The following is a 260,965-nucleotide window of genomic DNA, read 5'->3' on the forward strand; positions in this document are numbered from 1 at the left end:
TCGAACAAGGTTCTCCATTACATTGATCTCATCCCGCCAAATGTCACACTCAGTGGTAATTGACACTGACGTGATTCGAGGCGCTTCTACACTCTCCTGTTGCTGTGGCACCTAAAGGTAAGGCAAGGCAGAGTGCAAATGATAAAGGGAAAGGGCCAGAGAGGAAACAAAAATAGAAAAAAAATAAAGAGGCAGGGAAGAGGACGGAAGTGTTGTGTGTGTGTGTGGATGTGACTAGCACGTGCACGTGCATGTGTCAATCATGCGTGTTTTGGGTAATGGTCGAGTGAGCAGAGCAGTTCTGCTGCCCCGCTGATTCATCTTTTCTCCTCCAGGTTTTCACCTGGTCACCAGAGCAGTGCGTTAATATGACCTGACACCTGTCCGCTCGCATGGCTGGGAACAAGTTTCACACATGTATAGATATGTACATACACACACACACACACACACACAATCACACTCGACATCCGTTCGTGAACACACATTCATGCTTGGCCTTCAACACGCTGTACGTGCAGATGAACATGCATCTACAACTGTGTGCAAAAGGTGCGAACAAAAGATGAGAAGCACACACCTGACGATCCGCGGCCAATCCCCCGACACTTCTGTAGCTGTCCAATTTGCACTAAATCCCAACAACACACGTAACCTCGAAAGCCGACAAAACCCTTGTGTGTTGTGCAGAGCAGTCTTGTGGAGATGTCCTTAAATATTTCACAGTTTACCTAGCGCTGCTTTTTCATGAGGCAGCAAGGCGCAGTGATTCACAGGCCGCTGCATGCAACACCACTGCTCACACCATCCAAAATTGCAATGTTCTTGTGGATGTCGACTTTTATTTGAAATACTTAGGCCTCATCAATATTCAGTGTGTTGTTGCACTCGTGCGAGAATATAACAACCCCATCACTTTCGCCTGAAATAAACCCAAAAGTACAAAATGCTTTAATGTGGGCCTAGTTGTTGGACCAGGAGCCAACCGTGCAGGGAGAAGGGCCAATAAAAAGAGAAAACACAAGAGTAACTACATAACATGAGACGGCACTATTAGGATGAGGACGAACAATAGCAGTGCAAGTTCAGTCTCCTCTGGGTAGTGAGTCATTGCTAACTTAAAATAGATTGCCAACTTGGAATGTAGGCCATGGCAATAGACGACTCTCACTGACGACAGCTCAGACAGATTTTATCTTTTGCTGAAATATAAAAAAAGAAAATCTGATTGAAAGAGGGGCTGGAATATTTTTGGGACGTGTATGTGTGCTCCATCTTAACTGCGGTCCCTCCACAAAAACAAAAACCCCGTTTACAGCTCAGGAATGTGACAGGGCAAGGCTGCATGCCGTCTACAGACACAAGCATGACACGGAAGTATATTCGAGAAAACTTTTTTTGTTGCTCGGGCCTATTCAGAGGGAACCTGAACTGAAGATAAATTCAATGTGATTGTGGGAATAAATGACTCCCTTTCATTTCCACTCATTCACTCAGCTGTGACTCGAATGGAATGATTCAGAGACGTGGCGGTGGCATGTTTCAAAAGCAGCAAGTGCACTTGCTAATGTGCGATCTGGATACTGTTTGCCTGCGTGCCGCCAGCAGCAAAGCTCAACTCTGACAGGGTGATGGCTCCCAAACTAGCCAGCCAGCAGTGCCGATGACGATGGACTCTTGAGAGGGAAGCCCCAAAGACTATTCAGATGATAATGTGCTTAATGAGCAGATACAAATAAACCGAGAATGGATCTGGGGCCATTGCACCAGCACTGCAAGAATGTCACATGTTTTGCCCCCTAAATTCACTAAACAGTGTTTTCCATGTGGTTTTATCTACTCCACATGCGGCTTTTGCTTCAGCGTGCCCACAGTGCCACACGGCTCCTACAGATATAACTGTAGTTGGAGTGCCATTCTGTTCCATGGCAACTGTACTAATGATGCTCGGCACGTATCGTGACGATTGTCATTGTCAGTTCCTTCCAAGCGGCGAAACTGGAGCCAATGTGGAGGCACTTAGCAATACCAACACCAAGAAAAGTGTTGGATTTCTATATTATATATAGATCAATGTGAAGGGGGGACCAAAAAAAATCACAATTTGGAGACAAAAAAAAAGAAGAAAGATATCAAACCTGCAGTCAAAGCAGACCCTCCAGCAATTCTCAGAGGCTCAAAACCACTCCGGTACCAAAGCTGGACCGACCATCTGGAGGTGCAGCCTTCCAAGCTGCGAAGGATACATTAGTACCTGTGTGTCAGTGATTCTATTTTTGTCTCTCCATCTGCCGGCCAATAAGTAAAATTTCAGTTTCTGCATTTGAGACCATCTGAACCTTTGAATGTCATTGAATGTTCCAACATGTGAGACGTGAAAGATTGCTGTGGCAGCTGCTACGGGTAATCAGAGGCGATGTGGAGGAGGCTAGTGCATATGAATGCCAACATCTAAAAGTGTTTGGAATATGTTCTTCTTGCTCTAATTCCACCCTTCTGGGACGGTGATGGCTCGGTTCTTCATTTGGGAGCGTGGCTGGGGGTTTCTGTGTCTCAATAAATATGCATTAGTGTATTCTGCCCACAGGCTCATGTTTGCAGCCAATCTCGAGCTCATAACTCTTCCTGAATTTACTAATTGAATTCCACGCTGATGCCAGAATTCCAGGGGATTGCACTCTATTTCCTCCAACGTGATGGCCTTTGAGATGGCCACACTAATCCACCAGGGGGAAAGGGGGGAGTAGATGTGCTGCTCGACTATGATAGTGAGCAGATCAGACAGGTTCAGCCTGCCTCCGCTCCCCTGACGACCAACCTGGATGAGGCCGGCGGCCATGGGAACAATAATGGGCTAAGGATGTGCCAGTGTGAGTGTGTGCTGATCTGGAAGCGAGTGTGCATTTCTGCTGTGGCACACGCACGTGAATGGGGAAATGGCGGACGTTAAGTTGATCTGAATGCTTGTGCTATCCAAGCATTATTATCTCTTTTCAGCCTTTTGGCAGCTGTTGTTCGTTATGTTTCTGATGTGGGTGGCAGTAGCGCATTCATACATTACAAACTTGAACTTTAGAGTTAGTTTTGAGTCCCACCGTTGACATAAAAGAAATTGCTTGTTATTGGAGAGATTCTGACATGCCTCCTGACTCGTTGTCAAAGTACCCATCAGCCACCAAACTCAGCTCAGGGGTGCTAAAAGACCATCACCGTGCATAACTGTACGTGTTTTTTATAAGCAGAAGGTATGAAAAACCCGATACCCGATCACTGATCCGATCAGAAGATGGACTAATCCATTTAAACAAACAAAAGTTTGGGTTGAATTTTCTTTCATCATAGGGTGGTTTGCAATACAATCATCTGGAGCCAGATTTATGTTTTTATGTCGATTATACTTCTACTGAACAGATGCGTCTGGATCCAACCTACTTGACGAAATAAAATCGAGTAAATTCAGCACACATTTTTTTGCAGTGCAGCGTAGACCCCTGCCATGGTGAAAATGCACTGGGGGAAAAAAATGATAGTTTGAACACAATTCTTTTTTTTTTAAACGCTGATAAACGTTAAATCTAACATGTAAGGTTTACATGTTTAGATCTCCTTATTCCTCTGACATTAAGGAAAAAGACCATGAAGATCTCCAATCATTCAGGTGGCAGGGTCTTCAGCTAAAACTATTGCTATCTTGGTCTAACAGTTGTAAACGAGTCCCTATGCTTACTTACCAACTATGCCAAGTAGCCTACTCCTGCTATTATTTGGCTCGGATTGGAAGCTGACCTGCAATTAGCTGGCAAACCGGTTCTGGGTGTCCTCCACCCACTGCCCGAAGACAGCTGCGATAGGCTCCAGCATGCCCCGCAACCCTTGTGAGGATAAAGCAGATCAGAGAATGGATGGATGGATGGATGGATGGAAGCTGGCTGTGTTGTACAAGTCCTGGTGCTCATAGCCCGCAATGATTATTCTGTCCGACATTGTTTGTGATTTGCCCCTGTCAATGCCAACTGTATTGACTCTACATATAATTGCATCGCAAGAATCACTCAACTCAACTGTATTTATAGAGCACTTTCAAACAGCCATCGCTGCATACAAAGTGCTGTACATGCAGCAATTAACACTCAAGTTCGGCATGACCTCAATATCTCATTAGGAAATGTTTAGTGTGTCTGTCAACAATGGAACTATTTCCATGATAATTCAAACAACATACTGGGTTGCTGGTTGCACGTGTGATCGGTTGAATGTGCGTGGCCGGACGTTCACTCAATTTACGCTGAGTAATGAATTAAATACACATACCTGCAGCTAATCCTTTATTTGACGTAAATAATTTGTGCACACACACACACACACACACACACACATGCCAATGCTATTGCTTTGTGATTGGATGGTCGAGGGCGCGGAGGCGCAAAGTCTTTCGGCTAAGAAGACACTCGGCAAGGCTAAAAATAGATTCGCTTTCGGGCTCACATATACACGATGGCGGCGCAGAACGACCCCTGAGTGAATGAGGTTGTGTTTTGTGTCATGTGCTATTTCATGGATCTGGCAAATGACGTCATTGATACATCTTGCAAATTATGAGATTTGAGTCAATCAGAGATTTTGCATAAAAATGTGAAATATTGACGGAATTTAACCCTCTTGATCAGCTTGGTGTCTAGTGTCAATTACAGTATATATACAGTATATGTATATATATATATTCCCACACACGCACACTAAATTGTGCTACGCTACTTGTGTTAGAATTGATAAGGTAAGAAATAGCAACGGTCCCAATTCTCAGTACAATACCACAAATGTGACATCATACACTGCCATCCAAAAGTACTAAAAAGTGAGGGTTCATGTTTGCTGATGACAAGAAGGAAAAAAGAGGTGGGGTACTGAATGATCACCAATCATAAGACTGCCATATGGCAGATATCCATTCACATTGATGCTTGCAGCCAAATTAGTCTTAATGACAAATTACTGTACTGTACTTGGCTTTGAAGTGAGGATACATGGAAAGAATTGTGCAGACTACAGATATGACGGTGAAGCTGTTCAGTCATATCCTCCTGACGACCAGTAGTTCAAATTTGTCCTCTGTAGAGGACATTTGTGAACCTAAATATCTCCCACCCAGTGCATCCAATCGCATTAACTCCTTTTGTAACTCTAAAGAGGACATTCAGTGCTTTCCAATGATACCAAATTTGTAGGGGTTAGAAAAAGTAAGAAAATGGCTTCCCTCAGTGCAAGCACTTTTTATGGGAAGAGGAAAAGTAATACTTTTTATCAAACACATTTTGTCTTGAAATGCTGTTGGCATTTTATTTATAAGACTCTTATGAACACATTAAAGTGTTGTTTAAGTTGTTTTAAGTGTATTTGAGCCTAGTATTCAAGTGTTTAAAAAATGTGGTGGAATTTCGAAAATGTCTTTTGGAGTAGTCCAATTACTTCACATAGATTGGGGAATTTCAAAATAAATGTGATTGGACAAAAAAAAAATTTCCCTGGTAGTCAGGAGGATATGACTCCCGTGCAGGCGGTGTGGGTTCACTTTCCTCTCAGTTACAAAGTGATTGGAAGTATAAATGCTCATCTGTCACTGTATGCCATTGTTCTAGGACATAATCTGCCTCTCACCCAAAAGTCACCTGAAAGACTCAAGCATCCCACAAGCATCAGCAGGAGAAGCAGTATCGAAAATAGATTGGCGCGTACAGTAGGTGTAAATGGTGTATATAAAATTGATAGATAGAAAAAGGTTGGTAATATTATGCAAAATAAACTGCTACTATGTGTTGATGAGAATTTGTAGTTGATAGAAACAACGATGACAGTGACATAGTCACCATCCAGAAAAAAAGTCAATTTGTGTAGAAGGAAAATAACAGTTTCAGAATTTAGATGCGAGGGGGCTCATGGGCGCAGCTTCAGATGAACTAACCTCTTCCAGGAGCCTCTCTGTTTATAACGGAGGTCAGATAATCGGTGGTGCAAAATGAGATGGCCACCACTTGAAATATTTTCGCACCTACTTCTTACAAAACGCTTCCCGGCATGAGAGGATGTCGCACCACTGAAGGGTGTGCAGAATGCACACGTGGGTGTGAGATTACAAGCTTGACATCACCAAGCAAATTAACATTAATAACCCAGTTTGGTTCCGAATGAAAGGAGTAAACAAATGCCCACATGTGCACCTGGCCTCTTGAACAGATGGGTTCACTGCAGGCCAGTTGCTGAGGAGAAAATGCTTCACAATCACGGGAGCCCAAAAAATGATGCAATGCAAAGCTGCCCAGTGGCCAGCTGTTGGCTGGACCTCACCTTAGCCTTCACCCTGGCCAAAATAGAAATACAGTACTGCTGCTTTTTCTTTTTAAGGGCCAGTACGTGCAGAGGCCAGAGCAGGATTTTAATATCGTTCCGGGATGCTCTTTTCAATGTTTCGGTTGTATGTTTTTGACGGAATGATAAAAGGAGGGAGAGTACCTGACAGATATGAGCGGCAGAGGGGGAAGTGAACTATTTCATGCAAATGAGATAAGGCCTGAATGACATTTTGGTTTGCAATTTTTGTCCTGCGCAGAAATGTGGTGAGTATGTGTGCGCATGACCTGATTGAGGACATGACGTGCCAAAGGTGAAATGCTGCAGTGCTTTTGCTGGATTCTGGCATGTGGAAGCTCACTTCTCTGAGAATCATCAGACGCGATGTGCCGAACATGTTGCCTGCAGTTTCTTCATCAAGGAAAAAGGGTCAAGCAAATGGTGGATTTAACAGTTGCCATTTGCTGTGACATTTTTTGTCAGAGCAATTCCGCAGCACCCTTGCCCTCTCTGTGGTCACCTTTAAGCACCTTCTCTGCACTTATAATGGATTTTATACAACAGGAATAGAATTTCCTACTCTGAAAGTTCCCTGCCGGTGTGCTGTGATGGTGATCTTTTTAAAAATGTTACGGGTATTGAGAAAATGAAGAAAGTGTTTGGTTGTGTGTGTGTGTGTGCGTGTGTGTGTGTGTGTTTGTCCATTTTTTTTGTTGAATTTACTCAGTTATGTTTCAAGTGGTTGCACAAAATAAAATAATCTGGATCCAGATGATTTTACTTGGGCAAGGACTTGACAAAATAAAGCAGAGTAAATTCAACACGTCGTTTTTTTCATGCTACCAAAAATGTGCAATCTTCTCAGGATTGTCAAAAGGGCAAAATGTGCGTGTGACATTACTCTGCACTGTCCCATGCTAATGTTAGCATACAAAAAAAAAATAATAATAAATAGTCAGAAACATGTATTATACCTTTTCATTATTCAAAATCAAATCTACTTGCAAAGCTGAGATAATGAAAGCTGCACCTCCATTGGTTACTGGGGGTATGTGCGTGATGCAGTTTATGGGTTATGTGAAAAATGTGCATTCAGGCGAGCCGCGACCTTAAATGATCTGGGAAGAGACGCGTTGGATCAACAGAGGCGGTTTAAGGTTGGGTTGTCAGCGCTGTGTCAAGCGTGACACCGCTGCAGGATCAGAATCACTCACGCTGTCTGACTGGTTGTGCTCTGTGTTAATTAGCTCCTTCTACTTTCGCGTTCCACTCTGAGGTTGAGCAGCGAGGTCTGTAAATCTACAAACAAATGTCAGCCTCCTCTGTTCCCCCCTCTTCCTCCCCTCATCTTCCCACTCATCCTCGAGCTTTTCTTCTCTGCATTCAACTGCTCCAAATGTCCCACCCTGTCTTGACGTGTCAGATTACATTGTGCCAGGAGATTATAAAGCCATTCGCACTCCATTTTGAAACGCTCATTCATATTGGTGGAAGTAACGTTATACGCTGGGGATGTATGTGACCTGAGCATAAAAAGACTGTATTCTCTCTCTCTCTCTCTCTCTCTCTCTCTCTCTCTCTCTCAGGCTTCCCTTCCATCAGCAAAATACAGACTCAAATTGCAAAGCAATAACACTCTTCACACTGTGGTCAGGCTCACCGTTATGAGAAAATCTGAAGCTCAGAAGTGAGAAGCACAGCTCTCTTGCACTACTGACCTTTGACAGCATGGCCTTGGTTTGCATGCAATATAAACACAATTGCACTGTGTGTATGAATGCACATGCATTTTTACGAGTAAATCAACAACAGTGATACAAACTTTGCCCGTTTTAGAAACCCCCAAGTCTTTGACCAACTGCTTTTGAATGACAGGTAACAAGGGATTGATGTCTGTGCACAGTTGGGAACAAAAGCAACAACAAAATATAACTCAAAGAGGCATGTACTGTACATCAGGTTTGACCTTGTTGAAGAATTTCAGGAAGGTAATGACTGACTTGCTAAGGTCAGACAGAAATGGAGACTCTGGGCTTGTCTTTGTTTTGGGGGTTTGGCATCAGTGGCTAGAGTGGGGGCGGGGGGGCTTCGCAAGATTGACTGAGGGCAGGTGAATGTTGACACCTGCTGGTAAAGCAGAGAACTGTGCAGTGCCATAAAGGAGGGTGCATGTTTCTACCAGATGCTATAGATTGAGTTGACAATTCCTGCACACACCCACGTGTACTTTATGTTTGAACAAAAGGGCTCTCGGAATCCATTCGGTAAATGACCCCTGACCCCCAACCCTTAAAGTCTTTTCATGTAGCGCTGACTGAATCAATATCTCATCCAGCAAGACCACAATTGCATCCTGCAGCTCCTTAGCTATTTCTGTTTCACTCATGCTGCAAATAATTTTTTAAATTTAGTTATTTAAAAGCAAAACTGTGATAGAGGCTGTGTTTGGATTCATGTACGGCAGGGGTGTCAAACTCATTTTTGTCGCGGGCCACATGGTAATGACCGTTTCCCTTGGAGGGCCGTTCTGACTGTGAAACCATATAAATAAGTCAACTACTGTAATGAGGGGTTTGGTAACAAGAAAATGCTAACAAAATCTATCTTATTTTGGTCCAGATTTTAGCAATCATCATGGAAGTTGACATGTTTGATTTGCTTTTGCGGGCCACGTAAAATTATGTGGCAGGCCAGATCTGGCCCCCGGGCCTTGAGTTTGACACCTGTGATGTACGTAATCCATATGTTACTTCTCCAGTTGTAGATAATGACTGTCACAGTGGTTTAGTGGAGTCCTAAATACATCTTTAGGAATGACTTTGTGAGCCTGCCCAGACTGAAACATGTCACTGACTTTATTTCTCATCAGTTTTTGATTTTTTTTTTTTAGGATTGTGGCATTTTGTTGCAGCTTTTTGAGATACTTTGGCCAACTTCAATTTGTCCAACAGGTTCTATTTGGATAATTTCCTGGCTGAACAGGTCTGAAAGTAATCAGGCAGTGCGGTCCGTGAAAATGAACTCAGCTTTCGCAAGAAATATGATTTGCTACAGTTAATTTATGATTCAACCAGGGGGCAAGTACTTTTTCACTCAGGGCCATGATGCTTTGAATATTTTTTTTCCCCTTGATGAATAAAATCACCTCCTTTAAAACTGGATGTTATCTTTAATTAGGTTATATTTGTCTGATACTTAAATTTTTTTATGATCTCAATAAAGTGGGGTAAGCTCTGCAAAACAAGTAAGAATTTGATAAGAAGAGGGCAAATGCTTTTTCACGACACAGTCTATCTGTGGATCTGATCCTCATCTCAATCACCACTATACATAATTGATTTGCTTAAAATAATATGAGGGAAAATGTTGCCGTTTATGTTTTTACTAGACACAACACAGAAACATCCACAGTAGAGAGTGGAGAAAGTATGTGACCACCACATCCCTAGTCCGGTCGACCCTATCCCACCGGACCCCAGGCCAGGGATGGGTGACTAAAATGATGGAGCTGGCCAGAATTTTTCACAGATTTAAATTAAACCAAGCCCAGTCCAAAAAATTGATTGGGCTTGGATGCTTTTCTTTGCAAGACAGGGCTCCCATCTTGCCACCCTACCCCATAGCCCAGACATATGAAGAAGACTCAACATTGTCACATGAGCCAGTAATTGCAAGAAATGTTTGCAGCTTCTTTAATTTGGCAAGCTCCCTGACATTTTTCTTCCTGTCTCTTGTTTTGGAGGGATGTCTATTTATTTGTAATGCCATTGTGTCCCACACACTTTCTCCACTTGATGTCGATGACAACGTCTTCACCAGAGGCGGGCATCATCATTCCGGTGAGTCTGTCAGTGAGCTTCCGTCAATATTTCAGCCTGACCCAGTCCGTCCGAGTCGTTGGCGATAGCCAATCCACATCGAGAACTGACATACCGATATTACGTCACACACAGGTGCCGCACCCCTGACACGCAGCCAAATACAGAACAAATAAAACAGTGTGGTTTACCCCTCAGTCCTGTAGACCTCACTGTCATGTGTCCTGTATTGTTTTTATTTCACCAGTCATCATGTTGTGCATGTGTGTGCCTGTTGTTTGTATTTAATTTTGTTTTTTTTCTTTATTTGGTTCTGTGTCGGCTTTTGGGGCACCTCTGTATGAACTGGAAATGACGTTCGTCCGTCACTGACGGACTGGACCAACGTGGGTCGGCCTGAAACACTGACGGACCTTCTGTCAGTTTGACGGAATGCCCATCTCTGGTCTTCACTGTGTACCAAGGTATATTTATCCATCCATCCATTATCCAAACTGCATATCCTCACAACTGTGCTGGAGCCTATCCGAGCTGTCTTCGGGCAGTAGGCAGAGTAAACCTTATTCTCGAGGGATCTGATGTGGAAACCAATGAAGGTGTGACTTACACGAAGACAACAGAAGTAGCAGTGAACCATTTGTTACTGCAGGTTTTGTTTCACGGAGCAGTCTTTAAACCTAACACACACGCACACACACACTTTTCTAAACGACCACAAGTATTTAATACTTGGGACATTGTTGGAGGTTGTACTAACAACCAGAGGAAGTTGAATCTAAGGTTACAAGAACAATGTTTTGGATTTGCACCCCAGACAAGGATGTCGCTGTGAGAATGAGTACAGTTTCCAGCGCCTACCCAGGGATGAGGATCACAGAAGGGTTAGGATGAAACTTTATTTTGGAAAAGACCATCGAAATGTCATATTGTGCTCCTTTCATTTCATGGACAAAAAGCCCATGGAGCAACATACACATCAAAATTTGCAGTTGCGTTACGACAAAATTTGGCGCATGCCACATAAAGATTGAGAGCAATGTCACACAAACATCAGGTATGATTGCTATGTGTACAGGAGACACATTGGTATTAGTCACCCTCTGAAATTATTAGAATGATCAACGCAATATTTTGGGATTTTATGGGCAGTTAGCTTCTTTTTTTGTCATTAAGCAACATTAAGCTGTAGTGAGCGCATATGGAGAGGAAGATGATACTGCTCATAAAGTCCCAAATATTGGGGTGATCACTCTAATAATGCGTATTTTCAGTGGTTGTGCTTCTAATACAGTAAGTAGAGACCTTCACATGTAATGTGGTGAAGATTGATCACAGTTTTCTGACATCGAGTGCCTTTTTGTTTTTTATGCAGAGGAAAACACTTAATGCCCATAAAATCCAAAATATTGGGGTGATCATTTTAAGATTTTTGGATGGAAAATGCTAACTCAAATGCAAGTTCAAACTCTCCCATGCAAAGCAAGATAAGATAAGATAAGATAAGATATTCTTTATTTGTCCCGCAATGGGGAAATTACAATCAGAATTCAGAAAGGAAAAACGCGGGGTAGGGAGAGGGAAAAAAAAAACACGCTCGAACTATCCTCTTCCGAGGATAATTTAAGTCCAGGATAAAAAAAGACCCTAGCACATGAATAAGCATTAGACAGTTACAACAAGTCACAAGATATAACATGTATAAGGGGGGGGATGAATGGGAAGGGGGTGAGGGGGGTTAGGGTAGGGTAACCGCGACGTGGCTGACGATGACCAGCCGCACGGTCACCGTTGCGCTCCGCATCATCGAACCACGTCACGGGGGAAAAAGAATCGGAGCGATGAAGACGGTGATAACAAGGATGTGTATGCGCGTGTGGTTGTCCAGTTGTGTATGTGTATGCGTGTACAGGTCATAGCTGCTTCGTCGAGGTCTGCTCATCATGAAGACAGTCCCGGCTTATCAGTCCATGGCCGAGAAGGAGGGGGGTTGGTGGTGGGGGGGCCCTAGACTCCATGCGTATTTCCACCCAGGGGAAAGGCCAGATAGCGTTGTTTGTTTTGGAGAGACGGCCGCCAACAATTCCAGACAGCCTTGAGTCCTTGGTCTGTATCTCTCACTGGCGCCGATCAGCCAATCCTCAATTCCTTTTCGAAGCGAAAATTCCAACGTCTCCATGGTATTATCGATCGCGCGGAGTCGCTCCAAACCGCAACAATATTGCGGTTGAGCTCAGTCACCGCTTGAGTCTGAGTGTTGGACATTCGCGCCAAGCCATCCAGAGTGACCGGCAGCTTCTTCACTTCCAATAGAGCCGCTCCCGTCGGTTGAATTTTGCGATAGAACAGCAAGCTGCCAACACCAAACAGCAGCATACCTGTTATCAAAAGGCCAATAATGTAGATGTCTTCCACGTCCTCCACGGACAGTACTGTCAGGCACACCGGTCTCCACTTTCTCCATGGATCCAGGGCGTATCCGGCAGCAAGTGTCCCCGGAGGGCAAGCAGGCTCCCCACTGCCCGCTCTTTCCGTAGAAAACTTTTTGTCAATTACATCGAGAGACCAGCCAACTAATTCCATGGTTAGTTCTTCGGATGAAAACACGGTAGGAGGCTAGGGAAAAAAGTTGGACAAAAGACAGCACAAGAAGACTAAGTGGCGAGCAGGGAAAAAAAAAGGTGGGGGGGCAGGGAGCAGAGCAGAGGCGTCCGCCTTCGTCGAGAGCCAAAGCAGAAAGCCATATATCAACAACAACCGGAAATGCAGCCGGCTTCTCTGGGTGCAATCTCCTCTGAGATATACTGATACAAAGTGAAAAAGTGCGCTGTGGTCTGATGAGTCCACACTTCAAAATGTTCTTGGAAATCATGGACATCGTGTCATCCATTCCAAAATAGAAAAGGGCCATCTAGGGTTGCCATCAATGCAAAGTTCAAATGTCTGTGAAGGTTTTGGGGGGGTTGCTCGGTCCCATGGAATGGGTAACTTGCACATCTGTCAAGGCACCATTGAAGCTGAACGGTACAGACAGGTTTTGGAGCAACATATGCTGCCACCCAAGCAACATATTTTCAGGGGCATCCCTGCTTATTGCAGCAAGACTCCCAAGCTAGATTCTGCGGGCGTTGCAACAGTGTTGTTTCTTAGCGATTGCAAGGAAGAGACTGGCTGGCCTGCCACCAGATTTGGGGGATGTTGTTTTTGAAGTTCCACCATACTAGTACATGAGACATCACACTTTCTCCTCACATAAATCAGATGCAAACCACGCAAGCAAATGTTGAGACTGGACACACCATTTTCATGGCAAACATTCAGAGAAGGCTTTCGATTACAAAGTCACTTTGGTTTAGGTTGCTAGGCAACATTAGCGCAAAGAGCTGCGGCTTCCATTTTCTTTTAGGCTCTATGGTAATTTGTCTTGTGTTGTTTATGCACATTAGTCTGAGAGGAAACGGGGGGAGGAAACAAGAAAAAGGGTGTGTATGAATGGATTTGGGGCACAAAGGTAAAGCCAAAACCAGCACACGTCACATTTCCATGATTAATTATATTCAGTTTGTTTTGTTCTTCCCCCGTGTGCTGTTCTTTGTGGTGATCCGAGAGGGTAAATCGGTCATTGATGCACACACACACATACACGCACACACACACATACGCACACGCACGCACACATACACGCACACACATACACACGCACACACACACACACATGCACACACACACACTTTTTTTTAATAATGGTTATACATCACTGTTTACAATAAATGTTATCTATGGAGATGGAAGAGAGGAATGTAGACTCCGACAGTGCCTGTGTAATGATATGGTGCATTTGTGTTAAGAGATGCCATTCTTTGGACAAGTATTGCTAAAGCAAATCCGTGTGTGTGTGTGTGTGTGTGTGTGTGTGTGTGTGTGTGTGTGTGTGTGTGTGTGTGTGTGTGCGTGTGTGTGTGTGCGTGTGTGTGTGTGTGTGTGTGTGTGTGTGTGTGTGTGTGTGTGTGTGTGCCAGGAAGGGTGGCTCAGACAGCCACACTCCATCATTCCCCAGATTCATCCGTCACCAGGGGACAAGCCACACACGCACATGTACAGATGCCCGTCCAAAGGTTAACAAGCACAACAGCGATGTGTGTGTTTTGCGCTAAGTGGCGGTGGCGTGTGATGTATGTGTTGTTGTCTGCGCCAGCCACTGTCACAATTTCTTCTTGCTTGAAGTGGTAAATGAAGTTGTTGTTTGTTTGTTTGTTTTTAAACCGATACGCATGTAAAATTGATGTCTTGATTTGAAATAACTATTTTCAAGGTGAAAATCAACTGGCTGGATGGCATACTTGTGCAGCAACGCAGCAACGAGACTGGAGTAACAGTTTCTGCTGTTACAGTACATGTTGCCAGATGATTTGGTCCTATGCTGTGTGAGCCATGCAACACAAATACACCAGGGACAGTGAATGGTCCTATGGGGGGAAACAAGGAAAAGTCTTTGATGTATCACACTTGTTATTTTGCAGTAGTTCTGTATACCTGAATAGGCTTAATATAATTTAGGATTCCACAGAAGGTTCAGGATTCTCATTCATACAAGTCAATGGAAGGTTTTACCATGGTTGAGAACAAAACGGGTGGACAGCTGTCATGTTTACAAACGCCCAGCCAAATTGTTGTACGACTGCAAAATTAGTCACAAGTCACATATGAGATGCGGAAGTCAATTCCAAGATCAAAGTTTGAAGTTAATCTATGATGATGATATTTGTTATTCCACACGAGTGCCATTATTTTAAAAGTGGCCCTGCATAGTAAAACCCCTGGAGCATCATCGCCACATTTGTTTCAGTCCGTAAAATAAAAGCCCATAAGGTCGGCTTCGCTATCCTCAGCAAACCCCACTGACAGATGAGCATTTGGGTCAATTAGAAAAAGGTTACAGGCAAGCAGAAGATTCTCTGATAGCGTAATTATTAGAGAGGAGGACAAATGTCAGAGCCCTTGTTAAGTCTTTTTGGTGCCAATGTGTCCAGTATCCATCCAAATGGCCTCCACTCCAAGTAAAAGGACATTGCTGTCACCTGCACTCTTTGGCAGCACTTAACCCATCTTCTTTCCATAATATAATGTATGACTGAGGTCAATAATTTGACTACCAGAGAGGCAGCCATTATTGTACATTATTGGAAGCTCCCGAGCGTTTCTTTTTGGTGATGTTGTCAAGGATCTACCCAACTCACGTTTTTCTAGTGTCCACTTATCCTGTTCAGTGTGTGAGGGTGGGGTGCACGCTGGAGCTTCAGATGTCAGTCACAGGGGAGACACAAAGAAACAGACAGCCATTCGCGCTCACATTGCCCTCGACAAACAATTTAGTCATCAGTTAACCTCGAATGCACCGGATAAAGCTCTAGACGGCTCCTTTCAAATGCCGTGTTTTTGAGAACAAATAATAAAAATTAAAAATAAAACGAGGCCAAGATCAATCATTTTAAAACTTTCTGTGACTTTGGAGAGAGTAACTGGAAAAAAAAAACCCAGACAACTGAAATAATGTGCTTGATTTAGTGTAGTGGATGTGGCTCAATAACCACTTCCATTCAAACTGATGTCAAATAGGTGTTAGCCCACACCTGCCTCCATTTTAAGGTCAGATTTTGTCGTTGGCTTTTTGTGACATCTTGTGTCACAAGTTACCACACAAACTAAGCCTGGCTACATTTTAACGGCCATATGAAGACTCCCTAAAACATGTTGGGGTGGGGGAGTGTTATTGTCTGGCGGAATGAAGGGTGAACTTTTTGGTCATGATTCCAAAAGGTTTGTTTGGAGCAAACACAACATTGTTCATCACCAAAACCTCGAGTGAAGCAAGGTGATAGCAACATCATGCTCTTGCTCATTTTTCTTCTTCTTCTGGGATTGGGGCTTTATTCAGGGTGGTGGGAAGTATGAACTGTTTCAAATACCAGCAGCATACGCTCAAAATCGAAAGCAAAACTACTGGAGCAATTTGTAGCATATGGCTGTATACCATACTGCTACACGACGTCACGGCAGTGTCGCAAAGCCGTGGTTGACTTGACGATTCACACCTGTTACGCCAGTTGAATTAAGACCGTTGAAAAAGTAAGTCGTGTCCTCGTGTTTTTCAGACACAACACAACTGAGCATTTTTGGAGGTTACTCAGAGGCCCTTTAAATAAATGAAGAAATAAAGCAATCAAACCTGCAATGGCTTGAGTGGCAATTGCCAACACTGTTGCATCCCCAAAGATAAAACATTGTGCACACTTTTGCAACCACATTATCTCAGTTATGGATACGTCTCCTCTTAAATGTTTTCTCAGTTCTATACAGGTGACACTGTAGGTCACAATAATCAAGGAAAAAGTTTGAAAATGACTGATCTTGTTTTCATGTCACCGAAAAATGGCATTTGAACAGGAATGTGTCAACTTTTTGGACTGTGCAAGGAAACCCAAGCACTTGCAAAAGTCAACACAAGCAGAAAAGCCTTGGAGAATCTTCAAACCCAAAGCCCAGGTCAAGCGTTCTTTGCTGTGCTAAACAATAAGCCACTGTGCTGCCCGCACGGTCACGCTCCACGATGTGTTACGAGCGCGTCCCTGACTAAGAGAAAATTGAAAGTCTTTTTATGTAGTCATTATTAAGTCTGTGTGCCTCAAAACAATCTGGGGGCTTTGAACGTCTTTTGACGGCTTGGAGTGTGCATAAAGATTAGAGTTGCATGCTCTTTTAATTAGCCTTCATCTTTCTTCGTTCTTCAACTCGCAAAGCGGGTTTGTACTTAATATCTGACTCTAACCCAAGTCACCCCCCCGCCCCCGAGTCGGCAGTCTGTAACGATCAGAGACAGTGTGCAAATGAAAACACAATAGCGCAAACTACTGGTCTGCAAGGAAATGTATCTAGTGGACCTGCTAAGATCTGACACAGTTTTCAGAGCCAAATGGCAGAAAGCGTCTATTGATGCAGCAGGCAAGATGAAGTCGCATCAGCAGATCAGGCAGGGGGGAGTTACAGATAGGCAGCAAAGTTTTTGGTGTGCAGCGGGCGAGGTAGTGATCTCCACCTGCCTATGTGTTCCCAGGGCTGGAAGAACCAGAGCAGACTTGAACACAATGTAGTGAATTTCACAGCTTGAGCCTGTGACCCTTCATTCGGATTGACTGGCAAACCCCAGTGGGCAGCTCGAGCATTTGTAGTGGAGGTATGCACAGGTGCAGCTGAGCAGCCCCATCGTCTCGACCTCTGCGCACACAAACGCTTCTCTGGATCAGTAGGGAGCTAACTTTCCATTCATCTTCATCACCATACAAATTGGCTTGACTGCAATTACCAGAGAATTTTATTTTTACGAGGACAAAAATTTACTGCGAGTCTGTGATTTCCCCTGACAATGACAATGATAACATCTCACATCCCCACAATTAATGAGACAGATCTCACCTTCCCAAAGGGTACTGGCTTTCTTTTCATCTTGTCAACATCGTGCATGCCACCAGCAACCACCTGGCGACAGCAGAGCTGAGCCTAAGATTAGTTCTACCTTGGCATAAAGCATTTCATGCGCTGTTAACTTTAAGGCCCGGTTACTTGTTGGATTACGTATCCTCATCACAGGACCTCTTTTTTCATAGTCACTGCAGATGAATTACTCAAATAGAAAGGGAATGAGGAGAGTATGAATAGGCTCAAATAGTAAAATGAAAATGTTATATTTCCTGGGGTTTGTTCAAAGCATATCATTCCATCATTTCAGAGTTTAGTCCTGTCAGGATTTGTGACCTTGTGTTTTAAAGCACTCAGGAGCTTCTATGGAGGGTCCCGAGTGATTAGCAGTGGTTATAAAATTGAGGAAGAATTCTCTGTAAGAATGTGTCACATCTGGTTTTTAAAAGCAGGGTTGAAAAGGTTTTACTTGAAAGTAAACATCATTCTTTTTTTCAGATTTTTTTGTTGCATGTAGAAATTACATTTTGCATTCTCTGTCGCCGTTTACCGCTTTCATTAATGCAAATTTGATGTCAAAAGGGTTAGGTGGCCCCCAGTATTTTTTATTTATTTATTTTTCCTGTGGGAGATGTTCCAAATGGTTCTTTGAGTGCTTTAGTGTTGTCGACAACTGGACCAAACCAATCATTTTGGCCAACCCAGTGTTTGGAATATTTAGGATTCCAATACCTGGATGAAAGCCCATTTAGCACGTACACTAGTTGTAGAGCATGGAATGTAAGCATTTCAAGTACGGTACCCATCAAGCCTCTGACAAAAATGTCATGTTTGTCAAAGTAGAAGAAGATACAATGCCATTCACTTCCAGATCTCAAGTCGGCTTGCAGTCACACAAACAGAATGTGAAAATCCTAACACAACTGTCACCTGTATTCTAAACACACAGCAAACAGAAGCAACCAAAATACCATTTGTCCAATCAATGGGATACAATTCGGAACAATTATTCAGCTTTAAATAAAGCAAATATGTGACGACACAAAGGAGCAAAACAACAGTTGTCCTCTACGTGAACCAGCGGACTATTTGCTATTTCAATCACGTTGTGTTTCCAACAACATGACATTTTAATGAGCATGAGCAATGAGGTGCACTTGAGCCAAGCAAAACTGTTGAACAGAGAGATTTTGGCATATTGTTTTCTGATGTCCCACATCTCAGCTTAATTGCCCAACAATGAAATAAAAACTTGCTTTGTTCGTAAAAGGCCAAGCGTTTCTGCATAATGCCCCATCTGTCATTTCCAGGCAAACACGCGACGCCATTGTCTTCTATCCCTACAACAAGGCTGGTGTTGCTATCTGTTTTGCCCGCTAATAAACCAGCCTGAGAACCAAAGAGAGATCTCCATCAGGTTTGATTAAATATTGGCAAGCAGTGAGAATGGACACAGAAAAGAGTGAAAGAAATCGTGTCACAGAGAGAGAAATAGGGAGAGAAGTAAAGCACAAGAGGACTAATGCAGCATAAAAAGCCAATTTCCTAAACCTCTGAAACCCCCTCCTGCTTGGGGACAATTACTGTCGATGGGGAGACCGTTATGACTAAACACGCCGGTGCCTGACAGCGCAGATAAACTTTGGGGAGAGAGCTGACAGTGCGTCGTGCTTGGCGCAGATTATGATGGCGGCTTTGCTGGAGCTGGTCATTGCCCGAAGTGAGAATGCAGAGAATCAGAGGCACCGAAACAATCCACAGCCGAATTTACTACCCGGCATACGCCAGCTATCAAGCCAGCGTCAAGCATAGTGATCCCGGAAGAAAAATAGCATAAACATCCCAAAATGCCTGGACGAAAATATCTTAGGCAGACAAATACCTCGTGACCTCTGCCCTTCATAAGCTTGTCATTCATGTCCGCATGCCTCTTTTACCAGATGAGTGCCTTAAATTCATCTGAAACATTACATAAATCATATAAACTGCCAAAGCAGTGATTCATTTTGAAAGGAAGCTCTCACTATTCAGATACGTTTGCCTTGTATTTGAAAAAATGATATCAGATACATTCATGTGACATTAACCCTTTCATGCACCCCATAACCTGATAACAGCTGTCCACTGCAGTAACCGTTGTCCCTGCAAGGGTTATAAATCACTGTTTATGATTGAATGGAATTGCCCTGTGAGTAGCCATATTTGGCTTGGGTCTATCCCCGTCGGCACCTGATATCAATTCAACATCAATAAGACATCAAAACACAACATTCAACAGCCCGCTGGGCCGGCCGGCATGGGTGGAGCCAAGTGCTTCGGGATGCCAGCACAGATGCCATGACTGTACCTTTCTGTCAAGTCAGCAGATGCATCAAACATATCAACCTCCAGGTTTGCCTCATGTATGCCAGGAATTGTATATTGTCGAACATGTCTTGGCAGTTGAGGTGCCATTTCAAATCTGTCCAGCATGCAAGGCTTCATGAAGACCAAATGGAGAAATGTCCGATGTTTTACTTTGAGCAAAGTCTAAAAGAGATCAGCTTGGTGTGAACAGTTGCACATTTCGACGTCATGAAGATGCACTGTAACTAATTGAATTGTGGTAATGTGTCTTAAGAGGGATGGACAGACGGGAGACATGTCCAATGCAAGCTATGTCGCCCATCAGGAATCACCACCCTGCTTCACTTTGAGTGTGATGGCATTTTTCGGAATATGCTGGGATATGATTTCATGAAACTGTGACTGGATGGTATGAGAAAGAATGACGGACGCACTCACAGCCACCCCTCACCGAAGTGTTGTTTCACCCTACCCACCCCACTGAAAAATTTCTGGCTATGCCCATGCACACATCCAGACTCATATGGTGGTATAGGGTTAAAAAAAAAAGCTGTGTAAGAGGCACTTGTTGAAAATTTTACACTTCATCAACCATTGCACGAAACAGCTGAGGAGTCAGAGGCTTTGCCCAACAGAAAACAAATATTATCAAACGCCAGCCTACCTTCCCAAACTCTACTTTTTTATTATTATTTCCTGGCAGCAGAATAAGCTCACAACCATTCGTAGATTTCACCTCTCGTCGGATAAAGGTTATCTTGGCAATTTAGTTTTGGTGATATCGCATTATGGAGAGAGTTATGAGGCGGAAATCAAATTTTGCTCGTACAGACTTGGAGGAGAGGAGATGAAAGCCGTATGAGACTGCACAGTAATGATATGGTAGGGGCTTGTTCAGACTTTGTGTGTGCCCGCGTGAGTGTGTGCCATTCCGCGTGCAAGTTCACTGCCGGTACTAGCTACTTCACGATAGTGCATTTTCAAAGTTGCCTCATCTCACTGCAAGCTAATCTTGAGCACGCCAAATTGCATAAAAGTTTGCAAATAAGTCTCAGGACCGCTAATTATGCTTTGCAGACACATGCCAGCTTATTTTTGGACTCCAATACATCAAGACAGAAAGAAAATGCACTCTGCATACTGTATGCATGTAAGGAACACAACACACATTTGATTGTTTTGTATTTATGCCGTTGAAATGTTTTTCATGCAAATTACAGCTTCACTACGGCGTTATCTTCGTGACAGACTGCGGCCCGTCAGAAATTCTGTCAGATATTCTGAATAAATTTTTTTTTAATTAAATGATGTGAAAAACAATTGTAAATAGCACTGCGACCTTATCCATATTTGTATTTATATTGCACTTAATTGAACGGTGTTTGGGGTTTTTTTCTTCTTTCTTCTTTCTACCCACAATCTTGCTGCTGTAGACTGTAAGTTTCCCCAGTGTGGGACAAATAAAGGATATCTTAAATTCAGGTTACGCCCTTCGGCGGAGTAGAACTTTGTCATAAACTGACGACCCACTTCAAAAATGAAAATAAACAATAGCTTTCGTGTGACAGCATTGTGTTGAAAATTAGAGTAGCGCTACTCTATGAAGGCAGGTGAGTGTCAAATCTTACAAGATTTTAAAAATGCGACAGACTTACTGTAGTCCTTCACCTGAGCCACAATATAGGACAAGTTATTTGGAGTGACAAACTGATAACCTCCTGCAAGAAATAATTCATCTTGCGCTTAATACCTCTTTTCAAAGCAGGATTCCCTTATCTCCATCCTTTTTTGCTTAAAAAGGATATTGTTCGGAAGCACACTTGAGGGGGTCACGTTTTGGAAGGGTGGAGGGGGCGGTTAAGTATTCCTCATTCATGCAGAGCAGGGGCTCATGTGGAGGGCAATGAACAAGAAGCAAGCTCTGACGAGTGCACAGATCAGAGGGAGCAGACAATGGATGGATAACAAACGAGGCACGTTTCGCTGCATTCATTTGTATGCCGTCTCCTCGTCGAATTCAAAACACGACAGTCTGCTCTTCAAACAAAGTTAACTAACAACATGAGGCATAACTCATTTGATCATCTTTCAATTGCATCTCCCAGTGCACCAACAATGAGACAATATTGAAAGGCACTATAGAGCCAAATTAAATCATTTTCGCCAAATGCGCTCGTTTGAATATGAAGAGCACGCTAATTAATTAATTGTCATTTAGCGGCAGCGGTCACCCCTATGAATAGCCACGTTCTCTCCACTCAGACAAAAGAGAGGCCTGGGTGAGGCTCACTCAGTACCCATATCACGACTTCCAGCGCGTTGGCAACTATTATGTGGCTCCCTTTTTCTCCTCTCTGGTTCTGCCCCAGCAGAGCGAGCCACTGAGTGCTGCACGCTTTCTGTTGGGTGCAAGGGAGAGGCGGCCATGAAAAGAGTGCAGCTCATGTTCAAAGCTGCCAACTCCATAGACATACACAATTTCAGACAGATGGCAGTATAGTCTATACCAGAGGTGGGCAAACTACGGCCCGCGGGCTGGATCAGGCCCGTTGGTCTTTTTAATCCGGCCCGCCGAAGGTTGGTGCACGATTAAGGGTTGATGTGAATGATTGCATTCATTTCATTTGGACTTGTAATGACAGGCATTTCAATGCCAGGTGGCGCAGTTACTTGAAGTTGCACAGCACGGGGAGGGAGGGAGAGACAAAGAGTGAGGGAGAGAGATAGAGGGAGAAATCTTATCGACCACCTGCGGACCTCTGTCAAACTAAAATTCCCGACCCTGGTAAAAATAACCCAAAAAAACTCATGCATTAAACTTTCTACGACTATATTACATCAACGATCGATTCATAACAACGGAAGTTACGGAAGCCATACGAAAGCCCGCAGTAGCGCCAACTCAAGCAACTCACGATCGATACGACGGAATAAGTGTGTCCGCGCCGCCGCTATTTTCTATCATTGGATCCAAAACGCCGACATTTAAGTGACTCTTTATTGCAGTGAGTTTTACTGGAATTGCGAAAGTTTTTAATTTCATTCATTTACGTTTACATCCTGTAGATCATGGCATCCAAACGAAGAGCAACAGTAATGACCGCGGAAGACAAAGTGAAATGTATCCGATGAAGCGAAGCGGGTTACAAGGTACAGAACATTGGGGAAACGCTTGGAGTCGGAAAGACTCAAACATACGAGACTTTGGAAAACAAGGAAGCGATTCTGGCAATTTTCATGCTCAGAGTGAATCGCTTGCGGCTCGACGGACAGTCAAGTAAATGAACGTTTCCTGGAATGGTTTGACTGTTATCGTGTTAAAAACGTTCCTCAAACTGGACCGCTAATAAGAGAGGAGGCGACTTCCATAGCGCTAACTATGACCATCGAAGACTTCGAAGCGTCCCGTGGCTGGCTTCAAAAGTTCGTTGCACGACATCAGCTGGGCAATACTGTCATATGTGGTGATCGAGGGGAGGTCAAGTTCGAGACAGTGAGTGAGTGGAAAGAAAAGCCACCATAACTTTGTTATATTTTGTTCATATACCTGTACTGTATGCTGTAGTTTTTGTGTTATAAACAGTTTTTGGGCAATATATAGTTGCACTTTGTTGCTTGTGTTGTCACACATGTTGTTAACATACTTGGACGTTCATCACAGGACATATACCACAGTTGTTTCACTGTTCTCATTTTAAAAAGTATGTTAATACTTTAATGCTTTTGTTCTGTTGATGTTTGGTATGGACTGTCAACATCTGCAGTTTTTTGTATGTACCGTATCTTGTGCTGACCGGGCCCACCTGTCAAATTTTAGAAATCAATGTGGCCCCCGAGCCAAAAAGTTTGCCCACCCCTGGTCTTTACGGAATATAAGAGGGTGCTCGTGATTTTGCCTCAACAGTATACAGTGCATCACCACAATTCATTTGAAACAAAACAATGAGCAAGTATGTCACTTGAGGTTTTAACTTTCAGCTTTTGTTTAAAATGCTACAGTTAGCATTAAGGTTCAATGCACACAGCACATTACATACATGACTATATTGGGTGAAATAAATTTATCTCCGTGGTCTTAAAATATTTCGACATCCGAGATAATCTCTTGAGAATAACGGACATTATTTTGCACGACAAATCTTCCAAAATCGAGGGGATGGTTGAGAAAAAAAAGTAATTTTGTTGCATAGGCGATTACCGTTACTTTGGGGTTGTGAAAAAGGTGTACAGTGGAACCTTGTGTTACAAACAACCCTTTGGACAAACTTTTCAAGTTCTGCACAAATCTTTTGTAGAAAATCGACCTCTAATTACATATATGTTTAGTTATGCGAAGCGTCTCAGCGTGGATGAGCAAACAGAGCAGTGCTGTGCTTCCTTCTTTGCCTATGTGCGTAACTCATTGCAATATTTGTGTTGTTTCAACTCTTAATTAGACCTCAGAAGGACTTTGAGTTTACCGTCAGCTGTAAATGCCCCCCTCTCAGGAACACATACAATTGGATGTATACTCCAGGGCAACAAATAGGAAGCTGTTATATGGGTAGCCGGAAGTTTCGCCCACACGCACGCTTCTTCCAATCACAATTCTCACAGCAGATTTGTTAACGTAGCAAAAGAGTTTCCCTGCATGTTTTTTTAGGGTCAAAAATAAATAATTTGAAAATACACAGACAAAAGACAAAGCATCGGAATAAGATTAGCTATGTTATTTTGGAAGAAATACACTGAACAAACCGGTGCTTAGAGTGCTTTAACTTTAAGTGAGGAGGGCAGAAGGACAGTCTCCCACACTTGCCGTAACCAAACATGCATGTGTCTATCATGCCCCCCCCCCCTGAGATTTGTGATAGCTGGGATGGGCTTCAGTTCACTAAACGACCCTTACGAGGATAAGTGCTCCAGAAAATGGGTGGCTGGATGATGGCAGCGAATGGAGGCACACATTACGATATTAATGACAGCAACAATGTACTCTCTTCCTTTAGAACTTGATTGTACAGTGTCCTCTTCTTCCAAGCCTTTCCGTTTTTGGGGTCACCGTTATAGATGCACACGGTAATACGGAGTTGTAATTGATTGTATTTCACATTATGAAAATTAAGAACTTGAGTTCGCCTGTTTCTTCAAATCCATTGCATTGGCACATCAGCTGTCATCATACCGTCACTGTTCAATCAAAATATTGGTACACTGGAAAACCTGCTAACAGTTAGGAGAGAAAGGGGGAATACATTATGTAAAGTGGCAAATGGCATTTATATGTGATGATTAGATGCAATTAAACTGCAGGCGCCAAATAACAGAACATTATTTATTGTGACTTCCTATTTTAATCCATGTGCTGCTTGAAGCTTCGACTTACCTGGGAGGACTTTGTAGAGTGGCATTGGGAATTCATTCATTGGCGAGGTCAGCGGTTGAGGATGTGGGATTCAAAGGGCCTGGCTCACAAGCTCTGCTCGCGTCTACCTTTAAGGTGTTTCACGTGGTTGATGTCAGGGCTTTGTACAGTTGAGCCAAGTCTTTATGGACATTGCTACTGTACGTGTGGAACAGAAAGGGGCCTTTTGCAAGATGAGTGACCCCTCAATGACACAGGTCCACTGCAAGGGGGAGCAGAAAGCACCATAATTGCTGCTTGTCAATGGGTGAAAGCACATTGCTTCTTTATTCACTCGGCTTTCGGCTCCATCTTGTAACCCAGCAACAGTGCTTTACAGGTTAAATAGCCTGCCTGCCTTCCCGCAGCCATGGCCAAGTGGTAAGGAGCCTTTCCATTTACTGTCATTGTGTGGACTCCGGCTCAAGATCATCCACCCCCAACTCCCCCCAGACATACGCTGTGGTGTCCTTGAGCCAGGCACCCAGACCCCAAACTGCTCCTCAGGCATGTAAGTAGGCAGTGTTTGCTACGTCTACTGCTGTGATGGGCCAAAAGCAGAAATCAAATTTCGTGTGTGTACATAACAAATAAAGAGAATTCTTCCTCTCTGATCTACAGAATGTCCATAAAGTCTATGTACATGGTTTAAAGAAAAAACAACACAAAACATGCTTTTTTACAACAAAACAATTTTATCCAATTATATTGTTGACAAATAATATTTTCAACATGATTTCCATCATGCTCAAATGCATAATTGACTGCGCGTTTGCAAAATTCAGGTGAACTCGATGAAATCGGTCTGCATTGCTCTCGACTTCCATACATTGATTGGTAATGCGTTCTCTCGTGTGATTTGAATCTGTAATCGTCATCAAGTACACATTCTCTTTTAGCATACCCCAGAAAAAGAAGTCAAGGGGGAAAAGGAGGGAAGCACTCCTTTCTCCTACGTACCCAGACTTTGTGGACAGCCTGTACCGCTATGACAAAGATTCCAGGCTTCACTTGGCACCAAGAGCACTTGCCTATGCCATTTCACAAGAGCTCATATATTGCATGAGAGTTGCTCACCTGTCCTCCGCGTAAATTCCACCACATTCAGCTGTCATGTTAAGGAATTCAACCAGGAATTGACAAAAAATGGTCACAGCACGAGATGGAAAAGCTGACAGCGGTGAATTCACACTCACCCACAGGCGACGCTGCAACAGCGCATGAGTCAGTGAGCGATGACGCGATGCACTGTGAGATGGCGTCCTCTGCTTGACGATAGAGACGCACTTCATCTCCCAAAGCAGCAGGGGACTTGGACTTCATTTCAATTTGATCTCTTGTTATTTTTTTACGGTGTGCAGAGACCTTCCTCTGGGCTCAACAGGAGTGGGATTTGCTGGTAGAGCTCCCTGGAAGATAAAAAAAAGAGGCCACTGCTTGTGGCGCATGACAAAAACTTTTGGCGATGATGTAACGTCACCATCAATGAATGATACATGTCGGCTCCACAGTACCGTGCCGCTTTGCAAATAGACCAGCCATAACATTAGGTACACCTGCTTATTTTGTCTTGATCAAAACATTGTCACAGAAAGTAACAGGAATGACCCATCGTTAAATGACTCCCTCCCTGACAGTATCAATCAAAAAAGACCATTTTTATCTGTCATTTCTTTTGATGGACGATATCCCCCGAGGTGTTGCAGATTCAAAGTAAACTGTCACTTTCTGGAAGAGTTTCACGTCCTGCCCAAATGTCGCCTAAAATGTGAAAACCCAATAAACAAAACTTGTATCCTTGAGTCTGGGAAGGACATTGCTGGGATTTGGCAGGGGAGCCCTCAAAACAAGAGAGAACATCGTCTGCTCTGGCAGATAACATAAAGCATTTACTGGTTCAGAGAGAAGCACCATGGAAACGTGCCACAAATGCATACTTTGCAACAATGTTGAATGCTTCGAACCAGACAGCAAATACCAGCATTTCACAAGGGGAAAACAACAGAAGAGTCACCACTGGTCCCTAGTGGCCCAATTGGGAATGGCAGCTCAATGAAAATCAAAACAAACCAATGAAGGGAATGAAAGCCTTGTGCAAATGTCCTCACGAAGCCTTACTCTTCCCCTGATAGGTGATGCTTATGTCAGTGTTGAGGTAGGATGCCCCATGTTTTTAAAGTGCACTTACAAACAATAAAGTAGCTCTTTTCTTAAAATAAACACATTTGCTTTTCAACCGGGGGCTGAAAGTCAACCTATGCTTTTTTTTTAAAACACTGTTTACTAAAAAGGAAAAAGGAATGGGGGAGAAAAAACATTTGACATTTTCCCATTCCTTAAGACTGACAGATTGTGTTTTAATGCAATAATACATTTCCCCCTACCTTACCAATAGCACTTGTCAGAAAAAAAAAAGAAAAATAAATGTCAGAGCACTATGAACACCGGCGTGGCCCAATGTTTGTGTCTCCAAGCACAAACAATATCACACTTTATTTTGATAGACACGTAGTGATGCTGCATGAATGCATGCTAATACTCAAGTCTGCATTAACCACCAAACTTCAGGATGGCATCCAAAATATACTTTATGAAACAATGCATTTCTACCTGTGTTCATTCAGCATGCATCTTCCAAATATGATTCTGATGTTGAGCGGCTTTAGGCCATAAAGAAGAAAAATAACAGGGAGCAGTTGGCAATTGAGGTGAAATCCCAGAGGGGAAATAAAGGGAGATGCTGAGCACTTCCTGATTTGTTTCCAAATTAATTAAAGTCACCCTAGAGGTGGGTGAAAGTGACCTCAAACTGGATTGTGGTGCCATCACACTTTTAATTACACTGAGCAATATTGATCTAATACTCGTGCTGAAACTAATCAGATGCAAGAATTGCAAATTATTTCACGTATTTTAGTGGTTGGGCAAAATTTATTTTGCGAGTCTTTTTTTTTTTTTTTTTTTTTTTTTACTGTAACACACTGCAGAATTATTTTATTCCTCATTTGAATTTCCTCATGGTGGCACATTGGCCAGTAAATTTGCACGTCCACCTGACAGTGCAGAGGTGCAGGGTTCGATTCCGGCGCCGGCCTTTCTTTTGTGGGGTTTGCATGTTCTCCCCGTGCCTGCGTGGTTTTCTCTGAGTACTCCGGTTTCCTCCCACATTCCGAAAACATATACCTGTACCGACCTCTAAACTTTTCGAATGCACATATACAACTGTTCAATGTGTCAGGACATGCTGTGTTCTAACAAGGAGCTAATTGGCAATTTTAAAACAACAGTGTTGATCCTAAAAGGGGTTCATACTTTTCATGGTTCAATTTGATTATTTTTTTCTAAACAGTACTCTTTATCATGCTGTTCAGCTATGCTAAATTGTATACAGTGGTCTATTTGGATAAGATATACATTAATCAAAAGAGGTGTACTGAATAAAAACTGTTTTTAATAGCGGAGGGAGCATAAATGGGCAGTCGTTTTAATCAGGTTTTTAATTGATTTCTCCATATAGGCCTCAGGTGTAGGCTATTTGTTGTGAGCGTGAAGTAATGTTTATGCATTGTTGCAGTTAATCCAAAGTTCATAAAGTGATTTCCATACCTGGAAAACTCAACTCAATTTATAGTAAATAGAATATCAGGGCCAGTGCTGCAGGTGCAAAGGGCCAATCACGAAACAAAGTAATAAGGGAATTTTCAACTCAAATTTACATTTGAGCAGATCCTTCTAATTTGTGTTTGTGTCATTGTCACCTAAACGTAAAAATGGGGGAATTTTAAAACAACAACTAAAGACTCACTCACAACGCAGCCCTATGTAACGACAGCGTGGGGCGTTCAAGGGGACGGAGCCGCTGCAACGTGTCAGCTGCAGCCTGCCGACCAAGTGACCAGCAGGGCTACGACCGATCCAAGTGCCCGTGAATGAGTGTGACCCGCCAGCCAATGACTGAGCACCGGATACGAGACATCCGCTGGAACAACAGGCGCTCTGTCCTGTCGTGTCCCCACCACCACCGCCGCCGTCCTCCTCCCCCACCATATTGACGACAGTTACAGCCCCGATCCAAAACCGCATCCCCGGACACCGCGAGGGGGAAAGCGATTCACGAGGAGGACAAAACACTTCTCAAAGCTTCTTGGATTTACCAAACGAAACTTTTTGGGGCGGCTTTGGGACTTGCACATACTTTTTTTTCCGTTTCCGCAAATCGAAGTGGAGTAAACTGTCTCTTTTTGTCTCTCTCTTACGACATATGAAAGTTGTCTACCCGGTTGCTGTTTAGTGCGCATGCGCAAAACATGGGATAAACAGCGCGGTTGTGGTTGGTTTTACGGACAAACTTTCTTGAAAACCGAAACGGATATTTAAGTGTTGAAAGCCCGGTAAGTCAACATCTTCAAAGTGACTCTTAGTAAAGACTCATCATGTTGAATGACTCTCTATTTGAGCGTGAGATAAAGACGTCTCGATAAACTCTCACACGCACAGCCATTACATCCGCTGCTTTCAGCCGCGTCACGAACCTTCACATGCATTGTTTTTGCAACTAATAACTTCCAATGTAATAAACGTAGGCGTGTTTCGTTTGTCAGGGGCTGACAGACGCAAGACGCTCACTGCGGGGGTTTTTTTCGGGATAACAAACAAGAAAACCTTTTGCTTCAGCAAATGTTCAGCGCTTGTATCTGGCCGTATGGTAAATGAACTGTTGTGCCATCCGTTTGCCAGTCATGTCAGTTGCCAGTGTGGCCTGCGTGCACAGGAGGAGAATGGTGGAAGTCTGAAACCCCACCCCCATCCCCTCATAAATCAACTCGTGCCTCCTAATCTCTGTTCCCACAGTCACAGTTAAATCGAGTTTTGTAGAGGACAGGAGTATTTGCATCTCTCCGATTCACGTTTGAGTATTCAGATAAGGTCCGTGTGCCACGTTTTACACCCAATCCATTCTATCTGTAGGGGCACCAACTCCTGTCAACAAAAGCTTGCCTTGTGTCAAAGAAAGCGTTTTAACAGCTGTAGATCGAGTACAACACATATTTCTGGATGTCCTTCTTTTTTTTTTTTTTAACTTTGTCTACTGTCACATACCACTACTATTACAACAACAACTACTACTACTACTACGACCAGCACCACACCAAAAAAAAATATAGTACCTGTAATGCAAAATAATAATGAATTTTATTTTGGGCACCTTTCAGGGTAAGAGGAGCAGTATAAAATGAAATTTTAGACTATGAGCAATGAAATATGTCAAAGTACTGTAGTCCGAAACATAAGAATCAAACATAATAAAAGTAGTGAAAACAAACCCAATTATGTAATGTGTGCCTGTTTAAAAAGATATGTTGTGAGTGATGATTTGATTGTGGTGAGAGTCAAGAGTTCCTAAGATGAGGTGGGAGAGTGTTCCAAAGGTGGACGAGCAGAGTGGCTGAGGGCTTTTGACCGCATTGTGAGCAGACGAGCGGGAGGTGAAGGACGTTCAAATCGGTCTGTTCATGTGAAAGAGGTTGGTGACATATATGAGGTTATTGATAGCTCCATATATTCCGAAGAGGATCTTGTACGAAATCCTGTGTGTAATGGGCAGTCAGTGAAGTTGCCGTTGGACAGGAATGATGTGAGTTGTGTGAGGGGATCAAATACTTTTCCCATCTTTGTTCATTTCATTGATGGCTTAAACTGCAGCATGGCAAGAGGAAAACTGAAGTGTACCTGGACTTGTGATCATAAATTCCAATGGTCCTTCATCATGCCGCTCAAACTTGACATGACATGGCCTCTTGCATACTCCCAAATGTGTGGACCTCACCACCTTCCCCCTAGAAAAAAATGGATTTGAAAACTAATTAACACTATGCAGAAAAAAGAGCACGGTGTTGTCACTCTGCTTCACTTTGGTGTGATATATTGATGAAAACAAGGCTATAAATTTAAATACAAAGCACTCATGCAGAGTAATGTGCAGTATGCAAACTATTCAATTGTCCAGCAGCAATAAACAGATGACATTTCCTTTGTTCAAAGTGTACACTGTTGTGTCCTCAACCTCCCACTCATATCACAAAACATAACACAAGAACGATATGCACGCACATTCAATCCATTTTGACACACTGGCTTGTCTCACCACGCAATACGTCACTTTTGCCCACTTCGGCGTCTGTTATCATTTGCACAGTATCATTTGCGTGTTTTCTTGGTATAAGCAACTGTATCTGTCTTTCTTGCAGGATTTCAGATGTTTCCCATGCAAGCCCGAGTGGCTCTTCAGTCGCACGATGGATCCCATAAATCCGAGCTTCAGCGACGGGGGAGGAGGACAGCGCAGGCGGTCATCGCAAGACGATGGGAGGCTGCAGGCGAGGCCTTTGCAAGCCCACGATGGCGCGCTGGCATTAGATGAAATGAGGAGAACTGGGAACCGCAATGAGTACACAGAAGGACCCATGAGGACTCCGGTCTCACAGAAGAGTGAGCCAGTTACGTCACGATTTTCCAGCATTCATCAGGACACCCAGGAAGAGAGTAGGCCCACTGATGTTCACAACCTGCATGCAGACACAAACGTCATGCCGTCCGCCAGTACGGAGGACTGTCAGAGTAGCGCCGGGACCAGCGGGGGGTACGCTGGCTCGGGTCAGAGGGTCCTCGGCATCACGGAAAGTGGTGACCAGATCATCAGTGCCCAGCCCATACCAGCAGCACAAATTTCAAATGAGAAAATTGCAAATGAAGAGCCAAAGTTGTTAGCGGCCATGCCCCGCAGTGGCGAGCGTAAAAGCGCCGACACGCACTCCAAGTGCGAGGGCTGCGGTCGGTGCCGCTGCCCCGAATGCGGGCACCCTCGGCCGCTGCCGTCCTGCTGGGTGTGCGGCGGACGTTGTGTATGTTCCGTACAAGACGCGGTGGAGTATTGTACGTGCGTGTGCTGTGTCAAGGGACTGTTCTACCACTGCTCCACCGACGATGAGGACACATGTGCGGACAAGCCCTTCTCTTGCACACAGGAACGCTGCTGCATCCGCTGGACCGCCGTGTCCCTTCTGGCCATTATCTTCCCATGTCTCCTGTGCTACCTTCCAGCTCGAGGATGCATCGCGGCATGCCAGAGCTGCTATGACCGAGCTACGCGGCCCGGCTGTCGGTGCAAGAACGCAATCCACTTTGAGGCTGTGAGCAAGCCAACGTAGAATGTGTGTGTGTGTGTGTGTGTGTGTGTGTGTGTGTCTGTGTGTGTGTGTCTGTGTGTGTGTGTGTGTGTGTGTGAGAGAGTGACTACGTTTACATGCAAAAATCAGCCGGGTTACTTTTAGGCTCTACTTGCAGTGGGTTCAATTAACTTTTGGTCTAACCACACTTCTCATAATACGTTTGGGAGATTTGGCTTTAGGCTGAAATGTCAGGATGGAAAAAAATGCCCAATAACATTTACAGGTAAATTTAATTCGACCATTTCTGAACTTTTGCACAAAATGTCCAACTGTTGCGTGTTTCCGTACCTTTTGCATAGCTTGATGTTCTCTAGCAAGGAGCTGAAAATTCACACCTGTTTGATACGTATAGGACTGCCTTTCTGTGAGTCCTCCAGTCTCTCTGTTACAAGCCGATGATGACACACTGTGACACTCGTAAGTTCAGTTGCCACTTCCCTATGAGAGGATCCTGTTTGAAGCCTCTCCAAGGCGAGGCACTTGTTGATCAATTGTTCGGCGCGGCCTCTGTCTCAAGCTGTCTTCATGCTGAAGAAGACTGCTTCAAATCACAATTTGAAATGAAGCTGTGAACGTATTCATGGATCAAACACCTGTTGTGAATGTTGCCGTTCAACTGCAAAATGCCCAAATGTACTGCAACGATGAACATGGACATGTGCATTCAAAAGTTGAAAGAAGGTCATATTAAGTTCACCTGTAAAAGTTTCTGTGCATTTTCGAATCATCCTAGAATGGCACCCGAAAGCCAAGTCTTCATATGAACAGAAGGGAAACATGTTTTACCCCGCAGCGTGAAATTCTTGTTTCGCTCGTAACATGGATGGCAATGTGTAAAATACTAAGAGATAATACCGAGCAAAAACAAACAAACTACGGTAAATACAAATAGAGACAGAATATAAAAGAAAGGAGTCCGATGTGGCAGTGTGTGTCCAGAACAAGGGGGGAATCTGATACACTTTGGAAAATACCGGAAAATGGATGCAGTTGTACAAATAGTGCAACACCAGGCTGTGCAAGGTCACACAGTACGTGGTGGCATGTGAGGAGTACAAAAGAACAATATTTAATGTAAATAAAGTATAAAATACATGACGTTGGATTAAATCTGTACAATACTGCAGTTGTTGTGAGTGGTCTTCACACTCAGGTTTGCTATTTTTCCTTTGGGCAATGAGAGGCACAATTGAAGATGTTGGTTTATTCGTGTAAAATTTTGGTCGTGGATCATAGACGTATTCCATTTTCTATTCAACTGTGAATACAAACATGCAATTTGGGTGTTAAAATACACCCGCTTGATTTTGTGGATGCGCCCGATACGCTTTCCATCGTGCCACACTGTTGAAAGGTGATGTTTTGTAAATGCTCTGCTCTGAAAACTCGTGTTTCGTCTCTGTCAACAGGGTTCAGAAAATGGAGTTTCATACTCGGGATGTAGCGGAAATGTATTTCCTTGTCCGTCCAAACAAACTTGCGCCGGTCCTCGGAAGCAGGCATTGATATTAAACATGGGAAGAGGAATTTGGTTTCCAATCAAATAAAAATAAATGAATAAAGGTTTGTTCATCCACGTTTTGAAAATGTTGACTACAGTCAGATTAATGTGTTGACATGTTTTTGCATGGAAACGTACCGAGTGAGTTAGGGGGTGTGAGACCCACTGAGGTCCTCTTTCAGTCCTGTAGCTCAAGTGGGAATGCGAAAGTCTCCATGCCTTGAGCTACTGCTGGCACCGTTCGGTGCATGACGACAGCATTATGAGTCGTACTTGAAAGAAAAACCAAAACAAGCGCCCGCACGCTTGCGAAGGCATGCAGGCTATGTTTGTGCCTTGCAGAACTTGTTTGACCTCTCACAAGGAGGTTGCATGTTTTCAACGACGTTTTCGTGTTTCTTAGCAGCATTCCACATCGACGATGAAAGTGGTTGGCGGGGTGGGGCGCAGCAGAACCAATTACTTGACAGGATCGAGCATTTTATTTGCCTTGAGTTCCCATTGCCCGTCTGTTGCATGAAGGCTGATGACAAATACACAGCAGGTAGGCATCCATGAAGGTGTAAAGTTTGGTGCTGATCAAAAATGGGATTTTTTTCTGCGGTGGGAGGGCTTTGAGGAGGGCTGCACTCAACTCAGCGGTACTGTAGTCAAAGACTTTCTTGACCGAATTCTCAGAACAGAAATCTAACAACTAACTTTGTGTACATTAGTGAGATGCTTTTATTTTTGTACATAGAATACTCCCAACTGTGACAACTGCTTTTGGCCTTCGCTGGAATGTACATTTCGTCACTTCTCATTTCAGGTCATTTGCTTCAAAGCAATTCAGTTTGTACAATTGCACAGTCACCTATAAAAAATAAAAAAAAACACAAAACCTTATTTTCTGATTTCAACACTTCTTAGTGTGAATTCAAAAAGTATATATTTATTAGAAGGTTTTATTATTTTGTAATGCAAAGTATTTATTTGTGTCAGTGCTGGAGACTAGGTCAGTGTCAGCCGAAAGGCAAGTGTATTAACGTTGGAAATAAAATAACCTTCATGTCTGACGGACTCTGATTTTGATTTGATTCTAAGTGTTCCTCAACTCTGCTAACAGAGTATGCGGCTTTCCTCTACTTTTCATCAGTTTTAATCAAAGGCTTATTCGAGCATTACTTGGTGATAAATGTCCCGCAGGGCAAACAAGAACATGACACCTGTTGACAGTTGTGTTTGCAGCACGGTATGCATTCAGCGTCTTGATTGACGCCGAGGTGCAACTTGCTCTCACTTGTTTGCTATTCATCATCAGCCTTTCTGATTGACAGTGGGGCTCGGGGAGTTCACGTGATTATCAACTCTCACCTATTCTGCTTCAGGGCAGGGCGAAAGAAAAGGCCCAAATCCCATTAGAGGGAGAAAGGGAGTCTTGTCCTTGTGTTTGGTCTTTATCTCGCCAACCACAGGCCCCTCTGCAACCATTGTCGTTTCCCTGAATAAAGACCAGGCTTATGTAAGGAATGAACAAGGAGTGCAAAGGGTTAACAGCATCACTTTGAATGACAAAGACCAAACATCTTTGCCCCAATTTGAGTAGACCGTGATGGTTTTCCTATTTGGGAAGGTAGTGCTAGTCTTGTTGCTCTCTCTCTCTCTCTCTCTCTCTCTATATATATATATATATACAGTATATATATAAAAAATTCCAACTCGACTACAAACTGTCCAAACACTTTCTAAATGGACATACCATATATATATATATATATATATATATATATATATATATATATACTGTATATATACATATAGGATACAGTAATCCCTTGTTTTTGGGGATTTATGGGGGCCAAACACCTCCTCCCCCGCAAAAGGTGAAAATCGTGAGGTAAAATGCACCCCCCCCCCCGGGAATTTTTGTATATGTGGGTCGTGAATTATGTAAACAGTAGTCTTTACATAATTGAGACAAAGATTAGACCAGTACACGTATTTACTGAAATTGTAATTATAAAACCTTGTACAGTAATTAACCTTCATCAACTGTGAGAGGCGCAGAGGCTTGTGTTGGTGGCGTAGAAGGCGGCTACAGTATCACTTGACTCGTACAGGCGTTAGCTTCACTTGGAGACTCCTTCTGCTGGAGGCCCTGACGGTGTAGCTGAGGATTTTAAATTGGAGAAATGCTTGTCTTCTTGTCTCGTTGAAATAGGTTAAGGTTTTTTTTTATCTTTTATCAGACAATAGTCTGTGTGTGTGTGAAGAAAAAAACCTCCCAACAGTTTTGGCTGTCACTTCAGCGTTGGTCTGAGCTTTCACTGCTTCCTTGTGACCTGTCTAAAAAACAGCTGACCAGGTCGGGAAACCTTCAAAATAAGGCTCCCTGACCCAGTCAAGGTTGCGAACCAGCCTCCCGCCGCCACTGTACTTTTGTTTTTAGGTTTAAATGTATGGCAATGTGATGGCACAATGTCATTACATTTGGAATATTCTTCTTAACAATTGAGATAATCGCAATTCACTTCTTATACCAAGCCTAGTTCTTTCCTCATTACAGAGTTAAAAAGAAAAAGAAGAAGAAAAAACTCCACCGTGTCAGCACCCTTTGTTGTTTTGAGATGCAACGGCGCCCGCTGTCTCCAGCAGCTGTTGGATGTAGCAGCTTATTGAGGCTGCTCACCAGGGCGGAACTGAACACAGCAAAGGAAGGCAGGAAGGAAGCAAAGCTTTTCTTCATGGCTGCTTTGTGTGTGTGTGATGTGACGTCCGGTGGGCTTTAAGCAATCAAACAGCAGCGCTTAGAAGAAATTGCGTCATGGTGAGGGGAGACACCCGCCAACCTGTGAAAGTGCAGCTGTTCAAAGTGTGTTCAGTGCAAGTTGAAACCAAATAACCAAAGGTCAATATGCACCGCATGCACAAAAGTACTGGGACACCTAGCAGTCGGCTGTATGCGTGCTGAACAAAAAGTCAATGCAACGCTGCTTTTTGTTTTGTTTTCTATCATTTTGACATGAGCTGAACTCAAAGATAAGATTTTTGTTTGTTTGTTTACACATACACAAAATGCCTATTTCTCTCACATGGTTCACAAATATTCACTTTTGCTTTGCTGGATGTTTAAAAATTGTGGCTGTTGTGCTACAGGTTAGAGCTGTGCATTTGCAATGAGGATTAATTGGCACCGCACAACTGATCCACTCTGCCAAGGAGTTGTGTTTGATTGTGTGAGGCAAAAGATGGTCAAAGAAGATAGTTTGGGGGTTTTTTTTTCAATCGCTAACCTCAATTCCCTCCAATACAGTAAAACCGAACATTTTAAAGTGGCCTTTTACTGTCGGTAGCCTAAGGCACACCTGTGCAAAAAAGATGTTGCACTGCATGAGGAAAATGGTCACACCAGGTCCTGACTGTGTGGTGCTTTTTTTTCTTTTCTTTTATTTTTTTATTTATTTTTTTGACGGGGGTGTCTTGTGTTCCCATGACAACCAGGATAGTGCAAAGAGGCTGAATGCCTCAAGTGGTTTTTATTTACAGAAGTGGAGCCTCATGTCCAAAAACAAAAACAGGCACCCGTGAAGACAATGAAAACATTGTCACTTGGTGCATTCGTAAACGTGGCCCATCATGCGGCAGACACATCCATCGGCAAACAGTAATGTCCGATATGACCCATTCCCACAGCAGTTTACGTGTCACTTATTAGACGCTAACACCTCTGTGCTTCCAAAAAACTGACCTGATATTGTTTTCAGACAGTGTAAGGTCTTGAACGTGAGCGGTGGATCTTCAGAGGTGAGGGGGAGGCAGGTGATGATAGAAATTAACTGAATTGTGACAACACAGTTCCCAAATTCAGTGTGGCTTGCTCTGTCAAGCACATGTGTATGTATGGTCATGGGCACACAGTCCAGCGTGTTGTCACACCATGTTAGTATTATGACATATTGGTGAAGACTTGTCTGTAAATTTGACGTATTTAAAATCACCTGCAACCATGTCAAATGTCTCTGGGGGCATGGGTTACAGCAAGCTAATGGTGTCGTAAGTCTTCCATAGCACCATGCTAGCGTTAGCATTAGCGTTCAGAATAATGTAACGAGCAGAGACATAAACAGCCATGAACTCACAAGGCAAATAGTGTGGCTGGTAACGAACAGTCAAATGCTCTATTTCCTTGGAGCAGTGGCTCATGAAGTCCATTGTTTGGGCACCAACCTGTGTCGCAATAAATACAGAGCCCACCTCCATGTTTCTTCCCTGAGAAGGAGTCACAGTCTGTTCGAAACAGCTGTCGTCCATCGATCTCAAGGGCTGAGTTAGTCATGTTGTCATTTGGCCACGTTTTCAGGAAACAAAGCACACAACAATTCCTTATCTCGCTGGAACCACTCAACCTCAGACGAAGTAAGTCCATTTTATTGTCCACTGAGCAAATGTCAGAAGAGCGATGGTATCGTTGGCTTGTTAGCCTTCACTTGATTTAGCCATCCTCTCCTTTGCCTGGCTTTTATTTCTACGAGCAAGACTTCCTCTTGGTGGTTTCTCCTCACGCTGTGCATCGCTCTGTTCTTAGGAGCTGCAGTCTGACAGGACTTTTCAACGTAGATCAAATAGTTGTCTTTGAACGCTCTTGAAATTGGTACGGTTCATCCAAGCTATACTTCACATGCCTTACTGGCACTGAGATGACAATAAAATTGGATTCAAAGTCAGTGCAAAGGGGCTTAATCCTGGAATCTTGAGAAGCCTCAGCACGTAGGGGAAGGAGGATGTGACCGAATATTTGCTATGTACATTTAAACAGGCTGTTTATTTTTGCACACCCTGTATTGCCCCACTTAAATTGCATTAATTAGTGTAATCTTCAGAGCCAAGACCGACATCACTGATAAACTACACAGACCCTCCCATTCACATCCATTTCCCAACTCCAACTGAATAAACCTGAATTTTGTCGCAATGATGCATGTCCACATGGGAGGAGTTAAGGTGTGCAGGTATTTCCACGGGGGAAGTTGCCATGGGTGACAGCACCAAGCAAAGCGCAAACAACTTCCTGTGGTTGCCATTTGTTCAACAACCCTGCAGAAAGAGAACAACATATCAAAATGCAGTCTTGTGTGCAAACAGAAACACACAGACACTAGATTGCCAATGCTTTGGACATAGTTTTTTTTTCCGATTCAAATTCCCTCACGGAGAAATTCAATTTACAATCTGCTTTCAAGCAATGCCAGAGTGAAAAGGGTGCACAAACAATGCCATAACTCTTTTGCTGGGGTTGCGGGCACAGTGCCTTGCTCAATGGCAGACGACAGTAGCCAGGAGAAAGACTGGCTTCTCTTCAACAACTGAACTGCTGGCAGTTAAAATTTTCGTCCACAGCGGTATTTGACACGTGACCCTGCGATACCGAAGCACAGGTTCTTACAGATTAGCTACTGCCACATAAAGAAGGAAGAATGGATCAATTAGAATAGAGAAAACCTACACTGAGGGTGCAAAAGGGAGTTGGTCGATCTCAAATCACCTAGAAACATTCCGCAACAATTGCCTCTCGTGAGAAGCCTCACCTTCCAACCTCTCGATCAACTGGAAGGCTCAAAACAAAGTTCTGGCCTTGTTCTTTTTGGATCGCCTTGGTCTTAATCCAATTGAGCCTAATGTGTCATGTCCATCTTGGAAGGAGTCAAAGAAGTCCTTCTGAGTTTGACCCTCGCACACAGTCCACTGCTCTTTGAGGTGCGACAGTGGCAAATGATGGCTGTAAAAAATGCTGCCGCTAACGACAAAGCCGCCTCTGTTCTCTCTTTCGCACTGTCTCTCCTTTAGCACAGACGGCCGTTCTTGCCCTCACCCCTTTCCCATCTTTCACCGACTGCACTCTTCACCCGCCTCCCATATCTTCCCTTTTACTCCCTGTTTTCACCATTCGGATGTGGATTAGGAAGGTAAAATTTGCCCCAAGCTGCCATTGACACAAGGGCAGCGATGGGAACTGTTTAGTGAGGAATGTCGACTGCAAAGCAAGAGCAGTGTAGTACGGTGGCCCTGAACAGCAAAACACAGGTAAACACAACAGCAGATTAAGAAATACAAGAACAAATAACTAAATACGATAACATCACCACAGAACATGAAAAATCAAGACATTAACCTACCAGTACAGGTGGAGAGATCAGTCTCATTCCTGATTGGATAAGATTGGCTACCATGATTCAATGAACTGATTCCATGTTGATGAGCCACAACCGTTGCTGGTAGAGCCTGAACAATAATCTATAAATGTGCATGACGGCAGGTACACTCTATTGCTGCTATCATCCCATCCTTCGCCCCAAGGTCTGTTTGAAGTGTCATTGGGATGCCACCAAGACTAATGACACAATTAATATGCGTAATTGTGAGCGATTATAGACGGATTGTTATCTGGTGTTACACAAACAAGACACATGATTTCCCTTGAGACACCATCTATACATTCCGACAGGGCCAAGCCAAAGGTTTTCAGTTGATCAAGGTCATCCACACTTCATATGTAATCTGGCGCCATAGGGTGATGCCTTCGTCTTTTTCGGGCTGCCGTACACCAGGCTTCCAAACTCAAGTTGGACCAGACCATCACAAAAAACCACTCACCCGCGTACACTCGGCCATTTACCGTGTGAACGTCCTGCTATGTCACTACTTGAGCTTGTAACAGTCTGAGGGTCCCCATACAATGTGTTGTACTGTTGCGCATTTTGTCAGTGAGTGAAGGAAGACTCAAGTTGCTTCAGAAAGAGTACATACTGTACGTGAGAATAAGGAGGAAGGGAGGATATATTGAAAAGTGGGGCCTGCTCCCATTCGCTTGAATGCACCTAGCGCTGGACGGACAGTTCGCTTCGCTAGATCACCCATAGGTCAATGTGAAATTCGAAGCATTGTTGTAAAACACAAGATATGTGAACAATACATACTCCATTTCTTTGGCTTGGAGGCGCCATGTCGATCCCGCTTGCCTAAAACCCCAAAATGTATTTTTAGCGTGTGAAAGCATGAATGAGGCTTCATCGTGTTCATATCAGCAAAAACCTAATTTCCCTGAGCCTTTCAAAGAGGGTGCTAGCCACTGAGTTGGCAGCCTAGGATTTTAGATTAGCGATCGCACGTTCTGCTTTTGAGACAGCAACACTGGCAGTGTTGGATTGAACCCCGAATGGGTAGATGGCGCAGTAAAGTGAATGTTGTGATTCGTCCTCAACATAACAGATCTTGTGTATGAATTAAAATTTTTTTGGATAGCTGCAGCTACATTGGAATCCCCGCCCGTGCCCACCTGGTTTTAATTACAGTATTTGCTGTTGTGGTTTGCACTTCAGGGCCACCGTAGAGCAGGGCTGAGGAGAGGATGCGAAAAGTGGAGGAGCCCCAATACGGAAACCGCATAATTGATCCTCCCGATGGTCTTACAAATGTCCCAGGCCAAAAGCGTTAGGGGTGTATAAGAGCCACGATAAAAACTCATTTGGCGAGGGGAAACAACAGAAGGTGAATCTTAGTGGGAAAGAAAGGAGGAGCAGCAGGCTGAGTGTGGGTCAGAATGTAAAGCTGGAATCGGCCGGGGCACCTTCGTGGGGCAAATGAATGGTTCATTGTTATCACGTGCAGACAGCAGGAAGCAACAGTGTGGGCCTTGTGCTTGTGCACCGACACCCCTACCCTCATTCATTCTTATCTGCATACATTGATGATGATGTTAGACCCTGTGATGCAACCATTTGAATATTTGCATCATATGAGCAAATACAAAGCATGAAGTTATGTTGAATTAATGGTACGCATTGTGGTATACATGTGAGGCTGTGGCATCCTACCTATGCCAGACCACCTCAGTTTGGGACACTCACTTTACTGTATTGCCCTCTCACTATGGCTGGATTTGCACTGCCTGGTTCACCAGACACACAAAATCTTCAGTTCATGATCAGGCCACTTCCAAATTTGAATAAAAACACACACATCTGCGGCCCAAAACCCAAATGACATTCAAGAACACCAGCTCTAAAGTAATAGATAATGGAATATGCTCTCAAAAGGAGTCCATCATTTTAAAAGAGAAATAAGGTGAGGGTTACCCTCATTTAAATTAGTTGAATAGGTGTACTATTTGCTTAGAATTGTTTACGCCTCTGTTGCTACTGCTCTGCGTTGATGGTTTTTCTAGTCATTGACATGCAATTGGGGCATCTATGCATGCGTTTCCTCTGTTCTGTGCACTTGGACCTGCAGCTTAAGATCGACCTCATACACACGTGCATTACAGATTCATTGGAGAGAGGGCATTTTACTGGATGCCACTCAATTAAATTGTAAAACATATCCCCCCCCCCCCCCCCAATCTTAGTGTGACTCATTCCATATTTATTTCATCTGGCTATTTCATCATGTTACCATCTGCTTGGAAATTTCAGGGCATTTGCTGGTTAGCGCAACTTTTTCTTAATTTGTACCCAAGCTCTAACGTCCTCTCGGTCCTCATAAGTGGAAAATTGGGTCTGGAAATGGAGGTGGAGAAGGTTTTTGGGGTGAAGTGTCTCCACCTTGCATAATTGCAGTCTCCAAGATGGCCATAATTAATCTTTAAGGAAACGTGTCAAATTATTAATAGGGCCCTTAAGCAATGGCCCTGAAAGGAGGCCAGTGTTCAGAGGTGGAGGAGAGGGAGCAAGACTTGCAGAGAGGCTATTTACTGAGAAAACAAGACAAGGTCGCTCTCCAGGAGTTCTGCACCTCCACATGTCAAGGCTTTCCACACGTGAAGGAGTTCAAGGGAATGCAGTAACTGGAGAGACCAGATTTCATCTTAAAAAGTCATCAAGTGTAAAGTGGGCTGTACTGACACGAGTCAATAATTGGCTTGTTCAAAATGAGCATTCAAGCTCGTCATTTTTTAAAATAATTTTTCAATGAAAAATATTGATATATTGTTGATTGAAGCACCTGAACACAAATGCAAAATGTACTCATGAAGAAACAGTGACTACTATTTAGGGATGTTCGAAACCGCTTTTTTTTAAGATCCAGATACCAGGCGTACTCAAGTCTTGGGTTCTCACTGGTACCGATACCAAACAGCCAACACCACGATTACTTTTTTCGATTAAGTTTCTATTAAACCAGTGACAGATCATTTTAAAGAAAGACTTTTCATTTATTTTTGGCAAAATCTCGCCGTGTGAACACCCCTTTAGAGCAATCGCCTCTGGCGTGCATAACGTGTTTCATAACAGGGTTGGTAAATTCATACAATGACCCCCCTCAATCCCGCGTTCGCACACACACACACAAACACACACTCACAACTACCACCACCAACCTAATATGTCGATACAATCTGGCACTGGCCTTCCTGTGTGGAGTTTGCATGTTCTCCCCGTGGTTTTCTCTGCATACTCTGGTTTCCTCCCACTTTCCAAAAACATGCATGGTAGGTCGATTGAACACTCTAAATTGTCCTTAGGTGTGATTGTGGGCGTGATTGGGGGTTTTCTGTCAACGATTAGAGGTAAATTAAATAATTTTCTGCGTCACACCTGACCACAGTGGTTGGGAATCCCTTAAATACTCTCCAGAAGATGAAAAAGATTGTGATTTGACGATAGTGCCCCCTTGTGGTTCAAAGAAATTATTACAAGGTTTCATCCAGATTTTGCCGTATTGGTTGACCAATACTTGAAAAGAGGACTTGTGTAAAACATCCCAGGTACGATTTAATTCATTTTCTCCCTCATTAAAAATCTTGGTAAAATAATAATTCGTCATTAAAGAATTGAAGTAGAAATGATGTGGTCAAGTTCAAACTACTGACATGAAGAAACTAATTGACATCCTGCTTGCTGAGTTGCCAGCTGATCGCTGGGCACAAACAACTAATCACACTCACAGAAAAGCGTAATTTTGAGTCTTAAATAAACCAAACTTTTTGAACGTAGGACGACGTTACAAGTGAGTGTGATCTTTGTGCAGGCGTCTTGGGTTCAGTTCTCACTCTGTGACAGTGGGAATGTGGGTGTAAATTGTTCTTTCCAATCGTGCCCTGCGATTGACTGACAACGAGTACGGGCTGTAGTCATCGTGTCTTTTGACCAAAGGCACTTCGGATCACTCATGACCTTGACAAGAATAAGATGGAGACATGGAGAGAATGGATGGATGGAGATATCGATGTGAAACGTTTTTGGTCGTTTTTCAAGTTTGTGGCAAAAATGTTGTCAACTTTGGAGAAACAGTCAATGCGACCCAGGTAAGCATAAAGGAGCAAATGCTGTACCTGCTGTAATGTTATAACCAACCAATGAATGAATTCCACTTGCTTCAAAAGAGAGTTCCTCTCTGACCATGAGGGCATCACCAAAATTATCTTGCGCAACAAATCAATGAGTTGCAGATTTTGCTACATGCAACATGATGAGAAATTTCACTGAGACCCTTCACTGGCTCCCTATATATTTTAGAGTTCTTTTCAAGATCTTATTATCTGTTTTCAAGTCTCTAAATGACCTCGCGCCACCTTACCTCTCTGAGCTCATCCGCCCCTACACACCTGCCCGGTGCCTCAGGTCTGAGGACCAGACATGATTCGAAGTACAAAGAACTAAACGTAGGCTCAGAGGGGATCGAGCCTTTTCCGTTGCTGGTCCCTCTCTCTGGAATGACCTCCCACTGAACATTTGGCAAGCCTCCTCGCTGCCCATCTTTAAAACCCACCTCAAAACTCACTTGTATTCTTTGGCATTTGACTCAGCATGACTCAGATTTGTTCTTGCTTTTGCTGTTCGGTGCTTTCTACCGTCTTTGTTACTGATTTGTTGCTCTACTGTTGTATATGTTCAATGCTCCATTTACAGCACTTTGTGTGCAGCGGTGGCTGTTTGAAAGTGCTCTATAAATACAGTTGAATTGAGTTGAGTTGAGAATGGCGGCATTTCATGGCCTGATGCCTGAGGACACCTTTTGGTCATCTAGCTCAGGGATAGAGGTGCGCTGTTCAGTGAACCTAGAGCACGATAGTTCAGTCTTGTTTTAATTTAAACATCAACAAAACGACAGACTGAAAACCTCACAAATTGCTGGTGCAGTGTAGCATAACTGACACTGAAGAGCAAAACCGTTAACATTTATAGCCACGACAAGGAAACGGGAGCTAGACATTAAAATGTCTAATAATATATATAAATACAAAATGAAATGTGTACTCAATTGATATTGTAGAACCCCTTTTAAAATTTCATTTATGTCATCTCATCAGAAAGCCACTCAAGTTAAACTGTCATATTTAATATTAAGAAGACTCTTTCAAAGCAGGTGTAAAAGAAGCCATTCATGCCAAACTTAAAAACAAAACAAATATCTCGAAACAGAGGAGGAGGTCTGAGGCATCCCCTATCGTACTGTAAGCTCCGCCCCCAGAGACGGCCTCAGGTGAGTCATTGTACTTGCAGCATCCTCTGGTTGACCAACCCCAGTGACCACACCCACTGAGGCATGAATTGAGATTTTAGAGATTTAGAATTGAACCAGCCTTTTGTATTAAAGGTGAAGAGTCTTCAATAAACAAGGCTACATTCAAATCTGGCTAGTGCTTTGAAATCTGCAGTGTCCCTTTTAGCAATGGATGTTTGACCACGAACGGTACAGCAACACATGTACACAGACATTACAGAACTAAGTCTAAATGCTTTATCCTCTGTGAAGAACAACTAATATTAGTGCTATGTTAAGGAGCTGAGACTGTCTCCATGTACAGTATAACCGGCTGTCGGGGGTAGTGGGATTGAGGGGGGAGGCTGGCGCAGATGAACAATTGCGTTCCTTTCAATGCAGACATAAGATTTCGACAGTGTACAATCGTGGTTGCGGAAGAAAATAAACTGGTACTTCAAGGCACCACTGTATATAATTTTCATAAAACCAAAAGTGTTGGGATGTCTGTTGTTTTTGTTTCATACTGAAGACTTTCGAGTTTAGATGAAAAGATAAATGGAGACAAATTATCTAATCATCACAATTCATCTAGAAGCGGTTCAGATAACAGATGGATGTTGTGCTAAATAACTCAGTCGCGACGAACTTTTGTTTGAAGCTACCCACGATTACAGTGAGCAAAAGTATTGGAACATGTACAGTAACTGATGAATGTTTCTCGTTGCTCAGGTGTTGAGTTTGAGATCGACTGCTTAAACGTGCGATCGTGTTTGTATTTGGCTTTGGGTTTGACATGTGAAAAGCCAATTTGCTCTTTGGGCAAACATGTCTATTGGAGAAAAGCAAACCGAGAGAAGAGGGAAAATCGAGCAGAGTTGGTTGACAAACATTGAGCATTGCCAATACAACTATGTGCAATGTCCTAAAAAAAAAAGAAAGAACTAGGGGGGTATTGAGCATCACACATCGAACAGGTCGACCAAGGGTATCAACAGCAATTGATGCCAGAAACATTGCGAGAGCTGTGAAGAAACATACCAGGACCACCGTCAATGACATTAATCTCCACAGGACAGAGGTGAAGCTATCAAAATCTACCTTTTGGAGTCTTTGAGAGAAGAAATACATAGCACCCATCACAAGATGTAACCACTTACTAATAAAAAGAATCGGAGGGCCAGATTGGATTGAGCAAAAAAGTAGAGATGAGCAACAAACGTTTTGGGACAATGTTTTATGAATTGATGAGACCAGGATTAACCTCTCTCTGTGTATATATACTGTATATATATCCACCCTTCCATTTTTCGATCCACTTATCCTCACATGAGTCGTGGGGGTGCTCGTGCCTATCCCAGCCATCTTCAGGCTGTAGGCGGGGGACACCCTGAACCGGTTGCCAGACAATCGCAGGGCACACAGAAACGAACAACCATTTGTGCTCACACTCACACCGAGGGACGATTTAGAGCAGGGGTGTCCAAACTTTTTGGACCGAAGATTGACTTTTCGATCAACCAACCTCCCGGGATCGCCCCTTACCGCGCACGCACATGCACACACACGTACAATCGCACGCACGCACGCCATGATGAGAAACAGCCTGACAAGGTGGCATGCGACGCACTTTTGCAGCCTGTTAACTATCGAAGCTCCCACGTACCGTTTTAAAGTGCTTCCCTGGGCCCTCTACATTCCTATTCTTTGCCCGGGCACTCTGTGAATAGTACACAAAGCAAACTCTGAATGAGAATAATGACGACAAAAGGTATAGCGCAACAGCTACGTTCACAAGCTGCAATTGCAGACTGCTGAGCGCTAACAACTTCCGGTGACGTAGGTCACCCACCACCATAGGTCAAAGATTTACCTGCTTTATTTTACTTTATTTTTTGTGAAAATTAGACTGATAGGATGATTAGGGTGCAGTGTACATTAACACAAAAATATATTACTAACATGTAAAATGACACACAGATGGTTGTTTGTTTATTTTCTCCTCTATACGCCTCGGATCTACTTGGGACCAGTCCGAGATCTACCAATCGCTCAGGATTGACGTAATGGGCACCCCGGATTTAGTGTTCAATCAGCCTGCCATGCATGTTTTTGGAATGTGGGAGGAAACCGGAATACCCAGAGAAAACCCATGCAGGCCCAGGGCGAACCTGCAAACTCCACACAGGGAGGCCGGAGCTGGAATTAAACCTGGTACCTCTGCACTGTGAGGTCAACGCGCTAACCACTGGACAACCGGGCCGCCTCTCCCTCTCTCTCTATATATACAGTATATGTATATATATGAAAATAAACAACCTTAATATGCATGTACTGATCATTTTAACAATGAACTGCACTTGTATAATGGATTCATATTGGCACCTGATTTGTATATTTTTGTAATACTACATTATTTAAACCTCGAATTGAACACAGCGATTCAGACCTTTGCAATTGTATTTCAGAATTATTCTATAAATGAACACCTTTAACAGAGACACACATTTGCTTTATATTTGTTCAAATCTTTAATTTATTTTGAAGATAAATAAATTACAAACAGATTCTGATGGCTTTTGGTTTGTTTTTTGTGTGCTTTGTACATTTGTGCCATTTTGGATTCGACTAACTCATACAATTTGAATGTTTTATTTGATAAATAACAGACAGGTGGTTCTACATGATTTGAACGCTTGATAATAAAATCGCTCTTTTTTTGTACCATATAGATCGCATGAGTTTTTGTTTTCATATGTATGACTCCATATCTCCAAAGAGAAGGTCAGGAATGGCAGCACGAATGAAGAATATGTGACGAATGATTCCTTATTTGAGGAGATTTAGGTTGATAAATTATATCTTTATCCATCCATTTTTCTGATTCGCTTTCTCCAAACCGTGGATTACTCCTGACATAAAGGCCCTCCTGAAGGAGAAGAAGAGGGCTTTTGTGTCGAGAAACAAAGAGGAGCTGAAGGCCGTGCAAATCCAGCTGAGGAGAAGGATCAGAGAGGGGAAAAAGGCCGACAGGATGAAAAATGGAGGATCAGCTACAGGCCAGTAATGTCACTGGTGTCTGGAGGGGCCTGAAAACCATCTCAGGCCACAAAAGCCCATCAGACATTGTCTGAGAAGGACAAGGACTGGGAAGATGAACTAAACCGCTTTTTTCAACCGGTTTGACCAGACGTCTTTGCCTCCCCCCAACCACCAGCACCCCCTGCAGCTGCACACACTCTCACTGTGGACCCCCCCCGCCCCCCCTCACTTTCAGCTTTCAACAACAAACAACTGCCCTCTCATGACACGATACCCCCAACCCTCAGTCTGTCTCCTGGTTCCTGCCTGTCTGTCACGACAGCGCAGGTGAGGAACCAACTGAAGAAGATGAAGGTGAGGAAGGCAGCAGGTCTGGACAAGATCAGTTCCCGGCTGCTCAGGACTTGCTCCAACCAGTTGTGTGACATTGTCCAGCACATGTTCAACCTGAGCCTGAAGCTGGGCAGAGTTCCGCAGCTATGGAAAACTTTGTGCCTGGTGTACCTCCCCCCCCCCCTCTTCAATTTTCCTGCTGTAGATTGCAAATGTCTTCATTGTGGGACAAATAAAGGTTTTCTTATCTTATCCTCAGAAGGGTCACGGGCCATGCTGGAGCCTATCACAGCTGTATTCGGGCAGTAGACGGGGGACACCCTGAACTGGTTGCCAGCCAATTGCAGGGCACATAGAGACAAACACCCATTCGCGCTCACAATCACTCATAGGGACAATTCAGAGTGATCAATTAACCTATTGTGCATGTTTGTCGAACGTGGGAAAAAGAAAATGTGTTTAGGAACATTTGTGAACATTGCCGAGCTTGCAAATTCATAAAACTTGACTCACTAGTTTTAAAGTGATACTTGTGGCAAGAGTTGCATTTGCACAGTCCTGCTTTTTTGCCTAATTTGACAACGATGCAATCTTTCAAAAAGAAATGCATCCAATTATCAGGTACTAGAATACTTGTATATTTTCTTCACTATTTACTGAAGTTATTGGGGTGTCCTACTTTTGACTTGAGTCATTATTCTAGAATCTAAGATTAAGATATCCTTTATTTGTCCCAAAATGGGGAAATTTACAATCTTACATCTAGACAGTAATTCCAATTTCCAACGAGCCAGTCTCATCCAAAGACAGATGGGAAGGGGCCCAACTCACCCATGACCCAAGTGATGATAAGCAGTAGAGAAAATAAACACGTTGATTTCCATGACGTTCTGCTGACGGTATTTGGCACATTGGCCAAGCAAGATCCAGTTCAAATTTGGTGCATAGTGAGGAATTTCTCTACATTCAAAATGGCAATATCTGTACTTCATTCACGGTAAATCACAGATGAAGAGCACTGAACATTTTCCCATTATAAATTTGTTGGCGATGGGATCTTTTTTTTTTTTTTGTGCTATGAAAACAATGCCTCAATCAAGGATCGACACTCACACTGGGAGAGAAATAAACATTCTTGCTTTGTTTTCAAACTTTATTGGCATATTCCAATACATCAATTAATTCCAGTTACAATAAATGACAAGTTACATTTGCTAAAGCAAAACTCAACAAAATGAGTGCTATTTTATTTCATTTGTTCTGAGTACTGGTTCATGGCTTTGTAAATAAACGGTGGACTCCTGATATCCCTGCTAATCATTCAAGCACATCAATCATGCAGCAAATTTGGATATCGCTGAAAAAGGCTGAGGGCGGAAAAAGGCGATTGATTATAAGTTTGGCAATACTTAAAAAGTCACAGTTCAGATGAGAAAAGAAAGAGAAAAAAATCTGTGTGAAAAGTAAAAAGTGCAAAAGAAAATGGAAAAAACAAAACAGCAGTATTTCACATAATTAAGAATTCAAGTTGAAAAACATGGAAAGCAGTTCTAATTTTTCAACTGCTCCACCACCACATCAATTTAGGCAGACTCAAATTACACTGTACAGAAATTCAAAGTGCAAATATGAATTGGTATTAAGCTGGTATTTACATTTGATTTTCAGGTTGATGTTGACTTTGTCCAGACAGGCTCAGCTCATCACTTGCTCTCAACACACTGAACAATGGCATCTGATTTTTTTTTTTTTTTTTTTAAGTACAAACTAGCAAATAGTAGGTGTTCATGTCATTTGGGTTGTTCCCATTGCCACAAAAAACTTCCTTGAAAAGGACAGACATTTATAGTAATAATAGTACAGAGCAATATCCGTGTTAAATGCATGGCCAGTAAAATTTTTTGTTGTATTGCCAACCTTCCGCATCAATCATTACCATAACTTCATAATCCACAACTATTATTGTAGGTAACTAAATTGCATAGGACTTGTAAAACTTTCTTGCCTTCTGGCCATGTCTAACAAGAACTCCTGAAGCACAATATGGCTCAGAAGCTTTTTTGTTTCATTTTTTTCCCCTCAATGCTCGATGATCACCCGTGAGAACACCCACGACCAGAGCTGATGGTCAGATCATTTTTTCTTTTTGTTCGTATCAGAAATGACAGCAGTGAGAGTAGCCCTCCTCCAGTTTAATTGCCTGGCTGGTGCTGCATAGGTCAGGAATAAAATCCTGAAATTCATCCTGTTAACCATTACATGCTAAAATGCTATTTTGTTCACCTAAGATCAAAAGGATTCAGGTCAAATTCAACTGTCTGATGCCAAAAATCTGATTAATGTTCAGTCTTCCATGGTAAACCACCACGCGATATGTAACCTGCTCCTACATGCACATTTATGAATAGCCCAAAATTGACCGACGTGAAAGTGACTAAGGTGTTAAGGATGTAGGCAGTGCCACTGCAAGTGACAGTGCTACATCCTGGATGGAGTAAGACTTGATCAGAATAGTTCATTGGCTGGCCGGCACAACTACAATCTACATCTATTTGCTATGCATTTCAACTGTACTTGCCTCTGTACATTTACTTTACTGCCCTTCTTCCTCTTCCCTGCAACAATGGCCTGGCAGGTCATTCGAGGGTGCGGGTGGATGGTGGTTGTAGGATTTCTCAATGGAAGGGAATGGCGATGGGGCGGAACCCTGCGGAGAATCACCAAAAAAATCATGAGGGCCCACAGTAGCAGGTAGTAGACATAGCCAAATGGCAGCCTGTGGGATGGGAGGATAGGGATATGATAAACTTCTACTACAGTGGTCCCGCACATACTCGCAGTATGACATCTGTGGATTCACCTGTTTTTTGTTTTTATTTTGTTTTTTGGGGCAACAAACCCCCACTTTTCATGGACAATGCATATTGAAGGTTAAAGAGTTTCCAGGCTTGGTCAAAAAATAAAAAGAAATACATTCCCAATGCATTTCAATGGCCGTCAATTAGACGTGGACTTTTGCTATTCGCGGCCCAGCTTGTTATCCCCGAGAATAGCGGGGGTCCACTGTACAGTGTTAAGTTGGAAGATCACCAGTCACCACTAGATGGCAGACATTGCTTAGTTACACATTAACAGGGCACGTCTTAAACAACGACCTTAGTAAACCAAATATCTTTTTTGCCGATTTAGAATGACTTCTAAAATAGTACCTGAATAATATAATTTCTGTGCCTTTGTTGAATGGTCATTTTTATGCTTGCCAACCCTTTGCATTGTTGGGGAATCACAGTTTGTGGTTGTTTTTTGATTGTCGTTATTTTTTTCCCTGCTAAAGCTGTTGCCCCCGCGACCCGGCCCCGGCTAAGCGGTAGAAGATGGATGGATGGATGGATGGATGGTTATTTTTTTTCGTTTGTTCAAACCCTTTGTTGTTGGAAGGCTAGGTCTTTGATTCAAGAATAGCGAAATGTATTAGGACAAATATTATATTCAGATACTGTGACGGCCATTGGTTTATAAAAAAACAGAAAAAAACCCAGCCATGCACATGTTTTGTCCATATTTAAAATGGCATTTTTGTCATATAAAGCTGCCTAAAAAGCGTGTGCCCCATGTGGCCCCGCGGCAATTGTGACCCTACCCTTCAGTTAGACTAATTAGATTTTCTTTTACCTTGTTAATACAGGAAGAAGAGGCGAGTTCTGTGTGAGGAGGCCATGTTCTCGGTCATATTGCGGACCTTTAGGTAGTTGACAAAACCCCTGAAGAACAGCAAGAGACCTGAAAAGGAGAGGGCAATTAGGGTGCCAGCAGACCTTTCAAATAACGATGGGTAGGACGGATTGGTTTTAAGTCAACAAAGTATATGGAATAGCCATCCAAAGTGAATTGTCTGAACTTACCGAGCAGCAGGAAGATCCACCACAGCCAGTACTGACCATTGAAGTAACCAGTGAAGTAGTCAGAGAACTGGAAAAGAAAAATGCAAAATATTTATGTAGACCACAACAGGTTAGGGGTAACATCATCACATACCCTGACAATGAGTATCCACTTGATGAGGGAGAGGCCAAAGCCACAGATGGCGCCGTAGCGCCCTGCAATGGTGTTGGTCAAACAGAAGGACAAACAGAAGCCAATCCAGTTAAACAAGAAGGCCACTAGAGGGAGACAAAAATAAAAGCATGAGGTGGGCTGAGCAAAAACCTGCAAGACGAACCGAAAACAATCTGACTTGAGATTTGACATGTCAAGCTTTTTTCTTCACAAGTAACACCATCTAAACCAGTGGTTCTTAACCTTGTTAGTGGTACCAAACCCAACCAGTTCATATGCACATTCACCGAACCCTTCATTAGTGAAAAATAAATATATGATTTTTTACAAATTCAAGACATTAAAAAACACATTTATTAAAAACAGAAAAAAGTAAATACAATTACATGGCATAAGTATAGTTTTTTTTCCCAATTGTATGACGTACTATCACGACAGTCACATGGTGACAACTGAGCGAACAAAATTTCCCGCAGCACTGATTGGACAAGCAATGTCATGTGATCATCTGCAGCCAGCGATGGCCAAGCGGGGGTGTCATAACTAATTGACATCTTGAGTCAGGTATGTTTTAACCTTCATGGCGGAGGCTCCGTCAAACCCCTGAGACGATTCACCGAACACCTAGGGTTCGATCGAACCCCGGTTAAGAACCGCTGACCTTAACTGTTGAAAGTGCTCTTAAGTCTTCATAAATGGGAAACTAAAGAGCTAATTATTATTTAAAGATTATTTAAAGAAATTTAAAGCTCATGAATAGCTTTAAACACAGCAGGGCGTTGGCCCTGTGGGGCATCATGGTGTTGCAAATTAATTGAACCACATTCAAAATGAAATTTTAGAACAACTTCACAATGTTCCCAATGTCATCTGAACTATAAAACACATAAAATTATGTTTGCTGCTATATGCTACGTTATGGTAATTTTTTTCCTAACATTTAGGATTTTTTTTTTCTCTCACTTACTAAAAAAGGCCAGCATGAAGATTCCATCATTCCCAACTCGAAGCTGGTCAGCATCGTTGAAATCATCTCTGGGAATAAATTCATCCTCCTGATGGTGATTCATGGACAGGTAATTATGAGAAAAACACAGTAACAAATCAACAAAACATTTGTGGAAAGAAAACAAGCAATAAAATGGATTCGCACCCGCGAAATCACCTCCACAGTGGAAGCAGCCAAGGCGGCGGCTTTTGCTTTTTCCGCCTCATCATATGTGGGCAACGAAGTGGCCACACTATAAGGTGGTGGCACTGGGAAGTCACTTTGGAAACTTGTCTCTGTCGTAAAAGAATTTAAGAGGAGAGATTAAAGTACACAGGCCATATTATGGTGACACTCTAACGGAAACCAGCAATCAGTCTACAGAGATTTCAACAACAAAACAACCAATGGGGCTACATGAACCCCACTACAGGAACATTTTGAAAAACTTTTCAATTTATCGTGGCCCTTTGTCTCCACCAAAACGGTTTACCCAGGTAAAGAGATTCCCAGAAGCTTTCTAAGCACCTTTGACCCACTAGGCTCTTTCTGGGCATAGCTGGAACTTTTAAATGGGCGTGCTGCATTGATAAATGCTGGTTGAACTTGTTGGTGTGTTGTTTGGGCCACCATTAGCTAACTCCTAAATTCTAGTCTGCAGTATTGACGAGCGGTCCTGGCAAGTCTCAATATTTTAAGAATGGAAGAAAAGTGAATGGATTGGACGGACAGATTAAGAGGTCCAGGCTCTTTAGAGCATTTTCAGGGACAGACATCCAGTGCAACTTTGAATCTGTGACAGGGAACAACCGCGTACCAGCTCATTTCTGCCGAGCTAGGTTAGTTACATAATGTTCACACAACAAAACAAGTCAGTGGAAGCTGCTAATTTAAAACAAGACTAATGAAAAAGCTCCCGGATCACAAACAGCCATAGTGGAAATGAGCATCGAGTGAGCAAATGGTACGACCAACTAGTCTAGCAATGGATTCTGCGATCGCACTGTTCCACGAAATGCTCACAACAATATTCTGCGTTATTTCCTTTGAGTATGTTTAAATTTGTAGCCATTTCCATCAAAAAAACAAACAGTGTGCGCACGTGTTTTAGTGACCAAACCGCACTGAAAATGTTAATCTTTTTCAAGTGTCCTCACCAACAGTAGGCATTCACAAAACAGGATGGATGGATTTCTTAATGGAAAGTTTATCCACCTTTGGGAGCCACTGTAATATTCAGTTTAGATGTAAACATTGTGTTTACATTCAGGGGAATTTTTTTTACCTGAATAATGAAGTATTGAATGTTGAATGAATTTATACTTGTATAATTGCGCTGACATGTTAAAAAGACAACTGTTAATGTTATAATGGAAACGTAATGCTTACATCACAAACCCATAGGAATTTTACAGTAAACTCTGACCTTTTTCTTTACTTGGATTTTGATTAATAGCTGTTCTGGAGGGACATTTTGAGACAGTTTCAAGTAAAGGCATCGTGAGCTGTCCATCATATGCTACAGAGAACTTCAGTCTCCTGCAACGCCACGGCCGCCCTGGTAAATTTCATTCATGTTGATGTGTGCCCTTTTAAACACTAGATGAAGATATACTGAAATACACAAGCTGCAAAAGTCACTGTCTGAATCATTTTCTGGTAACTGCATTGACGTTTAATAGCCATCGGGTGGCAGTCATGTGCATTGTAATACATTAGCACAATGCCCCCCCCTGAACACGACATCAGTCTCATTTGTGTTTCCTGCCCTGCACTACCTGACCGTGGAAATGCCAATTAGCTGGGCCACAGGAACTGCGTATTAACAGGAATTTATATAACCAGGAACTCAATGCAACTGGACTTGTTGGTGGAAAAGGGGCGATACAGTACAAACCTTGCACCGCGGCAGTTGCACCCAGGTCAATATGGGCATAAGGGGGCGGAGGTGCATCTGCACCCCCAGCTTCTGCTGGTGGAGATGCAGGTAGCACGCTGATCTGCATCTGGCTTTGGTCCTGCGACGGTCCAGCCTGGGGGGTAGCACAGGGCTGCTGCTCACTGCCGGAGGCTTCAGAGGAGTCATCCTCGTTATGCAGCTGAAAGTTCAGACAATAGCTGTGAGAACACCATCCAATCCACAAGGGATGACTTGAGCCTGGCACAGTATTGGAAGCAACCAAAATAAGAAACCATTAAATCTTTTGTTTTTGTTTTTACAGGAAACCCTCAGTAATTCCATGGTTTGGTATTTAAATGATGTACAGCTGACAAAGATGACCAACATGAGGACAACAAGTGTGACAGGATGGCTGGACTCTGTTGGTCAGGGAAACTCAAATAAACCAAAAAAGACACAAAAGTGTTTAATAGAGCAATCAAACAAACTTTGACATAAGTCTCTAGACATGAGTGCATCTTTGAACAAACGAGGATCCTACAGGTTTCTTCAAGTTTAATTTAAGACCTTTAATACCTATTTAAGACCATTTCTTTTACACTTAATACCCATTTCATAGCCATAACGGCAAAGAAAAGCAAAATCTGTCAATTTATGTTAGTTCTCGAACATAGAAATGTGCAATATGCGCCGAATGTATGAATGCAGCATATTGAGTCGGCTACTCACACAACACTACCACAGCGCAGACCCACACCACAGGCAATGGGCCAAGTACAGGTGTGGTGCCTAGGTGCGACTGTGAGCGTGAATGGTCATTTGTCTTTGTATGGCCTGCGATTGGCTGGCAAACAGTTCAGGGTGTATCCCGACTGCTGCTCGAAGACACGGCTCCAGCACACCTGTGACCCTTGTGAGGATAAGTGGATCAGATTTTTATATTTTTTTATATATACATGTGTGTGTGTGTGTGTATGTATATATATATATATATACAGAGAGAGAGAGAGAGAGAGAGAGATTGTATATACACACACACACACACGCACACAAGGAGATATATCCTGGGATGAGTTCAATATGTTTATGATATTGAACTCAAGATATGTACATTCAGGATATTAATATGGAAATGAGGACGATATCAGGCACGTGACCATGCCACACTTGTGTTGCATGTAAATCTCAGTACTACCAACCACAAACACGAAAAAAAACTGTGGCAGTTTATTGGTGATTGGAACAGATTTTTTTTACACCCACCCATTTCAATGGAGAAATTTATCGAATGTAATTTGAGTTACAAGCTTGGTCACAGGAGAAATTTGACTCATAAATCAATCTATCATTGGAAATGTGATGTAGCATGCTGACTTGCCTTCTTTTTCAATTTGATTCCACAATTAGACCTTTCTCTCCCCATTAACAGCTGTACTTTTGCCCAAAGGGAAGTAAGCAACCTCCTTAACACCGCCGGACTCTGGTGACAGGGATGATGATCTACGAACCATCTTTTTAGAAGCCATAATGAAAACCGTGGAGATTAAAATCAATTATAAATGCCAGCTGGTCAAGGCGCACATATTACATAAATCCTCAAAGCTTCATCACGAGCCTACTTCGGTGCCCAAACAACATGTGGGTCTGCCTTAGACGACAGTACTGTACTTGAAACGTGACAATTGTTTTGAACTACTCACTGAATAAGGCTCATGTATTTCCACATTTGTCTCTCCATTAACACAAATACACTCACTCAGTTTTTAAACAATTCAACTCAATTTTCAAGCACTTTACCAAAAACCGCAGCTCTAACAAAGGGCTATTCGAAACATAAGTCAACAATCAAAATAGTATGTAGAGGTGCAGAGTTTTATTCCCGTGTTGCACTTGTTGTGTGAGGCTGCTATTTGATGAGAGAGAGGAGCAGGATTACAGTCTCCAACAACCAGTATGAGGGCACCGGGATTACAGATGTCTAGGACCAGGATACTGAAATAATAATCTCAAAATCACACCGTACATGACATTCACGGTTGCTACAAGATGGGTTTGCATGTAAACAAACAACTGCGGTTTTCTACCAGCTGGGGTTTTTTTTGGTAGTTGGCAAGGATTGTTTTAACTCCCCTGTCCGATTTAGTCCTCTCTACAGTTTCACTTTATTTTAGCGCCAGCTCTCATCCATCTCTCCATGTCGACTTCCCGGATGCATGCTTGGTCAAATGGATATTGGAGGTGAAGCTTCCTGTAGTATTAGGCCTGTGAATAGGCAAACGTCCAATACCGCTGATATTCTCTGGTCAATAAAATACCACGAACAAAAGGCTGCCCAGCCTAACCGGGGACAACTTAAGTGACCTGCTGTACCAGGCTGCTGGTAATGACTCACACAAGTTCCTCTCGGCCAAAAAAAAAGCACAAAACGGGTTAGATCGTTGTGTACCCTACACAACGATCTGAATCACGTATCTAACAAACCACACCATAGATGCTATTGTAGTTAAACAGTAAGAGCTCATATCACCGTGTTGTGTAACTGGAACCAACCCCCGCTTCAAGCTGGCGAAGGCAGGCATCTTACGACATGGGCATTGGGCAACCATGTTTAAATACGACGTTTCATCATTGGCACCTGCCGATGAAACGTGTCTTTCCATCACATCTGTAATCAAGACGCTGTCCAGGGAAATAAAGGCGTTGGCACTTTCAACAACAACAACAAAACTGCAAAATACAAAGAACGCAGGTGAACTAGTGTATTGTTGGCAGAACCAATTTGCTACGGTTAGCCTAGCATACGCGGAAGTGTTCACCTTACTGGTTGTAACAAACGCGCAACGGAATTCGAGAAACCTTTCTTTCTAACAGCGCCAAACCAGATTGGACATCTGAAAGAACAACATATAAGGCGTCCCAATTAAATGGTAGACCTTGGTGGCAGGGCCCCGTTGGGTTACTGTGGTTGGTCATGTAGGCCAAATACCACAACATTAAATACTCAGTACTTACCACTTGGTATCGACTTGTTGGGTCCATCGTGAAAATAAACAACTGCAGAGCAAGCCAGTCAAGAGAGTTCCGAATTTGTCCCGTTTACAAAACAGAAAATGCTTTATCTCACAAACACCTAAAACTATACTAAAACCGTCAGCATAAGAAATGGCCGCAGTTTACAGAACAGTCGCTTCGTTGTTGCTTCAAAAAAATTGTCATAGTGTCAAGTTCGTATTAAAGTCGAACATTTCCGCCCGAACATTAAAAAATACATTTCCTGGACAGTTTTAAAGACTTCCATTTAAACATTCACGTACTGACAGAAACGTAGGTGAATATATTTTTCACTTTTTCTCGTGTATAAAGTACTTAAAATCAAATTGAGTTTAGTTTTACGCATTTTATTTTGCAATCCGCAAGCCGCATTTCCGATATTATATCGTTCTTCTTATTTCCGGAAGGCCGAGTGATTGGACGAACCAGATGACGCACATACCAATCGAAATGATGAATGGTTAACCACAATGTTTTTCCATTCCAAGTAGAAATCTTTAGATCTTTGATCGTATAAGAGGAATTAGGTCGTTTGCAGGTCATTTAGCACCATGCTCTCCATAACATGCGATGTGATAAACCAGAGAGGGGGCCCCCATCATCCGGGCGCACCCCAGCCCAGTGTCGAATGGCCTTCCGCGCGGACGGGGAGCGGTGTCCCCCCGCCCGCTAACCTTGATCAACCGGGGGGCGGCGGCACTACGGTATCGCCGCGTCTAGGCGGGATTCTGATTTAGAGGCGTTCAGTCATAATCCCGCAGATGGTAGCCTCGCACCATTGGCTCCTCAGCCAAGCACATACACCAAATGTCTGAACCTGCGGTTCCTCTCGTACTGAGCAGGATTGCTATTGCAACAACACATCATCAGTAGGGTAAAACTAACCTGTCTCACGACGGTCTAAATCCAGCTCACGTTCCCTATTAGTGGGTGAACAATCCAACGCTTGGTGAATTCTGCTTCACAATGATAGGAAGAGCCGACATCGAAGGATCAAAAATTGTGCTATTTCGGTCAATTAAAAAAAAAAAAAGCTAATTTCTAACGTTTAGTTTCCCCAACATATTAACTCTGAACTTTGTTTCCTTATTCACCAAGCACTAAATATATTAGTTCATCGTAGTTTTATGTGCAGAGCACAGGAAGAAATTACAGAAGGTTTTAATTCAGCAAAATTCGGTGTTTGTCGTTGTTAAGTCTTTCTTCTGTGCGGTGTTTTTCACCCACAAAAATCAGATATGATTCCCTTTCCTGATTATTTACAAATTACAGAACCTGGCTTTTAAATCCAACAGCCATTTATTGAGACAAAGTGATGATCCAGTGAATGAACAAATGCAATTAAACTAATATACCCAAACAGTTGACCCCATTATGAAAGTAAATAAATACAATATAAAGGTGAAACAAGTCTTCATTAATAAAGATGCTTCACACTTTTTGGCCCTTAAAGTCAATTAGTCGGAACCAGTACATGACAAAAAAAAAGTTCACTTCACTTCACGATAGATGTCACACCTTTATTCAGTTCATATTGTTCTGCAGTAAGAAAGAGGAAATGACGACAACACCCAAACCACAAGCTTTCAGAAACTACTCACATGTACACACACTCGGAAGCAGACATGTTGGAAAAAGCGTAGCCAATATACAGTAATCATGTTTTGCATCAGAGACCAATACAGGAAGAGAAAGCGGACCCATGTCTGGTACCAAACAGATAGATGATGAGAAGGCCTAAATGAGATCTCCACACGTCTATCCATAGATCTATCGAGCTAGCTTCCAATTGTGAATGTGGGGCCGATGGGTCCAACTATTCCTTCACACTTGAGAGAGCCATATATTCTGTAGATAACTTTCATGTCCAGCAGAGGGCAGACACGATTAGATTATAAATTGAGGAACCTTTTCATATGCAGTACTGTACTTCAAGATGACTTCGAAAGTAATTGATACATTTATAAATGATTGTGGTGGTCACAACACCATATTGTAGACAATGTAGTGTTTTCTTTAAAACGTTGCTGACACTAATCTGAATCTCCCCATGATGTTCAAAACACAAGAGTGTATCGAAGCTGACTGTTTTAATAAATGTCCTGTACGGAGCCAACACTATTAATTTGCCATTTGAACATGCTTGTGTGATTCCTTGCCAACAGACAGCTGTTCTGGCACTTACCCGTGTGATTTCTTTTGACTTGGGTGCACGGATGTGGTTTAGTCAATCACAGAAGTGTTCTCTCCAGGGACAGAGACAGCTGGGCGTCCTTGCATGCGGAAAGATGCGGTCATGTTAATTTCACCATAATGCTAATCATTTTTGTGTGTTAATGACTGTTTCCGAAAAAAAAGCTGATCATGGCAGCAAAAAGGATTGATCCAGTTCACACATATTACAAAATAAATGACATAATGAAACAGAGGAGTGATGGACTTTACCGGTCATCTGAGCATGGCCGCTGTTGTGTATTCCTCAAAAGATCATGGAAACATAAGTGAATAATGTAAAAGTGTACAGAAAAGTCAAGATTTTCCCCATGGTACCCAAGACCGGGTGTTTGATGCTGAAACACTTTTTTTCCCTCTGCATCCCGCCTCTCTCTCCCACGCTCCCGCCATCACTTGCCTGCTGCTGATGAATTAAAAGAAAGTATGTCATTTGGCAGCCATGCGGGGAGGAAGGAGGAAGACATCAGAAAGAATTCATTCCGTGAGTTTCTCCAACATGGGCCCGGGCTCGGCTGTTTTGTGCCTTTTCGTGGTTTGCATGCGGTTATTTGGGTCAGTTATTGGGGGCAGCTCTGTTCACCAAGCAGTTTTAACCCAGCTTGACAAAAACAGGACAAGTACAATGGCGATGTTTCATATGCCTGCATTCATATTCGGAAAATCTCAGCTTCAGTGTTAGGTGCTTTTTTTTTAACCAGAGACACTCAACACTTCTGCTGCAAGCAGCTGCTGTTGCTATGCGACTCCACTCTGAGTGAAGCATCACTAAAGCTTGATTGCAGCACCGGTCTTTCTGCTGGCACCTGAGAGTTTTTACATGTGAATCTGGGCCATAATGTCTTTTGCGGACTATGCTGCACCTCATTATCTTGTTTGCCATTCTCAACATAATAAGTAGGACCGTACACGAATCGGTGGTGACTCGAATAGAGACACGAATAGACCATTAAAGCAAACGCCAAATCAGAATTTTTGGAAATGGTCATAACGGGTCGGAGCGTGTATGTTTGAGCGGCGACGCTCACATCTCAGTATCTGTATTGGGGTGTTGCAGAATGAGTCAGGCCAAGCGGCGAGCAAGCAACAAACTCTTTAATGAGAACAAAAAAGGGAATACTGTTGGCCGTAACCACACCAAAAACAAGGCTCACTGATGCGTAGCTTCATCATTTCTCCATTCTTTCTCCCCCAATCTCGGTTTTTGCTCTCGTTACCTTTGAGGCCAGCCCAGATCAGAGGAAGCTACAGAACTTCATTCAGTGTGTATGTGGGGGAGCGCATGTTGCGTGTGGAAGCATGCTGCATTCAAATGAACATTAAATTCAACTGTTAAGCAGTCAGGCAATAAAGCCTAGCTAAGCAGTGTACCAATTCCTTTGTTTACTCGCTTTGGTTACTTGGGCTTTCACAACATCCTAGCAAGGGAGATGAAATACAAAAATACTTGTGTTAAATGAGCGCTACCTGGAGTTAAAATTGGTTCGAAAGAACACTCTGGGTTCTGCCATTGTCCAGTATACTGCAAGGTATCCTGGAGTTTAAAATTAAGTTATTTTAAACTAAAAAGGAAAACCTTTCAGTAGGTTGATGCGGCTGCGTTAGCGCATTGGTGTAGACTAGAGCATAGACTCCCCAATGCTTAGCAAGTCTTCTCTCGAGTAAGTAAGCGGCGTAGGGTCGCCAGAAACAAACAAAAATAAAGACAATACCAGGGAGCACGTCACTGAGGCAGCGACTCCTGCGGCCCCCATCTCCAAATAACCAGAGGCAGACATGAACATTATCTCCTATCAGGCATAGATTTTGATGGCCGGAGCTTGGCAAGGATGTTCTGCCTGCACATGCCTCACACAAGCTACCGGTGGGTCTTCTTCAACCATTACCGGTTGCACCTCGACCATGGTCCCACATCATCACTGGTCTCTCTCCTCCTAAAGACAAATCCGTTGTTTTTACCATTTCGGACCGCTTCTCGAAACAGGCCCACTTCATCGCGCTACACAAGCTTCCATCTGATTTGGATCCACCAACCTTCTCATTAATCACATCTTCCGCCTCCATGGGATTCCCATGGACCTAGTGTCCGATCAGTGTCCACAAGTTATCTCCAAGGTTTGGAAGCGGTTCTCTCAAGCCACAGGAGCCACTGCAACCCTATCATCTGGTTTCCACCCACAGTCCAACGGGCAGACCGAACGGATGAATCAGAACCTGGAGACGGCTCTACGATGCGTGTGTCCCCAATGTCCTTTGTCTTGGGCAGCCCATCTACCCTGGGTGGAGTCCGTGCACAACACCCTCGTCTCATCAGCCACAGGACAGTCTACGCTCATGTCGGCCTATGGTTATCAGCCTCCGTTATTCCCATCTCAGGAGGGGCAAGTGGAGATCCCTTCTGTGCAGCTCCACCTGATACGGCCCGATCAAGTCTGGAGGGACACTCTGGCAGTCCTGTCACGGAATGGGCAGATTGGGGACTGTCTACAACGCAGGACTATCAAGTGGGGCAAAAAAGTGTGGTGTCGACGCGGGATTTGCATCTGGCTGGTACTTCTCGCAAGTTGGGACAACACTTCGCGGGACCTTTCTAGGTAAAAGCAGTGATCAACCCAGTTTCGGTCAAGCTTCGGCTGCCACCCATCATGAAGGTACACCCTGTATTCCATGCATCTCTGCCCAAGCCTGTGGCATCCAGCCCTGTTTGTCTGCTTGTGTTGCGCTTGTGTGTGATGTAAAAAGTACAGTCCCGATGCTGTTTGGCTGTCGGCGACACACCACCATCCAAAAAACATGGCAAAATGGGCAAGCAAATACTTGAACTGCATTGCCCGGCACACAATCGCGTGTGACCGCACAAACCGCATTGAATACATATGGAAATGTGCTGCCAAAAATGCTCAACTTGCATTTGGTCTGACAGCAGCACAAGATACTGGAAAGTAAGGCATACAGTACATAAAGTGGCATAACCAGGCAACAGGAACAGTGTTGAACAAATGAGGACTTACGGTCCCAGAGTTAAGATGGCAGACACCAGCAAAGGTTGTTGAGATGATCTCCATACAGAAGAGTGCAATACTGGGAACAGCTAAGCTCTTACTCAGAACCCTCTAGCTCCCAGGCCTCTGGTAGAGAAACCGAGCTTGAAGGAGGTGTAGGAGGAGTAGGTTACACATTCACAAGAGAGCTTTATTTTTGAAAACCTCATGAATATAGACTTGTGAGTGTCTGCAGTGTTGTGGGTAATTAAAGGCATTCTGTAATAGTCAGAACTTTGGCAGTTATTTTAGATTTTGAGATTTCAAAATTATGTCTGAAGAAAAAAAATCCCCTAAAACACACTCAAATAGTCATTTTAGGCTCATCAGGTTTTTGGAACATGCCACATTTGTATGAACCTGTAATGTGAACTAATTTAAAGTGATTTTAATAGCTTGAGGACAAATCAACATTGTTAAATGCTCAAAATATCTGAGATGTGAGAAACGCCACCTGTTCCCTCGGTCTCTGGAAGAAAGTCATGTAAGTGTGTGCTGATTCATTTTGACCTCATAGAAAGCTATATATTAAAAGAAAAAAGCTATATCCTGTATTTGTGCCATATTTTGCCATAATGTATCAGTCCTGGCTTTGAAAAAGAGTTTGGGAAGATGATGTAACACAGGCATTTGCTTGATAAGTTGTGCAGAGAATGGATAATGGATGGACGTTTGACTATTCTATAGGTACTGCCCTACATTCAACTCACATTTTTGGTCATATTTTTATTGTTTAATAAAGTCCTTGCTGCAAGTTTAACCTGCAAAAAAAATACTCAAAATTAGAAAGCTGCTCCTCAATACAAATGTATTTCATGCCTTGTAGTCTATACCGAATTTAGTTCTGTATTTAGTCCCTAAATTGGGCCAAAACCCATCACTGAACTTTTTAGAGCAGTCCCCCGACCCTGGACCCCCCTTTCTGAAACACATACATTTGATTCAACAGGCTGATTGAAGCCACTCACAATTATATTCTCGAATGACTTGTTAACGGATTAACTGTGCAGTACAACCCTTTCATATATTATAAAGGAAGGGGAGATTAAAAATCTCACACATGACCAATGGGAGTTGCATACTTGCATAAAAGAACGAAGGACAGGAAACGCCAAGCTCAGCATTTTCTGAAGTCATTTCCATGCATACATTGTGCGATATATTTTGGGTACATGCAAACAAAGCTAGGAAACTGTGTTCTTAACCCTTTGCTGTGCAAGTGGTTTAAAAATGATCCAGAGAGTATGGAGGTCAATAACTCTCATCCATCCATCCATCCATCCATCTTCTACCGCTTATCCGGGGCCGGGTCGCGGGGGCAACAGCTTTAGCAGGGAAGCCCAGACTTCCCTCTCCCTAGCTACTTCTTCCAGCTCTCCCCGGGGGATCCCGAGGCGTTCCCAGGCCAGCTGGGTGACATAGTCACTCCAGCGTGTCCTGGGTCTTCCTCGGGGTCTCCTCCCGGTGGGACATGCCCGGAACACCTCACCAGGGAGGCGTTCAGGAGGCATCCGAATCAGATGCCCAAGCCACCTCATCTGGCTCCTCTCGATGTGGAGGAGAAGCGGCTCGACTCTGAGCCCCTCCCGGATGACCGAGCTTCTCACCTTATCTCTAAGGGAGAGCCCGGACACCCTGCGGAGAAAACTCATTTCGGCCGCTTGTATCCGGGATCTCGTTCTTTCGGTCACGACCCATAGCTCGTGACCATAGATGAGGGTTGGAACGTAGATCGACCGGTAAATTGAGAGCTTCGCCCTTTGGCTCAGCTCCTTCTTCACCACGACAGACCGATACAACGTCCGCATCACAGCAGACGCTGCACCGATCCGCCTGTCGATCTCCCGCTCCCTCCTGCCCTCACTCGTGAACAAGACCCCAAGATACTTAAACTCCTCCACTTGGGGCAAGATCTCTCCCCCGACCCGGAGGGGGCACTCCACCCTTTTCCGACTGAGGACCATGGTTTCAGATTTGGAGGTGCTGATTTTCATCCCAACCGCTTCACACTCAGCTGCGAAACGCTCCAGTGAGAGTTGGAGAGCCCCGTTTGAAGGAGCCAACAGCACCACATCATCTGCAAAAAGCAGGGATGCAATACTGAGGCCACCAAAACGGACGCCCTCAATGCTTCGGCTGCGCCTAGAAATTCTGTCCATAAAGATTATGAACAGAATCGGCGACAAAGGGCAGCCTTGGCGGAGTCCTACCCTCACTGGAAACGATTCCGACTTACTGCCGGCAATGCGAACCAAACTCTGACATCGGTGGTATAGTGACCGAATAGCCCGTATCAGGGGGTTCGGTACCCCATACCCACGAAGCACCCCCCACAGAACTCCCCGAGGGACACGGTCAAACGCCTTCTCCAAGTCCACAAAACACATGTAGACTGGTTGGGCGAATTCCCACATACCCTCGAGGACCCTGCTAAGGGTGTAGAGCTGGTCCACTGTTCCACGGCCGGGACGAAAACCACACTGCTCCTCCTCAATCTGAGGCTCGACTTCCTGACGGACCCTCCTCTCCAGCACCCCTGAATAGACCTTACCAGGGAGGCTGAGGAGTGTGATCCCTCTGTAGTTGGAACACACCCTCCGGTCCCCCTTTTTAAAAAGAGGGACTACCACCCCGGTCTGCCAATCCAGAGGCACTCTCCCCGTTGACCACGCGATGTTGCAGAGGCGTGTCAACCAGGACAGCCCCACAACATCCAGAGCCTTGAGGAACTCCGGGCGGATCTCATCCACCCCTGGGGCCCTGCCACCGAGGAGCTTTTTAACCACATCGGTGACTTCAACCACAGAGATAGGAGAGCCCACCTCAGGGTCCTCAGACTCTGCTTCCTCCAAGGAAGACGTGTTGGAGGAGTTGAGGAGGTCTTCGAAGTACTCTGCCCACCGGTTCACAACGTCCCGAGTCGAAGTCAGCAGTGCCCCATCCCCACTGTACACAGTGTTAGTGGTGCACTGCTTCCCCCTCCTGAGACGTCGGATGGTGGACCAGAATTTCCTCGAAGCCGTCCGGAAGTCGGCTTCCATGGCCTCACTGAACTCTTCCCACGCTCGGGTTTTTGCCTCGGCGACCACCGAAGCTGCGTTCCGCTTGGCCAGTCGATACCCGTCAGCTGCCTCTGGGGTCCCACAGGCCATAAAGGCTCGATAGGACTCCTTCTTCAGCTTGACGGCATCCCTTACTGCTGGTGTCCACCAGCGAGTACGGGGGTTGCCGCCACGACAGGCACCAACCACCTTACGGCCACAACTCAGATTGGCCGCCTCAACAATAGAGGCACGGAACATGGTCCACTCGGACTCAATGTCCCCCGTCTCCCCCGGAACATGGGAAAAGCTCTGTCGGAGGTGGGAGTTGAAACTCCTTCTGACAGGGGATTCTGCCAGACGCTCCCAACAAACCCTCACAATACGTTTGGGTCTGCCAGGACGGACCGGCATCTTCCCCCACCATCGGAGCCTACTCACCACCAGGTGGTGATCAGTTGACAGCTCCGCCCCTCTCTTCACCCGAGTGTCCAAAACATGCGGCCGCAAATCCGATGATACAACCACAAGGTCGATCATCGAACTACGGCCTAGGGTGTCCTGGTGCCAAGTGCACATATGGACACCCTTATGTTTGAACAAGGTGTTCGTTATGGACAATCCGTGGCGAGCACAGAAGTCCAATAACAAAACACCACTCGAGTTCTGATCGGGGGGGCCGTTCCTCCCAATCACGCCCCTCCAGGTCTCACTGTCATTGCCCACGTGAGCATTGAAGTCCCCCAGCAGAACAAGGGAGTCCCCAGCAGGAGTACTCTCCAGCACACCCTCCAAGGACTCCAAAAAGGGTGGGTATGCTGAGCTGCCGTTTGGTGCATATGCACAAACAACAGTCAGGACCCGTCCCCCCACCCGAAGGCGGAGGGAAGCAACCCTCTCGTCTACCGGTGTGAACCCCAATGTACAGGCACTGAGCCGGGGGGCAATGAGTATGCCCACACCTGCTCTGCGCCTCTCACCATGAGCAACTCCAGAGTGGAAGAGAGTCCAACCCCTCTCGAGAGAACTAGTACCAGAACCCAGGCTGTGTGTGGAGGCAAGTCCGACTATATCCAGTCGGAGCTTCTCTACCTCACACACCAGCTCGGGCTCCTTCCCTGCCAGAGAGGTGACATTCCATGTCCCAAGAGCTAGCTTCTGCAGCCGAGGATCGGACCGCCAGGGTCCCCGCCTTTGGCTGCCGCCCAGCTCGCATTGCACCCGACCCCTTTGACCCCTCCCACGGGTGGTGAGACCATGAGAAGGGGGACCCACGTTGCCTCTTCGGGCTGAGCCCGGCCGGGCCCCATGGGTGTAGGCCCGGCCACCAGGCGCTCGCCAACGAGCCCCACCTCCAGGCCTGGCTCCAGAGGGGGGCCCCGGTGACCCGCGTCCGGGCAAGGGAAACTGAGATCCTTTAATTTTTTTCATCATAAGGGGTCTTGGAGCCGTGCTTTGTCTGGTCCCTCACCTAGAACCTGTTTGCCATGGGTGACCCTGCCAGGGGCATAAAGCCCCAGACAACTTAGCTCCTAGGATCATTGGGACACACAAACCCCTCCACCACGGTAAGGTGACGGCTCACGGAGAGGCAATAACTCTCAATATCTTTGTAATAACAAAGATATTGCAAGAAGTCATAATTCAGTATTCACTCTTGCAACTATTTTTCCAAAAAAGAGACAAGCAAAAATGACAACAATGGTTCTCATATTGTCAACATTCGTATTTCTTGCATGGTGGAGGGCGGCGGGCAAAGAGGATTTAGCCAATAATACCATACGCAAATCTACAGTTTCATATATTATAAGCATTGTGTGTATTATAAGACATTATTATATGATTATACATTACTGTCAATAATTTCATACTTCCCACTTTTTTGATAGATTTGGGAGTCCTGACTTGAAATGACTTTATGAGTTGGCGGTTGGTGCACAAAATGAATGTTATAAGATGCAATTCGTACTTCCTAATTGTAGCAATACATACCATATCAAAACACATAGCAATTTATTGAAACGAGACAATGTTGTTTTTTTCTAAATACATTCAAAATAATAAAGACAAAGTTTAGGTTGGCATGTTCATTGCTCATGTGGCCCCTTTGAAAAATCATCCCTGACAGTCGACGATTAAGTTACCATGCATGTTTCTGGAATACAGTATGGAATGAAACTGGCGTACCTGAAGAACATCCAGAGAGACACAATGAAAACATGCAGAGTCCATATTCGAACCCATACTACCCACCATATTCACCAGTCGTGGGTGCGTCAGCAAATGTTGCTGTTTTGTCATTTGTTCACCCGTCCGTCATCATCAATCCGTCATTATTTCAAGTCGACTCAATCTGTCATCGTCAGTCCGTCACTTCGTTATCGTTATTTTAACTGCGCTTCATCATTATTTTAGGACCATCAGATCTTCCGCTTCTTTGTCTTCTTCTTCTTCGGAGGCATTGTGTCAGCGATAGCTAATTGGCATCGGGGACATACTCCTGACTACGTCACATGCATTTGCAGTGCCGTTGTGAGAAGGGGAGCCACCGGCAGCCATTTTACGTTGCCAATCGCTAAGGTCGCCTAACTTGAATGCAGTGATTTCTCTGCAGCATTTTCACATTATTTTCTGTCCCAATGGAGAAAATGCAAACATATGGGGTATGCGGTTGAACCACTAAGTTTGGGATACGTGCTACATGCACATTTCGTCAGGAAGAATGTGATTTGAGTTGGTTTTGGGAAATTATGGGTGTTGTGTCCTCCGGGCCAAAGATGAAAAGGACCATCCAGACTGTTATCAGTACTAAATTCAAAAGTCAGTACAGGTATATGTGATGGAATGGGAGTATGTTAGTGCCCATAGTGCCGCTGTCATCTGCTGCCAGCCAAGCAACGTCTTTTTCAGGAATGTCCTTGCTTATTTCAGCAAGACAATGCCAAGCCACCTTCTGCTTGTGTTGGAACAGCATGGGTTCGTACTGTAGTGAAAAAGTACTGGACTAGCCTGCCTGCAGTCCATACCCTTCTCCCATTGAAAATGCGTGGCACCTTCAGAAGCACAAAATAGGACAACTGACATCCCAGACTGTTGAACAACTGTGGTCATTCATCAGGAAACAATGGGAAAGAATTCCACCTCCAAAGCTTCAACAATTAATTTCAACAATTAATGTCCTCAGTTTCCGAATGCTTATTGAGCGTTGCTAAAAGAAAAGAGTGATGTAACGTTATCATAAACATGCTCCTGTCTCAGCTTTTTTGGAACTGCGTGGATAGTGTTATGCATGACTGTGACATTTTCCCAATTATTATCAAAACAAAACTGTAACTTTATGTTATTGAATTGAGCTATTGAGAGAAACCACCAGTTCCAAGCATCAGTGTGGAATTGCCATATCAGTGTGTTTTGATGGATTGGATTGTTGAACAAAAGATAGGCAGTTCTAAATATGTTTGTTCAATTGTATTTTTTTTTAATTCAGTAAAAAAAAAAAAAGACACTTACTAAGTTGTAACAATCTTTTCCTCTCTTCTTGCCCAGTCAAGCCAGTATTTTGAGGGAGCGGTTGAGGAGAGAAAAGACAGACTGGACTTCATATTTCATGTTGAGCCTGCGAGCACACAGTCATCACCCAAAGCAAGATTCTACAAACCTTGTAGTGAAGAAGGTGTTTGCGAACTAAGATGGCACAAGCAGGAAGTGGCTGACATGTTGTAATGAATGTCATGCTTGATTTTGTTTTGTATGATTGCTTAAGCGAGCCAACTGATTCCACTTCTTTATAGGATTGACAAGATTTGTTGACTTTGTTTTCCCGTGAGCTGTGCTCTACATCAAGGGAGTAAGCATATACCTGTACTTTATACACATCACCCCAATAATTAAAGTTGGGTTTGGGATAGTTGTAAAATATACAGATAGACTGCCCTGGACAATATTATTTGTTTAAAGTTACAGAGATTACCCCAGACAGGAATAGCTTGGATGATGAGTGAAATGCTAGCTGCCTCATATTTGACTACAAATACTGTTTTACCGTCATACCTCTGTTTTAGTCTATTTCCTTTAAAATATGTAAGAGATTTTTGTTTTGTTTTGACATCGGTATTTTGATGTATTGTTCAATAAGCACACTTTAAAAAAAAAAAGAAAGACATTACAATGTTTGCTGTGTGAGATCAATATTCAAGTGTGATTTTCAAGAGTATCTCCCTTCTACTGTCAGTTCACACATTTTAGGTTTTTGTTTTTAATAGACTCGTTACCCTTAATTGTTATTGATACAAAGGGTATTTGTTGTTTTACGTCAACTTTCTGTGAGTGTCAAGCATGCTCAAAAACAGAACATTTACAATGTATATTATTTATTTGATGATTTCACAAAATCATCCTTTGAAAAAGGGAGAGAAACATACAGAGATACACAAGATAAACCTAAGCCTAAATACATTTTGTGGCAGCACAGAACATTTCACATTCCATTATGGGACAAAGGCCATTCAACACCTGCCTTTTTTTTCTCTTTCTTTCCAAGTCAGCTACAAAGCATAGAGTGTCATCTCAAGAGAGAGCCGCCGTTAGATCTCATGGGGCTGAACCCCCCCTCAGCCTCAATTTTTCTCTCCCTTTCTAAAGGTTTCTCCAAATGTGTTGTTGCATGCACAGTACACAATAACTTAGATAACTTAAGTGTCAGCAGTTTGTTTGCTTTTGGGTGTTTTTTTCTATCCTTTTTTTTTAACTTAAAAAAATGGCCCTAGAGTATGCGCCTTCATTCACTGTTTTATACAATAGACATACAAATATTCTTTTTTCTTTTTTTATCTGGAACTTGAGGATTCCTTAAAACCACCTCACATTGACGTGAAGCCTCATCTACACAGTAGAAAACAGGATCAACTGGGGGATTGCATCACCCCCTCCACCACCGGAAATATTTGATCTCAAAAGAATTGCAGCCAGACAGCAACAATTCAAGTACATTACATTCAGTTATTTTAAGACCGTCACAAGTTAAAAGTTGTACTCTTAAGTATCTCTTAGTAGTCCTATTTCATACATGTTCATGCACAAAGCTATGCGAGAGTGACGGTCGGGGGTACCCGTGGTCATGAAAAAGACAGAATGTTTCAGATTGATCATTCATGAGTTAGTTGGAAGTGGCTGATTATTTCAAGCCGCAATCCGGTTCGACATGCAGCAATCGAGTCAGTACATTTCAATAGCCGCTCTCAACCTGTCCGTCCTGCATGTGTACATGCTCCCTCACACCCTGCTCACGTGCAATATAGGGGTTACATTCAGACGGAAGGAAACTATGACCATGGCTCATTCTCCTCTACCTGAAGAACAATGGATCTGATACATTCAACACTAGCATATGCTCAGGCGGCTTGCGTGGTCCGACTGTGGAGTCCATTGAAATCCATTTGCTTCAACTGGAACTTCGGCATGGTCACATTTTGGAGAAGAAAATAGATGGATGCTTTTTTTTTCCTTTTCTCTTCTTTTGGGGAGTTAAATAGACTGGCATTTGCCAGCATAACAATCACAAACTCAATGCTTATTCGATCATCTTTTTTTTTCTTGTAAGGTTGTGCACACGTTATATATATATTTTTATATCTACATTTTTAAATATACACAGAACTTCTCCGGTGTTTCACTTCGCAACAAGACAAGGTGGGAAATTAAATGAACACTTCAAAGACAAAGAGTACAATCGTAACCCGACGGAAGAGCAATTTGTTGGATACCTAACTAAAAATAAAAAATAAAAAATCTCACTGAAACGAGTAAAAAACACATACAGTACATTCATGAAGGTTACCTGTAAACCTTCTGAATCAGAAAAATGTCGTGCTTTACATTTTTCTTGGATATTCGAACTGTTTGTGAAACAAAGCTGGCTGGGTAACAATGCATCCCGGAAACCCTTTGGCAGTTTGATCAATTGGAATAAAAATTAGGTTTTGCTTTTGCTTCAGGAGCCATTAAAAAGTGTACTGAAAATAAAATGGCAGTGTTGTTGATTCTTGTGCTGTTGTTGTGTCCCTCTCCTCGGCCAAAAAATGATGACAAGAACAGTAAAAACCTGGAAGCCTGAGAGTCATGAGAATCCTGAAGTAGAAATTGTCGGTAAAAGTTGACCACATTGGAAGATCGTTACATGCGTTTACGGTGCATAGGGTACCAATCAAACAGAGTGTTTAATGGATTTAGAGGAATTGCCTGCATTTTCTGATCATCTAAGTGGTATAAAGATCTCTTTTTTTGGATTAGAATACTGCTTTTGTGGTTTGTTTTACTCAGATTTTTTTTTTACAAAAACTGTACGTTATCAACTGCTGGCATTTTGTCTCCTTATTTTATGGGAAATGACTACCACAAGTCCCAGTTACAGTACATACTACAGAAAAGAAAACAGATTCAAAGACGGCAAATAGAAAAAGATATTTGACAAGAACTTGGTCCAGAACCTTCTCAGTCTTTCAGTCTTTAGTCTGATGTTGAGAGATTGAATGCATGTATAAAAGCACAGACAAAAAGGAAGTAAACCAAACCAAATGGGAGAGAAAGAAAGAAAATGACAAAGAGCAAAAGTGTCCAATCAGACATAGTAGAGCCAGTAGATAAGATTGAAAAAGGAGAAAACCGAGGGGAAGATGATCCGCGACCAACGATCAATGGCGTTGACGTCGGTCAGGTCGGGGATTTTGATTTTGAGCTGCGACGATCGCCTTCTCAGGCGGCTGCGTTTCATCTGAGCGGAGCGATCCAGGGAGTGCCGACTGGCGGAACGTGGACCGATTCCACCGCTCTGCTTGCGATATTGGATGTGCGATGAGGCCGTGCTGTCCAGCTGCACCATGGACTGAGAGTTCCTGATGTCTGCCACGCTGGTGGTGATCTCCCCTCCCGCCACTTCATTATGGATTTCCAAGGTGGTCAGCAGAATGTTCCCATGTCCCGGATCCGCCTGAGCGAGTGGAATAATAAACGTTAGATAGATCCACGTTGAAACTCTTGGTCAGAGAATCCAATGCCATGAAATGTGGTATGTTGTGACCGCAATTCACTGGTGACTCAGCATCATCTCAGAGCCTAAAGACTCTCATAGGAAGTCGATGAGGGAGCAGATCCAAGCAGGCGTGCACAACAATAAGGACTGACATTACTGGCTGATTCTTCCACTAACACATCATCGCTGAACAATTTCATTGACCGCACAGCACATACAACACACTGCATGCCTATGATGTGTGCTGGTAACAGGCACCAAATTGGTAGCGATGCACGATGATGTTCATGCACATGTAGCGGCTGAACAAGTCCAACATTTTTTGCCTTTGTTTCTTTTTATTTTAAAGTTTCTTTTTTGACCTCAGCTAAACAGGTTATGATTCCATTCGTCTAGGTTTTCATGTTTTTGTTTGAGTGCTTTCCATCTATTTTCCAAACCGCTGAACCTCACAAGGGTCATGTGGGAGGAAACGGGAGTACCCGGAGAAAACCCACGCAGGGCAACATGCAAACTCCGCACAGGAAGGCCAGAGCCGGGATCGAACCCACGACCTCTGCACTGTGAGGTCGACGCCACTGGACCATCGGGCCGCCCTGAATGTTTTCCTCAGTGTTATATAGTGTAAAATACGACAAGCCATGACATTACCTCAGCTGAGTTTCACAGCTTATAAGCTGGGGATCAATGTTTTTTGGTCACGATTCATAAAATGTTGTATCAGAAATTTTGAGGCTAGTGTTTATGGCCTTAGTCTTCGTCTTGTTAATGAGTGGTCTGCATTTCTGTTGTGGCCGCTGCACTTTTGTTCATGACGTCTTCTGCGAGAAGTAGATTGTAATACTGTACCTTCTTTCTTGCCCTGTGAGGTTGTTGCTGATCATCAGTTATCTTAAGGTCTTTCTTGACACATCTCAAAAGGTTTGATGTCATCACCTGCTGTTGCTTTCCTTGATTTACACATTTGTCTGCTGGACACCAGCCACGGGCTTCTTTGTTTCATTTCAAATGGTTGTAATGACCAGAGCTATAGCTGTACAATTGGCGTGATTAATTTTCCATTTTCTCTCATCTTAAACACAGCTTGTTTTTTGCCCATAGACAGCACCTTGGTTTTAGAAAAATAAGGGAGTTTAAAACAAAGGTTGCTCTCTCTAAGGTTGTGTATCAGATGTGCAGTAAATACCTCCAAATAAAATTGTAAATTTTCTGAGCTCCTGTTTCATAATTATCTTTCACTCAGTGATTCCGTAACATTTGACAGCTCTGCGTTTTGACACATAAACACCACCCTGTTCCTAGTTTGGCATTTCAGTGGGTTCGTTTGCATGGCAAAATAAACATTTTAAGTCGCCTACCGTGATGCAAAACCGCTTATTTCGAGCCTTGAGTTTTTAGCACCATTCTAACAGCTTGAAGAGTGTGCGTGAACATTGCCCCGTGAATGTGCACTTATTTTGCCGTTCATCAATATATATTGATTAGTAAAACTGAGATGCAAATGTCAATAGAAAAAGAAAGTAGTCGAAGAAGAAGAACCACCAAGATGTTATTCAAAAAGCTTTACAGGTCTTAGGTCACGTGCAGTCAGAGGTCAAGGTGAAGCTCTGTGCAACATCTTTGGCTGGTTACTCGTGTGCCTATGCGTTAAAGAGTGGCTCCTCAGTCAGTCATCATCACCTTCATGCTGTTCATTAAACTACATTTCTGACAACTATATTACTTATGAAGGGATGATGAGAACATACGGAGAAGTCATGCTAAAAGCTAAGCTCACCTAAGAATGACATAACTAGCACGTTTAACACTGCAATTTAGTACTTGGGTGAGTGATTTCACTTTTCACAGATGTCAGGCTGAAACTGTATACAGTATATATATATATATATATATATATGTATGCAACAAAGAATAGCATCATCTCAGCCATGCATGCCCTTTATTTCTTTCTCATACCTACTGAACATGTTATGAGAAAGTGAGACAACTGAATATCGGCAATTAATTAATATTGGATGATATAATCAATCGGTGGGCGGATTAATTGGTCGGGCCCCGTTTGATTGTGAATTTGGCAGCAAATTTTAATGTAACATGGTTGATCTCATGTAATATTGAGACGTCTCTGTCTAAGGGTTTATTTACAATTTGTTATGCAAAGGGTTCTTTTTGATGTTTTTCTGCTTGAAGATGCACATTACAGTCGAAATCCCGTTGGTTGACATCTAGAGTGGCCACTCTAGATGTCAACCAACAGACAGTTGGATGTCTGTAAAGACTGTAGATGTTTTAGATGTTTTTAAAAAAATATTTCATTTGTTATTTTTTTCATTTTACACATGTATTTTTACTTTGACAATGCTACATTTGATGGAGAAGAAAAATTGCAACGCAAAAGGCTTAATGAATGAGATTGTCATGCTGACCAGCATTGAATCCATGGATGGGGGCGGGGTGGGGGGGGGTGTATTGTTTTTTGGTAAAAGTAACAAAAAAAGAAAGATCTATGTTGGCAATGGAGCCGATCTCAATTGAAACAACTCACCGAGCGTGAGTGGCGAAGGCCTCTAATCTGATTGGACCGTTTTAGCGACGCAGCCCTACTACCTGCCTCCTGAGAAGACGACAAAATTCAATACTGCTTTTGCCATATACTGAAGCCTCAGCCACACATACTTTATATATCGACGTGTGTCGACAATGCAAACATGTCATTCAGTTCAGTCATGCACAACGGGTTCTCTTCACAGCTTCTGTCAAGAGTGAACAAAAGTTCATTTTAAGGGGGTTGGAATATAACAGTTGTTTTACTGTATCATTTGGTTCCTGGAAGGGAAAACAAATGCCATTATTATAATTTCGTGTAGCTGATCTGCAGCCTGTTTTCTTGGGTGAAAAAAAACAAAACAAAACAAAAAAGCATTTCTCATTCACTGATACTGTGAGCAGCGATCCCGTCAAACTTACCCTTGCAGCGTCATACTTGGCGGCCCTCTCATTGTTGGCTTTCTCAGCCTTCTCTGCCAGCTTTTTTTGCATCTGAGGCCCCCTTCCGAAGAAGATGTAATTGACAAAGGCATACTCCAGAAGGGCCAGGAAGACCATGACGAAGCAGCCCATCAGGTACATGTCGATGGCCTTCACGTAGGGAATTTTGGGCAGCGTCTCTCTCAAGTGGGTGTTGATCGTAGTCATGGTCAGCACCGTGGTGATTCCTTGAAAGGAACACGAACAGGACATCCGTTGTGAGAGAGCTCATCCAAACAGACTTTGGCTTGTTTTGATTCCACTTTTCTTTTCTTTTGCCTATTTATGAAAGATGGTGATATTGATTCCGTTACAAAAAGGATGGTGGATCAAGTACCCGAAAAAGGTTACTTCCAAACAATTCCTAACCAGCTATTTCAATTGGAATCTCTACTAACAAGCGAAACTCATTTTCATATTCTCTGAAGCTGTAGAAGACATGTTGTGTACATATGACTTTTTATATTTTGGGTGCCCACAACCACAAATGCGCACACAAATTGACGCGGATAAATTCAACGGCTCGGTGATAAAGTACTACCTCCATGAGTGGAAATACACTATTCTTTGACTGTCTTTCAGTACACTCGCTTTTCTTTTCACACTAAGCGAGAAACCATTTACTTCATCACATCTCGACTCGCTCTGTCGATAGTAATCATTGGAACAAAATCTGTACTTGACCCCTCAAAACAGCCTGAGTTCTGCAAGGCTTAAAAAATAGGGAGAAAAGTCTGCTGTAATTCTTAGTCCTGATTGGAGTATTTTGATGAAAGCTTGTCATAGACATTACATGGCTTTTTTTTATTGCACTTCTGCAATACAATAAGATTTTATGGTCAATTACAATACTTGAAATTCTGTATGCAGTTGGCATGCGGTCACACAGGATATTTTGGTTGCGATATGCACTTCTGCTCATCGACAATCGCTTGGCTGGGAGATTGTCTAACACCCCCAATTTACAGTTATCTGAGACTTTACATCCTGTACAGAGATCTCATTTGCTTTTATAAAGATGCTCTGGCTAACCGCTACACCAATATTATCAGCGGCGTCAATGTCAAAGCATTCGTTTCCACTATCAACACTATCTTCAGACCGCCCTATGCTGTACAATGATAATTTCCACCCAGTGATAATGTAACTTGATGAAATTGTGATCATTTGCGGCTTTTCGGGACATTGTGATCATTTCTTTTCTTTCTGTTCATAATCTTGTTTTTTCAGAAAATGTGAAAACAGAAAAATATTGTGTTATATCGCTGGTGTCGGGCCAAAACTTCTGATGTCACAATTTGGTAGATTTAGTCTATTTTCAGAAATCTATATTTTTGGTCAATTCGTACGGTGGGTGTTTTTTTATTTAGTGACTAGCTAAAGTGCTGAAAATGGCTTGCTCCCTTTGACAATGGAATGGTTGATCAAACATGCTGCTTTTGGGGTCTCCCCTAAGTGAGGATTTTGGAGGTAAGAACTAATAATCGACAGCCAAAATGCAAATCCTCCCATCTGACAGCATTGTCAAATCCAGGTACAGAAAGTAAACCTTGTTCGCAAGCGCTTCTACTCAAGACATCATTTACCTGCCGGTTGAGGAGAAGTTTCTTTGTGGACCTGGATTTGACACCTCTGTCAGATTGGAGGATTTGAGTTTTGGCCATCGTCGTGGTTTGTGCTTATAATGTCATGACACGTTAAAAAGAATGTAAAGAGATGGACACTGGAGACATGTTTTTTGCATGAATGTTTAGTAAGTCTGCGATTGGCTGGCGGCCGGTTCAGAGTGTACCCTGCCTATTGCCAAAGACAGCTGGCACGCCCTTGTGAGGATAAGTGGATCAGATAATGGATGGATGGATGGATGGATGTTTATGATTGATTGGTAACATATGGTGATATGTCATTGTGATGTGCCTGATGACAAATTTTTTCATCAGTTTTGAATTTTAAACTTCTCATTACAAAAAGCTTGTGTCATGGTTGATCTGTTTGGGACCAAGCGTTGGCTCTGCAGGGCTCCTCCTACAACGACACACCTGTCGGTCATCATGTAGGTTTTCTGTTAAAAGGACTCCTGGCCTGACCACTCAGCGTTGGGTCACTGTTTCTGTTTGTGGTTCTGCCATGTATTTTTGTTTGTAGTGCTTTCATCTTGTCTTTGCGTTAGCTATGGGTTTTTGTTTGTTACTTTGAGTTCTTGTTGTTTTCAGGCCTTTGTTCTGTTTTTAGTTTTCTGTGTTTTGTTAAGACTGTTTGTCAAGTTCATCCTGCTCTTGCTTCCTGCCTGCTTTTTGGGGTCCTCCACCAACATGTTCGTGACAGCTAGACCACAATTCCGAACCGCTTGATCCTCACTAGGGTCGCGGGGGGTGCTGGAGCCTATCCCAGCTGTCTCCGGGCAGTAGGCGGGGGACACCCTGAATCGGTTGCCAGTCAATCGCAGGGCACACAGAGATGAACAACCATCCATGCTCACACTCACACATAGGGACAATTTAGAGTGTTCAATCAGCCTGCCATGCATGTCTTTGGAATGTGGGAGGAAACCGGAGTACCCGGAGAACATGCAAACTCCACACAGGGAGGCCGGAGCTGGAATCAAACCCGGTACCTCTCCCGTGTACTGTGAAGCCAACGTGCTATGATATGAGACCTAGCTGATTCAGCATAGTTATGGGGAGCGGTTCGGTGCCCAATCTTTTTTCACAACAGACCACTTTCACGTATGTTGACAATACCGACATGACTGCCTCGTCTGTGGTGTCGCCGCATCGTTTGTATGCCACCACTGCTCAAGTCCAGCCGCCTTTTCCGTGAGTGGCAGCAAAGTCGAGCCATCCTGCAACAGTTGTTCATACTATGCAATGCACTGCGAAACCAACTTCAAAATAAAGGCCTCACAACCTCTACTGTACATGGACATCAATACCATTGTTGTCTTTCATTCTCAAGTTATCCCGAAGAAGTCATTTTTGGGCTGCTAACTTGACTTAGACGTTTTGACTGTGGGCAGTTACCGGTAGTTGCAATCACACATGCGTGGCTGCAGCATGCTTGAAATGCAAATGCGCACTGAGGCTATCAAAACAGGCGGGCACAAGACTATTTTCAGTACGCATGCACACTCGAGCACCGCTTATGTGCAGCCCTGCACATTACACTTTACTGTATCTCCGACATCTTCGAGGTTACCATAGAAACAAGAACAGCTTCATGGAAAACAGGTCTATCCAGGGGCTGCTTCCTCTCCTAGTTTAGCGGAGGATTCTCAGGCAATGTAGGTATGAGGATATAGAAAATCACCTCATGCATTTTTGCTCCTTTCCTGAGGGCTTTTTCATTCGCGAGGTCATTTTACAGGCATGAACGCACGTGTACCATTCGGCTTGGCTTCATTGAAATTCAAAAGGTGTGCCCTTTGGTCATCATGTAGAAATAACTCATTAGAATAATCTCATGCCGCTAGCGCTAAATAACCTTAACCACTAACAATGACAGCGTGCCGAAACATCACAAACACACAAGCACACACTCACATCTCGCACACACAACCTTGAACTGAATTGGCAGACATATGTCAAGTGATTCATAAAGGCATGCAATTAATTGTTGACCTCTTGTCCTGAATTGGTACTCATCTCATTTTATTATCGGTAAACATTGATGATGAATCCGAAGCACTTGTCCTGGACAAGTGGAGCCGGTCAGCAATCGGGGTGCAATGCTTGGGGAGGGTGTCATAAAATTGAGTAAAGAGACAGGGAACAGTCAGTGGGTCGGGACGAGGGACAACTGAGGTCAATCTAACCCTTCGTTTGATTTAGCGGCGCACTTACCAGGAAAGCAAAGAGAGCATGCGCGCAAGCTTGTGTGAGGGCTGTACCACCACACCTCAGCCTTGTTTTGTTATTTTTTTTAAATTCTTTTTCTTTTCTTTCTTTTTTTTTTTTTTATGGGTGTCCTGTCAACATTGCCATTACGCTCCTCGCCCACCTTCTCTCACTCCGTCCCCTCCCGCCCTTTTTCTTTTTCCCTCCGTTTGGACAACATAATCAAGAGGCCATGGACGCGCCCATGGGCCTCCCCCCGCGCTTTCATCACGTCGTTAGAGTCTTTCGGGAGAAATATAGTTTCTCTGGCATTGGTCTTTTTCTGTCTCTCTCTGTCGCATCACATTGTGTCACCCTTCAATTCTTGCTCTCATTTCGCCCATTTCTTGTGTCCCCACTTTCCCCATTCCCTCTTCTTTTATGTCTACCTCTTTTCTTTCCACCCCATATCTTGCCATCATTTAGCGGTGGCTCACAGTGTACCCCTCCCACAGCTCATCTTTTTTAATCTTACAGTATATGTCCTTGAGTCTTTCTTCAGCCTTAAAAGCTGAAAACAAAGGCACGCAGCAATCAAATTTCCTTTCATCAGAGGTGGCTGTGTGCCATTAGCAGCCCAGCTTACCATTATAAAAAAAAAAAGTATCAAATGAAAAGTGCAATAAAATGTGTCAAATTGCATTGAGTGTTAATTGCAATGCACAGGCAGCCTTGCAGACATCTTTCAAAGAGCATGTTCAATGGTACCCGAGGGAGCGTCTTGAGGTGTGCGTCAAAGGTATGTGTGTCTAACATTACACTAAAAGGAGTCCTAATACCAACTGTATCTCATGCCCACAGTTTAACATGATTATGAATGAGTGGCCTGACTGCAGGAAATGGATTTTAAAAAGATTATAGCACCGAGTGGGTCCATTGCAGCTTTGCAAGGCCTGACAGGAGCTTGTAGTCAGATTCCTCTTCAAATAATGTAATCTTTATTTTATTTTCTTCCAATCGCATGCCCACACCCAATCATTACCTTCCAGCACAAATGTGCATTTACACACAACCACTCGTGCGCCGAATCACAAAGGTTGATGCAGAAAGTTGGTCATAAGCCAGCAGAAATTGCGATCGGACCCCACGGCTATTGCAGCTCCACTAGCACCTCACCCTTGCACACATCCTCCTTCCAAAAACGAAAACAAACCCACACAGGCACTCATTACTCAATGAGTAGGTAGTCCATGCATGTCCCAACAATGGAAAACAAACCCCAGCCGGCAAAATTGGGGGTTGTCATACGAATCAGGTGTGACAAACCCTGCCCACACCACGCATCCATTCAGCCACTAAGCAACTGTATGTAAGAAACCGATGTTTGGAGAATGGTAAATGAAATGAACTAATGATCTCAAAAGAGTGGCTTGATGAGCTAAGGTCGTTTATTACTCATCGATGATCGATTCACACGAAGATGATATAGAGTAAAGAGCAAAAGGTACAATCACATTGGTGGAGCAAGATTCAGGAAGTGTACAGGTTAGGAATGGAGGAAGGACTCGCACGATAACGTAGTTCTGGTAGTCTAAATATTACAGTTTGTGGCTTATTTCACTGCACATTATGGAGCTGTGGGCAGCAGGGTGATTGACTGGTTGGCACGTCCGCCTCACAGTGCAGAAGTGCAAGGTTCGATTCCGGCTCTGGCCTCCCTGTGTGGAGTTTGCATGTTCTCCCCATGCCTGTGTGGGTTTTCTCAGAGTATTCTGGTTTCCTCCCACAATTCAAAAACATGTTTGAGGTCGGTTAATTATTAGCTATTGTGAGAGCGAATGGTTGTTTGACTGTGTGTGCCCTGTGATTGGTTGGCAACCAGTTCAGGGTGTACCCCGCCTACTGCCCGAAGATAGCTGGGTCATGCTGGAGCTGTGAGGATTACACTTTGAGGGATATAACCAGTGTTGCCACAGTTACATTGAAAGAGTAAATGAATACAATTTACTTTATTAGTTATATTCCGCAGACAACCCTGCTTATGTTAATACATGCGTATACATAAAGGGAGAGAGAGGGAGGGAGAGAGATAGGAGAGCATATTGCACCCTCCAATTTCCACTATCAGACGGGCCTGATCAATAATCCACACAAGCAGGCTAGATGAATGGTTGAGGCCCTGTGTGGCAGTTTATTGCATTCCTGCCTTCAAATGACCCAAAAGCAACGGACATACTGTGAATGTGACACTTGGGAGGTTCTCAGTGGAGCAGGGCTTTGGGTTAATTTGTCTGTTTGGTAATTCAACCTAGTCAACTAGTGAGTCACCATACGTTTGATCTCAAAATAAAACCAATCTTCTCCACGACCTTTTCTCCCACTGCAGAGGCGTGAAAAAGTCAGCCACTGTCCTCTTCTGCTCTGTTATGACCAACATGCGTTTCATTTTTATTTGTGAGAGCGAGTTTGCGTGCAGTCAAAACAACCAGTTTGTGTTGTTTCAGAGGTATTATCAATGTTTTACATTAAGACAAGATGGGGACATCAAAGGTGTATGCTGGTGTTTAGAGAAAAAAAATGGGGTTTGGCAGATCAGGATTTTTAATGATCCCAGATCCATGATCATCCGGAAACTTGTCATTAGTGCACAAAGAATCCATATTATTCTTTGTGCAATTATGATTCGATTGCCCACAGGTATATTATTTTCCCTCCACCAATTCTGCCGTGTGTCATGAATTGCAAACAACCTGGAAAGCCTTCGGAAACAATAAAAGTCATGGAGGCAAGAATGACAGCTGCAACAGCTGTCACGTTCACAGAAGTTTAACCAAGGAAAAGCTTTTTATTTTTATTTTTCATGATTAATAATACATTTTGGCTCTTGATCTTATTTCTTTCAGGCATCCGATTTCCAATCTATTCCCTGGAGCAACCTCTGCTCCCATGATTGTTGGAGATTCCGTAACTTTCTCACAGTGCATTAAGGAGCGTGGCGACATGCTTTGTGGTTCCGAATGGCTCCTTACCTCATCTGAGTGAGCCAAATAGCCACACAACAAGATAGCCGCTAGCGCTTCTCACCTAGAGCCACCCTGGCCGCCGAGGCGTCGTAGTTAATCCAGAAGGATACCCAGGAGAGGATGGTAATCAGGATGGACGGCATGTACGTCTGCAGAATGAAATAGCCGATGTTCCTCTTCAGTTTAAAGCTCAGAGAAAGCCGGGGGTAGGCACCTGCGAGGAATGGAAAGAGAAAATACACTTAGATCCTCATATCAAGACCGGAAAACATCTGTGTGATTCAATGAGCGAGCGGAGATCCATTGTAATTCCATGGTTCCATAGCCAAGGTTAGATGCATTGCCACGGTAACAACAACAACTCACGAGAAGCCTCACACGTACTAGAATAATTACATGTCATACTGAAGATAGTGCTAAAGATTAGCATGCAGTATTTTCAATGTGAATCTCATCTGCATAATTTATACAAACAGTTTTATGAAGGACATATATTGCAGCTTGATGTGCATTGCCTGGAATGGTGTCCAAGCAATATGTGTGCATGCATTAAACTCCTTCCCGGTGATTAAGTTCACTTCATGGCTTGTTAGGCCAGTTATTGCCTTTTCTACTTTTGACTCCATAGTCTACAAGCTTGAAATTTGTGTACACAACGATTTTCAATGCAACATTTTGAGGCCAAAGCCACCTGGCCCAAACAACTGCTCACTTGTGAAGTGACAGCAGGGAGTCACACCATCTCATTGGGATTTTATTCAGAGTGACAATACAATTCCAGCATGTTAGAAGAAAACCTGCCATCATGGGGTTCTCTGTTTTAACTTTTGTTTTTAGGCTGATGGTGGAAAAGATCATTTCAGGTTCATATGTTTGAGAGCCAGTCCCTCACTGTTATCTCCTTTATTTTTTGAACAAACTTACCTTTTGATCTGTAAATTATGGCTGGTTTTAGATCTCCCTTCCAAGTAGATTAGCTCATGCAACGGTTTCTTTTTGACTGACACATCACACATTCAAACTACAGCGGTCAAGAAAGCTAAAATCACTCATCGAGCCATTTACCCTGCTTGTTCGATCGCTCTACCAAAAGAACACATGATTTCAGGTGAAATTTCCGAGGTCAACCATCGTCATCTGTTCGCTGTGTTTCTTTGTTCACCTTGTAACCTCGGTTGTCGTGGACTTTATTGAGTATAGTTTGAGCAATTTAATATCTTTGTTTGGCTTTTTGTTATGTTAACTGCCTTGCTTTGCCTGACAGGAAGAGCTCTTGGGTCCACGTCTTTTGCCTGCATGCCAACATGATGAACCTCATCCTAACAGGCTAACATAAGCCATGGTTAATGAATGAGTTCATCTCTACAATTTGTCAAGATATGGGGAAATATGTCTTGTGTGATTCTATTTACTGTACCAATTTTCATTATTGAAATAATAATCGAAACTAAAACTACCTCCCACATTCCAAAAACATGCAACATCCAAATTGTCGATAGTGGTTGTGAGTGTGAATGGTTGTTTGTCTGTATGTGCCCTGCGATTGGCTGGTAACCTGTTCAGGGTGTCCCCCGCCTACTGCCCGAAGACAGCTGGGATAGGCTCCAGCACACCTGCTACCCTCATGACGATAAGCGGTTCAGGGAGTGGATGAATGGATAAACGAATAATATGTAGCTGATAATTACTTAATTTCTTTCATTGGTCTGGCAGTGAAAGTATGAAATACTGTATGTTCCCTCATTAGATTGGCCTTTTGTATGCTCGGTTATAGTGGTGACGGAAAGCTAAAAAATTTCACATCATCTTTGGCACACCCAAAGACTGTCGCAGACCTAAAAAATATCTGATTGTCTCCTGCTAGTGCACCTTTGATGGCGGCCTATAAACTGTTCATCTCTGCATGACGCATATAAAGAGAGAGTGTGTGTGTGTGTGTGTGTGTGTGTGGGCGAGAGTGGGGGTTGAGCTGTACTGGCCGTAACTGCGACACCAAACAGTGTCTGTGAGTGGGGGGAACAAGCATCTGTGCAGGCCAGCACACAAAGTATCGAAAAGTTCAACTGAAAACGACAACAAGAGCAACAAAAGTCAAGGTGTCTCGTTAATTTTCATTTCATGAATAAGCAGTTGTTTTACAGCTCCAAGCATGAATCACACAAGGTAAGGTGTTAAGTTTTCATCACTAATAGTTATTAATAAGGAAGAACAGAAAAAGAATTTCAACTATTTCCACACAAATGTACAGTATATGTAGCGGTATGTAGGCTTAAAGTCAAATTCTAAGCATTTAATTTCAATTTTAATCAACACAGTCACAGTCTGCACATGGGGAATTACAATAGATCGATGTCAAGTGAAAGAAATGAATCGATGTAAGACTTTGCAATGGACCACCGACAGGGCAACACGACTACGTTACAAAGAAAAATGTCAAACTATTTCAGAGTAACAGATTAATAGGAGATGAAATAGTCATTTGCGAAAAAGAAACAGTTTGTCGGTTGTTTTGAGAAAATTTCCAGAAGATGACTTTTGACCAAATAATTTAATTCTTTCCCTTTAACATTTGTTCACAGAACAATCCATAACAATTTACTGTACTTATTTGCAGTGGCACAAATCCCTACTGTTGAAAGAAAAAAAAAGTTAAATTGATGATAAAATACAGGCAGCTGTGGTTAACCAGAATTTTAGCGTGAACAATATTGAGAAACCGTAAAAAAACAAACCACATTTTATGGGAGAGAACATTTTTCTCGACAGAAAATCATGTTTAAAAACAGCATATATTTAAAGTATTTATTCTATAATTAATAGGGGTCTTCCAGTCGGTCACTGATCGTGATCGGCTGATTTTTAAAGAATGTATTTGATGATCCCTGACCTCAACCTTTTATGGACGAATGAGCCAATTGTTCTGAACCAATATGTACTCTAACCATTTACACCAGGGAGGGCAATTCCAGTCCTAGAGCTCCACCATTGTGATTGTTTTCCATCTCTCCCTGTTTAAACACACCTGATTTAAATGATCAGATCATCAGCAAGCTCAGCGGATGGCTGATATTGAACCTGTTAACCAATTAACAAATGGTGTCATATTTTATGACAGAGAACTCTACATGCACGCTAGGTTAAGGCAGGGCTCGGCAACCCAAAATGTTGAAAGAGCTATATTGGACCAAAATAAACCAAAAACAAATATGTCTGGAGCCGCAAAAAATAAAAAGCCTTTGGTGGCAAGAACAGTCTGACAACTATCTGTTTCAACTACAGCAGTGCCATGATTTGGCTCAGTAACCCCCATATCAAGCATCACCTTTCATGGTGTACTCCAAAAGCAGAACAGTTCCTTACCTAAATCTAGTTCAGGAAATCATTTGGCTTGGAAAGCCTGAGGACACCAGAACATTCATTGCTGTTGGTGTGTTTATATATATGCCATTTTTGTTGCACTTTACACTTGCCCCCTGAATGTATCTCATACAGGGGCCATGTAAGGCATGAGCTACTGTAAGTGAATGCAGCATGTCGGTAGGCTGGCTGTCATGTGGCAGTCGTAAGTCAAGGTAATAAAAACTATTTCAGACACACCGTTGCATTTGCAGTGAAAATAGATCGACACAATCATCCATTTGGGTGCGTGCACACATTTACCTGTGGAAAACACAACATTTCTGGAAACCAACTTGTAATCAACAATGGAAAACTGTGGTAGCTCAATGCGCGTCACGCCCGTGACGGCTGACTCGCCCCCTTTCCAGTAGAACTCGATGTCGTCTGTGGTGTAGCCATCTGCACAAGAGGAGACACACACACACACACACACACACGAACACCAAGGTGTAACCATCTGCCGAAGAATCACAGGGGGAGCAAAATGCAGCCTTGCTTATCGTCCAACAAGGCGGGCGCTTGGAAAAAACAAAAACATGTTTGAAGTTGACTCCAACAACCAGATGTTGCTTTGACAAGTCACTCAAGTTCACATACACATGATATTAATTCTTTGGCTATAAAAAGGAATGCATTCATAACTTTAATTATTTTTCATTTTGGTTTCAGAAAGACTTGCACTTGATTTTTTCCTGAAACATGAGCTTTTGTGTCCCAGTTACAAGTGCAGTACTTCACATGCATTGATGTACTCAGCCTGTGCAGCAAAATGACAGCTCGGGCAACATGAGGTCTCTTGACTCACAGCTCTCTATCTCCAGAGTGCAGTTCTGCTCATCCAGGGGATACCTCCTGAGATCCATCATACATGCTGCTGTCGTAGTTATCCTGCCAAAAGAAGACACGGATGGGGGAGGAGAGGACACAGGACTATATTTTGGATATTGTACTGTATGTGATTTGCAAAAGCTGTATAGGAGGGGAGAAAGAGAAGAAGTATAGGGGGATGCTCAGAGAAAAATGTATTGTAACCCGTGAAGAACGTTTCACTGTAGAAGGGCATAGTGGCGTTACCGACTTAGAATAATGCCGAGGAACCACATCGAAAGTAAAATTCAACATGGTAATATGATAATACAGAAGAACCATGGCATACTGTATATAGTGCATTTTGAGAGTAGTCAGTCTTCACTTTGTCCACGTTATATTATAGCCTTATTCCCAAATGGATCAAATTTTACTCGAACACCCTGAAAATAGCCTTTTGAGAATTTTGCAAATGTATTAAAAAACAAAAGCCTTGTGGGTGGCGCGATGATTGACTGGTTAGCACGTCCGCCTCACAGTGCAGAGGTTGTGGGTTGGATTCCGGCTCCGGCCTTCCTGTGTTGAGTTTGCATGTTCACCCCATGCCTCCGTGGGTTTTCTCCGGATACTCCGGTTTCCTCCCACATTCCAAAAACATGCATGGCAGGCTTATTGAACACTCTAAATTGTCCCAAGGTGTGAGTGTGAGCACAGATGGCTGTTCGTTTCTGTGTGTCCTGCGATTGGCTGGCAACCAGTTCCGAGTGTCCCCCGCCGACTGCCCGAAGACGGCTGGGATAGGCTCCAGCACCCCCGCGACCCTTGTGAGGATAAAGCGGATCAGAAAATTGATAGATTTGTAATAAATGTGGGGGGAAAAAAACGTTTATGATGTAATGCAGTATTATGTGTAAAATATTGAGTAAAAAAAAAAAAAAAAAGATTTGTAAATTCATTTTGGAATAAGGCTGTAACATGAGAAAATGTCTTAAAAGTGAAACGCTGTGAATACTTTCGGGATGCTTGACAGGTCTTTCTTGCTGTTCAATGATGCTAAATTGACAAATGTGAAACCGAAGATTGGATTAAGGCAAGAGCTTGGCTGAGTTTTTGTGTGAGCTCACGACATTTGGGTCATGATGAGGTGTTGTGTTGTTTGTCAGATGTACGAGCTCAAACGGCTGATAAGGAGAGAGTCGGAAATAAGCAGCAAAGTGAAATGCAAATTCACAATGATTTTGAGGCCAACTCTACCCCGACACAAAGCCGGCGGCTTGGCAGTTTGCCACCGCTTGTCTTTAGTCGGTTAAGACTCTCGTGAAGCTTTGAAAGTTATTATGTGACAACATTACACAGCTATTATTGCAGTAATAGCAGGTCCACAAGATATAGACAGTATATAGTTATCAATAAACATGTAAAATTGGACTCTCTTCCATTATTATTATTATGAGGATTATTATTATTAGTCATCATTAAATAAGCCTCATTTTAAGATTGAATAAATTTTGTCATGTTCTGGCCACGATGAATAAATTTGTGGGTTATTCACTAATTAATAAGCAATGCGACTATATCGTAGGGTCGAATGGTTAGCCGGTCCACCTCACAGTGCAGAGGTGCAAGGCTTGATTCAAGCCCCAGCCTTCCTGTGTGGAGTTTGCATGTTCTCCCCATGCCTGTGTTTTTTTAAAATAATGTATTGATTATATTTTGTATAAATTCCACTTACATATAGACTTCTGCCAATGTATTACTGATAAGAAAAATATTAGATTACGAATTATCAGAATCTAGAAAGCAATGCTTTGTTGCAGTCCATCCTACTCCACTTACTCTACTGCATAATAGCTATCCAGCAAACAAAGGTCTGAAAGTAGCTAACATGCTAACAGGCTTACTTTACCAGGAGCAAGTTAGGAACATAGTTTAGGAGATATCTACGCCGCATGTCTATGAGGAGTGCACCAAAGTGATGGAAAGGCTGAACGTTGGAGAAGGAATAGATCTTGTCATGATCCCAAGACCATCTGTGAAATTCAGTGGTGGCAATGGCCTTGCTTCTTGCGGGATGTGCTCATTAACTTTCAGTGTTGTAACACATGAAGGTAGCAGGAAGATGAACCCAGAAAGCTACAGAAAGCTATTATCTGCACACACACACACGGGGCTGTCGAGAGAGCAGAACTCCACTTGCAACTACGTACGGCGACAGCTACAACACCCTGGTATGCATATATGCACATGCATATAGTCTTTCCATACTATTTGCTATTCATTTGAAGCACGCATTCATATTCATCGGTCGCTCAATCTTATCTGCATGACAAAAAGATCAATAGATCAAGAACAAAAATCAAGCAGCAGTTTGACAAGCTCGACATAAATGCAACTTCTAACCTGCTAATACAGTGTGCATTTTGGCACTGCTTTCACACTTCAAATGGAATGTTAAGGTGCCCTTGACCATGTTACATAATCCTTTGGTTGCTCAGTGGCCTGCAACAAGTAACTGCCAAAGTTCCATATTGGCAAAGTGCAGTGCCATGACAGGGCATTAAACACAGTGAATTAACTTGACACTGGGACATAATAATTTTATTTTTATTTTTTACTCTGAGACTTATTTTGAAACAATTTGTGGATGAGGATTAGTCATTTGGCATGACCCAGTTTCATTCAAAAGGGCTGGTACCATCCAAGCAACCATTCAAGTCAAGGACAGGAATTCCCAAGAAATATGACAAAGTAGCATTGTGGAGCGAGTACCTTACCTGAGACCGTAAAGAACGGTTCCATCTGGATGAAGACGGATCATGCGGTTTTTGACGGTGACACCGTGAACAAATGACTTCTTGTCATTAAGGAAATAAGTGTCTGGTACCCAGAGCTGGTCTGCTACTCTATTATCCAAGGTCAGGTTGAGCGGTATTCCAACATAGGCAAGACGTTTGTCTCTCCAGTACTGTTGGAAATACATAGTCAGGGTGTAGTCCTGTGAAAGTACACAAAAGGAACATGAATGTTAAGTTCAGGGAAGGTTTCAAAGTACTGTTTGGAGCAAAAGTGTCGTAACTGATGACATTTTCAACATACTGTAAGGTAGAGATGACTTAACCATTGACAAATTCATTTTAGGGTGCGGTGTTCTCAGAATTGCTGCTTCCTCTGTATCAGGGAAGGGAAACTTATATAACGGGTGCGGCCGTAATTTCGTAATTTTTCATCAGCGCTACTGGGGGGCCAGAGTAGACCATGTGCTTAATGATCAGATGTATGACAAAATGCCATTTCAAATATGGACAAAAGACGTGCATATGTGCAAAATAAAACGAATGATGGACTGGCAGAATTATGCAAATCACCCAACTATGATAAAAACTAAAGGGTTATATAATACGATGGACATTTTTATACAATACTACATGTCAAATCGACGCTGAAAAGGAGGTATGTCCATTTATTTTAAATTTTTTTTTTACATTGAGTTGTCTGAAACGCAGACACCCCTTTGACATAAAAATCTTAAAAATGGCAAAAATGGAAATACGTATTTTTCACAATGATATGGCAATATGATCACACAGCACAACGTGAGCACAGGAAGGAGTCACTGGTGCCTCTCGCACACGCCGTTGCACTGGGGAGAGGAATCGCGCCTCTAATTGTGAAGACCAATACATGTGTATACATTTTATTGTTGAGTTAGAAACAAGATTAGAGAGGTAGAAGGTGAAAAATGTTCATCCAGCCTAAAAATCCAAAATTAATTTGAGTCTTTTCTCCACAACTACCGGTATTCATAGAACTCTTAATGGTGGAGCTTATTGATACTGCAATTTTTAAAAACTTCAGCCGCAGGGTCTGTTTAGTGCCAGGGCTCGGTACCCACCCTGACTGATGTTACAACTTAACATTATAGAGTGGAAAACCACTATTCATGGGGATAGCTTATGCACTCAAACTCCACACAGGAAGGCCGGGCCAGGATTCGACAACCATTGCATTTTGAGGAGGATGTGCTCACCAGCCGATCACTGTGCCGCCTGATTTTATTTATTAAGGGCACAAAACTATTCAAAGCGACCTGACCTTGTGTGAAAAATCACGTGCCCCTCTTGTAAACATGGGTTTACTGGGGCTAATCACATTTTTCAGCTGCTTTTGGAAGTAATACATTTCTTGACAAAATTGTGATATGTTTAGTGTAACAATTACTTGTGACGTTTTAGTTCTGAGTTAAATGTAAGTACTCCTATTGTAGAGGGTGGGGGAGGGTGCACAAACGTCTCATGAGATCTATATTGCATCTGCAAACAGTGGTTACAACGAATAGCTGAATTACAATAATGTAATGATGTAAAAATTATTAAACAACCCAAATCTTTACACGACATGACACAAACTTTTCTTCTTTGCCTCATTTGTTTAATTCCTGTTTTACAGAGTGCCACACTGACTGAAGCAAAAAGTATGTGGAATTAAACATGTTAATAGCTTATACTCTTTCAATAAGAAAAATCAAGGTGCACTTAAACAGTGAGATTGGATTGGATTGGATAAAACTTTATTGTCAAATGTACTGTGTGTGTAACATGTAACATACAGCACAGATGAAATTTCTTCCCTCTCAACATACAACAAGAGGAGTCGCTGCGGGTGTCCGCGCCGCTATCAAAAGAAAAGTTAACAAAAAAAAAAAAGACAAAATAATACAAAACAACACATGAGACACAGACAATCGTGCAATCTTAACCACTTTCCTGCATACACTTTGTTGTCTGAAGCAGTTATAGATGAAAGAGGAGCGAATCAAAGATCTAACGGTAACTAGACAGAGCATGTTTTATAATTAAGTATTTTGGAACCCGAGTATATATCCTGACCTGAAATAGCAATAATATAGCATGACAACTGCATAAATGACTTACATTGAACATTTCAACTATGTTTTTTTTTTCATTCCCCCAGACACAGAGAGAGTGGACCAACAACATAGCTGACACAAAGTCAAAATAGTGACTGGGCACATCCAGCTAGGGACAAAATGGAGTTTTCAATTGACCGACCATGAATGTTTTTGGAATGTGGGAGGAAACCGGAGTACCGGGAGAAAACCCACACAGGCACGGGAAGAACATGCGAACTCCACACAGGAAGGTCAGAGCTTGGAATCAAACACTGGACCTCGACACTGTGAGGCCGACGCGCTAACCAGCTATTCACCATCCCGGTGTGTATTTTAGTATCTGTTAAATCTTCGTTTGGTTTCACGTGCGCGTATGAGGGTGAAAACACTGTGAGTGAGAAATATGTTTTTCCCAGAAGTGGCCATTTCATAAATGCTAACGCAAGGTCCTTCAGTCCGTCACTGACGGACACTCGTTTTGCTGCCGATTGACGACGAACGGGCAACTTTCAAAAAATGGTGGACAAAGTGACAGTTTTTGTCCAATCACCCTTATCGTCACTAACCAGGTTCGTACCGGCGGACTTTCTCAGTCCATCAATGACGGATTCCCGTTTTGCTGACCATTGATAGAAACACATGCTGCGTGTCTTGCGTGGATCTGGTTGCAGGGCCAATTACTACATTGGAGCACAGGGGAGGAGGGACTCCTCATCCTTTGACAGGAAAAAAAAAAAGGTTGAACATTGCTAAGTCAAACTGGTGCCTCACCAGTCATTGTGTTAGATACCATTCTCCAAACCCGCTCCTTGTTTTGGTCGTCCTGGTGTTATGATTCAACTGGGTTCCAAATTCACTGTCTCCCGATTCCAGCTGTGGCCATTAAGTCAAGGCCAGTCAAGTAAATTTGTGATTCCTGTCTGCAGATATTTTTTTTGTCAGAGGATAAGGCGCACCTCCTCCGCTCCATGCCGAGCAACTCCAGCATAGTATGTTATAAAGACATACAACAGCACCTCATTGATTTCATTCAAAGTCATTTTTAATTGAAAGAGAGCAAAAACACAGAGCAAACAGCACAGAAATGATTTAGAATTGGTCAAACAATGTTGCGTAAAGTATCTGTAATTCTCCCACTACTACAGTCAGGGTTCTGTTAGGTTCGGGGTCTAGAGATTTTTTATGATTAGAAAATGATTTGCTATAGGAACCTTAATAACCACAACAACTGGAACAAATGGGTAAAAGGTTGATGTTTCTCATGTTTTTTTGCAGCTCAAACAGCCGGGGAGGGGGGGGGGGGGGGGTTGAAATTGACTCCAAAGTGCATGGTTGCACAGGACATTGAAAACATACCACCCAGTTCTCCTTATTAAATTAACACAATTCATGAAAGATAAAGCAAAAAAAAAAAAAAAAAAAAAAAAGACAAATCTAGAAATGTAGAAACAATACACACTTAATGAGGTCAAATGACCCCCTTTAGATTATAGGAGGATGCCGTTCATTAAATAAGAGGTGAATATCGGACCTCTTTTCCACTGTACAAAACACATAAGGCGCATCCGCCCTCTTCTTTTTTTGCTTTTCTGTACCCCCGCTCCCTTCTGTACTTCTCCTCCCTCCTTCTTGAGCCAACACCATGTTTTCCCCTCTGCCCGCTGTGGCTCTGAAATGAAACCAGGCTGCACCAACCTGGCGCTGGCAAGGTACCCACACCTGCTGTTGCCGTAACACTCAGGTTGACACATAATAACAAAGCAAGAGGCATGTTCAAGCGCGCTACACTCATTACATAACTGTAGATATTTTTTTGGTGGGTTGGGGGCGCATCCCTGGTTTGCAAGACCCACACACTTACAAAACACTCGACGAAAACACAAACCACACGCAGTTTGCAGAAAGCCTCGAAAATCCAAGAGAATTATCCAAAGCTGAAGGCACATTCATCAGTATTTGACTCTAGATCGTTCTCAATGTTATTCATTTATTTCTAGTGACAGCTCACTGTACACACTGCTTGAGGAGATAAAGTAAGCTGGTATTGTGCCATGTGATAGTCAGAATAAATAGGAAGAATAACCTCTAAACACACCATTAAATTTTGTTGGGGTGTCGGGAAAAGTTAGGAAAAAAAGAATGGATGTAGCAGTAAAAGAGAAATGCTGTGCGATATAACTGTCATTGCATGATAGGTGCCGGAGTGACCACATGCCAACGGAAGCTTGGAATATTTAGCAGCCAATAAACCATGTTAGGTAACTTGAGTGGGTGCTCAAAGTGCACCCAAGCATCTCACTATGTTATGATTACTCACAGTCAACAAAGAAAAATAATGATGAATCAATCTCTGAATGTTGGGCTTGAGATCAAAGCTGAGGTGTCACCTATGGGATGTACAGGTACCGAATGTGCTTATCTACTCTCTATTTAATGATGAGAGTAGAAGTCCTTCGCTGCCACTTGTGGTTTTGTAACTCGCAAAGCGAGTGAGTGGGATTCATTCGCACTGTCATCTGATTTGGGTATGCATATGGTGCTTCATGCCATTAGATAAAATACGCATCCTAAGCTACAATGGATGCTATTTTAAAACAATCATTCCCATAAGAAACAATGGATGGAAAAAGAAAAGTACCATTTTCAAACTAGGACTTGTATTAACTTTATATTTTATGTTTTAAACATAATTTCAAAAGTTTTTAATTGTCAATAAATAATGAAGCTACATAAATCATCAATAAGAGAGAGGATTACTGCTTTGTCAGCGGACTTTGAGGTATGGATTGCTTTCTTTTGCTTCTTGTCATGAGAGCAGTAATCATGAAACAGCAGGGAATCTGAACCCGGAGGCACAGTGTCCAGAGAAGATCCCTCAGTTGGGAGGACATCTGTAATATGGCGGGGCATCGGTTTAAGTTCCACCGAGGCTTTGTCTGTAAGATAAGAAAAGCAAACCTCCAAGGATGGAGAGTGACCTAGGATCCCTCCTATATGCAGCACAGAACACCAGTAAACCCGAAACACATGGGGCCCTATTTTCCTGCCCGGCGCAATTCTGGTGTGGTCTAACTGTGTACATGGGTGCAGTTTTCTTTCCTTTGGAATGTTTATTGAGGTGTGTTATAAACGGGCGTTTGTGCCATTGTGGGTATGAACACAGTTGATTTTCTTCTCAGCCAATGGAAGTGGCTCCTCTCATTTCCTTTAAATTCTGCCCAAAAGAGGTGCACGGGGTCTACGAAATCTGTCTGCCTCTACTGTGTCCTCACATATAAAAAAAAATTGCAATATCACCACCTGCACCAAAACTTAGACCTGCTTTCAGCAGCCATACAATTTAGTCTACCGGTACTTTCAGCCACCAAACTGTCAGATGTGCCGGCGGCTTGCTCGCCAGGGCACAGCACGGTCTGTCGATTTCTGAAACAATTTTTTTAAACCTGGGAGAAGGTAGGTAAGGAGAACAGGCGTGCAGCGATCTTCGTTACGGGAAATGAGGGTTGACTATGGAAAGCGACTCATGTTTCCAAATTAGATTTCACCCACCAGCTTCCAACGAGACCTTGTGCTTTGCTGCCGACAACAAAGTAGGTACCCTGAGAGGAACTGATTGACGAGATACATGAACATGAGCTGTGGAGATACAAGTTCCTAATCTTCTAGAACCAGCAGAGGGGTGAAGAGCATGTACCGACAAATTGAGCTGCATTGCAGGGTCTTCCCTGGACAGTCACCGTGGTGAGCACTGGGTTCTTGAGATCAGAGGGTTAACCCATAAGAATCTGGTGGACAACATTCCAAAGCAGGCAGAAACAGCATCCAAATGGCTACAGCTGAAGAAGGACGAGTAGTAGCTGAACCGGGCTTGCAGGGGGGTTGGGGGTGGGGGGGTCAGAACTAATTAAGGATGACCCAAAAGACTGAGGGGGCAGTTCCAGGATGCTGGTTCTGTTCCCCAAATGTGATGTTGTGAACTAACTGATCAGTAAAGTCGAGGGTAGTCACCTGAGTACCCGGTCTCAGTGTTACACTATGTTGATACCTTACTGCAGCTTTTCTTCATCTTGCATCTTTGGTCAGTTTCCAAAATTGTACAACCTGCAGGGCATTCAAATTTTCATGTTAGACTGTATTGGATTCTTCATTATCATCACTAGACTTGCCCACTAAAGAGTAGTGGAACGTCACTAATCCTGTTCCTTAATTAATAGCGATTCTGTGCTTTTGATATGGCTGATGTTAAACTTGCATTGTATATACATTCAGCATCTATTCATCATTTTCTGAATGTAATAATCCACAAAGAGCTTCTGAGGCCGAGAAAAATGGTACTGGCAGTGGCACAGTATTGGACATTGTATGTTATTCTATAATTAATTAATGCTGCTGATTTTGTTTCCATGTCTCCTGCATTACGAACATTACTTTACCCTTTAGCAATCACATCAAATGGCATCGCCCATCCCTCTTTCCCCAACGAGGGATCATGCATTGGGTTTGCGTGAACAACTCCCTCGATAGTACCAGCAGGTGGGCAGTCCAGCAAGCACAAGCATGCCTTGACGTAAATAATTGAATTCAACCATGCACCATGTACAAACACATGGCCATCATCAATCTTTCATGGTTACAATCAAAACGAATTGGTGATGAGAACTAGCGCAGCTCTCCACTACCTGCTCTGTGGGCTGGGCTCTCATTTGCTGTGAAAAGGATGGATTTGTGGCAATAATGCCGTTGCGATAAAAAACAGCGACCAGTGTAGATAATGAGCCTCGATTATTCTATTAAGCCGCCTGGATAATCACATTCCTTTGTGAGGATCCAGATAAGTGGAGTATTTGCTGTTAAGTGACCCTCATTTCCTCAACAGTCCTAAGTCCTCTTGCTGCTATGTCATGATCGAAACAATTCACACAGGAATTGTCTTTTCTATCAACAAAGAGCAAAATGCTGTTATGAGTTGCAAAGAAAATCCGACTTTATACATGAATGACATGAATGAAGATGAAGAATGTTTTCAATGTCCTGTACATGAAGATGTTCTACCGCTCCAACTAAAAATGCTATGAACAGATAGATAAATAATAATTGCCAACAAAGATCGGAGTATTAACAAAACCAATTGTCAAATTGGTTGCACACCACAAGCAGCAAGGAGAGGCACTGCGAGCAATATTTGCCAGATGGCATGTGCCAGCTCACATCATTCCATGACAGAAGATAAAACTGCATTTATAAGAAATCACTACTTCTGATGTGTATCGAAGAAACATGAAAAATAAATGCAGCCTTGCTGTTTTTATCTCAACCTTAACTCCCCACTTCCTATGCAGGACAGAAAAATGATGATATAATATGTAACCAGCATGTATTCTATATGAACCCATGTTCGCGAAAACAATTTGACTCACTTTAATGTAATTCCAGCCTATTCCCTTGGGATGTCCCTGAGGTGGGAATCGCCACAGGGCGGGGGAAACCCCTGAATGTTTTTCTATCACCTTCCATGTCTGCTATAGAAGGGCAAAAATTATCCTTGCTCAGAAAAAAAAAAAAACCAGGGTTAGGTTTGGCTCTTTATGTCTGAATGACAGCGTATCCGTTCAATAATAAGAATAATTTCTTTGGACTTTTATTTTGCGTGATGTATAGCTGGTTAGCGCATCAACCTCACAGTGCAGAGGTCGTGGGTTTGATCCCGGCTCCGGCCTCTCTGTGTTGAGTTTGCATGTTCTCCCCGTGCCTGCGTGGGTTTTCTCCGGGTACTCCGGTTTCCTCCCACATTCCAAAAACATGCATGGCAGGTTGATTGAACACTCTAAATTGTCCCGAGGTGTGAGTGTGAGCGTGGATGGTTGTTCGTCTGTGGAAAACTGTTCAGCGTGTCCTCCGCATACTGCCCGAAGACAGCTGGGATAGGCTCCAGCACCCCGCACGACCCTTATGAGGATAAAGAAGATCGGAAAATGGATGGATGATGTATAGCTTCATAAAATGCTCAGAAAGCCAAAGCAACGAAACAGTCTTGAGAAAAAGGAGACACATACCGGTCGGCAAAAAGTATTTGTAATTTTTGAGGGTCAAAGTGACACTTATTGAATGGCTTATTGTTGCAGTTCATTTACAAGACCGCACAGCTTGTCTCTTTTAGGGAGAAGGGGTTTTTTTTTTGGCTGCAATCATTGTCATGTTAGTCTTACGTATCACTTACTCGGTCACATGCATTTGCAGCACAAGCAAAGTCTCTACTCCGGTAAAGAACCACGCTTCCTGCTAATATCCACAATCGTTTTAGTGGTCGTTCATTATGGAACACCGTGAACACTAAAACAGAGATATGCCATCGTACAGTATTTACAGTCAATATTTACAACCCTCTTTGACTCAAACATTCAATAAATAAACAAAATATAACACCCTGTGCACCGTGTAAACCAGTCACAGATATATTGAAGATAATAAAAGTCCATCTCACAACATTACGCTCTCGGCTCTCTCTCCAGCAATCTCTCTGTCTGTCTGATCCTTCAGCTGGCATTCGGGACCCAAACTGCAAGCAATTGTTCACAAAATATTCTTGAAATAAATAAGCATTTCAAGATTTAACAGAAAAGCATGAGCATAAAGGTTCATGTGCAAATAATGACATCCATAAAATATTATACTCAAACAAAGATGATAGATTCCTGTTGTCATGGCAATCAATCAAAGGTAATATGAGCCCCGGGGCATCTGCACGCTTGTGAAGCATACCAGTGTTGATGTTTGACTTTAATTGAATCCCACTTGAAACATAAAGCATAAAATGAAGATTTGGGGTAATAGCAATAATTCTGACATGCAGACGATGCATTTGTAACACGTGTCAGTCACGTGACGTCATCTTTAGCAGATGTCTCAATCAAAAGACGACATAGAGCAGTGATCACCTCATTACCCCAAATGTTCTCACTTGTCCCGCCTTGCACCTTTGTCATCTCTTCCCTCCTTGACGGAATTTCTGATGGGAGGTGCGAGCATGTAAACAGAGGAGTGTGGATTCCATTTCTCAATATTTTTGCCACTCAATGTTTTTAAAATGTTGTGTCATTTGCCATCAAAATGGGCATCCATCATTGATGGAATGCCCACCTCTCTTTCTTATACAGTATATTCTTCTCTTTCTTTCTGAAATATACGCCTCCTCTCAACCGACATATGCGGTGAAGTTCTGACTTCATTTAAGTGTTTCGGGTGGCTGCGTATCCTTCTTGACGCTCATATATATATATATCCAATCACTGATTAAGTAGCCTGGCATTTTGTTGCTTACTCTCCGCTGTAACACAGTTCCAGCCAGACCCATGTGACAAGTGTGCTGTCTCACACAAACATTCATTTCAGTGAATTGCGACTGCATTTCGATAGCTTAGCAATTAGCATGGCTTCGCTGTCATTCTCCTTACTACTTGCCGTACCTCTCTGACAATAATGCTTTCAAATGATGATGATGGTAAAAAGCTGCACTTGAACATTGCAGCTTTTTCGCCGATGCTATGTAGACACCGGATGCAAAGCGAACTGTTGCCTCCATGTCATGTTTCGTCACTTTAGCTTTCCAAAGTAACGTGCAACAAGCATTCCTCAATATGAACAGTGGAAAACAGCAAGGTGATGTCTGCATAACAGGTTTTTCATGGAGGTCTTTTTTCTACTTTCTCTTTGGAGCTGGCCATACATTTATGGCATTTCTGTCACACTGAGCAGTGAGCACTAAGAGAGACACGACGGCGTAATTAAAATGAAGTATTACAATTGGCCTGTAGGGTCTTAATCTGCACCTTGGGGCCAATTCATCCCTGAGATATATACTGGCTATACTGTGCACCCTTACACTGTACACAGATTCAAATGATGACTTCTACAACAGTCCAAAAAAACCCCATAATGCCCCATCAATGGTGCGCTATTTTCATAAAAGGCCAGAAGGTTTCCCACGCGGTCCTTGGGGACTACCTTGTGCCTTGAGCACCACATTGATAACCCCTGTCCAGCACACCTGCCACCTAAATGAGGATAAACTGTTGAGAAAGAAGTCTGGAGAGTGTTTACAAAGTCATTCTTTTGGTCACATTTTTAAAATAGAACCTTGGGATGGTGTTCTTAGCAATTCTCAAGTTCTTCATCCCTGTAAAAACACCACTGGAACATCATCCTTCAGTACATTGGGATCAGCACGTAGCTTTCACCTATTCTAGATTCACAGCCGACACTTTATCCAACAGCATTTGGCCTCTTGAGGCCAATTACATCCCATCAGTCTGGAAGTAGGATGCTGGATAAAAGACATGTGGGTATATTAAGCCACACTGTCGAGAAAAGTCTGTGAGACCTATATACAGTAGGATAATGATGGTGACACAGTTAGGGCCTACACTGGTGGGCATACAACGGTTAACTTGCTAACTGTATGAGATGATATGTTGTAACCAAATGAAGCTGATACCAGAAAAGCCCAACATGCCAAACAGAGGTAAAAAAACAAACAAACAAACAACAACAAAAATCATGGTGTGAGAAAACCAACTAACTAGTCGGAAAAAAAGGGAAAAAATGGCAGCATGAACATTTGGCGAACGAGAGATGTTTTCAGCCCTCCACAATGAATTGCTCTCTCTTTCGCCCACATGCAGCCGTGGGATGACTTGCTTGTTCATCCTGTTCGTGTAACTTGGTGCTGACCGTTTGCCCACATGAGGGTCTGTTAATTAATTTCCCCTAAAACGGGAGCTAGTACATGTGATGGGATCAGAAGCTTTGATAACCTCCGACAGAAAATCCTCGACATTACAGTTGGAGTGTGTACATTTATGTCACACATAAACCAAAGACAGTGCTATGACGTTCATCTTTACAATTTCTAATCTCAAATATATTTGCAACTTCTTCAAAGAAAATGTGCACAAGTGACACAATGATTGAACTCGTTTTGAGAAATTCAATTTGATATGAGAAACGTACCAAAGCAACCGAGAAAAAAAAACAGTAACAAAAACCTCGCTTCAGGTCCTTGTGGTCGACCTGCAAAAAGGCTCCTTAAAATTAGCAAGTTGCTTCTCAAAATGAAGTTATTGATTAGCACAGCTGCTCCCCAAAGAAGAAAAGTATTTTGAGATTTGTGCTCGAGAGGAACATGGGGTAACGCCGTGACACACAACAGTGATAATGATCAGTTTTCTTGTTTTTGCTAATTGTTCAGGAACGTGTATATCAGAGCTCTGTAATTGAAAACGATCTTTTTAACCGCTAACGGAATTACCAGGGACTGTAGTTAACCCTGCTCCCTCCGTGCAGGACTCAAGAGGCGGGGAGTGGTTCCCTGATCAGCGGTTGTGGAAAGAGCGCCGCTGGTGTGTGAGTCTCTCTGCGATGAACTGAAGCATATTGCTGCGACACGCATATGATATGTTGCACTATTCAAACGAGTTCTCGCAGGCTGCAGTCTTCATGAACGCACGAGCCGCTAATTATACTTTGGGTGCGTCAGAAGGCTGGCGTTGTCACTGGCTCAGCGCAGGTCGTAGCTAGGCCTTTGGCGCCTGGGGTAACTAAAACCGACACAGTTCACCGCCACTTTTAGCAACATTTTGACTAAAGGCGAGTTAAATAATTTAGATAACTATGCCCTCTTTTGAAATCAGTGACAATTATTTGACAGCTTTAGTTAGCCTACTAATAATTACCACAAAAGGTTTATTACATTGGTTCTTGCTAACCAAAAAGTGCTAATTTGAGAAAATGCTCCTCTTTCCTGAGCTAGATATACAATAGTCCTAAAAATCATTCTTGAGGATTATTATCTAACAAGTGAATCATCTAAACACACTGAGAACAATCAATATTTAATAAAGGTATCAAATTCAGGAACGTAAACATCCTGCCACATTTTGGCCTTAGCCACATATGTTTTTACTCAACAGGGAGACAAATGAGCGTGTTTACTTGCCAGTTGAGTACAGTAAAGGTACATGTGGCTAAAGCCAAACTTCGGCAGCGTTCTACTTTCTGGCTCTGGATTTCCTCTCTCTGATATTGAATATAGCTTTCCATTTCAACTGTTTCCTTTCAAAGTGTCTTCATTGTAGTTTGAACACTTCCAAAAATTGTATTATCGGTAAGTGTATTTGTATAATTCCAAGGTCACTGGTCGAAATTCATAAACAAACAACCTTAACCTTCTGTCTTATGTTGTAGGATAAAATGCTAGCTGCTCAACTGGCATTGCACAAAGGCTGTTAAAGCCTTTATTTTGTTTAATGCCTTATATTTTTGATAGAAGAAACGCTAAGTTTAAGTTAAAATGTATATATGTGTTCATTTGCCCCATTGAAAATGTTTCTAGAGAATAATATATAGCTTGCTGCTAATAATAGCTTTTGATTATATAAAAAAGGAAACCAGCCAGTTCTTCATTTTGAAGTGAAATGTAGGGATTACACCATTATTCTATAGGATTTCCAGCAGGATACCCATATACTGAAGTATTTGATTCCTGCAGCCTTATAGTCTGCCTCCCTGTTTTATTGTTTACTAAACCCTTGCTTCAGGTGCCTGTGATTAACCCGTAAAGAAAACAGCGTCCAAAATTACTAATTCGCTCCTCGAATTGAGTCTATTATGAGCAAAATTGCTTCTCAAGGAAAAAATAAGATATTTCTTATGAACACTTGAGGATACAGAAGTTGCATTCAAAAGAGTGACGGATGGTCTTCAGCTCGTATTTTCATTTGCTTACCGTGATCACCGCCTAGCTCATCAGGTTCCTCCAATCTATTTTGCCTGGCTCTGATCTTGTCCCCACATGCCCCCAGTGACACCCCGAACAAATTTCCGAGGTAATTAGTGCACCTCATCCCTTTTCACATCTGCTGGTTGAAGAGCTTGTACCCCCCTTTAAAGGGCAGCGGGAAAGCAACATCGGCGTACCTGCTGTGCCAGATACTCTGACTGTGCTGTTTTCTGTTTCAATAAATATTTACAGCTCACAGCTCTCTCCTCCCATATTTCTTACTCTCTGGATTTTCTGCCAGACTTGATTCGATCTGCAGTTCATTTAATCAACATAGGGCAGAATTGCAAAGAAGGAAAATGTCGACAGAATATATAGTACGCTCACTGGCGACGCACTTCATTAGGAACGTTCCAACGAGATCCAAATCAGCTTTATCAAAAGTGACTTCACGCTGAGAACTGCATCAGCGATTTTGACATTACTATTTAGTAGGCCAAAGATGAGAAAATTCAGTAAAATGCAGTTCAGTTTTCCACTGGTGCAGATTCCAACCTAAGTAAGAATTTACATGTTGCTGAATGAATCCCTCTGTAAAACTGAGTGGCATTATCCTTTGCTTTGCAGTCGATTCAGAGTGTACTAAAACTTTTTGCCTTGTGGGAGGAAGCCGGCGTACCTGGAGACAACCCACACCAGCACAAAGAGAAAATGCAAACTCCACATCGAAGGCAGAAGTTGAACTGTGCAGCTGTGGCTCGCGTTGAAGGTGCACGATTTTCCTCTTTTGTCAAACAGGTATTTGTTGTTTTATTGATGCGGTTGTGTCGTAGGTGTAGTTCGCCGTGCATGACTCCCTTACTGTGTTGCAAAACAAGGTCGTCAAAATATTAGAAACAGCTCTCATATTCCCACCTCCAGCATATTCATGCTTCTCTAACGACGCCAATCAAAAGTGAGCCAATTACCTTTGTAAAGGCAGAATATTTGATAAAGCCTAATTGTGGAGTGGTACTGTATGAACAGGAGGAATAAATCAACCAGAATTGATTTTTTTGTAGGTCGAGCACTTTTCCTTCACACTTTTTTGTTTGTTCATCCACAAGATACTAAAACCATTTTGTTTCCTGGATTTATTTATTTATTTATTTGTTTTTGTGTGCATTTGCATACCTGTAAGAGTGAATTCATAGACTCATTGGCAAATGTTTCAGTGGAAGTATTTTACATTGAAATTCTCTGGGTTTTATCGTCTGCCTTTTTTGTTTGTCTTTTGCACAGCAAGCTGTACATGTTTTGACAATTGCTGAACTTCAAGAATCAGTTTGTGCATGGTGCCCGCGGGCCGCTCTGTTTGGATGGTGAAGTGGATTTAGCGGCGAGAATTGTACACAAGCAAAGTCAGGAAAGAGGCCATTTTGAAAGGGTTTTTACTCCAGGGAAGGGACTGAGAGCTGTGACTGTGCTGCTGGCTGGATAAAGCATGACAGTATCACAGTGGTTATTTCTTTTCCTCTTAAGACCCCTCACCCAATTTAATGGCAAGGCCATGATTTTTTGATTGGGTCGAGAGGGAATGTGAAAATGACAGCAATTTAGCACTAGAGCCAGACTCATATAACTCAAAAATAAGTATTACAATAAATTATAGTACTGAATTAACTACGAAATAATAATGAGGCCAAATTGTGTTATTACACCTCTAAAGTAAGCAAAACATTCACATGTCCCGTTTGGCCGATTGGTAGCTCAATAATTTCCTGTACAAATTCTCTTACATCAGAAGCGATAACTCTGTAATCATGGTTTTGGATCCCGGTGAGGTATAGTGAGATACTGACTGAGTCTAATCCGCTCATAAATCCCAGAAACACTATTTATCAGAAGAATTTAGCGGCACATAAATATAATCTTACTGGATGCAGGGGTTGCTATTGGGGTAAATGTTTGAAAGGTCCAAGACAGCAACCACCTGGTGAAGTAATCATCGAGTCATTAGTATTGATCAGAGCCCACCCACGCAAACGTCCCTTTGCAGTCCACCACATAACCAAGCTGCAATGGTCTGATGTGTTCTAGTAAACAAATCATTTCAGAAGCTCATGGGCCCAAGAGTCGGACAAAAGACACCTTGCTTCCATCCACTGCACACATGCAATGACCCTTGTAATTTGTCAGTGCTGGTCTTACTTATTGCATGTAATTTTTTTCTCACTGGACCTGAACCAGACATACTTGCTTAAGTCTTTCAATTCACACAAGGAGTCTGCAAAACCAGTCAAAGGGGCGAGACGGTGCGAGACGAAGCAATCATATTTCTGATGCAATTTAGGTCATCGTCTGTTTTCAGAGCAGCCTCAAATGTTCAAGAAGAAGAAAAGTACGTACAATAAACGTCTCAGCACAGACAAGCAGCACCTCATTAGTGCAGCCAGTCAGAATTGTCTGATAGCTGTCAGCTGAGTGGGTCTCCTGAGAGCATGCTCCTAAACACTGTTAACTCTCGCTCAAGAGGTTAACAAGCAGCCCCAAGTGTGAGCTATAGGCTTCCGCTGGCTACTCATTGCAAAGGTTCGTAAGATTTATATGCTCCATGTCGCACTATTTTCCCATCGAATAAAATGTTTATTTTGGATGCAAATCAAGACTACTCTGCTGGACGACACTTTGGTTGTACCTTTTGCAGGACAAAAGCGAATCTTCCCAAGCTGGAAAACTCGAGTGTCTGCCAATTTTCCAAAAGACAGCCCAGAACCACACCAGTGATAAACCATAGTCTCAACCCTCATCAAGCCTCCAACCTCCAATATAACATGTCCACACTTATGTGGGATAAAAATCTCCATCCCCAGCAATTGCATTATCGCCAGAATTGGCTCGCAGATCTTCAGTTTGAACCTTTTTGTTCCTGGGGCCGATACTGAAGGGAGAATGATGTATTGCGAGAGTGTGAGTGCAGGCATTCAAATGTTCAATGCCAAGAAAACCATCCAATCTGCTACACGTCGCACAGCATAATGGGCTGAAAGGCAATCCTTGATTTACACTGGCACCCGTCACCACTACCGGCTTCATTTGTAATTACGAGCGCCGATGCATTTGTGTTTCAGAGCAGGCAAGACGAGGAGCATTGTTTCATGTCAACACAAGCAAGCAGCATTTAGGATGTAAATCCACTCACCATGTTGACTTCAGACACCATATCTATGCTGGCCACGTCTATGCTCATCCCGACCGCTACTGGTGCCCCTGGAAGAGGTTAAATAGCTCGTTATTATGCACGTAGGCGACACCTCCACACCTGACCAAAACACACTCAATTAATGCCAAAATTGAAAGTAAAAAAAATCAAGGGGATGGTGCGGTGGGCGAATACCTCCAAAGTCTGGCCTCAGTCGAATATCGTACCCTTTCAGGAGTTTATCCACCGTCTCCTTCACGAATGACATGTTACCGGGCTCGTTGACACTGAAACGATAAAAGATTCTCGCCGTGACCCGCGCGTCACGCAAACCTGACCAGTAACCTTGACTTCGCGACACGGCGTAAAAGCTCACCTTTTGGCGCAACACACTATGGAGCCGACCACCAATGCGGACAAGAGGCGGAATTGGCGAGTCTTGCGCAAAGTCAACATGTTTGCAAGCACACACGACGGCAACAGCGGCGGCGGTGGCGAAATAGAAGAATCTCCTCGATCAACACTCTTTCAAATCACAGTCAAATCCATTGATTATCCATGAGAAGAGAAAAGTCGGCTGGAGAAAGCGGGGCGCGCGCTTTGAGTCGACAGCTCAATTAGGAAATATGAGCCGACATCGTTTTCCCGTCCAACACTGGTTCTCTGGTCAGACTATGGAGGAGCATTGAGCATTCAGCTTGAGCGCATATTGATGAGGAGGCTGGACGAGAAAGCCGTTGCCGCCGTTGCTGCTGAAGATGCTGGCGGCGGGGAAGGCACTCGCCTCGTTCAAATGAGAGACGGAGCCTAACATTCGCACGCTGCAAGAAATGCCCACCAGCAGCACTAACAGGGGCGTTCCTGCTATTTAGCATGTGAGCCAAACCAGTTGTTTCCTCATAAAACCTTTTCCGTTTGCTATTTTTTCCCCCTTCAGCCGTTATGTCCAAACTATGTTTTGGAAGAATGTCTTTAATTCTTGATGTTGGGTGAGTGTGTTATTTGGTTGATAAACCTGATGACATCTTCGACTAGTTTGTTTTCTTTAGTGATAAATCTTAACAACTTCACTGTCATTCGTTTTATTTTGGCTTCAGCACGTCTTCTGTGGAGAACAGTGCCCCCCCCCTCCTCCTTGACACTTTTTACAGCGTTCCTAACACCATCTGCAAAGCCCCCCTCCCCTTTTATCGCCTCAAAAATGGTAGGAGTCAAACACAATCCGGGTTAGGGGGTTCTGGCTGCATTAATCAACCTATTTGACTTACTTGTGATTGATCGGCAAATGTTTGTTGCCTGGGTTGTTTCATGATGTTAGCTTTAGCCTATACCATCTATTATTTATGGTGTGAACTGGAGAATTCCGATAGTCAGACCGGGTGGTTTGGGAGAAGTGTAGTGGGTGTGGTATATGTTTATGGACCTGCTTACCTGCTTGTGTCATAGATGGCGAACAACTTCTTATTTCCCTCAACGGCATTCCTGAAAAAGACAGTTCACACACACGAATTAAGGAGGTGTAGTGAAGCTTTTCAATTTATTGCCTGGATCAATTAAACATCTGCTGTAATGAAGATCATTTTTTACTCTTTACAATTTTTGTTCTGGACAGCTCTTGTTGTTTTAATCAGAATCAGAATCAGAATCATCTTTATTAGCCAAGTATGTAGAACACACAAGGAATTTGTCTTCGGTATAACACGCTGCATTAGTATCACCATAAACGAGGACATGACAAATAAGTATGGAAAAATAAGTATGGAGGGACATTTCGTAATGTAAGTGAACTGTAGTCTCTCTTCGTGTAGACGTCTTCAAGTCTAAAACACTGGAACAAGTACAGTGTGCAGTACAAATATAAAAATGATTTTTCCCTTGCATCCACAAAAAAAAAGAAAAAGAAAATGCCTCCGTGCTCCCTCCCCTGTCCTTTCCTTCTCTCTCCCCCGATCAATGGTCACTCCAGAGGAGCTCTCCACTGCCCACGCGGTGCTGAAGTCAGCCTCCCCAGAGGAAGCAGGCGCGTGATTCTATCGCTCCGTTTCAGTCTTCATTTATCCTCGAACGTATCTTATAAAGGTGAACGGCAGGAGGATACATTTCAAACACCAAACTGTATTCAACGAATCATGGAACTCGGCTACCCTCTTATGGCAACCATCAGGATGAGTTTGCTGTGAAATAGCCTATTTACCCAGAGGTGGTGATGGACTTTTTTCTCTGCAGCTCGAACACCATACAGAAAATACTCACAAAAATTTGGTTTGATTAGTAGAGCAAAATTAAGCCTTCTACCAGTATACCACTAAATGGAATCCACATTCATGAAATAGTTTCCACATAACGTTTAGTAGGCCTTTACAGCCTAACATTGGAATTTTTAATTATTAAAGTTAGATATATTAAATGTCATTATTGCTATCATTTCTTGCGTACGTTCAGGTTTTTGTGAGAAGAAGCAGAAGAAGAAGTTTTTTAACTTGTTAAAATATTAGACTATATATGTTTTAATATATGTTTATGTTTTAAAGCTAAGATGCTGAAATAAATAGTTATGCTATTGGATAAATCATTCAATTGATATTGCTAGCAGCTACTACAGTAGCTTATACTTTATATCTTGGGTTGTTGTCATTCTTACTGGCCCATCATCAGAAGATTATTTAACCTGTTTTTAATGTCAAAATAAAACAGCTTAATTTGATTTTGAACAAATACATACGCTAACTAATTACATTAGGCTAAGTAGAGCATTGCGTTTGAAGGTTTCGAAGAAAGTCTTGTGACTGACTATATGACCCCCCTCTTCCCTTCCTTTGCGTCCTTTCCAACCAATGGGAAGAAGCATTTGTGAGCAAATTATTGACCTCCATTGCAGCACTTTTATTTCTTCTCCACCACCAGTCGGCGTCAAACCGAACGGCAGCGACTAGCGGGGAGTCACTCCGATGTTCTCGGAGTAGTGCCGGAGTCCAGCTGAGGAGTAAGGAGTGCGACCTCACACGAGAGAGAGGTAACATTTTACCCCAACCACGTCTGACAAGTAGCGAAAGGAAGGAGAGGAGCGGAGAGCTTGAGGGAGCGAGGGAGGCAGAGTGCCAACAGACGAAAAGGGGACAAGCGACAAGCCCGGGAATTCGGCGACTGGACCGGTCCAGAAGATCTTCATCCCTCCTCGGGGAGAGGGACTGAACAGCCCAAACAACTGTGAAGAATGGAGCAGCATTCAGGTATTTTTGCTCTCCGTCTCTCTACAATTGGAGCTGCTGTCAAATAGCGGTGAGGATTTTGAGGAGGTCGTGAACGAAGAGAGTGTAGGGGCACCGAGATGCATGGCTTCAAGCAGAGAGAGTGTGGTGGCCCTGGAGTGAATTTTGTGCTGGATGTGTTACCGTGCTGCGGCGAAATTATTTCCCCCGTTGGTGCATGATGCCCGCCAAGTGTGGCGAGACGTGAAAGAGTTACAGCCTCACTGAGAACAGGTTTGATAAGTGATTCCTTTGAGGGGGAAACGGTTGATCAAGTTGGCGAGTCTCTCCTGAGTTGACAAGATGTGTTGGGCAAAATGTTGATTTTTGTGGTGCACTTTCATGTGTTGTTCTTTGTGCATGTTCCAGCAGCAAAGAAAGTGAGCAGGATGTCAGCCTGCATGGCATGGCTTCAACTTACTCTCCTTCTGGGTGGATGCCACAATGGGTAAACTAAACTTTAAGTCAAATACATCACGCCCAAACAAGCATCCTTACACCCACTGCAGCGACTAAGTATAGATTTCCAAAAGCAATATCGACTGCAAGGAATTTAGGTGTACTAATTTGATAAAGGAAGCACTTGGATGTCAGAGGACAATTCAGTGAGCTTTCCTTTCAGCTCTTCCTCCTTCTTACTGATTGATGACATATCCGCGCTGCACTGTTACACCCTGCCTTAAGTGCACAAGGATCCTTGGCCGTGCTGTCAGTAAATCAACAGAATAGTCCAATCTCATCAGTGGCGCATCAAACACCTTCAAGTATGACTCAGGAGCATGCTTTCAATTTTGTCTAGGTAACTGTTCCACATTATTTTTCATGTAGTCCCAAATGAGTGTCACCCAAAGGAATATTCAGTCTTCTGAATTTGATGAAAGATACTTTTGAAATAGATTTTTGGAAATATTTTTACAAGCTGAAGCTGAAATTGTCCCAACTTGTGGTTACAGGCAATGCATGTGCTTAATAATTCAACACATCTGTTGGCCAGGCAGTGGGTCACGTTTAACCACACAACATTTGACACGCCCGCACTTTAACGAACATAAGGTGGTTAACTGACAGGTGTTTGACCACAACTCTCCCCTCGCAGCGGCTGTCAATCCTCCCCGGGGGCTCAAAAGCAGGCGGCCGCCAGCGACAACAGCACAGTGTTCACCAGGATCCTGGACGGGCTCCTTGATGGTTATGACAACAGGCTGCGGCCTGGCCTTGGAGGTTGGAGCAGCCGTCAATCAATCAATCAATCAATCAATCAATCTATCTATCTATCTATCTATCTATCTATCTATCTATCTATCTATCTATCTATCTATCTATCTATCTATCTATCTATCTATCTGTACATTTCTGCATTCTATATGCCTGTCCCTCCGTCCGTCCGTCCGCCTGTCTGCCTGTGTCATTTGAATTCCACTGTGTAGCCGAAATTCTCTCTTGGCACTTCTGAGAGCCTGTTGACATTTTCACTTGTCATTTTGGGGAAATGCAAAGCACTGGCGGGTGAATGCTTGCGTCACTCGCTGCAAGCACAACCCGAGTGTTCTCATCACAATGTTTGCCTTGACAACAGTAGCAAAAGATTTGACACACGCTCCCATTTATAGATTTTTTTTTTTATATGAGGTGAGAAACTGAAAGCTTTTAATTTTCACTAACCTGAAGATAACAGCACATTGATCTTTTAATGTGCGTTGTTATTCCTTGTCCCCGTGGAGTTATTTTATATACATCGTGCATATATGAATACATGCACTGTCAAGATGGCTCTATAGAAGCTTTATTACAAATGGCAAACGCTTGCCGTCACATCCTCATAACAATCGCTATCCTTGACGAGATAGTACATACAGAGGCAGGAAACATTCAAGGCCTCAGTCCACCACTGGAAAACAAGTGCCTCTTTGTACATGCAAGCAATCTGAGCTTGCGACAAACAAAATGATATGCATCGAGGAGGTTTTTTTGATGGTTTTTATACTCTTTCCCACATATTATTCTGACATCATTCTTACATCAAGCACCTCACAGGAAAAAAAAAAGTCTACATTTTGGGAGCCTAAATTTTGTTGCTAGAAATGACCATGTTGATACTTAAAAATTAGACAGTATTTTTGAACTAGAATAGGGTTAGGGAACTCCGATTCCTCGTGAGCCATTGTATGCCTGTTTTAGATCTCTCTCTACTTCAACACACCCTATTTAAATGATCAGCTCATCAGCAAGCTCTCTCGAGGCCTGAAACCATCATGAACAATTGAATCAGGTGTGTTGGAGTAGGGCGGGTTCTAAAACAGGCAGGGCATATGGCTCTCGAGGAACCGAATTTACCTACCCCCAAACTAGAAGGACTCTATTGACACCCAAAGTTTTGTTTTTTTGTTGTTCTATGCAAAGGCTTGCTTTAATCGCAAGCAGCTAATTACCTTATCAGGAAATTGCTATTCAGCCATGTTTTTATTGAAGGGGGCTTGGCTGTAACTGTAACATATTGTGATAAATTGTCTTTCAATTCAGATTCAGCTATTCAGGATCAGCAGTGGCAAATAAATAAATACTGTAAATAAATACATACATACATACAATAGTTGCAGCTTATTACAAACACTAGGGCAGTGGTTCTTGACCTTATTAGAGGTACCAAACCCAACCAGTTCATATGCACATTCATCAAACCCTTTATTCCTGAAAAATAAAAATTCAAGAATTGTTCTTTCTGTTTTGCCGGTGCGAGACTAGAGTTGCTCAACTTGTCATGACAAATGATGCAGATAGGAAGCTGAGCCCCATCACGTTCCGTGATGCATGTGAATCCATGTGGTCCATATTCATTTGACCACTTTGTTTGTTTTGTTTTGTTTTTTTTTGCTCGACATAGTTAGCACGTATTAAAACATTCTAAAAAAGAAAAATCACACAACGTACTATTACGATAGTCACACGTTGACGACTGAGCGAACTAAATTTCCCGCAGCACTGATTGGACAAGCAATGTAATGCAGCCAGTGATGGCCAAACGAACGTGTCATAACTAATTGACATCTTGAGTCGGATGTGTCTTAACGTCCATGGCAGAGGCTCCGTCGAACCCCTGAGACGATTCACCGAACCCAGGTCAAGAACTACTGCACAAGGGCAAATGCAATGCTTTTTAAATAATGCTTGACTTTTCAATACAGTAAAATACATCTTCATCCGGTAATGTGTGTCAAAAGTTGTGAATATAATTTTGTTTTGTCTAAGCCTTCTTTGTGTTGTCTTTATAACATATAGTAACTTGTACTGTATTTGTTTTACTTTAATTTGTGGATTAATTCTTTCCAGTTTTTTTTTCATGCTCCCTACTCTTTTAAAAAAAAAATAATCTAAGTGCTTAGCAAACAGTTGGATTTGCAAGGGATAATTTCTTGAATGTATCTTTTTCCTCTTCTACAGTAAAATAAATAAATAAATGCTTCGATCGTGTTCCAAATTTAGGCCCAGTTGTGAAGCTTTCTCCATGTTCTCTCAACAGAGAACGTCACAGAGATCAAGACAGATATTTTTGTCACAAGCTTTGGCCCAGTGTCTGACACAGAAATGGTGAGTTGTCCTTCATTGAGGTCATCGAGTTGTAGTTAAGTTCTTCCTTTTGATTCTGTTCCCATGATGAAGCTTTAATATCTTGATGGCCCTCTCCAACTTGTTCCAAATGATTAATTTCCTTAATAAACTAATCTCTTGACCTTAATAAGCTAATCTCTTATGAACCTTCAAGTGTTGAAGCAAAATTAAAAAACATAACCCCCCAAAGAGGTGCCTTCTATCATTACATTTTTATGAGGTGCTCGAGTACCCATGGCACTCTCGGAAAAGGCAATGAACGAGAATGATATTGACAGAGGTGTGCATAGATCATGGGTATTCATCACAATCTAGTCTCACGCAGCGCATGGGGCCAATTGTCAGAAAACGGTCTGGATCATTTTCCAAGACCAAGAATACACAGATACAAGCAGGAAAAACTAGCTTGTTTCGTCTTTGTGTCCCAAAGTTTGTGATTAATTAGAGTGCGGTTTGTGCCTTTGATGTGTGTCCCACATCAAGTGTGTGAAATGTAGGGTTAGTTTGCTTGATGAAATATACGACCTTTTAAATCTTTGGAGGAAATAAGGGTCAGAGTGCATATTTCACAGGCTAATATTCCTCACGGGTTCCCACTCCTCAGTTTGAGCTCTTCCAATGTCAGTCAGAGTGGATTTTAGAAAGCTGAGCGGAAGAACAGTCTCTAATGTTGTTGGTCATATTTCTCATTCTCGTTGGTGTTTCCTCCCAGGAATACACCATTGATGTGTTCTTCCGTCAGACTTGGAAGGACGAGCGCCTGTGTTTCAAAGGGCCGATGGAGAAGTTGTCCTTGAACAACCTGCTAGCCAGCAATATTTGGACACCTGACACGTTCTTCCTCAATGGCAAGAAGTCCATTGCTCACAACATGACCACACCAAACAAGCTGCTGAGGCTCACTGATGATGGCACTCTGCTTTACACTATGAGGTGGGTCTTAATTCACATAATTTATCATTAATGATAGATTCAAAAATAATATCCCGAGCAAAGAGTAGTTCTTGAAAAGAAGAGGTACACTGAAAAGTTTTGGAGTCAGAAGACATTCTTTGAATGAAACAACAGCGTCATCCAGTGGTTATTTTTGGACCTGCCCTCAACAATCTCGTTTACAGTAAAAAGCAAAGGGAATAGAGCAATATAAATGCACTTACGACGGCGCATATTCGTTGGAATTACTAATATTGAATTTATTTTTCCTTTGAATTTTCAGATACCTATCTCATTGTTAAAATATTTTAGACATGATTCCTGTAAATGTTGGAGTTGTGTTTCGCAAAGAGTCAGAAAAGTATGGCCTGTGAATGTTATGTGATAGTTTCCAGGTTCTGATTCAACATCTGCTCTTCTATTATGGGATCTCAGTGCTGCTTTTGATACTGTTGATCACAACATTCTATTGGACAGGCTCAAGAACTATTTTGGTATCTCAGGACTGGTGCTAAATTGGTTGGGTTCTTTTTTGTCCGAGAGATTTCAATACATGTTATTGATTGATTTATTTATTTGTATTTAACAATGTATTTTCTTTTTCGTGACCAAATTGAATGTGAGGCACCACAAGGCTCTCTCCCTGGCCCACAGCTTTTTAAAATTGTTTTTATCTGGCACCATTGGGTCAAGTGATGCGCTCATTTGGGTTTGTATTTCATTGTTCCGCTGATGACTTGCAATTATATGCCAGTTACCACAGCAAATTGGTCTGCTGTTGACACACTCACATCTTGTTTTAGCTGCTGTGGGGTCCTGATTATCATTAGTAAGGACTGAAATTATTATAATTGGACCGTTAGAACATCTTAACCATCCTTGACCCTGCCTCTTGTGACTGTACAATTGCTTGCAAGGATAAGGTGAAAAAAACCCTTTTGATCAAACTCTCTCATTCGAGGCCCATATAAAAAAGGCAACATTTTTATATATGTAAAAGATATATACATAAAAGAGGCAAGCTTTTTACCACGTTAGGAAAATGAGATCACACCAATCCTCACAATGCCAGGTGCCTACTTTTTAGAAAAAAGTTTGGTCATTTCTAGATTAGATTGTTGCAATGCTCTTTTATTTGATTGAACTAAAAAAAAAGTCTCAAAGGTCTTTTGTCCAAAATGCAGCAGCTCGACTCATCGAGATACGATCATACTACCCCATTACAGTATTAGCCTCCCTACGTTGTCTTCCTGTTCATATTTGAGCAGATTGCTTCGATTAACCTACACGGTTTTTAGAGGTTTAGCAGCAGTGTACTTAAACAAAATTGTTGACATTTACTTTGTACCTTCCCATCTCTGTGATCAGAAGGGAGCAGCCATCTCACTGTTTTGAGAGTTAGGAAACTATTAAAAAGCGTGTGCCCCAATGCTATAGAATGCTCTCCCCCTCAAAACCAGGCAAGACAGTGCAGTTGACACTTTTAAAACCAAACTCAAGACCCATCTTTTTACTCTTACATTTATCTGATAGTTTGTGTTCTGTTTTAAGGATGCCGTTTTATTTGTCTTGTTTCTCTGTTTTTATTTTTCTTTGTTGTTTTTACTCTTTATTTTGAATGAAATGTTTTTGTTGTGTTGTATTTTTTACTCATTTTTGGTGATCTGTACAGCGCTCTGATGAAAAGCTCATTATAAATACATTTATTCTTATTCTTATTATTCTTATTGTTGTTGTTGTTATGTATTTATTTATTTGCAATTTCAAAAAGCTTTCAACCATTACTGCAATCAGAAAATCAAGGACATGTGAAAAAGATAAATGAAGTAAGACATCCCTTGTACTTTTTACACTCCTTGAGTTGTTTTGAACAGACACAGTAATGCAATTGGTTAATCTTGCACTGGTGTGGAATGCAATTGCGTCAGATCAAGTTCGTTCATTTGAGTCATATAATTGGGAGGCCTTCTGCTGCGTCTGTGCGCAAGATGTGTTGCATTGAAAGAAACATGTCCCATGTGGATTTGAGCACAACTTCGATAAACAGTTATCAGATCAGTGTAAAGCTCCTGGGAAAAATAAGGTTCCTTAGAATGAGGTTAAGGTATCGCTTTGTGCTCCACTGAATAAATAAAGTTCACTGACCTTAAACCATTGTATCACTGAAATTCTGTATATTATCAAGTCAAGTCAAGTCAACAGTATTTATAGAGCACTTTCAAACAGCCATCGCTGCATACAAAGTGCTGTACATGGAGCAATTTAACATGCACAATAAACAGTAAGACAAATCGGTAATAAAGGCGGTAGAAAGCACCAAACAGTAAAACCAAGAACAAATCTAAGTCATGCTGAGTCGAATGCCAAAGAATACAAGTGAGTTTTGAGGAGGGTTTTGAAGATGGGCAGCGAGGAGGCTTGCCGAATGTTCAGTGGGAGGTCATTCCAGAGAGAGGGACCAGCAACAGAAAAGGCTCCATCCCCTCTGAGCCTCAGTTTAGTTCTTGGTACTTCTAATAAAGTCTGGTCCACAGACCTGAGGCGCCGGGCAGGTGTGTAGGGGCGGATGAGCTCAGAGAGGTAAGGTGGCGTGAGATTATTCAGAGATTTGAAAACAAATAAGAGGATCTTGAAAATAACTCTAAAATGAATGGGGAGCCAGTGAAGGGATGCCAGAGTAGGAGTTATGTGCTCCCTCTTACGAGTACCAGTCAAGAGGCGAGCAGTGGCATTCTGGACCAGCTGAAGGCACTTAATGGAGGACTGGCTGACTCCAAAGTAAAGGGCATTGCAGTAATCGAGCCGGGATGTGACAAAGGCATGAATTACTGTCTCAAAGTGTTCATGTGAGAGGAGAGGTTTTATTTTGGCCAGCTGTCTAAGGTGAAAGAAGCTGGATTTAACAACGGCACCAATTTGCAGATCGAGTTTGAAATCACTGTCCAGTTTAAGGCCCAAGTTTGAGACTGTTGACTTAAGATAAGGAGACAGGGGGCCCAAGTCTACAGGATGGAATGTACAAGGGCCACTGGGACCAAACAATATCACCTCTGTCTTCCTTTCATTGAATCTCAAGAAATTTTGTGCCATCCTGGTTTTGATTTCTTCCAGACAGGATAGCAGTGGCCTTAATGAGAAGGCGTCTTTCTTGCTCAGTGGGACATAGATCTGGCAGTCATCTGCATAGCAGTGGAAGGGAATACTATGTTTCCTTAAGATGGAACCCAATGGGAGCAGATACAGCGAGAACAGCAGAGGCCCCAGAATTGAGCCCTGTGGAACACCACATGACAGGGGAGCAGTGCATGACTCAGAGCAGCCAAGGCTGACACAGAAGGTTCTGTCAGCTAAATAGGACCTAAACCACTCAAGAGCACTGCCGCCAATGCCCACCAAGTGCTGCAAACGAGTCAGCAGAATACTGTGATCCACTGTATCAAATGCTGCAGTTAAGTCCAATAAAACTAGACACACGTGGTCTCCAGAGTCATTTGCCAGGAGGATGTCATTAGAAACGTGTAACAGGGCTGACTCCGTGCTATGCATCGTCTTGAAACCTGACTGGAAGACCTCCAAGATGTTATGTTCATCCAAGAAAAAAATCAACTGCATGTGCACCACTTTTTCCAGAATTTTGGAAATGAAAGGCAGTTTGGAAATGGGCCTGAAACTTGACAGCACATCTGGATCAAGACCAGGTTTCTTGATCAAGGGTTGGACCACAGCATGTTTAAACTGTTGGGGAACTATACCAGAAGAGAGGCTGCTGTTGATGATATCCAAGACCGATGCGCCAACACTCGGGAGAACCTCCTGAAAGAAGTGCGGGGGAAGAGAGTCGCAAGGGGAGCCAGATGGCTTCGTCTGGCGAACTACATCCTCCAAAAGCGCCAAGGACACAGTTTCAAAAGAATTTAGCACAGCTGAACATGGAACATGGACAGAGGGGTCAGATGCGGTATTTGAGACCGGAGTCCTAGCTGTAGAGACCTTATCAATGAAAAACTGAAGGAATCTGTTGCACATCTCGGGTGAAGAATCCGAGCAAGTAGGCAGAGGGGGTTTGAGTACAGAATCTATCGTTTTAAATAGTGCGCGTGGGTTGTGACGGTTAGCTTGAATAAAGTCCGACAGATATTCTCTTTTGGCCATCATCATTATCATGTAAAGCACAGGATTATAAAAGATAAGATAAAAAATCCTTTATTGTTCTCGCAATGGAGAAATTCCCAATTCACAGCAGCAAAGTTATGAAAGGAAGAAGTAGAAGAACAAAATACAGGAGCTGCTGGAAAGGCAGCCACTCTTGCGCCGCCATCTTGAAGTCAAAATAACAAAATAACACAACACAACACATAAGACACAGACAATCGTGCAATCGTGTAGCGTCAATGAACGCTACAGCTTTGTGTTTGCTTTCAAAACTTTGCTTGTAGCAGACGTGTGCACATTTTCAGCATGACGTCTCTGATCCACTGGTGAAAGGACACTTTGATCCTCTCCTCTTTCAACTACAACTGCTTCAGACAACAAAGTGTATGCAGAAAAGTGGTGAAGATTGCACGACTGTCTGTGTCCTATGTGTTGTGTTGTGTTATTTTTGTTATTTTGACTTCAAAATGGCGCCGCGAGAGTGGCTGCCTTTCCAGCAGCTCCTATATTTTGTTGTTCTACTTCTTCCTTTCATATCTTCTTTCTTTCATAGCTTTGCTGCTGTGAATTGGGAATTTCTCCATTGCGAGACTAATAAAGGTTTTCTTATCTTATCTTAATCACTTTTCCTGCATACACTTTGTTGTTTGAATCAGTTATAGATAAAAGAGGAGATGATCAAAGTGTCCTTTCACCCTTTATCTCAGGGAATTTTACAGTCTATCCTGTTAAACTCCGTCTTCTGAACACCTTACTAACTTATAAGAATTAATTACAGCCTATGTTTATACTGCAAAAAAAAAGAATCATGAGGAATCTAAAACTCAAAATTGTAAGCATCTTCTGCTCTAGTGGAAAAATTGCCCTTGTGCAGTTGATCTATTACTAGCTATTTATTTGCTAGTATATATATTTACTAGTGTGTGTGTGTGTGTGTGTATATATATATATATAGAGAGAGAGAGAGAGAGAGAGAGAGAGAGAGAGAGAGAGAGAGCGAGAGAGAGAGAGCTAGAGAGAGAGAGAGAGAGGGAGAGAGAGAGAGGGAGAGAGAGTCAGTCTTGTGCTGAACTTGACTGGTTACAATGAGTCATACAATTCACGAGGTGAAGCTGAGAAAGAAAAAGTGACCACCAGGTGGCGGGGCTGTCATCTCAAGTACAACATGGGAATGAAGAAATTGAAGCACCATTATTGCCACCATCAGGCGTGCTTCTACATTTTTTCCCCCGTTGTGAAAAGAGTCACTGTTTCTTTTTTCCATTTCGTCTCAGACTGACAATATCAGCCGAATGTCCCATGCAACTGGAGGATTTCCCCATGGACGCCCACGCCTGTCCTCTCAAGTTTGGGAGCTGTGAGTAAATATTGTTTGGTTCAATCTCACATCAGTTAAGTCACACGAAGAATATGCGCAAATTGTCTAACGTTAGCTGCAGGTAGAATTCAGACGTCGATGTCAAACTTGACGAACTTCATTTATCGACGTACGCCTTGACAGTTTTGTTTGTCAATTCCTATTGTCAATGAAAAGCTGGTCACTAAATACTGGCACAACGACTATACATTTTTAGCCAGCTTTTAATTTAATGTCATTGGTTTGTCCGTGCTGTAATCATAAAATAACATGAAAAAAATTAAACGTTTGAATACTGTTCGAAATGGGTGTACGGTTAGGAGTGACGAGACAAAACAGAGCGCATTGTGTCAGAAATGCAATGTTTCCAAGTAGTCATTGACTTTATGGGCAATCCCTACTGACGGGTGGCCTAATTTGGGTGGTTAACATTCAGTAATCGTACTTCTTCACTGACTGCCAACACTACGCATGTACGACTCCCCACGAAGCTCAAATGACTGATCAACTCCATTCAGTTCAATTCAACTACAAGACTCACAAATCATAATTCTCACTGGAAGTGTTTCCTCACTTCAAATCAACCTTTCCGAAACTTTTACATGTTATCCCAGTCAGAGATTGTGTGAGAAAACACTTTCGTCTGTTTTTGCTCATTTGAGCACAATGCAATTAGTTGTCTTTAATAAATCACTACTCTACAGATGATGCTCATAAGTAACAAAAATTTGGCCTGTGTGCTTGTCCGACTGACGAGGGCGTGTTTAACACTGCAGTGACCCCTGGAGGGTTAATAAAAACAGATCTGGCCAAATGACACACCTTCCGAGCTTCTTGAGCTAAAAAGATGAAGCACTTATCTCCAGATTTCTCTGAGACACCGTCCAGCCACTGTCACTGCGTATGTGAAGCACATTTGACTACAATCCAATTACAGTGTAAGGGGCCACTTGGGATTCCTAGGGCAAACTCGTACCTAATCACCTTAGTGCAATGCCCTGCAGGTGAGAGGTGTGTGCACTTCAGCAATAATCTGCTGTATGATATTTTAGCAGCAATTATGCACAAAACATGCTTTTGATGAGGTTTTCTGACCAACGTTGAAAAGGTTCCACTATGTTTTTGTTTTGTTGCTTTTTATTTCATTTTTTTTCTGGAAGCTTTGATTGGGACGGCTGTATAATTTTGAAATAAGCAGGATGTTCTCCATAATTTGACATGGAAAAGAGCTTTCCTCTGATTGGGTAGGTCCCAATATGTGGGCAACTTGTGGCCACGATTTATCTTCGTTGTGTTGGCACAGCAGAAATTCATCAGACCCTCGGCAGAATTGTTGTTGTCCACAGTGCGCTCTGAGGTGGCCACGGCAAGGCGATGTTTCCACCTCAGAGGTGAGCCCCGGTGACCTGGCGGCCGCACCGTGACCATTCTGGCGGACTGAGCAGCACGAATAAAGCCATTTAAAAAAAATATCGGTACACCCGATGGCCGTTCAGCATGCGTTCTTGCCGAATTCAAATCTGTTCGTTTCTGCACACCTTTGCCTTTCAAAGGCTATTGTATGAAAATGACAAACCGCGCAGATGTCAACGTTAAACCATGTCACAGACTAATGTTGTGCATAAAAACAGTGGGAACATTTGGGATTTTGATTGCATGGGAGATCATCGCCCATTTTAACATTCGTTCATATTCGTCACAATGCACTTGACAGCGTACAAAGAGAACATTGGAGTAAACAGTTGACAGCACTAAGCATTGGTTTCTCTCAATCCTTCATTTCCTGCTGTTATGAAAAATGGCTCAAATCGAACTCCAGTCTATCTCTCCACGCCTCATCTGTCTGTGATTTGATAATTCAACTCCTGACTCCCAAGGCACAGAGCATGGCTTTATTTTGCAGCCATAGCAATTAGCCTCATGTAACCTACCAACAAACCGTTTCAAGTCATTTTATTTGTTTCAAGTCATTTTTTGCATGTAAGACAAGCATACAATTAGCACTGCCATTAATGTTGCTCTTAACATGAGATTCAAAATGAATTTATCATTTACTGGACCTTAATTTTATCTGCAAGGGTTTCCTTAATCTGGAATCTTCCTCTATCAACATTCGTAGATACAAACAGCCGACAGATTGCCATAAATGTCCTAAACATCACAGTACTTTATGAGCAAAAAAGAACAAACATTCCCCACTATTGCATATGTTTATCCAAAGGTTGTGCAAATTAAAGCAAGCAAAGAGCCGCTCTAATTTTGGCCAAGGTAAATTCCATTAATCTCTGACTCTCTCCTGCACAACCTAAATCCCAATTTAGCCGCGAGCCTTCCAACAGTCAGTCCATGCGTGGATAAATCACTACAATTCATACAGTGTCTTGTTCAGCATGCCCATTATTATTATTTTTTTTTTTGCTTTGCTGAATGCATATCGGAAGAGGTACTCCGACTTTGGATTCATGCAAGGAGACAGTTTGAGCAAATCAAAATGTTGCGTTGTCAAATGTGTTCTGGGACCAAAGCTGTGTTCAAATATTTGTTGTCCGGGAAACAACTTCATGAGACTGAACTGAGTAGATGACAAAATATGTATCCTTGATACAGACAGAGCAGGTTTAGGAAGTGAGAAGTCTGGCAACTTTTTGGCACACATTGTACAGCACTTAGTGTAAATTGTGAGAAAGTTGGCACACGCATGACATCGTGCCTGCCAAAGTCATTAGCTCTTCTTGAGAGCCACGCAAATCAGTGAAAGTCCGTTATTCCAATCTAACTCTCATCCCAGTAAAGTCACAGGCACACAAGCCTCCAGCAGGCAGGTGAGCATTAACACAATACATGTATGTATTTATTACAAAGGGCCTTCCTCATAAAGATGCTGGGTTTGTTTGTTTTTGTTCATCTGCAGAACGTACAAAATGTCATCATCTGGGAAAGTGTTCTCCATCCATCCAGCAAAACGAAATATTCATTCGTCTTTGGGCAGTAGGCAGGGGACACCCTGAACCGGTTGCCAGCCAATCACAGGGCACACAGAGACCAACAACCATCCGTGCTCACACTCACATCTTGCAACAATTTAGAGTGTTCAATCAGCCTGCCATGCATGTTTTTGGAATGTGGGAGGAAACCGGAGAACCCAGGAAGAACCCATGCAGGCCCAGGGAAAACATACAAACTCCACACAGGAAGGTCGGAGCTGGGATCGAACTCACGACCTCTGCACTGTGAGGTTGACATGCTATCCACGGGACCACCGGGCCACCCAAAATGAAATAGTTAAGTAATAATAAAATACAGGAGGACACCTGGTTCCAAACACCTGAATATTCTCTTAAGGCATTCACCAAATAACATCCATCCATCCATTTTCCGAACCGCTTGATCCTCACTAGGGTCGCGGGGGGTGCTGGAGCCTATCCCAGCCATCTCCGGGCAGTAGGCGGGGGACACCCTGAATCAGTTGCCAGCCAATCGCAGGGCACACAGAGACGAACAACCATCCACGCCCACACTCACACCTAGGGACAATTTCGACTGCTCAATCAGCCTGACATGCATGTTTTTGGAATGTGGGAGGAAACCGGAGCACCCGGAGAAAACCCACGCAGGCCCGGGGAGAACATGCAAACTCCACACAGGGAGGCCGGAGCTGGAATCGAACCCGGTACCCCTGCACTGTGAAGCCGACGTGCTAACCACTGGACTACCGGGCCGCCCACCAAATAACATTCAGAGTAATATCATGAATCGTGACATACAGAAGTTAGGCTTGCAATCACAGCAATTTTTCTTTTTTGTCTCGATGGACTTTGCTTTCAATTCATTGTTGATGGTTTTGACAGCATGATGCAGATGAATCTTTGAGTAGCACTCTGAGATTCACCTTATGAGAGCAAACTTATAACTTCATTCTTATCCGGGAAATGTGCATTTCGAGCTTGTTCCAGACTTATTGGGGCAACCGCACGCCACATACTTAGGCATTTTTGCCAAAGATACAAAATAATGTGAAAACGCCATCGAGAAAACAATGTATTCAAGTTAGGCAAGTTTAGACAGTGGCACCACAAGGTGGCCACCATTGGCTACACTACTCGCTACAGCGAGAAAGGCGACATCAGCGGTCCAGGTTATAATATACATCTGTGCTCACGCGTCCATACCATACTACACAAACATCAGTAGAGGAAGGAAAGATATTCATGCTTTTAATATGGAACTACATTCAGTGACTATGTTTAGATGCAGTCAATATTCAGGACAAATTAAATGGTTATATTTATAAACAATGCCCCTTATAAATGTAGAGTTTTCCCATTACCACATTCATAATTAAATATGTTGAGTAAAAAAGACTGGCGTTATTTTGTGACTTATTGAAAAATGTGTTCTGGAGAGACGCTTAAATAACAAAACAAGAATCCCATGTATGCTAAGTGAAATGCCCAAAAGTGCAATTTTTGTGAAAATAAAAGTAATTATGATGTTGGCGGTAACAGAAGTTGTATTACATCTACGCAGTAATATAACGCGTTCATCATTATCTTTTTGGAATATTATGACAGTTACTGCTGGGTTACTCCACAAAACAATTTTTAAAAGTAACATCGAATACATTATGTATCTTAATGAATTAATCCAATTGCAGTTCCTTCATGAATTTCTAATTTGTTCTTGACATGCCGTTGAAGACATTTGCAAAAAGCTTACAGAAACTCTTCTTCCAGAGAGGCACCATCTATGTTTACAGTGCAACTGATCTGTAATTGATATTTGTGAATCTTTTTCATTCATGCCTGGGAAGGCCTGTTAAACAGAGACTGTTTTTGGAAATGTGAGTGACCCAACATATCAACCATATCCATCCGATGTTGTAAAGGCGTGTCAACGAACACAGCCCCACAGCATCCAGAGCCTCTATCAACTCCAGGCGGATCTCATCCACTCCCGGGGCTCTGCCATTTTGAAGCTTTTGAACCACCTTGGTGACCTTGTTGGTACTCGTTGATGAGCTCCGAGTGACCAGCCCTGCACCCATGGGGCCCGAAAGGACTACTATGCGGGTCTCCCTTCACATTGGTTCACCATCTGTGGGAGGGGCTAAGGGGGCCAGGTGCTGTGCGAGCTCGATTAAGGCCCGAGGCAGAGAATGGTCCGTGATGGTTGAAAGGTGTCTGTGTGTTGAATTCAGGCTATCGGGGAGTGGGATGCAAGGCTGAAGACAAATGGGCATGGATATGTCAGGATAAAAGCTGAGCAGTCTAAACAGGGGAAAATTCCAAAGTCTTCCAGTACTGGACAGCTGATCAGGTTCAGCTGTTGGCGTCTGCAAGAGCCAAACCTGCATGCCACTAACACGCAGACATAGGGGGTGGGGCTCATGGTGCCCAGATTATGGTAATTGTATTTTCATGTCTCTTCACATAAATTTTGGTGAGTGTCTTTCACTTTTTTTTTTTTTTTTGCAAAGGTTCACAGCATGCTACTCTAGAAGGCAAACTTATGACGTGAACTGAATAACAACTATAACAAGTTTTGTTCTATTTTCACACTATTGTATGTATATATTTCCGTACATATTTTGGCGGCCACCGGTCATGGTTTTGCAACAAAGCGGCTTCTATGAAAAGTCTAAAGCTCTCAGGCTGGCTGCATTGCACTCTCACTCTTTTTTTTCGTCCAAGAAAGAACATGAAACCTGAAGGTTAACATTATTGGAATAGTTGAAGATGACTTTAATTTTTTAAATTGTACGATAGACCAAAAACCAGTCTAAAATAAATCATCTCATCACTTAATGGCCTGAACTTCTTACGGGTGTTTTTGGCCCTGTTTATTCACCACCACCAACAAACACGCAAGAGCCACGCTGTGCTTTTCCGTCAGTTGTTCGTGAAATGGGGGCCCATCATTGACTGACTGAGGGGTCCGTTGGCATTTGACTCAGTTAGCGACGATTACACAAAAACCCAGTTACGTCAGTACTTAGTCCGTCATTTTGTTTTCAAGTAAGTCGTCATTCGTCAGCAAAATGGGCATCCGTCAGTCACCGACCGAAAGCCCACCTCTGGAAAGAACATCAAATTATACTTGTCTGAGCAATGAAATTCCACATGATCACGACATAAATTTGTGTCTGTGATGAGTTAATAGTGTCCGCCCCTGAAGTAAATGCACATGCTGATGTTCAACCATGATGTTGTAGTTCACTGAAGGTGCAAATGACTGATAAACTTCATTTGTTTGTGCAAGATGAAATCACTGGCAATGTTTTTTTTTTTTCATCACAAAAGTGACGCAACACGGTCTGGCATCGGCTGACAAACTCTCACCCCTGACCCAGATGGTTTCTTTGATACATTGCTCCTTGTCTTGTTCAATGGTTGTATCAAGACAGCTGACTCATTTACAGTCTGTAAATTCATGCTGCGATTCTCTGTGTTTTTCGTGTCAGATGCCTATCCTGTGTCCGAGGTGGTTTACACATGGACTCAGGATGCTGCCAAGTCCGTAGTGGTGGCAGACAATGGGTCCAGACTCAACCAGTACCTTCTGATTGGACTAACCGCAGGCACAGAGGACATACATACAAGCCGAGGTTGGTGTGTAGAATGAATGCAAAAAGCAGTTTCTGTCATCACTGGTGGTAGTGCCAAGCAATCATAAACAACCGCTCAAAATAAGGGACAGTGTTTTGATGATCAAAGGGTAAGGTTACAAGACAAGAAAGTTATGGACAGAATTCCATCTGCCCACCTTGAATACTGAAGCTTTAACATTGAATTTCCAAATGGTCACATTTCTGTCAAATGACAGGATGTCCTCAACTTACAAACGTTCGATTTACGAACATTCGTAGATACAAACAGCCGACAGATTGCCATAAATGTCCTAAAATACCAGATTGCATTTAAAAGTTCATATTTTTAAGTGTGGGCCACATCATACATTACGGTACTGTCGTTCCCTTTTCTGACATAACCCGACAAAGGAGCGCCGCTCCTCCATACACGCACCTCATCACTCTCTCTGTCCCCCTCTCTCTCTCTCTCTCTCTCTCTAACTCACTGTGCGTGCGTGTGTGTGTGTGCGCACCTGCGTGCGTCTTCCGCTCATGTGTACAGCAAGTTTGCTCTGGCACTCGTCTCTGTGAGCCTATCAGCATGTACAGGTCATTGGATGATTAATGTTTCCATGCAAGTACATTTTATTTAACATGGCTGATAAAACAAAGGCGAATGATAGTGGTGGTGGCAAAAAGTGCGAGGCAAGCGTTCATAGTCGTCATGGCACGATAGGCCAGGCAATCTCCATGGGAACACAAGTTGCCGTTGTCAAAAAGTCGAACTGTGGTGAGAAGGTGATTGTTTTACATGCTTATGGAATGAATGGGTCAATGGTGAAGGCCTTCCACCTCAGCGTCCTGACCTGAACTCCTCCATCCACCTCTTCTTCCCTCCTCCACCAAGCTTATTTATTTTCTTTTTACTATGGCAGACAAAAATGTCATAAAAATTTAGGTTTTTCAATGGAATTCATGTTCAATCAGTATGTGTACACAGTATATAGGGTGTATCTGATATTATTTCATTCTTTTTTTACTTTACAAAAAATAATGTAAAAACAAAATTTTACTTGTCCCGACGTAAAAACAACTGGATTTGCAAACAGCCTCTCGGGGACCGTTGTGAAAATGACCCGTAATCAGCTAAACTCTGGAAACCTGTGGTTATATTTACAAAACTTGCTTATATAAAGATGAAAGTGCATTTGATTAATCCAGTTGTCATGTCTCCACCAGAAGCTATTTGTGTGCATGTCCACCAAACAAAATCCTCTCTACACAGCCAGTAATGGGGTCAAAAGGCAACGATGGAGAGCCGTTTCTCAGCCAACAAACCATACTTTGTTTTCATTCTTTACCTGCTGAAAGACATACTGTACACTGCGTGCCATTGGGAACACCCGATAAAGTGATGTAACTAATTCTAGATTAAAAGAAAGAGAAATGAGCGTGCGAGGCCGGTAGTAAATGTGGGAGCCATGACCGGGGGATCAGCGTCAATGAGCGCAGGCCAGTATGTGAGAGTAGCCTATCCCTCACACAACCAGCTGTCTGCGGGCCCTGGGCAGCCTTGTAAAACAACACTTATCCCTGGCGTGAGGCCGCTTGCGCACACACGCACACATACACCACAGAACCAGAGAGAAGCCTCGGGTTAATCCCGAAGCAACACCCCCACCCCCACGGCCACCATCCAACCAACCCCATCAGCTTTTGCATAAGAAGATGACATCACAGGTCAGTGAGGGATTGGTTGGTTGGTGCAGTAGTCTCCATATTTGTCATCATGACCATCCTGACTAGGACTTCGGAAAAGTGAGGGAAGACGACTTGGAGGCAAGCTGGTAATGTCTGAGTTCGTTTTGGCCTGTGTGAGATTGAATTATCTGAAAACCGGAATATTTGTTCAGCTTGCTTAGGAGCATAAACCTGCATGGATGTCAGATCGGGATTGGACAGCCAGCTGTGACACGTGGGGGGCGGGGGTTGATGCGGGGGTGGGTTGATGGTTGTTGAAAGGCATCTGCTTAATACTCTTATGTAAAAGCGAACTGTAATACAAGTCCGTCTAGTTTGTAGTCGAATCATTATTCAAAGTGTGCATTTCGCCTGCTTTTTATTTTTAAGTCATGCGCCAAGCCCAATATTGCCCACTGATGCGGCGCTTTCACACGCGTGTACACATATGTAAAATAGTGTCCCAATTAGGAATCCCCCCCACCCTCGCTCCCAAAAACAGCTATTCAATTTTTTTGCAACTTAAATCATGACCAAAAAATAATGTAAATGTATGCATACAAGTTTTTTTTAAAAAGTTCATTTGAAAATCATGCCTTTATTTATTCACTCAACATAGACCTAAAAATATCGAATACAAAAAAAATTCCTGTAACTATTTACACCTGAACTCTTAATACTGTTTTCTATGAAACAAATTTAAAGTAAAACAACAGAGAATCACTCAAAAGCAACCAATGCAACACAATAAAAATTAAAGTAAGGGGGAAAAACGGCATCCAGAACTCGTCTGGTGTTAAGATAGACATTGAGGAACACCGAGGGCGTCAGCCTTGAGGAGCTGATCCAGGTTCCCTCTGCCTCTCTGGAAATGACCTGCCGTGTATCAATGAAGATTCTCTTTTTGAGGGGCTAATGTTGTTTCGGTGCAGAAACAGTTGCATTCGACACACCAGCACCTTCATTAATATCAATACAATACAATCCATCTTGAGTTATATAGCGCTTTCACAATGGTTCAAATGGTTCTCTCTGTTCTTCCCATCGCATGGAATGGGTGATTGTAGCCGACAGGTTGTTTGTGGAGCCAGCTCAGAGGTCCTTGAGGTTCAACCAAGTTCAATTCAAGACTTTGAAAGACTAAATCATTCCAATTGAAAAACAACACTTCACGACGTTCCAAATGTTGTCCAAAGTTGCTACAGTAGCAACATAAGTGACATGCATCCGCTCTTAAGAGTCCTCACGAAAACCACATCACTGTTTTGTTGGCTCAGCTGCTGTAATTGGGCTTGTACACCGCGTAGCATTATTTGTGTGTGTGTGTATATATATATATATATATATAAATTAGAGCTGTCAGTTTAGCGCGTTTTTTTGGCATTAATTGATATGAATTTTAACGGGATTAAATTTTTTCTCGCAAGATTAACGCGGGACACGTCACAGCGGATGTTATGTTGCTCTATAAATAAACCAGAAACAAAACAACAAGCGCGCTGCTTAGGTCCATGCACGTTTGTTTTGCCAGCCACGGCAGCGCGAGACACCGAAAACTGATACTTAAAGAGTTTATGAATGGAAAGTTTACTTTTAAAAAGTTACCAGATTGTTCCACTGACAAGACAAAAGTTACCTGTATCATACAGGTATACGATGTATGCCACTGACGCGATTCTTACTTGTTTGGAACAATTTTGTGAGGAAGGTTACAATGTTCCGTGTCCATATAAATAGAACGGGTGGAGCTTCTCTGTGTTCGTCTGACAGTGACGGTGAAGTTCAGTGGTGCAGTCGTAGCGACCATACTGAAAATAAAACGTCTTCAGTGTTGTCATCGAACCAAGTGTAGTCATCCGAAATGATGTCTACACAAAACCGTAGAGAGACTTGCGCGCAAGAAGGACCAAGAGAATCAACATAGCCTGACTGCTGTGTTCAAAGCAAACTTCAGAAAAACGAAGTATGCAACCATGGCTTAAATCCACTATAGGCTGAGTACGAGTTTACCTGAGATGTGCACTTTATAATGCTCTGTTTTGATTCCATAAAAAGAGCTGTTAAAGCAGCTGTTGTGTAACAAAATATTTTTTCACTGTTGTTGATGGACAGTAATATTGTGTGAGAGATTATGTGTGAATAACTGCTCCAAGTGAAAAATGTTCATGTAAAATTGAAAATCGAAATTGTTATTTCAGTAAATATTTGCATTTTGCACATAGAAAACTGATTAATGATTCCATGTTGATGAGAGCATTAAAATGAGGAAAAATAGGACAAAAAATATAAAAGAAATTCAGAAACGATAAAAAATGCGTGAGTAATCACGATTAATTTTTAGTGAATTTGAGTTAATTATGACAGTTGCATTTTTAATTAGATTAAATATTTTAATCGTTTGACAGCTCTAATATATATATATATATATATATTTAGAGAGAGAGAGATAATATGGCACACTTTTTTCCTGCTATTACTATTTTGGGGGTTCCTAATTTTTTTTCTGGTTGTTCTTTCGCGTTACATTTACTGTTATGTGATTATTTTTTTCATGATTGTCCTGCCCTGGCATGGGGTGTGTTAGTGCCCATGGCATGGGTAACTTGAGGAGCCGGACTTAGGCACCCCTGCCGTACAGGAAGGGAAAACGCAGACGTGAGTCCGCAAGGCAAGCAACGCACTGTCTCAACATACATCGCAGAACTCCTACTCTGGCATCCCTTCAGTGGCTCCCTGTATATTTTAGAGTTCTTTTTAGATCCTATTCTTTGTTTTCAAATCTTAAAATTCCCCTCCCACCTGACCATCCTGCCTGGCGCCTGAGGTCTGCTGACTAGAGCTAAGATCGGTCCTAAAAAATCGAGCCCGACCCGAACCGGCCCGAGGGTATTTAAGCCGGACCCGTTCCGAGCCCGATCACTGAACTTGATTTGCAGGCCCGAGCCCGAAACAAACCCGACATTTCACATTTTATTTGTGAGGACTCGGAAGGAGGAGGGGTGATGTCTGATAACAAAGCCTGTCTTTGTAACGAATTCTAAGTTGAACAAGACTGTATAAATATTTACATGTTTTATATTTCTGTTTCTGAAGAGGTTACATTAACCGACAATTTTCCATCATTGACGGATTTTTCTATAAGAGTGGACGGGGAAAATTGGGCCGTAAACCACCGCAGCAGTACGTCCTTAAGAATCTAGTGCGGCACTTGAAGAGAGTAGCAGAGAGACAAAGACGAACAATGACGGGTGGATACTCGACACAGACTGGAAGGAGTTCTTTGAATTGTCATTGCAAGAGTTTAGTACAGTACGTGTTGTGATGAGGCGACTTCTTCTTTTTTTTGCGAACCACGGTCTCTCGCGGCCAAAACTATTCACGACCTCGAAACAAACAAACAAAAAAAAGGCAGCGAGAGAGAAGCCCAACCCGAAGCAATGATTGAGATTTTAAGGCCCGACCCGACCCGGGCTCGGGCTTGGGCTCGGGCGGCCCGATCTTACCTCTACTGCTGACCAGACATTATTAGATGTACTAAGAACTAAGCAGAGGCTCAGAGTGCGTTCAAGCCTTTTCCGTTGCTGATCCCTCTCTTTGGAATGACATCCCACTGAAAGTTGGGCAAGCCCCCTCGCTTCCCATCTTTAAAATTCATCTCAAAACTCATTTCTATTCTCTTTGGCTTTCGACTCAGCATGAGACTAGATTTTTAGTTGGACTGTTTTTGTGCTTTCTCCTGTCTCATTGAATCGATGCCCATTACAAATGCATGAAAGAAAAGCAAAAACAAAACAAAACAAAAAAAAAACCTAATGATGCCCAATCAATTTTTGTTTTCGGAAATCAGTCATTAAAACCTGAAAAAGCAAAGCAAAAAACAAAACGTTTTCCTTTATTGTGCTGTGTCCACAAGGTTGCTCATCAATTCTTTTTATTTGGTGTTTATCATTTATGCATCTGGAAGCTGGCTTGGTGTATTTGTTCTTTTTTAAATCCAATGCAAAACTCAAGAAATGTACAGTATATTGACACTATTGTACAAATCACTTTTCTTTGAGGAAATAGTCCGGCAGTTAAAGAAAAACTGGGATATTCTGAATCGCAAAAGGAGGGTGAAATTGTGACCCTGATATTTTACCTCACCTCCTCTCAGTCTTCACAATGTTGCTTTTACTTCATGAATAGTTGCAAACGTATCAAACCAAACTGCAGTTCCTAGTAGGTATGGGAAAATGATTTCCATGGTGAGTTTGATATAATAGAATGAGAATGCACTCCAATGGCTTGTGGCATTTTTAACTTATGATGGGGGTTAGCTCAGTTCCAAATAATTTTCCATGTCATTTCATTCGCAATTTCCATTTAGAGGACAAACAAGAAAGAAAAAAGTTTAGTTTCACTCTCGCACTTGTCCAATGAAAAACTGGGTCCGATTAACCCAGGGGTTGGCAACCCAAAATGTTGAAAGAGCCATATAGGACAAAAAAAACAAACAAACAACAAAAAACAAATATGTCTGGAGCCACAAAAAAATAAAAGCCTTCCATAAAACTTACAATGAAAGAAATGCTGTATGTATGTAGGAGACTGGACTGTCGCGGAATTGTTTGTTATTCATTCCTTTGTTGTGGTCTCACAAACGCCCCCATAGAATTTATTTTGGAATTTCCTTGCTTGATTTTTTTGTTTAGGTGCATTGTTTTCGCTTTTCTTAGTGTCAGTGAAATATCATTAATTTCCGTTTTTCTGAGGCTGTCTTTGAACGCCTCTCGAGTCGAACGAGAAGAGAGAAGCCACGGAGTCAGAGGCAGACGTGTCTGTGTTTGTCGAGACTGATAAAAGCAAAAATAAAGTGTACGTTTAAAAAAAAACAACAACACCACAGCTCTCCTTTTTCGGAGCTGCAACATGTATCTATATCTATATTTGAGCTGTATTAGCCTACTATTAAAATGTTTTTCCATTTTCAAACATTTTTTATAAAGCTCCAGGGAGCCACGAGATGTCGCTAAAGAGCCGCATGAGGCTCTGGAGCCGCGTGTTGCCGATCCCCGGGTTAACCAAATGGCAAGATTCTTTTGGAAAAGTCCAAGTAAGATATATGAAGCTAAATTCATGTTATAAAACATTAGAATCACAGAAAATGCAATGATATTCCTCCAATCAGAATTAAAAGTATTTCAGAGAAAATATTGAATGCCACTTGAAAAATAACGGATTTCTTCTTTATGAAGGTTTGTGATTGAGGCCTAAGTGAAGATGCACAAGTCATGAAGGGTGGGATAAGTGGCTAAAAATAACAGGGTGGAGGTCTTTTATTAGCGCTGTTAGTCCACATTGGGTGTCGGGAGGCGGAGATTAGTGTATCCCTTTCATGAGGATAAAACTACTTGGACCTCAGATGTTCCTTAAAATAACCCTAACCCTGACCTCTAAAAATTGATGAAAAGTGTCGAGCAACATTTCTGCGAAAAGTCTGAGCTATTGTGCCAAGCGCAACCTGGCTTCCTGTGTGTCAAAGTCAAGAAGCTCCTACTCACCAGTTGACCAACATTGCGGCATTGTTCCCGGATATAAAAGGAAGTTCTCCTTGGACGTGATGGAAAAAGCAGTGGTTAAAAAGTGGTAAGATCCACCAAAGGACCATGGTCCTCTTCATTCCTCTGTTCCCAGTCCTGCTGGGATCCTTGCATCAAATGTGACTCTGGGGCATCCCAGGTCGGCGTCACCTGGTGTCCGATCTCCTCCAGCAAATGAAGTTGACGGGCCTGCTGTCCGGCAGGTGGCCTGAAGTCATCAGGCTGTCAGAAGGTGCTGGTGACGGGGTCGAAAGACCAAAAGTTTGTGGCATCAAGTCATGGCAGGCGGCGACGTGGACAAGTGAAGCTCAGTGCGGCCAACCTGCAAAACAGCTCTCAGCTTAGCCTGGCATACAACCGTGCATTTGACTGATTTTCCTCCCCAACCCCTTTATGATTCAGCAAAAAAAAAAAAAAAAAAAAAAGGAAAAGGAAAACCCTAACTGATGAAAAAAAAAAAACATGTGCTGTCTCCCACCCCTCCCATCTATCCCCCTTCCATCCTCCCAGCGTAGCGAGTGATGCGTCCTATTGCACAGAACGTGCTGAGGTGTGCACTGCCGTCACCGCTCGGAGATCGTGCCTCATGTAGATTGGCATGGCTGAGTGGGCGGGGCGCGGAGCTCTGTGAGGATCCCGGGACAGGAAGGCTAACCCTTCCACGGCTGTTGCCACCCTCCCCCTTCACTGCCACTCTTAGTCTTACTGACGGCAGGATGCAGATTGTAACCAGGGATTAGGGTGCTTCAAAAATCCGATTTTGCCTGGAGAAAGCCTCGCGTATTAATGTGCGGTGTGTGCGTGCGTGTGCTTGCGAGAGGGAGAGCGCATGGTTCAGAACCGTTTGTGGTTGGTTGGTCTTTGTGTGCTCTTTCATCGTTGAATCGTGCTTGCAATCGGGAACTCCTCTTGGCACGTAGTTGGTTTAAGCCTCAAATGCAATCTTCGCTCGTTGAAATGAAAATTGAACCCCCCGCCCCCAAACAAACCTGCCCACTGAGTCCTGCCTTCTGTGGTTTTTGCTTGATGTCCCTTGCATTGTCATAACAGTTGATATAATCTCATCAAAATCATTCACAGCGCATCATTTGAAACTTCACGTTAAGAAGTGATCTGCTTCATCACGCTGTATGTCATTTTCTTTTAAACCCGACCTCATTTTTGGCTGCACCAACACCCGCGATTATTGGTGGCAATCCTTTCTTCTCTGCTATCTGGAGAAATGAAACCACGTTGCATGCTTGTGGTCACAACTTTCCAACATTTCTGCCTCCTTTTTCCGTCAAGGAAACAAGCCGCTTAATTTGAAAGGAACATCATAGGATTTTTTTTCATTGGGACAGTGCACATTAATCACCACAAGAATAAAGAGTGTAAATGCGCCGGATTTAGCATAAATGCAAATTTTCAGCGGCAGTCCCAAGGCAGGTTTCTAAAATAACACAGTGAGACACACAAACACATGTACCGAGTATACATGTGCATGTTCGTTGAATTGCAGGCAACATTGGCTCTAATTGTCCAAGTGTCTGAGCAGTCACACAAACACCCTGAGCGTTCCTTGGAGCATGGTGAGCAACATGACATGCACACGGCGGCTAAGCCAATATCACACATCTGTCCAAAACCTGAGATCGTAACAAGTTACACAATATAGGTCCAGTATGTTCCCCCCAAAAATTAATCACCTGTTTATCAAAATAGAGCAGGGGTGTCAAATTCATTTTTTGTCATTTTGTGACGGCTTCCCTCGGAGGGCCGGTGCAAAATCTCAACGTTATTTATTACCCATGACAATTCGCAATTCGACATTTCAGTACAGATTTCAACAAGAATCATGGTAGTTGACACACATGATTCGCTCCCGCGGGCCACATAAAATGACGTGAGGGGCCGGATCTGGCCCCCGGGCCTTGACTTCGACACCAGTGGAATAGAGCATACCAATGAATCGAGATTTGTAACACATATAAAACTACCCCTAGTTTGGACACAAATCGGCAGTGGCGGGCCGTGCATTTCAACCGTAGGCCTTCAGTGACGTCACATACATTAAAACACAATATAGGCTCGTCAGGCAGCACTTAATTTCAGGAGCATTTAAAACCATCAAGTATGCATTCACAATTAAAAGCAGGAAACTAAATTTACAGATATTGTCAAAAATAAAAAGATTTAAAAAATACAAAAAAAATGCCACCCAAATTACGCTGTGTGATCATAAACAAGTCTGTCCAATAAATTGCGCAATGTCGCAGTTTCATATAAGACACCAACCATACAATAACAAAACAAACTATTCTTTGAAAATAAAATAAACAGATCATTTGCATTTTGAGAATAGGCTATACAACAGCAAATAACTGAAAATGTTGAGCAGCTGAGATTGAACGAATTTTAGTGCACGAAGCTGACTACAATGCGCCATTATAAATTGCAGGTGAGCTGATTTATTTGATACATTTTTGTATCTTTGTGATTTTATTTCATTACCATTAATACTAACGAAATAAAATAACAAGAAGAAATGTAAAATTCATTTACTCACCAATGTAGTGCCTGTTCACTGAGCTGCAGACCTACGCGAGTGTCCCCAAACGTTTTTAAACGCACCGTAGCTTGTAAGTGCCCAGCCATGCTCTGATGTTTCCTTGCTGCCTTGGTAAAACAACTTAAATTGGTAAATCGAGTGGAAGGTCCATCTTGAAAATTGTGTGGAAAGTAGTCCTGCAACCAGATCAACATCTCCCCCTCGGCCATTTTGGGTCAAAATGTAGCAACAGCTCCCTCTAGCAGGCGCTAATCCAATTACCGAACGCGCGCGTCCAGTGTCGACGTAAGGCCTTCTAGCTGGCCCTGGTACACAGACTCGTGATATGATTGGCTATTGCAAGCTGACTGTGCCCGTTCATTTACAGCGCACAGGGGCCTGCTCTGTTTCATCTGAAGGCCCCGAGCAAGTTTAATTTACCTGGCAACACAAGCTATCTGAAATATGATTGGTTAAAAACTCTCCCATAATAAATAAGTTATTTATCGAGTGGCTTTCAATGTTATTTGAAATAAGCCACTCGACTAAGTGGAAATAATATGACGTAAAGAATACAGAGAATAATTTTGTTTCCATATTTATGAAAATAAAATCACATAAATTAAATTTGTTATTCTCAGAAAAGTTAATTTATTAAATTTGCTTTTCTGAGAATGTTTAGGCCAGCAGAGAAGGCCTTGCTGGCCCTGACGGAACGCCACTGCAAATCGGTAAAGGACAAAGTATTTGTAGCCAGATTTCAAACTTGAAGACAGCACAGGCTCAGTGTGTGGATCAAAGTAGAATGTAAATTGTCAGCACCGTGCCTAGTTCAACGCTTTATAAGAGCGCCCCCTTGCCTTCATACCTGTCAAATATGATCATCCCTAACATGGTTTAGTGAGGATAGTATAAATTAGCCCGAGAGTGGCATGAATGCGAGTAAAAGAATTTGCTCACAATTGAAGTGTCAACAAATGCATCATTTGTCTGTTAATGGAGTATTGTTCTGTAGCACGTCGAAGCAAGAAATATCCATTTTCAAAACTGTTTTGGGTAAAATGGCCCATTATGGTTCTTGTCACGTTTTATCAATGACTGCATCTGTATTTTTATTTTTTTGGTCAGGTCTTTGCAATAGATGGCCCACACTGAGTCAGTTATTGTTGAGCATAATTGAGTACAATATGTTCAAACCAACACATAATGAATCACATACAGTCTGTCGATAATATTTGGGGGCACTCACTTTTATGTGTTTTGTTTCGTTTTATTCATTGTTCTTCTTTGTTTCCTCACAGGTCAGTATACAGTGATGATGGCTCACTTCTACCTGAAAAGGAAGATTGGCTATTTTGTCATCCAGACGTATATGCCGTGTTTCATGACTGTAATCCTGTCCCAGGTGTCATTTTGGCTAAATCGAGAATCGGTTCCCGCACGGACAGTTTTTGGTGAGCAAAAGCGGCTCACTCAAGAGAGACTCACAACAGCTGTTGATACCGCCCCAGGCAGCTTGCAATCTCCCAATTGAAAAACATGAGACCTTTGTTTGCAGGGGTGACCACAGTGCTGACTATGACCACCCTCAGCATCAGCGCCAGAAACTCCCTCCCTAAAGTGGCCTACGCTACAGCGATGGACTGGTTCATTGCCGTCTGTTACGCTTTTGTCTTCTCGGCCCTCATCGAATTTGCCACGGTGAACTATTTCACCAAGAGGAGTTGGGCATGGGATGGCAAGAAAGCTCTGGAAGCACAGCACCCAAAGGTATCGCTCATTCACATTCGCAGGGCAACATTCAGGCTCTTCATTTTGATGGGGCTTAGTCATTCAAAATCGCAAGGGCCGCCAACCGTTATTATGAAGCGCCATTATTTCTGTACCTTTCCAAACCATTTTCTTACAACATGCCCAACATCCTCAATCGCAGAGCTATGATGATTTTGTAATCTTCACTGGTGCGCTGCAAATAGCTGTTAAACCTCGAAGTGTGTTTGGTATCATGTCAATGGAGAAACTGATAGTGATTACATCGTAATTCATGGTCATCTTTGAGTGCAGCTTTTAGGAAGTTAATACTGACTTTCCAAATTGCACGAAGGCTGCTAGCTTTTCATTTTACCACAAATATACACACGCAGGTGGCACGGTGGTCGACTGGTTAGCACGTCGGCCTTACAGTGCAGAGGTGCAGGGTTTGATTCCGGCTTCCTTTGTGGAGTTTGCATGTTCTCTCTGTGCTGGGTGGATTTTCGCCGCATACTCTGGTTTCCACGTAAATTCCAAAAACATGCGGGGCAGGTTAATGAAACACTCTAAATTGTCCCCAAGTATGAGAATGAGCGTGGAATGGTTGTTCGTCTTTGAGTGACCTGTGAATGGCTGGCGACCAGTTCAGGGTGTACCCCGCCTACTTCCCGAAGACGGCTGGGATAGGCTCCAGCACCCCCCACAACCCTTGTGAGGATAAACGGGTTAGAAAATGGATGGATGCACGGATGGTTGGATATACACACGCCAACCTGCTTAGCATGCATGTGTGCATCTGAACTCAAATAGAGGGGATGTTGCACTTGTAAGGACGTTGGATCCAATTCAACACCCGATATTTGACCTCATTTGCTTGTCCGCCAGACCAATCGGTGTGTCACCGCGGGGAAGCCAGCATCCAGAAGCTTTTTTCTGTCACGCTGCAGAAACGAGACCCCATGGTGCTGTCGGAAAAATCCAACAACGTTTGCTCAGCAGCCGTCCACTACACGCCGAACCTCACCAAGGACATCTCAATCTCCACCATCTCCAACACAACGTCGATGCAGCTGCGAGCCTCTGAGGTAAAGATGCTGGACCCCAAGAAGACCTACAACAGTGTCAGCAAGATCGATAAAATGGCCCGGATAGTGTTTCCTGTTCTTTTTGGAACCTTCAACCTTGTCTACTGGGCCACGTATCTGAACAGGGAAACAGTGATTAAGGGAGTTGTTGCCTCACCCTAGTCTTATTTTTGAACATTCAAACACGTTTTTTTGACTGAAGTTCATCCTAAAGGTAAAAAAACAATAACTGCTTGAAATTTTTCGAGTACTCTTTGATGGCTGCTGGACTCCTGTGCTGTTTTTGATGGCCCAAAAGTGCTGCTTGACGGCAATAAACTGTTGGGGCTATTCTTCTTGCTCATCCATCCTGCTGCGGTTCGCATGACGCACTCCTTTGAACACAATGTACATGCCAGTCACAGCTTCAAGCCCAGGAGCGCGCCATTGCTCTTACTTGACAACGGTCTTTCCGTAATATTCGAGGTCTTTGCAACTATCACAAACAAACAAATCCCTTGGACCTTATATACTGATAATTTGCTCTTTTTTGTTTGCTTTTGAAGTTTTTTTTGAGCGGGGGTAGTTGGGGGGCGGGGGGGATTTGTAGTGGGCACATTCGTGCGTGGTCCTCTTGATTTGCACATTTGAACCCTTCCAGAGTAGATTTGGTTATCCAGTGGCAACATTGCTGGGGAGATAACAGGACAGAAATGTGTGGGGAGGACTATCGTTGCAAGGGATTTCTGACAATTTAAATCATCACCTCGGGAAATAAGAAGAATCTTCTCCCATACAACTTTAAAAAGGCTTCGTTTAGGACAGGACAACAAAAATATGAAATGATGTCTCCGGCCCGCTTTCACTGGATGACTGAACAGTCGTGGATGATGTGTTCGGTACAAATTTCCCACATATGGGCTAAATTAAACTAGCCTGCATAGCTAAAGCAGGGAGTGAAAGTCAGTTCACAAATGAGTCCTCCAGACTTGGTTGTCAAGCAAGGTTGATGCTGAGACCTTCAGTGTGTATTATGAGCCCGGCATACTGAGCCCTCTCTCCTAAGTCCCGCTTTCTCAACAAGTTTCAGTTTCCCCAACATCTCGCCCTTTTCCGCTCATGTAAATCTGCAAAAGTAAAAATAAGTGAAGTAATCCAACACAACACCAAAGAGTTGTTTTTAAAGCTCCTCAATGCGGGAGAGAAGGAAAACTGCTGCTTTGGCTGAGTCTTAAGGCTGTGTTTTGCAATTCGGGGGAAGTGATTGATCGTGTCAATATATTTCTGTTCAATTTACGTTTCATGTCTCCGTTTTTATGTTTGTGCATGAACTCTTTTGGCAGCTGTTAAACTAAAATGCAGTTTTCTATTTTATTCCCACAGTCAAAGCAGTGGTACAGCACTTTGACAGCAGGCCACTGTAACACAGTTTTGAGTCAGAGTTAGCTAAACTCAATGGCACAGCCTGCCCCTTTGCTCAATTAGCAAAGTGATTTTGGTTTGTTGTCATCGGGAACTTTCTGCTGATGAAAAGATGATGGCCTGCAGCGCTATGTCAATAAAGACGAGCTTTGCTGTACTTGCTTCGCTTTGTAACTCTCCCACCGGCTCCTTTGTTTCTTTTCAATGGAACCTGCCTTTTGTAGGAGGTTCTGTCAGAAACATGATGAGCAGCAGGTGTCAATCAATGAATGATTAGACAAAGCTAATGTGAAGCGTGAATTGAAACTCCAAAGCGAGCCCATTCACTTGACAGCCTTTCTGATGCAGCAGAGCAGATGCAAGATTTTTATGGTTGAACTACATTAGGGGGATACCCCGTTGGCCAACCCCTTTGCATGTCAATGAGTTTCATCAAAGTTTGACGTTGACGAGGAGCAGCTAAGGCTCTGCTGCCGGTTGAACGAGCAAAATGTCACATATTGACAGACAACTAGGTGGAGGTTACACCATTTATGTTACTGTGTGTTCAATAAAATCTACCATCGTAAAAAAAACTAAAAAAAATAGAATTGATTCCACCAAAAACAGTGGTTATTGGAATTGCTGATTTTTAAATTCAATCTTTTTTTTTCTTTTTCCTGCTCAAAAAAAAAGGAATGAGTGAAAATGAAATTAATGAAAAAGAATAAAAGACAAGATATAGACTATCATAGAAACAAGAAATACAAGCAATAGTAATTAACCAATTTCTCCTCTTCTGAGACTGGCTATTTTGACTGATAATAAATTCCTCATAATCAATAGCCCTCGTAGGATTAACTTCCAATCAAGTATTGGGAAAATGGGTTGTTGTTTTCATGTTGGGATCGTGTTTGCAGCTGCTGAATGTAACTCTGCAGCTGCATGCCCTTGCAAAGCTGGCAATGGACAGTGAAGGACAATTGTCCAGTGCTGCCATAGCAACCCTGACATCAACATCATTCAATGCTATACGTTTGGCAGCAAATCTGTTGTTGGCTAATTTGAGTTTGGTTTCATGTATAGTATTGATTTAAATTTATTAAAAGTTATTTGAAAAATATTGGAAGCATGAATTCAGGTTCAGTCATTTATGTTGACTATAAAACGTGATGTTTTTCCATATTTACAATCATAAAGATCAAGATATCGTTAATGAGATGCTCCACTCATATTTTATCATCATTTTCCCTTCTGCACAATAGCTACTGCTCCAAAAATATCAAAACCTTCATCAGTCTAGTTGTTGAACAACAGAGCACTGACAAAACATGACCTTCAAGAGATGTGAATACACAATCGGTATGTATAACTTTTTCATCCTATTTTTTAAAGTGAGGAAGCATGCTGTTGTATTTTTAACTACACGAAATAAGTGTAGTTTCTTAAATGAGTTTGACGTGCATGTCCTCACAGTTTTTTTCTTCTACGAATCGAAAGGTCACTTTGTTGGCTTTTGTGTTAGATTTGAACTGCGAGGGCTATTTTTCCAATAGCGCACTTGTCCTCTAGAGGGCAGCAAAGCCTCTAAACTGCCTGCAACACTGCCCACTGTGCAGGCTTGTGGACAGTGTTGCAGGCAGTTTCGTAGATGATGGCCTTGTGGCAACGAAAACGGCCCCAAAATGACCTCAAAGGACAATTATCATCACTCATCATCCAGGAGACAAAGCAGTGTTTGTGTTGTACATACAAAACTAATTCATACGCTTGCAACATAATGGATGCTTTAAAACGGTCCACTTAACATAAAATGCCAGTTTAATTAATTAGGTAATTTGGGGGGGGGGGCAACGCAAACAAAACAACATCATTGTAGACATAAAGTGCATCACTCACAACACGTCTGCAATCTTTTCGTTCTGATGGAAAGCAGTTGAAATCCAAGTTAGGCGTGTGCGCGAGCGTGTATGCCTGCGCGCGCCGTTAGTGTGTGTGGTGTGTATGAGTCACGCAAGATGCTCGTCTCCTTACAGACAAGGGGGTGGAAGGGCGCAGCTGGAGCAAGTACATCTGAATCCAAAGGACCCTCCCCCCCACCCCGCTTGACTGACTGTCCATCGATTGTCTGAGGAAGCCCCCCCGCCCACACACTCGCGCGCACGCCCCCTTCACAGGAGAAGACCGCGAGCCCAGCTGTGGACGAGCGCGGAGGGGGGGGGGGGGGCGTGGGCGGATGAGGAAGTTGAGCGCTCAAATTGATAGCCACACACCCATTGGAGCGACTACTTTTTTTTCTCCTATGAGTGACGCACCGGCAGAGATCACCGTTCATCGGGAGACAAACAAATAAAACTGGACTTGTTCTCGTGTGGTGAAAATGACAATCAAGTTGGGGGTGATCCTTTTGTTACTTCTGTTGATCCACGCTGCTCGGTGAGTCCGATTCTTATCGCCTTTTTAACACCGACGTGACGCTTCTGCACACCGTAAAATAAGTTGATTCATGCAAAGTGGAATGAATGCGCGCATTTCTTTCCACACACAAATGCACAACCCCCCTAAAAAAGCAAAAACCACGACAGAAGCTGCGCACAAACGACAATCGTCTCATTTCCAAGGTGCTGAGGAGGGCATGGACAGAAACAGCGCGCACCACTTGGCCATTGTGTTGACGGTCTCACGGTGTGATGTTGTCTTCCAGCCCAAATTTGCTGCCACATGGTGACGACGACGAAGATCTCCACGATGCCACTGGCAATCAAATGCTGATGCCCAGGTCGCACCAGGAGGATGCCACGTTGATTCTGAACAATCTACTGAAGGAATATGACAGGACACTTCGACCGGACATCGGCGGTAAGACATGAAGCATTAGAAGCATTTGAAGTTGTCATGTGCAGACCATTTCCTCAGGGTCTGTATTCTTTCTCATTTAATGTGTGGAGGTAACACTGTCAATTAAATGGCAGCAATTTGGGGAGGGGGGGGGTCTAAATTAAAACGCTTCATTTAAAGAATTAAAACATTTACTTATGGCCATGATTGGCTGGTGACCAGTTCAGGGTGTCCCCCGTCTACTGCCCAAAGACAGCTGGGATAGGCTCCAGCACGCCCGTGACCCTCGTGCAGATAAAGCGATTCAGATAATGGATGGATGGCTGGACTCATGTTCATTCCAACCTCTGAAAATATCAGAATGATGGCTCCAATATTTTGGATTTTATGAACAGTAAGCCTTTTACAGGCACTCACCATCGAGAAAAAGCTCAATATAACTAACTTAATGTCTGAAAAGTATGCCCAGTCACCAAAACTGATGTTCACATGTCTGCTCATGCCCACTTCAAGCTCGGAATGATCACCCAATATTTTGGATTTTTTTTTTCTTTTCCTCTGTACAGAAAAAAACTTCACGTCGCTCGACGTCAGAAAATTGTGATCAAGCTTCACCGAAATGTATGCGAGCATTTCATGCCAATTACAACGGCTACAAATATCAGAACCAATGATTTGGGTTTTATGTACCTGTACATTAACGTCTTCCTCTCCATAGGTGCTCACTCCATCTAAATGTTGCTTAGTGAGGAAAACCTTAATTAACATCCATAAAATTGTACATATTGAGGCGATTGATGAAATGGGCATAAGCAAAGATGTCCACATACATTTTTGTGACGATGTATCACAATTTTATGATATCAAGCGACGTTAAGCTTTATAAATTAAGACTGAGCGTTTTAGATAATCCGACAGTGGGTGTTCTTCCCCGCCCCCTGTCCATACTTCTTTAAGAGTCCCTCTTGCTCATGGCTGTCTGGTATGAGGTCTTTGAGGTTCCTGCCACTGTTGTTGTTTTTGCCCTGTGATTGGCTGGCGACTTGTCCAAAGTCAGCTGGCATAGTCTCCAGCTCACCCGCAAACTGAAGAAAGACAGTCGGTATTGAATATCGGATGGATAGGAGTGGTAGGGGGAGAAAAAAAAAACAATCATCACTTCATGCTATGCCACTGGTAGATCAATCCTCCCATTGTTCAGAGGAAAATCTTTCGTGCATCAACTACACTGGGGAATGGAAGAAAACAACATGTGATTTTAAATAATAGATTGAATTACAACAGTGAGAGATTCGAATCCATTTGTTCTTTTTTTCTTGTTTACCGATTATGTTAACACACGTCACATTCTTGCGGTTTCACTTCCCTCGTCTCTGTTGAATTTGTCAGTATGTTTACACTCGCTCATGTTGCTATCGTGTCACGCTACTTGTATTACAATGTCATTGACAAACGTGCCGCTAGTCTACACACCCTACTGGAGAAACACAAGCTAAGTAAGGGTTGACTGTTCCAAATGGCGCAATGTTTGATTAGAATGTGAATTTTCACCAGGTTGGAGAACTCATGATTCTCGTACCTTTCCCGCACATACATCCATCTGTGTGCATTGTGGCGACAAGCTGGAGTCAAAATTTCCTTTGATTGCACCCACATGAAAAACCCCAAGGAGGAGAATACTATATTCCTCTTTCCAGGGGTGCAAAAGATGGTCTCTAATGATAGAATTCCTTCTCCTGTGTCGTCTTTTCTCAAGTGTGAAGCCATGATTGTAAGGGGTGACAACACTGAAATTGGTCTCTCGGGTTAAGTGTGGGGGCGCCATGTTGCATGTGACATATTTCTGCTGTTTCTCTCTTATATCACTGTGCTGTGTTTTGCTTTGATGATAGACTTTTGTGATTGAAGCATACTTGCAATACAGTACGAGGGCAGCCCACATGTGTAATTTCGTCTCTGAGGCATGATACTGTATACCTGGAAGTGAAGTCGTTCTAGTTTAGGATGAGTGTTTAGCACTGGGGGACAAAGTGGGCTTGAGGCATGTCATGTGATTGTGTAGTCATTTCTTGGCCTCTTAGTTTGGCTCCAGAGGCCATCAAACTGGTCTATTTCAAAGGTGTTATCCCATTTAGCAATTTATATGATATACTGACGATGACATGGGGCTGCAAAGTGGCCAGGTCAGTAGTGCAACCACCTCACATTTCTGTGGTCGGAAGTATTTCCCTTCTTCTCCTCTCCTCAACTGTTTAAGACAGGGGTGTCAAACTCATTTCTTGTCACGGGCCAGATTTTAGTCACAGTTTCCCTTGGAGGGCCGTTATGACTGAAACCATATGAAGAAGTCAATGATAACAGTCATTCATTCATCTTCCGAACCTCTTTATCCTCACGAGGGTCGCGGGGGGTGCTGGAGCCTATCCCAGCTGTCTTTGGGCAGTAGGCAGGGGACACCTCGAATTGGTTGCCAGCCAATCGCAGGGCACACAGAGACGAACAATCATGCATGCCCACACCACCACCTAGGGACAATTTAGAGTGACCAATCAGCCTGCCATGCATGTTTTTTTTTGGAATGATAACGGTTTATTCACCTATTGTTGAAGTTACTGTAATGAGCGATATGGTCACAAGAAAATGCTTCCAATATCATCCATCCATCCATCCATCCATCCATCTTCTACCGCTTATCCGGCCGGGGCCGGGTCGCGGGGGCAGCAGCTTTAGCAGGGAAGCCCAGACTTCCCTCTCCCTAGCTACTTCTTCCAGCTCTCCCCGGGGGATCCCGAGGCGTTCCCAGGCCAGCTGGGTGACATAGTCTCTCCAGCGTGTCCTGGGTCGTCCTCGGGGTCTCCTCCCGGTGGGACATGCCCGGAACACCTCACCAGGGAGGCGTTCAGGAGGCATCCGGATCAGATGCCCAAGCCACCTCATCTGGCTCCTCTCGATGTGGAGGAGAAGCGGCTCTACTCTGAGCCCCTCCCGGATGACCGAGCTTCTCACCTTATCTCTAAGGGAGAGCCCGGACACCCTCCGGAGAAAACTCATTTCGGCCGCTTGTATCCGGGATCTCGTTCTTTCGGTCACGACCCATAGCTCGTGATCATAGATGAGGGTTGGAACGTAGATTGACCGGTAAATTGAGAGCTTCGCCCTTTGGCTCAGCTCCTTCTTTACCACGACAGACCGATACAAAGTCCGCATCACAGCAGACGCTGCACCGATCCGCCTGTCGATCTCTCGCTCCCGCCTGCCCTCACTCGTGAACAAGACCCCAAGATACTTAAACTCCTCCACTTGGGGCAAGATCTCCTCCCCGACCCGGAGGGGGCAGTCCACCCTTTTCCGACTGAGGACCATTGTTTCAGATTTGGGGGTGCTGATTTTCATCCCAACTGCTTCACACTCGGCTGTGAAACGCTCCAGTGAGAGTTGGAGAGCCCTGCTTGAAGGAGCCAACAGTACCACATCATCTGCAAAAAGCAGAGATGCAATACTGAGGCCACCAAAACGGACCCCCTCAACGCTTCGGCTGCGCCTAGAAATTCTGTCCATAAAGGTTATGAACAAAATCGGCGACAAAGGGCAGCCTTGGCGGAGTCCTACCCTCACTGGAAACGATTCCAACTTACTGCCGGCAATGCGAACCAAACTCTGACATCGGTGGTATAGTGACCGAACAGCCCGTATCAGGGGGTTCGGTACCCCATACCCACGAAGCACCACAGAACTCCCTGAGGGACACGGTCAAATGCCTTCTCCAAGTCCACAAAACACATGTAGACTGGTTGGGCGTATTCCCACATACTCTCGAGGACCCTGCTAAGGGTGTAGAGCTGGTGCACTGTTCCACGGCCGGGACAAAAACCACACTGCTCCTCCTCAATCTGAGGCTCGACTTCCTGACGGACCCTCCTCTCCAGCACCCCTGAATAGACCTTACCAGGGAGGCTGAGGAGTGTGATCCCTCTGTAGTTGGAACACACCCTCCGGTCCCCCTTTTTAAAAAGAGGGACTACCACCCCGGTCTGCCAATCCAGAGCCACTCTCCCTGTTGACCACGCGATGTTGCAGAGGCGTGTCAACCAGGCTGTGTGTGGAGGTAAGTCCAACTATATCCAGTCGGAACTTTTCTACCTCGCACACCAGCTCGGGCTCCTTCCCTGCAAGAGAGGTGACATTCCATGTCCCTAGAGCTAGCTTCTGCAGCCGAGGATCGGACCGCCTGGGTCCCCGCCTTTGGCTGTCGCCCAGCTCACATTGCACCCGACCCCTTTGGCCCCTCCCACGGGTGGTGAGACCATGAGAAGGCTTCCGGTATCACTCTTATTTATTACAAGTGAGAATTGTTGAGGAAATTTTGGTAGAGATTTTAGCCAGCATCGTGAAAATTGACATCTGTGATTTGCTTTCGCGGGCCACAGAAAATGATGTGGTGGGCCAGATCTGGCCCCCGGGCCTTGACTTTGACACCTGTGGTTTAAGACAATCAAAAAAATGTAAATATCATATGAAAATAACCCAAATACAGGAAACATAAAATGCAGTTTTTGAATGGTGATTTTACTTATTGGGGTGGGGGGGGGCATCAAAGCTGCTCTGCCCTGTGTGAAAAAGTAGTTAAAGTAGTTGCCCCTGTTATTAAATCAAGACTTAAGTGTGGCAAATCACTTTTTTTTTTAAAGTTGAGAACACCCAAGTCTAATTTACTGTTCAATCAAGAAATCACGTAAATAGAAGCTCTATGAAAAATTATTAAGCCTGACAAAAGATCTTGGAAAGCTGCAACAAAATATCACAATCCAAAGAACAGATGAAGATGGAATTTTATTGGCATGTAATTGCCTGAAAAGGGCAACAAAACCTTTCCGAAAGCGGACTGTGGTGAGAGCATTATCCGCAAATGGAGATGACAAAGAAGAGTGGTGTACAGCTGACCTACAAAAATCACCCCGAGAGTACAGCGACAACTCATCCAGGAGGTCATCAAGGAACCCATGACAACGTCTAAATCGAAAGAACTGCAGGTCTCAATCGGCTCAGTTAGGGTCAGTGTTCATCGCTTAACAATAAAGAAGAGACTGGACAAAAATGACATCCATGAAAGAGTTCCAAGGCAAAAAAATAAAATAAAAATAAAAAAGTGACGGGCCAAAAATAAAGTCTTCCTTTTGTAAAAGACGTCTCACTGACTAAGTCAGTTTGTGACCTCAGGCTGAATTGCAATGGAACACAATGATCCACAACACACCAGCAAGCCAACTTCTGAATGGCCTTGAAAAACTAAATGAAGGTTTTGCAGTGGCCTCGTCCAATTCTGCACTTGAATCCGATGAAATGACCTTTAAGAAGGCCATTCGTGCTTGAACACCCTCCAGTGTTGATGAATGGAAGCAATCCAGCAAGGAAGATCAAAATATTTCCTCAGAGATGTGAAAGACTTTTTGCCAGTCTGAAAAAATGTGTGATTTCAGATGTCGCCGCTTAGGGTGACCAAATGAGTTATTAAAGTTAGGGGGCTTGTACTTACACATCCATCCATCCATTTTTTGATCCGCTTATCCTCACAGGGGTCGCAGGGGGTGCTGGAGCCTATCCCAGCCGTCTTCGGGCAGTAGGCCGGGCACACAGAGATGAACAACCATACGCGCTCACACTCACACCTCGGGACAATTTAGAGTGTTCAATCAGCCGCCCTTGCATGTTTTTGGAATGTGGGAGGAAATCGGAGTACCCAGAGAAAACCCACGCAGGGCCGGGGAGAACAGGCAGACTCCACACAGGGAGGCCGGAGCTGCACCGTGAGGTCAACACGCTAACCACTCGAGTACCGGGCCGCCCTATTTTTATAATTTTTCAATAAAATAAAATCACCATTAAAATAACTACATTTAGTTTATCTTTGTCTAATACTGTATTTACATTTGTTCTGATGAGCTTAAACAATAAAATGGCGAAACTATGGTAAAATGGTAAGAAGTTGAGAAGTTGGCAAATACTTCAAGAGCACTGGATAGTCATGCATTGACCCAGTAGGGTCTGTTTAGTTCTCTTTTCTTACACCTCCCGACTCCAATAATACGCAGATCTGTGGACATCGCTGGGGAATTGCAACACTCCACATTTTGGGGTAAACACGATGGTGTTTTTTGATGCTGTTTTGTTTACTGCAACCCGGTGGGACGCTGCTTTTCACCTAAATCTTGACAAACATCTACATTTGTGCATGCTGATGAAGACCTTGGTTTTGAAGGCAAGACATTTGCGCAAAGACCTATAAATAATGAGAAACAAACACTCTGAGTTTAATGAGCAAAGATGGAAATTTGCCACCTGACAAAAACATGTACAGTACTGTACAGTGATCCCTCGCTATTTCGCGGTTCGATTATCGCGGCCTCAGTGCATCGCGGTTTTGTTTTTCTAAAGTACTGTATTCAGAAAAAAAATGCTGAATGAGTGTGTGTGTGTGTGTGTGTGTGGCTGGGGGAGGTGCACGAGAGAGAGAGAGAGAGAGAGAGAGAGAGAGAGAGAGGGGGGGGCGGTGATTGGGCTTGTACGAATATAAGCAGCACGTGTCTCTTCGCCTCCTTAACTGTCTAATCATAAACACATCGGCTGCGCTCTGCGGGATAGCTGGCCAGCAGCTCGCTGGAGGCTAATGGAGGCTACACTGTCAGAGCTGCATAAAGGCAATGCTGATGAATGTTAATTACTGTATAAGGTTTTATAATTAAAGATTTGATTATAGGCAAACCCTACTTCGCGGTTTTTCGTGTTTCGCGGGTGGTCCTGGTCCCCATTAACCGCGATAAGTGAGGGATCACTGTACTGTACGTTGTCACCAGATCTACCTTGGAGACGAGGTCAAGGGTCACCGTAGTAGCTGTTTCTGAAAATTGCTCACCAGTGAGGCAGCAAATGTAATTTCCCAGGAAAGTTTTAGTAGTGACAAATTGAAAATGTGAACACTGGCAGATATTTAAAAAAAATAAAATATTGGATATTGATATAATGTATTTCCTAATTATTGTGACACATTATTGACATGATCAATTTCTTCACATAAATTAAAATTATGAATTGCTATTTGTAACATGTAATAATAATCAGGGCCTGAACAATATGGATTATATATATATATATATATATATATAGATATATAAGATAAGATAAGAAAACCTTTATTAGTCTCGCAATGGAGAAATTCCCAATTCACAGCAGCAAAGTACAGTATATATATATATATATATATATATATATATATATATATATCAGAGCTGTCAAACGATTAAAATATTTAATCTAATTAAAAATGCAACTGTCATAATTAACTCAAATTCACTAAAAGTCATGGTTGCATACTTATTTTTTCTCAAGTTTGCTTTGAACACAGCGGTCAGGCTATGTTGATTCTGCTGGTCCTTCTTGCGCGGAAGTCTCTCTACGGTTTTGTGTAGACATCATTTCGGATGACCACACTTGGTTCGATGACAACACTGGAGACGTTTTATTTTCGCAAGGTCGCGACCACTGCACCGCTCAACTTTCGTTGTCATGTCACCGCCTCAGCGCACCGTCACTGTCAGACGAACACAGAGAAGCTCCACCCGCTTTATTTATATGGACACGGAACAACATGTAACCTTCCACACAAAATAGTTCCAAACAAGTAACAATCGCGTCAGTGGCATACATCTGTGAACAATGTTGACAGGCTTGCATGCAGTAGCCATACATTTAGCTATGGCTTCAGCAAATTTGTTCTTCGTCATGTTATCCATTTTCTTCACTTTGAAATGATCCACAGCTGTCTGTCTTAGACAAGGGGGCGGAGTACTCACATCAGCTGTGTGCTTGGCCATTATGTGATATTTCAGACTCGACGTGCTATGATGATAGCCAGTGGCGGGCCGTGCATTTCAACCTTAGGCCTTCAGTGACGTCACATACATTAACACAATACAGTATTGGCTCGTCAAGCAGCACTTAATTTCAGGAGCATTTAAAACCATCAAGTATGCATTCACAATTAAGAGCAGGAAACTAAATTTACAGATATTGTCAAAAATAAAAAGATGATTTAAAATACTAAATAAAATGCCACCCAAATTACACTGTGTGATCTTAAACAAGTCTGTCCAATAAATTGTGCAATGTCGCAGTTTCATATAAGACACCAACCAAACAATAACAAAACAAACTATTCTTTGAAAATAAAGTAAACAGATCATTTGCATTTTGAGAATCGGCTATACAACAGCAAATAACTGACGATGTTGAGCAGCTGAGATTGAACGAACTTTAGTGCACGAAGGTGACTACAATGCGCCATTATAAATTGCAGGTGAGCAGATTTATTTGCTACATTTTTGTATCTTTGTCATGTTATTTCGTTACCATTAATTTAATACTAACGAAATAAAATGACAAGAAGAAATGTAAAATAAAATTCATTTACTCACCAATGTAGTGCCTGTTCACTGAGCTGCACATCTACGCGAGTGTCCCCAAACGTTTTTATCCGCACGATAGTTTGTAAGTGCCCAGCCATGCTCAGATGTTTCCTTGCTGCCTTGGTAAAACAACTTGAATGGGTAAATCCAGTGTTGCTCCAAACACCAAATCGGTCCGTTGCAAGCAATAGGCATTCCCAGCAGGACAATTTGCAGCGTTTCTCAGAGGCTGTGAGCCACGGGTACCGTTCATAATTGCTAGTCGGAAATTGACGGACAAACCCTTTTCCTTGCTGGGACAGGCTAGCTAGCACAGGAGTTGGGCGACATCTTCGCACAATATCCAGCTTTTCGTGGAAGGTCCGTCTTGAAAATTGTGTGGAAAGTAGTTCTGCAACCAGATCAACGTCTTCTTCTTCGGCCATTTTGGGTTAAAATGCAGTGATAGCTCCCTCTAGCACAAAGGTGGGCAAACTATGGCCCGTGGGCAGGATCCGGCCCGTTGGTCTTTTTAATCCGGCCCGCCGAAGATTGGTGCACAATTACGGTTTGATTGCATTCATTTCGTTTGGACTTGTAATGACACATATTTCAATACCAGGTGGCGCAGTTACTTCAAGTTGCAGAGCACAGGGAGGGAGGGGAAGACGTAGAAAGAGGGAGAGAGTAATGACCATGGAAGGGAAAGTGATATGTACAGTATCTGATTAAACGAAGCGGGTAACAAAGTACGAAACATTCAGGAGGAGATGCCTGGAGTCGGAAAGACTCAAATCTACGAGACATTGAAAAACAAGGAAGCGATTCTTACTCAGTCCGATTCTGGCAATTTCCATGCTCAGAGTGAATTGCTTGTGGCTCGAGTAAATGAACATTTCCTAGAATGGTTTGATTGTTATCATGTTAAAAACCTTCCGCAAACTGGACCGCTAATAAGAGTCGGAGAGCAGTCAAATGTGTAGAGCGTGAACAACAGTACAATCAGTACACATCCTCGAGGAGAACCGGTGCTGAGTGTGATGGTGGAGGAGAATGTTACATTATTACTGGCATACAAAGACATTGTGCTATCTTCTTTATTTTCTATTTCTATTTCTAACTTTTGGCCCGGCCCTCCACAATATTTTCTGCTTCTCATTTGGCCCCCCCGGGAAAATAATTGCCCACCCCTGCTAGAGTCGAGCAGGCGCTAATCCAATCACCGAACGCGCACGTACAGTCTCGACGTAAGGCATTCTAGCTGGCCCTGGTGCGCAGACTCGTGATCTGATTGGCTATTGCAACCTGACTGTGCCCGTTCATTTACAGCGCACAGGGGCCTGCTCTGTTTAATCTGAAGGCCCCGAGCAAGTTTAGTTTACCTGGCAACACAAGCTAGCTGAAATATGATTGGTTAAAAACTCTAATAAATAACTTATTACTTATATAACATTGAAAGTCACTCGACTAAGTGGAAATAATATGATGTAAAGAATACAGAGAACAATTTTGTTTACATATTTATGAAAATAAAATAACATGAATTACATTTATGTTATTGTATGAATGTTTAGGCCAGCAGAGAAGGCCTTGCTGGCCCTGAGGGTCCGCCACTGATGATAGCTCAGTTTACTACTGCAAAACATCCAGGTAACTTTGGTCTTGTCAGTGGAACTATCTGGCAACTTTTTAAAAGTAAACTTTGCATTCATAAACTCTTTAAGTATCCGTTTTCGGTGTCTCGCACTGCCGTGGCTGGCAAAACAAACGTGCGTGGACCTATGCAGCGCGCTTGTTGTTTTGTTTCTGGTTTATTTATAGAGCAACGTAACATCCGCTGTGACGTGTGCCACGTTCATCTCGCGAGAAAAAATGTAATCCCGTTATAATTCATTGAAATTAATGCCAAAAAAACACGCTAAACTGACAGCTCTAATATACTGTATGTGTGTATATATATATATATATATATAATTCCTCGTCTCACCCCCCCTCGGGTAGTGTCCGTCCCTCATTCAGCTCGGGTCCTCTACCAGAGGCCAGGAAGCTTGAGGGTTCTGCGCAGTATCCTTGCTGTTCCCAGCACTGCACATTTCTGGACTGAGATGTCCGATGTTGTTCCCGGGATCTGTTGCAACCACTCATCTAGTTTGTGGGTCACTGCCCCGAGTGCTCCGACCACCACAGGCACGACTGTCACCTTTACCTTCCAGGCTCTCTCCAGCTCCTCTCTGAGCCCTTGGTATTTCTCGAGTTTCTCGTGTTCCTTCTTTCTGATGTTTCCATCACTTGGGACCGCTACATCCACTACAACGGCTTTCCTCTGCCCTTTATCTATGATCACGATATCTGGTTGGTTCGCCATTACCATCTTGTCAGTCTGGATCTGGAAGTCCCACAGGATCTTCGCTCTGTCATTCTCCACCACCTTCGGAGGTGTTTCCCATTTTGACCTTGGGGTTTCCAGTTCATACTCCGCACAGATGTTTCGGTAGACTATGCCAGCCACCTGGTTATGGCGTTCCATGTAGGCTTTCCCTGCCAGCATCTTACACCCTGCAGTTATGTGTTGGATCGTCTCAGGTGCCTCTTTGCACAACCTACACCTTGGGTCTTGTCTGGTGTGGTATATCTGGGCCTCAATGGCTCTGGTGCTCAGGACCTGCTCCTGAGCAGCCAGGATGAGTGCCTCTGTGCTGTCCTTCAGGCCAGCCCTCTCTAGCCACTGATAGGACTTCTTGAGATCGGCCACTTCAGTTATGGTCCGGTGGTACATCCCGTGTAGGGGCTTGTCCTCCCATGATGGTCCCTCTTCCATCGCCTCATCTTCTGTTCCCCATTGTCTGAGACATTCTCTGAGTACGTCATCCGTTGGAGCCTTCTCCTTGATGTATTCATGGAGCTTGGATGTTTCATCCTGGACAGTGGCTCTCACACTCACTAGTCCACGGCCTCCTTCCTTTCGGCTTGCGTACAGTCTCAGGGTGCTGGATTTGGGATGGAACCCTCCATGCATGGTTAGGAGCTTTCGGGTCTTGACGTCCGTGGTCTGAATCTCTTCCTTTGGCCACCTTATTATTCCTGCAGGGTATCTGATCACTGGCAGGGCATAGCTGTTTATTGCCCGGGTCTTATTCTTGCCATTGAGCTGGCTTCTTAGGACTTGCCTCACTCGATGGAGGTATTTGGCCGTAGCCGCTTTCCTTGTTGCCAGTTCGAGGTTGCCATTGGCTTGTGGTATACCGAGGTACTTGTAGCTGTCCTCAATGTCTGCTATTGTTCCTTCAGGGAGTGAGACCCCTTCAGTGTGGACTACCTTTCCTCTCTTAGTCACCATCCGACTACATTTCTCAAGCCCGAATGACATCCCGATGTCGCTGCTGTAGATCCTGGTTGTGTGGATCAGGGAGTCTATGTCCCTTTCGCTCTTAGCATACAGCTTTATGTCATCCATGTAGAGGAGGTGACTGATCGTAGCTCCATTTCTGAGGCGGTATCCATAGCCTGTCTTGGTGATTACTTGGCTTAGGGGGTTCAGTCCTATGCAGAACAGCAGTGGGGAGAGTGCATCACCTTGGTATATGCCACATTTGATGGACACTTGGGTAAGTGGCTTGCCATTGGCTTCAAGTGTGGTTTTCCACATCCTCGTCGAGTTCGCAACGAAGGCTCTTAGGGTCCTGTTCACCTTATACAACTCCAAGCATTCAGTGATCCATGAATGTGGCATCGAGTCATAGGCTTTCTTGTAATCAATCCAGGCTGTGCACAGGTTGGTACGTCGGGACCTGCAGTCTTGTGCGACTGTTCTGTCAACCAGGAGCTCCTCTGGTATCTCTACCAATGCCCTTCTGTGCTTCGCTCATGTATTGATCCATGTGTCCACTTATCTTAGCCGCAATGATGCCTGACATGAGCTTCCATGTTGTGGAGAGACAGGTTATTGGCCGATAGTTGGATGGGACTGCACCCTTTGAGGGATCCTTCATGATCAGGATCGTTCGCCCTTCGGTTAGCCATCCTGGGTGAGTCCCATCCCTCAGCAGCTGGTTCATTTGTGCTGCTAGGCGCTCATGGAGTGCTGTGAGTTTCTTTAGCCAGTAGGTAGCCATGTCCGGGCCTGGTGCTGTCCAGTTCTTCATATCTGAGACTCTTTCCTGTATGTCTGCCACTGTTATGGTAACTGGGTTCTGTTCAGGGAGGTTGCTGTGCTCCTCTCTCAGGGTCACCAGCCATTGTGCACTGCTGTTATGTGCAACCTCCTTCTCCCATATGCCTTTCCAGTACCTTTCAGTTTCCAGTCTTGGTGGGTCAGCTCTGTTGTTAGGACCCTGCCACTGAGCGTACACTTTCGCAGGTTGTGTTGCGAACAGCCTGTTTATTCGGCTGGCCTCATTCTCTTTCGTGTACCGCTTTAGGCGGCTGGACAAGGCTTGGAGCCTTTGTTTGGCAGTTTCGAGTGCTTCAGGTATGGTCATCTGGGTGTACCTCTCGGGTATCGGCCTTTTCATCACACCTCTCTGGGCCTCCGTCAATTGACTCACATCTTTCCGAGCCGCCTTGATCTTAGCCTCCAACCGTCTTTTCCATGGTGGGTAACATATCTCATGGCTTCCATGGTTGCTCTTATAGCCAAGCATCTCAAGGATCACTGATGCTGAAGCGTATATCAGCTCATTGGTTTCCGTGATCGTTACGGTAGGGATCGCCCTCAGTGCTGCATTCACACTTCCCATGAGACTTTCAGGTGGTACTTCACATAGCCGTTGTAATCGGTTTCTAGGTTGCCCAGCTTTCATTCTCGCCATGATCTTAGCTTTCAGGGCAGTTGCTGCCTCGCTCAGCATTTCATTCATTGGGGCTGGCCTCCCAATCTCATCATCTGCATTCATTGGGGCTTGCATCCCAATCTCTGGTATGACTTCCTCCTCTGATCTGGCAGCCTGGGGCCTTTCACCATGGAACCTGCGTTGTACCTCATCAATCTCAAGTTGTGACAGCAGTTGCCGTTTGTGGATGTTGTAACACTGAGCTACTAGTTGTTTCGTGGTCAACCGTGACTGTGGGTTTCAAAGTAACCATTTATCCCACATTCTCTGCATGTAACCCCTCTGACTAGGGTTGCTTGAGTAGTAGCATTCCAACAGAGCCATGTTATCGCCCATCTCCGCTTTGTTCCAGTAGCCCATTTTTCATCAAGGTGCTCTGGTTCCCCAGCACCTGACGCAGACCTTGTTTGGCCGGGCGACGTCTGAGCCGGCATGTCATTCATTTTACTGTCTCTCATCATTGTAAGGTAGGCATTAGCGTGAAGGATCTTGCCGAAGGACCCACACTGGATGGTGTTGTGTGCTCATTTTTTGCCCCAAGCAGGATTCGAACCACCGATTCGAACCATAGGTGTGTATATATATATAGGTGTGTGTATATATATATATATATATATATATATATATATATAAAACCAGAGGCTGATGGTGATGTTTAACGCAATGCATTAATGATGACCATTTAATTGGCTGGTTTATTAAAAAAAAAAAAATCAAATGAATAAAATAACTTCTTTTTTGCTCTCCTAATACTTACAATGAAAATATGAATATGCAGATCATTTCATGGTTTTACAACACTTTGCCCTTCAGTATTAGATTAACTTTACACAGAGGAATATCAGCAGAAATTGGCCAATGTTGTCTTTTTTTAGGGGGGTGGGGGGGCTGTCATTATGTTTGGCTTATGTTGTAATTTGTTAATATGTAATGTAAATTAATGAAATAATCAGAAGATTACTATTTTAAAAGAACGAATATCGTCTGATTACCGTATTTTCACAATCATACAGTGCACCGTGTTACGGGTGCTGTTTCTGTATTTAACACATACATAAGGCGCAATGTAATATTGGACGCGGGCATGGTCAAACATACGCTAGCTTAAAAAATACAGGAATATGCATGCACGTTAGTGTGTGTTTTTAAAAAGGCAGCGGGAGCAAAACTGAGTTTTGGTTGTACTTTATTGAACTACAGTATTTAACTATGTTCTCACATTATTTTTTTGATCATTCATTATCAATCCATCAAAGTCCGAATGTTCAATATGCGAACAGCCGGGCAAGTTCACAATCAAAAATGCACGCCAGGTTCCCTCGTATCATTGTTAGAGTCAGTCTCGTTGTCGTGCGGGTCCTCAGAAATGATGCCAGCTTTTGTGAAAGCTCGAACAACAGTGCAAACAGAAACGTTAGACCAAGCGACCCGAATCCATTCAAAAGTAGCATTGTGTTTGTTGTATTTCAAAATGCAAAGTATACTTGTCCCTCATCATTTGCCATACCCCAAGCAGGTATGTGGGAATGTGTGGAGAACGGTAATGGAAGCTAAGTGAGGCAGACGAAAGGATTCAAATCTCCAAGAAAGCGTCTTTATTTAATGTTACACAGAACATTACACTTTTTATTGCCATCAGACTGGAAGATGGCCAGGTTTCCCTTGTAACTCGCCATGATCGTCCTTGCCCAGATGGATAAATGGCGCAGATTCATCGAACAAAAGCACCAAGCACCATGGATGAGTTGATCTTGAATGCTCTCACGGCTGCTCAATTCCTATGATCCTCCGCGTAACTGATAGCTTGCAGTTGAAACCGTGCACCGTTAGCGTATCTCTTCGTAGGTGCCATTTTCAGAATGTTGTTTTGCACAACGCATGTACCAAATACCTATATACAGTAATCCCTCGTTTATCGCTGGGGGTTACGTTCCAAAAAGAACCAGTGATAAGTGAAATCCATGAAGTAGGATTTATTTAAAAAAAAAAAAAAAAAAGCAAAAAAATGTGACAGGGACGAAATGTGCTGTATGACATACAGCACATTTGACAATAAAATAGTACTTGGTACTTGATAGTCAGCTTTATTTTTTACAGTTATTATACAATAACGAACTATGTATACAATACAGAGGCGATTGCTCTAAGACTGCAATGGAAGCTCAGCTTCCCCTAAAATCTCAAAAAGTAAGTGATCAAATATATGTGTGTATGTACAATTGTGTGGACATGTCATTGACTAAATATGCGCTACAACGCGCTCAACTTTTGTTCCGAATCAGCTTCTTATTACTGATTACGACGCGACTCTCTTCTCATTCATTCCCGCAGCTTCACTGTGCTTTAAACTGTGTGGACGCTGAGCGTCGACTGCGCGGACGCTCGGCGTCTCGAAAGTTCAGTCTAGGTTGTCCCAATGCATTGAAACGAGACGAGTCATTGGATAAATGCTGGTTTTGTCCCGCCCATTGGACGCTCAGCGTCTCCGAGAGTCTATGGACAGTGGGCGTTTATAGGCTGGCCAGGAAGCTCAGCTTTTCTGCATGATGATTGGATGAGCTGTCTGAATCAGAATCAGAATCTGAATCGCCTTTATTGTCATTGTATAGAATACAGCGAAATTTGGGTGCCACTCCTTAGTGCATTTTGTAAAAAAATAAAATGGAATAAAATAAAATAACGGTTTAATCAATACAAAACTCAACAACACACAACAACAGCAGCAGTTGTGGTAGTGTCGACTGAGGCTTATATTGCACGCAGGACACATATTGCACATGAAATGAAATGGCTCAGATATTGCTCATTATTGCACAAGTGAGGTAAGTGAGTTTAGGTTTAAAATGCAGTAGCTTTGATTATTTTCTGTGGTTATTTATTGCAGTAATGGCTCTAGGAAAAAAACTGTCCCTGAATCTGCTCGTTTTGTGTGATCTGTAACACCGGCCCGAGGGTAACATGACAAACAGGTGGTTGCTGGGGTGGGATGCATACTTGATGATGTTGGCAGCTCTTCTGAGGTAACGTGAGCTGGCAATGTCCTCCAGGCTGGGCAGAGAGCAGCCAGTGACCTTCTGGGCCAGATTTATCACCCTCTGGAGCGCTTTCCTGTCTGCTGCTGAGCACCTCGCGTACCACGCTGTAATGCAGTACAACAGGGTGCTCTCGATGGTAGCTCTGTAGAACATCACCGGCAGCTTCTACTCCAGGTTGTTCCTCCTGAGCACCCTCAGGAAGTGGAGTCGCTGCTGGGGTTTCCTCACCACCGCCGTGGTGTTGGCTGTCCAGGAGAGGTCCGCAGAAAGCTGCACACCCAGGAACCTAGTGGAGCTCACCCTTTCCACACAGTCCCCATGAATGTAAAGCGGCGCTGGGTCTGCTCGTCCCTTCCTGAAGTCCAGTATCATCTCTTTTGTTTTTTTTGTCCAGTATCATCTCTTTTGGTGTTCAGTGGCACGTTGTTTGCTGAGCACCACGCTGTCAGTCGGTTGACCTCGTCTCTGTAGTCAGACTCATTCCCCCCTGAGATGAGTCCGACCACAGTCATATCATCCGCAAACTTGATTATGGTGTTTGAGAGATTGGTCGGAAAGCAGTCAAATGTGTAGAGAGTGAACAACAGGGGTCTCAGTACACATCCTTGAGGAGAACCGGTGCTGAGTGTAATGGTGGAGGAGAAGTGGGGGCTAAGTTTGACAGACTGTGGGCGGTCCGTGAGGAAATTTTTAACCCACTGGCAGATGGAGGTGGAGATGCCCAAGTGAGTCAGTTTTTGGACCAGGATCTCCGGGATGATGTGGTTGAAGGCTGAACTGAAGTCCAGGAAGAGCATCCTCACGTAGTTTCCCGGGTGCTCCAGGTGACTCAGCGCGATGTGGAGTGCTATGGTGATAGCATCCTCGGTGGACCGGTTTGACCCGTAGGCAAACTGGTAAGGGTCTAGAGTGGGAGGCAGGCAGGCTCTGATGTGCTGTGAGACCAGTCTTTCAAAGCATTTCATGACCACAGGCGTAAGTGCAACAGGCCTGTAGTCATTGATACTGTCAGCTGCTGATTTTTTTGGGACGGGGATGATGGTGGAGGCTTTGAGGCAGGATGGGATGATGGCCTGTGACAGAGACTGGTTGAAAATTCTGGTGAAAACTCCAGCCAGTTGGCCCGCACATGCCCTTAGTACCTTCAGGTACGCCGTCCGTGCCAGCTGCCTTCCTGGGGTCCAGAGACTTTAGCACACGGCTCACTTCGTGCTCCTGAAGTGTCAGTGAGGCTGAATCTCATTTTGATTGACAGCGAAATGAGCCAATCACCGATCTTATGGTGAAGGCATCCTTTTCATTTTTTTGAAAAGGAACGGAGAGTAGAATTCACGTATAAATAAATGGACACATTTTATGATGTAGGCCGAAATTGAGCTACCCCTCCTTGACAGACCAGCACCCGCCGCTGATACAATGAGAACAAAGACCAAAAATTTGCAAAGGTAAATTTGGCAGTGCCTTAGCCAATCAGGATGCAGAACGCAATTCACTGTTTAAAAGCATTTAAAAAACTGCACTAAAAAAATCCGTGAAACAGCAAAGCCGCGGAAAGTGAACCACGTTAGAGCGAGGGGTCACTGTCCACCTACCGGGCGTGTGCCTTTAGCGTCCTCTTTCATGCCCACCATTCCCACTTTAACGTTCGCATGTTGTCTTCCATTCTGTTCGCCTTTCCTATATATAAGGGGTGTGTCGGCACAACATCAGTCAGTCAAGCGGACCCCTCATCGAAGTCACACCGCAGCAGTCATATACTTTGGAACTCGGTGCATAGGCAAGGCGACCCACATTATTAGGCACCCTGTCCGTTTTGGAGAAAATGTAAGACGTTTAAGTGCGCCATTTGGCCATGAAAATACAGTAAATCCAAAAATTTAAAATACTGTATTTTCCGCTTTATAAGGCGCAGCTTATTCATTCATTTTTCTCAAAAGCCAAAAGCCAACAGTGTGCCTTATAATCTGATGCGTCTTATATATGGATCAAAACTACACGTTTTTTTTTCTTTCCAAATGCATAAATATGGTTGTGTTTAAAACGGCCTAAACCAATTGTTCTCAAAAGTTGGTTCTTGACAAATACTCGTTTTCAAACACTTATTTAGGTGCAATTTCTCTGTAACTTTCATGTGCAATACATTTTTATCAACTCACTAAATATTTTTTTTTCTTTTTGATATTTAAGCACAGTGCATATTGTCACAGTGATTTAGAGTAATATTAAGTACTGGACTAAAATCTGTGCCTTTTTTTTATTTTTATTTTTATGAAAACGTGGGACTATCAAGCTATTGTGCAGTATATGTCTGTTGGTCATTGCAGTGGTACTTGGAGGGGCGAGTGGTGTTTTTTTAGGTGGCATGGCAGTCGAGTTTATGAAGCGCTGGCCGAGAGGCTTTGAAATACAAAGATGTCATACATCACAGACCCCTTATTTAATTTGTTGCCTTTTCGTACACTGTGTTCCTTGTATCCAAAGCTTTCAACCACCTCGTTTCCCCATTCCAATCAGAGGCAGCGATGAGTTGCAGAAAAAGCTAAATCCGCTGCTAAGTGTTTGCGTCACATTGAGGAACATAACATTGATGTGCCGCCGTGTTTTGTCGTCATTTCACACGAGCTGCATGCCGCCTCTCTGCTCTAGATCCGCTCAGAATTTTTTACAATCCAAAATAGCTCAGGGTGACTTGTTTTTTGACACACAATCCTTCGAATGTACTTCTTCTGGACGCTCAATAAATTCCGCTCTGCTTGTAAATTCCCCACTGCATGTGAAGATGGTGCGTTGTCTCGCTCATTGGCTGGCCTCTGCTGTTGATCCACGGCCAACATGAAATAAGGTTTGTAATTGGCTGACCGTAGCTTCGCATATAAATACAAGCGTAGAAATAATCTTTACAGGCAGTTGTGAGTGGGGAAAATCGATATCCTTGATTTTGAAATTGGATTTGGTTGATCCATTGTTTTTGAATGGGGGGTGAGGGGGACTGCAGGGGCCCAAAACTGCAAAAGTGCAGGGGACTCGTCCCGCGTGTCCCCCTGTAAATTATGCACCTGATTTGAGGCATCCTTTAATACTTGATTCCAAGTATTTTGCTCACACTACCAACTTTGGTAACATGCTGAGACTATCAGATGTATCAGAAACATGCACCAAGTTTAATCTGCTCATCGAAAATATGGAGGTAGCACACTTGATCTTGATTGGGAAGCCTGCTGGGAACTGTCACCCAGATTTAACCTGCAAGCCAACCTTTCGGAGGACGGGGTTTCTCCCGAAAGCTCTGCTTGCATAATGAATGCTTGATGAGATCCAGTTGACAAATCTCTGTGTCGCCCATGAATTGTTAATGCCGAGGCAAAATCGTATGCGATTGAGGGACCAGAGACACATCTAGGCCAATTACTCAAAGTTACGGCTTTTTAAAAGACCTGTTGTTATGATGAACCTCAAACAAGCCGAACTCCTTTGCATAGAAAAGCAACGGAGGCTTTGGTAAAGGTCAGGTTGTGCCCTTTCGTTTGATGTTTGCGTTGTTGCGAGGCAAAGCAACTGTATGCCTTCCATCTGATTAGCCAGATTTTCTTCAACTCTTTTGTGGCTGATTTGATCCCTACACTACATATATGAACCTTAATCACACTTTTTTACGTAATTTTGCCTTCCTGTCAGATAGAGGCGTAGCCAGACATTTTTCACTGGGTTGGCCAAGATGACAGTCACTGATGGATGGCCACGCATACTTACGTCATTCTTTATCCTACCATCCACAGGTAGGCTTTCATGACGTAAAAATATGAACACATATCCAGAACGAGGCCCATCAAGCTTATAATCAAGCAGGAACATGTCAAAATAAAAATAAAAAAATGTTTTGTTGGGCTTAATTTACTCAATAGTGACATTTTCGTTGCTGTGGCTTTGCTTTTGTGGACTGTCTCATAGTCCACATCTATCATAGGCACTGATTCACGAGCGAACAGACAATCGGAGTGACCAATCGTTACAGATGGCCGATGCTTTTTGACATTCTACAATCAATGATTATGAGTGCATGAGGGCAAAAATGTGTTTATGTGGGCATTTGATTTCATGAAAACATTGCTGTGGATTGGATGGTAAACATTGACTTCTCAGCCATGTTGTTTGCGCGTGTGAAAGTAATTATTGATATTGACCAACAAAAAAAAAAATCACATTCATACATTTTGTATTCAGATCAATTGTATGTTTGTTCTTTAAATATGCAGTGAATAGAAATAACTTGTGGCAGAGATTCAAGTGCACTAAGAGGACTGCATATATGTGAAAATGGTAGAAAAAACACAGATAATGAATATTTTGCCCGAAGTGTGGGTTGGCCAGAGAGTGGCCAGGCAGAGTAGCTGCGCCCCTGCTGTCCGACCTCTCTAGTTGTCAGCGTGTATTGATTCCGACATTCAACGCTTGCCACTACTTTTACTCCATACGTGACTTATTTCGTGATGTTCGACCTGGTGGGTGGATTATTTTGTGATTTAACTGACTGAAGACTGAACACCATAAAAGTGACCTCCTTTGCTGCACCGTGGCAAAGCAAAACCACAGTTGACAAACAGCAAAACAAAGCATGGTTATTAGCTTTGAATTCCCATGTTTGCCCTCTGAGGCCAGCCTCGAGCTTGATCTTCATATAAATTGGGTGACTGGTCGAACGCCACGCAGTACTGATCCCCACTTTAGCTGATAACGAGCAGTTTGCCTCAGATTAGACTGTGATTTTTGTCCCTATTGTGTCACTTTTCCTTTGGATTCTGCCCATGATCCCTACATGACCCACTCGAATCCATGCATGGGATGTGCAAATGTGTGTGTGTGTGTGTGTGTACATGTCCCCTTTTAAAATTCTTCTTCTGGCTCTCCAGATTCCCATTCTTTGCCTATGCTATCGGTGAATTGTGCATGAAGTGAACGATCCCTCCATCCATCCATTTTCCAATCCACTTCATCCTCACAAGGGTCGGGGTGTGCTGGAGCCTATCCCAGTTGTCTTCGTCCAGTAGGCAGGAGATACCCCGAACCGGTTGCCAGCCAATCGCAGGGTAAACACAGACGAACAACCATCCACGCTCACACTCACACCTAGGGACGATTCAGCCTGCCATGCATGGTTTTGGAATGTGGGAGGAAACCGGAGTACCTGGAGAAAACCCACGTTGGCCCGGAGAGAACATGCAAACTCCACACAGGAAGGCCTGGATCAAAACCATGGCCTCTGAACTGTGAGGTCAACATGCTAACCACTGGACCACCTGGCTACCTCTGATATGAACGAGAATAATAACAATAAAAAATATATATATCTTGCAACAATTACCCATAACCATATTCTTGTCTCGGAAAAGACGCCTGCACCACAGCCTTCGGTAGAAAAAGACGCTTCAGTGGAGCGGAGTCAGGACAAAGGGACAAAGTCAGAGGAACTGTGACATACGGGCGAGTCACAATGTGGCCAAACTCGTATTGACTATTAAAATTATTATTTTACAGTATTTCTAAAAACTATCATAGGTATTTGAAAGAAAGCGTTTGGATTTTTATTTTATTTTATTTTATTTTATTCTATACGACAGTATTGATAATACATTTAAAAAAATTAAGGACTACTTCACGGATTTCACCCATCACAGGTTCTTTGTGGAATGTAACCTCCGGCATAAATGATGGTTCACGGTATTGTCAAACAATGAGGACATAAAGTGTCCTTTTCACTGGGGTAGTCCTGTGTGACATAAATTCAAGTAAAGCTACTGAAGTCTGTATTCTGCTCATATTTAGTCATGCTGTATAACCTTCCCATGCCCACAGCGTAGCTTGGCGTCCTTGTCACAATCATCTCCTAGAATTGGAATACTCTTGTATTATTCCTCTCTTCTTAGTTAGGTTTGATGGTTAAGGTGTTATTCCTCTCTGTTAGTTGTGTTTGTTCAGACACTTGAAAGAAACAATGTAGAATGCTGTTGAAGGTATTTCCTGCTCACTGTGTTTACAATCACCTTTAGTGCCCCTCGACCCCCACCACTTTTAGGGCCCCCCTCCACAGGACATGTTTAACATCAAAAGAGGAACTGTTATCTCAAGTATCTGTGTTCCTGCCATCACACCAAATGGTGGGTAGTGGTGGTCTGGTCTCACCTCACCGCTCCCAACTTCTTGCAGCCACACCGAGTCAGATGACATGTTACTTTCTTTGTTTCTGGGATTTGCATGAGAGGGGTACCTCCCCGCCTCTCATTATCATATTGTCTCTATATAATCTCATGAATGTGTTTCTTTTACGCTTCCCGATTCAAATCTGGACCCCTCAGGAGCCCGAATCGATTCGTAAACTGCAGAAAAATAAAGTAAACCCTTCGAAGCAACTGTTCATCGCCTCCAGCCTTTATTTGGAGTGCCAACATTCTCCTTGTCCGAAATTCAAAGAACACACGGGGAAGAGGAGGCCACTCTTCCCCCAACGCAACTTAACAATGCCATTTTTATTAGATGCTGATAATAGTTGATAAATTCACAAAAAGGCTGTGCAAAGTACACTTCCATGGCATTGCGGTCTGTTCTGTCACTAAACTCGGCCAACATTATATTATGCTGTACGTACGTACGTATAATATCGAGTTTTTGAGCTTTTGAAGTCAAGGCTTGTTACTGTAAGTAGTCAAAGGGTGCGTAAATTCTTCACGAATGATTGCTGATCTCCTTAAAAATAGTGACTTTCAGTTGGACAAAAAAGACGACGGCTCCGTCTCCCCACACCGGCTTTCTCTCTGCACTCTCCCTCCTTGACTATGGCCAAAGTCGCTAAGCCTTCTATCTCCATTGAGCAGCCTTGCATGTGCAAAACTGCAGCTAACAGGCCTCCTGCCACATCGTCAGGCAAAGCACAGGGGAAGTAACTGAGTTTCAGTGTTTGACCAGATGGGAAGCAAGAGTGCGCTGTAAAAACTTCAAAGCCCAACTTAGAGGTCATGTTTGATCGAATCACTCCGGGGTGGATGTTGGAGCGTCCCTCATAGCTCTCATTGAATTCCTGCAATAGTCCTACTTGACTCCCTTTGTTTGGGTAAAAACAAATATTGTACTTTCGAGTCCTCATTTTGAGAATTCACTTTCTCTTGGTTTAAAAATACATATCTTTCCGCATTGGTTGTTGAAGGCTCAGCACAGTACCATGCTCTTTTGGTCATTTGATCTATCCAACAGAAATTGTAGAATCTGAATTTAGAGGGAAACTAAAACTGAAATCTTTTGAACGCAACAATACATTGTAAAAGATGACTTTCATGACTTCACTTACTCGAGTGGTTCTCTCATTTCTTCATTTTTGTTTCCGCCAGGTTTCCTGCGCTGTTTGTAAGTCGTTTTCCGTTGTAGTTATATTCACGTTTTTTTTTTTTGATATACAGTACACGTTGGGGTTTCTTCTTGTCTATTAATTGACAAGCAATTTCCTTTTGTTTTTATCCTCGCCTTTTGTGCAAGAGTTCTTTGGTTGTCTCATTTTCCTGGCGTTGTACCAGCGTTCTTTATTGAACTTTGTCGGTCTTGTGACCTATTTTTGTTCATAAACCCTTTTTGTCAATTGTTTCCGAGTTCACGTTTCTGGAGTCCAATTCTTTCCAGAGCTTTCCGGAAACCCGACAGTACCAGGGCAGGCGCCAGTGCCACATTTTTAACATTTGAATCAATGTCAGCAAAATAAATTTGAATTTTTAAAAAAACTATTAAATGAGCTTCAGCTTAAACACGATTATTCGGTTGTGGTTTATTGATGTTGGTCAACAGTATATGATAACAATATAATATAATGGCAATTTTGATTTCCGAAAAAACAGAGGTGGGTATTTACACCAGTCGTCACCTGTCTGTCTGTACCGACAGAAGCTCTGAGTCCCGCACTGTTGGAGTCAATTTTTTGCTGGTGTACTGACGACTGATGATAATTTGGAAACACAGACGGAAAAAGCGCAGACAAAAGCGATTTTCTTTTCGGCCATCCTAAAAATGGCGGTCTCCGTCATTCAGTGACGCAAACATGATCTTACACATTGACGAAGCTATTGAATGATAATTAAATGCTAAACAAATATATTTATACATCAATTTGCTACATACACATGTCATCTTTGTTTTTACAGGTGGCCTGCAGCCTATCCTGGCTGATGGCCTTCAGCTAATCACCGGGCACATATAGACAAACAACCGCATTCTCCCAATGGGCAATTTATAGTCTCCAATTAACCGACCATGCATGTTTTCAGAATGTAGAAGGAAATGGAAATACTTGGGAGTAAATGCACACAAAGATGGTGCCAGCACTTAAGAAGGCCAGGCCGAGATTAGAAGCCACAATCTAGAATCTCAACTGTACAGATAATCTTATGTACCATATTTTCCAAACTATAAGTCGCACGACCCCTAAAATGTATAATTAAGAGAAAAAAATAGGTATATGTAAATTGGGCCAGGACTGGTTCACAAAATTCACGGTTCTCCGTTTTGTGGTCATGGCTTTTGGTTCGGTCCTATATGCATTGACTCCTCGAAAAAGCAATGATGTCTTGTCATCATAAAAAGGTTATTTATATCAATTATTATTATTGTATTGTTATTGAAATTAGTACACTATTTACACTTTAGTGGAAGGCATAACAAATAACTGCTCTTCAGTTGGATGGCAAAAGTTACAACCAACCTGTGTAACCATCGGTTTCCATTCATGCAACCGAATGAGTCATGGTTCTCTGCAAATTATTCACCTTTGTGTTATACAAGCCTAACTTTCACGCTGAGTAAGTGCACTTGGGACTATACAGAGGCAAAGCAATATACATACTTTTTGTTCTTTTTGTTTGGTGGTTACCCATGACTTTTTCCTCCGCAAACTATGTGTCTTGGCTCCACAGGTTGTCCAACAATGATCTAATAATTACTTTCCTTCATAAAAGCTCAAAACGTTCAATAAGTCTTGTATAATATTCATCGCCAAAGACATGTCATAATTCAAATCTAATGAAGCAAGACTCAGCAGGGGTCACCAACTCGGGTCCTCGAGCACCCCTGTCCTGCATGTTTGAGATGTCTCTCCTCAAACACACCTGAGTCAAAAAAATCAAGAATGTTATCCGACTTCTGCATAGCTTGCTGATGAGCTGGTTGTTTGAATCAGGTGTGTTGGAGGAAGGACACATCTAAAACATATGGATAGGGCGCCTCAAGGAACGGAGTCGGTGACCCGTAGAATAGAGTCATGATTATGTGCATCATCACTCTCTACCTCACTTTTGTCTCCCGTTTCATCTTTCTCCTCTCCGACATCTCCGGCATATGGTTAAAACGCCTTCGGGAAGTTAGAGTCATGATCTGTTGTCATCCTGGTCACTTTTCCCTGATGTGGTACTGAATGTAATTCCTTTAATGCTGTGAAGGTACATCAAACGTGTGTGAGCTTGTGATATAGCTACAGGCCAATGCAGCAGAGTGCCTCTTGGGAGAGTTGCAGTCTATTCAATGGCAGGTGTCAGCTAAGTAACGACGTCGTCTGGCTGACCGGACTGTTGTGTTTGCGACATAAAGTCGCTCACAACGCTCAACAATTAACGCTTGCGACTTCCGGTACACTACGCATTCTATTTTCTTTGTCAATACTGCATAATATGTGGAAATGTTTTGATTATGGTTTTGAGAGATGGCATCTCAACCACATAAAATGGTTGGTTGGCTTCACGTAGAAAATTTAGCAGAAGCTTGTCAAACTTTGCCTGTGTAACAGAGCACAGTGGAAAAACAAAGGAGTTTGTTATTGCTGCATTCTTCATAGGAGGTTTGTCAGAGAAGGAGGAACTTTGCTTTCTGTGGGACTCCATTCAGACTGTGTACTTCTTCACCTCGGGCGGGGGATCCTCTGGTGACAGAAAAACATCATGAGGCTATTGGGAATTTATCCATTAAAATAGACTTACCAGCACACCATACCATGATAGTGGAATATTGAGCGACCTAGTTGGGGGGGGTGGGGGACAAGCATGGTACCAGTCACCAAAATGACTGAATGAAGAAGCTGCTTGTTGACCAGGTTTCTTGATAAGGTATAGCGTTTTTAGTAGCTCTGTTGTGTGCTAGCCTACTTAACTGAATTTGCACTGCAACCGTACATCGTGTGTGAGTGAGTGAGTGCGTCAGTGAGTGAGTGTGTGAGTGAGTGCGTGAGAGAGAGACCCCATAAAATGCACATTGTACAATTACTTTTGACCACAAACAGTGCTAAAATTAGCTTGCACACTGCCAAAACAACAACAAAGACCATCTTCAATTTACCCCAAATGTGCTTTCTCAAGTTTCAATTCGAGCTTTCGAAGGCTGAAATTTCCACGTTTGGCCAGAGAGATAAAAACATAAGGCTGGGCGATGAGTCAATGTCAGTTTATATCACGATAGACACGCGATTAAAGGTCAATATAAATTGCGCACAATAAACAGGAAGCAAATACCAATCCCGGCATTCTGCAACTATTTCTGCGAACCTTGTCCACCCCAGGAGCGAAGAAATGCGTGCACGCCCGTACACTGAATGAAAGTGTCTTCGCCTCAGTGCAAATTTTGCATTGAGATTATACTGTGCATATGAATGGTTATGTAGGGCGGCCAGTGGTTAGCGCGTCGATCCAGGCCTTCCTGTGTGGAGTTTGCATGTTCTCCCCGGGCCAACGTGGGTTTTCTCCGGGTGCTCCGGTTTCCTCCCACATTCCAAAAACATACATGTAAGGCTGATTGAAGAACACTATAAATTGTCCCTAGGTGTGAGTGTGAGCGTGGATAGTTGTTTTTTCTCTGTGTGTTCTGCGATTGGCTGGCAACCGCTTTACGGTGTCCCCTGCCTACTGCCTGAAGACGGCTGGTATAGTCTCCAGCAGCCCTCGCGACCCTTGTGAGGATAAAGCGGATCAGAAAATGGATGGATGGTTAGGTGATGTCATATCAAAGGATTTGCTCTTAGCATCGCATTTCACCGGCCTTAAATGAACTCTGACGGAAAATCAACATTTGGGCTGTGCGCAAACAGTAATTAACGCTCGCCGCTCAGTGAAATACAGGCTTCATGCTGTGTTTGAGTGTCAGAAAATAAAAATGAAATAAAGTAATGACTAGATTTAAATATATTGAAAATGTTGAAAGACAATCATATGTTGGAATAATTTGGTTTTGGTTTTTATTAGTTTTCAGATTTAATTATCTAAATTAAAATGAATGACCACTTGAAATGCATCAGTCTGTGTAGAATGGATGTATTGCAATGATGTGGAATGCATTACACAGGTTTCAAGTGGCCGGTATCTGGGTACTTATTGCCCCATTGGGTTTGTATTTCATAAGCATTTTTTTAATGTATTCTGGACCAAAACCATGTATTATTATCGACGCGTAGCAGAACTTTAAAGTCTATTCTATAGCTGACTGGCAGCCAGTATAAAACTTTAAAAGTAGTCTCATGCGCTCTGATCTCTTTGTACTGGTCAAAAGTACCATTGCTTCTGCACATAAATACTCAAGTACTGGTAAATGTAAAAAGTTTGTTTTATTTAAACTACTCTGACAAGTACGTCTTGTCCAAAAAGTTACTTGAATGAATGTAACAGAGTAAATTTTGAGCATTACTCCCCAACCCTGTGAGTGAGATGAGAAGTAAGGAAGTACAAATACTTAATTTTTCTAACATAAGTATCAGCTTTACCTGGAACATTTTCAAAACAGGTCATTACTTTTTTTTATTGCCTGAAAATGATTAAAAGAAAAGATACCTGGAAGGAAAACCCCAAATGGCGTAGGAAGTGTTCCTCCTGGTCCCCTACATGCTAGCTTGCGATCGGCTCTGCTCTATTTAAATCTGACATGACATGCAAACCTAGAAACACTCAGAGCTGCCCATTGGTCTGAAGAATAGACAGATACAACACGGCCCTTATGAGCTGCGTGCCACAGAGCTAATGGGGGCAACGGTGTCAGCGCATTCCATTTGTGTGGATGGCAAGGTTGCACACAATGCTGTCCAATTACATCAGGGGAACTGTGAATCAACTTTTATAGGTTTGAATGTTTGTGGCCCTTTAAAAAAAAGGTTCTATTGTAATGGCAGATTTGTTGTTGGAAAGGAAAGCCTCATGAAAGTCAGTTGAGAAATGAGCAGGTTATGATTTATCTTGAATATACATTCGATACGTTTGATGGGAATGATGCTCCTGACAACATGGCCACCACACAGCTACTACAGCACGCTGATATGGCGTGTCTTCTCTACATATGTGTGGGGCTACCCACCACCACACAGGAGAATCCTTGTGAAAACGTAAAAATTATGTTGTATCTTACAAATTACATTAATCACATCTCAACTCAGGGACAAGACACGATACACAGAGGAACTTAGGCTGTACAGTGCTATCTGAGTCTATTCTGAAAATACCACCAGATACAATTTGCATTGAGCGGCGAGCATGCGCTGAAAAAAATGGGGTGTTGAATTTACCCCGTTTTATTCCGTGAAGTGGTTGAACACAATAAAATCATTTGGATCCAAATGCATTTTTCAGTAGATTTACTTCAGAATGTCTCTGGATCACTCTGGAGACACTTGACCAAATAAAACCAAATAACAGGGATGGCAATTTTCCGCGGATACGCGGAAATCCGCCGTTTTATTTCTTAAATTGATCATTTTTGTGAATCGTCTAAATCCGTTGAGAAAATCTTAGGGGGGGTCAGGTACCTTATCGTCGAGTTTTCACGAGCTCTCCCGATCAGTGAGAGCTTCCATCTTCCGATTGTAAACAGCCCTGCGATTAGACGTGTATGATGTCTTACATGTTGTGATTGGTCGCCCCGTCCAGGCCACGCCCCTTTCCCCTTTTTTCATCACCAGCCATTGCCATCCCTGAAATAAATTCAACACATCACGTTTTTTCAGTGTAGATATAGAGCTCACAGCCTTTACTATGCACTTTGTTCATGTTTAACGAATGTACAACTATATATTGTTTCAAGAAATATAAGAAAACGGTTTTCTTCACAACGCAGTTTGGAAACTAATCCTTGGCCACTTTTAAGAGTGTGTTTGGAGAAGCCCTTTTGGCTAAATTCCCTTCAAAGCTACATGGTGCAATTGAAAAAAAATGAGATATGAGGAGGAATCATCCAGTAAAATATGTTTTACTGCTACTTGAAGTACATTTCAGATGCTGGACTTTTACTTCCTTGAAAGATGACTTTTTCTTTTTTTAACATGAGTAAATGTACTTCTACTCAAGTCCAGATTATGAGTAATTTTCTCATCTGATATCAAAAATTCTCGAAATCATTCACTCTTGCATAATAATCCTCAAGAAGAATTTGAAGGATATTATCCGGCACAGGAAATAAGATAATTTGTTTTAATTCACACTTTTCCGTTCATGTTGGATGTCACTGTTCAAAATCTTTGATTGTAAAGGGGAACATATCAAAATGGCTAGATAACAATAAGAAAATCTTTCCTCGTCTCACAATGGAGAAATTTCCGATTGACAGCAGCAAAGTTATGAAAGGAAGAAAGTAGAAGAACAAAAGTATAGGAGCTGCTGTAAAGGCAGCCACTCTCGCGGTGCCATCTTGAAGTCATAATAAAATAATACAACACAACATATAAGACACAGACAGTCATTCAATCGTAACCACTTTTCTGCATGCTCTTTGTTGTTTGAAGCAGTTGTCGATGAAAGAGGAGAGGATCAAAGTGTCCTTTCACGAGTGGACCAGGGACATCATGCTGAAAATGTGCACATGTCTGCTACAAGCTAAGTTTTGAAAGCGAACTAGAAGCTGTAGCGTCCATTGACGAAAAAGAGAGTGGCTCTCATCTCCTGTCCCATGTAAATCCGCTTCAATTCCAAGCCGCGACTCCCAGCTCCACATATGTGTCGGCGCTCTGCGCCGACGCTCCTCTCTTCTCATTGTCGGCTCCACAAGCCATCCATCCATCCAGCCGCAGGCTGTCCAACAGCACTGACCTTTCCGCTGAACAAAGTGGGGCTGTGAAAAATGCTGCCCATTACAGGCGCAAAAAACACAAGCGCCGCGGGGTTGTCCAGCAACGACATTCCTCCCAATCAAAATCAGTGCTGGTATACGCATGCTGCCGAGAATGCGCAACCATCAAGCACAGATTCTTCTCCTTTGACGAATGCCGTGGCCAAAAAAATGCTGAAAACAATCCACATCAGGTCCACACGACCTAACAACAAAACACAATGTGACAAAACAAAACACAAAAACAACAACAAACAACAAAACAAGCGAGGCTCTTGAGAGCACTTGCCGATGGCTGCCTACTTGGGCGCCATCTTGGACTTCAAACAAGTAACTTAAGCTGTCAAATAATTCATCAACATATTTCAAAACGCCTCGTTTGGAAATAAAAATTAAACGTAACTTTTTCAGTGTAGTACTCGGACTTGGAGGGCCCCATGACTGGCTGTTGCCTCGGGCGTCCAAATGACTAGCAATGTCCTGGATATCAACGGTAATGCCGTCTCAGAAAGTCATCCTTCGGATGAAGTTCTTTGCTTCAAATGCTGGTGTTCCCGTTGTTGCTTTTATGGCGACATTAAGCAGTGATTTCGACTTCGACCTTTGGCACCAAGTTCCTCACGAAGCTCTTCGGCTACTGACGGGTTGCCTGCGTCAATCCATCACGATGGAGTAAAACTGGGCTTCCATTGCTCCGACGAAGGCGCTCTTTCAAAGTGTTAAAGATCCCTGGCCTTCTTCCCTCGCTCAGATCGGGGATCAGGCAGGAATTTCAGCTATGGCTCGCTCAGCTGAGGGCGCAGTTCACCACTCAGTGTCTCCGACGTAGATGTTTTGTGACATTTTGTTCGATGAAGAGGAGATTTGGATTCCTCGCATTTGTCTTAAACTGCCAGGCCAGCTGGGTGGGCGCCTATGGGCCGGAAGTGTCGGCAAAACACATAGAGACACACACACACACACACACACGCCCAGACAGAACACTGGGTGGAATTACCTTTGTCTGTGTGCGTGTTCTGAAGTCTGTTCCTCGCATTCAGTACACATGCACCATACAGAGAAAAGAACTGCCGTTTGTGTTGAGTTTTTATGTTAGACTTCGCTGAACCGTTTCTTTTCTGGCTCATAATACATATTCATCAAGTTTGAAAGTTTCCTCAGATCAAATTATCAAAATATGCAATAAATGAGTGTTTATATGAATGTGAAATAGTTTATACTTCTAACTTGTTTGGGTTTTTACTTTCATTGATGCATCATAGCGGATTTCTTAATTGCTGTATCATGACATAATTGTTACCACGGGTAAAATATGCTAATAGCGTATTGCAAGTGACTCTGCGGTTTCCACAATTGCACCGGCTCGTGCTTACATTGCCTTTCAATGCACTTTATCATCAGAATGTCCCCTGCGACCTCTTATCCATTTTTGATATACAATTTAGTTTGGAATCATCATGAGCCATTGGGGAAAATGATGTTACCATGGTGATTGCTTCCCTTCTGGATCATCCTGTTGGGTGGTTTTTTTTTCCTCCTGCAGTATTTTCATTTCACCTATTTTTAGTGCTGTCTTGAAAAACCCTGCTATAGTTTCATCATTATTAAATGCACAAAGAAAGTTTTGCCTTCTGACCTAGTCCTTAACAGCAACAGCTTTTTCAGTATAATTAGAAATACATCTACAGTAGCAATTAAATGCAAGCGTGAGCCCTTTTATATACTGTATATATACAGTATATATATATATATATATATATATATATATATATTTAGAGAGAGAGACACTCTGGAGTTTGCTCAGCTTACCTTAGCCAAGAAGGTCTTGAAGCTTCCGAAACCCCTTTTTTTTAACCATTAACCTTTTTTGAATTCCTGTGTGAATAAGACGGCAGAAAGAAATGGCCTGGTTAATAATATAGCACCTTGATGCCAAGACCCCTACTCAACTGGAGTGCATTATGTGTCGATAAAACCATGCCAGGACTGAATAAAGGCCACCGCTTTCCTCCAAAGCCTTTGTGAGTTGAGACCACTTAATTGATTTCTGTTTGGCCCTCACGCTGCCTCATGTCTCTACTTTTACCAGAGCAGTGGTAGTTCACTGAGCCGTTTTCAGACTTGCTTTCGGCATGCTGTGCCATTTCTTCCAAGGTCCTTAAAAGGGAGTACAGTTCTATCTCAAAGCAAATGAAAGAAAACATGGAACCCCTGGCTTCCCCTCTTTGCAAGTGTTGGTCGCTTTTGAAATTGAAATTAGGGTAAATGGATGAAACATCCTCTTCATAGACAGCCGCTGTATGTGGCTCTGTGAGTAAGTTTTTCTGGTGATAAATAACATGCAGCGAGACCGTTTTGTTGCCCTCCGCTCATTATACCTTCCTTTCGCGGATCTATTATACATATTTGTTGCAGGTGGCACCTGAACGCAGTCCGGCACTGGTACAACAGGTTCTCACTCATTCACCCAAAAAGCAAACACACAAGCGTTGCACAGGCAGTTTCCACCGAGTATGAATTTCATTTAAAACAATTTTAAAATGTGAATATGAATTTTAAACACATCTGCAGCACACTGTCCTTCTGCCCTTTACAGTGCTAAAGCTATTATAGATTGGTGCTTAGGTAAAAAATAATTTAAAAAATGAAGAAATGAAAACAAAAGAACCACAACAAAAAACAGTTATTGTTTGTATTCGTGAAATCAAAAATATTATAGTCTGTGCCCCAGTGAGGCTGACGTCGCGATATTCATGGTTAGAGATTTTTGCTGCCTACGTTGATTGTCTGGTGCAGCTTTTGGAAGAAGGTAAACAACTCCAGTTTCCCGGGGTTTGTGCGAATGCAGCTGATTTGTTTGCCAGCAGTGCAGATGCTTCCCTTTGGCTTGAGTAACTAGAGAAACCACCCAGGTCTCCTGTGCTTGAGTGGCTGTTAAAAAAATACTTAGCTGAAAAATCAAGGGAGCGTCAAATTGTCATTAATTTAACTCTAAACACATCAGCGATATTAACCTGTCAACATTGGCGGCTCTCATGATGTTGTGCAGCGACGATTGGCTGGATGGCCCAGAAAAACTCGTGGTTTTCTTGCACAGACCAATACAGCGCAAGCACAATGTAGCTCTCGACTGTCATCCAGGATCCACCTTTGCCATGTCATCCCTAGGAAGGAAGAAGGGTGATTGCTTGTAGAACACCATCCGTCTCTCATCAACAGCAAGCCTATAAAAACCACTGCTACACGTGGTGTTGTTTCACTTTTTATTTCAAGTGCTGAATGGTTAATGATTTTGTGGTTCCAGTCTGGCATTTCTTGGATATCTGGAAAGTGTAATTTCGTGTTGCATGTTTGTAGCTTGTCCATGATGATTTCCTGCACTGTCCGTGTTGCTGTTGTTGAATCCGCTCGCGGAAAATGAATTATTTGAATTGGAAGGTAAAACTCCCTACTGCCGTTTTATTGGATTTAGGGGAATTTTAGAGTGATGTAAGCTGAAGTGTGCCTTGGCATTTAGCTCAAATGTTAAGCAAATAAATCCATTATCTCGCAAATGCCTGCAATCAATGTCAATTAAAGTGTTTTTATGCAAAAAGCCAGAGTCCTTTAGATCTTGTTGTCTTCTCCAGAGTTTGCCCAAAAACATTGTTTTAAAATATATATATATTTTCTGCAATCGACCGTTTGATTGAAAGGCACACAGACATCATTCTCACAACAAGAGTGGAGCGGCGAAAAAAGAAATATGTGTGGCTTCATCGTGATTACCAGCATGAGGGTGACCTGAACGTTTTGTGATGACAAACATGACTATAGATGATGCCATCAAATGATATTTTGCACTTTTCTCTGTGGCTGGCTTGAATTGTTGTTTGAGTAGCTTGTCGAGGAAAGCTCAAAAGGATCAGGTCCGTTTTTCAAGTCTTGTACTGCATGTGGTGAACTCAGCATGAGGCCCTGGGACTTAACCAAGCATGACAAATTCATAGATAGAGGTAATAGTCCCAATGGTGTCTTAACACCATACATTTAAATAAAATCCAAATGACTTGCTGTTGGCAGACAAGCAGTATTTTTTTTTAATCTTACCACTCCAATGTGAAATGATGTGAGCTGGAAGGGCTTGTTCGCAAATGAACAATGCAGTTGTGCAGTCACATGTAAGATGGCGCGCGATCGGAGTGGCTTTGTTTGTGGAGAGCGATGGGTTATATTGTTTACAAACTACTCTCCGCCTTAGGTCACTTGAACTCCATGAAGCATGAATGTGATTTTAATTGAGGAAGGGATTGAGGACCTATGTATGTATTGGACCCACTGGAATAATGTAAAAGGAAATGTTTACAGGGCGCAGAAAAGCAAGACTACGCAGCAAAGATGAGAACACACCCAGAACACAGACAGAAAAAGAAAGTACATGTTGTTTCAATTTAACTGTTAGTTAGGTTCACACCGAACCGAATAATGTTTTCAGATTCCAAATATGCAGGCTTTGACAGCACGACTACCAAAATGTTTAATCACACCGACAAAGTATCAACTGAAATCGCTGGTCACAAGGAGCCAGAAATAAAGAATATGCATGAAACAAAAAGCGCTTCTAAGGCAAGGTTAAGGAGAAAACAGAATATACGCAAAATGAAATGTCAAAAATCCAATAACACGAAAACAATCAAATCCAACATACTCACAAACCAGAATATGTGAACAAACGAGAGCGACTATGAGTATATCGAGATGTCTCGAAAATAACACTTGAGCCTCAACAGCAAGCGAGGTCAAAAATCACCAGCCAAGCTTGATGGGGTAAGGAGGTACAGGTGCACCTGCTGGAGGGAAACACCCTTCACATCAGTTGGAGCTGGAACGCAATCAAGACAGACAGACGGCGCTTAAAATCTATAAAATACATATATATGAATACAATTAAAGGTGAGTTGCAATCATCCCCAAAATCACTCATTCTTTGAAATGATTAAAATAATAATCTTGCCATTGTCTGTCTCTGGCCCCTTGTTGTTCTTCTAATTTGATATACAATAAACCACTGTGACCAAAGAAAACCAACCAGAACAGAACAGAAGTGTGGCATACGATCCTGGGCGCGGATAGATACATGAGGTCCGCTGATATATTTAAGTCGCCATGCTCTTTGTTGCCACACCGGCCAGCCAAGGACAGTGTCAATGCTTCTGTCAAGCTGGATCGCTCTTTCGCACAGAGACGTCTCCGTGCGAGACGTTTCTATGTCATTTAAAGGGAATGAGAAGAGCCGCTTTGATCGGCAGCGACTATCTCCCACAACCTCTCTTTTTTTTATATATATGCTGGTTGCGCATGTCTGCCAAATTACAATACGCAGTCTAACCTTCCAGATATATGCCGGTCACAAAAATAGAGCCCTTGGTGTGATTAGAACGCTCAACTACAATTAAAGTTCTTTCCTGTGGTAACAAGATAAAAGGTCAGCTCAAGGCCATGGGGGTGTGGCCTGGAGTGTGTGATAAATGATTAACAACTCTAAATCACTCCTGTTTCTGACGTTGCAGTGATTTTTTTTTTTTATAATGCAAACTCCCCTTTTAAGACAGCCATGTCTTTTGCACCTCTTTTCTCAAACAAGCCAATTAATTGACAGTATGTCATATCCTCATTATTTTAACAATGAACGTAGTTTGTTTTGCCAAACAGAAGTTGCTGTAACTAAGGCTGCGATCAGACCGAAGATGAATTGAGCGGTTACATATGAAGTCAACGCAATTCACGTTGATAAGCGGGAATGTGGATGACATGTTTGACGCATTGCGAGTGGGCGTGAGCACCTGCAAATTTGCTCATTCACCTGTTCGCTGGCGTTGGAAATTTTGAACTCTAAGTGGCTTCGCAAACAGCCAATCACCGCCAAGAATGGACTTACTATGTCACACTTGCGTCGCGGTGTGCGGTCTGTGGTACAGAAAAGCCAGATGTACAGAAAAGCCAGCTTTTGATACTGGCCAGGACGGAGCCAAAAAGGAGCAGGATTTGAGAATGCGGAGCAAGGAAGTTGGCGTATTTGGTGAGTGCATTGCCTTTTTTGGGGGCAAAGCCGTATTTCATGTTCGGTTTGAACCACGGGGCGACAAGGGAGTGGATTTTCAGTCCCGTCCCAGTCCATAGGAATAATAATTTCAAAAAAACAAAAACTCCCACTCCCGGTGAAAATAACTCCCATTTTGGAGGTCAGCTATATTAAAAAAACGGCTACACATCTGTTGAAGTGCTTTTTTTTCTCTACTACATAATCCTGCTCCCGTGAACCTTTTATCCAGTATTGTCCCAATCCTGTGTGTGATTAAAGGTAAAGTTGACTGGCATCCCTTGGAAATTCCACGGGATTCCCATGACTCGCTGCATTCCTGAAAAAATATCCACCTCTAGTCTGAATCTACAGTAAAGATGGATTTCAGGTGCAACTCTCATCTCCAAAGTACCTTTCATTTTAAAAATAATCCTGGAAAATGTTGTGCATGTTAAGCTGAAAAGCATTCCTGGATGAGCATGATGATCCGGAGGTCTTCCAGAACGGTTCTAAATCACTACATAGCTCAGTCAACTGGATTCAGGGTTCCCAGGCATCCTGGATCCAGTCGAACACATGGAAAATGAAAAATAAAAGTAAAATGTCCTGGAAAGGTTTGAGTTGTCCTGGAAAAAGATTTTTCCTCCCTCTACTTCTCCCTGTCTTGTGGCTGAATGCAAACAGGTGAAACAGACATACAGTGTATGTCTGTGTTCAGATGCCTCTAGTGGGTAAGCACTTTTCTTCATCATCTCTACTTCTTTACGGCATAGCGCCCCGCATGACATTTCCAATCAATCAAATCCCTGAGAACAGTGTTTCCATATGACTTTGTTGCTAGATTTACTAACTTTTGAGACCCCTGTAAGGATTTATTCCCTCCAAAGAACCACCAAAGCTGGATGCATTTAGTTTTGTAGCGCTGCTTATCGAGTGTGAGGTTTTTCTCACTCACTCTGTCTTCTCGGTTAAATGACAGAGAGCTATAGTGGGTGTGTCGTCACTTTTGGCTGTGTAAAACCACAGTAACCATGATGGTGGCTTCAAAATTGCAACGGGTAACAGGAGCTTATTGTTCGGACCATTCCAGAGACCATATTATTAACCACAATATGTCTGTTTTAATACATTTTCATTCGGGCTGCGGTCTACAGTTTTTCTAAATTGGTAAGATTGTGAGATTTTGCTCTGTGAGGAAAGTAGATAATGATTTAAGTACTGCACATTTGTAAGTATACAATAGCACTACGCAGCTATTATTTCAAAGGGTTACTCAAGATGTTTGACTAACGTTGCAGGCAGCATCCGCATCACTGATACCTGCAGCTCTCCCCGAGTGGAGCTGCGTCGTCTGCTGGGATCCATGTACGCAATGTGCAATGCATTTGTCATGGGCCGAGCTGGCATGAATGCCCTTTCTTCCTAATGGAGGCACACGGGGTAATTTTATAATACAGAAGGGGCCTGCTATCTTTCTTCTCCAAAGCAAGATTGGGAGGAAGATGAGAAACATGAAGAGGAGGGAGATGAATTCACCTGGCCTCTGAGGATCTGTTACTCCCATTAGTGGAAGTTGTTTGATCCGTGCAGCTCGGTTTGTGCTTTCTTCTGCGGTTTTTCCTCTTTCACTCAAACGGATGAGACGTCAAAGAAGCTGCCCAAAGAGGCAGGTTTCAGACCCACTCTGTAGTCTCATTTCTGTATTACGTTTTGAAAGGACCTCTCATGCTATTCGGGTGACATTGAGCTTCAGAGTAAAATGACAACTGCCCTTTGCCCTCGGCTTGGAGTTATGAATATCATTCAGTGATGATTTTATCGTTTGTAAACGTTGATGATGTATTGTCCTGTAACCTTTGGTTGAGAGAATTCCCCAATGAAAAATCAAGATTTGATTGTGAACATGAATAGAAACTTGATGCCCAGCAGTAGCGTTTACAATAAGGGGAAAGAGTGTGAGCGAGGCCAACAAAAGAAAACTCTGCCGTAGTTTGGGAATATTGTAAAATAAATTATCTTCAAGGGCTGTCAAAATACTTTGTCCGCCACCTTGGATGTTCACTGCAGTAAGATAAGATAAGATAAGAAAACCTTGATTAGTCTCGCAATGGAGAAATTCCTAATTCACAGCAGCAAAGTTATGAAAGGAAGAAGTTGAACAACAAAATATAGGAGCTGCTGGAAAGGCAGCCACTCTCGCGGTGCCATTTTGAAGTCAAAATAACAAAAAGAATCAGAATCATCTTTATTGGCCAAGTATGTAGAACACACAAGGAATTTGTCTCCGGTATAACACTAGTATTAGTATTATCGTAAACAAGGACATGACAAATAGGTATGCAAGGACATTTCGTAATGTAAGTGAAGCGTAGTGCGGTGGTACCACCCAGTGACAACTGTGAGGCAATGTGCAAAGTATCAAGCAGAGCAAAAGTGAACAGTGGTAGAATACAATACTATGACAGTTTGTACAGTTGGTGCAGAAAATCATTGAACCATTTTAGAGTGACCAGTAGCAGTATTTGTAGTACAAGAAGAGTGACTACGTCAGTGACTGTTTAGGGAGTTAATGGCTAGAGGGAAGAAGCTGTTTAAGTGTCTACTGGATTTGGTGCGCATGGATCTGTAGCGCCTGCCTGAGGGGAGTAGCTGGAAAAGGTGGTGGGCAGGGTGCGGGGGATCCAGGAGGATTTTCCGTGCCCTTGTCTTGATTCTTGCAGTGTGCAAGTCCTCAAGAGTGGGTAGGGCGGTGCCAATGATTTTTTCCACCGTCCTAACTGTCCGTTAAAGTCGGATTTTGTCCTTTTTTGTGGCGGCCCCAAAACAAACCGTGATGGAAGAACACAGGATTGATTCGATGACTGCCGTGTAGAACTGTCATAGCACCTCCTGTGGCAGGCCATGCTTCCTCAGCAGCCTCAGGAAGTACATCCTCTGCTGGGCCCTTTTCAGGATGGAGATGGTGTTGACTTCCCACTTCATGTCCTGGGAGACTGTGATTCCCAGGAACTTGAAGGTCTCGACGGTTGACACAGGGCAGTTGGATAGTGTGAGGGGCAACTGTGGAGAAGAATGTTTCCTGAAGTCCACGATCATCTCTACAGTCTTGAGCGTGTTCAGCCCGAGGTTGTGTCGGCTGCACCAGAGCTCCAGCTGCTCCACTTGTTGGCGGTACGCAGACTCATCGCCGTCTTTGATGAGACCGATGACCGTGGTGTCGTCTGCGAACTTTATGAGTTTGACAGCTGGATTTGTTGAGGTGCAATCGTTTGTGTAGAGGGAGAAGAGCAGTGGAGAGAGGACACATCCCTGTGGGGCTCCAGTGCTGGTGGTGCGTATTGATGATGTTGTTGCTCCCAGTCTCACCTGTTGTGTCCGTCCCGTCAGGAAGCTGAGGATCCACTGGCAGATCGTAGGGGACAAGTGGAGAAGTTTGGGGGTGAGGAGTTGTGAATGCAGAGCTGAAATCCACAAACATAATCCTTGCGTAGGTCCCTGTGCTGTCGAGGTGCTCGAGGATGTAGTGCAGACGTATGTTGACTGCGTCTTCCACAGACCTGTTTGCCCGGTAGGCAAACTGGAGAGGGTCCAGCAGGGGTCCGGTGACGTTCTTTAGGTGGTTCAGCACAAGGCATTCAAAGGACTTCATGACCACAGACGTCAGGGCGACAGGCCTCTAGTCGTTCAGTTCCGATGTTGCCGATTTCTTGGGAACTGGGATGATGGTAGACTGTTTGAAGCAGGATGGGACCTCACACAGCTCCAGGGATCTGTTGAAGATTTGTGTGAAGACCGGAGCCAGCTGGTCAGCGCAGACTTTCAGGCAGGAGCGGGACACTTTGTCGGGCCCAGCAGCTTTCTTGATCTTCTGCTGCTTGAAGAGCCGTCTCACGTCCTGTTCATGGATCTGTAGTGGAGAAAAAGAGGGGGGGGGGGGGGGGTAGATAGAGTAGTTTCTGGTAGAGGTGGGTGTGTGTGGGAAATGGGGGTGTCCTTTTCAAATCGGCAGAAAAACATGTTTAGTTCATTAGCAAGACCCTTATTGTTCACTGTTTGGGGGGATGGCATTCTATAGTTAGTGATTGCTTTCAGGCCATTCCACACAGATGCAGAGTCGTTAGCAGAGAACTGGTTTTTCAGCCTCTCTGCATAGCTTCTCTTAGCGATGTTAATTTCCTTTGTCAATTGGTTTCGGGTGTGTTTGTACAGTGCCCGATCTCCACTTCTAAATGCGGCCTCTTTCTCTTTCCTGAGTTGCCTGAGTTTGGGAGTAAACCATGGCTTGTTATTGTTGAAGGAGCGGAAGGACTTCGCGGGTACACACATGTCCTCACAGAAACTGATGTATGATGTTACAGTGTCTGTGTATTCATCATGTGTGCCCGTTGAAGTTTCAAAGACGCCCCAATCAGTGCAGTCTAAGCATTCTTGTAGAGCTAGCTTTGCTTCATCTGTCCATTTTTTCACAGTCTTAACAACCGGTTTAGCACATTTGAGTTTCTGTCTGTATGTAGGTATTAAGTGGATTAAATTGTGGTCAGAAAGACCCAATGCTGCACGGGCGACCGATCGGTATGAATTTTTGATTGTTGTATAGCAGCGGTCTAGAATGTTGCCTTCTCTGGGGAAACAGTCGATGTGCTGCTTATATCTGGGAAGTTCACGGTTAAGATGTGCTCTATTAAAATCGCCCAAAATGATCAGGGGTGACTCTGGGTATTTTAGTTCAAGTTTGTTTACTTGTTCGGCTAGCGTTTGTATCGCCGTGTTAGCGTTAGCTTGTGGTGCAATGTAAACACCGACTAGTAAAAAGGAGGTGAACTCACGTGGCGAGTAGAATGGCTTGCAGTTTAAAGACAGCGACTCCAGGTCCGGGCTGCAGTGTGCGTCGAGCTTCGTGACATCAGTGCACCATTCTTCGTTGATATAGAAGCAAATCCCACCACCTTTCGATTTCCCTGATAGCTCCGTGTCGCGGTCGGCTCGGAGAAGGCGGAAGCTGGGTAGATGTAGCGCGGAATCCGGGTGGCGGTCACTGAGCCAGGTTTCAGGGAAGCAGAGCGCAGCAGAACGTGCAAAGGTTTTGTTGGTCTTTGTGAGGAGAAGAAGTTCATCCATCTTGTTTGGCAGAGATCGTAGATTAGCAAGATGGATCAATGGGAGCGGGGTTCGAAATCCGCGCTGCCGGAGCTTGACAAGCACGCCGGCTCGCTTCCCCCTCCTCCGGCGGCATTTCCATGCTCCGTACAGCGCAGCCGCTCCGCTCGCGATTAGCTCCGAAAAACCTTGTGGATTTTCGTGTGCTGGTGAAAAAAGACAGAGCGTACACTCCCCAATGCGCAGCAACTTTTCCCTCGTGTAAGTAAGCCGCTCAGGGTCGCCAAAAACGAAAAACGAAAATGACAAAAACAGGGATAATACTAGGGAGCGTGTGACCGAGGCTGCCATACCTGTCAGCGCCTGATGACGTATAACACAACACAACACAACACATAGGACACAGACAGTCGTGCAATATTCACCACTTTTCTGCATACACTTTGTTGTCTGAAGCAGTTGTAGTTGAAAGAGTAGAGGATCAAAGTGTCCTTTCACCAGTGGATCAGAGACGTCATGCTGAAAATGTGCACACGTCTGCTACAAGCTAAGTTTACAAAGCAAACACGAAGCTGTAGCGTCCATTGACGAAAATAGATGAGTTCACTTCTCCTGTCCCACGTAATCCGCTTCAAACTCCAAACCGCGACTCCCAGTTCCACATCCGCATCGGCGCTGCGCGCTAACGCTCCTTTCTTCTCATCGTCGGCTCCTCAAGCCTTACATCCATCCAGCCGCAGACCGTTCAACAGCACCGATCTCTTTGCTGAACAAAGCGGGGCTGTGAAAAATGCTGCCCATGACAGGCGCAAAACACAAGCGCCCCGGGACTGTCCAGCAACGACAGTCAAATGGCGCCGACATTCCTCCCAGTCAAAAACAGTGCTGGTATACCCATGCTGCCGAGAGGGCGCAACCACCAAGCACAGAGTCTCCTCCTTGATGAATGTCGTGGCCAAAAAATGCTGAAAAAAGTCCACATCAGGTCCACACAACATAACAAACACAAAGTGACAAAACAAACACAAAAACAACAAAAAAAGCAAGGCTCATGAGAGCACTTGCCGACGGCTGCCTACTCGGGCGCCATCTTGACTGCAAAGCTAGTGCTTCCTTTTGCTGCGGCTAAGCAGATAGACTGTGGTTCGGGTTAGGTTTTGTGTCATTTTAAGACACATTTATGCATAAAAGTACTGAAGCGCTAATGTGGCCAAAGATCAAGAATATGTCCCGTATTTTTTGTTTTCTTTACCCGGAGACTTGCCAATGTTACTTTCAGTGATATAAGAGGGCTGACAGAAACTGAAAGGTGGACATGTAGCGAAGCCAATTTTGCAAGAGAATTGTTGTCCCTAATTGGACAGTTGGTGTAGCGTGACACATTCCTGGAATGGAACCAAGCCTCCCAGCAGGCATCCACCAATGCATGCCCTGCAAGTCGGGTCCTTTGGTTCCCAACACACTTGATCCGCACCCGCACACATGAACACACCTGTGTGTCCCTAGAGCCTATTATGTTATGGAAGGGCATCTTGCAAATGACTAGATTTGTGATATATATATATATTTTTTTTTTTTTGCTAAAATGCCAAACTCTACAACATTAAGAAGCACAAAGAATCGCTGAAATTAATATCTCATGGTTCATGGAGTCAATTAATTTTTCATGGCTCAACTCCTTCATTAGAATACATGCAGACTGTTTGGTTTCGTTAAGTGATTCGACTGCAGTGTCAAAGTATCCTTGAGGTACTAATTGCTGTCCGCTCACCAGCATCTTCTTTTGTTTCTGCTCAGCATTACCAAGCTTCATTTTTACCCGATGTAACCTGCAGTCATAACTTAAAGATACCTTTTCTCTCTCCTTGATATGGTGCGCACACACACACACACGCACACACACACACACACACACACACACACGCACACTCAGTGCAATTGAGAAATAATTATTTTACAGGGGGGTAAAAATTTAACAAGATAATGTGGTTGTACAAGTGTGCACATCCACTTATTACTGTATATGCTGTAAAAGAGCATGTGGCTTTGTTCAGAATTATCCAGACACATTCAAAGTCATGTAAAAGAGTCCTGCTTATCATCAATAAAAAGTGTGAATTGGAAGAAAATTCTAAACATTCCCTGAAGATATTTCTTGAGGTTTAGTATCTATTAAGTGAACCATCCCAGTGGCTGTACTGTCATTTAAAGGGTACGGTAAAGATGAATGAACGTTTCATTTAGTTTTCCGTTTGGGCTGCATTAACTTGGGTATTCGTGATGATGATGTTGACGTCTCATCTTTTTCGCTCCACTCATTCTCCAAACAGCAACATTCAGTTGTTTATTTTGTCTTACCTTCTCTTTCAATGAAAAAAATGTTTAATTGTACAGGTTATAGGTCATATTAATGGTGGAAAGCGTGTGTGTGTGGACTTTTTATATCCATCCATTTTCGGATCCACTTATCATCACAAAGGTTGCGGAGGGGTGCTGGAGCCTATCTCAGCCGTCTTCGGGCAGTCGGCGGAGGACACCCTGAACCGGTTGCCAGCCAATCGCAGGGCACACACAGACGAACAACCATCCACGCTCACACTCACACCTAGGGACAATTTTGAGTGTTCAATCAGCCTGCCATGCATGTTTTTGGAATGTGGGAGGAAACCGGAGTACCCGGAGAAAACCCTCGCAGGACAGGGGAGAACATGCAAACTCCACACAGCTGGAATTGAACCCGGTACCTCTGTACTGTGAAGTCGACGTGCTAACCACTGGACTACCAGGCCGCCCCCAGAAATGTATTCACTTGAAAAATTTGAAAGAGATGCGTTTTCCATGTAAATCCCCTCATCCGTTCCAATCCCCCCCAAATTCAGACAGAAATGTTTTCTAAAGCATAAAAATACATCAAAATATGTAAAAAAATATATATTGTGCAATAATTAGATTATTGCACAATCTAAATGAGAGGTGTGCATAATGTAAAAAACAAAGAATAGAGTAAAGAATAAAAATGATGGTCATTTAACTTTTAACTGCGTCCTCATCGTTTTTCTCCCTCTTTAGTCCATGTTCTCTCTCGGAAGTGGTTTTTGCCTGCCGTTTTGAAAAGAACTTATCCAAGGACGTTTGCTTTTGTCGGCTTTTAACAGTCCTTCGAAAATGTCCAAGGCATTATCAGCATTGTGAGCAATCGCCCGATTGGGGAACACTTTTTCTAGGTAATTCGCATTTACGTAAAACCATCGGAACACATCCTGGGCGAATGACGAGGACGCTACATCCACACCTAACTATCTATACACACACATAGACACATACGGTAGAGGTCCCTCTTAGCCAATGGGATGCCAGGATGTTGCTCGGTAATAGCCAATGGGAGAGCAGCTATAAGTATGTTGCGTTCAGGAAACTCTGAGCTGCGACTACTGTATTTTTACCTTTCGTATCTTGAAATTTCTTTCATAACAAGAGGCAATATTTTCCTGTTGAGGTGTTTCGTAACTTGAAAATTTCGTATTAAAGTCGTTCATAGGTCGAGGTACCACTGTACTGTATAATATTGTATGACAATATTTCATGCAGTTTTTATTCATTTTTGAATACTTTGGACTCTTTCAGTGAAGCCAACAGTCATTGACGTGGGCATATATGTCAACAGCATCGGCCCTGTGTCATCCATCGACATGGTGAGTTCAATCAGTTTCTCGTTCTTACTTTGTGTTGCTCTCTCATTGCCAATGGACTCTCTCACATCTTGTGAAATTGTCATACATAAATGCTGTACACAGTCCTGCAATCCCCTTTTATATATTTTTCTCAATCTTATTGGATGACTTGCCTTCCTCATTAAGTTCAATTCATCCATTTGTAAGTTAAATGTCCCGTGGTTGATCTCCACATTCCAGAACACAAAAAAAATTCAAATAACTTCACAAGAGATACACACTTACTTTTATTTATTTAATTTGTCTTTTTTCAATACCGGTATATGTTGCAAAGCCTAAAATCTCTATCGAGTGTCCATTGATTTACTTGCATGATAAATACTTGGTCTTTTAAAAATAAATTGAGCTTAAATGTAACAAAGATGCACAACAAGTATTCCGGATACATGTTTCTCGGAATGCTGTAATTTGCCCAGCAAAAGAATAATGGCTCGCCAACCCGCCATTATTCCAACTGGAACCCTGCGGGTTTGTTCAGCAATTAAACGGACAACTTAACGAGGCCATTAAAAGCTCAGAGAAACATAAATAGGAGGCTTGCAGCTTCCGAAGCAGATTCTGAAGTCTAGTTTAATATTTTTTTGATCACCTCCTCAACCTTTTTTATCAGCTGTATCAGCCAAATGTGCCCACTTGGCCATGGAACAGCTGAACAAGCGATGACTCCCGTCCTATTCGGTCCCTTAAAAAGTGGGGGTAAAAGTCTGCAGTTAACGCACTTCTTGTTGGTTTGAATTCAAATCCAATATGAGAATTGTGTTTCCGCCCTCGGTGATGGTACTTTCATGGCTGCCAATGGAACGGGTTCCCTTGTACTTATTGATGATGCGACTGCTAACCACAACAGCAGCAGGATACATTTGGGCGATGTCTGCTCATATTCGGCCAAATGCTTCCAAACTCACCTCACTGGACAGCACTTCACAGTGCAGATGGACAATAACCCGAAGCACACTGCAAAAGCAACCACACAGCCCCCCCCCCCCCAGGCAAATAATTGAAGATATGCAATGGTCAAGTTCATCACCTGGCCTGAATCTGACTGAGCATGCATTTTAGTTGCCGAAGACAAAACTGAAAAAAAAAATGTCCCAAGAACAAGCAGGAACTAAAGACAGTTGCAGGCCTGGCAGCAAGGCTGTAGTCAAGTCCACCTTTATCGAGTACCAGTCAAGTTCAGGTCACAAAGGCTCGAGTCCACAAGGTCAGAGTCCAAGTCCAAGTCCAGATGTGATTAAGGAGAAACCTTAAGACAGTAAAATAATATTTTCACAACCACAAAGTTAGGGAAATTTCATTTTGATAAAAAATCACGAATAGGACATATCAGCATTTCAAGGTCAAGGTCATCTTTATTGTCAAATATGCTTTATGTGTGACATGCAGCATAGATGAAATTTCTTCCTTTCAATCCTCCTCAGTGATGAGACCATCACTGCTGTGGTTTATTGTGATGCTTATTGTAATATAAGACTATTTCCACATGTTACCCTTTTCAGTTCAGTTACGTGACATTGTTGTTTTATTTTTCATTATTTCATAATTGCTGTATTTTGATGTTATTGTTTTCATCGCGAGTTGCTCTGCGATTCCCAACCTTAGTCAGCTGGCCGGTGAGTCGGTCTACACTGACACCGAAATGTTTCAGTCACACAGAGTGTTCACCATTCCTCCAATTCTTTCCTCTATGTTGCACTGATTGGCGGCACCCTGTCAGGGTTAACGACAGTGGGCACCACAATGCAAATCCGCTCCTGTCCTGGGAGTTTGCTGGAGTGGATTTATCTCGAATGCTCCCACTCTCAGTCTGCCTCGGCATGTCTTCCACTTTTGTCCATTTTTTTTAAACTCCCTTTCCTCACTCAACTGCACACGTCAGCCTTAGGCTCGTCACCCTGATTCACGTCCAATTGGTCATTTTCTGTCATATATGTAAATGTTACTGTACATTGTGAATATTTGATTGAAGTTTGATTTGAATAAAATCACAAATCGAATCGAAATCGCAATATTGTTCCGCCCTACTTCCATATGTCAAAACAAATCAGAACTACAATATCCCCCCCCCCCCACTCCCCCACCTTCCTCCACCTACTCTACTGGCTACCACTTTGTCAGTATTGTGAAGAACCTCAATTTAAGAAAACCAGAGCCAACATACTCTGTATTTACAGTCAGAGAATAATGTCCAAACAACGTTTGTACAATGGCTTTTCCAGAATTGCCCGCTGTTGTTTACTGGCACTGTGGTGCAATCAACAGACAGAAACATGTTGCAGAGTTGCACCGCTATTTTTATAGATATTTGGTAGACTAGAGCAGGCTAAGAGAGATGCTAACATGGTGTGAAGCACTTCTCTGACGTCCAAATAAGGCCGTGGCTAACTTTGCATCTCATGAATGACAAGCAGCACACCATTAAAGAGGTGGTCCCCAACTATCGGTCCGCAATGCTTTTACACAACATATGCATCAGCGATCAGACATGAAATGTGCGTGACAGCAGCCAATCAGAGTCCAGCTTTTCCTTTTCCACTTTGGTTTGCAAATTGAAAACAAAGTGAAAGAAACAAGACAAAAACAATGATCTCAACACGCAGCAGCTAAACGCATAGCTGATGGACAGTTATCTCCCCAATATGAAACTATTTTGACAGGAATGTTGCCCACCGTTGCATATGGGGTAGTATCTCCAAAAGCGACTTTCAGTAAATGAATTTGTTGCGCAAGTTAAGTTCGCAAAAACAGGCAACACACCCATTCAATCATTTGAACAAGTAGCACCCAAGTGATGATGTGGAAAGCATCATAACGTGAGAGGAGTTTGCACTGGCTGCCGACGTATTGTTAGCAGTTTAACCACTACTATGTAGCCGTGCATCCACCACCGGGCCAAAGCAGCATTTTTTTGATCATGCAAATAAATGGACAATCACCTGACCCCTGCACCTAATAGAAGTTCCACCGTATCGTCGTTATGCATCTAGCCATCTATTTTGAAACTTCTTGGCTGGGAGTTGTGCCATTGTGCAGCAGTAAGGTCCACATTACAATAGTCACATCTCCTCTTGACCTGATGATGTTTTTTTCTGACATATCTCAACATTTAACACCAGTAAGTAACATTGCCACCGCACCACGCCCACTACTTTTCTTCTCCTCTTTTTCTGCAAGTCTTCTACTGCCAACTAAAGGCTCTGCTAGTAAGTGTTTCAAGAAAAAAAGTGCATTCCAGGTAAAAATTAATGTTATGTTTTGTATAATCAGCTCTTAAGGGGCCACTGTAAATTTTTTGGTTATTTTTTTCTGTAAACTACCGAAAAAGTGCCTCCCAAATGTATTGTCAATGTGCAAATATTTTCGTTTAGAGTATATATTTGTTGAAAAGGAAAAAGATGGTCAAAATACCATCAAAGAGCCAGTGTTTCTTTTCCCCAGAGTTGTATACAAACCGTAAGACACTCTGAAGATGGATAATAGCGATGGCACTGCTGTCAAGGGCAACCTGTCAAATACTGTACATGTTTATAAAATAGCAGGAGGTATGCAAGACACTCAACATAGTGCAGCAACATGCAGCAACCAAAAAACAAGACCTTCAGGATGAAACATTGCTGGTTATAGCTGGTTATATCGCTGGTATATCCTCTGGTTTGTGCTGATGGCAATCGATCAGTTATTTACAATGCCACCCTGCAGCATGCATTGTATTCCTCTAGCAGTATTTTCATCCTGATTTGGAGTCAGGGGCGCCATATGTAATGACCATTCAAAGCCTCCATGATTGACAGATGGTGCTACTTAAAGTTTGTATTGATTTATTGAGCTGGTTTGGGCTCCAAGTCCCTGGCTGTGCCTCGGTTTGCACCTGCATATACAGTACAGTAATTGGTTCTGGTGACATGTCACACACCTCCACAACATTTGAGTTGTGTAGCTTTAGCTCTTAACAAGCAAACCATCCAACCAACAGACGGCAAAAAACAATACCTCTCAAACAGTGGCATGCCACGGCGCTAGCTTACTGTTGCGGGTTCCTTTAGGTCTTTCCAGATACAGCAGTGCAAGAATACGAAACCAAGCCGACACGAACTGATCTCTGATGCGTTAATTAACTTCTACAAAGGCATGGCTGCCGGCGTTTGGCGTGGAGGAATCTAACTGGTCTAGTGATCATAAGGCTTTTGTATCTATCTGCTCAAACATGCTGTTTTTTCTGACTGGTGTTGATTGAACCACAATGTGTGTGACTCCGGGAACCTTTGTCAGCTTTTTGCTGCACCCTGACATTGTCTTGATTGTTGTTTTGAATGCCGCTGTCAGAGGGAGCTCAAAGCTTGCTGATGGAGACAGAAACTCATTTCATATGACATCCTTTCTCTTTTGAGATGAAGGTCATCCTTTGGAAAGGCAAAATAAGCAGGTTGAAAATTGCTCAACTCCCGGACATAACAAAGGTACAAATATGTATCCTTCCACAATTAAAAGAAAGAAGGGCAAGCGGGTCAAGGATGAAGACAGTGAGTAGTTATTCCACATCATCCCCACAGCTCAGCCTTCAGCTGTCTCAGCACAGAGATTCATTTTGAAGATGCAATCAATGACCCAAAGGCAAGCTTGTCACTTGGGCAATGCGGCTTAGACTTGGTTTTTTATTTGCTGCAACTGTCGTTGCGCCGTTTGCTCTTAATTGTTGAGCTCACGGCATCCTCCTTTGCTTTTGCCTTCGGCGCACTAAACTAGAACTGTATTTCTACTAAGCAATTTTACAATGTTAACTGCCGTTCCTGTCATTGAAAGCTTATGGAGTATGAAATGTGAAGGAATGTGATGAATCTAAACATAGGTAAGCCGAGTTCATTCAATTGTGGCGTATAAAGGAAAAAAAGTCTATAGGACATAGGTGTCAAACTCAGGTCCTGGAGGGCCGCTGCCCTGCATGTTTTCCAAGTCTCCCTGTTGTAACACACCTGATTCAAATGAACAGGTTCAATGTCAGGCTTGCGCAGAGCTTGCTGATGATCTGATCATTTGAATCAGGTGTGTTGCAACAGGGAGACTTGGAAAACATGCAGGACAGCGGCCCTCCAGGACCTGAGTTTGACACCTATGCTATAGGAGGTTCTAATTTCACGTTTATGTTGGATCTCTGGAATCTCAATCAAGGTGATGGGACTCTTGAGCTCCAGCTGTGATTTAAGTTTGATAAAAAAATAATATGTTAACCAAAAACGGTGAGCTATTTTTAACTGAACGTTCATCTCACATACATGCAGATGCATGCTTATAAATGAAAAGTGAAATTTAGTCTTGTACAAAAGACTAAATTTTAGCCTGTGGCAAGTTTTGCTCCACAAAAGAACGGCCACCTGTGGATGCACTTAAGCCATAGTGCAGGTACGAGGACAGTAAGACACCGGCATGCTTGAATAATTGAGGCCATAGAGACTGAAAAACATGGAGGCCCTTGTTTCTGCCGGGACTGATGAAGCTATTTTTGTGGCAAGGAAAGTCTTGCAAAGTGCGCAAACTAGTACCAAAAAAAGTATACAATTGCATGCATTCACACACACACACGCGCACACACACACACACACACACACACACACGCACACACACACACACACACACGCACACACACACACACACACACACACACACACACACACACACACACACACACACACACATACACACATACACACACACACAGTTTGGTAAACACTCTTAATCAATTCAAACAAACTGTCCTTTTTGGAAAACACCCCTTAATCAGTCAAGGGAGCTGTTAGAAATTCCCCAGTCTTATTTTGTCATCCTACCAAATTAAACTCTATGATTTTCTATGGTATTTTTGTGGGAATAGTTTGGCTCAGGCCGGCCCGATGGTCCAATGGTTAACGCGTCGACCTCACAGTGCAGAGGTACCGCGTTCAATTCCAACCCCGGCCTTCCTGTGTGGAGTTTGCATGTTCTCCCTGGGCCTGTGTGGGTTTTCTCCGGGTACTCTGGTTTTCTCCCACATTCCAAAAACATACATGGCAGGCTGATTTAACACTCTAAATTGTCCCGAAGACGCCTGGGATAGGCTCCAGCACCCCCCCACAACCCTTGTGAGAATAAGCGGATCGGAAAATAGATGGATGGATAGTTTGGCTCAGTCTTTTGGATCATAACTGTGCCTGTGCATCCTAAACTGAGGCTGAAACCACCTCAACGGGTTCCCTCGCAGCGGATCGCCTTTGAGCCCCTCAGAGATGACAGATACTGTGGCAGTTGCTTCATACTACTTCATAACTGCTTAACCAGTACAACTGCATGAAGCAGCTGGTTTTTTTAACCATTGCAACACGCACTTCGGACACGTTTGATGTCACTTTCAAGAGCCTTCATGCAAAGGTGCCCTAGTGCTTCATAAATTTGTTTCTGGCTTCCTGATGCCTGCTCGCTTGTAGTGACACCGTGCTCAACATGAGCTCCAAAAGAGCATCCAGCCACACCAGAGAACCAAGATCATTGTAAGCAGCGAAATGTGCGATCTGTCGAATATGTTTTTGAAAAATATGTTCACTCTACAAGCAACCTGTCAATCCCAATCACTTCACATCATTATTTTTTTTTGTGTGTCCCAAATGCCTGTGTGAATGTGAGCCAGACCAAAAGTAACAGACAAACAAGCACCTTTTGTCGATGAAAATGACCTCAGAATTTGAACTCAAAACAGTCTTTATTGAAGAGGGAGAGAATCATTACCAAGTAGCCCGTGGTGATTTATTTTCGATGCCACTTTTAAAGAAGAAAATGTATTCAAGCGCAATGATGCTCAAGTTGGACCAAGATCGCAATCAAAAGATGCACCTCATTGTACTCAATCTTTTCTTAGGGGACCACAATTTTCTATAGAATTCCGTCCAAGTGAATTTACATCTCACTTTGACTTAAATGACAAAGAGATTCATGTGCAAGTTGGACAGGTTGGATATTTTAGCTCCCTTTTAAGTGCTTGGAGTGATTTTTACAAATAATACGATAACAGATGAGGAGAACTGCACTGGTGAGTCCTTGCAATCACTCGCTCTGAGTGGGCACATCAGATGGGGAAGCAGACAGCGCTGGTACGCTCGCTCACGGCCTCCCTGCCGCTGGAGAGCGACCCTCAGGCCGCATGAGCCCAACGCCTGTGCTACAACTTGGTTGTTTGTTTGGTAACCTGCAGAATGCTCACCCCTTCTTTAGTGTCCTCTCTTGTTGTGACAATGTGGTGCACAACAGCTGTGGTGTTTCTTCAAATTAGCAATAAGGTTTATACCCTTCCAAAATGGCATTGTTTATATTTTACACAGTGCATTGTTGGATGCGTGTCATCCATGTCGCTGTCACATTTTGTATATTTTTGTACTTTATATGTTCATTTATAAAAACTATTTTGAAGTAATGTAGGCGCATGAGTCCACTTTGTTTGCTAATTTGGTTTAGTGTCGTTGTTTGTGATACGAATTCAATACTATTCAAATATATTGCCTTTTCATAGAAGTGATTGAAAACAATGCACTCTTGGTTTGCAAAAGGTATTATGTGTGAACATGTTGATTTTATTTTTTACACTTGATGAATAGCATAAATGTGTGTGCTGATCTGTTTGTCAGTGTTGAAAAATGAGAAGAGCATCTCGGTTAGTGTTGGAGCCTTTCATGCTTTGCTCTGGGGCCGATGAGTAGCTAAAGACAGCCTTGTTTATAGGGCAAGGCAAAATATCATTACTAAAATCTTGACTTTGATGTGACTTTTAATAGTACTAGAACTTAATATTCTCCTCCATATACTCTCAGTGCTGTCCAAACATCTAATAAAACAAGTTTTATTGACCTGTTGTTGTTGCTGTTCACACACACACTACAATCTACAATTGTGTGGAATCAGGTGCTGATCTAAATCAGTATTGTTCAGCCTTGAAATTTGGTTGGTATTGTATTCAGTTTAAGTTGCCATGAGTCGTGAGAATTGAGTCAGCCGAACCCTTACTTTTAAACGTCTTCAGGCCCAATCCCTTAGCATCACACATAGGCACAGATAAATGTCCAGTCATATCGATGACAAGTCTTTCACATGAAAAGAATGAAAAGCAAGGATGGACAGAGTAGAGCTTGACAGCAAAATTATCATCCGTCGCAGAGTAGCAGTTTGCAGTTGCCTGGTAGTGGCGATAAATTATATATTTGTGAGGATGGGTGAAAAGAATACCTCACTTACATTATCACGAGACAAGAGCCTTCATCACCATGGAGACCTGGAACAAGGGCAGGAGGTGAGGGGTACAGATTGTGGGGGGACAGCAACAATAATGAAGTGCGCGCAAAACATGCACAGGCCTGGACTAGTCCTTCGTCCTATCTACAGTACATGATAGTGTGAGACTCATGAGTGACATGTCGTGTGGCTCGATATGCTGTGATTGAACTTTGGGATGAGGCCTCACAGACAGATGGACGGATACGCACTGATACATTTTGCATTCAAGACGGATCAGTTTGACGGGCAGTTGAGTAACGGGCAACTGTATTGAAGCAACGATAGCATGACTGTGCTGTCTCACAGGGGGATGAGGTGAGGCTAAGGAGGGCTTTGGACAGCCGCGTTTTCAGTTTAAATCAAACACCAACTAAAACCTCATTTAGGGTGAAATGTAGAAATTGGTTCGCTGCTCACTTATTCATATAAATCTCAAGATCGATGCTCATCTTCTCGTGTGATTGGGGGGTTGTGAGGGGTTAATCAGGAAATTATATGGATTTGACCAAGTTGGAGCATTTCCTGAGTAAACTGCAGGTTTTGTTGTTACCATTTTTTTTACATATATGTATTTTTTATTATTTTAAATTAAAGTCTGCAAGCTCAAACCCTCAAACCTAATGTTTCCACCACAGTTTAACATAGACTACCAGTCAAGCTCCTTTGAAAAAAGGTAGAATAGTAAAAATGGTTTGGTTCAGCGAGTTGGAAAACTGCGACTAAGCAAAAATTCAAAATTGGAGGATTTTGAGCTCCTTGCATGATGATGATGGATAAGCGGGAGGCCCTTTTCCCCTTGCAGTCGAAGTCAAATTAATTAATTCCAGTCACATGCACATTGCTGTCAACATAATTTTCATTATTATCACACTGGTGTTCGCATCCCCAAAGAGGGCTTTCGCTTATCTTAGCACAAGCAAGTCTATTGTCACTGTTTGCCAGGAGGAATTACAATTAAGATACTGGTATTTTCAAATTGACCAATATGAGATTGTGCTTTCTACCCAAAACAAAGACCTTACCCGAGTAGCTGAGGTCATAAAAAAATTATATAGTCTCAAGGGTGGCCTTTGTTATTCGACATTGCTGTAAATCAAGACCAAATATGAGATTTCGATTATCCCATGATCGTTCTGGAGGTCATGAAAAGTTAAGGAAACATCAAATAAAAAATTGAAAAAGAAATCGAATTCACCTCTATATTCTAGATTGATAACAAATGCAATCAACTAATCAATTGTTATATGGTTAAAATATTTAAACACGTATTTATATAGCAGAAAAATAATGAGGAAAATGTGTAATCCCACACACTCCCCTGTGACCTTGAGCCACATAAATGGTAAAACAAATAATCGTTATAACTTTCAATAAACTAGCTGGGAGGGACAGTGGTGACTGGTTATCACATCCGACCCACAGTGCAGAGGTGCAGGGTTCGATTCTGGCTCCGGCCTTCTTGTGTGGAGTGTCCATGTTCTCCCCATGCCTGCGTGGGTTTTCTCCTCCGACATTCCAAAAACATGCATGGTCGGTTGATTGAACACTCAATTGTCCCAAGATGTGATCGTGACTGTGCATGGTTGTTTGCCTATGTGTGCCCTGCAGTTCAGGGTGTCCCCCACCTGCTGCCCGAAGACAGCTGAGATAGGCTCCAGCATGGCCGCAAACCTCATCAGGATAAGCGGCTCAGCTAATTGAAGGATGAATAAATTACCTGGCTCCATATACGCTGACAGCACCTTGACGTGCAATGGAATTTGCAGTGGGAAGGGGAAAAAAAAGACAGCATCCATCCATCTCCCCCCTCTTGGAAGGGCGGACCACAACATGGCATATCTCCAGCCTGTATACAAACCCCTGTTGCACAGGCAGCCATCTGTGACCCGCAGGGTCAGAAGGTGGTCCACGGAGGCTGAAGAGGCTCTGCGGGGCTGCTTCGACTCAACCAGGTGGGAGCTCTTCAGTGAGGTTCATGGGGATGACATTGATTCACTCGCCGACACCATCACGGACTACATAAACTTTTGTGAGGGGAACACCGTACCCACCAGGACTGTGCGGTGTTTTTCCAACAACAAACCGTGGATTACTCCCGACATAACGGCCCTCCTGAAGGAGAAGAAGAAGGCTTTTGTGTCGAGAAACAGAGATAAGCTGAAGGCCGTGCAGATCCAGCTGAGGAGAAGGATCAGAGAGGGGCAAAAGGCCGACAGGATGAAAATGGAGGACCAGCTACAGGCCAGTAATGTCACTGGTGTCTGGAAGGGCCTGAAAACCATCTCAAGAAAACCACAAAAGCCTAAAGACATTGACTGGGCAGATGAAGTAAACCGTTTTTTCAACCGGTTTGACCAGACGTCTGTCCCTCCCCCCAACCACCAGCACCTCCTGCAGCTGAACCCACTCTCACTGTGAACCCCCCCCCGCCCCCCCCTCCTCGCATGACCAGCTTCCAACAACAAACAACTGCCCTCTCAACCAACACCACTCTCCCAACCCTCAGTCTGTCTCCTGGTTCCTGCCTGTCTGTCATGACAGTGCAGGTGAGGAACCCACTGAGGAAGATGAAGGTGAGGAAGGCAGCAGGTCCGGACAACATCAGTTCCCAGCTCCTCAGGACCTGCTCCGACCAGCTCTGTGACATTATCCAGCACATGTTCAACCTGAGCCTGAAGCTGGGCAGAGTTCCGCAGCTGTGGAAAACGCCGTGCCTGGTCCCAGTGCCCAAGACCCCCCACCCGAAGGAGCTCAACAGCCATAGACCGGTGGCGCTGATTATCACCTGATGAAGACGCTGGAGAGACTCGTGCTCGCCTACCTGTGACCGTTTGTGAGCTCGTCACTGGACCCTCTGCAGTTTGCTTCCCAGCACTGGGGGACAAACTGCAGCACACCGGAGTGGACCACCACCTCATATCATGGATTACAGATGACCTCACGAACCGGCCGCAGTACATGAAGGCACAGAGCTGTGAGTCGGACAGGCTTCTCTGCAGCACTGGGGTGCCGCAGGGGACTGTCCTGGCTCATTCCTATTCACCCTCTACACCTCGGACTTCAGCTACATCACTCAAACCTGCCACCTTCAGAAGTTCTCTGACGACTCCGCGATTATCGGCCTCATTACAGAAGGAGATGATCGGGAGTACAAGGGATTTACACAGGACTTCGTGGACTAGTGCCTGCAGAATCACCTCCAGATCAACCCTGGGAAAACGATGTAGTTGGTTGTGGATTTCTGCAGGAAACAGTCCTCACCTGCACCGATGAACATCCAGGGTCTGGACATAGAGAGGGTGACCTCATACAAGTACCTCGGTGTTCTTCTGAACAATAAACTTGACTGATCTACCAACACGGACGCCTTGATTAGGAAGGGACAGAGACTCTTCCTACTCAGGAAACTGAGCTGTTTTGGGGTTCAGGGGTCACTCCTTAAGACAGTCTATGACTCTGTGGTGGCTTCGGCCATCTACTATGGCATTGTCTGCTGGTCAGGCAGCATCTCAGCCAGGGACAGAGAGAGACCGGATCGACTGGCCAGGAGGGCCAGTTCTGTCCTGGGCTGCTCCCTGGACACTCTGGAGGAGGTGGGCAACAGGAGGATGATAGCTAAACTGGAAGCTATGATGGACAGACCCTTCCCCCCCCTGCAGGCCACCCTGACAGCACTGGGCAGCCCCTTCAGCCAAAGACTGTTACACCCGCGCTGCAAGAAGGAGAGATACCGCCGCTCGTTCCTACCGACTGCTGTCAGGCTGCTGAACAAACACATGCGAAAACCTGGACCCACCCCATTCACCCATTGTAAATAGCACAGCCACCTTATGCAGCATATATGCAGTTGCACATATGCTTGTATCTATACTTGTATTTTATATTGCATTCTGTACTGTGTACAGTTCATTTTTCTTAAAACATTATTTTGTGCATGCAATACTTCGGTTTTCTTTCTACTTCCCCCCCTCCTTCAATTTTGCTAATGTAGATTGCAAAATTCTCCATTTTGGGACAAATACAGGTTTTATTATCTTATCATGTCTTATCTGTCCATCCACCCATCGTTTTTGCAACTGATGCAAAAACGATGGGTGTTGTGGTACACCTTGAATTGGAACAACAGTTAATTGCAATTATACATACAGTACAGACAAAAAAAATAAAATCACTTTGTGTGGAAGAACCACACAACATGGTAAGAACTTGCAAACTACTGACAAAAAGGCCAGAGCTGAACTTCAAATGCATACCTTCTGACTGAGCCAGACTGGTAAGCAGAATAATTACAAACACCTATTACCTTTCCTGGAACCTCAATATTACTATCCATCATCACCACAAGACCATCCTATGAATAAATCAACATTACGATTCTGACGAAAGGGTTTAATTGCAGGACTTGGCTGCTGTACAGCCATGTGCTGCTTTCCAGAAAGAAAGGAAGATAGGAAGAAAAGAAAAGTACTTGCCCTCGTAACCTAATAACTGCCTGGGCCACTCTCAGCAATGAAATCAATTCTTTCCTACTGGCAATGAGTCTTTCACATTTCTGTGGAGGTATTTTGGCACAATCTTCCAATCTTCATTGCAGAATTGCAACACAGAAATGTGTGTATGTATGTATGTGTGTGTGTGTGTGTGTGTGTGTGCATACTGTATATATATATATATGTATATATATATATATATATATATTAGAGCTGTCAAACGATTAAAATATTTAATCTAATTAAAAATGCAACTGTCCTAATTAACTCAAATTCGCTAAAAATTAATCGTGATTACTCACGCATTTTTTATCGTTTCTGAATTTCCTTTTATATTTTTTGTCCTATTTTTCCCCCATTTTAATGTTCTCATCAACAGGCAATCATGAATCAGTTTTCTATGTGCAAAATGCAAATATTTACTGAAATAACAATTTCGATTTTCAATTTTACATGAAAAAGTCTCACTTGGAGCAGTTATTCACACATAATCTCTCACACAATATTACTGTCCATCAACAACAGTGAAAAAAATATTTTGTCACACAACAGCTGCTTTAACAGCTCTTTTTATGGAATCAAAACAGAGCAATATAACATTATAAAGTGCACATCTAAGGTAAACTAGTACTCAGCCTATCGTGGATTTAAGCCATGGTTGCATACTTCGTTTTTCTCAAGTTTGCTTTGAACACAGCAGTCAGGCTATGTTGATTCTCTTGGTCCTTCTTGCGCGCAAGTCTCTCTACGGTTTTGTGTCGACATCATTTTGGATGACTACACTTGGTTCGATGACAACACTGAAGACGTTTTATTTTCAGTATGGTCGCTACGACTGCACCACTGAACTTCACCGTCACTGTCAGACGAACACAGAGAAGCTCCACCCGCTCTATTTATATTGACACGGAACACTGTAACCTTCCACACAAAATAGTTCCAAACAAGTAACAATCGCGTCAGTGGCATACATCGTATACCTGTATGATACAGGTAACTTTGGTCTTGTCAGTGGAGCAATCTGGCAACTTTTTTAAAGTAAACTTTCCATTCATAAAATCTTTAAGTATCCGTTTTCGGTGTCTCGCGCTGCCGTGGCTGGCAAAACAGACATGGGCGTGGACTTCTGCAGTGCGCTTGTTGTTTTGTTTCTGGTGTATTTATAGAGCAACTTAACATCCGCTTGTGACGTGTGCCGCGTTGATCTCGCGAGGAAAATTTTTATCCCGTTAAAATTCATTTAAATTAATGCCAATAAAAACGTGCTAAACTGACAGCTCTAATATATATATAAAATATACATGTTTATATATCTATCTGTATATGTGTGTGTGTGTGTGTATAGATATATGTGGACAGAAGGGGATATAATTTAGCATATTCTCAATATTTTCGGGCTAACATCAAATATGCATGTCCCAGATAATAAACTTGCTGTTTTCTGTTTAATTTCCCAGAAGAGAATACACACCAATCACCGTTTTTTAGCCCCCTGCCAAATCGGTCTTTGTCTCAATATTGCCTTGCCATGAGTAATGGACTCTCTTGAACACCTTAGTTTTCCTCACCTATCTATTTCCTGTTTACTTTAAAATGTATCCTTGTGGGGATTATGCCACCATCCTCACCTGGTTTCACTTACACAATCCAAGCACTGACCTTGATTTTTTTGCATAATTTTCAGAAATAATTCACTTGCTGAGACACCTTGTCATGGTGGGATTTTCCCTGGAAAGTACAGTTTGGTGTATGCAGAAATCCCCTGCTTGTTGATCAGTGCAATAAGTCAGCAGTGGAATGCACCACATCAGCTATTGCTCTATTGTTGATCGTATGACACGGAGCTCATGAAAGATCATTGGTGGGACACCAGTGAGGGCGGTATAAAGGTCAGTCTGTGATTGTCAGGTGCTAGTCAATGTATGATGCCATTTGACAATATGGCATAAATAGTAAAATATAGTATGTAGTTAGTAAAGTGTATTTTTGAGTCGTCGTCACAGGAAATTTGACGTGTAAACAAGGTTTTTCATCTTCTGCAGTTGTACTCTTACTCGGTGGAAGCTCCAACGAAGCCGACGAGGACTTGTAGGATTACAAGTACACTTTAACTCTTTCTTTGCCACTGATGAGAAAATTCGTCAAGTTAAATGAAAGGGAAGGAAGGACTGCTGAGAGGTTGAGATGTCACGAAATCCAAAAATATTAGTGTCAAAGTCACTGTGTAGAAAATGCACATTTTCTCCTTATTTTGTCCTTGTTTTGGGATTTGAGTGAAACTAAACCATTTTCAAATGGCGATAACGAGAACAGAATAAAACAGAATCATACTTCGTACTTTAAGAGCGGAATCCAATTTTTCATTTAATTCCCTCCATGTTTGCATGGTCATAACATGCAACATTCTGTCGGCCTTGAAGGATCAGTCAAAATCGTCAAAATCAGCTGGCTCTCTTGGGTTGTCTTTTCGGAAAACACTTGGCACCGAAAGAGTGTACTTTCCCGACCATACAGCGCATCGTATGAAATGTCTTAGTGTCAGTTACAGGTGCTATTTCTGTGTTTAACACATCCACAAGATGCAATGTAATATTGGACGCAGGCATGGTCAAGCGTATGCTCGCTTAAAAAATATGGGACTATGCATGCACGCTCGTGTGTGTTTTTAAAAAGGCAGCGGGAGTAAAACTGAGTTTGGTTGTACTTTATTGAAGTATTTAACAATGTACTAAATTATTTTTTGGCCAATCCTCATCCACACATTCATAAAGTCCTAATCTTTGGTATGTAAACTAAACAGCTGGGCAAGTTCGCAACAAAACATGCCAGGTTTCCTCGCATCATTGTCAGAGTCAGTCTCGTTACCATGCGGCTCCTCAGAAAATAGACACGTTAGCCCAAGCATCCCAAATCCATTCGCAAATTGTGGCGTAACTCGTCCAGTGTTGCCTCCCAGTCTTAGTAAAGCCGCGTTCGCCGTCGCTTTCACGCCGCTCGCAACTTCACTTTGGCCGTTTCTGTCCATCGCCATGAGAACAAAGCACAACAATAAAAACAACTTCATGTACCCCGTTGTGCGTATCGCGACCGTGCTATTCCCCTTCTTCTCTACAATGTGGTTCACCAGGATATCGAATGTGAGCGGCAACTCCTTCTTGTTGGTGATGTGGTTGGGCTGGATGTGTTCGTCGGCGATCTTTGTACTGTATTTCAAACTGCAAAGTATGCTTGTCCCTCATCACTTGCCGTTGCCCAAACGGGTTTGTAGGATTGTGGGGATTGGTTGAGATAACACTCGGTAATGGAAGCCAAGTGAGGCTGGCAAAGCGGCAAAATAAAGGATTAAAATATCCAAGAAAGCATCTTTATTTAATGCAGTAGTTCTCAATTATTTTCTGTCACGCCCCCCCTAGGAAGAGGAAACCATCTCGCGCACCCCCCCCCCCCCGGCACGACTATAAATATTATCATTTGTCTATAAAATTGTTATAAGTACACCTTTTCATAACACTGTATATTTATTAACATATAAGAGAATATGGACCAACTTACAACAAAGAATAGCTTTAGTAACTGGAACAGAAAAGATCTTAAGTGCAGCTGAAATTCAAAAATAAAATTAAATCCTTAATTTAACAATAAATATTTTTTGACTGACCATGTCAAACCATACGATACTGAAAAATAAAATGACATAAACCCAATAACTAATAATGCATTCAAACTAATCACCAACATTATCTCAGAGCACAATATTAAAACAACTTAATATTATATAACAACTAACCAGCAAAACAAAAAGATATAAAATAATTTGTGCTGATTTTTAAAAATCAAAGATGATGTCTGGATTAATGGCTACGAGTAGCAGTCACAAAGCGGGATGATTGTTGGCAATATTCGGCACGTTTTCACTGAAAAAAAGACTCAAGTGGCTTATCAGCGTGATTGGGGTGTATTGTCTTTAAGTGACGCTGTCCACTGCCAACATTTTGAGACACAGTAATTAGACACGGGTCTTTTGTCTCCCACCATAGTCACAGTGAAGCCAAGCGCTACATACGCTTAGTCTTAGCTTTTGGGAGACTTTCGTTTGTGTCTTACCTCCGTTTCTCTCCGCCTGTCGACTTCGTGTCTACTCATACTCTGTGCCGTGTGCAAAGCGCGCATGCTCAGTGCAAACAAAACACCGAGCGAATGCTCCCTGCGCACACTCTGCCAATGAGAGCGTCATTGCCCCTCTTAATGTAGTTGAGGTGCAATTGCACTTTATTCTCGGACAGTAAAAAAAAAATCTAAATAAAAAAGACAAGGTCAAACGCGCCCCCTTGACAGAGACTCGCGCCCCCATGGGGGGGGGGGGGGGGGGGGGGGCGCCCCACTATTTGAGAAACCCTGATTTAATGTAACACAGGACATTACACATTTTACTGTAGTAGGAGGGGAGAATGGTCAGTTTTTTCTTTGTAATCCGCCGGATTTTGCTGTGCCACGGTCGTCCTTGCCCAGATGGATAGATGGCACAGATTCATCAAACAAAAGCACCAAGCACCATGGATGAGTTGATCTTGAATGCTCTCATGGCTGCTCAATTCCCATGGTCCCCCGCGTAACTGATAGCTTGCAGTTTAAACTCTGCTTCGTAAGCATGTCTCTCAGTAGGTGCCATTTTCGAGATGTTAATGCACGTACTGTATCCTATGTACACCTACTGGGGGTGTGCCTTTAGCGTCCTCTTTCATGCACACCATTCTCACTTTAAAACTGGCATGCTGTCTTGAGATATGTCCGCCTTTCCTCTATATAAGCGGCGTGTCGGCACAACATCAGTCACTCAAACCCACAGTCACATAACTGTAGTCACAGATTTTGGAACTCGGTGCATAAACAAGGCATTATTAGGCGCCCCGTCCAATGACTTTTATTTGTGCCTTTTGGTTGTGAATATTCGGTTAGTATAGATATAAAATGTGTTTCCAATTACCAAACTTTTATACAATGCATTCTTAATTGAGAAGGATTAGCAGTGAAGTTCACTGGGCCTGATGAAATACAGTCATGAAACCATGACAGTGTAACCTCAACGCCCCTAGGTTTATCAGGGGGGAAAAACAGATGTGAACATGATAAAATAGCGTACCACATGTTGTCTTTATCCCTAAGATAAAAACACTAATTACTTTGTGATAGTTATCTGTTTTTTTTCTAAAATGTTTTGTGTTCTCATTCCATTCACACCGTCACTTAGAAGTGACTGATTAACAGTCTGCAGTGTATATATGCCAAACTTCCTTCTGGGCGATTTGTTCTGAAAAATTGACTTTAACTTCTGTATACAGATATATGGGTCTCTGGACTGTCTGCTCACACATTGTGTGGAATTATTAAACAAGTCAATCTTTAGTTAACTGGCTATTTTTCTGCGTGGGTTTTCTCCGGGTGCTCCGGTTTCCTCCCACATTCCAAAAACACGCATGGCAGGTGGATTGAACACTCTAAATTGTCCCTAGGTGTGAGTGTGGGCGTGCATGCTTGTTTGTCTCTGTGTGCCCTGCGATTGGCTGGCAACCGATTCAGGGTGTCCCCCGCCTACTGCCCGAAGACGGCTGGGATAGGCTCCAGCACCCCCCGCGACCCTAGTGAGGATGAAGCGGTTCGGAAGATGAATGAATGAATGTTTGTGAGCGAGCTGTCCTGCACTTGCACCACACGTCTCGAAAAAAGTGGGCCGAATGGACTAAATGTACTCAATGGTGTGACGTATTTCCGGTAAAATGTCATGAGGTACCGTCATTTCTGGTAATGGCAGGAGTGGTTCAAGCCATACTTTCGAGAATTTCTATCAATTGCCAACGTTTGGGGTAGTTTTTTATCATTGTATGTGCGTGGTTGCATGTATTCATCATTGCATCAAAGAAAAGGCGAGAGGTAAAAAAAAAAAAGTTATCACTGCTGTCTGCCTGCCCCAGACATTCAGGTTCTTCACGGTGCAACTCCGTTGTTTTCTTTTTTCTCTTTCTGAAAAGAGAGCACGAAAAAAATGTAGTTACAGACAGCACCTGGTCTGTTCTCAGCATTTTCTCCTTGCTGATGTGATCCAGCCATCGAACACAAGGGCGCTGGTTGTTAACTAGAACTCCCAGAGCCGTCATTTTGACGGTTCTCAAAATTTGACGTGTTGTTACTCTGTTTACATAGATTACCAATGTCCCTGGCCTTTCGACTTTTTCTGTCTCTGTATTTATATTATTCCTATGTTGCCATTTTATTGTATTAAAAAAAACAAAAATATTCGTGAGTCATTATTCCTGCGCTGTTGGGTTTCCATAGGTACCTTTTTGTCAACAGTATTGACTTTCGACAAAAATAAATAAAATAAATAATAATAATAATACTGAAGGCAAAATTTGAAAATTCAAAGGAAGAGCGCCCGCTGTGCCTCTCGGGACACTCTCACGGTAGAGTTGTACTGCAGCCTGGTGTAGGAGAATGATACTATACTTGAACAATCTTGTGTTGTAATAGTTTTACAATTTAATTTGTAATTATGTCATTATTATTTGTGTATTTATTTATAATTTAAGTATTATTTATTTGGTTTTCTCTAAGTAGATTTGTTTTGATGAATAATAATCACGAAAGGTATGATTCATTTGACGAAATAAAATGTGTTTTTGTTTCATGATGTAATTCAATTCATCCATCCATCCATCCATCCATCCATCCAGTTTCTAATCGGCTTATCCTCATGAGGATTGGGGAGGTGCTGGAGGCGATCCCAGCTGTTTTCAGGCAGTAGGCGGGGTACACCCTGAACCGGTTGCCAGCCAATCGCAGGGCACACATTGACAAACAAACATCGTGCTCATAATCATATCTAGGGACAATGTCGAGTGCTCCATTAGCACTCGACATTGTTTTTGGAATATGGGAGGAAATCAGAGTACCCGGAGAAAACCCACGCAGGCCAGGAGAGAACATGCAAACTCCACACAGGAAGGCCGTAGCCGGAATTGAACCCTGCACCTCTGCACTGTGAGGTCAACGTGCTAACCAGTCAACCACTGGGCGGCCATCGGTACACTATTCAATCAAACTTGTTTGATTTGGCCCATCTTTATTATCTTACCGTGTGAGACAGAGCTGCCCTAACTATCGCAATGAATATGTTGTCTATGAAGACAGTTGATGTGGATCCATGGGGTGTTTTTATGAAAGTGAGTCATGGGCATGTTTTCAAGAAACCTGGAAACTGTTTTAAACTGTGGAGAAAAAAAAATACATAAAGTGTCTCCTTTAAGAGGCCTTACCACAACTGTTATCTCTTACTCCTTCCATCCTGAGCAATCGGCCCCCGTCAGGGACTTGCCCCCCCTCCCGGGTCCCACACCCGGTACGACTCTCGCTGGTGCCCCGCAAGGTTCACACTCAGTGCGGGCCCCGGAAGGGCCCTCGCCTGATTTTTGTTTAAGGAGGGTTGTAGGGCGGCTACTCCCACTTCCCTCCCTTCCAGCGGGGCGAGCCCTGGGCGCCTCACCTTCCGGTGAGGCCCCACCTCCTTCCCTGCCAGCTGGTGGGAATTTAGCCGCAACTGGGGCCCAAGAGCCCCGGCGTTCCCCCCTCGCGCCACTCGGAGGCATCTCCTACTCTGCATGCCAAAAAGTGGTACACTCCTCTTCATGGAATATAAATACTGCAAAATATATTGTGTACCATACTGAAACCCAACTGTCAACCTTTTGGTGCTGGTTCTGCTATTATAATTTCTATTTGGGGGGGGGGGGGGTTGAACTTTCATAAATCAGCTCATTTCAAACCCATAGCCTGATGTCTGTTGCACATAATTTATTTTGATATTTCTTGGCTGCATCATGTTTTACATTTATGTATTTATTTATTTATTCATTCATCCATCCTAGTTGTGAATGTACCTTTCCCTGAGAATGGCAATAAAATTCAGTAGATTCTGATTTCCACTTTGTCCTTTACTTTGTCTCCTCCCACAGGAGTACCAGATCGATATCATCTTCGCCCAGACTTGGGTTGATACGCGCCTACGTTATAACAGCAGCAGCATGCGGATTCTCACTCTCAACAGGTACACCTGTGGATATCAAATGCTTTTGCGAAGCCTTCAGTCATGGCACAAATAAGATTGATTTGCTTTGTTTTTGTGATGCGGTGCCGGGGAGTGCATTTGGGAAGTGATGGTGCTTCAAACCTTGCACACAAGTCTGAGGCATGCTCTTTCTCTATCTGCCAGTAACATGGTGGGCTTGATTTGGCTGCCCGACACCATCTTTAGGAATTCCAAGACCGCAGACTCTCACTGGATAACAACACCCAATCAGCTGCTCCGCATCCGCAACGATGGAAAAATTCTCTATACGCTGAGGTGAGAGCTGCTCTCGAAGTGACACCAGACGTCTTTTGTGTGTGTGTGTTACAATGTGAACCTCGAAATCATTCCTTATCGGAGTGGCATTTAGATTCTGAATCTTCACTCTCACTTGAAGGATATTATTCGAATCGATATGTCATGGATTTCAAGTCCGATCTTGTGCAAATGGCAAACACAAGTGGGAATGACTGTTAGCCGAGCTGTGTTCTGCTCCATTTAATGAAGACAACAATCAATCCAACACGCATTCTGCTCAGACACTTTGTTCAGAGTTGTCTGCTTTCAAGCCGGCAAATGTTGTGAATTGTGTGAGAGTCAGTGTCTGATGTGTCCCGACCAGATGCTTTTTTTCTCTTTGTCCACACCATTACAAGTATGCAAACCGAATCACTGATATTTCAAATTGCTGCACACGGGATGTGTGACTGTAAGGCTCGAAACAACTTTTTCTTTCTCTGAGGAGATTTTTTGGTCATCGGTAACATCATTTGAGGAGCAACTTTTTAATACTGAGGAGCAATAGTTTTGCGGGTTAATCCCTGTGACCAGAAACAAGGATTTCGTTCCACAATAACAATATGACAATACAACAGGAAGTTGTAGGGATGCAGCTATTGAATATTTAAAATTTTGACTATCCTACAGAAAATTCGATCGAAAAAAATCAAATATCCATCCATTATCTGAGCCACTTCCCTGAATTGCTCAGTCATACGCAAGCAAAGATGGGGCGAGGTTCACCTCTTTTGTGAATAACGCCATGAGAAAATAGTCGAACAGCTTCAGGACAATGTTCCTCAACATAAAATTGCAAGGAATATTGTGATTTCTTAATTTACGGTTCGTAATATCATCAAAAGGTTCCGAGAATCTGGAAAAATCAGTGCATGTAAGCGGCAAGGGCGAAAACCAACATTGAGTGCCCGTGCCTTTCAATCCTTCGCGCGGCACGGTATCAATAAAAAACACCATCCATGTATAAAGGATATCACGACATCGGCTCAGAAACATTTCAGTAAACCAATGTCAAAAAATACAGTTCGGCGCTACATCCCGAAGTTCAACTTAAAATTCTATTATGCAAAGCAAAAGCCATTTATCAACAACACCCAGAAACGCCGCAGGCTTCTCTGGGCCCGAGCATATCGAAGATGAACTGATGCGAAAATGTATTCTGTGATCTGATGTGTCCACATTTCAAATGGTTTTTCGAAATTATGGACTTCTTGTCCTATGGACCAAGAGGAAAAGAACCATCCGGGCTTTCATGGATGCAAAGTTCAAAAGCCAGCATCTGTGATGGTATGGGGCATGTGTTCATGCCAATGGCATGGGTAAAACTTACCGCATGTATCTGTGAAAGCACCATGAATGCTGAAACGTACGTACAGGTTTTGGAGAAGCATGTGCTGCCATCCACTTTTTCATGGATGCCCCTGCTTATTTCAGCAAAACAATGCCAAGCCACATTCTGCACATGTTACAACAGAATGGCTTCATAGTTAGAGTATGAGGAATAGACTGGCCTGCCTGCAGTCCAGACCTGTCTCCCATTTAAAATGTGTGGCACATGATGAAGCGTAAAATACAACAACGACAACGAAGACTGTTGAACAGTTGAAGCTGGATAAGCAAGCAAGAACGGGAAAGAATTCCACCTACAAAACCTCAACAATTAGTGTCCTCAATTCCCAAACCTTTATTGAAGAAAAGGTGATGTAACATAGCGGTAAACATGATCCTGTCCAAGCTTTTTTGGAACATGTTGCAGCCATAAAATTCAAAGTTCATGATTATTTGCCAAAAACAAGAACGTTTACCAGTTTGAATATGAAATATCTTGTCTTTGTGATGTATTCAATTAAATATAGGTTGAACATGGTTTCCAAGTCAGTGTATTCCCTTTTGATTTGTTTAACGCAACATCCCAACTCTTCATTTGGATTCGTATGTCACCAAGTTGCGAAACGTTAATTTGTTTACCCTGTTTTGGGTCAAACGCAGCTTCACACTGGGCATCTTTGGCAGAGAGAAAGGTCCCTGTTATAACGATGACATGCCACAGTAGTTGTCTTGCGTTTTAATGTGGATTGCTGCCACGCTGCTGTCATATTTCAGCGCCGTCTGTCATGTTCCTGTTCTTGGCCTTGCCAGCAGGTGGCAGACTGAGCGGACTTGCTGGTTGCACACCTGCTGCCAATCCTGTAATTGTTGAACTCTGTATTTAAGGACCAACAAACTTTCTGCTGGTTGTCGGAGAATTGTTTGACCTTGCTACTGCCATTGCTACTGCCAAGTAGTTATGGGACGATGACACCTCAAGGAGTGCATTGACCCACTTCACAAACTGTGTCAGCACTGTATTGACACTGTATTGGTCACCCAATAGTGACCCCTGCAGTAGTTATAAAATCATTGCAGGTAAAGAAACTCCTTGTTTGTGTAAATGCTAAACTGAGTTGGTATGTAAAATATAGTAAATTTGAGTTACATTTCAAATTTTTAAATTATGTAGAACATTTTTGTTAAATCATGTGAAATAAAAGACAAAAAAGTAACTAGTTTTGTAATTTTTATTGAGGAACAAAAGTTTTTGCAGTGTCTTTGCTCCAAGGCGATTTCTCCTCTTAGACACCAGCTCCCCAGCCTCAGAAAATACTCTTTCACATGGGTCAAATGACGATAGTGAGCAGAGAGTTTTAAACAATTTTTTTTAACGGTGGCGCCTTGCACCCACTTTATCAGTTTATCAAGTGAATGACCTGTTATACATACAGTATGATAGTCAGTTAAAGAGCCTTACAGTTGCTTTATTCATTTTATCTTATAATTGCGAGATCCTCCATAATTGAAGTCCAACGCTGCCTGTCAGAAGCAAACACACCCAGAAACCAAGACCCTTTACAATATTGGAAATGGAACCAGAAAACATACCCACATCTGCATCAACTTTCATTTAAAACAGTAAACAATGCTCAAAGGAGAAAAATATTTACCAAGATCAAAATTATTCCACACTGGGACAACTTCTTAGAATGAACCATAATTTCGCAAAACTCCAGCCAAGAAACCCACGACATGTTGATACTGTTTGTGTCCTTATAAACACACTTTGGCGCAGCACATTCAAACGATTCAGTTCCTGTATTGGTCACGTGATTCTGTCTTAAAGCAATACACGCACCGATACGGGGTTTCACTCTTGAGCTCTCGGCACTGTGCTGACGCACCGGTGTCGCTCGTCCCATCACTACAAGTGCCAAGTGTTCATTTTTCTAGACCTCTCTCTCTCTTCGTGTTTGCTCTTGTTCTCTCGGTTCTATGGTTATGTAAGTATGGTTTTTGTTTTCGTTGTTTGTTGTTGCTTTCGTGAATTGGATTCGTGGCATTTCGTTTGATAATCTCAGGTTGATTTCTTCCTTGCTTTTTTGCGAGCGCTTTTGGTTATTGTATTGTTTTTCTTTCCCTGGTCCTTATTTGATCAGCGTTTTCTGTTCCTACTTTGTCGGTGCGTTTTTGTATAAATCAATATTTTGGTTTGTCTGGCGTCTACTATTCTGGGATCCAAAAAACATCATTGGGTTCGTTCGAACCGTGATGCCGTCAAAGGGATAGCTTTGTTTCTGTCTAAGACTTTCTGTGCGTGTGTGATGCAAGCTCTTGATTTTGCTTTTCAATTTGTCCGCATGAGGCGCAAAGGCCACATTTTGACCGGCGAACGACAGCCTTGGATTGGATTTTTACAAGACCCAAACAATGATGCTGTTCATACAGGGTGTTCAATGACGCAAGGGTCAAGATACGGATGGATCCATATTGGCTTCAAAAGCACCATTACAAAGACACAAATGTCACTGTTTGATTAGCACTGTCACACATGTATTGATTTAACTCCATGTTTATTATTGCCATTGTTCTCTGAAGCCATGTAAGCATACACTTCATCATACTGACAAAGATCCCTTAAGGGTTGCTCTTCTCATGGAGCTAAAAATACAATTACCAACATAAAAAAACAACCGTCTTTTCCTGCATCGGTTATCCTGTTTTAGGGTCACAGGAAGATATAGTCTATCTCAGTTGATTTAGGGCAACGGTTTCCAAACTCGGTCCTCGAGGGTTGCTGCACTGCCTGTTTTAGATGTGTCCCTCCTGCAACACAACCCATTCAAATGATCAGATCATGTTTTCAGGCCTCTATACAGCTTGTTGGTGAGCTGATCATTTTGACACATCAAAAACAGGCACAAAGTGGCCCTGGAGGATTGGAGCTGGACTTGCCTGATTTGGCGTGAGAGGCGGGGCATTGGACCCTTGACTAATCACCGGCCAATGAGATTGAATGGGTCAATGACGGGGAAATAAGCCTGGCCCTGGTACTGTATGTGAAGCATAAACTAGCAATGCCTCAAGTAATAGATTGTTTCAGGGACACTTGCCTGATGGTGTCGATCAAAAGCGACCATTTTTATTTTTGTAAAGTTGTGTTTTTGAACCGGCTCTTTTATCGGAGCAAATGGTTATTCGATTATTCCACCAATTTCCCACAGCATAGCTGAGTGACGATGCTTATTAGCATATGCGGTAAAATGTCAACACTTTCCAGCTTCTTTCAAATGTTGCTGCAAATGTGCTTGCTGTTCACGCCTCAGCTCCACACTTGGGGTTTCTGGCACAATCTGTGATGGCAAAAAAGTAAATCTGCAAGTTGAAAAGTCAGCAATGTACACCTGGCACCGAGAAAAGCCGGATGAGGGCTGCTCTCTGCTTTGATTGAGGCACCACTTTTTGCGCATATTTTTCATGGCACAAAGCCGTCAGGAAATTCACATTATGTTGCGTGGCTGTAAGTTCTTTTCAGTCAATTGTCAAAAGAACAGGACGTGATTCGAGGATCAAGTGTCTTTCCGTTTTTCTCTGTCTGTCTCTTTAGGATGACCATCAACGCTGAATGTCAGCTGCAGCTCCATAATTTCCCAATGGACGAGCACTCGTGTCCTCTCGTCTTTTCCAGTTGTGAGTACTGACAGTTGCAAGCCCACGTACACATGAGCCGACTGACATTGAAGTATATAGGACGGCATCAAGGCGTCTGTAACTTCATATTCCCGTCCCCTCATTCGGCGTTATTGCAGCTATTTCCAAGTAATTGATCTGAAAGTTAAGATCGGGAAAAGTTTGGGATGGAAGCAGACAGTTGTGCCTCCCCGTGGCTTGCAATAGCGAAAAGATGCAGCTGATGATGTTGCAAGCCAGTTTGAGGAGCGCAGCTGCTGCATCTCCAAATCCATAACGAACTAATAATGAGCCTGATGCCTGAGCCTCGCACAACTGTTGATTTAGGTGTGTGGCTAAAGATGGGGTTGGTTGCCTCTGAATCAAATATAATGAAATTAATTTCAGGTAACCACTTGAAGCAGCACCAGCTGCGCTGTGTGCATCTAAATTTATGCAGCGGGTGTTTCCGTGGAAAAATGATGAATTAATATGAATTAAGACCTTGGACAGATGTAAGTGTAAAAGCAATTAGAATCATATTTATTAATAACAGGGCATGGTTTCATTGTTTGCATTAAAGATCATGAGATGACTCATTTTCCATTGGAACATTTTTTTCCAGCCACGACCAGACTATACGTTTTATCTCTTTCTTTTCCAGAAAACTCATAACTGTGCTTAGTACAGGATTTTTAAATCAGAGTGTAATCTTCCTTGTAATTAAAGAACAACGGAAATTGCATTTGGAGAAGCCGCTCACTCACTTTCTTTTCATAGCCCAACAGAGCCTCTTTTTCCAGCGAAGTAACCAAAAACACATTGAGGCCACACGCACGCACACACACAAGCACACAAATACGCATACTCACAAAATTGGTTTTTATCAGTGATTACAAGCTTGTTGCGCTACCCTATACAGGACCTCGAATCACAGTCATGGCTGCAGTTTCACTGAAGGGCTCCTACTCGAGCCCTTCAGTGAAACGCTCTATTGCCCTCATTCTACATACACACTCAATCGCATTATGTGCTGAAAACATACGGCGAGCAGCCACACCCAGATTGAGAAGCGGCAGGTAATTTGCCTGCAGAAAAGAGAAAATGAGTCATTCTGTCACCTTTCAGCACTTCCTCACTTGCCTTTCAGCGGTGGGAAATTGGCGAATGAATGTTTCCAACACTCATTTTCCCAATGAAGCTTACACTTTTGTGCAGCTAGCATGCCAACATGTTTATTTATGTCCATGGACAGTATACATTTACAATGCAGAGAGACAACTGCGCCTTCATTGTGAAAGTTTGCCACATTAGTTTGTACGATGTGATGAGTCAGTTGAGGTTTTCACGATTTCCCGAAGGATATGAAAACGGATGTAGATTTCAAAGGATTTCAAGAACATGACTTGTTTTTTTTAAAAGATGCTTGTAGTATAAAGGCCACCTGTGATCTGTAAGTCTCACGTGCAAATGGAAACACTGATTCATGATATTGTTGAAACTGCACTCATTTGATTTTTTTTTTAAATTGGAAACATTCTGATCGCTCATGTGTTTTGATTTACAACAAAATAATAATCAATGCTTTTTATGTCACAGTCCATCTGCATGGTGAAGTGTCGCCCAAATGAGTTTTGAAGCATTTGACTGGATATGCGTGGATAACATGGCCCGAAAGATGCTTTGGATTTCATTCTGCTGCTTTTGTCAGTCGTCACATCATCAATAAATGTCAGAGATGCAGTTCCACTGGCAACAGACATGCCCACCCCATGACACGAACAGTCAGCATGTCTTTCGGGTATTCAGGACCCAAACCATTCATGTTTTATAGACCAGTGGCAGATTTTACAGCCAATTGCGAGCCAGCTTAAAGCCTTCAGCACTGGACTAATATGTTCTGATCTCTTTGTTCTAGTCCGTGCCCCAAGATGTCAAAAGACAGTGACTCCGGGTGTTTTCGAACATCAATCCTCTTTTCTTTCATGCTGCAACCAATTACCGGTACCTTTGTTTTGGTTTAGCTGGAGAAAACTTCAGGACCTCCACTTGTGATTTTTTTTTCTTGACAGTGATACAATAAGTGAGTTGACTTGCTGTCGTTTGGCGACATTGATAAATATAACTGTGTGCCATCTGCTCAACCAGCTGTTTGCGGAGTCTGGGGGTGGACGTGATCAAACGATGAGTAGGATTAAGAGGTGAGAACGCGGGGGATGGATGTGTGAGGTAAATTCCAGTGGTGACAAGATTGTTCATGTTGTCAGTGAAATTTGGGAGGGAGTCGATCATAGACAGTGATGTCAGAGTTGAGTCGTCATTGCAGGGGGCAATGCATAGTCAAGGGGGACTCCGGTCTAGTAAGGTGAAGAAGACGGGCTTAAATCCAGCGGTGGATGTGGCCCGGGTGTTTGGCCAGATAAGGGGATATCCATCTGTTGTGGAGGGAGCGGTGTGGGAGATTGTGTTTCACTGTGTGCTTGTTGGGCTTATGGATGTCGAGTCTTCTTCTGGATAAACATGCCCTTTGTTTTGGGAAGGGAGCACCCTGTGACCAACTCTTCAGAAAGTGTCGGCCTTCAATAATTGGAATCCATTTTTGTCTGGCTTTGCAGACTTTCCTAACTCAGCCCTGCTATTGCTGTTGAAGTGACGTCACACTTCCGGGGTTGTCCTCGCCAGCCTCTCACTTTGGGAAAACGATTACAATTTACGAGAAAAAAAAATTCATGCTTTATTTAATGAATTTTGTTTAATTGCTTTACTTGTGAACTAAAAATATTTTGTCTGGGATTTTCTAAAAGTACTTCACACTTGAACGTTAATGAGAGTATTCACTTAATTAGTGTGGTTTCCAACAAGAGTTCCTCTCTAGCTCATTATTGCTGTCACTCATTTCCCCATGTAGATGTCACCGGTCCAGGCTGAGCCTCCCGGTCACATTCAGATTCAGTTGGACTTATTTCTGTACCGTGCAAGAGGCATGCTTCCAATTTGGAACTCAAATAGTTGGATTCTTCACACTGACTCAGGATGGTGCAGTCCGAACCAAGCCTTGCTGCCTGAACTGGCGAAGCCTTCTCGGATGAGAGGCGAAACATCTTTTCGCACAACCAGAACAGTCCAGTTGCGCTGCATTCAGTGCCCTGAGAATGAAATGACCTGCATGAATGAGAATATTTCAATAGTGATATGGTACTTTAAATGTAATTGTTCAAATCAATGGCAGCACATCAACCTCACAGTGGACGGGTTATGGGTTGGAATTTCAAGGAATTTCAAGTCCTACTGTGTGGACACACTTGGTTGTTCTGCTCCCACTTCCTCAAAATCATGCATGTTAGATTGATTGGAGATTCTAAATTTGCCGTAAGAGTGACTTCTTCCATCCATCCATCCATCTATTTTCCAATCTGCTTATCCTCATGAGCGCCTCATGGAGCTTTGACTAACTGGTTACCAGTCCAGGGTGGACTCCGCCCTCTCACCCAGAGTCATCTCAGATAGGGCTCCAACTCACTCTGCACAAGATGCACAGAATATGAGGGAATTGCAGCACAAAAACAGAAGTAAGAATTAAATAGGGTTTCTGCTTGCGAGGCTACCTCATACACGAAGTCTGTACGCTCAATAAAAATGGTCGGTGCTAGCAAAGTGGCAAAGATATTGTCGAAGAATGTACAAGTTTAAGACTAATTAGGTCTATTAGAATGGATACATAATATTGTCTGATCATTTTAGTTTGTAGGATTTTTTTTTAAAGCACCACACGCCACATGTACACTCTAAACCAGGGGTGGGCAATTATTTTCCCGGGGGGGCCAAATGAGAAGCAGAAAATATTGTGGAGGGCCGGGCCAAAAGTTAGAAATAGAAATAGAAAATAAAGAAGATAGCACAATGTCTTTGTATGCCAGTAATAATGTAACATTCTCCTCCACCATCACACTCAGCACCGGTTCTCCTCAAGGATGTGTACTGAGCCCCCTGTTGTTCACACTCTACACATGTGACTGCTCTCCAACTCTTATTAGCGGTCCAGTTTGCGGAAAGTTTTTAACATGATAACAATCAAACCATTCTAGGAAATGTTCATTTACTCGAGCCACAAGCAATTCACTCTGAGCATGGAAATTGCCAGAATCGGACTGAGTAAGAATCGCTTCCTTGTTTTTCAAAGTCTCATAGATTTGAGTCTTTCCGACTCCAGGCGTCTCCTGAATGTTTCGTACTTTGTTACCCGCTTCGTTTAATTAGATACATATCACTTTCCCTTCCATGGTCATTACTCTCTCCCTCTTTCTACATCTTCCACTCCCTCCCTGTGCTCTGCAACTTGAAGTAACTGCACCACCTGGTGTTGAAATACCTGTCATTACAAGTCCAAACGAAATGAATGCAATCAAACCTTAATTGTGCACCAATCTTCGGCGGGCCGGATTAAAAAGACCAACGGGCCGGATCCGGCCCGCGGGCTGTAGTTTGCTCACCCCTGCAACCAATCCTGTCCTCAAGAGCCTTCATCCAGCGTGTTTTGGATGTCTCCCTCTTCCCACACACCTGATTAATATGCTGATAACCATCCTCATCATTTGAATCGGGTTTGCTGGAGGAGGAAGACATCTCAAACAGGCAATGGGGGGCTCTCGGGGACCGGATTTGAGAATCCCTGCTCTACGCAAGCGGTGTCCTGGATTGTTCACAATAGTAATAGAACATTCAAGAAGACCATCTGGTGTCACCATGGCAACAAAGGAGCTACAACTGTCTGGAAATGTCTGAAAGTTGATGTCATAAGGTCTTATTAGTACATATTTGTTATCTTCTATATTCTGTCTGTCTGTCTTCATCTCTCTCTCTCTCTCTCTCTCTCTCTCTCTCTCTGTCTCTCTGTCTCTCTCTATTATGTCCTCCTTTCAGAAAGCTAAGAGCATATGTGTTGTTTCTAGATGGCTACCCACGAGATGAAATTGTGTACAAGTGGAGGCGAAACTCAGTGGAGACATCGGACCAGAAATACTGGAGGCTCTACCAATTTGACTTCATGGGGCTCCGAAACACAACCGATGTATTGACCACGACTGCAGGTACAAATGGACCAAGAGCATGCTGACCCCCATGTCATGCATCTGAATGTCACCATATCTGGCTTCACGGTCGTGGCTGGCAGCAGCTTTGCATACGTGCATCCCCAATGTGAGCTAACAAGCTGGAGACTCATGTCGTGGCTTCAGGCTTGGAGGGGAAAAAGGGATATTAATCATCAATATTAAATATTAACCGGACAGTTGAATTATTTAGTCCTTTTCACTTTGCATACTCTGTGTGATCATTTCAATCCCGCTTGTTTTTTGGGGGCGGTTGTCGTAATGTTGTCACTCCAATAGGTGGCACAAATTACACCCTTGACTGGCTGCGTGTGGGCCAGTGCCTAATTCATTTTTAATGTTGGTTTTAATGGCTGATTATACTGAGCATTATGAATGAGGTGGATCGGGCGCAGAACATGACACGGTTATTGTAAACCTCTTTTTGCCTTGATGCTCAACCGCACTGATCCGACTTTCACTTTCTGAGAGCCTCCTGTATGACGGTTTTGTTCAGCCCCCGGTTTCAACTGAAAAATCCGTAAATGAACAGGCATGCTGTTAGATATGAAGCCCATAGAGGGAAGTCATGTTTCGTCCAAATCCAGAATTTCTCCTGATTCCATGGGACAAGCGTGCAATAACAGGAGTACTGCAGAAGTGTTGGGACATGTTGAAGGGCTTTGGTAAAGTTAAATCACATTAGGATGGAACTCAGACTGACATTACCGCTTCGTGCATAGTTTTCAAATGAAAAAAAAAAGTTTTTTCTTCCATTTTGAAAAATAACTCCTGTGTGGAGTTTGCATGTTCTCTCGGGGCCTGCGTGGGTTTTCTCCGGGTACTCCGGTGTCCTCCCACATTCCAAAAACATGGCTGACTTTACACTCTAAATTGTCCCTCGGTGTGAGTGTGAGCGTGAATGGTTGTTTGTCTCTGTGTGCCCTGCGATTGGCTTTCAACCGGTTCAGGGTGTCCCCCGCCTATTGCCCGAAGACAGCTGGAGTAGGCTCCAGCACCCCCCGCAATTTGTGAGGATAATGGATGGATGGTTGGATTCTTGGGAAAAATAACAAAAATAATTCAGGATATTGCACACAAACAGACAACTCCACCTCGTTGTCCACATGACCTCATTGGCGGAGGTAACTAAATGATGACAGATGAGCTGTCATCCTTATGGCTGCCTTGATCTCCCACTGGATCCTTTCAACAGACTTGCTCTCGTTGTCCTTTGGATATGTAGACAAACTGCCAAACATCCTCAAGGAAATGAGCTGATTTCTTATTTGTCACTTTGTTTCCCTCTCACTCGCCAGAGCGCTGTCTTCTGACGATTGCTATTCACATCAGGCAGCTGAAAATACAGATGATTTACACTATGACAATGTTGCGCTGTAAAGTAACTTAGTTACATTACTTATTAATTGATGTTAAAAGTAACTAAACTTTAATGGTTACATTCAACAGATACCGACAAATCTGCGGAACATAAAACTGTCACCCGGTTTTGCCACTTCAGCGGAAGTGCATTTTTGATAATGACATTTCAAGGGTTAATTTTTCACAAACAAGCTCAATTTGTTTTTTTGGGGTGGCGGGGGGGGGGGGTTATAGTAGCTTGCATTTTCAATTTTATCAATTTGTTTTGGAGAAATCATTAAATAACTAGTGACACCCATTGGAAATGATCAATATTGCCACACATCCCTCCCCTTCTTCCACGCCTTGGTGGCAGTCACGGAAGGAACTGGAGACTATTTGTCCATTCAAAATGATTGTCGATAAATTGCCTCTGAAAATATATCACAACGATTCGCCGTTACATGGCTGATTTCAAAGAATGAAGAAATGAGCAGCTCACTTGTGGTTTCTGTCACGTCTGTCTGTTTTGATAAGTCACTAAGATATGCAATCCAAGAAGAGGATTTTCATCAGCTGAATTGTTCATAGGTCATTATATAATACATTTAATTAGACAAGGGTTAGCTTGATTTTTTTATTTTTCTCCAAATCCACCTCCAAAGATTATGCCCTCCACCACCTAGCCGAAAATGAGGCGCTTTAAACGGCCACACTCGACTGAAGGGTCGGCCTCATCAGGAAAGATTCGGTCCACGGGGGATGGGCCTTGCCGTCATCAGATGGGTGGAGTTCTACTGGCCCTAAAATGGACTGGCTCCAAATCAGCCCTGAGATCATTCAGAAGCAGCCAAATTGCATTGTGACTATTTTTGTACGTACAAAACCTTTTCGTAAATCAAGCTCTGAGAGTCTTATTTGAACCTACGATACATGTTTAGGAATGAACTCAAAATTAATCTGTTTTGGGGGGGACAGTCCTGTCGCATGCAAATGAACCACTGCTCGCACTGCCCCCCAACACTGCGACAATATTACCATGACGAAGAGGGGGTGGAGCGAAATGTTCAGCCCTGAGTTACGGAAAAAAAACAAACTATAAAGCGCATGTGAGTCGCCAATTAGTCAGGGAGTTGGTATTTTTACTCGTAGAGCCAGCATTTCCTCCTCAACCAATCAGCAAGCCCCAAAGAATTTACTTAGTTGTATAATTTTGCACTCGGGTGTTAGGTCCACTCTCCGGGTAAAAATTAGCATTCCATACTGTCCCCTTTTAATGCACCTGTTCCCATTCGGTACAGATTGTCGGAATGTGGTTTATCACAACTATAGACACCTTTTGTAAGTGGCAAATCTCTTCTAATTTCCTTCCAACAGGAGACTATGTGTTGATGACAGTATACTTTGACCTCAGCAGAAGGATGGGCTACTTCACCATCCAGACTTATATCCCGTGCATCCTGACTGTGGTCCTGTCCTGGGTCTCCTTCTGGATCAAGAGTGACGCCACGCCGGCGAGAACAGCTTTGGGTAAGATGCCCACGGTGCAGCTGGGCATGATGAGCTCATCTCTTCTGATTGTCCAAATTGCTGCATGCAAGGCTACAAGAGACTATCTTCTTTTTTAAGACATGCATCCCATCAGTGGCACTTACTGCTTCACATACACTAATCATTTATTTTGCTTGCATGATGAAGTGCCATGCATGTCGTCACTTTGTTCGTTTGCTGTCTCGTGGCTGATGATCTTTGCTCGGACATCTTATTGAGGTGAGTGACTTTTAAGCATGCCCGCGTGTTTGTGTGTGTTGTTTTAGAACAACCAAGTCACTACAAGGAGTTATGGAGACAACTGTATATCCATTACAAATCCAGAGCACAAACTTGTTAATTTGTATAAATTGAAACTAGAGTGTATTTCTTGAACAAATAAATCTTGGAGAGGAGAGATTAACAAGCATCTGTGCTATAAAACAAACAAAACGAAAAGCATGCCTTTAACTTTAATGCCTTGTCATTAACATTTTAATGACATCGAAAAAAAGTTCAGTCAAACAAAATCACAACTGCATGAACTGATTAGAATTCAACAACATGTTATGAAACTGTCTGATTATTTCAGTGTGTCGCTTTATGAAAGTAGCACAAATGCACACGACTCTGAGCAGTTATGTCAGCACCAGGGTTAATGCACCGATTTCTGGGCGGATCCTGCGGTAGGGGTATTTTAAGGTCACATTATGTTCATCTCTCTAAAGCAGAGGTGCCCAATCGCGCTCGACAGGTAGCTCGAGGACTGGTCCCAAGTCGAACGCGAGGGGTGTAGGAGGAAATGGCAAAAAAAAAAAAACATGTGCGTGTCTGTGTGCGTTATTTATTAATTTTTTTAAATTATCCTTATTCAAAGTTTGTTTCATCTCCAATTCAGCAAAGAATGGGAACCTGGAGCACCAGCAGAAACATTTTAAAAGGGTACAATTGCAGAAATTGCCACATTTCAGAGTGAGTTGGGGCACATCCCAGAAAGGTGAGCGTCAGATCAGATGGGCCTCACCAGTTGTGAAGATATCTATGAAGTCATTGATTAATTGTCTTCAACCAAGTTTCACTACATTACAATTGAGTACCAAAAAAATCATTCAACCCTACCAAAAAAAAAACAAAAAACAAAAATCAAAACTGGATGTCCTAACTGTGATGCCATGCTTCATTTAGTCATTTCAGTTGTCCTAATTAGATTTACTGCGGCGCATTTTCCATTGAATTTGATCAATTAGATTGATGGAATATGCAGCAAATATACCGGGAGGTCTGAGAATAATCAAATATACAATTAATTAAAATATGAAGCCAAATGTAACTATTTAGCTCAATGATGCGATAAATAGTCCAATCATTTAAGAAAGAATTTTGAGTCCACTGAGTTACTAGTGCCCCTTATCCTTCTGTGTCACAGACATTCATCTAAAACCTCCATGTGTCAAAAAGAATGTATATTGGACAGGAGTCTGTCCAGATAAAAAAAAAACAACTCTGCAGACGTCAAATTCTGTCTGCTGTTTTTTTTTCTCCTCAAAATGTACTTGATAATTAAAAAAAACGTTTTGCCTTTTGGAAATTGGCTCAGCGAATACTGCTCTTAACACAAGGCAAGATGGCAAATGATTTAACCACACGACAGTCAAAATGTTGATGTCGGTGTGCCTGTCACGCAGGCCACACAGACAGTGGTATTTTGAACAACACTGGATCTTCTATGAGTTTTGTCCTTCCGTCTTTGAGCAAACATTGTTTTTCACAAGTCATTAAAAAACAAGCTTTGAAAACTCTGACCAGAATTTTCCAAAACTCTTGTCTACTCGTGAGCATTTTTATTTGCTTCCTTTTAAAACTGTCCGACAAAACTTTATCAGGCAGAACGCGTCTCCGTGATTACCTCGCGGGTGCTGATTTAATTTCGTGCCGCAAAGATGGCCAAGGTCCACACATACGCTACCTGTGTATGTGTGGACACAGCTTCAGTCGACCCGTCTTTCAAGCATAATGAAAGGCAGCAAACGCTCCCAGCGTATCGGCGGTGGTGTGATACACGGCTCCTCACTGAGAAAGGCTTGTGATCCCTTGCAGAGAACACAACAAACAGGCAGCACCGGGAAGCGAGTGTCCGAACCCTGATAAACATCCCCATTCAACTCAGCGACACAAAGTCATTTAGCCTGTCTTCTCTGGTTCATCGCCTCCATTTTCAAGTAATGTCTGAAAGCTGATCTCGAGGCCAGAGGGCAAGAACAGGAGAGATAAGCGGAAAAAAAGGCAGGCAAAAAACGAGGATGCCAAACAAAGTGGGATCCAAATGTCAGCACGAAGGAGGAGGCTCACTCAAATAAGGGAGGCAATGCTATGGAATCCCACCCCTCCAAGCAACACGCTACTGTCGCCAGGTGGCATTTGCAAAGAGCTGTCACTCAGCCACTACTCCTCCAGGCAGGACATTTGGGGAGCAGCAGGCTGGGAGTAGGGAAACCGAGCTCGGGTTGATTCCCATTCAACTTCAATCTGTGCAGCTCAGATGGAGCTTCGAGATACAGGTCTGCTGATGGGAAATCACCCAGCTCGAAACACAGTGTGAGAGTGGAGGGTGGAGAGGTGAAAGAACTGTGGAAGAGAGATAAATGAAGTTGACACCATGCATAGTCCAATACAGACCAATAAACAGGCTATCGTGACAACTAAAACGTGTTTCACTTCAGTGAGACTTTTTCACGAACAAGCTCAGTTTATGGTTTTTGTTTTTTTGTTTTAATCAGGAAAACTATCTTAGCTTGTATTTTCAATTTTATCCATTTGTTTTGGAGAAATCAGTCAATAACTAACAGCGTGAGTAACATCCATTGGAAATAAGCAATATGGCCACACACCCCACCCCTCCCTCCATGTCCTTTCAAAATCATTTGAAAAATACATCGCTAATAATGGCAAAATAACGGTGATCAATTGGCCCCAAAATGGATGCGGACATCTCGACTTAGGTCCACTTGAACCTCTGACAACATATTACATCGATTAACTTTCCCATGGCAACCTTAAAATAGCAAGAAATGAGCAGCTGTCTTGCAGTTTCTGTCACATGTCAAGTCAAGTTACATTTATTTACATAGCCCTGATTCACAAAGTCTCAAAGGGCTTCAAATGCCCACAAGTGAAAAATCTTAATGACATCCCCTGATCTCAACCCCAATGATGACTAGGAAAAACTCAAAAAAAACCCTATCTAAGAAAAAATGAGAAAACTTGAGAAGGGTCTGAGATGGGAGAATCTCCGGAGCCCCTAAGGTGACATGGAAGAAAAAAAAACAACACATTTGCATTCCCTTGCAAAGATTGCGAGATGAAGCTAACTTTTTTTTTTTTTTTGCAACGGGTCTCTCTTTTTTTTTTTTTTAATGCGCTTCATGTACCTGGATCATCTTCCAAGTAACTGAAAACAACAAACATCGAGCGTTTTCACCCGTTAGCGAGTTTAATGGAATTGTACTTTGAAATTCGCTTGAAATACAAAGACATTAAATCTGTTCTTGAGCTTAAATATAGTTTCCAAGTCCTCCTCCATGATTCTCTCCTTCCCCGAAGTAGTGTCGTCTCTCAATCAGCCACGCATGAGAGTTTACATGAGCCAAGCCTACCTGAAAGTACATAAACATGCATTTAAAAAAAAACAGTGTCCCCTTGCAAAAAAAAAAAAAGTTTGCGTTGTCTCACAATCTTTGCGAGGGAATGCAAAATTCTTGCAGTTTTTTTTTTCCATCTCACCTTAGGGGCTCTGTAAGAATCCCCCTTCCAGGATGACCAGTCCGCATTGGATGCCAAGTGGCCACATCTGTTTTCTTTGATCAAGATATACAACCACAATGCATTCCGAGATGCTTTTCGTAAAATGACTTTTTTAATCTGTCATTACATGTTACATTTAAATCTATATGGGTTAGCCTGACTTACATTTTTTCCCCACGAGTCAACCTCCACGGGGTAGGCCCTATCCGAAAAAGAGGCGCTCTAAACGGCCACACTCGGTCGGTTGAAGGGTCTGCCTCATCGAGTCGCGTGCAGGCAGTTTGGATTTTTCAAAATCAAACTAGGAAATTTCACTAAGGAAAGGTCCAGTGGTTGACAGTTGTTCGTTATCCAACATTGTTTCTCTCTAGTGGGCACTTAGCAAGTGCACGCCACACTGCGATTAGAACATTTCACTAAGCTGTCTAGGTGTTTTTCCGAAATTGACGCCCACCTGCACCGCACCGCTGAGCTGAAACTCTGACTGGAAAGAATTTACATTCGACATTCTGCACCAGGGGCTCGTCCAGCTGCTGTTGTGTGCTCTTCGGTGGCTAAGTGGTGCATGAACGGCGGAAAAGCATGCGAAACACAGAGCCCTTTGTTTGGACTTAAGAAGCCGGTTTTGTTCCAATAAGCTCGTCTATTTCTCGGCTGAAAGCTAATTCTGCCTCGACAATTGCATTGGTGTTAGCAGTGGTATTAGCCACAAGAGTTAGCAGGAGCTTACGTCCATGGCTGCCTGTCTGTCTCTCTATGCACACAACAAAACATAGCATTGCTCAGTGTACCGGGATATCCTTGAAAGAAAAAAAACGAGTATAGTGTGCATTGAAAACCAGCTAGGGAACGACTTGTTCTGCACTATGCCCATTGCCTCTCAAAGTACTTGCTGGGCGGTGGAGAGGTTGCCGGGCACCACCATGTTGGTTGATTTAATGAATCAAAACAAGAGAAAACAGAGAACATGCTGTATGTATTTATAATATACATTGACAACCATCCTGAGAACATGGCTTTGTTCACGTCGCGCAATTGCGAAGTAGTGCGGTGTCACAATGAAGGTGCATAAAATTTCCACTGATCCATTGCTCTGCCATGCTGGTGTCAGGATGCACTGTGGCTGGCCACAATTGTGCAGACGTCCCGGTACCTCTGGAGGGAAAATTTAAGACACTCCATGGTAACGCCCAGCGAGCTCGCGGCCACCAAGTGAGCACATTGAGTGGGACAGAGCACTCTGAGGTGGACATAGCATTGCGGTAACGAACGGAGCTGTTTCCCAGCTGGTTCTCATTGTATGTTATACAGTACTCCGATTTTTAAAAAAAAACTAATTAAATACCAGTACACACCCATGTGATGGCACGCGACCACGCAGTTGGCGCCAGAGAAGACTGAGGCCAGTGTGTGTGTGTGAGAGAGAGAGAGAGAGCGCATGTGTGTGGCCGTGTCGCTTAAAAGCTGGTAACATATAGTATTTGTAGTGTGTGTGAAAGACGGATGACTTGATGAAGTCATCCTTCATATAATGTGCCGAAAACAGCACAATTCTAACTCGCAAATGCTTTCGAATTTCTCCACGAAATAACTTGAAGCGATTTATTGCTCCACCCCTCTGAGATTGGCAGCTGATGCAACATTTAAGACGCTGTACGTGTCACCATCATTCATTTTCTTGAGGTGAGTGGGTGTGTAGCAACCAAGAAGTGGGCACGTACTTGAATAATGAGTCACAATACCACATCACAATGGTGCCGAATTCAAATCTGCTCATTTTTGCATGCTCTCGTCTTTCAAAAGCTTTTGCATACAACTGACAAGCTGCATCGTAGTGACCTCCAACCATGTCGCAGACTCATTTTGACTTACATGCATAAAACAGTGGGAACAATCTGATTATGATGGAAGGGCCCCTTTAATGCACCTAATATTAAGTCAATATCAGTCATGGAGACTTTCCATGCTCGGGCTGCATGGACAGCTCGGGCCAACCGGCTACGTGCCTCTTTTCAAGTTTGCTGTTGATGTTGTTGACAGCGAAAGGTAGCCAATGACAATTGTCGTATGGAGGGAGGGAGAGCGAGAAAGACAGAGAATTACACACACACACACACACACAACAAAAACACATGCGAGAAATCAAGACACGGTTGTGCCCCATCAATCTATAGATAGAAATGCAGTATATGCAGTGCACATCGTTTTACAACAAAATATAATGTATTTACAATTTAATATGATATGTACTATTGGGAGTCGCTGATGGTGTAGAGCAGTGGTTCTTAACCCTGTTACAGGCACCGAACCCAACCAGCTAATTTGCACGTTCACCGAACCCTTCATTAGTGAAATTTAAAAATGTGATTTTTTTACAAATTCAAGACATTAAAAAAAGAAAAAGTAAATCAAATTAAACGGCATAAGTGTAGGTTTTTCAAATGTATGGCGTACTATCACGACCGTCACGCGGTGACTACTGAGCGAAATACATTTCCCGCACCACTGATTGGACAAGCAATGTAATGTGATCATCTGCAGCCAGCGATGGCCAAGCGGGCGTGTCATAACTAGTTGACATCTTGAGTCGGGTGTGTCTTAACTTCCATGGCAGAGGCTCCGTCGAACCCCTGAGACCGATTCACCGAACCCCTGGGGTTCGATCGAAACCATGTTAAGAACCACTGGTGGAGAGGTACACTCACCTGTGTGAGCAGCATGGGATCAGTTCCCACTCAGTGATGGTGTGAATGGTTGGTTGTTTCTCTATGTGTCCTGCGACTGACTGGCGACCAGTTCAGGGTGTAGTCTGCCTTCTGCGCCAAATCAGATGGGATAGGCTCCAGCACCCCCCACAACCTTGTTCAGGATAAGCAGTGGTGAAAATGGATGGATGGATAGATGGATGGATGGGTGGGTGGATGTACTCTTGGTTAAAATAGCAAAGCCTTAGGTAAAAATGGACATGTCAATTTAATCCTTGTTGAATTTATTGCGGACTTTTGATGGCTGTCAATGAGTTCTAATTTTATAAATATTCTTTCCACATCCTTTTGATTGATTATATGGTTTTTCTTGAAAAAACAAACAAAAAACCCCCCACACTTTTCACTGAACCCATGGTAAAGTCATATTATCCTATCCTGATCGAGATATGACTTTTTCATATCGCCCAGCCCAACTTCATGCTATCATTTTGTTTTTACCACAGTGGCTTAATAGTCAACTACCAACTTAAGTTGTTGCTCCTGGAGTATGAAATCAACAAAAACAAACAGTTTTTGGGGGTTTTTTTATTTGTTTTTTTTTTAAAGCCAAGGTTTCCCAAGAAGAGCCGTAATTCACACAAAAGCTTCTCAGAGGCTCCACATCAAAAAGAGCTGAAAAGCTGACAGTGTTCCCCGAGGGAAGAGATTGCAGAGATAAACTTTGTAATGTATTGGTCCTGATGTACTGTGAGGTGTTGTGGGAGGATTTTTTTTTTCTTCCTGCACAAGTGATCATACGTTGACAGGTAAAAACAACCCAGTGTGACTGTACTACAGTCAACACATTAATGTACAACCGAGTAAACGGCCCTTGAAAAGAAGTAAAGAATCATTGCAGGCTCAGTGGAACTAACACCAGATTGATTAAATGCATGGCAGATGTGGCCAGCAAAATTTTCACTTGCCATTTATTTTAACTTTAATCCCATTGATTTTATCTACCACCCTCACACTATCTCTGTTTTTCTCGCGCTGGTTGCATTCTCGACTGTCATGTGAAATAGCATCATTCGTACTGACATTATTTAAACGTCATAATGCAGCATTACTGTCATGTTCCTGTTGGTTTTTGGTTTCAGTTTCCGACAGCATTTTCCCTCCAACGCCACACCTGTTAGCATCAGTGAACGACATAAGGACTGCTACACTGACAATTTACTGTCGGATTATTCGCCTTCCTTACAGCCCATGTACCAAGTGCTTAGTTTCTAGACACTCGTTTCTTGCTTATGCCGTTTTTGTCCATGTCAGGGTTTGCCTCGTGTTGAAAGTAGTGTTCTTGTTGTTTTGCATAGTGTATTTTTTCGCAATGGGATATCTCTTGTATTTTGTGACAGTTATTTTCATTATTTATTTCATTGCCTTCTGCAAGTGCTTGTTGTTTATGTTTTTTTTTCCTGGCTTTGTTGACCAGTGATCTAATTTGTACTTTGACGGTTTCGCGCTTTTCTGGAATAGTTTTTTTCTGGAAGATTGGTTTGTTTTAGTAGAATCCGCCTCTGTTTCGGATTATTCGGGAATATTACAGAATAATCAAATCACCAATCAGGGATCCCATAGACTCGAACAAAATTAAGAAAGCTTTGGCCAGCCAAGGACGAATGGTGGGAGAACAGAAGACCGCACTCGTGGAACTGCTGGCCCACCGGTTTGAGCAAATGGGTTCCTGGGTTGAGCAGCAGGGTACCCGAGGGACGTCACCCTCAGATCCCTGTACTGTCCCCATCAAGGTGTGCCCAACCCCGGTCATACCCCGTGAACCTAATCTACCCCAACTGTCTCGCTATGGTGGTGAACCTGGACTGTGCGGTCAATTCATTCACGAGTGTTCATTAATATTTGACCAGCAACCATCGAACTACTCCCATGACAGTTCTGAGGTTTATTATAAGTCACTTGACTGGCCGGGCTGCTTCTTGGGCTTTAGCTGTGAGCAACGCATGACCGGAAATCCGGTCATCTTTCTCTGACTTCATAACTGAGTTAAGTCTGTTGTGTGTTTCACTATCCAGTCCAAGGGAAAAAAGCCAAGGACAATTACTTGATTGAGTGCAGGGTAGTCAGTCTGTGGTGGACTACTCAATCACGTTTTGTATCCTGATTGCGAAGAGTGGCTTTGATTACTGCACTTTGCGCAGCATTTTCCGCCATGGACGAAGTTCCATGATTAAAGACGCACTGGCAGTAAAAGATGACTACTCATTGAGAGGACCTCATCTCACTAGCCATTCGACTAGCGCAGTGGTTCTTAACCTGGGTTCGATCGAACCCCAGGGGTTCGGTGAGTCGGTCTCAGGGATTCGACGGAGCCACTGCCGTGGAGGGTAAGACACACGTGACCCAACTTGTTAATTAGCTATGACACGACCGCCTGCACATTTGTAATCGAACATCAGGCACTCATGATATGAGTTCCAGTCTTAATGAACAATGTGAGTATGACTTGGTGCCATCAGAATCAATTCTAAACCAAGAACATTAAAAGACTTCAACACCACGGGGAGGTGTCAGGCTATGGGAAAGGACTAAAGATTGTTACTCTCGTTCATTGAGGTCATGGCGATTGTTTTGTAGATCCTTGCATTGTGATTGTACAATCAAAGAAATTAAAGTGCGACACGGAGAATTGGATTCAGACAGGCGTCCTCTGCCGGAAATAAAACACAGCACGGGTCCGCTCCAACTAAAACTCTCGGGCAACCATGTGGAACAAAGATAATTCTTTGTAATGCTTTCACAAGCAGTGCCGATGGTGTGAGAGTTGCCGTGGTTAAGAATTCATAACCCATACATTGATAGGAACAAACTAAGCCTCAAAAATCTGAGCTTTTTTTTTTTTTTGCTCTGCCAACTTCCTCAGATCTGCCGAACTAGGAAACACATCTCCCATTAAATCTCTTCCGGAAAACAAATGTTGAGACAATATCCATATCAAATACCACGATTTAAGAAGAGTGTTCAGCAAAGATTGTGCTAAGTCACTGCCGCCTCACCGACCATATGATACCACTATAGAACTTGTTCCCAATGCTTCCCAGTTCTAGACTTTATCAAGTCTCTTAACTAGAACAAGAACCATCCATCCATCCATTTTCCGAACCGCTTGATCCTTACTAGGGTCGCGGGGGGTGCTGGAGCCTATCCCAGCCATCTCCGGGCAGTAGGCGGGGGACACCCTGAATCAGTTGCCAGCCAATCGCAGGGCACACAGAGACAAACAACCATCCACGCCCACACTCACACCTAGGGACAATTTAGAGGGTCCAATCAGCCTGACATGCATGTTTTTGGAATGTGGGAGGAAACCGGAGCACCCGGAGAAAACCCACGCAGGCCCGGGGAGAACATGCAAACTCCACACAGGGAGGCCGGAGCTGGAATCGAACCCGGAACCTCTGCACTGTGAAGCCGACGTGCTAACCACTGGACTTAGAACAAGAACCTTGATATGAATATATCCCAAGCTCATTAGCGACAGGTTTTATTCATCCGTCCATGCCGCCTATGGGTGCGGGATTCTTTTTTTATTGAAGAGAACGACAAGTCATTACGATCATGTATCGATTGCCAAGGCATGAATGACATCACAATAAAGAATATATCACCTCTACCCTTGCTCGACTTCGAGTTTGCTCCTTTACAATCCGCCATCGTCTTCACTAAACTTGATCTCACCTGGAAAGGATTCGAGAGGGTGATGATAGCAGATTGCCTTCTAAACTCACTTGGGACATTTCATGTACCTCGTCATGCCCTTCGGACTTACCAACGCAGCTGCCATTTTACAGTGTTTCATAAATGATGTGCTCAGGGTATGTGCTTTGGGTATCTAGATGGCATTTGTTCATTTTATTTGTTCCTATATATATATTTTTGTCTTTATGTATTTTTCTTCAGTTGAGGTTGCTGCCGTTATTTGTAGCTGTGTATGTTTCAATGCACTACATGTTTGCACTTTGATTGAGAGAGGAAAGTAGTTTATTGTATTTTGTACTACTGTATTTTGCACATAGAGTATATTTGACAATAAAACTGACTTGACTTGACATTTGGATTTTTTTTCACAAAACATTAGAGAAGATTGGAAAGGTGTGAATGGTACTCCGAAGACTTCACGAGGATAGACTAAATATCAACGCTGAAAAATGCACGTTTCACTCCGATTCAGTTCAATTTTGGGAATTTATTGTCAGAAAGGGACAACTCAGAGCCGACCAAGCCAAGACACGGGGAGTGGTTGAATGGCTGACTCCCAACACAAAAAATCAGTTGCAGAGATTCTTAGGATTTGCAAATCTCCACAGAACATTGATCCGTAACTATAGTCAAAAGATCTCTGACCAAGTTAACCTCGAGTAAGACCACATTCTCATGTAATGCTTGCGGAGATGGCATTTAGTGATATTAAAACCTTATTTACTAATCTACCGATGTTGACTCATCCGAAACCCGATCATTGTTTTGTGGTTGAGGTTGATGCTTCGGATTCAGGAGTGGGGGCAGTCCTGTCACAGCAATTTCCAGTTGAGCAAAGACTGTGCCTTCTTCTCTCATCGACTAAGTCCAGCCAAAGTCAAATACGACTTGGGAAATCGTGAACTACTAGCCATCGTACTCGCACTCCAAGAGTGACGACATTGGCAGGAAGGAGCTAAGGGCCAATTGACAGGATGCACAGATCACAAGAATCTATCCTACATCTGTCCAAGAGGTTGAACTCCCGACAGGCACAGTGGGCTCTGCTCAAAGCAGAATTCGACTTTGTCTTGACCTATCGCAAAAGTTATAAGAACCAGAAACCAGATGCTCTCTCCAGACTCCATGACCCTGCAGTAGACACCTCCAAGACCAAATCCATCCTACCTGACATCACATTGTGGGAACACTGCGATGGAAAGTCGAAATGAAGATCATGGAGGCCTGAGAAAGTATCCAAGTTCCCAGTGACTGTCCTGCTGGAAAATTATTACAGAATTTCTGGCTGTTCAATCGGGATATGCATCTGGTAGGGACCTGACGCAAACTGGGCCCTCAATACATTGGACCATTTGAGGTGGAGGCGGTCGTGAACCCTGTGTCCATGAAGCTCCGTCTACCACCAACCCTCAAGATACCTGTTCAAAACAGTGGTAGCCAGACCTTTGGCTCCTCCGCCTACCCATCCACCACCTCCACGTCTCATCAATGGCGACGCTGTGTATACAGTGCATGAGATATTGGACTCCACTAGCCAGGGCAGAGTTGTGCAGTACCCGGTTGACTGGGAAGGTTACGGTCCAGAGGAGCGTCAGTGGGTCCCCCACTCCTAGATCCATCCTTCCTGCATGACTTCCACGCTTTGGCCCCTGACAAACAAGGTAGTCTGCCAGGGGACATTTGTTGAGTAGGGTGTTTGTCATGTTACTGTTTTTTTGGGGGTTTCATTCCGGCGGGAATGGTGGGCATTTCCCTCCAACGCCACACCTGTTACACGTTGGATCATCATTGGACCATTGAAGGCCTACTATGCCGACAATTTACCGTCGTATTATTTGCATTGCTTGCAGCCCACGTGCCAAGTGTTTATTTGTGAGATGCGCAATTCTTGCTTATGCCATTTTTTGTCCATGCCTCTTGTTGAAAGTAGTGTTCTTGTTGTTTTATATAGTATATTTTCTCTCAATTCAATGTTTATTTCCTTGCCTTCTGCAAGTGCTTTTTGTTTATTTTTTTTTCCTGGTTTTGTTGATCAGCGATCTAACTTGTACTTTGTTGGTTTCGTGCTTTTCTGAAATTATTATTTCTCAGTCTACATATGTGGGATCCACCTTTGTTCCGGACTATTCCGGAACATTACAAATACGTTACATACGGTTTTGAAAAGGCATGCTACAAGTTGGTGCCAAAGCATATCATTGCGGGAGCCTGAACATACATTAAAAAAAAAACCCCGAATAGGAGCGGTTTTCTAGCAAGTAACAGATTCATAATGAAAATCTGCGAATAAGTGGATTTGTGGATACTGAACCGCAAACATGCTTGGGTTCGCTGTAAATTAAAATTCCTGTCACCTTTTTAGGATTGATTTGTTCTAATACTTTTGCTATGTAGTTTTACTACAAGGAACGTGTTAGGAGATGTATCGGATCCAGTTGTAAACACCTGGAAATAAAAGCTGAAATGTTCTCTTATTTTATATTCATCTTTTGATGTCAAATATTGTTAACTATTCATTTAGTTTGTGGCAAAAATGAAGACATTTGACTCACTGTTGGAATACCTTCAGAGGAATGTGTGTATTCTGCCACCCCACTACCTATTTTGTCACACCACAGGATCTTCTCCGTAGTCTGTGTCGACAAGTCATCACCTTGGTTGCCATGGCATCAGAGAGACAATTCCCAAAGAGTGAATGAACCCGTGAAAATAAAATTAGTTGACTTCATTTGAGGTTCAGAAGCAACACTGCACCAAAACACGGGACGACGTACCTCGCATGCGCTTACATTTGAGGAAGAGGCAGATGAAAGTTGTTCATGTACCTTCAACCTTGTGAGTGAGGGGAGAAAACCTAAGACAAGGCACTCGACCAATGGGTAGCTCGAAATAGAAGGGAGCAACTCGTCTCTATGGAAACGCTGGGTGAAAACAGCCATGTAGAGAGGGAGAGGAGAATGGAAAAAAGGCTGAGACAAGAAGAAGAGAAAAGATGAGTACAAAAAAACCCGAGACGGTGAAAGGGGCCAGATGCACATGTATGACCGCCATATTCCTCCTGCCTTTCTCTTGGGACCATTCTTTACTCAGGGTTCACGGGACCCTTTTAACAGTCTCTTTGACAATGGCATGTTATGATTCACAATTTTGAACTGAAACAGGTCTAATCTGTCCATAGTGATGGTGAAATGGCAGCATTATATGATTTCAAAATGTACTGAAGTGCAACCTCTAAAACTACACAAACATATGTAACCTGAGGAACATTGCAGGTATGCCCCTGGGTCTGGCAGCAGCGTAACAATGATGATCACAGTTAATCAGTGCAATGATTTTTTTTTAATCTAGCAGTGCATTGGCATTTCAGAATCATGGAACACCTTAAAAGGTGTACGATTTGGAAGATGGGGGATCAATATGCTTGTAGAGTCAAACTGAGCCATTTCCTTTATTTCCTCTGAATTCTCAACTCAACTGTATTTATGGAGTACTTTTCAAACTATCATCACTGCATACAAAGTGCTGTACATGAATCAAGTAACATATACAGTGAAACTCCTCTACAATGAAATCATGTTTGCAGCAAGAATTTTTTCACAACAGGGGGTTTTTCACTGTAGCAAATTTGATCTCAGATGTAAGCAGACCCACCCACACACACACACACACACACAAACGAATGTGTGCACGCACACACAAACGTATGTGTACTCTATTTTTATTCCAATAGTGCATGAGTATGAGCACACACTTATTTGACACTTCATATTGTCAGTGTAGAAAGAAAAAAAGGGAAAGAAATTGTGAATTTTACGATCAGCATTCACTTTCACTTACATCAATTTCTTGGATAATGTCTTTTATTTTGCTTCCTCCGTCTTTCATTTTGATCACTTTTACCCTCTCTTCCGGCATCAGAGCTCTTCTTGTCTTAGCTGCTTGACATCCAATGGTCCGTTTTGTAGCCATTTTAGTAATGCAACGTCCATCCTCGTCTGAATCTAACAATAACAAATACTTCCTGGCATGCAATGAACTTTTAAGCCAGCCACGGGACGCTTCGTAGTACTCGATGGCCATAGTTAGCTCTCGAAGGCTAGCGCTCCAGTTAGCGTAAGGTTTTTAGCCTTTGAGAGCTAACTATGGCCATCGAGGACTACGAAACGTCCCGTGGGTGTTTTTAGCATGATAACAAGTAAAGCATTCGAGGAAACATTCGTTTCTTTGAATGTCCGTCGAGCCATAAGCAATTTACTCTGAGCAGCTAATCGGATGCTATGGATCTAGCTTCAGTATCTATACACATAGACAGTGAGGTCCCTCTTGGCCAATCGGAGGCCAGGATGATGCTCGGTAAGCCAATGGCAGAGCAGCTATGAGTATGTTGAGTGCAGGAAACTCGCAGCTGTGACCGAAATAAACATCGTTCACTATGTAAACCAGTGTGGTGGTTGCTGTTGCCTTTTTTCAAACGAACCAGTAGAGGTCGCTGTTGGATAAGACTTCATTGTAGTGAATGTCTTCGCGAGGCTGGAGCAGAGAAAATGATTTCGTATAACACAACAGGGGGTTTTCGTCGTATGGGGGGCAGGAGAATGAGAATTGTGTTAATGCATGAAGATTTTTTCACATAAGGGGGTATTTTCGCCCATGTAGGTTTCGTTCTCGAGGAGTTTCACTGTATGCAACAATAAAGCAATAAATCAGAAACAGAAATGGTAGAAGGCACCAAACAGTAAAACTAAGAGCAAATCTGAGTCATGCTAAGTCAAATGCCAAAGAACACAAGTGAGTTTTGAGGCGGGTTTTAAAGATGGGCAGCAAGGGGGCTTGCCGAATGTTCTGTGTGAGGTCATTCCAGAGAGAGGGACCAGCAACGGAAAAGGCTCGATCTCCTCTGAGCCTACGTTTAGTTCTTGGTACTTCTAATAATGTCTGGTCCGTAGACCTGAGGCGCCGGGCAGGTGTGTAGGGGCGGATGAGCTCAGAGAGGTAAGGTGGCGCAAGGTCATTTAGAGATTTGAAAACAAATAATAAGATCTTGAAAAGGACTCTAAAATGTCAGAGTAGGAGTTATGTGCTGCCTCTTACGAGTACCAGTCAAGAGGCGAGCAGCAGCATTCTGGACCAGCTGGAGACGCTTAATGGAGGATTGGCTGACTCCAAAGTAAAGTGAATGTATTTTTGGATGACTTGTGATCACTGCCAATGTCTTGATGAAGACCCAAAGCTCTGCTGTTGCATTCCTCACCCATGCTTTGTCCTTCTCAGGCATTACCACCGTGCTGACCATGACCACATTGAGCACAGTGGCCCGGAATTCGCTGCCTCGAGTCTCCTATGTGACAGCGATGGACCTGTTTGTCACCGTCTGCTTCCTGTTTGTCTTCGCCGCCATGATCGAGTATGCCATGCTCAACTACTGCTCCTATAGTTTACGCAGACCGCCGGTAAAAATGCACAAACTGGTAAGCCACATTCTTCATTTCGGTCAAAAGCCAAGCTTCCTTTTTAGGTTCATGAAGTATTCATAGCAACAAATCTGCTTTTGGAAGTATGGAGCAGTATGGAAGTAAGTAGAGGAAACCTTTTTATAAAGACAAATGATGCTCCGAGGAGTTCTGACTTCTCTACTGCTGTCTGTGCAGAGGAATTAGACCCATCTGTCTGATCAAAGGGGTCAAGTGCTTGATTATGATTATTGATGTTTGCTTGATCAAACATTCCAGATGTAACTCATTTAGTCGGCGGTGTGTTCTGTGAAACGTCGGCACTCAGTAACTCTATTGAGTGCTCGAGGAAGGTGTGTTTTAGTACGTATATAAAGTGCAGCATGTCTAGCTCGCCATGTCTTCAAAGGTGCATGTCGTTATGAAGCAAAAGTGTGCCTCTTGAGAACCTTATCTCACCCAAAGAGCGCTAGAAGCTTTGCGTGGGAGTTCTCAAGGCTGCTGCACCTGTCACCATTGATTCACTGGCAGCAGCGCACATCTACGTGTCAAGCTTCTGTTGCCATTTGGATGGGGGAGTCATGGCTCACGGCTAATAACGACTTGTATTTTCGACTGAACATGTCACACAAAGTCTTGAGCAACACATTGGAGAAACCTGTAGCTATCTGCTGTGGTGCCTGGATATGGATGTGTTTTGGATGTTGCATCATCATTCCCCGCACTCCCTATTTGAGGACCACAATCATGTGGTCTAAGTTGTCTGAGTCGCATCAAGGACAAGTTACAAATGGCTTATTTTCTTGGTTCATTCGTCGTCCATCCAAAAATAATGGAACACAGGTAATTATTGTGTGAATGTTGAGAGGATAGTCATGCGATTGAATGAACTGTCAATCAAAGGCAAGACCCTGGAGAGAAAATAACGTGGGGCAAATATGTCATTGCGTAGCTGTGAAGCATATGCCCAGTATCCTGTCAGATTACAGTGGAGCTTCCAAGATTGGAAAAAAAAAATCAGTCCCAGGCTGCTGTTCAGCCTTCGATGCAAACTACCTCCACATACTGTATATCTTACATGTAATTGCAATCATTTGTTTCCAACAGTCTTTGGGCTTCATTTCATAGCTTGTGACGTGACGCTTTATTCTGAAGTCATTCCTCTGTTCTGCTAATACTACAGTAGTGATATATGAGTTTAATTCTTTCCTTGACAACTCTCGAACTCGAATCATCTTAAACCAATGAAATGACTGAAAATGCAATTAATCCATTGAAAAATCCCCCAAAAAAGAAAAACAACATTTTTGTAGTATTTATTTTTAATGCACCGCTTAAAAAAAAAAAAAGCCACTTAGATGTTCATTGCTAGTTTGTGTGCGTATGTAGTTTCCCGTATGTTAGCATTCGAGTCAGCAGAGGGTCACAAAAGTAATTCTCTTAATATTATGCTTACGGTAGCTTGACAGTAAAGTTCAGCTGACATTGACATCATCTTCAATCCTAATTTTTTGAAGAAAATTTACAAATTAAAATCAAATCTGCCAAACCGCCACTTGTTGTGAAGTGAGTTGAGTCACCCTCCACCGTACACCACACGTATTCCAGTTTGCCCTTGCAATTCCAAATATGAAATTAGTCAAACGACGGCTCTTATATCCTAAAACGGGACCACTGCATTTCTATTCTGTATGCTATAACCTTTAGGGGATGTGCATGGTGCCACCCCACCCAACGTTAATCTCTGGTAAAACTGTCTAATTTTACAGATATAGTTTTAGTGGGAAAGATTGCTTTTGGCCATAATAAGTTTGGAGATTTTCTCAACAACGGTTGAAATGAAAGTTGAACGTTTTTGGCACACACACAAGATTGTTCATCATCAACGCAACAACATCGCTACAGCGAATCCTGATGGCAGCAGCATCATTGTTTGGGGCTTGTTTTTTCGTCAGTTGAAACTGGGGCCGTCGTCAAAGTCGAAGGAAGTAAGAAAACTGCGTCATAGCAGTCAGAGGTGGCAAAAGGAAACCTTCGGGATACTGCTGATATGAAGCAAAATATCGGGAAAGTGGCTGTGTGGATAATCACAGGCACTTGGCACATTGTAGCAGGTGTTTGCTGACTCCCATGCATACGTGCTTGCTACTGCTTCTGCAACATGCAGTGTACAGTGGCAGGTCAATACTCAGGTCAAGACTCAGACTTCTGTAAAAATCGACACATTTCTCTCTCCCTCTACAGGCATATTCGTCCCTTGGCATGGGTCGGCCCCCTCGTCGGCACATGATGCCCACAGGCAATGCTCTCTTCTGGCAGGACTATGACGAGGACTGCCTGGACCAGTGCCTGGATGGGAAAGATTGCAAGAGTTTTTTCTGCTGCTACGAGGAATGTAAAGAAGGCGGCTGGAAGAAAGGTCGCATCCATGTCAACATCCGTGAACTGGATTCCTACTCGCGGGTATTCTTCCCGACTTCCTTCTTGCTCTTCAACATTGTTTACTGGGTCAGCTACCTCTATCTCTAGTCACACTCTTGCATTGGAGCTCCTATGAAGTGGAGGAAGGGCCATTGTTCTTTTTAGAGTTGATGAGAAGGAGGGACATAAATGGGAATGGACCTGTCCTTTTCAGGACTCGACGCAGACTGCAGACATCTATCTGGGTGGCAACGCGGTATTTTGGCCCACACCGTGGCAGAGCACCCATAGTGCCTTCTTCAGAAAAGGGTGCACAAGGCCACCGCAGCATTGTTGTTTTTATTAGCTCATCCATCACGCCGCCGCATGCCAATGTTTTTTTTTTTTTTTTTTCCCCACTCCTTGATGAAACCAGCATGGTTGTCACGACAGGAAATGCTAGGACGCTCACCGTGCATTGTGTGGTACTTTACAAGTGCAGTCGTTCTTTATCATAACAAAATGCCACCCGAGTTATTGGTATTGTTTTCGGTAGACCCTAGCAGACAATACAATTTACATTAATGGGATGCACAGGCGCTGCATAACTACAAAATGATCTTTCCTCAAACAGGTATGTTTTGTATTAGTCTTAGTAGTACTAGTGGTATGAAGTTCCATCCATTCAGTTTCACAAGGTAAATTATAAACATGAGATTTTTTTCCCCCTTATAAAAAATAAAGGGAATTTGTGTTGCCCTGCCATTTGTGGGACCCTAAACTGCCTCTCGTGTTGGGGCAGCAACAGCCGAGGTGCTGTAAAATATATGCGTACTATAGGTCCAATGTAGGCCACGAGAGAGAGAGAGAGAGAGAGAGAGCAGTGTTGAAAAATGGAGGAGGCTGGATGATTGGGGATGGACTCATTCAAACAACAACCACGATGTAAAATTGATGCGACCTATGAAGACATACGGACACACGTGAAACCCAGGCTTAACTTTACTGGTGTGTTTTTTGAAGTTATTTGGCTTTGTGGAACACACACACACACACACACCACACACACACACTGGCTTGAAGCTTTTCTCAGTGTGCGCGTGTGTGTGTGTGTGTGTGTGTGTGTGTGTGTGTGTGTGTGTGTGTGTGTGTGTGTGTGTGTGTGTGTGTGTGGCAGGAGAAGGGAGTTAGAGTATGAGTCTCTCGTTTCCTTTTTCATCCATATGGATGTCGGCTTCTAACGAAATCCAGTTTTTGAGCATTCTACGTATTCATCAGGCCTCTGAACATGTTTGTGTCCAATCCAGAGGCAGTATACTGTACGTAGTTACTAAATGGGAGGTGTTGACTTTGTGTACTGAGTTTTGTCTTTGGACTCAAAAACTCCCCCACCTCTGATATTTGTACTACACTTTATAAGTGTCTGAGTCCAGTGAGATACTCTAATAAAAGAAAATCACAGTTTTTAATCTGATCAGCTGTGGTCAGCATGAGCAACCTCCTTGCACTTGTTAAAAAAAAAAAAATAGATGACATTGGCAGTATTGTCATAAATGTATCCTATACTCACTTACAGTAATTTCTCCCACATCATTGGGAAAAGAAAAAGCCAAGATGGTCATGGATTAGTACTCCCAGAGGAAATCCGATATCTTTGAACTGGACAAATAAGTCTGTTTTTCTAGTGTGTGGTACATTGCGTGTATGAATAAATACTGTTTTGGTCAAGTATTGCTGTGAAGTGTCTGTGTGAGAACAAAATCTTTCACTCCATAACCAACAACTGAGGGAGGCAGACTGCTCTTGGATAGAGTTTAGCTGCACCTCAAACAGACAACACGTGATGGAGATTAAGTGTAATACTTGGAAGGGTTGGGACACAACTTGGATTAATATAGTTTGTAACACTTCCTGTTGAAATATCTCTGCAATAGAGTAGATCCCAAAAGCTACTTTTGTGATTGTTGTACTCTTATCATGTCAAAAGTTGTGGCGCCTTTTTCCAAAAGTTTTTGCTGAAAGTTTAAAACGTTTTGGGGGTTTTATGGTTCTGTAGTGAAGTTAAATTCAGATTTTGTCAAGACACATTAACTTCCAACAGCGTTTGCGATAGCGTTGTTTCAAAAGGATGAAAAAAAAAGATATTTGCTGTTTTTAACTTGAAAGGTTGAAGTTGCTGTTGAGATACAGTATATTCGTCGGTTTGAAAGTTCTTCCCGTGGGCTCGGGGAAAACCCCGTGTGAAATGCTGATTACAAACTACAGAATGTGATCTTTGTCAAAAAGGGAACTCGGAGCAAAGTCTTGCATGTTCCATATGTGTGGGGTTCGACCTGACAAAATCCAGCCTATGGAAGTGAAGGTGAACGAGAATGCCGTACGTATGGACAGTATGAGAACATTTGTGCATTAGAAGTTGTAACACGCTTTTCACACTGTACTCCAAAGTCTTGTCTGTAAAAAAAAAGGCAGTTGGTGTGGTTCATTTATGTTATGTTCCACAGTCTGGATTTTGCTTCCCTCCTTTGTCGTCCTTCCATGGATGGATGGATGACTGGCTGGATTTTATTTGACTTTGGTACCTTCAAAGTGATTGATGAGCTGCTTCCTCCAAAAAAAAAAAAAAAAGCACGCATCAACACACCATCCTCCTTGTTGATTGGCAACAGTGTGACTTTTTTCACCTGGTCTGTTTTGTTTGTCAGTTGTGTGTTGATTACTGACAAGAGGAAAGACGAAACCAAAAAAACAACAACAAAGACCAAATATGCAATATGTACATTGAAAAAAAAAGGAGATCCAATTTGAAAATCACCTGCCTTATTAATGTCATTCGGTTTAATTTCTTCTTACCTTGCAGTGATAAAAAGAAAAAAAAACTCGAGAAGAATCCTGCCAACACAGCAGCCTGTTTAGAACATTTCTTAGCTTCCTTTCTGGAGACAAATGAAATATTTAGGCCCCATACTCGATCTCTGAAGCCACGAGATGATTTTTTTTTTTCTGAATGCACACTGCCTTTCTCTGTCCCTTTGTATTTTTGTCACAGGCGTGTGCCACAAACATACGCTGTTTGTCTGCGTATACTCTGCACTGCAGCTAATCTGTCGGAGCCAGACACCCCATAGACTGTATTTATATCCCAATCAGATAGCTATTCAGCTTTTCCCTCTTTCCAATGTTTCTGCTCTTGTTTCGGTGGGAGCGCGACATTGTGAGATCTGCATTGTAGCGCAAGCAAGCAGGTGATGAATCTCCAAAGAAGTGATTATTCAAACAGGCACGACTCCCTTCACCTGAAATGAAGGAATTATCAATTTAATAACCCGGCTAACAACCGGTTTTGGAAACTGCACTGTCTTCAAAGCCCCATCAATTTTTCACATGTCAGTAACGCGCAATGCCAAAATGACTTTTTTTGGACGTATTTTGAGATTATGATCGAAAAAATGAAATACGGCCTCCCATGCACGGCAATGCTGTGTGACACACGGCTGATACGTCTTTTAGCACAGCATGGTAGCATGGGACAGAGCCTCTGGAATGTCAAAAGGGAGTGTTGAGCAACATTTTAAAAGGTCAGTGTTTCTCGTGGCATTTTTTTTATTTTTTTTGGAGCTTAGTTCTTATTGCCACTAGTAAATCAAGCTCATTCCCTGGGGATGATTTCAGCAAATTCAGCAAGCTACCCTCAGTTATTTTTTTTTAACTATTCTTATGGAAAGACTGTTTAAGTGCGGCAAAAGTGTCCACACTCTCCAGCGTGGAAACCTCAGATTCTCATCTCTGCATTCAGTATCTGCTTACTCAGTTTGCAGCTGACAGCAAGGCTTGCCTGGGTCAGAACCAACGCTTCAGAATTTCACTATTTTTTTTTCTTTGCCTTTGTCGGACAAAGGTAGATTGTAATCGAGGTAGCTTGGGCATCTTTTTTGAATGTCTCCTAGACACCTTCGTTGGGAAAGTGTCAGACAATTAACAGCTGACCTGGTGGAACCGGGGGTGCTGGCCGGGGTGTTGACAGTGAGATCTGGGTTTCCTCCTTAGACTGCTGCAAGTTAAGACGGAGGAAAACTTCCATCTATCGCAGGGGTCACCACTGTTTTAGAAACGTAGAGCTACTTCTTGGGTAAAATGCAAAGGGCTACTCATCATTGTGGCGCTAACCACTGGCACTCACATTCCTACCTGTGGCCCCAAATCCCTGCCTTTGATCAATTCAGGTCTGAACCTAATGTGCGTGTTTTTGGAATGCAAGAGGAAGCCGGAGTACCCAAAGACAATCATGGGGAAGGTAAACCTTCAAAAGCTATACAAAACATACCTTAGTCAGACTTTGAACCTTTAAAGCACACTAATGACCTTCAGACCGCTTGTTTTTCATAGGTGCATTACACCCACAATCATAGGTCACATGAATTATGCATATGCAGTTAAATGGAAATTGGTACATTTGTTGTTCTTGGTGGGGGTGGGTTCCTGATTAAAGTCAGTGAGGCGTAGGAGTGGTGAATTTCTCACAGCTGGAGTCCTATATCCCAGCCTTGAGTTGTACATGGCCTCCCCCCCCCCCCCCACTAAATTCCACCCAGTCCAAGGGGTTCAATGCTGGAACGTTAATGAAACTGGCAAATGGTTTCATTTCCCATTTTATCAAGAAGCGTCATAAAAATATGAAACATTATAACAGGCTGCGTCTCCTACTTGGACTAATCGGTTTTAAACTTCAAGCGAGTCATACTGAATTCCGCTTTGGTAATTTTCTAAATGTATTTTGACGAACCTAAGCAATCCAGTATGTATCGCTGTACAATGGCTTTCATTAATATTAGTGCATCTTGGAATGAAGCTGAAGTGGGTCTTTTTGCTGGTTTTATGCACAACATTCCATCACGTCAAACTGGATCATTAATCTACCAGAATTGTGATCTTTTGACAAGAATTATCCGAGACCTGTTGTATCATTAAAGAGACTGTACATCAGGGGTGCCCAAGCCTGGTGCTCGAGGGCCCCTATCCCGCATGTTTTCGATGTCTCCCTCCTCCAACACACCTGATTCAAAATATTAGCTTGCCAGCAAGCTGTGAGAAACCTGACTACAGTATTTGAATCCGGCGTGTTGAAACATGCTGGATAGAAGCCCTCAAGAACCTGGGTTAGACATCCCTGCTGTACATGCTTCCTATTTCCTGGAATGTGTTGGGGACTGGCGGCCCGGTAGTCCAGTGGTTAGCACGTCGGCTTCACAGTGCAGAGGTACCGGGTTCGATTCCAGCTCCGGCCTCCCTGTGTGGAGTTTGCATGTTCTCCCCGGGCCTGCGTGGGTTTTCTCCGGGTGCTCCGGTTTCCTCCCACATTCCAAAAACATGCATGGCAGGCTGATTGGATGCTCTAAATTGTCCCTAGGTGTGAGTGTGGGCGTGGATGGTTGTTCGTCTCTGTGTGCCCTGCGATTGGCTGGCAACTGATTCAGGGTGTCCCCCGCCTACTGCCCGGAGATGGCTGGGATAGGCTCCAGCACCCCCCGCGACCCTAGTGAGGATCAAGCGGTTCGGAAAATGGATGGATGGATGTTGGGGACTGGAACGATGGGCACTATTTTCGGGTGCAAGTCTAGCGCAAAACCCAGGCTAACTGTGTGCACGGGCGTTTTCTTTCTTTTTGTATTTTGCTCGACTTTGGGCTGTGGTGGGTTTGGATGTAAAGGGGAATTTGTGTCTTTGTGCATTGTTGTGGGATGTAAGTAAACTTTTCCTGGGCAGCTCTCCCAGCATCCTTCACTTAAATCAAATTCAGGGCAGTCGCAGCGCACACCTGAGTACGCTGTGCAGAAACAGAAAATCACACAACTTGCGGCTTGGGAGTGCAGACCATTAACCATTGAGCTAAAAGTCTGGGCCGCCGTCTAGCCTTATAATAGCAACGGAGGGTACAATGCAAGCTGACATTGGTACGCAAAACCCGAACCCTCTGCATGACTCCCCCCACGCCCCACAATAGTGTTGGAGTTGCTGATGAAATATTTTTTTCAGATGGAGATGATTATAAACCGTTTAATTGATTTCCACAACGATTCAGAGGAATTGTTTCAGGCTGGTGTCATACATAAGAATGAAATAGCATGACTTCCACGATGCACATTGAGCGTTGAATTTGTCTGAAGAAACATGAGACGTAGCACATCTACCAAATTCACAAACACACTGAACATTGCCCTCAGATGAAAATTATGTTGCACTAATTTCTACAGACTGCTTTCAGTTACCAAATTGTCGGATGAGTCGGGGGGCGAGGCAACTCCATGCACCGAAATGCCCAGATGGGCGCAACACAGCCACATACATGCTAGACTATACTCGCGCTTGCACAAAAATGAGGTTTCACCCATTATCACGTTGAGCGCACGGGCGCCAGTCTCCCAAAATAGGGCCGATGTCTCCCTATGAGGTGGGCCAGGTGACAACAGGCATTACTATCATTGGATTTAGTTTGGGCCTACATCTCCGACATGGGTTGGTGACCTTTTTATTATGGCACCTGACACCTAAGCTCACAGCTCTGTTGTGAAAGTCTGACAAAATGTTACTCTGCCATACTTGTCCTTATGCATTGGGGGAGGTTAGGCCATCAGCCACTATTGTTAAGAACGTGTGTACGTCAAGTCCACTCTTATGTTTCCTTGCCATGGCAACCGTCGGTAATAAGATCTTTTAAAAAAATAATTACATCAGAGCTTAGAAACATAACTTACAGACGATCATCTATCCATCCATTGATTTTCTACTACGGTACTTTCCTTGTTCAGGGTCACCAGTGAGCTGGCGCTTCCACCTTGGACTCGGTCAATCAAGACACAAGCAACTATTGGCATTCTCTTATCTCCCTTATAAGGCCTCAGGCCATATTGTTATTGACACGGTGTGCACATCAAGTCCATTTTAATGGACATTCAGTCTTGACCATGTTTCTTCTCTGTGACATATCTCAGTGATATGATGCAAATGAATGAATCGCTCTTTTATAGGGGTGGTGGGGGGGGCATACATTGTTACAGACGTATTTTCTACATTTAAAATAAAGAATGTAGCGCAGCAGGTGAGCCATTTCTCATCTTGCCGTCATCAATGATACCACTAGCCTTGGGCTTTAATTCCTCCTCTATTCTTATCTCCTTATTAGCTCATTAGTTACTGTGGTAGTAAAGCAAATTTTAAAAAGCTGCAGGTAGAGTTTTAACCTGCGTGTTATTTGCCCACTCAAATTACTTGTCTTGCATTTGATAGATATCAAATCTATTTCAGGACATCCTCCTCTTCTTTCTGTCACTTCAGTAAATATCCCGAGGATGTGGACTGGAGGCGGTGTCCCTGAATTGCTCTAATAATTCTCACAATAAGACTTCACACAATTTCCCACCATTTCATTGCTGACAGTTAGGGGGAAAAGAGGTTGGTTTGCAGGGAGGGCTTGTGTCAAATCACTGGATATAAACAGGGAAGAAAACCACAAACTTTGGACTGTTAGTATAGCACCATATTGTAATATCAAATAAGTTCCAGTAACACAGACAGAAAAGAGGTACACTAAACACGTAACGACAACTAACTAGAAGTCGAGATGGGAAGATGGCAAACACACCAATTGACAATTTCACACTGCCTCCCATCTGTCTTTTCTCCTTGACTAAGGGAAGATTTCATGCACAAAGCTTCCCCTCAATTTGTATTTGTTGCTCTTACGAACCAATTTCCTCTTGTTCTGCCTCCAGAGCCGTCGACAGCAATGATATTCTAATTATTAATTAGCGGATATGCCACAACGTCGGTTGTGTATGTTGGTATGAATGCAACAAAGGGAGACATTTTAACGAAGACCCCCCCCCCCCCCAAGCATGTACGTTGGGGAGTTCCTTGCACAGGGAATTGAGTAAAAATGTCTCTTTTAAAATTGTATAAAATCAAAGTTGTGCGAGAAAATGTGAGGCACAGGCAGGGTTGAGGGTTCAACATAGCCGCAGGGCAATGAGCTGAGTGGTTGGGCAGTGTGTGTATGGAGTATATTCACATTACTTCTGTACGGAACACAAAGTACTATAATAGAAATGACTACAATGCATTTTCAAAAAAGTTTCCCCAAAACATTCCAAAAAAGGTTCTTCCACCAAAAGTGCAGAATGCAAAGGTCTTTCAGGGTGGCATGTCAGAATGCAGCCTGTCTGTGCTCATTGAGCATTAACTCCATAGGCTGCATTGTGCCCCCCCTTGAACGTTAAGTAAGTTTCAGTTTGGATTCTCCTGAGTTGACTTTGCAAAGCTAATAAATGATGCCAAGTTTTGGCTGATGCCATTCTTGTCTGTCGTTGTGCGTTTCGTGTCTCATATAAACCCGAAGAAAATCACAGGTAATGTTTCATTACATTTGTTTTTTCTCATGGGTTCCTCGTGCGTTCCCGTTTCAGCGCGTGTGTGAGTGAATGAGACACACTTGGCACAATTGACAGCAACACAGGAGAAAGAAAGAAGCATGAGAGAAACAAGGATGGGGGTGGGGGGGGAGTTATTTTGCATTTTGAAATCGTGACCAGAGCCATAATAAGCTTCAATAAAATGTGAGTCATGGTTCAGTTTAATGTGTTTGTTTGTTGTGTTTTTATTACAGGTTATTACACATTCAAACTGAGTACTGTTTGTGTTTTAGGAAGCGTCCGTTACATTGACTGAAGTGTAAGTGTAATTGAGAGTATGAAGCTGCACTGTTGCTGTTCAGTGCACTTTTCTTGAATGAATGAAATTGTTTTAAGAAATAAGAGGATATTGGCTGAAAGAGGCCGAGTGATCAGTCTCAAGACTGATTTTGAGTGGGCACCCCATTGCCCGGACCTAAGCCCCCCAGATTTTTTTCTTTGGGGCTATCTTAAGGACAGAGTCTACGCAGGGAAACCCAGAACCATCACGGAACTCAAGAAAGCCCTCAGGCTGGAGATGAGAGCCATTACCAATTCAGTCTGTAAGAACGTCATGGACAACTTCGTGCTGCGCCTCAAGAAATGCACAGAGCTAAATGGAGGCCATCTAGAACATATGCTGTAGAACGGAGAAAAAAAGGCCAAAGACCCTAGTGTTTTGGTGTGATGTTTTGAATATAATAAACTAGTTATGGCCAAAGTTTCATTTCATTCGGACAAAACACTAAGAAACGGGGCCTAATTAGAGTTGGGGCCCGTTTTTTTGGGTCACCCTTGTATATATATCTATGTATATACCTGGTCGTCACAGTAGTTGTTTTTACAGTCTATATTACATTATACTGAAAGGGTCATTTTAGACGTTGTTTAAAACATGCTATTTAATAGGACAAATGACATCCATCCATCCATTTTCTGATCTGAACGTACCATGTATGTTTTTGGAATGTAGGGAAAACATGCAAACTCCACACAGGAAGGCCAGAGCCAGAATCGAACCCTGCACCTCTGCACTGTGAGACCGGCGTGCTAACCAGTCGACCAATTACAAATTACATCAAATTTTATGAAAGTGTGCGATACCTAAGATTTCGGTATTGATTGATCCCAAGTATATACTGGAGCCAGTATCGCCGACACTGAGCCCAATACTTTTATGTCAAAGGTTAGTTGTACACTTCGGATTAATCAAACAGTCATGCATGACACACCAAAATAGATGGTGCAAGCAACAATAAATACTTGTGGACGAAAATACACTATAAGTACCAGTGGAATGTAGCTCAATGTTACATAGTAAAACTAGTCTTTCTTCTAAAGAAAAATGCTCAAGTAAAAGTAAACAGGATGTTGCATTAAAACTGCTCTGATGAGTACAATTCATCCCAAAAAGTTACTTCAGCGAGTATAATGTAAATTTGGCTCATAGTCGCAGGTAGGAGAAGATCCTCTGCCAATTCGATCTGCTATCTGGTAGGACGCATGCCTGCCTGTTCCTGCTTCAAGCACCAAGACACTTTGGTGATACCTTAAAGTCTTCTTCGAAAGTACTCGACAGGTTTCGTACTTCTTGTGCCAATACTTCTCTGCGCAAAACTGTGCTGTTCCCCTATTTTGTCCTCAAGAAATGAAAGTCCATAATTTATGCAGACTATGTCGCTTTTCCTCCATCTGTGGAATGACCAGAGTACATTAGCTGTGCAGGACACTGTCGCCGCCTACTGTTTGGGGGTATGAATAGCAGGCATTCCAAGCCCTTCACAATTAAAGCTTGATCTTTTTTCATGATTGCTATTCTTTGCCAGCACCCTCTGTGAATATTACACGAAACAAACTTTGACTGATAATGATAATAATAAAAGCTATATCATAACAGCTCTGATCGCAAACTGCAATTGCAGACTGCTGAACGCTAACAACTTTCAGTGACGCAGGTCACGCACCACCGTAGGCTAAAGGTGACCTGCTTTATTTCTTCTTTTTTTTTAAATACTTTTTGTGAAAGTGTGACTGATTGGATGATTAGGGTACAGTGCGCATTAACACAAAAAATGTATGACTAACATGCACAGAGATGCACAAATGTTTGTTTGTTTGTTTGTTTTTACTCTACACCCCTCACGATCGACTTGGGAGCTACCGGTCCGATCACGATCAACGTAATGGGCACCCCTGCTCTAAACCATGGTGATGAAGCAAAGATGGAGCGAAATGGATGAATTCTTCCTCTTTTTAACAACCACCCAACATCAACATTTTGCATGTTTGAAAAATCGACTCCCAGAAAGACTCTCAGTATTGACGTTGTCAACCCCCCAAAAAAACCTCCAGAAATTTGGTAAGTACTGGCAATGCAAAGCCAGCGGGGGTAAAACACATCTTAACACTTGAATGAATTGCTTCTGGTAAACAAAACTATCCCTTAAAACACTCTCAGGGCAGGTGTTTCAGATTTGTAACAACCAAGTATTTTTACTTTTACCTGTTACAAGAACTTAATTTGAGCCTGAGAGGGATAACCCTCCTGTCCACAAGAGATGAATGCGCTTGTGATTCTATGAGCCAAATGGTCTTAGCAGCGCTCTGAATACAGCCACACTAAGCACTAACCCTTTAGTGAGGATTTTCTTTTGCAGCTTGAAGATAAATAAATCAATTCTTTGTTGAAGGTACTTGATTGAGTACGACAGATCCGGTGGCAGGGAATGCTGCGATAAGAGCACTTTTGATAGGAACATTTATCATGCGGCAGGATAATCGCACGTAACTTTGATTACCACATGTCAGTTTATTAAGTACACCGAGATAGAGCCTGCGCAATATTATAAAACAGGGACGAGGGCTTCGTCTTAATACCATTGGTTCATGTATTTGGCATGTTGCTTTTGCTTTTGTTTCATGGTCTCCCTTTCAGGTAGGCCACTTTAATTGAATCATGCATGACTACTGACACACAACAAATTTTGTGGCTAGCAGGGCTGCTACCAGTGGGGGGCGGAGGAATATAAAAAGCTTGTGCATCTTATTTTTAGGGGAGGTATCTGGACTTTTAAAAGAGGAAAGGGACTTAGAGGCGTACCATTCTGCAGGGCATTGCTCCCTCACGTAAAGCGGTATAAATAAATCATGTCCCCTCTTAAAGGCCCGGTGCTGTTAACCTGAACCAGTCGAAAAAGAGAAAGAATGCTTAAATGGATCAAGCATGTCCTCCAAGTCACTGCAGACAAGAAATGACTACATGGAGCAGCATTGTGATTTGGATTTGAATTTCCCAATCGGACATTTTTATTCTCAAACCGAGGAAGAGCAAAACTTGTTTGACAGAATGTCTGCATGCATTAACCAGATTACATTACACGATTGATAAACATGGCTGGTGGTGATATCCAGTATTTTGTTTTTGTTTTCTGCGATTGGCTGGCAACCGGTTCAGGGTGTCCCCCGCCTACTGCCCGAAGACGGCTGGGATAGGCTCCAGCACCCCCCGCGACCCTTGTGAGGATTAAGCGGTTCGGAAAATGGATGGATGGATGGATGGATGTTTTTGTTTTGAGTTTGCATATACCTGTACTCCTTATATGGTCCGACATAGTTCAAAGCTTTTAATGTGTGAACTCAGTCATGCTGCGGGGTACGATTTAGCAAGGATCCACTTTTGCATTGCCTTTGCAGGGCAACATGGTGTACTTGTGGTGAGCGCATCATCTCTAAGGTCTAGGGTTCAAAACCTGTGTCAAACTTGCATGTTCACCCTGTGCTTGTGTAGATTCTCGTTCCAGGTACCCGGCTTCCTCTCAAATTTCAAAAATGTGCATTTTAAGTTGATTGAAAACACATAATTGTGGATGTGAGTGTGAATATTTTTGTTTGTGCCTTGCAGTTGACAAGGCACCAGCTTTGCCGTCAGTCAGCTGGCATATGCTGAAGAAAATGCTTTTAGGTTTAATTACAATCATGAACAATAGCACAATTATTCCAAATTGCAGTCTGTCAGCAAAACAATTTAAAACGGCTACTTCCGTTGTCTGCCAAGATTGGGAAATCGATCGATTTTATTTTGAAGGATGAACCGTAGGTGACGTCTTTATTTGGTCCAAAATAGCTCTCGCGATGACGTATGTCGAATCGAAATGAGTCAAATAACAGTGCCGTAATTAATCAAAGAGTATTCGAATGACTTCACACGATTCGGAGTGATGACCGCTTCTCAGATTACGTAAGAAACGACGTATTCGCAGCAGACGTCTTTCGCCTCGCATCGCGTTTGCGAATACGTGACCGCTTCCGGTGACATCAGGCCCAGATCACGTCACTCATCCCCACGCAACTAGCGGCTGGCGCGAAACGTTTTTGACGTCCGGGATGGATGAAGGCTTCCACCTGCCCTCTGACACAGGACGGCTAATACTGCGATCCCTCAGTGAGCGAACGTCCTTGCTGAAACATGTCTGTGTGAAAAAGTAACTTGCTCAGTTACAAAGAAATTCTGGTCACTCTTTTGCAAAGACTCTCTCCTCAACGGAACACTTGTTTGCTCACATAGAAAGTAAGTACGCATGTGGGTTTTTTGGGGGGGCGGGGGGTTCCTGGTATGCAATGACGTTGACGATGGAGGTTTTCCTAACAATGGCCAATATTGCATACCGCATACCATATCATATGTTGTATCAATGTTATTTGTTGGGATTTCATTAGGATTTCATCGTAAGATGTGAATATTATGATTTTATGATGCATGAATATGCAACAAAGCAGTGCTAATATAATAAACCAATGTTAAAATGATCATTTTAAAGCGGCGTGCTGCTCCTGCCTCACTATCAGTAGCCAAAAGTGCCCAGGTATTTAGCGCTTTATAGTAGTTGATAATATTTAATGGTATTAGCTCTGGATATGAGATATTGACTGCAGTATGCTGTGGAATAAGGTTGAACACCCGTTCAATTTGGGATGCAACGTTCACACTTTTGTTTGGGATTATTATGTTAGATTTGCTGAATATTGTAAACCATTGTAATATTAAACAGTTTGAACATGAGCACAGGTCTGAATTACAGAAATGTTACTTTGGAAAAACAGGGTTTTTAAATTGTGTTGCACAAAATGGTTAATTAAAACATGGAGCTAAATATTTAAGAACAGTTCTTGAAGATTAAATGCAAATGTGTTGAACTTAAAAAAGAAATACAACTGAACTGTACGTGGCAATGCTTCTTGTGTAAACCGTGACAAGGAGCCCTCATAGCACTCGTGAGACTCAGCCACTTTGAGAATTCTCAGTGTGCTGTTCAAATTTTGAGGTTTTGAAATATTGTTGTATCTAATATATTGGTGCCACTTGACCTGCAGCGCGTTTAGTGTTCACTCACCCAATTCCCCATCCCTCCCCATTATTTAACTGAACAAGAGGTATCACCTTCAACCAATTAAGCAGACGTTGTGCACCAGCAGATAACGTGAAATGCAAAATGTCAAAAAACATTGTGAATTTTTATCAACCCAAGGATGTCCTGAACCAGAAATCATACACAATTGTTCCCTTTTATTGCCATACATGACTTATTGACCTCAACACCTGCAAAAACAACATTCACCCTGTTTTCAGGTAAGAAAAACAAAAAGAACTACCGGTAAGAATATCTCGTCAGTGACTGTCAAATTTAAAATAAAGAAAACAAAAAGTACACACACTTGCCTTTGCCACAGTACTCAGAAGCTCAGATGAATCACCTCGCTTTGTTCAAAAAGATGTTTCGAAATCAAATCCTAAAAAAAAGAAAAGGCCCTTCTTTTTGATACATCTGCATAAGAGTATGTGAAATGAGATTCTGTTGTATGAATGATATTTTAAGTCAAAGCTACAAAGAGAACGAGAGGTAGGACCACATTTTTGACCACCTTTTTAGGGCGTGTAAACTGCCGAAGGATGAAGGCTAATGCAACCCATCAAACGAAAAATGTGACTTTTACAGGTCCATCTGTGTGAGTTTACGCTGCTGCTTGCAACTTCTCCGTTGTAGTCTCATATCTCAAAGACCTCTCAAACTTGAAGAAATATGGTGAGTGTAGCCCGAATGCGCGACGCCGCAGCATGGCCATTCTGCGATCATTTATCTCTGCTTTCCATCCCTCCGCCAATTTCGAACAGCGTGAGTGTATCTCGGTGCACGTGGGTCAGGCCGGTGTTCAGATTGGAAACGCCTGCTGGGAGCTTTACTGCCTGGAACACGGAATCCAACCCGACGGCCAGATGCCCAGTGATAAGACAATCGGTGGTGGGGACGACTCCTTCAACACCTTCTTTAGTGAGACGGGAGCCGGAAAACACGTGCCCAGAGCTGTGTTTGTTGACCTGGAGCCCACAGTCATTGGTAAACTCCATAGTTTGCGTCTGATCCCGGTGACGACCGACTCTGTAAAGCGATAGTACAATTTGATCTCCTAGATGAGGTGCGCACTGGAACCTACCGCCAGCTGTTCCACCCTGAGCAGCTGATCACCGGCAAGGAGGACGCTGCCAACAACTACGCCCGAGGGCATTACACCATCGGCAAAGAGATCATTGACCTGGTGCTGGACAGGATCCGAAAACTGGTGAGAAACCTCCAATTGAACCGCAAACACTCCAGACAGTTGCTCCACTTTGAACTCCTTCCTTCTGTTTGACCAGGCGGACCAATGCACCGGCCTTCAGGGCTTCCTGGTGTTTCACAGCTTTGGTGGGGGCACCGGCTCTGGATTCACCTCCCTCCTGATGGAGCGTCTGTCTGTCGACTACGGAAAGAAATCCAAGCTGGAGTTTGCCGTCTACCCAGCTCCCCAAGTATCCACCGCTGTGGTGGAACCCTACAACTCCATCCTGACCACCCACACCACCCTGGAGCACTCCGACTGTGCCTTCATGGTGGATAACGAGGCCATCTACGATATCTGCCGCAGGAATCTCGACATCGAGCGCCCTACTTACACAAATCTAAACAGACTGATAGGTCAAATCGTGTCCTCCATTACCGCGTCGCTTCGTTTTGACGGTGCGCTCAACGTTGATCTGTCAGAGTTCCAGACCAACTTGGTGCCGTATCCCCGCATCCACTTTCCTCTGGCCACCTATGCTCCCATCATCTCTGCTGAAAAGGCTTACCATGAGCAACTAACTGTAGCGGAAATCACCAACGCCTGCTTTGAACCGGCCAATCAGATGGTGAAATGTGACCCCCGTCACGGCAAGTACATGGCGTGCTGCCTTTTGTACCGTGGCGATGTGGTACCCAAAGATGTCAACGCTGCTATTGGAACCATCAAAAACAAGCGCACCATCCAGTTTGTGGACTGGTGCCCCACTGGTTTCAAGGTGGGCATTAACTACCAGCCTCCCACTGTAGTTCCTGGCGGAGACTTGGCAAAGGTCCAGCGGGCAGTGTGCATGCTGAGCAACACCACCGCTGTTGCTGAGGCATGGGCTCGGCTCGACCACAAGTTTGACTTGATGTACGCCAAGCGAGCCTTCGTTCACTGGTACGTGGGTGAGGGCATGGAAGAGGGAGAGTTCTCCGAAGCCAGAGAGGACATGGCGGCCCTGGAGAAAGATTATGAGGAGGTCGGTGCCGACTCCATTGACGACCAGGGAGAAGAAGGAGAGGAATACTGAGTGGCGTCACGCCAATTTCCTACTCATTTAAAACACCGCAGTTCAATTATTATGGATGAAATCAGTGCTCTGTTTAATTCTAAACAATGTTTTATACCGTCATTGTAGTGTACTGTCAAGTACCACTGCTTTGATAGATGTGGAATGCAATTGCATGAAATTCAATAAAGTCAAAACATGTTCTCTTTTGCCCATTTTTTGGAAATAGCAAATTACAACATTGCTATTCTTGACTGGACATCACTCGCTCCTCCCTGTCTGCCCCAACTCATTTTTGGATGTTTTGTTGGAGATTTTCCCTGCTGGTTGGTCTTCAAATTTACACAGAAACGTCAGGACCTGTGAAGAAACTGCTTTCAGAGAGGCAGACATTATGAAAAGTGAAGTTCATGAAGAACCTTCGTATCTTTGAATCGAGTGGAATAAACAAATGCAGCACGTTGCTTTTCCCTGCTTTGGTGTAGCTACTTAAGTGACCATTGGGGGTTTAAATAGTGACCAACGTCTATGCATAGGCCAGTACAGAAACAAATGACAACATTAGGCGGCGACGACATATAAAATATTGCTTAGCGTTGAGTTTGACCTGGATTACCTCTTCTCAGTGGCTCAAAAGGCAGATCACCTCTGAATTACTCCGCCGTGGGCCATTGTTTTACCGCTTTTGTGTGATTTGTGATGACGTCTGTCATATCTGGATATCTGTCTCACACGATCGAATTCATCTTACACTGGAGTTGCATTGGCAGATTCAGATTTCATTTTTAGCCTAAATCTAGTGAGGCCTTATTTGCATCTGAGTACAAGATTCCATGTGTCGGGGGTTTGTTCGTATATCCAAGCGAGGCCGCAAATGAAGGGGCGGAAGAGCGAATTGGGTCATTGAACCACCGAGTGTACATCCTGCCAATGAAATGCAGCCAGTGTTTCATGGTTATGTATTTGGTTTTACAAACAGGAGTGTACATGGCAATTTTGGTGTGGCTCTCAAATGAGTAGCAATGGTTGTTGTTTGCTGCTCTTGACCTGTCTTTCTGACATTTCAGATGGCCTTATCACAATTTTTATTGCTTTTACATCATTTCTACCCATGTCCACACAACGCCATTACGCAATCATATTCAATCTCTAATTTAGGACGCGAAGAAAGCACCATTTAATTCTGCCGTCATTGTATGATACTGCACAAGTCTCCACCTTTATTTATTTTTTCATTTATTATCTATTATCAGTCTTTAACAATTCATTAATTTCATAATCTGCTGTTACCCACCGCCCAATTTTTGGGGGAAAAGTCAAATAAGGGTAGAGTACGGTACATAAAGTCATATGTTAATATGTGCAGATACGTCATTTTAAAGTGGGGTTTTTTTTACCAGTTTTAATTGTAGTGTTTATTTCCAAATTATAACAATATTATATATATATATATATATATATATACACACACACACACACACACACAATTTACTGTGATTGTGAATGGTGAGGGTAAGCGGTTTGGATCATGAATATTTTAGAAAAAAAACGGACTACCGGTAATTCAAATTGTAAACGATTGATTGAGTTGGTGCGGCTCTCACCGACTCTTTCAGTTTCTCAAATGCCTCCATCTAAAAAAAAAAGAAAAAGAATAGCCCATCCCCGACTTACAGTATGGGGCCACGCGATCATCTGATATGGCACAGTTCTCTCGGGCAGAGGTCTCCAGTCGGTTTTGCACCACGGACCAATTTTACTGAGAGATATATTTTGATGGACTGTCACAGCCGCTTGTCGGTGAGCCCGAGATGGCCAAAAAAATCAGACGCATCGTCCCCTCAGCCACCGTCGCTTCCCCTCGAGTGGTGCCTGCGCCGCACACGCGCGGCTGAGCTCAACTGAAGCGAGAGGGAAACGAATCAGTTCATGAAGTCATTCCATACGTTCACTCACTCGTTAACTTGATGGAGTCCTTTGCGAATGACACAAAACTACTTGAGCCCCATCCATCGCTCCGCTCTCCTCCCCCCAAAAATGATTGCTACGTAAATGTACCGTGAGAAAGTGGAGCCCTTTAAATATCTTCAGCGTGCATACCCACGTGAACCCCTTTTTATAAAACATCTTGGTCATGTCGTGTGGACCCAAATGTTCATTCATGTACCCCAATAAATACTGTACTCCTACAGTATCGATGTGCATCACAAACCCTTGCTGGAGTTAACTGTGGCCTTTACTGTCTGTGCTGTAAAAACAAATATGCTTTAAGGCAATTTGATTGATTGATTGACCAATTTGAAAACATTCATAAAAAACAAGGCGTGGCATATGTTAGCCAACCGGTTAGCACGTCCAACTCTAAGTGCAGAGGTCAAGGGTTCAATTCCGGACTCCGGCCTTCCTGTGTGGAGTTTGCATGTCCTCCCCGTACCCGTGTGGGTTTTCTCCGGGTAATGCGGTTTCCTCTCATATTCCAAATAAATGCATGACAGGTGAATGGAACCCTCTAAATTACCATGATTGACCTTTGTGAGGCCTGATTAAAGTCAAATGAATTTTTACGAAATGAGCTTTGCATGTTGATTGTCCTTGCAAGAAGGACAGGGGTGAATCTGCTCTCAAGGCTCACCCTCGTTCTAACAACGCCCGCTGGCCCTTACTCTGGCTTTTTAGATGAATTTTCTCAAAACTCATGGCTGACTTTATGACTCACACAGATAATATTTATGAAGGGTAACTTTAATATTCCCATTAATCTTCCATCTGAATCGCTTCCCGCGGCATTTCCGACGATAATTGATACTTTTGGATTGATGTGGCTAGATAGACGAAGCGATGCATAAATATGGTGATACCTGTCATGATTGTTCTGTTTATTGACCAACAGGTGGCATTGGAGGGCTTCTCCTACAGCATCGTACCTGTTGAATTGAATTGAATCCAACTTTATTGGTTATCATGTCATTTGTTTTCCAGTCAAAGGAGCGCCTCACCGACCAGTCAGGGTCGGATCGTTGTATTGCTGTCATGTTGTTTTTGTTTCTGCCATGAGTTTTTGTTTGTTTGTTATTTTGGTTTCTTGGTGTTTTTAGGATTTTCTTGATTTTGCACTTAGTTTCTCCAGTGTTTGGTTAATCCATTTTGTTCAGTGCACCTTGCATCTCCTTCATGCCTGCTTTTTGAGTCCTCTACCATCACGCAAAATGACATCTTTTTGGTACGAACCCGAGGCCTAGCAACCCCAAATATAATTTTGTTACCGTGTACGACTGCTATGTCAGAGCATTACTTAACAAAATTTTAAGTCATGGCTCATTTGCTGCCGTCCTGACCGCAATCAAAGTGAGAGAAGC

The 260,965-nt window shown here is 43.1% G+C and overlaps 6 protein-coding genes across 13 annotated transcripts; 4 read left to right on the forward strand and 2 right to left on the reverse strand.

Moving 5' to 3' along the window:
- The first annotated feature begins 29,261 nt into the window (after window positions 1-29,261).
- spry2 (sprouty RTK signaling antagonist 2) lies at window positions 29,262-48,114 on the forward strand. Of its 2 annotated transcripts, XR_015102551.1 has the most exons (3): window positions 29,262-29,753; window positions 31,611-34,636; window positions 47,583-48,114. XR_015102551.1 is itself a non-coding variant. In XM_086126293.1 (2 exons), the coding sequence occupies exon 2, from the start codon at window positions 31,659-31,661 to the stop codon at window positions 32,568-32,570; it is 912 nt and encodes a 303-aa protein (XP_085982419.1). In that variant the 5' UTR covers window positions 29,262-29,753; window positions 31,611-31,658; the 3' UTR covers window positions 32,571-35,144. The 2 variants fall into 2 exon arrangements, 1 of the variants encoding a protein (XP_085982419.1); XM_086126293.1 differs by lacking the exon at window positions 47,583-48,114 and having other exon boundaries at window positions 31,611-35,144.
- Window positions 48,115-50,063: 1,949 nt separating this feature from the next.
- ndfip2 (Nedd4 family interacting protein 2) lies at window positions 50,064-59,092 on the reverse strand. 2 transcript variants are annotated; one of them, XM_086126318.1, is made up of 8 exons: window positions 58,881-59,092; window positions 55,866-56,067; window positions 54,146-54,264; window positions 53,948-54,035; window positions 52,960-53,084; window positions 52,827-52,893; window positions 52,597-52,704; window positions 50,064-51,631 (listed from the first exon to the last, which is right to left on the reverse strand). In XM_086126318.1, exons 1-7 carry the CDS (start codon window positions 58,905-58,907, stop codon window positions 52,601-52,603), a joined length of 732 nt encoding a protein of 243 aa, XP_085982444.1. In that variant the 5' UTR covers window positions 58,908-59,092; the 3' UTR covers window positions 50,064-51,631; window positions 52,597-52,600. The 2 variants fall into 2 exon arrangements, with proteins under 2 accessions (XP_085982444.1, XP_085982439.1); XM_086126313.1 differs by having other exon boundaries at window positions 54,134-54,264; window positions 58,881-59,090.
- Window positions 59,093-71,586: 12,494 nt separating this feature from the next.
- LOC147211362 (gamma-aminobutyric acid receptor subunit beta-3-like) lies at window positions 71,587-134,835 on the reverse strand. Of its 4 annotated transcripts, XM_086126329.1 has the most exons (11): window positions 134,337-134,835; window positions 108,624-108,674; window positions 107,388-107,479; window positions 107,193-107,260; window positions 91,103-91,323; window positions 88,327-88,409; window positions 87,783-87,920; window positions 84,184-84,336; window positions 77,228-77,475; window positions 76,806-76,874; window positions 71,587-74,218 (listed from the first exon to the last, which is right to left on the reverse strand). In XM_086126329.1, exons 1-11 carry the CDS (start codon window positions 134,453-134,455, stop codon window positions 73,850-73,852), a joined length of 1,611 nt encoding a protein of 536 aa, XP_085982455.1. In that variant the 5' UTR covers window positions 134,456-134,835; the 3' UTR covers window positions 71,587-73,849. The 4 variants fall into 4 exon arrangements, with proteins under 4 accessions (XP_085982455.1, XP_085982463.1, XP_085982468.1 ...); XM_086126337.1 differs by lacking the exon at window positions 76,806-76,874 and having other exon boundaries at window positions 134,337-134,833; XM_086126342.1 differs by lacking the exons at window positions 108,624-108,674; window positions 134,337-134,835 and adding an exon at window positions 107,569-108,036.
- Window positions 110,058-140,251, forward strand: LOC147211363 (gamma-aminobutyric acid receptor subunit alpha-5-like). 3 transcript variants are annotated; one of them, XM_086126368.1, is made up of 10 exons: window positions 110,058-110,422; window positions 110,810-110,888; window positions 111,537-111,661; window positions 113,958-114,025; window positions 114,759-114,979; window positions 120,406-120,488; window positions 126,949-127,092; window positions 138,207-138,359; window positions 138,464-138,675; window positions 139,605-140,251. In XM_086126368.1, exons 1-10 carry the CDS (start codon window positions 110,407-110,409, stop codon window positions 139,902-139,904), a joined length of 1,401 nt encoding a protein of 466 aa, XP_085982494.1. In that variant the 5' UTR covers window positions 110,058-110,406; the 3' UTR covers window positions 139,905-140,251. The 3 variants fall into 3 exon arrangements, with proteins under 3 accessions (XP_085982494.1, XP_085982502.1, XP_085982485.1); XM_086126376.1 differs by having other exon boundaries at window positions 110,813-110,888; XM_086126359.1 differs by lacking the exon at window positions 110,058-110,422 and having other exon boundaries at window positions 110,758-110,888.
- Window positions 140,252-143,399: 3,148 nt separating this feature from the next.
- Window positions 143,400-243,360, forward strand: LOC147211364 (gamma-aminobutyric acid receptor subunit gamma-3-like). Its single transcript, XM_086126388.1, has 10 exons — window positions 143,400-143,558; window positions 143,827-143,981; window positions 189,142-189,209; window positions 210,034-210,125; window positions 210,291-210,422; window positions 215,362-215,444; window positions 220,373-220,510; window positions 223,250-223,402; window positions 238,939-239,135; window positions 241,362-243,360. The coding sequence occupies exons 1-10, from the start codon at window positions 143,503-143,505 to the stop codon at window positions 241,644-241,646; spliced, it is 1,359 nt and encodes a 452-aa protein (XP_085982514.1). The 5' UTR covers window positions 143,400-143,502; the 3' UTR covers window positions 241,647-243,360.
- A 10,726-nt stretch (window positions 243,361-254,086) lies between these two features.
- tuba8l2 (tubulin, alpha 8 like 2) lies at window positions 254,087-257,788 on the forward strand. Its single transcript, XM_086126401.1, has 5 exons — window positions 254,087-254,528; window positions 255,955-256,041; window positions 256,131-256,353; window positions 256,428-256,576; window positions 256,653-257,788. The coding sequence occupies exons 2-5, from the start codon at window positions 256,039-256,041 to the stop codon at window positions 257,628-257,630; spliced, it is 1,353 nt and encodes a 450-aa protein (XP_085982527.1). The 5' UTR covers window positions 254,087-254,528; window positions 255,955-256,038; the 3' UTR covers window positions 257,631-257,788.
- Window positions 257,789-260,965: the final 3,177 nt, after the last annotated feature.

This window comes from Hippocampus guttulatus, chromosome 1, assembly GCF_054856545.1.
Source record: "Hippocampus guttulatus isolate MCC_2025c chromosome 1, RoL_Hgut_1.0, whole genome shotgun sequence".
NCBI lineage: Eukaryota > Metazoa > Chordata > Actinopteri > Syngnathiformes > Syngnathidae > Hippocampus > Hippocampus guttulatus.

Bases quoted from the DNA above. Each gene is read 5' to 3' on its own strand.
- LOC147211363 (XM_086126359.1), top strand. From the start codon at position 110,758: ATGTTGATTTTTGTGGTGCACTTTCATGTGTTGTTCTTTGTGCATGTT. The intron at 110,889-111,536 runs GTAAACTAAACT...CTCCCCTCGCAG, and splicing joins CTGGGTGGATGCCACAATGG to CGGCTGTCAATCCTCCCCGG. The intron at 114,980-120,405 runs GTGGGTCTTAAT...ATTTCGTCTCAG, and splicing joins ACTCTGCTTTACACTATGAG to ACTGACAATATCAGCCGAAT.
- ndfip2 (XM_086126313.1), bottom strand. From the start codon at position 58,907: ATGGACCCAACAAGTCGATACCAAGTG. The intron at 54,265-55,865 runs GTTTGTACTGTA...CTTTTACGACAG, and splicing joins TGCAACTGCCGCGGTGCAAG to AGACAAGTTTCCAAAGTGAC. The intron at 52,705-52,826 runs GTAAGTTCAGAC...TCTCCTTTTCAG, and splicing joins GTGGATCTTCCTGCTGCTCG to GTCTCTTGCTGTTCTTCAGG.
- spry2 (XM_086126293.1), top strand. From the start codon at position 31,659: ATGGATCCCATAAATCCGAGCTTCAGCGACGGGGGAGGAGGACAGCGC.
- tuba8l2 (XM_086126401.1), top strand. The intron at 256,354-256,427 runs GTAAACTCCATA...TTGATCTCCTAG, and splicing joins CCTGGAGCCCACAGTCATTG to ATGAGGTGCGCACTGGAACC. The intron at 256,577-256,652 runs GTGAGAAACCTC...CTGTTTGACCAG, and splicing joins TGGACAGGATCCGAAAACTG to GCGGACCAATGCACCGGCCT.
- LOC147211362 (XM_086126329.1), bottom strand. From the start codon at position 134,455: ATGAAGAGGACCATGGTCCTTTGGTGGATCTTACCACTTTTTAACCAC. The intron at 107,480-108,623 runs GTAAGCAGGTCC...TTATCGTTTCAG, and splicing joins GCCATCTATGACACAAGCAG to TGTCAACGAGCCCGGTAACA. The intron at 76,875-77,227 runs GTAAGTTTGACG...TCGTCTTCTCAG, and splicing joins CCAAGTATGACGCTGCAAGG to GAGGCAGGTAGTAGGGCTGC.
- LOC147211364 (XM_086126388.1), top strand. From the start codon at position 143,503: ATGACAATCAAGTTGGGGGTGATCCTTTTGTTACTTCTGTTGATCCAC. The intron at 189,210-210,033 runs GTGAGTTCAATC...CTCCTCCCACAG, and splicing joins CTGTGTCATCCATCGACATG to GAGTACCAGATCGATATCAT. The intron at 239,136-241,361 runs GTAAGCCACATT...CTCCCTCTACAG, and splicing joins CGGTAAAAATGCACAAACTG to GCATATTCGTCCCTTGGCAT.